Source organism: Plecotus auritus (genome assembly GCF_963455305.1).
Source record: "Plecotus auritus genome assembly, chromosome: 9".
NCBI lineage: Eukaryota > Metazoa > Chordata > Mammalia > Chiroptera > Vespertilionidae > Plecotus > Plecotus auritus.
The window spans coordinates 12,711,217-12,999,574 of NC_137783.1; the positions used below are offsets into that span (position 1 = coordinate 12,711,217).

The 288,358-nt window shown below is 45.2% G+C and overlaps 2 protein-coding genes across 3 annotated transcripts; both read right to left on the reverse strand.

Annotated features, from left to right (window-relative positions):
* Positions 1-8,459: 8,459 nt before the first annotated feature.
* Positions 8,460-197,591, reverse strand: RBM20 (RNA binding motif protein 20; the record flags this gene model as incomplete). Of its 2 annotated transcripts, none has more annotated exons than XM_080643019.1 (14): positions 8,460-8,916; positions 14,079-14,200; positions 21,398-21,532; positions 23,108-23,768; positions 24,885-24,980; positions 31,146-31,815; positions 33,519-33,598; positions 39,956-40,087; positions 42,563-42,706; positions 53,874-53,971; positions 54,573-54,664; positions 56,398-56,459; positions 57,833-58,919; positions 197,443-197,591. In XM_080643019.1, 14 exons carry the CDS (start codon positions 197,589-197,591, stop codon positions 8,806-8,808), a joined length of 3,639 nt encoding a protein of 1,212 aa, XP_080499145.1. In that variant the 3' UTR covers positions 8,460-8,805. The 2 variants fall into 2 exon arrangements, with proteins under 2 accessions (XP_080499145.1, XP_080499146.1); XM_080643020.1 differs by lacking the exon at positions 197,443-197,591 and adding an exon at positions 75,358-75,520.
* Positions 197,592-229,308: 31,717 nt separating this feature from the next.
* On the reverse strand, positions 229,309-259,739 carry SMC3 (structural maintenance of chromosomes 3). The gene is made up of 29 exons (XM_080640443.1): positions 259,565-259,739; positions 258,459-258,534; positions 256,248-256,286; positions 254,151-254,218; positions 252,380-252,451; positions 251,930-252,009; positions 251,597-251,675; positions 249,570-249,687; positions 248,470-248,645; positions 247,889-247,969; positions 247,155-247,319; positions 246,802-246,923; positions 245,477-245,690; positions 245,133-245,236; positions 244,851-244,950; positions 244,338-244,498; positions 243,802-243,943; positions 242,404-242,554; positions 239,976-240,128; positions 238,220-238,371; positions 236,414-236,572; positions 235,705-235,812; positions 235,125-235,233; positions 234,330-234,577; positions 234,032-234,244; positions 232,779-232,970; positions 232,453-232,630; positions 230,968-231,074; positions 229,309-229,852 (listed from the first exon to the last, which is right to left on the reverse strand). Exons 1-29 carry the CDS (start codon positions 259,577-259,579, stop codon positions 229,781-229,783), a joined length of 3,654 nt encoding a protein of 1,217 aa, XP_080496569.1. The 5' UTR covers positions 259,580-259,739; the 3' UTR covers positions 229,309-229,780.
* Between the last annotated feature and the right edge of the window lie 28,619 nt (positions 259,740-288,358).

A 288,358-nucleotide genomic window follows, 5' to 3' on the forward strand; every position in this document is an offset into this window, starting at 1 on the left:
AGACCTCAGAGCCTGTGGGAAAAGTCAGGAAGGCTTTATTTAAGGTGGACTTGAAGAACCTATGTAGGTGGATAGGAGCCCTGAGACTCCTAAGAGGTGATTTCCCAGGGGGCTTTAGGCATGGGGCCCATGCAGAACTGCTCTCTGGTGATGCCTGGCTGCAGGGTGTGTGTGTGTGTGTGTGTGTGTGTGTGTGTGTGTGTGTGTGACTGGGAACAGTCAGGTTAATTATTAATCACCTGGCCAGCCTAATCAATCTAGACTCGTGGTCGGCAAACTGCGGCTCGTGAGCCACATGCGGCTCTTTGGCCCCTTGAGTGTGGCTCTTCCACAAAATACCATGGCCTGGGCGAGTCTATTTTGAAGAAGTGGCATTAGAAGAAGTTTAAATTTTAAAAATTTGGTTCTCAAAAGAAATTTCAATCGTTGTACTGTTGATATTTGGCTCTGTTGACTAATGAGTTTGCCGACCACTGATCTAGACCAAAGTCTCTCTTCCAGGCAGTGAAATCTCGCTCCCTGACTGAGCCCCAAGGTTTTCTAGAAGCAGGAGAGAGAGAAGTCTCCCTGCAGCCCCTGGGGCTTTGGGAGGCATTGAATAGGTGTGGACACCAGGCAGGGGTGGTTTCCAAGGTGAGCCAAGGCCATCCACCCAGTGTTTACACAACTGTCATAAACTGTGCCTTGTTCCCAGATCTGCCTGGAACGGTCCCTGAGAACTGGGTGGGCCTGGCTAGGTGGGGATGCAGAGCGAGTGAGGACAGATAGGTTTAGACAGAGAGATGAGGCTGGCATAGGAGGCCCAGCTCTGTGGCTATAGGAGAATCTGACTGTTAAAAGGCCGAGCTCCGGGCAACACAAGCAGGGTTTGTGTTACCAGCTATCAAAGCCACCTCCCAGTGCTGGGTGGGTGGGAACCTGGGCGGGGGGATGGGGTGGGAGGGGAGATAAACAGGGTCAAGGATGGGGGGTGGAGGGCAGGTGCTCCCTGGCACTGTTCCATGGACACACCCTGCTTCTCCAGCCAGCTGGTGGCTGGGCAGAGATCTGGGGCTCAGGCCTCTGTTGCTCCAGCCAGTCCCAGGGTCGGGCAGAGACGTTGTTCAGTAGTTGCACTCACAGTCATTGATAGCTGTTCTGTGGCAGGCACAGGGGAGCAGACTCAGTGGCTAATGCAGAAACAACCCTACAAACAGATCACAAGGCAGCCTGACAACAACAACAAGGCAACCTCTGTGTATATGTATGGGGCGGGGACTGTGCCCTGGGACACAGTGCTGGAGCAGTAACACCTGCGGGAGGTCAAAGAGGGTCAAGGAAAGCTTCATAAAGAAGGTAACACTCACCTAGAATCTGAAAGAAAGTCCTAGTTTCCAAATAGAGAGAAAAGGGAAGGGCATTCCAGGCAGTGGGAAGACCATGTGCAAAACCAAGGAGCTGAGAAGGAGCCTGTTTGGGGACCTATGAGGCATTGAGCACAGCCAAACCATGACAGAGGCTATGGGGGTGAGAAGGAGGGTGGAGATGAGGTAGGCATTAAGCAGGCGTAGCTGATGCCAAGCGAAGGCATACGAGGAGCAGGGCTGGAGACCAAGATGGCACCTGAATAAGCCTGCCCCACGGAGCGGGACTTGTCCTCTGCAGACAGGAGACTGCACTGGGAGGGTGGTGATAGGCTCATGGTTCCCAGCAGGCCTGTTGCAGGTAGCCCTGGAGCTGTGAAAAGTACAGGGACAGAAGTGACCACCACCCCCTTGCTGCAACCTCAGGCAAACACAAGGCACACATCAAACATGTAGGAGGCAGACACTTGCCCAAGCCTGAGAGAGTTCCTTGTGGATTTGACACAGGGACTCAAGGGTCCTGGTTCCCAGCACAGGGACCTGTCTCTGAGCCAGAAAGTTCTCTCCCTCCTGGCCTTGCAGACAAGTGAGGGTGAGAGATCTCCTGGGCAAATGGGCAGGGGGTGTCCTCTGCACCCCTCATCCCCAGGGCCAGTCCTTACCAGACAGGTTTGAGGTAGTTCCCAGTCAGGTGGGGTTCCTTCCTGGTTGGCTGTAGTCAGCCCATGGGGGAACCCCCAAAGAGTAAATGCCCATGAGGTTTTTCCCAGGACCAGAGAGATAGGGGACCCACCCAGAGCACCATGCTGTCAGGAGGGGGTGCTGGGCAGTCAGGTGGCAGGGATGGCAATGGCCTCTTCCTTGTCGATGGGCATGGCCCTCAGAAGCTCAGCCAAGTAACAGGAGACATTTGAAAACAGTTTGAAGGAGAAAACACACACACACTCAAGCCAGCACATTGGCTCATGTGAGCTAGACAGCTGTGAGCAAAGGTCAAGCCATTGGACACCTGGGGGTGTCACCTGACAGTAGGAACCATGTTGCACAGACCAGGAACCAGCCTAATGTCTCCCCCAGAGGGGCATCCACTGTGCTCTTCTCCAACGTTGGCCTGCCAGATACCTAAGGCCTCTGCCCACACCACAGAGAATTCTTCTAGGATATAGAGTCCAGTAGAACAGTTTCCCCAGATGAACTGGAAGGCTTGTGCTCTTCTACCAAGGAGAGCCCTGTATGGGAGCATGCGTCCCCGTTTTGCTCTGGCTCCCAGGAGGCTCCCACTCACATCTCATGCTCCTTCACCACGATTCCACCGACCCTTCCAGCTTGCACACTTGCCACCCTTAAACTCTCCTCAATCCTCACTTAGAATTTTTCAGTTGGCTTAATCTGGTCACACGTGGCTGGGTTGTATATCATCTCAACTCCTTGTTGGGAAGCGGTGGCAGGTAAATAAGCAATGAAATTTCATCAGGAAGGAGCAGTTAAAGTGCAAAGTCTGGCCCGCATTCTGCGGCCTTTTGGTCACACCCTTATACCCCGAATTATCCAAGAACAGAGAACAGGGTGCTTTCCTTCCCTCTCTGATGCAGGAGGAGGTGGAGCAGCCCCCACCCCAGAGTCCCTCCCTCTCTCACCTCCTAGATCCAGCTCCCCTGGCAAACCCTCCTCCGTGAGGAGGAGGAACAAACTGCTTCGCTGGTGCTTCGGCCTTCCTGCCTGTGTTCTGGGCAGTGTGGTGGGTGGGGGACCTTCTTTAACTACTTTGGGAGGAGAGGAGGGGTTGAGGAGATCCATTTCAGGAATTTAACAATTCAGGTCACTCACAAGCACCTGAATCTCCCGAGACCACTGTTCCTGGGGGACCCAGGGTCTGGAGGCTTCAGGGAGATGCAGGCACAAGACCCCACCCCTGAGACAGGCAGTGGAGAATAGCAGTTAAAAGCAGTCTTGCAACCCTGGGTTTGAATCCTTACTCTGCTGCTTACTGGCTGTCTGACCCTGGGCAAGCTATTCTGGGTCTCTGAGCCTCCTTTTCCCCATCTATGAAGTGAGAGATTAACAATACCTGTCTGTCAGCATTGTGGAGACCAAGAGACAATGTCCCACAGTGTACACACCGAGTGTGGCGTACACGCTCAGGAATCTGCAGGGCTGATAGTGGCATTAGAGCTGGCTCATGGAGGGCGGGGGACAAAGTATGTGAACTCCAGGGCTCCTTGTTGGCAGTGACATGGCCCTGCGGGATGCCCCTGTTCCAGGTGACTCCAGTCTCCCCAAAGGCCTGCTGACTGTGCTCAGCTCTCTGCCCTGAGGGGCAGGGCTATCAGCAGATCTCACAGAGTCTTAATGAATACAGTGCTTTCAGCTATGAACTAGGATAAAGAGACTATTGGAAAACTGACTTTTGCCAAAACACCATAAGTAGGAAGACAACTAAAAAATTCTGACATGTGCCCCAAACCCAGTCTGATGACCACCCCCTAACACCACCGGCTCCCACCATCTCCATCTGCCAGACTTAGACGCCTCCTCTCCGTCTTCCATCTTTAGACTTTTCCATGCTGGTGTCTCCTACCTTGAATGGTCTCCATTCACATCTCTCCTGCCCTTCCTCCAGTAAAACAAATATTCCAGGAGCTGTTGGGAAGTCCCCCGTCAAAGTGTGAGCAGCCGACTCCATCTGCATGAAGTTTCCTAGAATGTAAATACCTTCCCCGTGGCCTAGGACAGAAACTCCATGGAGGGCTCCAGGAATCTCTTTCTAACAAGCTCCCCAGGTGATTCTGATACACACAAAGCACAAAAACAGATTATTTTCTCTTGAGTCCTCGCTGAGTGCCAAAGTCCAGCTAGGACCAGGCCTGGAAAACTCATGAAACAATGCAACGGAAAGAACTTAAATCCCATGTCTCCAGCAGGAGTGCCCAGGAGATCTGGATTCTAGTCTTGATCTGATACTAATAAGCTGTGTGCCTTGGGCAAGTCACTTCCCCTCTCTGGGCCTCAGTTTTCTCACCTGCAAATAGAAGGGCCAGGACTTGGGGGTCTCTGGGGCCATCCTACTTTGACATGCTTGGAAATCTACTTGGGACAGGCTCCTTTGTAGGGCCACCATGGTAAGAAAGGAGAATGGGGGTGGGGAGGCGAGCCCAGATATCCCATCACTGCCTAGGTAGACAGCCGATAGATGTTCAGAGGGGCACAGAGGTCTCAGGCCAGACAGGGGCCAAGCTCAGTATCCAAGTGGCCTGGCCTCGTGGGGAACTGTAAGGAGCCAATCACCAGTGCCTAGGCCGCGGCAGGCAGGCCAGGGGCAGTCCGGTGCTGATTCCTGGTGAGAGAAGTGAGCACAGAGAGCGGCTCTGAATGTCAAGCCCAGATGACTGGATCAGAACCAGATTCTAGGGCCACAGGAACTTTGGTGAGCAAATGGGAACACCAGGCTTGGGACAAGGTGCAACTTTCGGGCTCCCCAGAATATCGCCATTGCACAGCTCCAGGGGGTGCTATCTTACAGAATACCATGCGCATGGTGCCTCCCAGAGTTGTGCCACGTGGGGCGACATGCTGGGACGAGGCACCAGGGGCACCCCCGGGCATCCTGGCTCCTGAATGTAGGGGAGCAGGACGCGCTTTAGGCCCACTCAGCACTTTGGGGAGCAGTTGCGGGAAGGTTTCTCCACCCCTCCTGGCTAGGAACTGGAGGCCTGCTCCACCCGAGGAAGGTAACCTAGGCCGGGGGTGGGGCCGGCTGAACTGGCACTTTCCTCAGATCTAAGTCTGTTCCCACCAATGACAGTGGCCCTACTCACTTTGTCTTCTGGGGCCAGACTGCCAGTCCCTTCCCCAGAGGCTCAGGATCACTGCCAAGAGGAGGGGAGGGCCCGGAGGAGGTCCCAGGCTATTCAAAGGGCTGGCCCACTGAGGTCCGGAGACCAGCACTGGGTGGAGAAAGAACTTCAAGAACCACTGAGATGTTCTTCAGAGCACAGATTCCAAAAGCAAACTAGATTTTGTGCTGTGCAGCAATGTTTTCAGTGGTGATTAACTTACCCCTGAAGGAACCGGGAGGGAATTACTACCATTATCCCTTCATGCCCAAGGAAGTGGGACTTAGGAAGTCACAGGCTAACAAGTGCCGGGTGAGGCCCCACCCCCACAGGGGAAGAAATAGCCAGAAATGGCCTGAGTCTGGTGCAGTGCAACAGGGTTCAGCCATCAGAGGACTGGGGAACAGTAGGTAGCAGGATAGGGATTTATAAGAGTTCAAGAGGTTTTTCTACCTGATCCTCCAAAAGGGACCCCAGCTCCTCACTTTCCCAGACTCAGTCCTTCCCAAGGTTCACCCCTGAGAATCTCCGAGTCCCCCCAAAGTCACAGGTGGAAGCTCTTGTGTCTCCTCTTTTCAAGCCTTTAGAAACGTTCCAGATCAGAGAGGGGCCAGGCCCCGGCCTCTGTGTCAATGAGCTTCCCCAGCTAAATGTCAAGGGATCCCTGCGTGACCGACAGCTACTCCCAAGCTTTCAAATTCTCTTTATTAAAAATCATTGTTTTTCCTTTCATAAAAACAAGCACTTGCGGTCAGTTATACAGATCAGGAAAAATGCCGACAATTTATGGGACACTCAACAAATTCCAATACTTTACAAGTTCAAACTTCAATTAACTAGTGTTTCTTCTTTTTCTCGTAAGCTCAAAAAACAAACGCTGGTCCAGTTCAAGTAGAATCTAACACAGCCTCGGACTTTCCATGGAAGGGAAACCCTGACACTCCCACCGACATCCAATTTACCAAATTCTTTGGGAATACTGTCTGGATGTACTTTATTTCAGGTGTTTACCATGAAAATAAAATTACCCAAGCCTTTGGTGATATCAACCCAGGGAACAAATGATTGTTGCTCAAGGTAGCGGCTGCTCTTGAACAATCTTTGAAATGGTTGACAAACACTGAAGAAAACCTTTAAAAAATAAATCAATATTTTCCTGGTTGTCTTTAATACTGCAGTGTGTATGACACACGTAGGAATAAAAAGAGAAAATTAGAGAGTGGTGAAGGACCATGCCAATGGAATTGTATAAAAATAAATAAAAATAAATATATATATATATATATCTATATATATATACACACACAAATATAGATTCTTAGATGATTTGGTAACTGAAGGTTCTGATTGACTGCAGAACGCACCTCTCCTCCCTTCCTCCCACGGGCTCTCTCCAGCTTTGCCATATGGAGAAGGTCAGTCTGTCAGCAAGGGAGCCATTACTTTACTCAGGAACGAGGCTGTTTGAACAGCCATCCAGGTTTCCATGGAAACGCTGCTGGGATGGGGATGAGCTGGTGGGGTCAGCTTCCCCTTTGCGGGGAGAAGACTGCCAGCGTCTTTAAAAATGTACAGTCCTAGCCTCTCATGAGGCCGAGGCTTTTCCCAGCAAGGTTTGGCCGGGAGGCGGGAGAGCTGGCCCTGGCTGTCCCTCCAGTGGGAAGACAGACACACAGGGCCCAATGTTTTCCAAGAAATGGAGGAGGCTGGCTTCCAGAATGCCAGGTGAGAAAAAAGCCTGTGGAGGCAGCCAGGGGACCAGTTCTGGGCTGAGTCACCATCTTCCAACCCTGCTCCGAAACCCCGACCTTTCTGAGGCCCCCGTGGCCAGGTGCCAAGTTCAGGTTTCCTGCTTCCCGCAGCCTCTTCTCACCACACCTGTCCGAGCCCATCTGTTTCCTCTGGTGCCTTGACTCTTCTCTCTTGCACGTTCCCAACAGGTCTCTCCCTGTCGGTGGCCGTTGGCCCCAGGGTTCACATGTGATCGTTTTATTTGTGTTCTACATTTCTTTCCTGCCTGTGCCTCAGTTTCCTTATTGATAAAAAGTCGGTGTCGAACTCAGATAGTCTCTCTACCCTTCTGCCATTAGTGTGGAGGACAGAATATGCGGGATAGTGTTATCTACCTTAAAAAGAAGAATGCAAAAACAACAACAACAAATCCCACCCGGAATCAATCTCTTCCTAGTCCACCTGCTGGCGGTCAGGAACAGAAACCACTGGGACTGTCTTCTAGGGGCAGAGCCAGGGAGGCCGCCACCAGGCGAGTATCTCCATTGTGGGAGTAGCACCAGGCTCTCTGAACTTCTCCCGGTCTTCTCTAGGGCAGCCGAGCCTCATTTCCCCCAACATCATTGTCCCAAAGCCTTCCAATGGGACATTCAGCTAGAGACCTGCAGTCCACCTGGGGCCTATGGCACTGCCCTCCAGTGTCAGACACCCTGCTGGGAGCAAGGGCTCTGTTCTTCACAGCATTTGACATCAAAGTCTGCCCCTGGGGTCAACTCTGAGACGCTCTTGACCTTCTGCCAAATTGGAAAGGGCCTACCTATAAATACCACCAACCCTCAAATGCTCTTCAGTCCTGCAGCCTCCTTTCCCTCGCTTCTCGGCCCCCCAACCCCCCACCCCCGAGACACCATTTAAAACCATCCCGCAGCGGGGCTGCTGGAGCCCAGAGTGCAGGCGCTGAGGTTGAGCCAAGGACAGATGCCATTTCCTTGTTTTGGTGACACGCATGGCAGAGAGGCCGGCATTCAGCCTAAGCTCTTACCAACTGCTGTTTCAGCGGGAGGGGGAGGATGCTTCCTTTTTCATCTTTAATTAGAGCGAATCTATACCAAACTCTTTGTCCGGGATAGAACGAACCCTGGTACCTCCTGAAATCAAGTGGAGGGGACTACGTTTCGGGGAAATGATCGGAGCTTCCAATACGAAGGGCTCATTTCCTCCCCCTGTAAAATTAACTTAATTTTACTTTAAGGCATGAGCCCGGTAGACGTCTAGAATAACTGAGAGGGTAAAGGAGTTATTCATAAAACCAGGGCCTTTTCCAACAGGTGGTCCAGCTGGAGGAGCTCCCAGCTTCTGCCAACAGACTGTCGAAGGGGCCCCTCTCAGGATGGGGAACCCACCCAGATGCCCGAGCAGCGTGCCAGGCAGAGACACTGCCCAGGTCCACCGAAGCGGTTCTTGACCCAGGAGTTTCCGTGAAATCTTTTCCTTGGATGACTCAGCCTGGCCTGGCCTGGCCTAGCCCACCAAGAAGTTGAACACTGTGAAAATCCCTGAGAAGTTGGCTTTTATGAAAGAAAACAACCATTGGCACGAAGGAGGGAGAGGGGGGGGAGAGGGAAAAAGAGAGAGAAGCAAATGAAAAGACTGAAGGCAGTGAGAGTGACAGGGAGAGAGTGGGCGACCCCGGGGTGGGGGGGTGAGGTGGGGGGCTAGATGCACAGGGTGAGGCTTCTGGGAAACACTCCAGAGCGTTTTCCTGAGTCTCTGAGAACGAACCAGGCCCCGTGGCCAGCCTGGTGTCCTTTCCTCTCTGGCGTGAGTCCCCGTCCTGGCGGGCAGGAAGGCCCCACCTGGGCGGGCCCTCCCTCCCAGCTTCCAACAGGCCCAGGGCGTCAGAGCTTTTTCTTTTCAAACTGGGGCACGATTCCGCTGTCCTCGGGCCGCGGGCTGCCGGCCCCCTCCGGCTCCTTCAGGCCCTCCTCGGCCAGCTGGGACAAGTACTTCTGTGGTGGGAAGAGAGGGACACAGGAGGAAGGAAGAGGGTCAGTGGTGACTCAGCAGGACAGGAGAGGAGAGGAGTGGATGGTGTGTGCCTCCCTCTCCTGTCACCCCAACTAGTGGGTAAGACCCCTCGCTGGCCTCCCCAGATCCTGCTGGGGCCACGGCACCCAGGATAAGCCATCTGCTCTCTCCCCCTTTATGTCAGGTTACAAGGGACGCGTGTCTCCTGTAGCAAACCTAGAAAGCACAGCTCCTAACAGTAGCAGACACTTCCACAGCCCTTATCCTGTGCAAGCTCTGTTCTCACTGCTTCTCTAATCTACACTCGGTTAATCCTCAGGACAACTCTCCTTGTTTTCCAGCAGCCCAGCATCCAGGCAGCACATCCACGTGTGAAGGAAGAGGGAGGAGGGGGAAGCTGGAAGGGCCGTGGAGAGAAACGCTGTCCCCTAGAGAAGGGGACAGACAACACCGCCGCCTGACATTTGAGACACCTAACAGCCTGCTTCCTGCCAGGCAGGCGGGCAGGTGGAGTGGCCTGGAGGTCCTCCCACAGACTCCTGTCCTGTAGTTGGGCTGCCTCACAACCCGGGACTCTCACGGCTGGGACTGGCCCCCAGCCACACGCTGGGCCGCTCCGGGGCTCTGGGTTCATCACAGGGAGACAGAATAGAAAACGTCGGCGCCACGGCTGGGCCCTCTGCGTGCAGGGCAGCCAGGGGTGCTACAAATAGCCCTGGATTCGGAGCTGGCAAGGGTAGGCCCAGCACATGGTCAAGTGTGTGGGCTCCACTGTCAGGTGACCTGGGTTCAAATCCTACATCTCAACAGGCCAGTCATTCGACATCTCTGACCTCTGTCAAGTGTGGGTCATATAAATTGGACAATTTAGGAATTTTAAACTTTAAACGATCATTTGGCTCCTTTGCTATTTCATTTTTAATGCAACAGGACTTAAATGAACTTTGATCTTTGTTTTAAAGGTTATTAAAATTATGTGTATATACATATGGCTCTTGAGGACACAAAACCTTCACTACACTATAGGATATGATCTCCGTGTAGCACATATAAAACTGCAGATCGGTTTTCTGAGTGCTTTATACTGTAGACTAGTGGCCCGGTGCATGAAATTTGTGCAGGGGGAGGGTGTTCCTCAGCCGGTCTTCACTCTCTCTAATCTGGGACCCCTCGAAGGATGTCCTACTGCCGGTTTACAGGGATTGGGCCTAAACCGGCAGTCGGACATCCCTCTCACAATCCAGGACTGCTGACTCCAGCCGCTCACCTGCCTGCCTGCCTGCCTGATTGCCCCTAACCACTCTGCCTGCCGGCCTGCTCTCCCCCAACTGCCCCCCCGCCGCCAGCCTGCTTGCCCCAAATGCCCCCCCTGCTGGCCTGCTTGCCCCCACCTTCCCTCCCCACTGGCCTGCTCACTCCAAACTGCCCACCCCTCCGCTGTCCTGATCACTTCCAACTGACCCCCACTGATGGCCTGCTCACCCCCCCTGCTGGCCTGCTTACCCCCAATGGCCCTGCCCCCACCAGCCTGATCACCCACAACTGCCGTCCCATCCTGGCTGGCCTGATCACCCCCCGGCGACCCAAGCTCCCAGCCCCTCCTTTCTTTTCTTTTTTTTTTTTTTTCAGTGCCTCCTTGCGCGAAGGCCAGGGCCGGCTAGAAGCAGGTATCTGGGATTTATTTATCTTCTATAATTGAAACTTTATAGCCTTGAGCGGAGGCCAGGGCTGGCCAGGGAGGGTGGGAAGCTTGGCTTCCTCCATCTCCGGGGGCAACCCAAGCCTCCTGCTCACTCCAGCTCCGTGGCCACTGCCATCTTGGTTGGGTTAATTTGCATATTTGCTCCTGATTCGCTGGTGGGCGTGGCTTGTGGTTGTAGCAGAGGTACGGTCAATTTGCATGTTTCTCTTTTATTAGTGTAGATTACTTCACCAGGTAGGGCTGAAGAGAATGACCTATCTATGTTTATCTCTAAAATTGCAAGTTAAGTACCGCTTTGATTTATTGTTTACACTGGAATTTTTTCTCCCCATGAAATGTAAGTAAAACTTAGTGTTTGTCCCCAATAAATGATAAGACTAAATTTTTTTTGTTAATTTATTCTCAAATGTCACTAACTGCACTGACAGGGGTTGCACTGACGGAACTCCTTCCACCTGCCCCTATCCTTTTTTTTAAGGGAAAATTTGTAATGCTTGTGATTCCATTTGGGCAAATTCTGAAGATCTGAAATAACTATATCAAACTGTTGATCAATAAACGGCGACTACTACTAATAAAAAAAGTGTGGGTCATAAGGGGATGGCACATAAGGTTGCTGTGACGTGCAGGAGAGGGACCATAAAGCACTTAGCACAGCGCTGGCACCAAGTAAACACTCAGAGAGGCTGCTCTTTAGCACGAGTGGCACCAGTCATCTGGCTCAAGGGAGTCGCCCATCTTCGCCCAGCCTCAGACTCTAAGCTGTTACATGGGGGAAACCGTGTCTTCCTCCTCCCAGGGTGACTGAGGGGCAGAGAGATGACGGGCACAGTATGCCTGGGTCGGCCTGGCCTCTCTATGGGTGGCTTTGCGAGGTGGTGAGCCAGATGGGAGAGGGGCAGGCCGTGCCTCCCTGCAGGCCAGGCTTAGATGGCGGGCCGGGATGCTCCTCCGCCTCAGCCAGGGAAGCAGGAGGGGAGCACAGAGAGGCAAGTGGGTGAGTGTGCGGGGTACGGGCACACTCCTCGCTGGCCTGGGGCCAAGCAGGTGTCGCGTTTTCCCATCTGGTACTGACTCCACCTGTTGTTCTGGATCTCCCTGGGTGGGTTCTCTCAGGGCCGGGACCAGCAGTGAGGCAGGGCAGGGGTTGCACTGACAGAACTCCTTCCACCTGCTCCCTGCCTCAAAGAGTAATACCCGATCCCCACGTCAAGGCCTCCGGGGGATGGGGGCGTGGGGGGAGCTAAGCCTACAAGCGGCCTGACTTAGGTGTCAGCCAGCACCTGCTCCGTGGGTCTGAGTTCTTCACTCTCCACACCTATAACTTGGGGCAAGGTGGGGTGGGCAGACCATGTGGACAGAGACAGTCTGTCAAGGGCACTGACAGAAACCCTATCTGGGAAGCCTGTGGTGGAGGCTCCCAGCTCCCTGACAGGTGCACAGGGAAACCTGAACTGTGGTTGGCAGGTGTGAGGGGCTTAGCCACTGTCTGGGCTGGACATGCCTAGGGACCACAGGAATGGCTCTGCCCTGCTGTGGGAGGCGAGTCTGCCCAGGAGGGAAGGGGGGTGTCTGTCCTAAGGCCCAGAACGCAGTGTAGTCCACTACCCTGGAGAAACACGGGATTTAGAAGTAGAGGCCCTGGCACTCTTTCTAAGTTCCTGGGTGACCTTGAGCTGTGGGGTCTAGCTTATAATATCAAAAGTTCTTACACTGAGGTATCAGAATCCACTGGAAAGATTTTAAATATTCAGATGCGCATGCCCAGCTCTAGAGAGAATGAATAAGCAGGTATACGGTGGGCACAGGAAGCTGCATTTATAGAAGATGCCAGCTAGTATGAGGACCCAGGTTTTGGGAAAATCAGGACCAGGTAACCTCCAAGACCCCACCCAGCAATGCCATTCTATAGGTTTCATCTTGGTGGGGTGGGGGATGGTGATGTCTTCAGGGTGGATGGCTGCCCTCAGTGACTCTGTGTGAACTGTGAACCCAGTCTGAGCTCTTAGTCTGGCCAACTCGGGCCCTCACTGCCCTCCCCCAGGAGGGGCCGGGACCTGGGCCTCACACCCCATGGCTTCCTTGGCCACAGCGCAGCTGCTCTCTGGAGGGAAATCAGGAGGCTTAAATGACCCGAGTTTGGGCACAGCCAATGACAGTCCCTTGCAGATGGTGGCCCAGGCCATTACGGGTCTCAGTTTGCAGGACCAGCTTCATAGAGTAAAAAGAGGAAAGTGATTAAGAATCAGGTGATCTGTTTCCAGGTCTGGTAACTCACCATCTGTGTGGTGTCAGACACATCCCATAGCTTCTCTGGGCCTCAAATATAAAACAAGAGAATTGGCCCACATCTGAGTTTCTTAACTAGGGGTGCACTTCTAATCATTTGGAGAACTTTCTCAAATGACATATTCCCGGGTGCACCCCCAATTCTACTTAATATCTGAGCTAATGTGTATACTTCTGAAATAGTGTCCAGGTGATTCAGCTTACATCTCGGCCACTCTAACAGTTTAACGGTGACAGCCATGCCTGCTCTGGGATTAGGGCACGCTGCCACCCGGAGGGTCTTCCTGAGACCTTGCATGTCAAGAATCAGTCTGATTCCTGTAGCAAAAGGTGTAGTGGAAACAGAAGACACCCCATGCTTTCTGATGAGCCACACTTTCCATCGAGTTACTAAGCACAGCCTATGCCAGAAGTTAATTATGAAAACCACTTTCTCATATGCTACATATTAGTTAGGTGTATATCACAGAGCATATTACAATATTTCACTGATTTTTAAGATGCTTTCCCCCCACATTAACATCTCTGAAACTGAGGAGCTGATGGAGTCTCACTGTTCAATTTTCAACATTTTTTTCTTGGTATCAAAAAAACAGTGTGTCTTACAACTGATGGCACATTCGATTGGATGAAATATGGTACATTTTATACATCACCTGTCAATATACTATAAAACTCATTTTATTTATTGCTTATTTTCTACACTAGATTGGAAAATCCATGAGGGCAGGGTTTCTGTCTATATTCTTTTGTTGCCGTGACAAATAGTTGCAACATCTGAACATTTAAAATAGAGGACAGTAGTGGCTTTTAGTCTAGCAAAGAGGGGCACCACACAGGAGAACAGAAACACAGAGAAATCTCTGCATCAGCAACACCCAGGCCTTGGGAAAGGGGTCAGCCCAACCATGGGCCAGGTGAACACGGGCTCAAGTTACTCAGGACGGAGGGAGAGGCAGGTACAAAAAAACCTGGCCCCACAGAACGTGTTAAGTGCCACAGTGGAGACCGATGCTCTGAGAGCGCAGGAGAGGCAGCCACCACGTGCAGCAGCCCGGTGGAGTCAGGTCTGCACGTGGTGAAAGGAGAGAGAAACTCGGAAACAGAGACTAGAGCGCGCCCCAGTGCCAGGCAGGGACGGCCACTGGTTACCTGTAAGTTCCTGTAATGGACAGCACTGCGACAGTGGCTTATCTTCGCCATCTCCTCACTGGTGTAGAACAGCCCGCACAGCTTGCAGTAAAACCCGGTCCTGGGTACCACGAACTCCACCCCTGCAGAAGGATGGGGGATATGTGGGTAGGCCATTAGGAAGGCATGGGAGGCCCCTGTGGTCCTGCAGCCTTCGGGTGGAAATGGGGGCAATGAGCTCCGCCCCGCATTTGCTGTTGACTTTGGCGGGTGACCTGGCTTCTCCAAGCCTCCGTCTCCCCATTTGATAACAGGCAGGAAGAGAGTAACACCCACTTCACTCACAGGTGGCTGTGAGTGGAAGGCATGGCCATGCTGAGCAAGAATACGCTCTGCAGCTCTGCAAGGGCCTCTGGGAACGAGGTCCAGGCTCTGCTGGTCCCAGCCCGCTTCTGGGGAAAGGAGGAGGGAGGAGGTTTCATTCATTTCACTTGTTGGATGTCGTTCCTCTGTCATCTCCCCCTCTCTGCAGCGGTTGTGGCCAGGACTCTGGAAGAACGCTCTCATTTTCGCTGGTTTGTTTTAGAATGATGTTCACCAGAGAAAACTTTTTAAATAAACGGAAGTGAGGAAACCTCACCCAGAGTCTTCCCCATCAAAACATTTTCTTCCACACTATCTACAGGGAGAGCCTTCTTCAGGAGGGGAGGGGGCAGTTTTAATTACACCCTAAGTGCAATGTGTCTCCTCCCTTTTTCATGTCCTAGTGTACCATAAACATTGCCCCGTCTTTCTCCAGTCTTTACATCTGAACCATCAATTCATAGTATTCCATGTGTCATTTTAGAATCTGGGAGGCCTTTGGATTCTAAGGAAAGAAAACAGTGGCCCGACAGCCAGCGAAGTGAGTGTCTTAGCCCAGGAAATTCATCTTTGAGGGGACAGTGGCTGCTCCAGCCTCCACCAAGGTGATTTAGGGGCGCAGTTTCCCTCTCGAAGACACTGTCAGCAGAGTGGAAAGAGTCTGGGTCTGAGAGGGCACAGACCGGGCGCTGAGAACCTATGTGCCTGGGAGAGCCAGCTGACCCCTCCCACGCCTCAGTTTCTCAGGCACCTGACTGCAGGGCGCCCCGCTGGAGAGCAGGGCGTGAGGGCTGAGAGGCGGGACCCAGCACACGACACAGGCCGGGGCTCCACCCTGCGTGTGCTGACACATTGCAGCTGGGCTTTGCTGCAGCCACAGCCGGCTGGTTGGCTCCCACTGCCCTCCTGGGGGTGGGCGGAGAGCTGGCCACGTTGGGAGGAGGGAATGGGGGGCTGGGTTAACTCCCACTGCAGGGAGAGGGGGTGGACGGTGAGGAGTGGGGGGCATAGGGGATAGGGAGCCTGGGAGGTCACACCAGGGAAGCCGGGAAGCATAGCTTCTTGCAGAGAGGGACCCAGGCCAGGCCTCTACCAGGCTCTGCGTGTGACCCCAAGTCTGGGGCTTCCTTCCCTTTCCTCCGAGTGCCCAGGAGGCCCCATCATAGGGAAGCAAAGGCTTGTAATTACAACTTTTTTTTTTAAAAAAGCCACTTTTCAGTGTGGAGGGCAGGCCTGAGGGAGGAGGGCGCCAAAGACTGCCCACCCCTGCCTGGACGGGTTGCTCCTCTGCGATTCTGGCCTGGGCCACCTCCTCCCCCAGTTCTCTCCAACTGCCACGCACACACTGCCCTGCCCTCGGCCTCAGCGGTTTACAGCCGTCCCCAGGAGGGAGGCCGCCTCACTCAGGACCCGCTGCCCAGAGGGAGGCTGAGTCCTTCCCTCCGCACCCTCCGCCCACTCTCCCTGCTGTGCCTGGAGTGAGCAGTTGGCCCTTCCACCTCACAAGCGGGCCCTGGCTGCTGCTGCAGCGAGCAGAGGCTCACACAAGACAAGATAAAGGCAACTAGAAAAGGAGAGGCACCGCCCGAGGCCACGGAAGCAGACGCAGGCCTGTGATCAGGGCCACCCCGTCTGCCCTGTCCCGGACCCTGCAGGGTCGCTAACCGACTGGCTCCAGGAAAGCAGCCTTGGGTTTGTCCTGCAGACCCTGGCTGAGGCCTCCAGGATGCTCCAGGTTTCCCAAGAGGCCTCCAGCCCCTGCCTGGTCCCCAGCAGGGGTGCGGCTGGCTCAGCAACCAGCACAGAGCACGCAGCAGGGCCTGAGGTGGCAGCCCGGGCCCCTTTCAACCCAAGCCGCACAGCTACCGCCTGTGGTCTCCCGGGTGAGATGTCACTTCCACAAAAGCTCCCATTGCCAAAGAGCTCGGAAGCCACAGGGCAATGGGAGCAAAATGGAAGTTAGAGTTAGACAGACCTAGCTCTTTTCCTTACCCAGTGATCTCAGGTACATTACATTGTTCAACTTTCTTTCCTTTTTTAAAATATACTTTTTAATCAATTTCAGAGAGGAAGGAAGAGGGAGAGAGAGAAACATCAATGAGGAGAGAGAATCATTGACAGCCTGCCTCCTGCACGCCCCCTACTGGGGATCGAGCCCACAACCCGGGCATGAGCCCTGACTGGGAATCGAACCGTGACCTCCTGGTTCAGAGTTTTACGCTCAACCACTGAGCCACACCAGCCAGGCTACTCAACTTCCTGAGATGAGTTTCCTCGTCTGGAAAACAGGGATAATCACACCACAAATGGTGCTATAGGGAAGCGCCTCTCATTTTGCCTGGTGCTTAGAAAATCTGTTTCCACACGTTAGACATTTCTCTACAGAGGCCGACCTCCCACGCGTTCGCCTTCCTGCCCTCCATCCTTTCACCGCGGCCGCCCGGGGAGCCCAGACTCCATGGTTTGGCAGCTCTGCTCACTGCCCCGCCCAGCGGCTGGTCAGAAGCACCAGGCAGTGCGGAGACAGCACTGGGAAGTCTGACTGGGAAGTCTGACGGGGAGGATCCCCAGATACCTGGTAACTCCCCCAGGTACCTGGGAGTTGCCACAGGCGCTGGGAGGCCAACACCGCCTCAGGTCGCCTCTGGAATGTGAGAGCCAAGGAAGCGGCAGCATCAAGAAACACTGCCACAGACCCGACAGGTTCTGGAGCCACTTGGTCCTCCCATATTTCAGCCTCTTTAAGTGCAATCATTAAAGCGGCATTTGCCTTCTAATAATAGCTCCTGGCGGGTAATTACAACTCCGTCATCCCAGCGAAGCCTGGGATGGGTGGAGGGGAAGCTTGCTTTTTGCAGGCAATGCACTTTGGTTTTGGTTAAGAGCAGGCCTTGGCAGGCTCACACTGCCTGGGGTCACCCAGAGCCCCCCACCCCTCCACCATGCCCACCCCAGTCCCTGAGCAAGGGGCCTTCACCTGCCTTTCCTCCTCATGGTGTGCCCGTACCTTGCACTCCTCATTCTGCCTCTCTGTTCCCCACCTTTCTAGAAGTCCTTCTGCAACAGTGGCCAATCCTGGAGGTGAAGGGTTATGCAGCCCCAGTGAGAGGAAACATAGTAGGTCTCAATAGCTCCTTCAGGAACAAATACTAACAACAGAAAACCCTTTCTAAGTACCTCTCACGGGAAGACACTAAAACCTCACAAGTATTCATTCATTTAAATCCTCAAAATAACCTGGCATGGTAGGCTTCTATGACTATGCCCGATGCCTGATTTATAGATGAAAAACGCCAAGCAGGGAGATGAAGTAAGCCGTTCTTTGCCCCCCGCCAGCTGAGTTTGGACCCAGGGAGTCAGGTTCCGCAGTCCGTGCTCTGAACCATAGCACACAATTGCCTTCCCTACACGGCTGCCTGCACTGGGGGAAGAGGAGGGCAGAGCGGTCTCAGGTGAGAAATCCTCAGTTCTGACCTGAACTCGCCGTGTGGTCCTAGGGAAGTCTCTGGGCCTCAGTTCCCTCGCCTGTCAAATGCGGAAAATAGTACCACACACCCCGCCCCACCCCCAGAGATCAACGAGATCATGGGTTTCAAAGCGATAATCAAGTACAAAACTGCTGTTTTTAACAGCGCCAATCCAAAACGACCCAAATGCCCATCCACGGGTGAACGAATTAACCAAACGTGGTATCCACAGTGCAATACTCCTCCACAGTAAAAAGAAACCAACTGCGGACACGCCCAACAGTACGGATGAATCTCAAAACAATTACGCTGAGTGCAAGAAGCCAGGCCCAAACAGTCATCCCGTATGTCCCTCTATATAAAATTCCAGAATGCAAACTAGTAGTTAGTGGCCAAACTGGCATCAGTGGTTACCTGGGATTGAGGTATAAAAAGACAGGGATTACAAAGGAGTATCAGGAAACTGGGCGGCGGGCGGGGGGCGGGGGGTGATATGTTCATTATCCCGACTGTGGTGATGATCTCACAGGTACATACCTTTGACAAAACTGATCAGACAGTACACTTTAAATGTGTGTACGTAATTGTACATCAATTACACCTCACTAGAGGTGCTTCAAAAATCAGAATGAGATACGACGTTCCTCCTAATAGGTTGGTGAAAATTAAAAGTTAATAGTAGCCCTAGCAGGTTTGGCTCAGTGGATAGAGCGACAGCCTGAGGACTGAAGGGTCCCAGGTTCGATTCCGGTCAAGGGCATATGCCCGGGTTGCGGGCTCGCTCCCCAGTGGGGAGCGTGCAGGAAGCAGTTGATCAATGATTCTCTCTCATCATTGATGTTTCTATCTCTCTCTCCCTCTTCCTTCCTCTCTGAAATCAATAAAAATATATTTTAGAAAATAAAAGCTGGTAGTATCCAATGTTGGCTGGGATGTGGAGAATGAGAACTCTCACTCAAGGTAGCAGTTAAAACTGGTGTAATCCTTCTGGAGTGCAATTTAGTAGCAATTATGAACATCTAAACTGAAAATACATATGACCACACAACCCCCAGGCCAGGACGCTGCCCTCCAGAAACACTGGCACACGGACAAAGGTGACAGCTCGCCTAGGAGGCAGCAGAGCACAGAGGCAGCCTGGTCCTAGAGTGAAACTACCGGGATTGAAATCCCGGCCCCAGTCCTGGCCGATCTGCAGCTTTGTAACCCTGCATCTCAGATTTCTGATCTGGGAAACGGGAATAAAAATATTGCCGACCTCATAGGAGTTTTCAGAGAGCTAAATGAGATAATACATGCAACATACCAGGAATGGTGGTGCCTGCATGGCAAATGATAAAAGCTAAGTTATTAAAGCATTTTAATAATGGGGGGAAAGATTTAAAACATCCTAAGTATTCACCAGTACAGTGATTCAATAAGTTACAGTGCATCTTTTAAGATGGAGTATTTGCAGTGGTTAAAAAGGGAATTTTCTATGTACTGATATGAAGAGACCTCTAAGATTTACTGTTAGATTTAAAAAGCAAATTGTTGAACATTATGTATATAGTGTGATCCTATTTTTGTGGGAGGAAAACTTTTTGAGGATATGACAGTGGCTACCTCTGGAGTTGAGGAGAGGCTGGGCGAAGAGATACGACATTCAATATTTATTTTATGTGGCTCTTAGTTTTAAAATTTGTTACAGTAATCTTTCACACTTTTTGTAATGAAAAACAATAATAAAAAGATATAAATTATAAGGTAGCAGATTTTGTTCTTATCTTTTGCTTCTGTGTGTCAATTAGATTCCAAGTTCTTGAATGACAAGAGACTTGTGTTACATTTCTCCGTCCCTCCCCCACCCCCGGAGTGCCCAGGACAGAGCCGTGCACACAGTAGGTGCTGCTGACGGACTGAATGCATGAAGAATGCATGGATGAACTGTCTAGCACCTTCTTCCTGAAAGGTGGCCTTCGCCACTATTCCCCAGGGTTACAACACCCAGGCCCCTTGTGCAGTCATCTTAGTTCATTCTAAGGTCAGTGTTCCTTCTTTTCCGTTTTTATCCTGAGGCATGCTGGAGGCTACGCAGCTAATTTATCCCTTAAAAAAAAAAAGGACATTTTCTTTTCCATCTCACTTTATGAAAAAGATACACTTGGAGAACAGAAAGAATAAGAAACCTTTTTTTAAAAAAATGAGAAGAAAAAGAGAAGCATGACGAAATGGGTGACCCTCCGTACTGATCTCCCTGATGGAGCAGACACGTGGTCATTGGCAGCGGCCATCACATAGCCCACACGTCGCCCACTTCCTGATGGCACCTTTCCAAGCTCCTCTCTGAGCAGCTGCTACTCCTTTGTCTCACCACTTTCCAATCTTTCAGGGTCAACGCAAAGACTCAAAGGTGACGTTGGCTGAAGTGGGCGTCACCGGCTTAGTGGTGGTGTCAGCAGCTCCCACGGAACCTTCTGAAAGGGCCTTCACTCCCTACCCTGAAACTGTAGATAACTCTCCTTTTTGAAAATGTGTCCTAGGTGGCTCTATTACTAACCTCCCTCCCCGCCCCACTACAACACTTCCTTCCACCATGAAAAACCACCGATGTGGTCCATTCCCACATTACAGATGAGGAAACGAAGGCCCAGGAACGCCCAACCCATTGCTCTGTGTGAGGCGGTGCCATCCCTTTGTCTGGGAGCTAAGCCATCCCTCATCAGCGTCTCCCACCCTGCAGGACCTCCCCGCTCACGCCACCAGCTACTCCCCTGGACAGAGGCCTGATCTCTATTCTGCCTCTGGCTGGGTTACCTTCCCTGGCCATGTGAACCCTGACAGTACCTCCCACTCCCAAGATCTCTGAGAAAAGTCAGTCTCTCTCTCTCTCTCTCTCTCTCTCTCTCTCTCTCTCTCTCTCTCTCTCTTTCTCTCTCTCTCTCGTTAGTCGGCTTGTTACTAAAGGACTTGGAGTGACTGGGGAAAAATTCCCCAAGACAAAAACCATTCCTGGATATGATTTGCCTGAGGATAAGTACTCACCCAGTAATTGGAGAAGGATGGGACCCAGGTCCCTCTCTGTTCAGTGCCCCCCACTGTCAATTACATAGAGCCTGCCCCCAACAGCCCATTCAGCGTCATTGCCTCAGAGAAGCTAATCACCCTAAAGAGAGAAGAGGCAGCCCTGTTTCGGGAAGGGCTGGGGCAAGGACCACAGGGAAGACAGAAGCAGTGTGGCGGTGGGGCTTCTGCTTCCCTGCCCGGTAAGGCTGCCGGTCAGGAAGAAAGCCTTTCCTGGCAGGGAAGCAGCCACGCCCCCCCTCCCGGAGCTCTGGCTCCCGGGGAGTGTCGTTCAAGGCCTGGTCCCCAGTGTCTCTGCCCTCCGATGGGAGCCTGCCATTGCAAGAGACTTCAAGGTAGCACCTTGCCAACGTAGGTTATTGCATCAGACATGGACCACGTGTCAAGCTCCTAGGCGTTACCAGGGAGCTCTCACTTCCTGGGGCTGAATTCTCAGGAAGGACCTACCGAGAGGAATGCTAAGTTCACTGAACACATCCTCCGGTTCCCAGGAAGGCAAAGACAGGGGCTGTTTCAGCTCCACTTCCGTGTATTCCGGTGACCTCACGTCCAGGGATTTCATTTCCAGGTACCTGGAGTTTTCTGCAAAACATGAGCCAAAGCAAAGAACTGATGAAACACGACATGCCTCCACGAACCCCTGAAATGCCCTTGGCCGTGCTGCTGTGGGATCAGGGCTGGCCCCTGGGACTGCTTAATTACATGGCGCCAGGGCCAGGGCCAGGGCCAGGATTGCTCGTTATAACTGAAGAGCTTTTCCCATTGCCAAGGGAACGCCACACAGGACAACATGGCCAATCTTTGCATTGGGCCGGTGGTGGTTGGGGGGGTGGGGGCTGCTGATGCCTTGGGTGGGGGTGATCCGCACCCATTCCCCCAACTCTGTATCTCCCCATCTCTGCAGGAGGAAGAATTACTGAAGGGCAATTACATTGTGCTGACGTCCACAGGAGCACCGAGCTGCTGGGAAAGGCCATGCCTTTCTCTCACCCCATGCTCGTGTTATTAAATATGAACTCCAAACCCTGGGTAAGCTAAAGAGCCACGCATGCCCGTGCATGTTGAGACCTCTACCATGAAAAGAAAAGAGGTGGGGGGGGGGGGTCCCATTGGAGCAAGGTGAACGTTTCACTCCTTTATTCTTGGCCTCCTCTGGATACAGCCCAGGCCCTGGTGTTTCTCTAGCAACAAGGCAGCACATGACAGAGTTTCCATGGAGACTCAGAGCCACGCAGGTGGAAAACAGCTAGGTCAGCCTGACACATAGGAAAGCCGGATCCCAGCTCCCAGCACTGTGCCAGCACAGCGCCGGGTGGGAATGTTTACCGTGCCGCCTTTCCTTCGTCTCTGCCCCCTCACTTCAGCCTGTCCCCGGACTTCAGCCTCTCAAAGGCTGCAGGCTTTCTGTGACACGAACCTCTACTTCTTTTCCCTGGGAGGACGTGGACGGCTACTCCCCCTTCCTGCCCCCCAGCCCGGGATGGATCTTAGTTTCCACTTGGCAGAGAACACAGGGCTTAGCCTATTTTAAACTCTGTTTTTCATGATGTCATAGTGCCAGGCACAGACACAGCATCCCCTCCAGTGGAAGGTCCTGGGGCGAGTCCTGCTTCACCATCAGACCCTGGAGAAAAGTGGGTCTGAGGCAGGAAGAAGGGGGACGGGCATCCCCCTTCGTGAGCCCCTCATTCTTCCCCCTGCCCGCTCCTTCCTGGGCCTCCCACTGTCTCTCTGCCCCCCCATCCCCCCCAATCCCGTTCCCCTTCCTGGGGCCTCACAGAAATAGCAGCCTGGGGGTCCTCTGTCCTGCAGACAGAGCACTGGCTGGCTGCCCCGGGGGGGATTTTGGCTGATAATTCAAAACTTTTGCTAATTTTCATTGTCAGCGTCCATCTGGGCTCCCATGAATTCAGAGAAGGCTGCCCTATCTGAGTTTGCTTCTCAGAACACATGTGACCTCCTACCTATTTCCTCTGCACCATTTGCCTAAAAGCTCCAACAGTTTAACCAGGCTTTTAGCAGCTCACTTTCTGCACCCGCCTAAATGCTGGCTGAGACCTTACCCGTTCCGCCTCATGTCCGTTCTGGCCCACTCCCTTCTCTAGGTGAGCCGTGGCACTTCTGCCCAAGCACACAGGAAAAAAGGGAGGTAGTTACCCTGGGTCGCCACTCCTTGGCAAGCCTGGCTTTGGGGGTCGGTGTCGGTGGGGGGACCGGCTTTCTCTTCCAGGGGACTGCCTCCACAAGCCCCATCTTCGGGAGTCCCCGTGGCCTTGCTGTTGTCAAGACACGGGCTAGGCTGCCGGGCCCTCTCCTCGGCTGGCTTGGGGGAAGACATTTGCTGGAGTGTAGGGGACAGACGAACATCTGAGCTCTCTGCTCCCTTTGCCTGCTTCTCGTAGCAATCTGAACCCTCCAGCGAGAGGCCAGTCTCACATTCAGCTGGCTTCTGCTCAGCCTCCAGATTTAGGCCAGGCATTTCCACGTCCATGTCACTGGGACAGCTCGTGGGGGCAGACGGCCCTTCTTTGGGAGAGTTGGGGCTGATTTCCGCAGCCCCGTTACCTATGGTTTTGACTCCCTCCTTGGCGAAATCCTTGGCCAAGTCCAGGTGTAAGGCGGTTGTCACACAGGGACACATTTCTGGGCACAATTTGTCCTTCTGGTCAATGGGCATGATCTCTTCCAGCTCTGGGATGTCCGGTTCCATGATAAAATCTTCTTCCTCCCCCACCTCGTCTACTGTAACCAGCTCCTCCATGTTTGTGGGGTACCAGCTCTCGTCCTCTGCTTCGCTTCCGCTCTCCCAGTCTTGACCCTGAATAAAAACGCAGGATGGAGGTCAGAGGGGGCTGAGGAGCAGGTCTTGGTCTTCCACCAGAGGGCACGAGCCTCGCTCGACCCCAGGTCCCCTCAAATCAGAGTGATCCTGAGCATTCTTACCTCTACCTGGGAACATTTACTGGGGACCACTCGAGTCCCACATCACTGATTCATCCCTAGGATGAGGCTCAAAACAGCACAGGATTTGGAATAAGCCCTTAATGCTGAATCTACCACTGTTTAAAGTGACACAACGCATTTCAACTACTGGTACATAATAGGTGCTCAATAAACAGTTTTTGGATGGATGATTAGTTTGTAAACTCTAAATAGATCAACTTGCTGGGTGATTTCCTTGTATGTAAAGCATCACTAAATGTAACTGGGGGAAAGTCCCCCCTAAAATTCCCCCAAGTACCCTCTCCCAGCAAGGGTACAACTTCCACAGCCTGACTCACAGTCGGCCCCTCCTGAAACTGTCCCCTAGTATCCCCAGCAGCCTATGGGCCCAACAGCCAGATTTAGGAGATCAGCTTCCTGGCCAGTGATACCCATCCCTCCGCCTCTCCTGACCGGGAAGGCACGAAGCTGGCCACGTTCCAGGGACATTTTTTTGAGCTGTGGCAGTCCCAACACTCTAACTTTTTTTTTTTTTCACTTTAATTGTGTAAAATAATCTTTACGAGCACAGGAGATGTCTTGTTAATCCCAGGGTCTGGGCCTGCTGAGGTCATGGCCCCAGATGGAGTGCCCAGAGCCCCCCTTCCTGTCCCAGCCTCTCTCAAGGGACCTATTTTGGGCACCTGGCTCTGAAGCCCGAGTCTTTTTTGGGCACATGTTTTCTTGTATGAGCGCAGCCAACTTGCTGGAGAGTACGGCAGAGCCCAGGCATGTGGTCAAGATCTCCCCATAAGGAGTACACAGAGAATGCAGGCAGAGCCGTTCCTCCAGGGCGTACTGGAACGCGGCTTCATTCATGGAACCACTGGTGGGCCCTCGAGCACATCCCACAGAGCAGGCATCACTGGGCGGGACAGGGACTCTGTCACTTGGTCCCCAGTGACTGTTTTGCAGACATGGCTACACGGTCGGCTTCTGCGACAAACTTTACCTTCGTGGTTCTTGTATTTTCTGGATCAGAGGACTCTGCTTCTCTCCCGTGCCGGTCCACTGATGGGGGGCTTTCTTCCATGTCCCCCTTTCCAACCTTGCCAAAGGAAGAACAGAACAAACCAAATCAACAGTCAGCAGTGGCACAGAGAGATAGGAACACCACGAGAAACAACGATACTGAGCACAGCTAACAGCTGCCGGGGGTGTTACACATACATTTCTTCTCTCCTCACAAAACCCCTCAGAGGCGGGGACTCTTATTATCTGCATTGTACAGATGAGGGAACTGAGGCTCAGAGAGGTTAAGTAACTTGTTCAAGGTCACACAGACTGATGGAAGCCCAGAAATCAGAAATGTCTTCAGGGCTGGACGGATACCTTTGGGAGGTCGGAAACCCCTGGCAAACGGGGCACTTCTTACAGGTGTGAAACCTGTACACAGTGAGGGTGAGTAGAGGGACAAGGGTGAACTGACCCTGGGGTGAACAACCATCACGGTGACATCTCCCCAACAGATCTGTCTTGGCCATAAAAAATCACATCCAGCCCATGTATGGGTACGAAGGAGGTTGTCACCTAGTCAGTGGCCCTCTCACCTCTCTTGTGCCCTATCTCTGTCCTGGAGCGATAGCCCCAACTGGCCATCAGTTCTCTTCTCCCTTCCTTCTGATGCCTCCCTCAAATTAAGCCCCTCAGAAGGGTGCTCATCCGGGAAACGGAACAACTGAAAGCAAATGTCTGGGTTGAGCATTAGGGTCTCTCACCAGCCTTTAACACGGGGGTCAGCAAACTACAGTCCTCAAGCCAAACCTGACCCAGTGCCCCTTTTTATAGTCTGGGAGCTAACGCTGCTTTTCACATGTTTAAGTAGTTGCATTTTAAACGATTATATAAGTACCTCTATATCTTCCATTTTCTCCTTGGTCCACATAGCCTAACATATTTACTATCTGACGTTTTGTAGAAAAGGTCTTCCAACTTCTGCTTCAGAAGTTTTGGGAGGATATTCTTCCGTGATTTAAATTTTGGCTGCCAAATCAATGACTATTCCTGGGGACCCCAGGGGCAAGTTTCATTTTCTCCACATTTTTGGCTGAGGTTGGTTTGAAGTAAATGACTGGACTTCTGATTCCTTCAAAGCAGACACACCCCTCCGGAGCTGAGAGGAGCCAGCTGGGGCAGGAGCTCAGGACTAACTGGTTTAACCAGTTATTACGGACGGGGTGGGGGCGGGGGGGGTGGGCAGTTCAAATGCTCAAGTCCTTATTCTTTCAGTATTTGGAGCACAAAATTCCACCAAAATCCCTGCTCACGTCTTTGGAGCTAACCTGAGTGCACAGCAGGTCCAAATGCCATTTTAGCCATCAGAACCCATAGCGTCTACCAACAGGGCACCGCTGTTCTTTATTTTTATCTCTCTGCATAAATTACCCATGGCCTTCCCTTGTCAAAATAAATAACCCTCGCCCATCCCAAGCGGTTACTGCAGCCACACTCCTAGGTCAACACAGTAAGGAGAGCCTCTCCGGTTCATGCTGGGAGGGGCAGGGCAGGCTGGAAGCCCCCACCAGATGGACCCTGCCCTTCCTCCCTGCACACACAGCAGACAGGGCAGTGCTTTCTGTGCACCCCTGGCCTTGGCCTTGGAACAGCTTCCAGGTGACAGCAGCAGCTTAAGGGGAACAGACATATGCCACCAAGGCACCCATGGTCCACACCAGCTCATGGACCAAGATACTAGGTCCCAGTTGTTGCAAGCAGGGGCTCTGTCACCACAGGGCCATGGCCACGACTAAACCTCCTCCTAACCGGTCTCCCCCTTCTGCTCTGTAACCTTCTCCCTCCTCCCAAATCTATTCTCCCCAAGGCGATCAAGAATGATCACTCCAAAATACAATACCCATCATACCCTCACTGCCCCATCCTGCTTAAACATTTCATTTGCCTCCCCTTGCACTTAGGATACACCAACATCCTTCACCTGCCTCCAAGGCCCCTCATGATGTGGCCTTTGTTGACCATTCTAACCCAGTCTCTCTGCTCCAGCAGCACTGGCCTCCAGCCCCTGGGCCTTTGCACATGCTGTTTCCTCCGTCTGCTCTGCTTCCTTTCCACCCGGTAAATAGCCACCATTCCTTCAAATCTCAACAGTCACATCCTAACCTAGGGAAGCCTCTGATTAGTTACAGGCACTGACAGCAATGTGTGCCTCCATCTCCTTCTTAGCCCTGAACTCTCACACTCTCCTGCTCATTTGAGGAATTATTTGATTCGTCTGTCTTTCCACTAGACCATGAGCTCCACGAGATCAGGGGTCATTTCAGCTTCACTCACAACCGAGCGCCCGTGCTGGTGCTCCATGGATACTGGTCGGTAAAAGAATGAAGGTTGGCAGGAGAGGGTGGAGTGAATAACAAGATTACACCTGCCTCCCAGTGTGCTTGGGTCTCTGTCTGGGCTCTGAATGGGGAATAAGTGGTTTTCCATTTCTCCTTCCCATGGATTGTTTATACCCGTGGCTGCATTCTGGGCTCCATCTGTCCCCAGCATGTTTGGGTCTATAGTTTCTAACACGTGGGAAATTTCAACAGACAGCTGAGCTCTGTTCTTGCTCTAAGGAACGGGAGATCTGACAGCCCAGGGCATGCGCTCCGGGACGGCAGACCCAGGATGGAGCTGAGCAGTGGCTGGCTGCTTGCTCCCAACACAAGGCGCCTCCTCCTCGGTCTGCCATGGCCCCATCTTTCCACCTGGCTTCACTCATTCCATCTGGTCTGGGTCACCTGCCTGGCTTCTTTCCCTAGGCATCGGGGTGTGTAGCCCCCGACTCCCTCCCAGCAGGTGGAGGAGTGCTTCTTTCCCACGGTCTCTCCAGCCATGGCCTTGCTTTCTCTCCTCCTGCCTATGGTCTCTCAGTCAGGGTGGCTCTCCTGCATGCACCTGGCCACGCTCAGCACCGAGAGCACAGACAGCAGCTCCGCCAGCCCGGGCTCTTCTCCAGAGACCCAGAGGGTTTCTAATGAGCACACGCTCGTTAAAGGCCTACCACAGCCTTGTGATCATGCCATTTCACAACCAAGAAAATTGAGGGAGACAAGAACAGGGTGTGACCTGGTTCTCAGAAGCCAGGCCTTGGCTTCCAGAGTCCGGGTCCAGTCATTCATTTCTTCAACAGTTACGCACTGAACGCCCACTCTAACCTAGGCACGAGGGACACAGCAGTGAGCACAGCAGACAAAAATTCCTGCCCTCATGGGCATTACACTTGGAGGTGGGGGCGGGGGAGACATAGACACTACATAAAATAAATAAAGGCGTTAGGGGATCGGTTAGAAGGAGATGGGTGCTACCAAGGAAAGGAAAGCAGGGAAGAAGAAAAGTGTGTCGTGTGATTGGGTGCCAGAATAAACTTGTGGGGATGTGACAATGCCTAAAGGCAGAGGTGAGGAGGGACCCACGTGGACTCAGGGGGGCGCCTGGTGGTGGGAGGTGCCTGGCATATTAGAAGAAAGGCAAGGACACCTCCTCAGCCCTGTGGCCTTCATTCCCAAGTCCAGCCCCTCCTGTCTGTAATCTGAGCCCTGGGCAGCCCGGATGGGGATCTGGGTTGTTCTCAAGATCACAACATAGAGCTGAGATCAGCGAGGAAAACTCTGTTCTGCTAGTATTCCACCACCGCGTGGTGGGCCCCTGGCTTCAGACCCACAGAAGAAGTCTATTGGGGACCCCTACTAGTCCCTACTGACCCCACTCTAGGGCTCTGAGAGGCAGACGAATTACAGGGACAGAATTGTGGGGAACCCACGGGGCTTTCTGAATCTTTTCTGCATCAGGGGCTCTCAGGGTGACCCACCATGTGTGTCACCTTAAGGGGGCAAGGGTTGTGCGAACCAATGAAGAGTGGCTACACAGCAGGAGAAACAGCCTCTAAAGAAGAGTCTCAGAAGTGTGGGTCGGAGTGTGAAGGGGCAGCTCCACCCCTCTGCTGTGGGACAGAGGGTTCCAGACTGGAGGCATGAGCCCGTGCTCTCGGCCCCTCGGTGCCTTTTCCTGAGTCACTGACCCGTCACCAACACCTCGGACATCTCCAGGTATATATGGTTGGCCCTCTATCTGCAGGTTCCTCATCTGCACATCAGATAGAAATTCTCAAAACTCAAGTTAGGTTGTTGTTGACATATACTGCGTCGTTGCATCTATACTAAACATGTACAGACTTTCTTTTCTTGCCATTATTCCCTAAAGTGCACAGTATAACAACTATCTACATAGCATTTACGTTGTATTAGGTATTATGTAAGTAATCTAGAGATGATTTAAGAATTCATGGAAGGATATGTATAGGTTATATGCAAATACTGCATGCCTTATATAAGGGATTTGAGCATCCTGGGATCTTATTATCTGCAGGGGTCCTGGAACTAGTCCCCAGGGACACTGAGGGAGGACTGTACACTCTTCTTAAACACACCCACTTGTCCATAAGTCCTCAGGATCCAGTTCAAGCTCTCAGAGGGGCCCATGAGGTCCTTCACGTCCCCTCTACCCATTTCCTAGTCTCCTCTCCTGACATTCCCCCTGCTAGGCCAGTCAGGACAAATTGTGGCAATGTGCAGTGGGCAAAAAGATCACCGGTTGTCCCGTCCATGGAATTCTGGGCTGTTTGCCAGTACACCCTTCGGGTAGCTGGTTCTGTGAGAGTCTGGACTTGCACTTGAACTGAGCTACTTTACAACCCTGTGAATGCAGATAACTGCGAGTCGTGCAAGCGATTCTTGTCCGTAGAGATGCAAAGGAATTTTATCTGGTCCAGGTTCCCCGTGGAAGAGGTCAGCTTGCCTCTGTTAGCAAATTCGTGTCCACATTCCTGACTGCCTCCACATGTTGCCTGATCTTTACATTCTCCTCTGAACTGGCTTTTACATCTTACTGGTTCCCTCATTCATTAATGACTTAAATAGCAGCTTTGACACGCATTCATTTTATGTTTGCACGAAAGCCAAGATTTTACTTTGTAAAAACACGATCCTTTAATATGCCCTAAAGATACAGTCATGTGGAGTATCTCCAGGTTCTTCAGTCTTTCTCACTTTTGCCCTTGCTTCTTCCTGAACTGTTTTCCCCCACTTTCAATGCTCAGCTCAAAGGTATACGCCTCTGTGCAGAGCGAACTGCCCCCGGAGCAGCTCTGGGCTCCACTGTCTGCAAATGGTTTCTGTAGGTCTGCTTCCACCATTAGACCTTGGTCTCTGCCTCCACACGGACTGTGTCCTATTCACCTCTGGACCGAGCACACTACCTGCAAAGTGGCATGCTAACGCGCTGGCCGCAAGTGTGACTCTTCAATGTGCATGGAGCTGAGAATTGGGCTCCTTATTTGGGCTTAGCATTGTCACCACCTCTTGGGTCAGACTAGAAGATATGCATGTGGGATATTCCAATCTGGGTTCTCTGTGCAGACTCCTCAACCCCCACTGTCCCACTCCTGCTGAAACATAGGTAGTTCCAGCAAGAAGGAAGTGTAAGCCACATTAGCACATAAACCTTGCACCCAGAGTCCTCCTGTTGACCCACTGGGTGAACTGAAGTCACGCAGCAGGTTATGAGGCCTTTCAGATGCTTCGATGACAGATGCCAGCCAACTGCTGCCCATTTTTATTACAGTGGAAACAAAACACGGTGGACAGTGGCTAGAGAGACACACCACGCTCTGGGCATCCCGTATAATTTATGGGTGGTGGCTGCTTCTCCTTTACTGCCTCCCTACGAGGTCCCAGGATTGGCAGATGCCTTGGGCAGGAGAGAAGACAGAGTGGACCTAAGATCTAATCTCCCTTGGCAGAGTCTGTGGGTACAAACACCTCAGGGCGCTCCACCCTGGACATACAGGAACACAGAGGCCTTTGCATCCCATCCCTCCCTAACTTCTAGGAAAGGCAGCAGGTGCTATGGCATTTGGTCACCTAGGTGTCATTGCAGCTCTGCCATTTCCCGGCTGTGTGTCCTTGGGTAACTCACGTAAGCGCTCTGTGCCTCCATTTCTCATCTAGAGTAATAATAACATTACTAGTACTACTTCATAGGATCGCTGCGAGGATTAAAAGACTTGATTGAGAAAAAGTCTTGAACACAGAGCCTGGCACAGAGTAAACACTCAGTTAGCGTTTCATTCATTCAATAACTGTTGATCATCCTGATAGTCCCTTTGTTACCCGTGGGAACCCGCCTCTCTTCCCAGGGGAGGAGATTACATCATTACCTCGTTCTCTGCCATTTTGCTTTCTTTTCTGTCCTCGGCTCCTTCTTGGTCTTTGTCGGCTCTCTTGGTTCTGGTTTTCTCACTCTGCTTCAACTTGGTGCTCTCGGGGGCCCTGGTGACCCTGGGGTCCAGCCCGTCTTCCTTGGCTGCATCGTCCAGGTGGGGGTGTCGGCTCTCCCGCAGCCTGGCTTCGTCTTTCCTCCTGGACCGCCCGGGGGCATCCTGCTGCTGCTTCAGATACTTGTCCGATTTGCCTTTGGGCTCTTTCCGGTAGTAGCCGTCTTCCCGGCTCTTGTAGCCTGATGCAGAGTGGAGAGGGTTGGGGGACCCAGACCTGGGGTGCTTCTCTCGGTGGCCCCTCCCTGCTTCGAGCCGCTCCTCTAACTCGGCTTTGTCCAGTTGCCTAGGGTAGTGCTTGCGATCATGTGCCCACACATCTGTCCGGTCCCTCTTGTCCTCCCCATTCTCCCTCCAGGGGGCCGGCTCCCTCTCTTCCTCCCTCCTGGCGTAGGGGGAGTGTTCCCAGGAGTCCCGGCCATTGCCCCAGTCAACCCTCGAGGGGCCCAGAGGACTGTGGGAAGAGCTGCAGGAGGTGAAGCTTGGCGTGTGGGACCTCGGGGACAGTGACCGGCTCACAGGACTGCGAGACCGAGGCCTTTCAGGGCCGTATCTGTGAGAGAGCAAAGGAGGGAGTTTAGAATCTGCACCCCTCCAGACCATGCCCAGATAACCCGTCTGTGCACATAACCCCATCAGCCAGACACTCTTTATCATGACGCTTCCTCCCTCCGGCTTCTAGGAGCAGGGGTTTTCCCTGAGCGCAGCCCTGCTAGCTCTGCCCCTTCGCCCATCCTGCTCCTGGAACTGGGATGAATAATCAGGCTGGTTTGGCTCAGCCCCATTTTTCTCCCTCTTGGAAATGAGCTCAGCTCTCCCGTGGGTGTGCAGGTGGGGGTATGGGCGAGGTTGCCCTGCTCCGGCCTGGTGGGCAAGGCTGCCTGGCCCTCAGGTTCAATGACTGAAGCCACTCCGCCACCTCCACCTCTATCAGCATAAAGGGGTCCTCTAGGCCTCTGTTTTCCTTATTTCTCATCTCAATTTGTTCAGATCCTGGGCATGGAATAAGGGTGCTAATGGCTGGGGGGACGAGGAGGGGAGGGTGGGCTCAGAGATTCCAAAAATGAAGAACTAGGAAGGCATTTTGGGGTTGGCAGAGACCTTAGAGCACTGACCTGGTTGTTTTTCAGATGAAGAAACTGAAACACAGAAAAGGACCCGGACCTGCCTAAGGTTCCCAGCAAGGTCTCCTAGGTCACCCTTCCCCCACCCTCCCACCACAGAACTTCAGATGGCACAGTATGGCTTTGCACATGTGTTTTAAAAACCCAGATAACCGTGGTTTAAAAAACAGAGAAACAAAAATCCCAAACCTAAACAGCTACATACAAAAACATACACATACATTCTCTCTCTCTCTCTCTCTCTCTCTCTCTCTCTCTCTCTCAAGGTTGTTCGGTTATTTAGCAGGTAAACTGAGTCACATACCCCATATTCTGAAAGCATGGGCAATTTTCATTTAGTTCCCAAATCCAGGAAGACCACGCAGCCCTCACTGACCAGGGGACACGGAGATGTGGCTCCCTAGGACCAGACTAGGCTGCCTGGACCTCAGGGGAAGCAGCCTGGGCTCAGCGCCCTGCAGTGATGTCAGAGCACTATCTGTGGCCGCCCTGGGTAAGAACCACAAGGCACGCAAGCCAGGTGCCCACTCCTGCTGTTCTCCGCCTTGGCTCTCTACAGGGACCCCCTTTGTAGGGCAGCGACAGTGGCAAACTTGTAGCCACAGTTCTGTGCGGTCACAACTTCAGTTGGGAGAAATAAGTGGGAAAACTGAATGCATTCAATGTTCAGAGTGATGAGTCATGTAGCTGCTTTTAGGGGGGTCATCTCTACTCCTGCTCCTACATCTACATTTAGCCCTCAAAAATCAAGAGCTGCCTCTAATTAGAAGATACACACACACACACACACACACACACACACACACACACACACACACACACACACTTTCAGGCTGTTTTAGCAAAGTATAGAATTGCCCCTAAGAGCCAATTGCCAAATATCCCCTCCTATAGTTCTTTCTAACAAAAGAGGAGCTGCTGGAAGGAAGCTTAGCATCTTGCATTTTCCTGAGATTTAACCTGAGCAGCACTTCTGACTATTGTGTTCCATCAGGCACATGGAAAGGTAGGGTGCAGAGAGATTGATGGACAGGGCAGGGGCAAGGACAGGGCATGACTCAAATACCCTTAGAATGAGAAACAGGAGAACGTTCCAACTGCCCAGCATATGCCCTGTGATCTAGGACCTCACCTGTCTGCTTCCCGGAACATGTCCCTCTCCCTCTGGGAATGAATGTCCTGGATGATGGCAGCCACATTTTTCCCAGGTTTCTAGACAAAGCGAGAGAGGTCATCAGACCAGAGACAGCCTTGCAAACACCAGAGGGATGCAGGTAGGACTTGGGTTCATGGTCCAGTCCACCAATGGGAAAAGTGCCTTTTAGGGAAGAAAAAGGTTTAATAACCCAGGGGATGAGGAGTAGGGACATAATGCTGAACATTAGTGGGCTGAGTGGTCGAGGGAACATAGTGTCCATTGAGCTGGGAGAGGAAGAAGCACATTCATGTGCTGGGGAAAACTCTTTCTCAGTTCATCACATCTGCCTCCCACCCCTTCCTGAATAAAAGAAAATATCTGAGATGTAAAGGGAAGTAAGGGAAAGAAGGAGGAAGAGAGGGAGAGAGGAAGGAAGGCGGTGGGGGGGGGGGGAAGAGGCAGGCAGGCATTGTAACTTGTAAAGAGACTTGAAGATCATTGAATGCAGTGTCCACATTTGACACATGTGGAAGCTGAGACCCAGAGGGATGGAGTCAGAGCTCTCCTTACACAGCTCCAGGGTCACCAGCCGCACTGTGGTCCAGGTGGAAGGTGACTCCTGGAGTTGTGCTGGGTCAAGGAACACGTTCAAGGTCACAGATGGTTAGAGAATCAGGATTGACAATAGGCATTTCAACTCCAAGACCCTTTTCATGACCCATGCAATACCTTACTCCAGCGTGTTCCTCCACAGCGTGGTGCTCAACCTAAATCGTGGGGTGGGCAGGGTAGGCTGTGAGCCAGGATTCACAGCTGAGGGTGCCAGGCACCCAAAAGCCCCACCCATTTCAGAAATCACTATTTGGTGGCTGTGCCAGGACAGGACCAACCCCAGCCCCCAAATTCTAACCACGCCCTTTCCTAAACCCAGAACAGAAAACAATACCAAAATAATAAGAAATAAACCATTAGCCCTAACCGGTTTGGTTCAGTGGAGAGTCAGCCTGTGGACTGAAGGGTCCCAGTCAATTCTGGTCAAGGGCACATGCCTGGGTTTCGGGCTCGATCTCCAGTGTGGGACATGCAAGAAGCAGCCAATCAATGATTCTCTCTCATCATTGATATTTCTCTCTCTCTTTCTCCTTCTCTGAAATCAATAAAATATATTTATATAAAAAAAGAAATAAGCAATTTAAAAAAGAAATATATTGTCACAAAAGAAAGGCAAGCACATTTTTCAATAGGCTACATAGAATCCATCCATTCCATTAAAATGTATGGAGCAGGGTGAATTTTATGGTATATGATTATATCTCAATAAATCTAAAAACCCTTGGTCTGTAATGTCAACTTTTGACAAAGAGTTTTATTAAGAAATGTAATTAATGGCTGTTTTTAATCCTTGATGTTTTTCTATATATTTTACAAAGAATTGTGAAATCTCAGAGCTACGTGAATGTTAGGTATGATAATATATCTCATTTTACAGCTGGGAAAACCAGGGCCAGAGATATGCAGTGAGTACGTGATCCAGCGGGAGTAGAATTCTGAGTCCTCCAGCACACGGCTGCTTATCTGTGTTAGTGTTGAGACTGAGGGTTGGGTTAGGGAAACACAAGTCAAGGAGAGAATGAAGGAGGAGGTGCCTGTGGTTCCAGGGAGAGAGGTCAGGGCTGGAACACAGGAAAGGGATACGAAATGTTCAAGCCAGGGCGGGATCTCTGGGCAAGAGGACTTTAAACTGCCCTGACAACTTTCTGATCAGTCACTGGAAGACACTGGATTATATTACTCCAAGTTCCCTTCTGCATGTAAGATGCTATGATTCTGGAGAAGTCTCTCTAGAACAAACCAGAAAATGATTCAGTTTTCCTGTCTGTTCTGTAAGAAGAAAAACACTTTCTATGTGTTCCTAAAGATTTTCTCTTTCTCATTTATTCCATGCACTTGTTGGACACCTGTTATGGGACAGGTTCTGCCCCAAATGCCCTAAGGCTGTGGTCGGCAAACTGCGGCTCACGAGCCACATGCGGCTCTTTGGTCCCTTGAGTGTGGCTCTTCCACAAAATACCACGGCTTGGGCGAGTCTATTTTGAAGAAATAGCGTTAGAAGAAGTTTAAGTTTAAAAAATTTGGCTCTCCAAAGAAATTTCAATCGTTGTACTGTTGATATTTGGCTCTGTTGACTAATGAGTTTGCCGACCACTGCCATAAGGACTAGAACTTTGCCCACAAAGAGTGTGTAGGGAGATAAGATTACGGCATGAAGAAATGTTCAAGACAGGAGATGGGAAGTACCTTAAGCTCTCTTCTTTCTCCCCTTCCACTTTGCCTGGTGAGCAAAAGGTAAGGTTAGGGGAGAAAAACCAATCAAAACTTCCCTCCACCTCTGCAAGCCCTGGTGGTACCCCATGTTGTGGCTCCTCTGGCCCTGACATGTTTGGATATATGCATGATACAGTGTTTTGCTGTCTACTTCCCCAGTAGCCATTCCCCTCTCTCTACCCCTGCTCCAAAGATGCAGCAGGTGACAGAGACTTCACCAATCCCAGCACAGCCGTCCCCTGACCACAGAGATTGGTTCCAGGAAGGACACGTGTCCTAAGGGACCCAGGTGATCAGAGTGCCTCTCGGGACTTCTGTGGGAGCCACTGGGGAAAACTCTGGCTCGCTCTTGTTGAAGGAAATGGAAGGGTGAGAAGCCAGAGCTGCTGAAGTCAATGACACCATCATGCCACCTAGAGGAGAGAGCCTGGGTCTGCCAGGGGCATCCCAGGGAGACCCCAAAACAAAGCCAAGTGAGCAGGACACAGCATGGAGAGAAGCCAAGTCCTAATGCCATCACTTGGGCCCTGATTCCAGCCATACCTGCAGCCAGGGCAAATCCTGGACTTCTCATTTACACGAGCCAATAAATCCCCCCTACCTTTTGAAAACTTTAGTCAATATGTTTAATTGAGACAATTTTCTGTTCCTTATAGAGAAAGGTCCTAGCTGATGTCATCTTAGGGGCCATAGTGCATGCATTGCTGTGGAGTTGAAACATGCTTTGAGCTGCTTTCTCACAGAGGCAGTGTGACAGCTCGGGGAGCAGGAAGCCCTTATGAAAGGTCAGGCAACAATGTGTCCTAGACCATTGCTGCTCAAAGTGCTGAGGTCCAGCTGTGTTGGCATCTCCTGGGAACTTGTTTGAAATGCAGGATCATAGCCTTCCCCCTGAACTACTGGACAGAAATTTTAACAAACTCCGCGTGGAAGTTTGAGAAGCTGTTAGAATACTACCCCTGCGGCTTACTGCCCGGGTGACTATAACAAAATCACCTGATTTCTCTCTAATTTTTCACGTGGACTATGAATGGTCTTGGCACAGGGGTGGGCAAACTTTTTGACTCGAGGGCCACAATGGGTTCTTAAACTGGACCGGAGGGCCGGAACAAAAGCATGGATGAAGTGTTTGTGTGAGCTAATATAAATTCAAAGTAAAGGAGCGGAGGGGAGAGCAAGAGAACCGAATAGAACAGCCGGATCCGGCCCGCGGGCCGTAGTTTGCCCAAGGCTGTCTTGGCAAGTTGCCAAACTCTATGAGCTTCAGTTTCCTCATGTGTAAAACTGAGGTAATAATACCGGTTTGACCAAGCTGATGTCAGAATTACAGGAGATAATGTATTTACGTAAAGTGCTCAGCACATTGCTTGAGTACCAGGACTCAATCAAAGGTACGTATGCTTGTTATTATTGCTGGACAGTTATAATTACTGTTATTATCCACCCTGCACACCTCACAGGAGAGAGGGATGGTGAGACTCAGAGACAATGTATGAAAAAAAAAAATGCTTCTAACCAAGGAACTCAGAGTATAGTCTTTACTGATCTGGAAACTGAGGCTCACAGAGGTGAAGCAACTTGTCCAAGTTCGTCAAAGCAGGAAGGGGCAGAGCCTAGGTTGGCACCACCACCCTTCAATCTGGCATAGCTCACATGGCTGTGAGTGGCTCTGTGTTTACCTGCTCTTCCTCCCACCAGACGGTGAGCTCCTCCACAAGCTTGCTACCATGGTGCTGGCCCACTTCCTGCCCACAGTGGGTTCCACATTTGCTGAATGCAAGTTTGGACCACATGACCTCTTTAACCCCTGCTTTCTGCACCACCCCAAACTATTTCCCTTCGTAAGGTACTGAGGTGCCTCAGTACCTTGCTTTAAGAAGTTGAGTACTGCTATTAATCTTAATTACAACTTAATAGAGCAGTTCATCTGGAGACCAAAGCTCCACTGGGAATTCAGTATGGAAATTCAACTTTAGGCCCCTGGGGAGAATGGGAACTCTGGCTGGGTGGAGAATGGGGTGGGATCTTTCACTTGTCTGAGAAAAGCCATGTGCTTTCATTGATCAGAAAAAAAAAAAAAAAAAAAAAAAAAAGCCAGGTTCTGACAGAACTGTTGGCAAAGGAACTTCAGAAGCAAGACTGCAAGCAAAGCAGAATCAGGGCTTTGTCGGCTGGTTGACATATACCCGACCTACATATACAGACTTTTCAGAAGGTGAGTCCTGGCCAGAAACGGGCCGTTGTCTTTGACTTTAACCATGAAAGCAGATTGAAGGCTGTGGGTCCTAAACCAAATGGACCCCAAGTAGATGTGGAATGAGCTGATGTGACCGGGAAAATCCCTATTACATGGGACCGCAGAAAGCACAAGCTAAGACGGTAGATTTAAACACAAAGGTAGCGTTCATTACAATAAATTCAAATGGACCAAGTGCTCTAGTTTAGTAAAATCCTGCAGACCATTAAGAGGACACATCTAAGAGAAAAGAATGGGCAAAAGCCTTGAAAAGAAACTTTCCACCAGAGAAGATCCAAATGGCACAGCCGGTAAGCATATGAAAAAAGTGCTCAATATCAATTGATAATCAGGAAAATAAAAAATAAAACCAGGACAAACCATTACACTCTCCCCCAGACAGGCAAAAATTAAAAAGTCAGATAAAATAAAATGTTAGCAAGAATGTGGACCATTGCCCAGCCGGGTATGGCTCACTGGTTGAGCAGCGACCCAGGAACTAAGAGGTCACCAGTTGGATTTCTAGTCAGGGCACATGCCCAGGTTGCGGGCTTGATCCCCAGTGGGGGTTGTGCAGAAGGTAGCAGATGATCCTTTCTCATCATTGGTGTTTCTATCTCCCTCTCCCTTCCTCTCTGAAATCAATTAAAAATCAATAAAAAATATATTTTTAAAAAAGAATGTAGTCTCTCAGACACTACTAATAGGAGTGTAAATTTGGAACAACTAATTTTTAAAAGAGCTTGCTATTACCTAGCAAATTTGAGGTTATGCATGCCTGTGATTCAGCAAGTCCACTCCTAGTTATGTACACACCCCTAGTTATACATTGGTGTATGTGTTTACAGGATAATACGTTTGGGAATGTTCACAGTAGCATTCATTGTCCCTAATACCCTAAAACTGGGAACAATCCAAAATGTCCATCAACAGCGGAATGGATAAATAAATTTGTAGTCATACAATAGAAATTTATACAACAATGAAAATAAACACACCCAACATGAATGGCATAATGTTGAGTGAAAGAAGCAAGACATAAAAGAACACAGACAGTATGAATCCATTCATATAAAGTTCAAAAATAGGCAAAACTAAACAACACTTGTTAAGGAAGGCAGATACTGGTGGTAGAACTGTAAGGTAGAGGAAGGAAATGATGATCCTCAAAGTCACAGGAGGGGAGAGGGAAGCGTTGAGCATGAGGGGCCTCTGGGTGTCATCAATGTCCTATTTCTTGACTTTTATGGGACTTAGAGGATTTTACCCACTAGTGCATTTAAAACTGTGTAATGCGTTTAGTCACTTTTCTTTATGTATGTTGCATTTCACAATAAAACAAAAGAAGAAAGAAAGAAAACAAACGTAGGACAAGCTAAAACAAAAACAAAAGCCCTGTTTGGAATTATCTGAATTCATCCCTGAGTTCTGACAGTGGCCAATTCAGTCATGTGCGGCTTAGAAGGATTTCTCTGGGGCTGAAGACATAACTACAGAGGATGGAGGAGAAATAAGAGATCAAGGAGGGTGACAGAGGAAGAAAGTTACTGAAGACCTGTATGGATGGAGAAGGAGGTTATGTTCAGGGTTTATGCCTGGAACTTCTACCTCCTTCAAGACCTCCCCTGCAAATCCCCTGTGGGTCCCAGGTAGTTAGTCATCCTGTCTCAAGAAACCCATTGCATTCTGTACTTTTATCCATAAGCACATTTCTTGTCATGTTATAATGCTTTGCCTTCCCATGGACATCCTCAAAGACAGTGGGTAAGTTTTGCATCTTTCCTGTCTTCTCCTTAGGACAGTGCCTGGCAAGGAGGACACACACAGCTGATGCTTGTTGAATGACTGAATGAACAAGAGAATGCTTTACCTTCAGCTGCAATTCCTTGTATCTCTTAGACATCCGAATGAGCAACTTCTCCCCATTGATCATAGCAGACTTTTCTTGGTAATACTGGACCATGGCCTGAGCAGCTTCTGTGTAAGCCATCTCTAAGAAGGCCTAGGAAAGAATGGCAGGGCATACATTGGACTTGGCATGAATGGTCTCAAACTAAATTTAGTACAAGGTATAATTCCAAGTATATGGAGCTCAAGAATAGGCAAAACGGCCTGGCTAGCGTGGCTCAGTGGTTGAGCATCGATCTATGAACCGGGAGGTCACAGTTCGATTCCCGGCCAGGGCACATGCCCAGGTTGCAGGCTCAGTCCCCAGTAGGGGGCATGCAGGTGGCAGCCAATCAATGATTCTCTCTCATTATTGATGTATCTATCTTTCTTTCCCTCTCCTTTCCTCTCTGAAATAAAAATAAATAACTAAATAAAAATAGACAAAACGAATCAATGGTATTAGAAGTTCAAGGTCTGCCTGGGGTGGGGTGGGTTGGGTTACTGACTGGGAAATGAAGCATGAGGAAACCTGAGGTTCTGGAAATGTTCCATATTTTGACCTGGGTGGTAATTACATGGGTGTACACATGTAAAAAATTAATGGTGTTGTACCCTTAGACTAGTGCACTTTAGAGCATGTATTTCATACCTCAATAAAAATAAAAAAATAAAACAGTAAAGGAAGAGCTCTCTTTGATCCCATCTGCTCAAAGAGACCTATTTATTAACTTCCCCCAAAGAGCTCATTATAAGATGACCCCTCTCCGGATCGCCATGGTTACCAAACATTCTTCTTAATTATGTATGTCCATCCTGGGCTACGTCATGCCACAGGAGTCCCTCTGCAATGGGAAGGTCCATTACCAACAGCTTCCCAGGGGGAAGGGTGACACAGGGGAGAGTGAATTTACTGCACAATGGACTCAGGCCAATCCCTGCAAAAGTTGTCCATTAATGGTGGCAATGGCAGAAGACAGAGGCACAGGCCCTGAATATTGAGCTCTCACTTTCTTTGTGAAAAGAGAAACATATTTAAAAAATTCAGGGGCTCTCTAGGCTTAAAGGAAGGTCATGTCTTTGTGAGTTAAAGAGAGAGGAAAACCCTGTTATGTTTCCACGGCAGTTTTCCTCTTTATTTAACTGTTGTGATAACACACACACACACACACACACACACACACACACACACACAAAGAAATGGTCTTTTCCGTTCAACTGGTGTCTATAGAGACTTTCTAAATAGCCTGTTTTGACTGACCTGTCAGTTTATGCCAGTAGCTATTGTGGGGAATTCATTATCATTATTATTTCTTAGATTTGTTTGGTTTGTACCGATCTCGTCCCTCAGTGTTGAGGAGGAAGTGGTCTGTGAGAAGGGGGCCCTGACTGTGAACACCAACTCTCCCACTGCCTTGAACAAAGTCATCCTCCTCCTTCCCTCACATTTGTTGTATAATTGAGATATGCTTTTCTCCATGCTGTCAGTCTTTGGCAGAGTGTGGGAGACTAGGAGTCAAGATTACTTAGAGTTTTATTCAAATTCTGCCACCCAGCTTTCGAATTGCCTCTTTGTTCATGCAAACATTTTAGCACCTCTAGCTCTCACCTGTCAAATGTGAATAATATTAATTCAATGACTTCCACTGCACTACTCTTACAAGCTGAATTTTGGATATTTTCCCAAAATAGAATTGTGAGAAGTAGGAACGAGACACGGTGAGCTATCTAAGCCCAGGCTGATGAAGGAAGACCACTGGGGATCCGATGTGGCCTTGAGTCTCCAAGGTTCATGCTTTAATTAAGAAAAGAATTTATTTTATGCCTGTTCTTCTGATTCACAACATAGAAATACTTATTAACAACCAAATACAAAAATTCTTATTTCTGAGCATTCTCTGTAAAACTCTTCCTCTGACTTTAGAAATGAAGACAAACGCGGACTCCCAAGGACTCAGTCCATTCCCTTAGTTCCTAGACTTTCCAGGCACCCATCAATTCCCACCTATTGGGCCTCAGAGGGTAACACCAAGGATCCGTGAAAATTCTTGCTCCCAAGTCAGTTGCTGGCTGGCTCAAAATCCAGGCCCTCAGCTATGAGAAGCTTAGAAGGCAAGACTAGCATTAGCTCAGGGGATTGGATCTCTATTTGGGGGGCCAGTTAGCTTTTCTATGCTATTGAGCACCTCATTCCAAAGCACCTCCTCACCTCTCGGCAACTTACAAAGGCTCGCAACCATCACAAGAAGGGTAAGGTGAAACAAAGGGAAACAAAATGTCATCTCTGTTTGTTGGTTAAGACCAATGGGAGTCCAGCTGTGCAATACCTCTTTATGCTAAGGACAGCTTCTTTAAAAAAAAAAAAAATATATATATATATACATATATATATATATATATATATATGGAGTGTGTATATATATACATACATATATATGTGTGTGTATATATCTGTGTGTGTGTGTGTGTGTGTGTGTGTGTATATATATATATATATATATATATATATATATATGGAGTATATATATATGGAGTACTAGATATTTGTGATCTGTCTGGTACATACCAGTGTGAAAGTGCCCAGACTTACCTGATTAGTAGACTTCATGAGGATGTAATTGGTGACCTTTCCAAAGGGCAGCCCCAAGTTAATGACGTCATTCTCAGTGCAGCTTCCCTCGGGAAGATTGCAGATATGCACCACGCGGCCAGCGCCCGTTTTCCGCTGTACAAACTAATAGAAACAAAGAGCAGTGGCGGGTCTGCAAAAGACATTTCCCTCTTGGCCTCTATTCCGGTCGTTCCTAATTGCTCTCTTCTACCAAATAATGATTGCAAAACTACAATTTACAAAATTAATGCAGAAAAGAATTCATTCACACACACACATAAGACATGGATTTTATGCCATCTCTTTACACAAAAGATTCACAACCTTTTTAATGAACAATCACATCCAGGGCTTTGAGGAAATGGGCCAGTGTTGCTGGTGGGAGGTTATCTACAACCTTTCGAGACTATATTTGAGCAATAGTTAATAAAACAAAATATACATAGCCATGATCCTGCCATCCCACTTTTGGAAATCCATAAATGCGTCAGTATGTAAACACTTATGTACATAGATATTAGTCACAGTAAGTTATAAGATGACCAAAAAAAAAAAAATTGAAACAGCCTGAATGTCCAAAATAGGTGACGGGTTGAGATAATGTGGTTCAAGCAAACAATGGGAAACTACATAGCCATTAAAAGGCAGAGGTAGATGAGCTGACAAGAAATAAAGTTTAAGATAAATTAAGTAAAAAGACAGGTTGCTGATTAGCATGCCATTTTTGTAAAACAAAACAAAATAAATAAAAAATGCATGAGAAAGAGCCTGGCCGGTATTGCTCAGTAGTTGAGCATTGACCCATGCACCAACAGGTCACATGTCCGGGTTGCAGGCAAATCCCTAGCAGGGGGTGTGCAGGAGGCAGCTGATTGATGCTAATGTTTCTCTCTCATCAATGTTTCTATCTCTCTCCCTCTCCCTTCTTCTTTCTCTAAAAATCAATAAAAACATATTCAAAAAATAAAATTTTTTAAATATATGAGAAAGAGATAGATGATACAAATGTTATAAAATGTTGATACTTATTGGATTTGGGGGTTGGGGATATAGAGCTACTTATACTAGTCTTGACTGTTCTGTTTAAAATTTTCCCCAAAGGAAAAGCTGTTAAAGGATATCAGCACAGAAAGGCACTATGGGAGGATACTTATCAACACTGGGTATCTACAAAGAGCAGAATGGGAAGGGAGGAAGGGAAGCGATGTTTAACCTTTTTCTTATATACCTCATATTGCCTCACTTAAAAATTCCAATAAGGAAAACAAGAGCATAGGCAGAATTTGTGGGATCCCAATGCATTGACATACACATTCACAGCAACAGCAGTTTAAGGAACTGGCTTTCAAAGCTTTGCTGACCTTGGGAATCCTTTCTTCAAACAAAAGCTTGCTCACCAGTCTAACATATGGGACACATCAGAGTCGCTGCTCTGCACAGAGTTTGGGGGCCAGCACCCTGCTGCCACACTCTAGCCAGCAGTCCCAAGGCACCTCTAAGGAACACAGTTTGGAAGCCAAAACCAGGGCCTAATCAAAGCTCCCAGAGGAAGGAAGTGTGTCTGTTTGGTCTGTGCAAACCTTAATCAGTCTGAGTCTCCAGAAGGTTTGAGAATTAGTGAAATCATAACCCAACCGAACGTGGATGAGAGGGATGCAATTTTCCAAACCCAAAACACACTCTAACTGTTAGAGTCTAACAGCATAGCCTGCATTTGCATAATCACCATTTTCTACCATAAAGTGAACTTCAACATCTAATTATATGAACGAGGGGGCTGGCTTGTTAAGGTAACAGTGGGAAAGTCGTAGGGCTAACAAGGTCTAATACCTGGGTAATTCGACCATGAAAAGCCCTCCCTTCTCCCATCTGGGCTGAGGACAATTAGAGTCTGTAAGAAGTTCCTTTTATGGTTCAGCCCTGAGATGGAGAATCCCAAGTGCCCCTTTCAGATCTCCCCATCTGCGATCAAACGCTTTCCCGACGGGGAACAGGACTCTGGGTGGGACCCAGGTGGGACCCAGGGCTCTCCAGGGATGACAGGAGCAGGCACTTAAGAGGCAGGATCTGTGCCTCTCGTCAGGGTCGGCGGTCCACATAAAGACACAGACCCAGTCGAGACAAAGTGGCTGGGCCTCTGAGTTTACCAACAGGAGGGCTGAGGCTGGGCGCTCTAACCCACTGCCTCCCAGCCGGGCACGTTTCTGCCACATGTGACTTTGTGTGCTAGGCCTGGGCTAACGTGTGCTTGGACAGCAGAGCAGACACGCAGGGCAGTTCTGGGCCAATCCCCTCTCCAGTTGCCTAGTGACCAGCACAAGGGCCAGTGCCTCTCTCATTGTCTCCTCCAGGCTGAAAAGGCAACTGGAGAGGCTTTTATTGGCGTGTGAGCGCAACAAAAGCTGCTGCGGGCGGTGGAACGGGCCTCGGAAGAATAAACACCCTCGCAGCTGCCAGGTGCCCAAGACCGAGACGAATTCATGCTGCAGACCTCGTTAGAGAGGCCCTGCAATGAATGGGTCTCAATTAAGGTTTGCACTGAAATTTTTAAATGCATTCCATGAGCGCTTTTTTCCTCCTAAGATGTTCAGTCAGAAACAGAAGTTGGATTTTACTGAGTCTTTTGTTGTCCTTTAAGGTAATCACAAGATCTTTAATATTCCTCCACTTTATTATGTTCATGTGGAGCTTCCCACCTGGCAAACTGCAGATGGGGTCTCGGTATGCCAAGATACTGACCCCTCAGGTGGAGGCCAAGTACCTCCAGTGACCACGAGCAGCTTCTTCGGTTTATCATTTTCTGAGCCAGGCATGAAATGAAATCTTTGAGATTTGAAAATCTTGAGAATCTCTGTGTTAAGGGCTTGCTTTGCATTGTGTCTGGCTTCTTTGCATGTGACAAACCCCATCCAATTATGAAACAATGCTGTATGTGTTACAGACATACCTCGTTTTATTGCACGCCACAGCACTGTGTTTTTTACACACATTGCAGGCAAGACCCTCCACCCACAAAAAGATACGACTCTCTGAAGGCTCAGATAATCGTTGCTAGCATTTTCTAGCAATAAAGCCTTTTTAGATTAAGGTATGTACATTGTTGTGTTTTTTTCCAACAAAATGCTGTTGCACACTTTATAGACTACAGTATAGAGTAAACATATGCACTGGAACAACAATGTTAGTGTGACTTGCTTTATTACAATTTGCTTTACTGCATTGGTCTGGAACGGAACCCACAAAATCTCCAAGGTGTGCCTGCATATTCTTTTGCAAATATTTTGTTTAGGACAGTTCAGGCTGCATTCTTTTCTGCCATCAAGCTAACATATCTCTTTGGTAAACCCAAATAGGTTCAAAATCATACTTGATTTGTATAAGATATATATATATATATATATATATATATATATATATATATATTCTTAAACACTTTATATAGACATAGCTATTATTGCTGTAGGTGCTATGGCAAATCTGAATGATGAGTGAGAACATTAGGGAGGGAGGGAAGTGGGAAGGTGAGGAAGGAAGAGTGGACTTTAGGTGGCTTATCGAGAGTAAAATTTGTTCACTGGGGGCACAGACAACCCTGAGTGCCCCTGAGCAGCATCATGCTGTACATGAATTCCCAGCCCAGGTTCTCTGACAAGTCCTTACGGGGTCTCTATATAATAATATCTGAAGGGAGGGTCATTATTTTTGACATTTTAAAAACCCGAGTTGAGGTCATACTTTGAGTTTCTTGACTCTATCCGTATGGCAGCCTGGTTAGATCTTAGGTTGATTAGACAATCTGACCAGCATGTCTGTGTTTCTGATGAATAAAATGGGTGGTTAGTTAATTACTCACTAATATAAGTACTTTGGCAGATCCAATACTTTTCCAAACGTGGAATGCAGGATAGTGGCTGCTTGAGGTGGGAGTAAATCATTAAAAGGGGTTTTGGCTGGGAAAAGCTCGGACTTCCTGATGTAGTGGAATGAACCTAATTCCGGAAGACAGGGGACCTGGACTCACTGATTAGGTACGTGACAGGGGCAAACTAGTTTTCCATTCTAGGCCTTAGTGTCCCAGTGTCTGGAATGAGGGAGGTGGCCTATACGTCTGAAGTCCTTTCCAGATGTAAAATATCCATGCTTATGTGGCTCTAAGTTCTAAAAATTCCACTCCTCCCAGAAGCCTTGCCAAGCTAAACCCTAAGATCCAGGATAATGATAACTTTCCCCAACTGTGTTGGGCATATACAGGAAACCTGTGTCTTTCCCACTCTCTGTCCCAGGGAGCATAATGTCTGTCCTCCCTCCTTATGCGAGCATCTGTGTCAGCAGAAATACAGTCACAAGCACGTCTGTCTTTCAGACATGCCTGTCTGCGTCAGTGGTGGCCTCATCTTTATAGGGCTGAAGATGAGCCCTAAGCAGTGAGCACCTTGCTAAGGAGCTCTGCCATTCCCTGAGTGACCCTCTTCAAGGGCAGACACACATCAAGTGTGTGCCTCATGGTCTCCAGGCACCAGTGCCAGGGCCATGGGAGTGTCAGATAGACCTGAATCTGAATCTGCTCCCCAGGGACCCACCTTGGTCAAGTGACTGAATTTCTCTAAGCCTCAGCTGGCCTGTCTATAAAACAGGGAAAATAAAAATTGATTCCACATGCCTGTTCACAAGACAAGAGTGCCACAATGTATGTAAAGTGCCTTGGTGCAATGCCTGGCGTCCAGCTGGCTCCTTTCCGCCCACAGTATAAGAATGTGCCGTGGTGATTCTAGACTGAGTGGGTGAGTGGGGATATAACTGTACTGTGATTATGTATGAGAAAGTCTGTGTTCTTAGGAAATTCTTTTTTTAAAAATCTATTTTATTGATTTTTTACAGAGAGGAAGAGAGAGGGATAGAGAGTTAGAAACATCGATGAGAGAGAAACATCGATAAGCTGCCTCCTGCACACCCCCTACTGGGGATGTGCCCGCAACCAAGGTACATGCCCTTGACTGGAATCAAACCTGGGACCCTTCAGTCTGCAGGTCGACGCTCTATCCACTGAGCCAAACTGGTTAGGGCAGGAAATTCTTACTGACATAGTTAGGGGTGAAGATATGTACTGTCTCCAATTGTTCAAGAAAAAACAGGCATAGATGATTGCATAGATGGATGAAAGATAAACAGAGATAAATGAGTGGATGGATAAATGACTAGAACGATAGACAGAGATGGATGGACAGATAGAAATGAACAGACAGATTGACGATTAAGACATACACAGAGAGACAGAAAGTCACAGAGAGAAGGATAAGTGGGTCAAATGACTCTGGGTAAAAGGCATATGGATGGTCCTTACACTTTCCTATAATTCTGAATTATATTAAAATTAAAAGTTACCAAAAATGCATTTTAAAAACTGTGCTCTGGAGCAGGAGTAGATGGGTTTAGAGAGAATCATAAGACCTCGGCCAACTGGAATTTTTGGTGTGAGGTGTTGATGGGACCCATTAACTTCCCACCCGCTGCTCTGCCTGCTGAGCTTCCGGGAGGCACATATGGGACAGGTGCCTTTGAAACTTTCCAATCCCAGGTGGAATCTCTAAGAGAGCTAAAGTGTCAAGGGTTGTCACTAAAGCCCTAATTACCAACCTAAAGGGACAGATCCTTTTCCAGCCTGGGGGAATGCTTCAGTAGGCCTGCAGGCCAACACTGCTATGGCCCCTAACCCCCACCCCTTAGCCCCCACCCCACCCCTGAGTGATCAGGGGCCTGGGTTGTCCATTTTCACATGCTGGGGTCATTCTCTTAAAACCAGAAGCTGCTTCTAATGGTTCATGTGGCTGGGTCCCAGACCTCTCACCTCACCCACAAACTCTTTATAGATGGAAATATGAAAGGAGCAAACACACTTGTGTAGCAAGATTCAGACCTTTCCATGCCCTCTGATGCAGGTGGGAACAGGCTCTGCAGGTGAGTTCAGAGAACAGGCCCAGTTCAAATAACTCACAGAGTTGCAATAAAAATGTGGCTGAGGGCAATAGGCCTGGGGGTGGGGAGAAGTCTCTCCAAGTGCTTGCTAGAGCCACAAATATGAGCTTGATCCTCAATAAACAATTTCTGCGCTCCACACTGATCTTCTTTAGGCATGCCCTAATTTCACCTGGCACTTGGTCTGCGGGCCTCTGCTGGTTTTCTGCTAGGGACACGTGAGGACAGAACCAGGGCAAATATTTATTCCTCGTGGTGTTGACTTAGAACATATTGTACAGATTGCAAAAGGGCGTGGGTTCCACAGCTATGGCTCTTGGAGGATAGACACAGATGTCTCTATTGACACTTTCTAATATTTTATAAAGCATATTAGCTTTGACTTAGAGTAAATCTACCTTTATTGGTGCCAGACTAGCCTAGGGTCTCTGGGTGGTGTAACATGTAATCCTTAGAGTCACAGAATCTTAAATCTGGGAGGTCATCTGGTCCACACCCATCACTGGGTATGTGGACACAGATGCCTGGGAGAAGTTAAGGAACTTAATCTGTGTGGATGGAGTAGTGCTAGGTTTGTGATTACAACTCAGGCTTCCCTGAAAAATCAATCAAACATGGACTTGATAAATTATGGTAAATGCATATAATAGACAATGTTATATATATGATAGGGTTTCGTGTTCAGATGCAGGAAGATGGCTAGAAATCAATTAAAATATGTATTGTGAGCTCATGTTACGTGAAAGAAACCATCCTGCACAACAGATTATATGGTGTTATCTGATTTGTGCAAAAATGCATACTCTTGGTAATTGCACCAGCAGATGTACACTAGCCAGAAACCCATAATTAGAATAAAAGACATCTACCTTCAGTTTTCTCTGCAGGGTTGAATTTCCTATTGTTTACATGTCTGTGACTGAATTTTTTAGACTGCGTTTGTACTACTTTTGCAACAAGAAAACATAATTAAGACAAGGAAAAAAGAGAACAAAACCCACCCACGTCTGTTTCCTGGCTCTTCGTTCTCTTTGAAAATGCGCACGGTGACCCCACGGAGGGGACAGGAGCAGTGACAGAGCTGGACTGGTGGGAGAGGGGTAGGCATCATGTGTCGCATGAATTGCTCCTGCTCATGCTCTGGAAGCCAGGGGACCACAGTGCTCCGAACCATGGGCCCGGGAAGCCAGATGGTCCAGGAAACAGCCTGCCACCTGAGGGGCAACCTCTGGCCTTGCACAAACACTTAAGCTTCCCCGTGCCTCGGTTTCTTTACTTATACAAGTTTCCTGGCGTGCGGTGGCCCGGTGAGAAAGAAACCATAAAAACGATTTGTATCGTCGCAGGTCAGGGAGGCCCATCTGTGGCGCTGGCACTAAATAGTCCCCAAGGTGGCTGTGAAAGCTTCCCTGCGGTTTTATGGGGACAGCCAGCAGGCCAAGTCCATCTTGGGCAGGTGCAAGAAAACTATTTACGGCCTGAGAAAGCCCTGAAGGCCCGCTCGGGAAACCTGATTACTCTATTTATGACGACTCTGTCAGCCAAAGACAAAGTGCCACCACTCAGTCAATGGCAGAGCTTCCAGAGAAAGTGAACACCCTCCCCGGGGACGCTGGGATGGGCGAGGAGGGGCTGGGGGCAGACACAAGTCACCCCCTCCCCATCTCCATCAACAAGGGACATGGAAAGGGAGGCTGGTGCTCCCACAGAGGCGAGACAAGTGTCAATTTCGCAGCCAGGCCTGGGCTGGCTGAGGCAGTAGACGGGATGTGTGATGGTTTTACCCCGTGTGACCCTTCGGAGACTGTCTGAGGGCTCATGCCCAGAGTCCCGGTCACTGTGTTCTGCTTAAGAACAGGGAGCTGTAGAAGCAGGGACCGCGCTTTGCTGCACAAGCAATAGTGATGCTACCACGGCAGAGGCCCTGACTGGTCTGCAGCAAAATGTGCTTCTGGAAAGATGTGCGGAAGTGGAACGGGACGGAAGAAGCCCTGGCCCAGGCCCGGGAAATGCTTCTGCAGAAAGCCCAGCAGAGATTTCATGGGTTCTCATGGGGGCCGCAGGGGGATCTGGGAGGAATTTCCATTGCTCATTAAATTTGCCTTTTCCGTTTCAATTTTCACAAAAAGCATACATTTTGTAAGCAGGAAAGACTGTGGAAATGAATACGCACAAGGAGCTCACTGGGCAAAGTGTCCTTTGCTAGCAGAGTAATTGCCCCTGATGTAGCTGCTTATCTTTGGAGGTCAGTATTTGTAGGCAGGGGGAAAAAATCAGTAATTTCCATGAGGGATGCCCCTGCTCTAAAGGAGCCTTGTAAATTATCTTTCAGTGGCAGATTCGTCGGCCCTTCATTTCTCAGCCTGTCTTCAAATGTCAATATTTTTGTTCTTCAGGTTTGCCTAAAGGGAGGCTCACCTCAATCAGAAATGGCAAACAAGAGGGCCGGAGGCCTACGGAAGGATGTGGCCATCAGGCCACTCGTGACACAAGGCTGGGCAGGCTTTGTCCTTGTCTCCCAGTTATCCCAGGCAAGGCTCATGTGACCAACAAGACCTCACAGAATGTATAATGATAACAACAGTCAAATAATGCCTCTCTCCCTCCACTGTATCTGCAGAAAATGCCTTCAAACGTCTGAGTTCCTCCTGGAAGACACTGTCCTGGTGGCAAAGCATTTGGGTACTGGGTTCAACTGGCCTCTATCCCTTGCTCCATGGCTGATGGCTGGCCAAGACCCAGGAAGGACTTGCATCCCTAAGGTAGCCTCAGATCCTACAAAGCAGCATATGGGGTGGGAGTGGGGGGAGCGGAGGGAGCTTACTAAAGAGACAATCACAGCAAGGAAGAGAACTCAGAAACCCTCAGGGGTGGGGTGGAGGGCAGGGGGCTGAGTGGTAAGCTCTCTAGAGCCAGGCCGTCTGTGCTCAAGTCCCCATGCCTCCATTCACCAGCTGTGTGACCTGAGCAAGGCACTTAGTGGCTCTCCACCTCAGTTTACCCACCTCACACAGCTGTCTGGGGGATGAAATGAGCTAATACACACAAAAATGCTAAGAATGCATTAAGCACTGTTCGAATGTCTGCTACCGTTATCATCATCGCCCTACACTGTCCGGGTTCTCTGTGTCCTTCCTGCGCCCTCCGGTGCAGAAAGCAAAATGTTTTTTGTCCGTTGCTTCTCCTTGGGCTCAAGCCAGATGGCCTCCCCGTCTCTCGGCATCTGGAGGAAACTGTACTCACGAACGATCACGGGTCAGCAGACGGCTCGTGCCTGCCCTGCACGTAAGGAAAGGCAGCCTCCCAACATCTCTCAGGGGAGCAGCTATGGCTACAGAGATTACTGGACAGATTGGAGCACAAGGAACCCTAAGACTTGCCGGAACTCACGGCTAGCGGACAGAGCCAGCCCTGGACAGCACAGGTTTCCAGGGCAGGTTAAAAGGGCTTGTTACTCAACAATAGCCAGTGACTTATGCGCTGCATGGTTTACAAATCATTGTCACACACATGCTCCCATTGGATACCACAAGGGCAGGACAACTCGGGTCTACCCCAGCTTCACTCCCACCCTCCAGCTCCGACCACTGCATCAGGAGACTGTGCTTAGACAGCCACCAATGATGTTCTAAGATTTGACACATAATCAAAATAATCAATTACACAAGCCGGGTGAACACCTAGCCCTTTACTTTACCTTTAAAAGTCATTAGTAGAGGAGTATTGTCCCTGTTTAAGGAAATGGAGCTTCAGAGAAGTCAAGTGATTGCCTGAGGCCACACAGCTCTAGACCTGGAACTTGAACTTGGCCTCCTGGCTTCCACATCCATAGGAGAAGCCTCTGGTTCGCTGGTCAGTCCCGGAGAATGAGGCTGAGGCACAGGACACAGGAAGAGTAGTCCTGTCCTTGTCTCTCCTCAGCCCCTCCCCTTTATAAGGGGCTCTTGGCCACCAGCTCCCTTTACTGTGCCCAGAGCCTTGGCCCACCTGCCTCCTGATCCACCCCCATCTCCCTATCTGGGTCACAGTCCCCTCCCCTCAGTGCCAGGTCTCCAGGCAGGTTGTGGGCACAGAGATGCCTCCTTAGTCCACAGGATAGAGAAACAGCCCTGGGGAAGGCCCTGAAGCTGCCAGCACCCCCTTTGGGACACAAGGTCATGTAATCAAAGACAAATGACAGGGCTCCTTGAACCCAGCCATTCTGTCTTCCTGGGACTGACCCAAAGTTGCCACTGACCAGGTAGGCCCTGAGCATGGAGGTGCAGAAAGGGAAACCACAAAATTCTCTTTCTCCGAAACCTGGGCTTACAGCCAGGGGCTCCCTCGTGAAGCACTTCTATTAAACATCACAAACAAACAGACGAATAGACATCTCAGCCCAGTCGGCCCTCACTTCCTCTCATGAACCTCCTCACTTCCCCCTCAGTCATCCCCCGGCCTCACACCTACACTGCTCAGCTTGCCCTTTGAAAGTCTGTGCACATGCCCGGCATGGCACGCAAGGAGAAGACACATGGAGGGGACAGCACATGGAGCCTGCTGTCGTGAGCTTGTGCTCGCTTGTTGCAGGAGATGAGAGAAAGAGGCTGCAGCTGCTCATATCAAGAATCCAAAAAATACAGGCAAAACACAGACACACGCCCTCTAGCAAATGCATTTTGTTTTACAAGCAGTTCTGCGTCTCCCACCCCTTCCATGTGTTCCAGAGAACGGAAAGGCAGACAGCTCCTGGGGACAAGGCTACACCCAGTGGGAAAACAAAGAGAGAAAAAGTGTCGTCATAACTGTTGGAAAAGGAGGGACGAACTTTAGAGCGTTGGGAGACTAAAGAGCATGTTGTAGAGAGAGAGGAGACTGCAAACAAACACAACTAAAAACAGTATTACACAGAAGCAGCCATTTCCCCAGGGGGCAGCATACCAGGAGTGCAAGGTCATTACTTTCAGACACATTACTGCTTCACATTTCAGAATTACCCACTCCCAGGAAATGGTCCACTTCAATAAAATACCAACGTCTTAAAAACACACGCACAAATGCAAACTTACTCTTTTTAAACCAGTGCTGAATGCTAGAAAGTCTGTGAGTGCCTTCAATTTTTAAAATGTATGTCAGCATTTTTATCTGTGTGTTTCACTGCTTGCTGGACTGAATTACACAAGTCCTGACCTCCATCCAGGGACATGTTTTCCTGCACTGAGCAAAGCCACGGTGGCACCAGCTCCTTCCCAGGTCCCTGCACCTGATACCCAGCCACAGCAGGGGATACAAACGCCCCAGTGATGACAATGACATGGAGAAAATGCTCTGTACTCACATTTGTCCCCGGGGAAGTCGAAGGAAAGGTGGGATTCGACGGAGCAAATGATCTTGCTGGAATGGCTGCATATGATGTTCCAAGATTTGAGGCATAATCTAAATGACAAATGACACAACACTGGGTGAAAACCTAGTTCTTTACTTTACCTTCAAAAGTCAGTTAGGACACCCATGGGGAGGGGAAAATGGAAATTCCCTCTTAACATATTGATTAATGATTGTCATGATTATACCTCTGGGCATGTTGATAACCAGCAAAGCTTTATGTCTAAAATAGGTCAGCCCGGCTGGTGTGGCCCAGTGGTTGAGTGTCGACCTATGAACCAAGAGGTCACAGTCTGATTCCCAGTCAGGGCACATGCCCAGGTTGGGGGCTCCATCCCCAGTAGGGGGCGTGCAGGAGGCAGCTGATCAATATTTCTCTCTCATCCATGTTTCTATCTTTCTATCCCTCTCCCTTCCTCTCTCTCAAAAATCAATAAAACATACTTTTTCAAAAATAAATAAAATAAAATAGGTCAGAAAATGTCCAAGAGCCTAGACAGCAGGCCCCATGCATTTCAGGACCCTGGGCTCTGTTTGCCTTATAGACACATAAGGACATGGAAGGGAAGTTTGGTTATCGCAGATACGATGTGTTAAGCCTTTGGGAAAGCCGATCTGTGGCTCCAGCTGCCGACCTGCAGCCCTCGCTCACCTTCATTCCCAGCAGGGTTATACACGGCTGAGCTGTTGGGAGAGGCACACAGACTTCCCTCTGCCGAACCAAGAACACACCGGACAGCAGCGCTGGAGAGGGGTGAAAAGGGAAACCAGTTACTCAAGAAGTTAAATAAAGAGCTACCATATGACCCAGAAATTCCACTCCTAGGAACAGACTCAAAATAGTTTAAACTCGATGTTCAAGCAAAAACGCACACATGAATGAATGCTCACAGCAGCACTATTCACAGGAGCCAGAAGGTAGAAGAAACGCTCTGAATATAGATCAAAAGATTGATTTATAGATACAGAAAAGGTGATACACACACACACACACACACACACACACAGATGAATACTATTCAGCCATAAAAAGGTGGCATATGTTGTTATGGGGATGAAGCTGAAAATACTGTGCTAAGTGAAAAAAGCCAGTAACAATAGGCTATGTAGGATATGATTCCATTTATATGAAATGTCCAGAAAAGCAAATCTACAGAGATAGAAAGCAGATTGGGGGTTGGGAGGAAGGGGAATGAGGAGTGGCTGCCTAATGGGTGTGGGGGCGGTTAGGTGTGGGAGCAATGAACATGTTCTGGAACTAGACAGTCGTAATGTTCGCACAGCCTTGTGAATGTGTCATACCACTGCATTTTACATCAGTTTTACCACAATAAAAAAATGGGGAGCCAGAGAAAACCTTTCCGAAATCATTGTATTAAAATGTACACAACACAAAATTTACCCGCCTCACCATTTGTAAGCATACAATTCAGTGGCGTTAACCACATTCACATTGTTTTGCAACCATCACCACCAACCATCTTCTCCAGAACTCTTTTCATCTTGCAAAACTGAAACTCACAATCCATTAAACAAGAACTCTCCATTTCCCTGGCCCCAAGCCCTGGCAACTACCATTCTGCTTTCTGTCTCTATGAATCTGACGACTCTAAGTACCTCCTATAAGTGGAATCCTTCTTTCACTGAGCATAATGTCCTCAAGGTTCACCCATGTTGTAGCATGAAATTCTTTCCTTTTAAAGCAGAGTAATATCCCACTGTATGTGTGTACCACATTTCGTTTGCCTGTTCATGTAGTGGGGACCTTTGGGTTGCTTCTACCTGTGAGGCTATTGTGAATACTGGTAAGAAAGGGAGGCCTTCTGAATGCGCTCATTTCAAAACACTGAACCCCATCCTCGGTCCTACATCCCTGTGCCGGCATCCTGTTCTCTGTGGAAACCTGTAGCCCCTCCTCACTGGTCTCCAGGCGCCTGCCTTTGCTCTCCACTATCTATTCTCAGCACGGCAGCCAGGGGCCTGGTCAGGAGAGCCAGAGCACACCCCTCTTTCGCTCAGCCCACCAACGCTCCAGTCACACTCAAAGCAAAAGCAAAAAGTCCTTACGACAAGCCAAGGGCTCAGGATCTGGGCTCTGGCATTTTGCTGGCTCCTCACCGGGCACTCTGCTCTGGTCACACCGATGCTGCCCGAGCATCCCAGGGCCTTGGAACTTGCATTCTTCATGGCCAGGAGTGCATGTCCCCAAGACAGCCATGAGCTGCTTCCATCCTCTCCTGAGGTGTCTGTGCAAGGATCACACATACACACACATACACACACACACACACATCCTGCCCCTGCTCTGATGTTTCTTGCCCCCATGGATGCCAGGTGATTCACTATTCATTTTGTTTATCATCTGACTCCTCCCCCACTTTAGTGTTAGCACCTACAGCGAAGCATGGCATGCAGCAGGTGCTCAGTGAGGATTTCTTGGGCACGTGCATGAACTGGTTCTCCTGGACAGCACTTACTTTTCAGAGAAGACCAGGCATTTCTGAGCATGGAGTTTCCCTTTCACATGCAGCTCCCAGTCCTAGGCCAGAAGGAAAGAAAAATGACAGAAGCGGAACTGAGTCCACGGGAAGGCAGGGATGAGTGCAGGCTTCCCAGGCCAGGCAGGACCTCAGCGCACCCGGAGGCTAGACCAACCCGGCCGATGCATCTCTTCCCCGCCTCCTCTCCCTCCCAGACTCCTGACCAGCTCCTGCTCTCCATCCTACCTGCACAGCCCATGCCCATCCTCGACAGAAGCCCGGATTCACAAACCTGATTCCTTCTCCCCCACTCAGTGAACCCTCAGTCCCACCACACCTCCAACCCATGTCCACATCCAGTTGGGAGAATCTAGCAGGTGCAGTCACAGTGAGTTGCAAAGCCTTAGGAAAGGCTTAGGAGAGATAAAGCTCTCCATCACCTCTCCTGTCAGCCAGCCCCCGCCAGAGACTAGAGGTAAGAGGCTGTGTCCCACCTGAGAGACAAGATGCACCCAAGCAGAGGGGACCCAAGCAGAGGGGAATGACAGGGCAGTGTGACTCCCACCAAGGAGGGATCATTATGAAATGCAGACGGGAGGAGAGACAGAAGGCAGTGGAGCTTAAGAGGCACATGCTCTGGGAGGGCCAGACCCATATTCAAATCTCCACTCGGCTGCTTTCTAGGGCCCCAGGGCCCGGGACAAGTCCTTTCATCTCTCTGGGCCTCAGTTTTCACTTCTGTAAAGTGAGAATAGTACACGGGGAAGGTTTAATATATGTTAGCTGTCATTATTGCTTTGAAATATTTCACTGCATCATCAATACATTTTGGGGAGAAATTACACTATAATGGAACTTTGCTGCAGCTGAAGCATTTTACAACCACTGGGCAGTGTCAGGAGGCTCCATCTCCATTTCGCAGATGGGGATGCTGAGGCCCTCTTGATAATTTATCTAGGTCCCACCTGAGAATTTCTCTTGCCCCTGATCCAAAATTCTGCTCACTTGTCCCCCCTTTCAAACTCAGTACAATATATTGTCTCCAGTACAATACATGTAACTTCTACGGGTACCACAGAGGAAAACCCTTCTCCAAGGAGGCGGGAGAGTCTAGTCCCCAGGTCCCTTCTCTGTAACCCAGGTGAGGTCACTTGATTCTCTCCCTAATCCCACTCAGCTCCGGCTTTCTCAGCTATAGACATGGGGTAAGAATTTCTCACTTGCCTTAAAGTAAGGGAGTGGCCCTCGTACATTTCTGGAATTCCTTTTGGTTCTAATACCTGTGATTGCCATCAAGGGTATAGATGGCAACATTTTGTTCCCCAGTCCCCAAAGGTGCCAGTTTCTCGCCCATAAACAGTGAGAGTTGGGTGGTGGTGGGGAGCCCGCCCAGGCTCCATCGGTGGCTCCTACGCGGTCTTAGATGACTCACCTTTAAATCAAATACCTTCTTGTCGCAGATGCTGCAGATGTGTGGCAGGTGGAGGGGGGCCACCCCATGGAAGTCATTCAGCTCGTGAGCCTGCAGGGGCCGCATGGACAGCACTGCCGGCTCCTCCTTGGCCCGCCGCCGGGCACCGCTGAAACCCTGCTTGCTGTTGTTCAGCCGACCCCCGAAGGAAGGAGGGGTCCTGTCTGGGGTGGGCTCCTCGGGGTCATACAGCTCGTAGGACTGGCTGGGGGGTGGAGGCCACAGGCTGGTGCCTGCTGCGAGGTCAGGCTTGCTCTGGCCAGAGAATCCGTGAGGGCTCTCCCACGGGCTGTTTGGACCCGGCAGCAGTGGACCTACCTCCCCTTTCAGGCCCGCCGTGGGCTCAGCCCCAAACCCGCCTGCCACGTGCGACCCTTGGGAGTTGGCTCCATAGAAGTCTTTGGGAAAGGCAGCCTGGCCATCTTGCCCCGATTGGCTGTACTGTCCTTCATAGGTCGCACCGCCCGAGGTAGAGGCCGAGGTCGGCAGGAAGATGGGCTGACCATCCGTTTCGGAGCCGTAGGCTTGGCCGGAGGTGGCTTTGCCATACTCATAGAATCCTGCCGCGGCAGGACCTGCCCCAGTCTTGCCAATGCCCAAGAGGACCGCCGGCTGGGCAGGGGTCTGAGGCATGACGCCACTAAAGGGATGCATCACCATGGCGTTGGGGGGCTGGCTGGGAAGGCTCACAGAGGGTCCCGGGCCTCGTGTCTGGCCCGGGGGTGAGAAGGCAATTGTGTTAGAGGGAAACCGGGCACTGGGCACACTCGCAGCATGTTGGGGCACCCCGGTGTGGCTGTGGGGGGCGCTGATCACAGACGGATGCCTCAGCTGGTTGAAGAGCGGCTGGGACATGGCCACTTTGGAGAGGACTTGGTTCAGGACGGTGGCGGCCGCAGTATTGTTGGTGACAGCTGTCTGTGCCAACTTCAGCCGGTGGAGGGTGAGCTGGGCTTGCAATTGAGCCAGTTGGAGACTGGCAGGCGAAGGAAGCAGGGGGGTCGGGTTACTGACCGAGAACGGGTTCTTGTCCAGGAGCTTGGCGGCACTGCGGGAAGACAGAGGTCGAGAGGCACAGCTGCTTTCCCCGAGGAGGCCAGGGGGCTCTCTCGGTGCCTAACTGTGGTCCCCCCACCCATGTAAGCAAGACCCTCCCCCAGGGCCCCACATAGAAGGGAGTCTGCAAAAACCTGTGCTCACACATACACATCAATGAAAAGTAAACCTCCAACAGAAAAGTTATATGAGAGACTGTTCCATCTCACTGGTAATCAAAGAGATATATTAGCAACAGATATCTGCCTAGCAAAGTGGCACATTTCAAAACACACACACAATAGCATTCAGCGCTGGTGTGAGATAAAGTGGACTGGACACGTGTCAACGACTGTTTTAAAGTCACACAACTCTGTTGAAAGGTAGCCACGTAATATGTACTCCTGAGAGCCACATGCTTTGACCCAATAATTCAATTCTATGAATCTATCTGAAGAAAGTGAGCTAAAATTCAGACAAAACTTGACGACCAAAGATGTTTAGTAGTACTTCATTATTTAAGTGTCCATAGTTGAAAATTATAAATAATCCGAGAACAGGGAGGGGAGTTTTAAACTGAATAAATTGTGGTATTAGCTACAGAAGGAAATTTTAAGTAGACATTTACTACTGGTGTTTAAGTTTCTGCTTCACTATGTAATATTTAAGACATTAAAAAAGTGTACTTGGCACCAAGCTTAAGACAGAAAACATTCCAACACACAAAATATTCCTTAGGTATCCACTGTCCCCATCCACCCTGACCCCCATCATTGCCAGTAGAACTATCTTGAATTTGGTATGGTCATTATTTACGCCCCCCCCCCCCGCCCCCCCGCTCCTCCTCCCCGCACCAAAAAAAAAAAAAAAAAAAAAATTAGGGACCTGAGAAAATCCATGTACTCTAATGTTACCTGAAAAAAGCAGGCTTCAAAAGTGCAGACAGAATGAGAGGTGTGTACCTGAGCCAAACACATTTGCATCCTTGTCCTTATTTCACATCCAAATGCAGCAAGAATCATGCTCCCTTCAGCCCATGCGCAAGCCCAGCCAGCACAAAGAATAACCAAACATTTACAAGAGAAGAATCTGACTTTGAGGTCGTAGGCAGTGGCGGGCTCGCACAGACTCTTACTACAGGGGTGTTCTGTCTGAACCTGTGCCCTCCACGTGACCTCTGCTATGGTTATGGTGCTTTCTGGACCAAAAACCAGGATGCATAAGGGATATGTAAAAAAGTCTGGGATATGTGGTTACTGCAGTCAGGGTTCTTTTGTGAGACCATATTTCTTGTGTCTTAAACACGCCCCCCCCCTTTTTTTTTTATTGATTTCAGAGAGAGAGAAGGGAGAGGAAGAGAGAAACACTGATGAAAGAAAAACATTGATCAGCCACCTCCTGCATGCCCCCTACTGGGGATCCATCTGGGCATGTGCCCTGACCCAAACCAACCAGCAACCTTTTGGTACATGGGACAAAGCTCAACCAATGAAGCCACACCAGCCAGGGCTAAACACCTCTTTTGGGGAGTGGGTGTAATAGGGAAATATGTTTGGGGTGTTGATGAACTGGAATTCCCAGGACATTTGAAAGGGAAGAATGGGACTGTGCATTTGAAGCTGGGATTAACATGGACAACCCAAGCTGTATAGTCAGCATGCTGACATAAATAAGTGTGGCGCAGAAGCCACAAAGCTGCCACACTTCAGACAGGGTTTCCACTGTCACAGGTTCTGTACAGTAAAAGTCTAAGCATAATGCAACAAAGGAGAGAAGCTAGGGGTGCGCATGGTTCAGGAATAAAGGGGAGACATGGAAAGTGTGTGGCATGTTACATCTCTCCCATTTTGGAGATACTTTGAAGAAAGCAAGTTTCTGCTTGGGTTGGTGAAAATGATGAGGGGTGTGTGTGTGTGTGTGTGTGTGTGTGTGTGTGTGTGTGTGTGTGTGTAGGTCATGGGGAAGAAGGTAAGCAGGAGAGAGTCTCACATTGATTGCAATGCTACTGTGGGACCAGTGCTTAGCCAGGCTGCGTTATCTCATTTGAGATATCTCAGTCATGCAGGGAAAGAACCTAACGCTCAGAGAGATTAGGTGGCCTTGCTTGCAAGGACTCACAGTGAGTGAATGCAGACGTGGGGTCCCACCGCCAGCCAGGCTTTGAAAAGAAGAGCAAGGGCGCTGGTGGTTAGGTGTGCAGCCTCTCAGCCCTCTGAGTGTGTCTCATGGGCTGCCTCGCTGTTTTGTTTGAAGTGAGTTCTCAGAAGATCAGGCACACCCGTGTTCAAATGCATGTAAAAAACACATGTCAGAGCCAGATAAAAATGACTCTGAGTTACTATTTCCCATCCTGTGAGAAATCAAGTCATGAAAGAGATACCACCTGCACCCAGCCAGCAGCCCTGCTGTGCTCCAAGGGCAGGAGAGCTGGCTGCATTTTAAGGTTTTGGAGGGATGGGGGTTCCAGGTGAAAGGCGGTCACAGACCTTTGCTCCTCTTAGGGGTGCTGGCTGCAACAGAGCCTTGGTGGCCCCACGGGGGCCCAGCCACAGATCATGGTGGAGGTGGGGAGGCAAGAATATGAAAGGGAGAGGAGGATGGTCAAGAATCTGATGATAGATTTCTGCGGGTGTAGTACTAAGTGGCTGAGCTTTAGAAAAGCAATTAAGCTTAACGCAAAACCCTGCCCACAGGGAGCCAGCCCTTCCTACCAGGCTTGTCCTCCACAGCAGCCTGTCCTTGCTAACGAGGCGATAATGAGGTGCCAACCTGGTTTCCATGACCAGAGTAAGAAGAGGTTGGTTTTGTTTTTCCAGAAGTCAGCTGTATTTTCTAAAACTGTGTCCTGGGCTGGAGAGTCCCCTTCACCCCTAAGAGGACATGTGGGGAATTGCTGCCTTTCTAACCAGGAAAGCCAGCCTCCTGGGTGTCCGCAGGTCAGCCAGGGGAAGCAGGTGCGGCTCTGAGTACAGCCCAGGTTGCAGATCACCCATTCAGATCCAACATGAAATAAGACCATTTTCTTCTCAACTCCTGCTTTGCCTAGCAAATTCTTACTGTCCCCAACTTTAATCAACCTTGAGTAGAAGTGATTTCACATAAGTCATCAGAGCTAGATACCTCTTTTGAAACAAGGACCCTAAGAAAAGAGGACGACCTATCATCCTATCTTTTAAAAGTCCTAAAATTCAGGGGCTTCTAGCAATCATATTTTTGACCGAAAAGTTGGGGCATCTGATCTGACACCTTTGGGGCTAGAATTGAAGTCACCTTCCTGTTTCCCCACTACCTTGGTTCCTCACTCTTATGTCACTTAGCACATCCTGCCTTGTGTTAAAAATAACTGTTTAGGTGCCTTTCTCCTTCCACTAGTGACTAGACCTACGCTCTGCGAGGGAAAGGAGCATGTCTTGGAGATTGTTGATTTCCCTGGCATGCTGCCTTGCACTTGGTGGACACTCAGCAACAGCCATGAACGGAATGAAGAAGGAAGATAATGGACGTGGCTCATCAGAGCCTGGTGGCTGTAAGAAGATGTGGACACCTCTTTTGAGAGTGTACATTTTGCCCTAGCCGATTTGGCTAAGTGGATAGAGCGTCAGCCTGTGTGCTGAGTGGTCCTGGGTTCAGTTCTGGTCAGGGGCACATGCCTGGCTTGCGGGCCTGATCCCCAGTAAGGGGTGTGCAGAAGGCAGCCAGTCAATGATTCTCTCTCATCATTGATGTTTCTATCCCTCTCTCCCTTCCTTTCCGAAATCAATAAAAATATGTTTTTTTAAAATAGTAATAATAAATAAAGTGTATCAATTTATCTTTTTTTAAAAACTGTACATTTCATGGATAAAGGCCCTCAAAAATAATTCAAAAAGCAGAATCTGAAGATACCCAGAAAGCAAATGGGTTTTGCTGTTGTATACATCTTAAACAGATAGGGATGGTCTACAATTCCCCATTCCAAATCAGGAGCCCCAGCACACTCTTCTCCCTGTCCGTGTCTATGTTTTGGAACTGATGGATAATCCCTGTGGTAGACTGAATAATGGCCCCCAAAGATATCCACATCCTAATCTCCAGAATCTATACAATGTCACCTTCCATGGTAGAAGGGACTTTGCCGACGTGGTTAAATGAAGGAGTATGAGATGGCGAGACTGTCCTGGTGGGCCCGATGTATTCACAAGTGTCTTTATAAAATGGAGGCAGGAGGATCAGAGTCAGGGAGGGATGCTATTAGGATGGAAGCAGAGGTCAGAGAGGGGAGGAGATGCTATGCTGGCTTTGACGATGGAGGAAGGGGCCATGAGCTAAGAAAATATAGGAGGCCTTTAGAAATTGAAAAAGGTAAGGAAACAAATTTCCCTTAGAGCCTCCAGAAGAAATCAGCCCTGGGGATACCTTGACTTTGGCTCAGTGAGATGGATTTTGTAGTTCTGACCTCCAGAACTGTAAGATGAAAAATTTGTACATTTGAGGTAATACGTTACGGAAGCAAATAGGAAGCTCATGCAATCCAAGAAAATTACACATAGAAGAGGCTTCCATTCGGGACACTGGCTGGATCTTGTTGGCATGAACGTATGTTCCCAGCGGTCCTGAACAAGCACAGGTCATCTCACCAGGTGTCTGAAGACCCTCTGGGAACTCAGCCAAGATCCAGAAAACCCAGAGGTCCCTTCCTTCTCAAAGTCAACTTTCCTACCCAGCCAAGCAATGGCAATCCCGGAGACCTTGGACTTGCAGATCCTTGGGGATTGACTCATCCAGCCCCTTCATGAACAAAGAGAGAAAGTGACTTGCCCAAAGCTGCGTAGCAGTACAACCTTAATGAGAACTCAGATCATTCAAACCAGCTTTTAGCACCTGACAAAATAGCCTTCACTAAGCCCCATAACTATCTATTTCATTGCCAACTTATCATTTCCACCCATACGTATCTGTGGCCCTCCACCTCCGTTCAGAGAAGTATCTTCAATACGCAAAGCACTCGCTGAGCCCTGGGGAGATGCAAAGATTCAGCCCCTCTGAACCCCTGTAAGCTCCAGAGGTGACAGTAGGGATGTCCTGTGTCAGGGGAGTTGGTGGGAGACAAAGTTCCATGCACCTGCTCCATCTCCATCCTGTCTTCTCCTAAACCTGTGCAGTGGCTCGGTTTGCAGTCATATAGTTACACCTCGAAGGAGGGAGAGCAGCACAGAGCGTTACGTATGCAGAGCTGGAAAAGTCACCATACCTCCACCGGGAGGGCTGGCCCCCATCACAGCACAGCCTCTCTGATTCACCCGGGCTTCCACGGGGCTCACTGCCTCCAGGGCTGACGATTCCTCTCTGAGCCACTAAGAATCCACGGTGCATAATTACATTGAAAACGCTGGTTGCCTGCTCACTTAGAAAGGTTTTCTTGTTTTGTATTGAATTAAAACAGCACTTCTCTCAGTGGTTTTAAACATAAAATATAACATAAAGGAGAAATTGTTGCCTTTATAATGCGGGGAGATTTAGAACATCCAGATGAAAACTGTTTCTAATGGTTTAATCCCACAGTGCCAAAAGGATGTGCAACATATTGTCTCCACCAGGAGAGCGCAACAGCTGTCCCCGCATGGCGAGGCTCATTATTCGTCCCAAAGCTCTTCTACATTTTATTCTGAGTCCCAAGCAGGAGGCAGTGATGGATTTGTACTGGGGCACAGGGAGTGAGGCCGTGTCCCGCCTCCATTTGAGCCGGGGTGCTAGAAAGTCAGCCAGCGTTTTGTGATGTGATTCACCCTATTCTGAAAGGAAGGCAGAGCACCCAAGACACAGGCAGGGCCCGGGGCCTCTGTTCTGCACAGACTCCATCGGGCATTCCACGAATTTGTCCATTCGGCCCACATAGACTGAGCATCTATAATGTGCCGGGTGAAGTTGCTAAATGGTGGGGACACAGAGATGGAGAAAGAGATACCTTCCCAAGAGGAGACAGACCAACACAGAAAGTGATGAATAGTCCTTCAGAGGTAAGCACAAAACAGCAGGGCCCAGGAGGAAGTGGTACAAGCCTCAGACTGTTCAGAGAAATGTAACAAACAAAACAAAAGAAACAAAGACTTGCAAACGTCCTGGGTTTAGTAATCCATCTGCAGATGCAAAGATGACCCGGCTGTTAGTGAAAGGCAGCAGGAGGGTGAACTGTGGTCCGAGACCTGGGCTCCCACCTGCCAGTTACTGGTTATGTGATGGGAGAAAGTTGCATAATTTTCTCATCTGTAAAACGGGAATAGTGATCCCCATCCCATGTGACAGAGCCTCGTGGCCACCGACTGGCTCAGCGATGGACACTCCCTGAAATTCTGTTGGCGCTATCAGGAGAGAGGCACCCTTCTGTCAAGTCTGGGTTGCCATGCTGGTTGAATTTGAGCCCCCACGTAAGGAGAGCCTGCTTGAAAGTCAAGCCAACACAAGACTGCAGCCTGGAGCTGGGCAGGCAGCTCCTGAGGGCCTCACAGGGACACCTTGAGCCACTTACCCTGGACCTGCCTGGGCCTTTCTGTACACAAACCAAGGCATTTCTTTTATTTGCTTAATAAAAATGATAATGTAAAAAGAAAGCCAACCTGCTAGAACCATCTGTATTTAATTCAGATGTTTCCCCTCCACGGCCCCATGGTGATTCAAGAGTAGTCTGTCATCCCCAGCTTCTTCTGCGGAGGGGACCACTTGTGAGGACCTAAGGGGTCACTGCAGGGGGAACTGGGGCAATCTCTTTGGTGAGTGTCCACTGACCAGAGAGACCTGCTTCCTGGAGGTTGGGGAACAGAATGCTCTTCCACCCTGGGCAGAGTCAGAGGCCCACATGGTGGTTACAAGACCAGGGTATGCATGGGGTGTGGGCTATGCAAGAACATTCTTTTTAATCCTCACTCAAGGAGTGAGGATGTTTTTCCCATTTATTGTTTCAGTGCACGAGAGAGAAACATTGATGTGAGTGGGATACATCTATTGGTTGTCTCCTGCACACACTCCAACCAGGGGCAGGGATCAAACCTGCAACCTAGGTACGTGCCCTTGACCAGGAATCGAACACGTGACTCTCCAGTGCACAGGCCAACACTGACCACTTAGCAACATCGGCCAGGGCATATGCAACAACATTTTGTACGTTCAGAGATCCAGTCCTGGCCACACAGGTGCTCTTGTGAGCTGGGGACATAACACCTTGACCTTCTCAAGGGGGCAGTTTCTAATTTACTGACACACCTTGCAGATAGGGGTGGGGGAGTGGGGATGGAAAGGAGCTCAGGTTTCAGAGTTAGCATCTACTTGGGTGTGAATTCCAGTTCACCACTTGTAAGCTGGGGACTGTGGGCAAATACCCTCTCTGAGCCTTGGGGTCCTCATCGCTAAAGCTGGGGTGGCTATACCTAAGGTATAGGCTTGTTCCGAGTTAAGTGACAGAGTGCACAAAAATTGTTCCACACCATTCCTAGCACACCGTAAGCATTCACTAAACAAATGCAGCAACAACCGCCTCTACTAGTCTTCTCACCCTTATCATTACCACCAACACTACTATCACTATCATCATCATCGGCATCACTGTCATCATCAGAGCAGATGGTGAGTGACAGAGGGAGATGGCAGAAAACAAAAGGATATGTGAATATGGAGAGAAGGGAAGTAAAAAACAAGGATGGGCATCTGTTGAGAGAGGAGGGAGCAGGCTGGGGACTGGGACTTGGAGGGAAGAGAGTTAAAAGAGTTGCTTGGTGAACGGGATATGTAGTCAACAGGAGACTGAAAGGGCTGTGGAATAATGAAGACACAGCTGAAATTCCATGGTGTGAATGTCCCCTGTGATGGTCAGCCAGACAGAAGCAAAAGCCAAGAACCGCAGCCCAGTGTGGTTCAAGGTCTGGCTGGGCACAAGATCTTCCAAGATAACCAATCAGGAATTTAAATTCACTTCCAGTTAAACTCAGGACCCTGTTCAGGCCAACCAATGGGCATGCCATTTTTATTATGTGTTAGAACATAAAATATAATCCAGGTGAGAGGGCTCAGAACCTGGCCAGAGAGTGTTTCCAGGTCTGGTCACACCTTCATAACAAGGCCAAATCAAAGGAAGTGCAATCAGGGTCAAGTCTTTGCTGAGTCCTGCCCTTCTGTCACCTCCTGGGAGCTTCACATCCTAAGTTCTCAACTCTACTGCAACCCTCTTAGACCCGAGGTCAGGACGCGATCCACAGGGAACAGTCCCTAAATGCCAGGGTACAAGAGGACAGTGATGATACTACAGTACTATTGGGGCTAAAGTTTAAACTCTAGCTAATTATCACAAATGTGAGATCAAGAAGAGGCCTTAGAGACCATTTAGTTTAACCCACTCCATTTACAGAGAAAAAAAAGAGAAGTCCAATGAAGTAGACCTAATATGTGAGTCAAACCAAGTCACATCTCTAGACAGAGAGGAGGCGGGCCTGGAGCCCAAGTCTCCTCATTGCTGGGGCTAATGGAGCTACTATGGTGGGCCACCCCCCATCAATGTTCATCAGCAAATTTTCTCCTTTTCGGGGAGCAGAGTGAAATTACACACTTTCTGGTTAGTGCCGTCTTCTTGGTAACAATGGGGCTATGGATTATCACTAGCTAGGCCCCTGTGACTAATTGAGATTACTGGGTCAATGCTGGTGTTATCCCACATTTGGGCTTCAGCTGTGATATTACCATATGATGATTCATATCACCATGACACCTCTTGCAGTGATTCATAACAGCATGGTAATCCTATCACCTCTCTTTTGTTTCATGTTTTTCAGTTGGAGTGTTAATAAGTGTTTTAGCTCTCTGATCACCAGGACAACCATATGGGTACCTACTTCAGATACAACCATTTCTAGTTTATATTAAGAAGACTGAGACCAAGAAAGGTCGGATGAACCACCCGAGAGCATCCAGTGAATAACGGATTTGAACGAGGGTCTTTTGACTGTAAGACCAATGTTCTGTCCTCTGTTATGGGTTCATTAAAGGAGCTTCTAAAGCCACATTCCTGGCCCTACTTCCTTGGGTGTGATTTTTGTTGTTGTTTTGTTTTGGGTTTGTTCAAAGGTACTAAATTATAAAGTTTGTTCCTTTATTCTGTGTTTTTTTTCTCCCAGCTTGTCACAGTGGTTTAAAATTTTTTTCCAGCTTTATGGAACTATAATGGACATATAACACTGTACATTTAAGGTGTACAATGTAATGATTTGATATATGTGTATATTGTGAAATGATTACCACAATAAGTGTAGTTAACACATCCAGGACATGATTTTAAATCACACATTTGATATCAAGTAACCATTATACTCTGGTGGTCCATTATACTCTGAACTACTTTCATCAGGCAGAATAAGATTCTCGGAGCCAGGAGACCTATAGTCACAAAGGGGCAGCTCGCAGTTTTATGACTGACAAGAGAGGACTTGCCTTCCCGCTGAAGATATGAGAAGGGCTCAAAATGTACAAAACAGAATGGATAGCCCAGCTAGTGTTCAGTGGTTGAGCTTTGACCTATGAACCAGGAGGTCATGGTTCAATTCCCGGTCAGGGCACATGCCCGGGTTTCGGGCTCAATTCCCAGTAGGAGGCATGCAGGAGGCAAACAATCAATGATTCTCTCTCATCATTGATGTTTCTCTCTCCCTCTCCCTTCCTCTCTGAACTGAATAATAAAGAGAAAAATAGAACGGGCAATGCAGCAAATGCAAAGACAATAATATACATTCTGCTAGTGTCATATAGGAAAGACTTAAAGCAAAGAGAGAATTAATGTCAACTTACCACCAAGAACCATAGATTAGGACTTTTTGTATCTTTTTTTCTTCTGTACCATTTTTTCCTTTAAAATATCCTTTATTTTATAAAATTATGGTATTATTAGTAATTGCTTTTAATGCTCATATTTGTTTTGTTTTTTTAAAACTACAAAAATATGAAGAATATAACAAATACTTATGAACTCATTGCCCATGATCCCAAATTAACATATGCTACAGTTAGGGTCATTTTGCCTCAGATTTTTTTCTAAAATGTATTTTTATTGATTTCAGAGAGGAAGGGAGGAGAGAGAGATAGAAACATCAATGATGAGAGAGAATCATTGATTGGCTGCCTCCTGCATGCCCCACACTGGGGATGGAGCCCACAGCCCAGGCTTGTGCCCTGACCAGGAATCAAACCATGACCTCCCGGTTCATAGGTCAACGCTCAACCTATGAGCCATGCCAGCTGGGCTGCCTCAGATATTTTTAATAAAAAAATACATAATTAGCCCTAACCGGTTTGGCTCAGTGGATAGAGCGTCGGCCTGCGGACTGAAAGGTCCCAGGTTCGATTCCGGTCAAGGGCATGTACCTTGGTTGCGGGCACATCCCCAGTAGGGGGTGTGCAGGAGGCAGCTGATCGATGTCTCTCTCTCATCGATGTTTCTAACTTTCTGTCCCTCTCCCTTCCTCTCTGTAAAAAATCAATAAAATATATTTAAAAAAATACATAATTATACAAATAAAGTTAAAGTTCCCTTTGGGCCTCTGCCTGATCCAATTCCACCTCCATCTTCGCAGTGACATTTGCATGTGGTGTGTTTGTCTACTTATCTACATATATCTGTCTGTCTATTTGTATCTATCTATATACAGAAAAAGTATAAAAATAAGAGACTTTTATACATGCATGTTTCATAAAAGAACAGGCAGGACTGGTTTCAACAATATTTCTCCTAAAGAAACAAATGCATATTCTAAGTTTCCCTTCACCATTGAATATCAAAGGCAGTGTGATGGACCAAAAAATTAGTGAGCTCAGTCAACTCCCCCCCCCTTTTTTTTTTCTGTAGAATGAGAAAGCTATATATAAAAGGATCGCCAAGATCTGATCCACCTTTGAAGTCTGATGACTTTAAGGTTTAATTTCCTTATCTGTCGAATGGAGATAATAACATCTGCCCCGGTAGCTGTTCTAAACATCTAACATGGCGTGCAGATGCTCTGCAAAGCGTGATGATGGTTGATAATGATAATTATTATTATTGAATAATATTGAATAATTATCACTATTATTAGTCACAAATTACGTTAATTTCAAGCTCCTGGGAATGCTTCTAAAGAAAACATTGTTTAATGTATATGGCTTGGTTCAGATGTATGTGTTGCTGGTCAGGCAGCATGAACTAATTTAATTTCTCCTATCCCTGATCACTTGGGCAGGCCGTTCAGCACAAGGAGAAGCTCTCTTAACTCTATCCATGAAGATTTCGGGGAAGAAATACCAAAAGCGCCTCGTTCTGAGACTCCCTCCTCTACAAAGGCATTCCAGAGACAGGCCCAGTCTTTCACAGTAAAAAGCAGCTCGAATCCATTCGGGGCAGGAGTTGCTTTGTCTGACACACCATTCTTCAGGAAATTCATGTTGGGCAGAATTCCACTGGTTTTATGCAGGCTAAAATCCAGGGAGCTGGTTTGACTTCTAGGGTTAGAAGAGATCTTTCCCTGCCTGTCACATACCACATGGTGACCTCGCAACCGACAAACTTTTCTGGGGAACATGGGAGCCTTCTGAGATGGAGAAACAAGCTGTCTGAAATACACATTTTAAAACTGCTGCACAACTTTCTCTAAGAAGCCAGACATTCATGGTTACAGGCCAATACTTCCCCTGTGAAGGGCAGTATATGAAAGCATCATCGCCTTTGCACATACAGGTCCTTCTCCCGGACAATCTCCTCCCTCTTCCTCCTCACGCAGGTAACTATCCTTCAACATGCAGTTGGATATCACCTCTTCCAGGCAGACTTCCCTGGCTCCTACCCCCATCAAGTAGTGCTGGTGCCCCTTCTATTATCCCCCATAATGCTCTGCTGTTCCATTAGCCTCAATTACACTTTCTTCTAACTCCTACCACCCTCTATCATAATTGTGTACCCTGTCACTCCTCCCACTCCCTCACTGCCCCATCACCATTTTGAAGGCAGGAATTGTATGTCCCGTTTCATGTCACAGTGCCTGGAACGTGGTAGGTGTGTGGAACCTCTAGGCATTTCTATATATGTACACACCTGATTCATGCGTATGTTTGTGAGACAGTAGTTGTGTGTCACATTCTCAATTGGGTTTTCTGGGGCAAATGTTCCGTGTGTGCTGCTCAAGGCTTTGAAGATGAAGTTCTGCAGAGAAGGTGGATTAGATTCAGTCTTTGAACACTGTTGATATTATGTAAATACTACCAACCACATCAAATATAAAATCCTAAAATATTCCACAAACAGACTTGTTGCCACAGTTCTCCTTTTAACTAAATCTGAAGAAAATGTAATTTCAGTGTGCGATCTGAGGAGATATAAGTGTCTAATCCACATGATTCTGAGATGAAACATATGCTCAAGAATGAATGGTCCCTATGTTCTCTAAACTTTTTTTTTAGTCTTTATATCACTGAAATTTTCTGGTAAGTGTTATAAAATTCATTTGATTTAAAAGCCAATTTTAAATCAAAAATATAATTTTAGATTAATTTTAAAGAATTAAAATTCTCAATCAAAATAGCTGGTCTTTTCCTAGAGTTGCCTGACTGTTAAACTGGACATTTTAACCAACATGGTTTAAGCTAAATGGAGTCCATATGAAAGTGAAGAGGCAGTGGGGGGTGGGAGACCGTAGGGATGGGGGATCCACTGTGTGGTTTATAAGTAGACCCACTTCTTAAAGAGGCTCTACCACCAATAACTATGCATCTTATTGTACTCACGTTACCTTGTAGACCTTAGTTTTTTCATCTGTAAAATGGGAGGGTCAGACAAGACATTTAAGTTTCCTTTATGCCTTATGATTTTAGGATGGTGGGTGTTTCCCTAAAGCTGTTATTTATGAAACATGGAAAAGTTAGGGTGATCTGGCCATGGTGCAGAGATAGATTTTACACTGAATGATTTGAGTTCTCGTCTCTACTACTCCTCTAGTCCTGGGTGACTTAAGAGAGAGGCACTTAACCTCCAATTAACAGATCTGTCTGTAAAATGACAAGTTGCTACCAGAGCAGTGATTTTTAAACTTTGGTGGGCATCCAGAGAGCATCTCAAAACACAGATGCTGGGCTCACCCCCCACACCCCTCCCCCACTCCCACTTCTTTCTCCAGAGGTCTGGGTTGAGGCCTCAGAATTTGCATTTCTAACATGTCCGGGTGATACTGATGCTGCCCTTTGAGAACCACTGAACCTACTTTCCAACTCTAAGAATCTATGGTGAGTTATTAAGAAATGTATTAACTATTATATATTTAATGAGCCACCTCTGCCTTGAATGAGCCAGCCATCATGAACTAGTTTAAATTTCTTCTATCCCCGATCACGTGGGCAGGCAGTTCAGCACAAAGAGAAGCTCTTTTAACTCTATCCATGAAGATTTAGGGAAAGAAATATCAAAAGTGCCTCATTAGGTATGTTTTTTTAGGCACCAAAAACAAGAAGGGGCTTCCTTTTCCCTGGGGGTTTTAAACACTGCAAAAATAACTTCAGGGGGTACACATAATCACGCTTATACCTACCTTTCTTTAAAAAGACTCACTTGCTGCCTTGGCCGGGTAGCTCAGTTGGTTAGTGTATTGTCCCACTATGCCAAGGTGCCAGGTTCGATCCCCAGTCAGGACGCATACCAGAATAACCAATGAATGCAGAAATAAGTGGAACAACAAATTGATGTCTCTCTCTCTCTCTCTCAAATCAAAATAAAATTTTTTAAAAAAGACTCAATTGCCATGTTCAACATTTGGCCTCCTGTGATCAAAAACACTTAAGTTCACAAAACCTCAGATAACTTAGTTGATTGATTAGCTCAGCATCATGTTATCAGGTTTACTGAGCGGGAGAAAAGCATAACTCCATTCACACTGCGTTCACTAATGCAGAGAACAGAAGGGTCCGATTCCAGAATGCCAAAAATTCTTCAGTCGAGCAACATCATGATTATGAAAAAAAAATCCAAATTCACCATAAACTAAAACATCTTTAAATAAAATCATCTATATCGCTAGATTACAAACTTGATGGCCCTGCAATTACTTGGGGTTTTTTGTGTGTTTTTTTTTTAAAAAAGGATGCTTGGGCCACATCTCCAGAGATTCTAATTCACCTCGGGCATTGGGATTATAGCTCTCCGGGATTATTGTAAAGTTTAGTCTGAGACTCACCAATCTATAAAGGAATAAAATCAATCTGCTCTTCATTACTTTAAACCCCACAAGCCATTTCTGTCCCTACTAGCAACATGGCCATTTGCCTTAAATTATACTTAAGAATAAACACTGACATTTTCATTAGCCCGCAAAGGGTCACAGACACAGTGGGCAATCAACTATTTCTAAGCGATGTTGACACATCATCCGCACAGTTCAATAAATACTTTTCGTGGCAAGACTTCTCCCCGAGTGTGTGTGTACAGTTTCTACCGCAGAGAGCCAGGTGAGGTTTGCTCAGGCGTGACTCCCGTACCTTCTAAATTAGAAGCACCATGAACACATCACCCACATCCTAAAAACCTTTGAAATTCCCCGAGTGGCTTCCTGGCTCAGTGCCAGGCAAATCAGAAGCACTGAACAAATACTTGTTTGACTCCTTTGAATTTATGACTGTCTCCAAGCACATGGAAGGCAGACCTCAGCAGCATATGCTAAGTGTGTCGCTGTGAAATAGGAGGTATGTGCGTCTCTGTGTTGGTGCTGCAGATGGGCACTGTTTACTTCCTGTAAGTTCCTTCGCGTACAGGAGAACCTTGAGGTTGGGACTTTGTAAACAGACCATGAAACTATTTACTTGAGAAAGCTCCCATTTCCCCCAAAGTGGATGGAAGGTTCTGGTACCTATGAAGACATACCTTCCTGACGACAGCCAACAAAACACAGGTGCCACCTGAGGCAGAGAACCTTACATGCGGGTTACTTCTGGCTCCTGCCTCGATTTTACAAAGCTGTGGCCGTAGGAAAGTTACCCCAGAGAGGAGATAACAGGCACAGCAGCAGCGGCCAGAGGGGCAGGCCCCGAGGTCACATCCGCATGTGCCATTCTCAATATTTCTGTCCGATTCACCAGAAACTCAACTGTGGTGAAGATCCAAGCAGGCTGGGGCAAGAAAGAAGGGTTAAAGCTGACTTTTCCCTCAAACCTGCACTTTCCTCGGCTTCGCCATCCATTGCTAATTAGGGGCAGCCCAGGCCTGACATGTCCACAGTGCTCTGTGGGGAAATTGATTATTATATTACGATGAAAAATAAGGAAGTCATTTCATCTGAAATATCAAATTCCACAAAATCATATGAGGCAGCTGTTAGGCTATGCATGTGGGGGAGGGAACGAGTGTGTGAAAATATTAACTCTCTCCCTTTCAGTTTTCTGGCACAGAAAATAAAAAGAGATTCATATGCACATAAGGCAGAAACCAATGGCAAAGCGACATCTTAGATATTTTTTAATGGATTTTTTTTTTTAAGGTTAAAAAATCCCCATGATGGAAAATACATCGGACACACCATTTTACAAGTGTATGCGTGTGGGTTTGCTTGGACACACTTGCAAGCAGAAAACCCGGATTCCTCTCCCAAAGGTGTCCAAGCGACTTTTAACTGCCGCGGATAAAGAAACGAGGTGAGTCGGCTTGGTGGTGCCCGAGCCTGCGAACCGGTCATCACATCCAAGTCCAAATACGTCCCCTGCACCTCGTGACAGGCGTGGATACGCTTTCTTGCTTGCTTGGGGACTTTGAAATAGTTTTGCTTTGAAGTTGAACTTTATTTGAAGACACCTAATCGTTGCTGAAATGCGGATCACGGCTCCTCCAGAGGCGCTCAGAAGCAACTTTCAAGCATTTCTGAGCAAAATATCCCGGCTCGTGAACGCTAACACGGCACTCCCCGCCCGGCTCACGGCTCTGCCTCTGCACTCAAGATAGGAAACACTGCAAGCGACTTGACATTCATGTCCCATCACTGACACATTCCAGCAATGAACACAAAGCGCCTCAACCTTAAGACACGCCCTCTTATTGTTCACAAGACTTCAGGATTCCGAAAACGTCCCCTTCCCGTCCCTCAGACCCAGGGATCATGCAATCTGTTTTCCCGCGGCCGCCCGACTTTTCTTTAAAAAAAAACAACAGTTCAGTAACTGGCGTAAAAGGAACATGTAGACATCCCGACATTGGGATCGCGGATGCCACTGGGGTCATGGGGAGCTATGTGAAGTCACATGCTACCCTGGGAATCAGTTATTACCATTTTTTTTAACGGGAGGGGGTGGGGATACACATAAATCGCACACTCATGCACCAATGCTTAGCGCCAAGAACATGGCCAGGAAGTGCTGCCTGGACTGGAGGATAAGGAGAAACCCCTTGGTTTGCCCCCGGTGCTGGGGAAAGGTAGGATGACGTCATGCAACCTTACCTTTCTGAAAAAGACCAGGGAGCCTGGCATGGAGCGCTGACCTGAGGCCACGGAAGCCCGGAGTCATTTTGGGTGTCGCGCATGTGCCTCCCTAGAAAATTCCAGTGACATCCTACCGGCTCTCTGCGTGCCAGGCATGACGGGCTCCCCCTTAAACCCTGAGGAGTCTGGAAAGGGGCACCGGAGGGGGAACGAAGGCGAGGGAGAGAGCGAAAGAAGCAGAGCAGCCCCCGTGCCCTGCATACCCATCTGGAAGGGGAGTCACATGCCGCCGGGAGCCATTCCTGCCGCATTACACATGCTGAGTGTAAATGGCAAACAATATCAGTCGATGTTTACGCCGCATGTTCTCAGCCTCTTCACATATCAACACCCAGGCCAGCTTTTGAGAATGCTTCTGCAGGGGGAGGACGTGGGCTAATCGTGTGGCCATTTTTAATAAAACTTCAAAGCCTCCCCGTTCTGGTTTATTTTCCTACTTTATGTTAGTGGTGGTAGTGATGGCAGTTTGTTTGATTCCTTGCTTGAGATAGATATAGATATAGATATAGATATAGATATAGATATAGATATAGATATAGATATAGGTATAGGTATAGGTATAGGTATAGGTATAGGTATAGATATAGATATAGATATAGATATAGATATAGATATAGATATATAATATTTATTTTATTGATTTCAGAGAGGGAGAGAGAGATAGAAACATCAATGATGAGAATCATTGATCAGCTGCCTCCTGCACACCCCACACTGGGGATCGAGCCCAGAACCCAGGCATGTGCCCTGACCTGGAATTGAACCGTGACCTCCTGGTTCATAGGTTGATGCTCAACCACTGAGCTACGCCAGCTGGGCTGGGCACTTACTTGTTTTTTATTCTGGGTTTTCACATGTGACAATTTGGTTCTGAAGGTCCTCCAAAAGACTTTTAGTGATGTAGCCACATCAGACCCCAACCCTAACTGACAAACTGACTCCCAGCCAGCAAACCTCGTGAACAGGTGACCCTTTCTTTTTTTCTGTGTGTGGAGCAGCAGGAGATGGAGTGAGGCGACCCATCATTTCACCTGCCCAGCGGTAACTACAATGCTTTTCAGCATGGACTGTCTTCTGCACTAAGCAGTGGCTCCCCCCACCCCAGGGAATGATGGAGACATTTTGTTTGTCAGAACTGGAGGCTACTGGCATTTACTGGGCAGAGGTCAGGGTTGCCGCTAAAATCCTACAATGCTCAGCACAGAACCCACAAACAAGAATTGCCCAGCCCAAGACATCAACAGTGCCACAGTTGAGAAACTAAGCCCTTCCACAAGTCTCGCAGAAAATATGATACCCGCAAAAAAAAGAAGAAAGAAAGAAAAACAAAACCGAGAAGCCCTCTCTATGAGGAATTCCTAAATTCCTCATAGAGGCCCAGGGATGAGCTTGGCCCGATTTACAGTTTAATTACTTAGGAACCTGATCAGTTTTCTCCCAGGAGCCACCACTCACCTGCCACTCTGTGTCCCTCTTCTTCTTCCCAAATCTTACCCTATAATCCTTACAACACAATCACCCCAAACGAAACCTTCACGTGATTTTTCTAAATAAAAACCTGCTGTCCATAGATTACGTGAAGCAGCCACCACCCAGCCCATCCTGTCTGGGGTCTGATGTTCATCTGTGATGCCCAGTCTCCACCATAATCCCCTCTCAGAATTACCCAGGAGATTATGGTTTTTACAAGGGCCAGCCTCCCCAGAATAGATTATAAAAGACTAGGGATTAAAGCTCACGGGGTTCTCCTATTTTACACACATGCTTGGAGGTGGGGCGGGGTATGTTCCCTGGTCTCAGGGAGGCTCCTCTCCTGCTGGGACTCAGTGTGTGATGTTCCTGCAGACCACTGGAAAGTTGAGGTGAAAGCCAGTCGTGTCTGTCTAATAGCCCACGTCCAGCTTTCCACCAGAGGCCCACTGCCCAGCATGCTCCCCAGAGAGCCCAAGGACTCTTTCTTCCTAATTTAGTCACAGCCCACAGGCTGCCCCAGGCTCACCTGGCTCTCGGCCCATGACGCAGTCACAGACACCTAAAGGCGCCAGTCCCAGATTCTGACCTATGGGAACCAGCCAACCTGGCCACAGCGGCATTTCTGCTCAGGCCTTGAGTCCCTCCCACGATCTACTAGGTTTCCCCAAGGTGCACGGTGGAGCTCCAGTCATGGATGGTACATTTTGCTCTTCTTCACTCTCTGTCTTACTTCATTATTCTCAGAACTTGCTTAGGATAAGAGTCTACTGAATAGATATTTATAGAACACTTCATCCCAAAACTGCAGAATACACTTTTTTTTTCACATGCACATGGAACCTTCTCCAGATCACATTCAGGACTAAATACATTCAAGAAGATTGAAATACATTAAGATTGAAGTACATCTCTTAGGACCACAACGGTGTGAACCTAGAACCCAACTATAGAAAAAAAACTGGAATAAAAACACAAATATGTAGAAACTAAACAACATGCTACTTAACAACCAATGGATCAAAGAGGAACTCAAGCAGAAAATTAAAAACTACCTAGAGACAAATGAAAATGAACCAACAACTTTCTAAAATATATGGAATGTGGCAAAAGCAGTTCTAAGAGGAAAAATCCCAAATAAACAAACTAACTTTACACCCAAAGAAACCACAAAAAGAAAAACAAACAAAACCCAAAGTAAACAGAAAGAAGGAAATAATAATTATCAGAGCAGAAATAAACAAAATAGAGATTAAAATAGAAAAGGTCAATGAAACTAAGAGCTGGTTCTTTGAAAAGATAGACAAAATTGATAAACTTTTAGTCAGACTTGTTAAGAAAAAAAGAGCCTAGTAAGTAAAATCCTAAATGAAAGAGAAGTTACAACCAACACCACAGAAATACAAAGAATTGTTAAAGAATACCATGAATAATTATATGCCAACAAATTAGGACAACATAGAAGAAATGAGTAGATTTCTAAAAGCAAACAACCTTCTAAGACTCAACCAGGAAGAAATAGAAAATCTAAACAGACTGATTACTAGCAATGATATTGAAGCAGTAATAAAAAATAAAAATAAAAACTCTGCAAAAAAACAAACAAACAAAAAAAAGGTCAGCACCAGACAGCTTCACAGGTGGAATCTAGCAAACATTTAAAGAAAAATTAATAACTATCCTTCTTAAACTATTCCAAAAAATACTGACGAGGAAGGAATGCTTCCAAATTCATTCTGGAAGCCAGCATTACCCTAACACCAAAACAAAACAAAGACATCACAGAATAAGAAAATGTAGGCCAATATCCTTGATGAACATAGATGTAAAAATGCTCAACAAAATATTAGCAAACGGATTCAACAATGCATTGAAGGGATTATACACCATGACCAAGTGGTTTATTCCAGGGATACCAGGATGGTACAACATTCATAAATCAATTGACGTGATAGATCATGATAACAAAATGAAAGACAAAAATCATATTATCATATCAATAGATGCAAAAAAAGCTTTTGACAAAATTCTACATCCTTTCATGATAAAAACTCTCAACAAACGTGGGTCTAGAGGGAACATACCTCAACAAAATTAAGCTATATATGACAAACCCTCAGCTATATTATACTCAATGGTGAAAAGCTAAGCGCTTTTTCTTCCAAGAACAAGACAAGGATGCTCACTATCACCACTTCTATTCAACACAGTATTGGAAGTCCTAGCCACAGCAATCAGACAAGACAAAGAAATAAAAGGTATCCAAATCAGAAAGTAAGAAGTAAAACACTCACTATTTGCAGATGGCATGACACTATGTATAGAAAATCCTAAAAACTCTACCAGAAAACTATTAGAATTAATAAATGAATTCAGTAAAGTTGAAGTATACAAAATCAATATACAGAAATCTATGGCATTTCTATATGCCAATAATGAACAATAAACTGGAGAAATTAAAAAAATCCCATTTATAATTGCATTGAAAATTATAAAATACCTGGGAATAAATTTAAATAAAGAGGTAAAAGACCTATACTCTGAAAACTATAAGACACTGAAAAAAGAAACTGAAGAAGATACAAATAAATAGGAGGATATACTGTGCTCATGGATCAAAAGGATTAATATTGTTAAAATGTTCTCACTACTTAAAGCAATATACAGAATCAATGTAATCCCTATTAAAATACCAATGGCATTCCTCTCAGAACGAAAACAACTAATCCTAAAATTTGTATGGAACCACAAAAGACCCCTAAGAGCCAAAAAAATTTTTTAAAAAGAACAAACTATACTACCAAACTACAATAACAACACATGGTACTGGCATAAAAACAGAAATACAGATCGATGGAATAGAATAGAAAGCTCAGAAATACATCCTCATTTTAATTAATCTATGACAAGGGAGACAAGAATATACAATGGGGTAGAGACCCCATTGTATATTCTTCAATAAATTATATGTTGGGAAAATTAGATACATGTCTCTTCAATAAATTATATGTTGGGAAAATTAGATACATGCAAAAAATGAAACTGGACCACTCTCTTACACCAAAATAAACTAAAAAGGATTAAAGACTGAAATATAAGACCTGCAGACAAAACTTCTGGAAGAAAACGTAGGCAGTAAACTCTTTAACATCAGTCTTAGCGATATCTTTTTAAACATCTCCTGGGACCAGGGTAACAAAATGAAAAATAAACAAATGGGACCACATCAAACTAAAAAGTTTTTCACAGCAAAATGAAAAGATAATCTACTGAAAGGGAGAAAATATTTTTAAATTATATATCCAATAAGGAATTAACATCCAAAATATGTAAGAAATTCATATAACTTAACACCAAAAAAAACCCCAAACAATCCAATTAAAAATAGGTGGAAAACCTGAGCAGGCATTTCTCCAAAGAGGACATACAGACAGCCAACAGACATGAAAACATGCTCAACATCACTAATCACCAGGGAAACACAAATCAAAACCACAATGAGATACTACCTCACACCTCAGAATTGCTATCATCAACAATCAACAAATAAAAAGTGCTGGCAAGGATGTGGAAAAAAGGAAACTTTTGTACGCTGTTGGTGGGATCGTACATTGGTGCAGCCACTATGGAAAACAGTATGAAGATTCCTCAAATAATTAAAAATAGAGCTGCCATACAACCCAGCAATACCACTTCTGGGTATTTATCTAAAAAAAAAAATAAAACACTAATTCAAAAAAGCTATATATGTACCCTTATGTTCATTGCAGCATTAGTTACAACAGCCAAGATATGGAACAACCTATAATAAATGAATGGATAAAGAAGATGTGGTAGCCCTGGCCAGTTTGGCGCAGTGGATAGAGCTTCAGCCCTCGGACTGAAGGGTCCGAGGTTTGATTCCAGTCAAGGGCACGGACCTCAGTTGCAGGCTCCCGGTCCTGGTCGGGGGCATGCGGGAAGCAACCAATCGATGTTTCTCTCTGTCTCTCCCTCTCCCTTCCACTCTCTCTAAAAAAATCAATGGAAAAAAAACATCCTTGGGCGAGGATTAAAAAAGAAGATGTGGTATATTTTTACAAGGGAATATTACTCAGCCATAAAAAAGGATGAAATCTTGCCATTTGAAACAACATGGATGGATCTAGAGGGTATTCTGTTAAATGAAATATCAGAAAGAGAAAGGCAAATACTGTATGATTTCACTTACAGGTGGAATCTAAAAGAAAAAACACACACAACAGAACAGACCCCTAGATACATAGAACAAGATAACTCTACCAAAGGGAAGGGGGGGGGGGGAGAATAAAACACATTTTAAAATAATAGTTTACTAAAAAGTGCTCCTCCACACTCATCTTCCCAAACCCATATCTTTTTTTTTTTTTTTTTTTTTAATCCTCACCAGAGGATACACATTGATTTTTAGAGAAAGGGTAAGGGGGGAGAGAGAGAGTGAGAGAGAAACATCGACGTGAAAGGGAATATCTTGGTTATCTTCCACTCATGCCCGAACTGGGAAATGAGCCTGCAGCCTTTTGGTGAACAGGACGATACTCCAACTGAGCCACACTGGCCAGGACTTCCCAAGCCCATACCTAAGGCTCAGCTCTCGTTTACCCCCGAAGGGGAAGTATATAGTGGTTAGGAACACAGGCCCTGGAGCCAGACAGCTGCAATCAGCCCCGCGAAATGGGGGAAAGACCACGCCTACCTTTACAATCATGGTAGAAGGGAGGTGTCCACGGCCCAGGGCCTGATGCAGCCAGCGCTGGCTGAGGATGTGCTCTCGTGAGCTCCACAGAGTGATACACGGGGGTGAACTTAATTACTAAGAAAAAAGGTGGCCTGACACATGGCCTGGCGTGCGATTCCCAGAAGAAAAGTCAGTACCTGGAATGAGCCCCTCTGACGGCCTAGGACTCGCTCTTACTCAGAGATTAGGACACACACCCTGGCCCCACTTGGAAATGAAAAGGCACAGACTAACCATTACAAACTGAAATATAATAAGCACACGTGGAGCACCGACTGTATACGGTGCCAGGGAAGGAGGACCATAAGGTAATATTGAGTGTGGATACGCAAGGCACTATGCTACCCTTTCATACATTCTCTTGATCTTCACAAGTCTTAAAAAGTTAGGATCACTATTCCCACTTCACAGATGAGAACGCTGAGGCTCCAAACGACTGGATCAGTTATCCAAAGTCCCAAAGTCAGTACGTGGTGGTCCTCTGCAACAAAGTCTGTTTGATTCCAAAGACCTTTGTTCTACTAAAGCACCTCCCAGGGTGCAGGGTGAGTCACAGTATAGGTGAAAGAGTAACACGGTGAGTGCCGCAGGTAAGGTGTGCTCCACGTGGAACCAGGCTGCCTAATGTGTGGGGCCCCGTGCGAAAGGAAAATGCAGGGTCCTGACATTTTTTAAAAAGTATTAAAAATTTCAAGATGGCAACAGCAGAGCGTTAAACCAAGCACAGGACCCTCCTAAGCAGAGGCCCTGTGTGCACACATGCCCAGGAAGCCAGTCCCAAATGGGAGGGGAGAACTCTGACGGGGACAGAGGAGGGCGTGGGAGCCACGTTATTTATCCACCCGACAACAGCAGTTCCCAGAGCACCACAGCCCAAGGCCCCCTGCCGGCCATCAAGCCTGCCCCGTTTCCTCTGGCTAATCCCTTCCCCTGCACAGAGCTAGCCTGGACACAAGGCGATGGGAACCTGGGGGTGGCACTTGGTTTGGGAGAAGCAGGAGGCAGGCCCCAACAAATACTGCTACTTACTATGCTACCGAGTTTCTTGAAGTGACACGTTGGAAGGGAGGAATCTGGCCCCCCACTCCGGGGGAGCTGTCCCGAAGCTGGTGGGGTAGCGATCGTCAGGGGGAGGTGGGGGAGGGGTGACACACAATAACGTAAGGAGTCACCCGGGGCAGGGGGTATGCAGCCCATGTGTGAGGGAAGCAGGTAGGGAAAGGCTCAGGACCAGCGAGCGTAAGGAACACTCCGCTGTGTCTGGCCTCACCACCAACTCACTGTGTGATGGTTAATGACCGAGTTCTTGGGGCTCAAAATACCCAAGTGCCAAGTACATAGGAACTTAAGGGCATTACCGCATGGCCATCCAAAGTGATGCTTACTATGCACTTGCTATTTTATGTTAAATTAAAAACCAGTGCACAAAAATCACATATGATATACAGGGTGTCCCCCAAAAAATGTATACACACTTTGAATCATTATAAAAGCAGTGTTTATTAAAATACATTTCATTTTCAAAAGGTAATAGAATCAGCTGTTAAAATGTGTATACAGCCGAAACCGGTTTGGCTCAGTGGATAGAGCGTCGGCCTGCAGAATGAGGGGTCCCGGGTTCGATTCCGGTCAAGGGCATGTACCTTGGTTGTGGGCACATCCCCACTGGGAGGTGTGCAGGAGGCAGCTGATCGATGTTTCTCTCTCATGGATGTTTCTAGCTCTCTATCCCTCTCCCTTCCTCTCTGTAAAATATCAATAAAATATATTTTTTTAAAAAATGTGTATACATTTTTGGGGGGGGACACCTTGTATATAGTTACAGACATGTACAAGGCAAAATAAACCTTAGGTGGAAAAATAAATACTATTGGAGAACACACCAAAATGTTAACAGGGGCAGCTGTGTTTAGATGGTAGAATCTTAGGTCATTATTTTTCTCCTTTTGTAAATGTTCCAACTTTTCTCTAGGAAGCATGCTTATTTTTCAGCGGAAAAAAAAAAAGTAATTTTTTAGAGACAAATGAATTCAATTGGGCTAATACTGCCCCCTCTAGCTTATAAGGACCTTCCGATGAAGCTAACCGACTCTTTCCCATAGCAGGCACCTCTCTCCTGGAGAAGTACACGCAAGGCAGATGGAGAACGGAGGCACCCTCAGAAGGCATGGCCACGCTCGCTTTCCCATGGAGACCAGCGCTCATGATTCCTATGGGTTTTCACCTTGTCTTCTAGGAAGGCACCTTGCACACAGCGGGCGCAACAGCCAGCATGTGGATCAGGGGTGAACAATGGTTCATTTTATGACGGCAGGCTTCTCAGCAGAGAGATCAAGATCATCAGCATCGCCCTAGCTGGTTTGGTTCAGTGGATAGAGCGTTGGCCTGAGGACCAAAGGGTCCCCGGTTCAATTCCAGTCAGGGGCACATAACTTGGTTGCAGGCTCCTCACCAGCGTGTAGGAGGCAACCAATCAATGTGTTTCTTTCACATGGATGTTTCTCTCTGTCTTTCCCTCTCTCTTCCACTCTCTCTAAAAGATCAATGGAAAAATATCCTTGCGTGAGGATTAACAACAACAACAAAAAGATCATCAGCATCAAGACAGTGTTTGTACCTGCCACAGGTCAAAGTCGACAGCCTCTACGCTGTCCCCTTGCCTGTCCACCCCAAACCACGGCTGGTCTGAGGGAGCGGAGGAGGAGCACTGAGTCAACTGCAGACAGTGAGGCAGGAGCCGGTAGGGAAAAGGCAGAGTCACCGCTCAGCCCCCGGAAGTGGGTTTGGGGCTGTGGTCTCCGGTTTTACCATTGAGATCCTTTGGCTCAGTTTTGTATATTTTGGGGGGTGGTGCTAGGTAATGGTGTTTTCTTTGGAGGATGCAAGTGCCAAGAGAGTGGTAACCAATGACTAATCCCGGCTCGCCCGGGATCAGACTGTGTGGCGGGGCCTCCTCTATCTAATCTTCAGCTCACGGAGCCAGGAGAGGCCGCCGCCTGTTTTCAGCTGGGAACCTTGCTGGAGCTGAATCGCCACCCGCACGGGATGGACACGCTGCCACGGCCACTCCCGCCCCTGCTGTGCTGGGATCAGCCACTGGCTGCCTGGAATAGCCCAGTTCTTAGCCAAGAGGGACAGAGGCCTTCCACGGCCTAAGAGATCCCAGAGCACGTGTGGCTTGTGAGAAAGGCGCTGGAAACGCTCCTGGAAACTTTCTTCTTCGCTCCTCTCCTCCCTTCCCCTCTTTTCTTTCCTAACTCTTTCCACGGAAGTGGCAACTCACAGTGAAACGATCTCTAAACCCATTTTTCTTTCTCACCAGGGCCAGCTCTGCCATCGTTAGTGTGGGCGAGAAGAGTTAAGCCAGGAAAGATGAGGTCTCGGGGCCCGGGATAAATGCACGGCAGTAAGAAGTATTTGCCACGAGACCCCCTGAAAAAGCAATGGTGGAGGTTCCAGCGTCTTGGTCCCGGAAGATGCAAGGCAAGAACAAAGACAGGATTTGCTCCCAGAATGAACCAGCTCCGCCTGCGCAAGGGGGACATTCTGCACACAGGCCAGCAGCGCCCTGCGCAGAGGAAGCCAGTTGTGAGTCAGACGGTGTGGGAACAAGCCCTTCCCAGGAAAGGAAGCAGGTTCTTTGTTGGGCAGGGGTTTTCAACTCCCATCTGGTTAACTCTCGTTCCTCTGTAGGTTCTCCAGGGGCCCACAAAACAGAGGCAGGAAGCGTTTTTAAGATTTTCAGATTTGCTCTATAAAGACCATGCACAGTCTCCAGACAGAGATCCCACGCTGGGTTCTCAGGGTGACCATATCCTCAGGACCTTTGCATATTCTCTGTCCTCTGCCTAAACGTCCTTCCTTTAGCTCTGCACTGACCAATGGGTAGCTATGGACTGCATGTAGCTATTTAAATTGAAGTTAACATTAAATAGCATTGGAAACTCAGTCCCTCAGTCATACTGGCCATTTTTACCATACTGGACAGCACAGTAGGTAACATCTCCCACATCTGGAAAGTTCTACTGGACATTGTTACTTCAGGCATCTAAAGCAGGACACAAGGTCATTCTCTGTCCCCTTGTCCTACCTTTATTGCTATCTGAAATTACCTTGTTTATTTCGTGCTCTATTGCCTGTCCCTCCCCTGGAATATAAACTCACGAGAACAGGATCTTGTCTGCTCCATGCCCAATGCCTAGGACATTGCCCAATGACCAGGCATAAACAGGAGCTCAGTCAATATTGTGGAGTAAATGACTCACAGTGGGGTCTACCCATAAGTTGGAGATCACAGGGCACCAGCCACCCAAGACAGCTGCAGCTTATCTTTCCATGAACCAAGATAATGTCAAAATGTGGGCCCCATCAAGAACACCCGGAGAGGCTGTGTGTGGGAGTGCCCAGATAGGAGCAGAGTGGCTGACACCCCACTTTGTCCTGCTTCTCCTCTAAGAACGCCAGTTGCCTTTATCGCCTCTATCAGCCGGTCAAGGGTGCTGTGCCCAGCACTTGCATTGCCTTCCTTCTCTGCTTTTGTACAAGATCAAAATACCCTGTAACGTGGTGTTAGACACCCTCTACCACATACTCGCTTTTCCTCCACATGCATATACAAAGCAAGTAATGGGATGGGGTCTCACCTAAGCTTAGGGAGTTGGTATTTTAATACTCTGCACATATGAGTGCTTTCTGATGCCCCCTGTGGGAGAGGAGGAGGTAGTGGAGGAGGAACCAGTCTATTACAACTTGGTTTTATTCTTTATTGCAATTAAAACTCAAATGACAAGAGTATTACGTTCAGGAAAACATGACATCTCCCCATCCCCAGCCAAACACCGGAGGAGTATAAAGACACAAAAGTGGGAATGTGCCCTGTGTCACATTTTACTGACCTTTCATAACAAGCTGAGCACAAAAGTCACCCTTGTTGGGATCAAACAACTCAGGCTGGAGAAACGGCACAGATAATGAATGGAGAAGAGGGGCAGTTTGGAGACACTGTTGCAGCATACCCTCTAAGGCAGCGGTTGCCAACTGGTGGTCCGTGGACCACTGGTGGTCCGTGAGGTCCGAAAGGTTGGTGACTGTTGCTCTAAAGCAGGGGTCCTCAAACTACGGCCCGCAGGCCACATGCGGCCCGCCGAGGACATTTATCCTGCCTGCCAGGTACCGCTGCCTGTCCTGCTTAGCAGCCAACTTGTCCCGGGCCCGCAGTGCGCATAGGAATTTGTTCATAGTTGTTTTTTTTAAACTATAGTCCGGCCCTCCAACGGTCTGAGGGACAGTGAACTGGCCCCCTGTTTAAAAAGTTTGAGGATCCCTGCTCTAAAGTATGCTGCAAAAGATTTGAGGAAACAAATGTGCTTTTTAGTGTGTGTGTGTGTGTGTGTGTGTGTGTGTGTGTGTGTGTGTGTACTGATGAGAGAGAGAGAGACAGAGACAGAGACAGAGAGACAGAGAGAGAGACAGAGAGACAGAGAGAAGAAGGAGGAGGAGGAGGAGGGGGGGGGACAGGAGGGAGGGAAGGACAGAGGGAGAGAGAAAGAGAAACATCAAGCACGGCCCCTACTGGGGATAGAGCCTGCAACCCAGGCATGTGCCCTGACCAGGAATCAAACTGGCGATCTCTTGGTGCATGGGACAATGCTCAACCACTGAGCCACACCAGCCAGAGTGAAACAAATCTGCTTTTAAGCTGGTTTCCTCTTAAAGGCATACAGGGCAGTAGTTTGCTGAAGCTCTAACTGCTCTCTTGATGACATTAACCAGTACATGCACCAACCTCACTTTTGCAGGAAGATTGCAGAACCTCGAATTTTGAAAGAATTGGCAGGGAGAACATATCACTCCAGCCACATCTTGGTAATTAAATTCCAACATGCATTCTGAAAAGATTTCCAGGAAATTAAGTCTACTGTGATGCCTAAATCACAAATTATTTTTTGTTTCTTTGACCATGACTGCATGAAGCCTGGTGATAGGCCGCAAGATCAATTAGTTCCCGCCTTCAGGCTTTCTCTACTTTGTCTTTTGCTGAGTCTTAAACGGAGAAGCACAGCCACCTTTACACCTTGAACAAAGGATAGTCCTCCTCCAGGTGGGGCAGTCACAGTCACTGGTGTCAGCACAGATTTGGGAGGGACAGTCACTGAGGTATGAGGAAGGAAGAGAACAGCAGCCAGCCGGATCAGCCAAATCAAACCTCATAAGTAACAGGATGATAAACACCATGGACCACTCTCACAACCAGCCTTGGGGGGTGTGGGCTGTAAGCCTGTTTCCCTCTTAGGTGACCATCCTTGAGTTCTCTACATGGGACCAGATTACCCGCATTCTGAGGGCAAAGACTCCACAGTACTCAGCATCGTGCTTTCCGGACAGTAGAAATCCTTTCCATGTTTTCTGAATCAACAATTTATAGGCTTTTCCTCATATTGATTATAATGTAGAGGTCTCCATCCAAAGTTGGGAGAGGAGAACCAAGGGGTCACAAATTCATTCTTGACATTTGGGATTTAAAGTTTTAAAGCCTTGATCCACGACCAACTAGTCAAAACGTGATGTTGAGAGTGAGCCAAAGACTAGACTCAGAAACCTGGCCCAAGCATATGTCCTTATCGATGGCCAGAGTCAGGAATCCGCCTGCACTGTCACAGGCACACATTGGAGTGCCACAGCATCAGGGCGGGGGAGGAGAGGCTGCAAACCACTACTGTCACTACAGCCTCAATCAAAACCAGGTGCCTTCACAACTGCCCCTAACTTGAAAGGACTGGACCTTGGCCACCACAGGGCAACTCAGGACCAGGCTGAGGTCGTTGGGAAACACCCAAGAGGGCTTTTCCCTTGGTGGTTATTTTTCCAAGGCAACAATGCCACTTATTGGAAAGAATAAGTGGCGTCAATCAAGATGGGCTCTTCAAGTTCATGTCAATGGGACAATCTATCAAGTCTCACACCTTTTCTCCCGCAAAGTCTACACCAGATCAGTCTTCCATATGGTTGCTACTACTCTCTTAAAACAAATAAAAACGTGTGGTTCCACATTCCCTTGATCTTTTTGCACTGTAAAGTTCTTAAAGGCAGTGGTTGTTCCTAAAGGCAATGGTTGTTAAACATAAATGCATAATTTTATACAATAAAAATGTAATAGCTGTTTCCTATAAGCATGAGTTAGGTGGTAGGTTATTTGGATAAACCCTCTGGACTGAAAACAACTCTGGATAAAACACCTTAAAAGCACTGAGGAGTTGAAAAGACCGTGCAGCCCTGCCAGGCCAATTTTGGGGGGAAGCTTGAACCCAAAGAAATTAGAGGATTATTTGTGTGCCAAAGTCACTTCTGCCTCGAAGATACTGGAGGGCTAAGGGTGATGAAGTCAAGGCACAGAGCACATTCACTGGAAAGACTTTCAAGATAACTTTTCCTGCATTAAGCTGGGTCCCAGAGGCTACATTCTCAGGATTAGGCTGAATCAGAACCAATCTGTCACCTGCTGCGCCTCCCTAACCCCACAGGCATAGAAGAAGGTTGTTCGGTACCCCAGCAGTGCAGGAGACAGGGAAGGAGATGGAAGGGGGATAAAATAGTCTTAGAAAATGTGGCCACAATCCTGCCATCATACATATTTCACTCCAGGAACAAACAGCACAACAAAATTGGTCTGAAATGGTCCCCAACTTGTAATACCCCTAAAGCATCCAGCTGGGGAAAAGTACATTTACTCCAAGCCTTTTTAAAGTAATTTTTAAGGGCAACAGCCAGCAAAACAGTTAAAGATCATCAACCACATAGGCAAATAAGGCGACATGAATGAGAACCAGTATAAACAGCAGAGAGTAGTAACAGACCTGGGCAGGCTTCAGAAACAGCCCTGTTAAGTTTATGTATGCCTCTCACATGAAAAAAGTAAATGGCAAGTTTGCAGACATCTGCAGAGAAGAAAAAGTGGTAAAAAAAAAAAAAAATCACCTCACAGATCTGGAAGAGAATCAAACAGAACCTCTAGAAAGGGAAAATTCAGTAACATCAAAACCCCAACAGAAGTGGTTGGCAACAGATTAAAAACAACAGAAGACAGAATTAGAAACCTGAGGTTAGATCAGAAGAAGTTGTCCAGAATATAGCATAGAAAAGCAAAAATATGGAGAACACAGAAGAGTGGATTTACAACATGGGGGACACAGTGAAAAGGTCCAACACACATTTCACTGGAGTCCCAGAAGAGGAGGAGAGTGGGGTGGGGTTGAGATAATATTGAGGAAATAATAGCTGAGGTTATTTTTAAGAACTTCTGAAAGACACCATGGATTCAAAAGACCACAGAATCCCAAGTTAAATAAATATAAAGGAACGCACACACCTAGATACATCACAGTGATCAAAAACCAAAAATAAAATCTTAAAAAATATATATAGATTACCTTAAGACAAATGATGGTTAGAATGAGAAATGATGTCTCAACATCAAAAATGAAAGCCAGAAGACAGCTGAATAATATCTTTAATACAGTTGACCCTTGAACAATTAGGGGTTAGAGGTGCTGACCCATCCTGTGAAGTTAATAATCGATGTATAACTTTGGAATCCTCCAAAACTTCAGTTGTTTCTTGGTACCCACGGAGGATTGGTTTCAGGGTACCACCCCCCCACACACACACAAATACAAAAATCCATGGATGCTCAATCCCTGATAAAAAATGGCGTAGAACAATGCATACAGTCAGCCCTCCATATCCGCAGATTCCCAGCCATGGATGCAAAATACTATTTTCGATCAGAGGTTGGTTGAATTGTGGATGTGAAAAAAATCTGCATCTAAGTGGACCCTTGCAGTTCAAACCTGTGATATTCAAGGGTCAACTTTATACTAAAAAAAATAATAATGATCAACTATAATTCTATACAGTCCTATGCAAGGAAAAAGAATGGCCCTCAAAGATATTCAAGTCATAGTCGCTGGAACCCCATGAATGTTACCTAAATGGCGAAAAGCCTTTGCCAGTGTGATTAAGTTAAAGGTCTCCAAATGGGTATACCATTCTGGATTTTCTGGGTGGGTCCTAAATGCAGCCACACGTGTTATTACAAGAGAGGCAGATGGAAATTTGACACAGAAGAGATTTGATGAAGATGCTATGATGCTGGCCTTGAAAATGGAGCAAGGAGCCACAAACCAAGGTCTCTAGAAGCTGGTGAAGGCAAGGAAACAGATTCTCCCTTAGAGCTCAGGAGGAAGTGCATCTGACACCTTGACATTAGCCCCAAGAACCTGACTGTGGGCTTCTGGCCCCCAGAACTGTACAAAAAGAACGTATTGCTTTAAGTCACCAACTCTGTCTCAGCAGCCACAGGAAACTAATACAACTGCCCAAACTATCCCTCCACCAGGAGTTTCCAGGCATATAGACCTAGAGAGCTCACTACCAGCAAAGGATACTCCCAAGGTTGTACTTCAGACAGGGAAAGAGATCCCAGATGGAAGGCTGGAAACGCAAGAAGAATGAAGAGCAAAGACAGTGGCAAATGCAGGAGTAGAGCTAAATGCACGCTGACTGTGTAGAATAATACATGTTGTGGTGTTCTTCTCAAATATATGGAATTAAAACACACAACAATGAGAGAACATAAGCAAGGCATAGGTAGGTGTTTTTAGAGTATTTCCAGGACCTGGTATTCCCCAGTGGGAAATGAGAGCTTTGATAAACATTAAATTCTAAGTACAAATACCGTAATTGTTAGAACAGAAGGAATGTATAAGGCTCAAAGTAGTACAGGGGACACAGGTGGCAAAACTATAGAGAAAAGCAAGGCGGTGACCATAAAAGAGTAAGTGAGAAAGGATGCTGGGCTGGGTCGGGGCACTCAGAGGCCATTGACCTGGTGATAGTGACACAGGTGTTTGCTTTAATTTTTTAAACTCTGCAGATATGCTTTAAGTATTTCTGGTGAGGATGTAATATTCTACAAGGGGAAATGGTTGAAAGAAATCACGTATTTATCCCTTTCAACTAGTATGCCCAGACTCTTCTATCTTAGTGCTATGTCCACACTCAGCTCAATGTTTAGCACATCAAAAATCCACAGGTGAGTTCTCCAGACACCATCTCATCAGCCTGCTGTCTACAGACAAGTAAATTCTTATTCTATCCAGTTTATAGATGACACAGCCTGGGTGATTTATCTAAGGGCCATAGTGACATCATCTAGACAATTAATTGAGGTTAACTTTTACTTCTGTTTTTCCAAAAACAGCAAAATCTATTTTTTATTTGCCTCCCCCGTACGCATGCTCCATATGTCACGCATGCATCCTAAAGACTTCCCAGTGTTAAATCGGTTGCATTGAGTCTGTCTCCCCTCACCTCTAACAATGCTGCATATTTAAGAAAGACACGGTAGCGGCCAGAAATGCGAGTGCCTGTAATTAACAGGTGCTTTTGCAAGACTCTCCTTTAATCCTGATGCAGAGATACCATTCAAATGGTGCAAGAGCAGGGATTAAAAAAGCAGGACACATAATCAAGCCTGGACTTGAGAGTGGTTCCCAATGAGACGCTTGCCAAAAATAATGCTGCTAAAACCTCAGAGCCAAGCATCATACCGAAGGGAAACAGCACCCTCTGCGTGTGTGTGTGTGGGGGGGGGGGGGGGGGGGCGCAGAGGGAGTTCCTGCCCCAGACCCAGGAACTCCTCAGGGATACGGAGGCACCATCCCACAGGGGTGGCAGAGAAAGAGACCCACACGCAGCCGCCGTGGCTTAAGGAATAAATCTGCACAGAGTTTTCAAGAAACCACTTTCATCTTAATGCATATAAACATTTAAAGAACAATGTCACTTGTTGCTAATTTTCTATAGATTCTCCTAACCCAGTGGTCGGCAAACTCATTAGTCAACAGAGCCAAATATCAATAGTACAACGATTGAAGTTTCTTTTGAGAGCCAAATTTTTTAAACTTAAACTTCTTCCAACGCCACTTCTTCAAAATAGACTCGCCCAGGCCGTGGTATTTTGTGGAAGAGCCACACTCAAAGGGCCAAAGAGCCACATGTGGCTCGCGAGCCGCAGTTTGCCGACCACTGTCCTAACCGATTAAAACAACTGCTATAAAGCACAAAATTCCCAACACTGGTCACCGTAAACAAAGGGCCCTCATGAGTGTGTCCATGTTTCCCTCTTAAATGAAAATGCTCCCTTCACACGTCACACAAGCTAGTAACAAACTTTACAAGTCGCTAAGTCAAATCACAGCCAGGACTTTGGCAACCAGGGGTTTCAGAAAGTGTGGCCATTTTCAGGTCACAGTAGCAGGTTCATTTTAGGGCCTGTCTAGAGGATATCCTACAAGACACTCTTGTGACAACAGAATGGAGCCTCTACAGCCCCTTATTCTCAAACCCCCTTGCAGAGAAGGAACCCAGAAGGTGCAAAGAGAAGATGGCCAAATGGAGTGAAGAGTGGGAGAAACAGAGAGAGAGAGGCAGATAAACCAGACTGTGAGAGAAAGAACGTGTATTTCTTTAACACCTGCAGTGGAAAGATCGAGCTGAATGGAGGGAGTGTGTGTGTGTGTGTGTGTGTACACCCCCAATCTGATCCTGCTACAACTACCTCCCAGTTTAGATACTCATTTGAGTCTCTTAAAATTCATTCCTGTGGCTAAATGCCCTGCCTTTCAACTCTGATTTTCTTATCACCTGGCACCCAAACCGGTTTTACAGGGACATCACGTACAGTTTGAAGAATCTGCCCACACATACAAATGACTTAAGATGACTGAGGTCTTGGTTACACACCCTGTTTGGATTGAGAGCAGTAATAACTGTAGTTACAAATACCCAGACCCAGTGGAAAATTGTACCACTAACCACCAACGCCCCCCCTCCCCCACGCCCCTGCCTTTTTTGTTTTTAAAGCCTCCTCTCTGCAAAGAGGAAATTATCTCATAGATCACTCTGGCCTCACCCAGTCGGCCCCATTTCACAGATGAGAAAACTGAGGCAGGGCAAGCCAAAAGGCCCATACCTGAGGCCAGATTCCAACACTCCTGTCTCTATATTAAACAGGACCACCTTGATCAAAATACCACTGCCTCCCTAAAGACCCCTGACATCCTCCCTCCTGCCACCTCACCCTGGCTCTTTTTTAGGCTATGACGCCAAAGCGGTAATGGAGACTAATTAAGCTGCTACATCAATGTCAGCAGCAAGCCGCTCCTACTCAGGCCCAGCTAATTAAGAGTCTGCCACTTGGTAGGGAGCGCAGGTCACTACAGGGCACCCAGACCCACCCTGTCAAGGAAAACAGCAAGGTCTAGGGCTGGACAGAAATCGGGCAGCCTATGAAGGAAGAGCCAGGCCAGTAAGAGCTGAAAGCAGTGACTGTACAGAGCTGTGCTGTGGCTCTTCCCCACGCGTTTCCTTCCAGAGATTGTAACCTCTCCCCGGGGTAGAAGGGAACATGTGAGGGCCGGGAGGGAGGGGATCTCAGCAGGCAGGCAGTCCAATACAATCCTCTTGTTTTCCAAGTTTCCCACCCATGACACAGCCTGCTGATGGCAGTGCCAGGACCAGAATCAGATTGGGGGAGGGGGGCGGGCGGGCAGGGAGGCAAGCAATTTCCTTAATACAACTGTAGTTTCTACACTACATGCTGATCTGGGTTGGCAGTTGCTTTGTTTTCTTTTTTTCAGTATATGTGCCGATGAAGCCAGTACTCTTTATCTTTTCTTGAAAAAAAAAAATGAATACAAAAATATTGATAAATGGAGTAAGCTCTCATATTCCAACCATCCAGAATTGGCCAGTATTAACATTTCCTCCCTTTTAACATGATGGATCAAGTGCAATCCCTGTCTCCTCTCTCCTCCCTCTCTGTCCAGAGGCAACATCTCATGTATACTTTGAAGCCATATTCTTACACTGCACACCCATAAGTAATGTTTTAACATAGTCAACTTTATCAACCTTTTCACTTCTAAGTTGTGTTTTTGGGTCTTTTCTAAGACATTCTTTTTAACCCCTGAAGTCATAAAGATATTCTCCCGGAGTTAACTTCTAACAGTGTTAAGGTTTTGATTTTAATGTTTAGGGATAGCTGAAATTGATCTTTCTGTATGCTGTGAGATACAATCTAATCTTTTTCTATAGAAAGCCAGTTGTCTCAGCATGAGTCACCTTTCCCACTGGTCTATAATGTACCACTACCCCAGGGCAAGTTCAAATTCACAGGGATTCTTAGGTTTTATTGATCTTTTTGCTCTTTCTTTTTTTTCCCCCAGAAGTATCAGACCTATTTATTTGTATACTTCATGCTTCCAAATGAATTTTAGAATTTGTTTGTGTAGTCTTAAGAGAAATCCTGCTGGAATTTTTATTAGAATTGTTTTAAATGAGATGTTTTTATGCCAATACTTGTCCCATCTACTAGTATGAATATATCATTGTCCATTTACTACGTACTGTGATAATGACTTAATTATCAGGATCATGACATAATGATTTAACTTATTCCTACGTATCATGTCGTTTAATTGTTGTTATGAACAACATTTTTCCCTATAACATTTCTAATAGGTTATTTTTGTTGTACAACAATGCTATTGCTTTTTGTATGTGGATACCATGCTCCACAACTCTGCTTACCTCTTTTGTTATACATAATACTTTAGAAAATTCCTGGATTTTGAAGGTACACAATCATATAATCTTCACATCACAAGAACTTTGTTTCTAATTTTTATCTTCATAACTTCATTTATTTTTCTTGTCTTGTTGCATTGTCTAAGACCTCCAGCACAGAGCTGAACAGCAGTGGTGATATCTAGCATCCTTATCTTATTTCTAGCTCTAATTGGGAATGCTTCTGGGTTTTCCTACCAAGCGTGGGTTGACCATAGGATGGCAGTTGCCTTTTCTATGATCGCAACTAGTAAGCTCCCTCTGAGCAAGGCCTAACTCTCACACATCTTTCCATCCACCCTATCACAGCCCTTGTCACACAATAAGTACATGGTAAATGTCTGCTGATTGCTTATATACTTCTGATTGACACTTTCTGCTTCTTCTCTGACATTAGCAAATGCAGGGGGTGCTGGGGCACCATTTGCCCAGATGATTTTAAGACAAATGTTCTGTGTCTGTGTGTGTGTGTGTGTGTGTGTGTGTGTACATACTTAACTTTATGGTAGTTCATGAAGCAGGCTCTGGGATTCGTGAAGAAAAGAGAATTCTGGTTTTTAAAAAATAATTTACTTCAGGGATTTGGGATTTGATTACCCTCTGTAGACTATATCCTCTCCCTCCTGGTTCATCCCATATGAATGGAATTAATCGAAGGGATTAACTGGCCCTGAATGGATCGCTGATTGTTTTGGATGCACCAGGACCTGCTCCTTTGTGCAGAGCAGCAACTCCAGAGGCAGGAGGGGCTGCTCACACGGTTCAGTTGGAGCGATGCCACCTCCCTTCTGGCTTTTCAGCAGGAATGCAATCCCTGGGAATGTGGCCAGCCTAGTCCCCCTGAGGCTGGACACACAAAACCAGTAGGACCTCCAATCAGTCCTGACAAGAAAATGCCTGTGGTGAGGAAGACAGAAACAGAACCATGTTCCCTGCCTACGCTCAAGCCCCTGCTCCCTTGGCCACTGGCTAAGCCATTGGCTACTCCCATCGAGTCACTGTCCCCAGCTCTTAGCTCCCTGCCTGAGGTACATGCAGGAACATGAATGTCAGGACACCAGATGACTGTTACCCCCCTGACCCCAACCATCATCAACCTTGTTCAAGCAAAGAGCTGGAAAGAGGGGAAAGTAAGCAACGCTCACACCCTGGGTAAAATCAGAGTAACTGAAGGCAGGGACCCACTCCTCAACAGCAGAGAGTGCAAATGTGTAAGCGGGCACAGACAGTGGAGAGAAAATCATGTTCCTCCTGAAAGAGAAGTCCTGGCTTCAAGTCTCGGCTCCACCACTTACTTGCCATATCATCATAGGCAACCTTTCAGCCTCTAAGTACCTTGTCTGTAAAATGGGGACAAGCATATGGTCCTGAGTACTATTGCAGTGTGGGCCAGGGATAAGGGACAGTCTACTTGGTCTCTGAAAAGTCCAAAGCCCCTGAATGAAGTTTGTACTAATGCCAGAGAATGAAAATCCCTGAATGATTGGCTTGAAGGACCAGGGCAAGCTGAGAAGACAGGATAAACCATCAGCTGGGCTCTGCCAGGAAGACCCAGAAAGCCCTCCCTTAAAGGTGTCATTAAAACTCCTTTACTACTTAGCAATCTGTCTCATTCAACCCAATGTGGACAAAGCTGAAGGGAGAGAGGCTGCACAGGGCCCTGGACTGGAGGGCCTCCTTTTGGACCTTTAAGGGCCATCTTCACCTCCTCATCTCCTTCGGCCCCCACATCCATGCAGAGGCCAAATTCTTTTGAGTCAGTCTGCACTATGAATAGCAAATCCATCTACTCCTGGCCATTCCCACTGCCAATGCCCTGGTCAACATTCTTGCCTGGATTGTGCTAATACCCTTCCCATCACTCCCAAATGCCTTCCATGGCTCCTACTTGTCACTAAGTAAGTCCAGACTTCCCAGAAAGGCACTGAGCGCTGAGCTGGGCCCATCACCCACCTTGTCTCCCTCTAGGCCTTACGTGTCAGTCACCCCAGACCACCTGCGTTTATCTAACTACACCGTGCACCTTCCCACCCGTGAACTTGGGTCATGTTGGTGCTCTGTCCTGTACGACTCATGTCATCAGCTTGTAGCAGAATGAACCAGGTATACGCCTCTCTTCTCTGGCACACAGCACCCCTAAGGGCATGACCTGTTGTATTCTCCTAGTCATGCCCCACGGTGCCGTTCACAATTTTTCAGAATATAAAACTGAGGCTGAAATAAACAACGTGGATGACCCCTGGAAACGCTGTGCAGAGTGACAGCAGCCAGGCACAAAAGCCACATAGTGTATGAGTCCATTTACGTGAAATGTTCACAACAGGCAGATCCTAGGGGCAGGAAACAGATAGGTGGTTACCAGGGGCGGGGGGCGGGAGGGCAGGGGGTTGGGGGAATAGGGACTGAGAAGTACAGGGTCTCCCTTGTGGGTGATGAAAAAGTTCTGGAACTACATAGGATTGCCGACTGCACACATTATAAGTGCACTTAACGACACAGAATTACATACCCTAACATGGTTAAAATAACAAATGTTATGTATCACAAAAAGTGGGGCGGGGGGCAACCTAAGGCTGAGAAGATAGAAATCTTTATTCCAGGAGAACACAGCTAGCCAGTGGGGTTCTAAGAGTGGGTTTTAAGAGCCGGTTTTTCATGGCAATTTTGAGTCAGCAGAGAGCTCTCTCCCGACACCTCCACATCCAGCCCAAGTCCAGTGCATGCTCCCCAACCGACGCCCCTTCTGAGTGGTCCAGGCCTCTCGGCCCATGTTTCCAGAAGCAGCCGGGCACAAAGGCATCCATGCCTGCATGCTTCTCTGTGACTTCGTGGTGCCGGTCTCGGTCTCCACAGCCAGACTGTGTACAGGCCAGACACAGCCTTCCCACGGGGTGTACTGAGGGCACCAGAGTGACAGAAACTGAAGAGCCTGCTGGATGCTAGTTCCATTTTTCACCGTTTTAATCTGCCTTTTACCCAGAAAGTTCCCACTGTTCTTTTGGTCAGCAAAACATAACAACAGCCTCCTTTCGCCCTCGATTCAATCTCAGGAAATGCCTTTTTGCCAGAACAGAACTCACCAGTTGCTACCAATGTTTTCTCATTGATTGGGAGGGCGAGGAGAGAGAGAGTTAACACGACTTTCTCCACTTATTCGTCAGAGGAAGTTTCATTTCTCTGCTTCAAACACTGCATGAACATTCAGGGTTGCATTTTAATAGAGCAAGCCAATAAATAAAGACATGTGCAATAATGGCTGAGGGTTTAAACATGTACACTTCAAAAGAAGTTGTATAACTTCACTTAAAAAGGTGTTTTCTCTTTTCCGTCTATTGAGGGATTAGCAAGGGACACGTAAGGTCTTGCATCCACTACTTACTTATGGCCTCAGGCAAGTTCCTCAGCCCCTCAGAGTCAGTTTTCTGACCCACAAAGTGGGAATAAAAGTGCAGTGCTGTAAGACACTACGGAGGCACCGAGTGGGAGAGTGCTTAGAGGGCAGAGGGGAAGAAGGCAGGGGAACGCACGTCCGTGCCCTTGGCTCCACATCCTCTGCTCAGATGATCAGCGGGGAGTCGCCTGGGCTCTGCGGAAGTGGGTTTGAAGTGGGAGGAAGGGTGCTACCCTGGCCGAACACCAAAACAACTTCTTTAAAAATCCACCCTCAACCTTCTTCCCCCAAACAACAATGCCAACACCCAGTCATACACAACCAGGTGGGGGTTATTTATAAAGAGGTGGTTTTTTTTAAGACTTTCTATTCTGAAATAATTATAGATTCACAGGAAGTTGTAAAAATAGTACAGGGAGGTCTCTGTCCCTATTGCTCAGCTTCCCCCAATGGTAACATCTCACAGCACACCACCTTACAATATGAAAACCAGGACCTGACATTGGCGCGATAGGATGAACTAGACTACAGATGACATCAGTTGTTTGCATATACTAGCGTTTTTAAGTTTACAAACACCTATAATGGTGCGGAGGGTAGAGGAAAACACTGGTATAGAATTATTTACAACGCCGGAATGAGATCAATACAGTGTGATTGTGATAGGCAGCTCATGAGTATGCAAACATTACTTCATTGCAGACAGTAATGCTTTGTGAGTGTGTCTCTGTGGTGAGATGATAATGGCAGCACCTTCTTTGCAGGATCGCCCATTCTGGGAGGTGGCACGGCTTCATTGATCCTTGTTCCCACAAAAGCCAAAGAGTTGTGCTTCCTTTCCAGCATGGAGTCACTAATGCCCATTACAGCCCTCACCCCAGGCCCCCTTCATAGCACCGCCAGCCCAGATCCACTCACGCAAAATCACAGAAGTCCCTCAGCTTTAAGGGCATCTCCAGGTGTAATTTGGTGCTGGGCTCGAAATACTCCAGGTCGGCTGAGCAATGCCGCCACCTGGTGGTTAGACAAAGAACTAAGAAAATCAGTGAAAATGGGTAGTCTGTTCCGGGACCTTGAGTTAACTTTTTAAATCTCGTCCAGGAGGCTCTGCTTAAGATATAACTGTAGTGAATTTTCTTTTTCTTTTTATCAGCTAAATTTTTATTAGTAATTCTAAAAATGGCACTGAAACAGTTTATAGGGGAGCGTTTATAAACTGCGGGGAGACAACCCCCATTACAAATCACTCAATTATAGAAATAAACAAGCAAGCATCCATTTTCACAACTTCACATTGTAAAACAAACACGCAAAGGGAGTCTTCAGAAATGAGCTATCTTCTATTTTGTAACCATCAGGAAGTCTGGATAGTAACCAAGTCCATTCATCTAGTGGATGGAGTCCTTTCATGAAAATGTCTAACCTGGGACTATATTAAGTACTTTCTTTGTTTTATAACATCTAAATCAAACATCAACTCTATACGAGAGATATTATTAACTCTATTTTATAAAAAAACTGATATGAGGTTAATTAACTTGCTCAAGGTGTCAAGGGTAGTAAGTAAATTAACTAGGATTTAACTCAAGTCTGTTTGACTTCATCAGTCATGTTCTTCACCACCTCACTGTACTCTTCCCAAACATGCCAATGTACTGAATTTTCTAAGAAAGAATGTTTTTATTCCTTTTTATTGAATTTATTGAGGTGACACTGGTTAATAAAATTATACAGGTTTCAGGTGCACAATTCCACAACACATTGTCTATACACCATAGAGTGTCCAAGAAAGAACGCTGTGTAATGAAAATAACTACCGTGTGGTGGGTTTAATATGGCCACAGAGTCTCTGAAGCCCCTCTGATGAAGAGGTGGGTGTCATTTCCCCATCCCTTGACTCTGGGTGGGGCTGATGACTTGCTTTGGAAAAGAAAACGTAAGAAATGATGCTGGAAAACTTCCAAGCCCCATTCATGAGGCCTCAGAGCTTCCCACCTCGCCCTCTGGGAGCACCGCCACCTCTTGAGCAAGCCCAGACCAGCCTCCTTGAGGCTGGGGCTCCAGGTGGAGAGAGAGAACGGATTGGATGTCTTAACCATTTCTTCTGGGGCCCCAGACATGTGAGAGAGGTCATTCGGAGCCAGGCGGTCACAGTGAACCCCTACCAAGTAGTGATGAGTGAGTCTGGACAAGGCTGGCTGAAGCCAACTCAAGTATAACCCACAGAATCATGAGAAACAATCAACTGTTCTAAGCCACTACATTCTGGCGGGGGGGAGGGGGGGGAGGGCTTGCAATGTAGCGGTGAATCTTGACTATGGCACATTTTGAATGTTGCATACTCTGATTTTCTTATGCATGTTCAGTCCTTGCCACATGCTATGCTTTATTCATTCGGCAAATATTAACTGAGCATGTCACAACTGTTATAGGGAGGCACCAAGGACTTGGCATTGAATTAGACAGGATGCCTACCCCTCAGAAGGTCATGGCTATCGGAGAAGACACACATGCCAATGCTTTATGACAACAGAGTGGCATGTTCGGTTAGGACAGAGGAGTGACTACCTGGAGGGGAAGGAAGTATGGCTATAGTAATTAGGACCCAAATTTAGAACAAAGAGAATTTAATCCAGAGAATTTATTATCCAGGCGAGAAGGCAAACAAAACTGGTGGGGACAAGAGGGGGTGGGTAGAGCCCAGGAAGATAGTCAGCCACAGTAAAAGAATGCCATCAACCACAGAGGAGGGACATACACACCCTGGATCTCCCCTCTTCCACCCTCCAATCTCTCACCAGTGCCTTGCTCCGGAGATGCAGCCTGCAGGGTCAGCACCCTGGGCCAGGAGCAGAGCATGGGAAGAGAAGGAAGGAAGGACAGCCAACAGGTTTAGGGTTTGTCATGGGTGTTGTGGACTAGAAGGGCTTGACAACTGAGAAGGTGAATAGAATATTTTATGCCACACCTACATTTCTCTAATACAGCACCACCTCCCCCACCCCAACCCCCACCCCCAGAGTAGTACCAAGGTCTCTGAAGGTCTTTCATAATAGATCTGGTGCAATTCTAGCTCTGCCATGACAGATGGTCAAGACCAGCCCAGCTGGTGTGCTTCAGCATCATCCCATGCACCAAGAGTCACTGGTTCGATTCCTGGTCAGGGCACATGCCCGGGTTGCGGGCTCCATTCCCATTAGGGGGCCTGTAGGAGGCAGCTGATTGATGTTTCTCTCTCATCAATGTTTCTCTCTTTCCCACTCCCTTCCTCTCTCTCTCTCTAAAATCAATACAAATATATTAAAAACAAACAAACAAACAAACAAAGATGGTCAAGACCATCATGACAGATGGCATAATTCCTTATGTGTCCTTCTCAAAGGAGAATCCCAATGAACAGGCAAACAGAAAACATTAAACTATGTGGTTAGAGAACAGAGCACTGGACTGTGAGTCAAGATCTCGGCCAGAGGCAAAACCATGGGGCCCTCGCCTGAACAGTGAGGGGTGGGGCTCAGGGCTCTTCCGGGTCTCACATTCTTAGACAAGCCTGTAAGAGACCTAGGGCACCCTCTCAGCTCTGCAACCTCTGAGATCTGGGAGATGTCGTGGCTTGATGGTGGACAGTAGTTACAAGGGCTTTAGGTTCAAATCCTAGCTCTGCTTTTGCTATCTATGGCCTGAAGCAAGCTGTTCTCTCTTATGCCTTTGTGTCCTTGTCTGTAAAGTGGGGAAATAAGCCCTAATTTACAGGGTTGTGGTGAGGAAGAAGTGCACCCCTGAGCAGCTGTTGGATGACCTAGGGCCGTGGCAGCATCAGCATCACTGTCAACTTGTTAGAGCTGAAACCTCTGGGGCTCCGGCCCAGGCTTAATAAGTCAGAAACTCCAGGGTGAGCCCAGCAATCTGTGCTCCAAGATGCCCTCTAGGGAGTCTGATGCCAGCTAAGTCTGAGAACCAGTGATCTAGCTAGAACATAACAGACCTCAATCATTTGGAAAAGGGAAATTTCCACATATAACCCACTTCTAGAGTCATTTGGAATGAGCTGGAATTTGCGGATACCCAAGGCTCTAAGTCCAACACCAGTTGTGAGTGGCTTGAGGATTCGGCCAGCCGAATTATCCAGCTGTCTGGATAAGCTCAGAGCTGTAACAAATACCACAGCGCTCTCCAGAGGAGATTAAGACTCTCCTAATACAAGATCAGCAAGACAAGGGCAATAACAGACTGGAGCATTATTTACTTTAACTCCTTGTATGTTGCTTCTGCTTCTTCCTGCTTCTCTGAAGCCATCATGTCACCCTTCTGTAGTTTCTTTGAGCATCGTGAGTCTCTTAGGCTACCTGTTCTCGTTTTCTTCTTCCTCTTCTCAACATTCTCACCCCCAAATCTCTGGGCAAAGACTTTTCTCTACTCAGATTTTTGCTTCTACTTTTTTAAGGACTGAATATTTATTTCTTCCTTCCCTCTGTACCTTCTCCCTCTCTTGGAAAACCTCCCTGGCTCTTCCCCTCACCCCATTTGAGATATTCCCAGATTCCTCTGGGATGTGAAAAGAACACCTCATCTTGAACAGGTGGGATGAGTAACAACCCTGAGTAGGACTGTACAACTGGGCCGGGGAGGCAGGTACGTAAAATGACCATTCCCAAAACAGGTAGGAAGTGGGCATTCTAGAGGAGCAGGAGCCTGGAAGAGGGCACCACCAGACAATCCTGGGGAGAGAAGGGGAAACCTGCAACTTTAATCCAGGAGGGCTCCCTAGAGGAGGTGAGGTCTGAGCTGAGGTGAAAGAGCAGGACAAGTACGAGGTGGAGTCTGAGGGTGAGGGGCTGCACGCACAGGGAACAGCACCTACATAGCTACAGGGAACTGAAAACCATTTCAGCCTGCCTTAGAGTTAGCCAATGACAGAAAGCTGGGCGGGGCAATCCTGCTGAGATCGAGTCACAGAAAAGTTAAGACTGAAAGCTGGCAGAATTTGGTGGTAACTGGACATGGGGGTGGAGGCAGAGGTGAAGGAAAGGAAGGAGCCCAGATGACTGGTGGGTCTCTGGCTTTCTGAGTAGATGGCAGAGTCTTGTGGAACAGAAGGAGAGGCAACAAGAAGAGGATGAGTTCAAATGCAGACACGTGAAGTTTTTGGTGCCAGAGGACATAACATGGAAACAGCTATAGTCCCTGGATCCCCACATCTGAAGCTGGGGAAATTGAGAGAGCCAGAGACTGGGATCTCCTTGTTATTTGTGCTTTCTGTGGTACCTCTGTAGTCAGCTTCTCTGATCTGTGTCCACCCTAAGGTATCTTAAATATGTGTGCTATATGATCCAGCAATCCTGCTTCTGCATATATACTCAGAGGAAATGAAAACAAAATAGAAAAAAAAGGCTTTTCAATTCCATGTTCACTGGTTATTCACAATAACCAAGATAGGAAACAATCAAAGTGCCTGTCCACAGATGAATGGGTAAGGAAGATGTGTATGTATAATAATAAAAGCGTAATATGCAAATCGACCAAATGGCCAAACAGCCGAACAACCGTCCGGAAGACCTTCTGGATGAAGCCGGGGCTACGAAGGCCTACTCCTGCACAAATTTTGTGCATCAGGCCTCTACTGGAACACTATTCAGCCATGAGAACGAAGGGGTGGACCTTGAGCACATTGTGCTAAGTGACATAAATCCGACAGAGAAAGACAGGTACTGTATGCTATCACTTACATGTGGGCTCTAAAAAAAGCCAAACTTGTAAAAACAGAGAGTAAAATGGTGGTTACCAGGGAATGAGGGTTGGGGGACAGGACAGAGGTTGTTTAAAGGTACAAACTTAAAACAAGTTCTAGAAATTTCATGTACAATACAATGAATACAGACAACAATAATGTATTATAATCATCAAACATGCTAAGAGGACAGAACTACATGATTCCAACCATTAAAAAGAAAAACTAATTATGTGACGGGATAGAGGTGCTAATTATCGCTACAATGGCAATCATATTACAACATAGAAATGCGTCAAATTAACATGTCAAATATATTTTAGTTGTAAAATATCCTTTAAAATATGCGTGTTTTTCATCTGAGGACTCTGGTCGGGGGAGAGATGGAAAGGTCTCAGATGAAAACTGGCATGGAAGCAAGAACAAAGACTGTGCTGATGGGGATGGGAGATGCTGGGAAGCAAGGCAAGCTGGAGAGAGTGTAGGGAGCTACAGGGGGAAGCAGAGATGAGGGCTGCCATCTTGGTCTAGAGTTAAGGAAAGCCCAGATGATACCACAGAATCAGAAAAGATGAATGCAGACAGTAAGGTAGAGAGGACCTGAATCCCAGATGATGAGAGCCATGGCACCCTGGGCAGAAGCTCCCAACCCGGGGTTGCTGAGGCTGTCTCTCCCAAGCTGGAGCCCGCTGGCTTCGGCACCCTTTCTCGGAACTCAGCAGAGCTAACTGGCTGTCCTATGCATGGGAACACTGCCCCCTGGAGGAAATGTGTTCACATGCTTTCACACAAATAATGTTACATCTGCTGCCATCCTCCTGAGTAAGGAGAGTGATGAAGGTAAAAAATCCCCAGTCCACTACCCGGGTAGGTCAAGGTGCCCACACAGTATCCCACATACACACACCCCATAGAGCCCCTTGGGGAGGAAGGTGTGGTAGGGCAGGAAGGAAGTGGGGTTCTACCCCTGAGGTAGATCCTTAGCTTAGCTCTGCAGAAAGAGCTCCCCACACCGGGCCCCTCTCACTCCCCTGTAGTCTTCCTCTCCATCTGGACCTTGGTCAAACTTCTCTTTCCAGGCCCCACCCTCGCCCATGGAACACTCACATCCAGCTGGCACTAACTCGGGGGTCCAGGTCTGCCCAGACCATTCGAGTTTGGCTGGTTCAAAAACACCCAACCTCAAAAAAAAAAAAAAAAATTAGCTTTCTTTCCACCACACAAGCCTAGGGACCTACCCTACACAACCCATCAGAAACAGGAGCATCCTGACCTTCCAAGGTCAACATTGCTCCACCCCAATCCACAGTCAAGGCCATCAAACACACACCCAAGCCAGAGATTTTTATAAAATCCTAAACAGCCTTCTTTCTAGGGCTCTGGGGTGAGCGGCCCTGGGGCCTCCGACCAGATTTCCTTCCTTGGCCTTGGCCTTGGCCTTGACAAGGAACCTGTCTCAGCTCAGCAGTTGGCCAGAAATGCCAAGCTGCCAGAGCATCCGAGTTCCCAGACAAGTCTGCATTGCTGAGGATCAGGGAGGCTGCAGCAGGTCTGGCCTCTGGGGCAGAGAGCAAGAGGGAGACGGCACAGCTGGGGCTGCGAACAGAGCAGGCGGGGCCGCTGGCCAAGGCTGCATGGGGTGTTTGGGAGCCACCGCACCCAGGCCAGGGGCTGGGCCTAACCCCTCGCAGTTCAGTCTTTGCAACAATCCTGCGTTGGCGATCATTTTACATTTTACAGAGCAAAGTTTTACAGATCAAGTTGCCCAAAGCTATCCCCACAGGAAGGCCCAGGCTGGGATTCAAACTGATGCTGAAGCTCCCTTAAGCTCCACTCTGCCTCCACCAGATCAGCCCTCAAATCCAGTTCTGTCTAGAAGGCTTGCTTTCTTCCCTACTTTCTTTCTTCCTTGTGCCTCCACATAAGCACTTCTCCAATGTAAGATTGTCTGCGATATCAGGCAACGCAAGAGAACAACCCTGCTCTGCGAGGAGTCTAGGTGAGCGCAGCATCATGAGGTTGGGGATGGAGTCTGTCCTGTTCACTACCGATGCCCCATATCTAGGGCAGTGCCCGGCAGATGCTGGCACAGAGAAGGCACCCGGGAGATGTTTGTTAACAAACACCCTCCCACTGCACAAATTCTTCAGTTTTCATAGTCAAAACTCTTCCTACAAAAAGGCAAGATTTCAAGAGCCCGCAGCTGGACTAAAGCAGCCAGGTAGACGCCGCGTAACTCGGACACGTGCAGGCTCCCCTCGGTCCTCACGAGCCCAGGCCACACTCAACATTCAGCAGGACATCCATCTGATTTCCCATGTCCAGCCAGAGATGCCACCTGCAGCAGTGACCTCCTGGAAAGACACTGGCACCTCCCCACACCTTTTTCAGTTACGGGTCAGCCCCCGGAAGGGTTCTGAGACATTGCAGAACATCTCAAACACCGCCTACTAATTCTGCAGCTTAATGGGCTCTTCTCATTCGGTGCCACCAATCGGGGCTCGCATCACAGGTCTGTGTGTCCCCATGAGCAATGGGACTGCCCACGTCTCACAGAGCTCCTCAGCCAGATTCCCTTTGGGGACACTGTGTCTGAAGAACCCGTGGCACCATTTACTGAATTTCCTCTGGGAGAAGACCAGACAGATTGCATTGGTCCTGCTGAAACTAGGCAAGCTCCCTGGCCCCATAAGGTTGCTGTTGACCTGAACAAAAAGCCCAGCTGAGGAGCTGGGCCTTCTATCAGTTTGGGAGTTGCCCTGAGATATGAATAAACCGGAGTCTCTGACTCAAGGAGCTTACCAAGTGTTTGAAAACCAAGGCAAGTTTAAGATTGATTTAAATTTTTTAGTTTAATTAAATTTTAGGGGGGGAAATTTTTAAAAATATGTTCTTATTGATTTCAGAGAAAGGAAGAGAGATGGAAGGAGAGAGAAACACCAATGGGCTGCCTCCTGCACTCCTCCTTTGAGCCTGCAACCCAGGCATGTGCCCCGACTGGGAATCGAAACGCTGACCCTGTGGTGCATGGGATGATGCTCAATCAACTCAGCCACACTGGCCATATATTTTAAATTAATTTTAAATAATTTAAATTTTTAAATAAATAATTTTAATTAGTTTATATTGTGAAATAATAAATGTACAATAAAGGGCATTAGTCTTGTTAACATACACATACACCCATCTAACTACTACCCCAATCAGGATATAGAGAATCTTATCTAATAAAAGAGTAATATGCAAATTAGCCATCACTCCGCTACACCCACAAGCCATGCCCACAAGCCAATCAGGAGCGCGTATGCAAATTAACCCAACCAAGATGGCTGCAGCCATGGAGCGAGCAGGAGGCTTGGGTTTCCCTGGCAATGGAGGAAGCCAAGCTTTCTGCACACCCTGGCAGGCCCAGGCATCCACTAAAGGCTACAAAGTTTCAATGATAGAAGGTAAGTAAATCCCAACAAAAATGGCTGCAGCCACAGAGCAAGTAGGAGGCTTGGCTCCACTCAAGGCTACAAAGTTTCAATTATAGAAGATAAATAAATCCCAGATACCAGGGCCTCCACTTGGGTCACCAGGGGGCGTGGCCGGCCTGCAAACCACCACAGGCCCCTCGCCCAGGCCACCCCATGCCCCAAGGGAACCCCCACCCTGATCCAGGACACCCTTCAGGGCAAACCAGCTGGCCCCCACCCATGCACCAGGCCTCTATCCTATCTAATAAAAGAGTAATATGCAAATTTACCATAACTCCAACACACAAGATGGCTGTCCCCATGTGGTCAAAGATCCTGCCCCCATGTGGACACAAGATGGCCACCACAAGATGGCCAGCAGGGGAGGGCAGTTGAGAGGGACCAGGCCTGCAAGGGAGGGCAGTTGTGGGCGATCAGGCCAGCAGGAGAGGGCAGTTGAGAGGGACCAGGCCTACAAGGGAGGGCAGTTGTGGGCGATCAGGCCAGCAGGGGAGGACAGTTGGGAGGGACCAGACCTGCAAGGGAGGGCAGTTGGGGGCGATCGAGCCTGCAGGGAAGGGCAGTTGGGGGGGACCAGGCCTGCAGGGAAGGGCAATTAGGGGTGACCAGGCCTGCAAGGGAGGGCAGTTAGGGGCAATCAGGCTGGCAGGGGAGCAGTTAGGCATCAATCAGGCTGGCAGGAGAGTGGTTAGGGGATGATCAGGCTGGCAGGCAGAAGTGGTTAGGGGCAATCAGGAAGGCAGGCAGGCGAGCAGTTGGGAGCCAGCAGTCCTGGATTGTGAGAGGGATGTCCGACTGCCCTCGAGGGGTCCCAGATTGGAGAGGGTGCAGGCTGGGCTGAGGGACACACCCCCGTGCATGAATTTCGTGCACCAGGCCTCTAGTATTTCTAGAACCTCAAAAGGTTCTCTCACATACCTTCCTCCTTCACAAGGTAAACATCTCTCAGATATCCAGTCTTAGTTTTGCCTAATTTTGAACTTCATATTGTGGAATTATATCATACATATTCTTTGGTGTCTGGCTTCTTTCACTCAACATATCTGTGACATTCATTCATGCTGAATGTGTGCCAGCACTTCTATTAAATTTCTGAGTGGTATTCCATTGTATAAATATGGGACAATTACTTTATCCATTTGCCCATTGATGGAAACAACCAGAGTTGCTTCTAGTTCATAACTATTATAAATAAAGCTGCTATGAACATTCTCACACATGCCTTTGTGTATGCATGTACTCACTGCTCCTAATATACAAGCGGCAATAGACAGGTATGGTCATAGGGGAGACATATACTTAACTTTAGTAGACATTGCCTGTGTCCCAAAGTGGATGTACCATTTTAGCTTTCCACAAGCAGAGTATGAGGGTTCCAGTAGCATGTATGAGAACTTCATTCCTTTTCACAGCCAAGCAATATTCCATTGTATGGATAGACTACCTTGAGTTTACACATTCATCAGCTGATGTACGTTTGAACTGTTTCCACTGTGCGGCTATTATGAATAATGCTGCTATGAGCACTCATGTACGAGTCTTTGTGTAGACAGATGTTTTCATTTCTCTTGGGATACACCTAGGAGTGGAATTGCTGGGCCATATGGTGATCTTTTTGAAACTTTTGGAGGAACTGCCAGACTGTTTTCCAAAGTGGCTGTACCATTTTACATTCCCACCAACAGTGAATGATTGTTCCAATTTCTCCACAGTCTTACCAACTTTGTATTATCTGTCTTTAAAAATGTTAGTAATTGTGGTGGGTGTGTAGTAGTATCTCATAGATGGATGTAATTTTAACTTTCCTATGGGCACCTTTTCATATCCTACACCCTCCACCTCCATCTCCGAGTATCCCCCACACATGAAACCCATCCACTCCCACTGAGAATCACTAGACAAGAACATCTGCCTGGCGTTAATTCCTACAGGCTCTATTACAAAGGTTTCTTTCATGAATCAAAAATCAATTTATGTTAAAATATTACATAGATTCTTTTCAAAACCTTCTCTAGGAAATTTAGGGACCCACCCATCCAAAGAAATGCCCCACTTTGCTCCCGTCCCCAGGAACAATAGTAGTTGTTAGAAATAGGAAACGGGCAACTAAAAGCAAGTGGGGGTAATAAGGGAAGGCTTCCTGTGGAGGTGAGCTGACCTGGGACTTGAATAACAGGTTAAAGGGATAAACGAGGGTTCTTTCTATGCAAGGGGGACATCATGAAGGAAGGCAGAAGGTCAACTCTAGGAATGCTGGGGCCTCGCTTTGGCAGGAGTGCTGCAGGTGCTGGTTGTGGGCCAGGTAAGGTTGAAGGGATTTATTAAGGGGAGATCTATAAAGAGCTTTCCAGGTGCAACGAGGGTTTCAGGTGGGAAGTCGGTTGCCTCTTTTATTGGGAAGTTGCCAAAATAAAACACACACAGAAACCAACAGGACGTGTGAGAGACAGAAGAATCACAGAAGATGTCTTGATTTTGTCCACAGGGTCACACACAAAACCCACAAAGACCTAAAATAGCCAGAAGCCAAGGCCCAGTCCAGACGAGACTGGCCCAAGAGGGGTCGTCCACTGGCTGACGGTCCCTTCTGAGAGCTTTCCCTCTTGCACTCAGCACTGCCAGCCCACCCTCAGCTTGTTTCAAAGGAGAATGAACTAACAGAAGAAGAAAAGGGGAGGTCCTCACGGCTCCTACAGGGTCATGGGACCGCATCCTGAAACACCTCGATGTCTTCTCCGTGTTCAGGGAAAACACTAAGGGCTGCAACTCCCTCCCAATCTCAGACTCACTACTCTCCCCTCCCCCAGTCCTGGCCAGTGGCACCTTCAGCTCTAGACATGTGCTCTCTTCTACTGCATGGAAAGCTCTTCCCGCTCTATCCCCTGGCTTACTCCTCTGCATCCTTCAGACCTCAGCTTGTGCCTCTTCTTCAGGGAAGCCTCCCTTACACCACTCCATCTCAGGTTCAGATCCACTTCCCACGTCAGACTTTCTCCTAAAACCCTGCTTTGTTCCTTTTTAACACTTACCTGCAATTACACTACCTCATCTAGGTGTTTGCTCAATGAACATTGCCCGAGCGCAGATGCGACATCTTTTCTGCTCGTTACCATATCCCTTGCTATGTCTTGCACAGTGCCTGGCACATGAATGAATGAATGCATGAATGACCACAGAGAATCTATTGATAAGTGGGATCTGGCCCCTGGTAAGTCAATCCAATGATCCAGCAATTCTTCCCCAAGGTGTACACCTAACAGAAATATGTATATATGCTTTCCAACAGACTTGTACAAAAATGTTCTGACAGCATCATTTGTAAGAGCTAGAAACTAAAATACCCATGAACAGTAAAATAGATAGATTGATATTTTTTTTCATTTAATGGAATACTATACAGCAGTGAAGATTAACAGAGCACCATTCCTTGCTATAACATGGAAGAATTGCACAAACATAACACTGAGCAAATGAAAATCTCAAAGGAGAACACACCGTGTAATTCCAAGTGTGTGAAACCCCAAATCAGGCAAACTAACCCGTGGTCCGAATGGTAAACATTCTAATGACCCTGGGGGAGAAGAGAGGGTTCTGTGTTTGATCTGGGGGCAGGCTTTTAGGATGTACTCACAGCGCGAAAATTCACCAAGCTGCTCACTTATTATTTCTAGAGGTGAGTTATACTTCAGTAAAAAGCTTACGAAAAGGGAAAGACAATTCCCCCATGAGACGGTGCTGGACCTCAACAGGCCCGGATTCCAGCGCACAGCCTCCCACGCGGCTGGGGCGGCCCGTGCTCCCGGCAGCATGGGGACTCGCCACCACCACGTCCCTTCCCTCTGTGTCTGTCGTCTGGGGTGGCTCTTCCTTTCTCTCTCCTTCTCTCTTTCTTTCCCTTCCTTCCTTCCTCCCTCCCTCCCTCCCTCCCTCCCTTCCTTCCTTCCTTCCTTCCTTCCTTCCTTCCTTCCTTCCTTTCTTTTTCTTCCTTCCTTCCTTCCTTCCTTTCTTTTCTTTCTTTCTTTCTTTCTTTCTTTCTTTCTTTCTTTCTTTCTTTCTTTCTTTCTTTCTTTCTTCCTTTCCTTCTTCCTTTCTTTCTTCCTTTCTTTTTAGATAAAGATACGTGTTTAAACTTGCTCTCCCAAGAAACAGCAAATATAAATAGCATTGTTGTTGCATGACCTAATCCAAAAATGTGAAATGTAAAGCAAAAAGTAAAACAGAACATCTTGTTCTATAGAGCTGCAAATGTGCTGACAAACATATACAGTGTGTGCTTGGGGGAAGGGAGCAAGTAGTGGAACTCAGGGCAAACGGGTATATTTCATGCAAAGAGCCTTGTAGACAAGTAAGCACGTGACAGAGAATATCATTTGGGAAGGCGGGCTTCGACCTCTTTAATTTTCGTAAATACCACATTGTGATTTTCTTGCTTTAAGCAACTTCTTCCCAAGCTCTCTGGTTGCAGAGATGTGACTTTACAATCCCACGTGCATGTTATTTCGGATTTGCTGCCAAAAGATTGAGTTTCACCCTCTCCGGGCCTGAAAGTGTGAATGTTCTGTGCAGATGCGTTTGTGCTCTCCGAGGCAGACCGGCTGGCACAGGAAAGGGGCAGCTTTGCCCGGTAATGTGCTGTCAGGACAAAGCATGGGGAACAGTGTTTCTTCCTAGCCTAAGCTGTGGTTAAATTCCTTAGCCTTCCACCCCTTGGGCTGAAGGCTCGAGCCATGAAATTGGCAATCCTAGGCCAGTACCCCAAACTCCTGCGAAGCTGTGTATCAATTAGCAACTTTGCTTACCTGCCTTTTGTATGCAGGACAGTGTCCTGAATTCTATGGGCAGTGGCAGGTGTTGAGGAGAGCTGATGGCCGACTGGCAGGGCACTCTCATACACTGGATGGTATTCATATTAAAAAGAAAAAAAAGACATACAGCTATCTATACTAATAAAAAGGTAATATGCAAATTGGTCAGGATGCCCTCACAGTAGTGACCGAACAGCAGCCTGCGTGGGGCAACAAGGCAGGCATGGGGGGCAGTGAGGGACGACCAAACAACTGAATAGCAGGCTGCATGGGGCAACCAGGCCGGCAGGCGGGGGGGGGGGGGTGGGCAGTGAGGGGTGACCAGGCCAGCAGGGGGGCAGTTGGGGGCAACCAGGCTAGCAGGAGGGGCAGTAAGGGACAACCAGGCTGGCAGGGGTGCAGTGAGGGGCAAACAGGCTGGCGGGGGGGGGGCAGTTGGGGGCAACCAGGCTGGCAGGGAGGCAGTTAGGGGCAACCAGACTGGCAGGCAGAGGCAGTTAGGGGTGATCAGGCTGGCAGGGGGGGCAGCTAGGGGCAATCAGGCAGGCAGGCAGGTGAGCAGTTAGGAGCCAGCAGTCCTGGATTGTGAGAGGGATGTCTGACTGCCAGTTTAGGCCCGATCCCCGGGATCAGGCCTAAACCAGCAGTTGGACATCCCCCAAAGGGTCCCAGATGGGAGAAGGTGCAGGCTGGGCTGAGGGGACCCCACTCCCCGTGCATAAATTTCGTGCACTGGGCCTCTAGTCCTGCTACTAAAAACATATCTTTCCCATGGACTCACACGCACACAAATATGCATGACCAAGGATGTTCACTGCAGCACTGTCGGAAATGGCAAATTTATTAGCAACAACCTTGATCCACTGGGACTGGGCAAATAAATGACCGGAATTCACACAGTGGAATTCTATTCAAACAAACCAAAAGCACATGGTGGTTTTATATGACAGGCAATAATCTTTTCTGAGATACACTACGAACAAATATTAAGTGCAGCTACACAGTACTGGTATACCTATGCTACTTTTGCATAAAAAAAGATACATGTTTACCTAAGCAGAGAATATCTCTGGAAAGAGACCCAAGAAACTAATGAGGGGAAGCAAGTAAAGTGAAGAACGTCTCAGGAAGAAAGGAGACTCGCTTATTATGACATACACCTTTGAATCATTTGCGTTTTTATCAACTGCGTGCAATCTTTTCAAAGAGCACATTTCTTTTAGTTATTTACCATAAAAAATATACATATAGAAGACAGAAACTTAACTTTTGCCCAAATCAATATGAGCCAAATAATAGCATATACTAATATACAGCTTGTGAGAAGACATCAAAACAAAGGCTTGAGCCAGTGTCACTGTTTGGGTTATTTGGGAGTGACTCCAAGAGCAGGTCAGCTCTGAGCAGGGGCTGGAAGGATATGACACGATTAGACCACTCCCAACCCCCCCCCCAATATATAATTAATCTTTTATATGTTTGGCCAGCCTGTGAAAAATTCCAACCACTCTCCCGCCTGGCTTCAGGTATCATTATTGTTTTTCCTCTTTTCTGGCCTCAGATATCGTGACGTTATTACAATATTCCTTAAATATACATTTCTCCAGGGACTAGTTAAAATCGTGCCTTAAAAACAGAGGGGCTGGTAAGATATGTACACATATAATACCTTAATAAAAAAAATTTAAAAAAAAAACAGAGGGGCTCAGGTGACCATGTTAAGCGCCCAGCCTGTTTTGTCTTCCGGTCGGAAAGGATAGTGTCAGTCACCGGTGACTGACTGGGGGCTTAACGTGTTAAAGCCCTGGCTCAGCCGCTGGGCAGAATGCCCTCTCCGCTTTCTCGTCAGTAAAGTCCACCCACTGTGAAGCTTATTGAGGTCCGGCATGTGAACTTGGGTAGCCCAGTGTCACTGTGGTGTGATGGTGATCGGGCTCCTGGAGAGGTGTACCAGGCACATGCACAGCCTCACCCCATCCTCTCAGCAACCCTATTTTACAAATAAGAAAATATCCACCATTCAGATTAAGAATAGCTGCCCTGGCTGGTGTGGATCAGTGGGTTGGTCGACATCCATGCACCAGGAGGTTGCAGGATCGGTTCCTGGTCAAGGGCACATGCCTGGGTTTCAGGCTCTATACCTGGCATGCAGGAGGCAGCCAATCAATGTTTCCCTCTCACATCGATGCCACTCTTTCTCTCTCACTCTCTCTCCCCCTCCTTCTCTCTCTCTCTCAAAATCAATAAACTATTCTTTTAAAAAAAAAGATTAAAATTATTCATCTCAGTGGATTGGGCTATGGTCTAGGTATGTTAAGGACCTTCTTGAAATGGGAATATGAGGGTATTTTTATATAGGGTCTATACCAAAATTTTAACATCTTGGCTTATAGTAGACAATGAGTTCACCCCCAGGATTTAATAAGTTAGGCCCAAACATGAAATTAGAAGCAGATACAAATCTAGTGTTAATGGGGGAAAGAGACTGAACAGAGAAATTCATTTCCAATAACATCTGTAGGTCAACGAATCCTCAAAACTATTATCTGAAAGTAAATGATTTAAAAGTCACAAATGAGCAGGAGCTCCAGAAGCCAACTCATGAGTTCATTTCTATGCTGACAAGGCAATATGGGTGACCCTAATTTTACTTGTCCAGGTCTCTTCTCCATTTCTTTTCCTCTCCCACAATTTCAACATCCTTTTACTCAGCATCCTGCGAGTGGATCAGCAGCAAAGGAAGTACAAACCCATTTCTCTGACTCGCTCCTGGAGTCATTCCCGCAGGGCACAAACGAGACCCTCTCATCACACTCGATGACATTACAACAACCAAATCGATCAAGAAAATATTTTTGAATAAGCATGCTTCTTTCAGGTTTTTTTGCCCAACGATCAGTGGTTCGAGACAGAATGTAGACCTTCAGTGAACAATGAAAATGACCTCCTCGTTTAACAGAAGGAGGGGTTGATTTTATTTTTAAGAAAAAAGAGAAGGGATGATTCTAGTGAATGTGGTTTAGCAGAGGTTCCCAGGTACACTGAAAAAGTCAAGACAAAGACAAGCCTGGTTAAACAACACACTCACACAAGCTGATTAGCCGGTCACTCACAGGCGAGACCATCCTTCTGAGAAAGTGCTCCCTAAGAGCAAACCAGATCGCTGGGGATAAAATATGTCCATTACCTGCGTTATAGGCGATAATCTCTAAAGTGAGGGTCAACGTAGCCGAGCGAGTAGTTCTGGGGCATTCTGCAAAGTCACAGGCATGTCAGAGGCAGCCAGGAAGTGCTGACTCACCAAAGTGTGGGAAATGGGCAGCCAGAGCAAGGCCAGTATGTCTCGGGCTAAACAGAAACCACAGACGACATCCCCAGGGGTCATAAAAGAGGTTGCACCCCTGATACGCCCTGACCTTAATCAAGGCGCACACACCAAGGAGCTAGCCCTGCCTGGGCAACTCTATTCATAGTAACCACGAATCACGCTGCCTGCTCCTCTGCGTGTCCAGGGATCGTTTACCCAGAGGCAGCCTCCTCCGAAAGTCACTCCCCTGGGAAGGCGTTTGGAAGCCACATCGACAATTGTCTCAGCCACACACCTGGCTCCGTGCTTCGTGGTCTCACCTCAAACTGCTACTCACCCTACACAAGGAGCATCCCGAGCAAGGGGCGAAGGATGATGCGGCGGGGGAGGGGGGTTCACTGATTCCGCCCTACAGAAATGCCTGAGTGGGGCAGATATGGACAGAATTAAGACACCGTGAACCGGCTCTGAGGCTAGAAGAGTGGACAGAGGTCCCAAGAAGGATCTAAGCAAGGAGTCAAAAACTCGATGTCCCCAAGGGCACTGTCAATGGTGCAGGCGGTGTTTGGGAGCCTTACCAGCTTCCCTCTTGCTGTATTATTTTTTTAAGATTTTTTTCATCGATTTTCAGAGTGAGAGGAAGGGAGAGGGAGAGACAGAGAAAGAAACATCATTGTGAGAGAGAGAAGCATCAATCCATCGGCTGCCTCTTGCGTGCCCCCTACTGGGGATCGAGCCAGCAGCCCAGGCGCGTGCCCTGACCAGGAATCCAACAAGGGATTGATGCTCAACCACTGAGCCACACAGGCCAGGCTTGGCAATTACCTAAAAAGGATGAATGATTGTACCACAAATGGCCTTCTCTGTATTCAAGGTATCTTCTCATTCTGAATTGATTACACACCTAGCAAAATGCTTAACAAGTTAGTATTGCTCTCATTGCAGCAGTAGTAAGAATTGTGATTATGTGTCACCCTCAGCACTAATATTCCACACCAGCCACCAGCATCATGAGCCTGTGCTTCACATGCGTGATCTCATGTGATTCAGACAGCAATCCTATTGGAAGGGGAACAGAGATGGAATCTGCCCACGATCACGCAGCCTCAGTGTGACAGGGGCAGATCTGAACCCAGGCCCGTCGGGTTCAAGGCCATGCACATAAACTAGAGCAGCGGGCTCAGGGGGTCAGCTGACGGAGGCGAAAGACACCAGGAGCCGCTGCCTTTATCCCTACGCTCAGTCCTGAGACCTGGTGACCCCCAAGCCCCCTATGACGTCACTGCCTCACCTGTAAAAGTGGGATAATGACACCTGCCTCCCTACCTCATCGTGTCGTTGTGAGGTTCAGACAAGCACAGGTGAGCCCAGCAGGTTTAAAGCACCACGTGAACGAGAGGCATTATTATTTGGCAAAACAAACCCTGATACTAACTTCAAACAGGCAAGGTGAGAGCCACCCTCCCAAGACCACAGACATAAAGAGAAGAGGTAGAGAAAAAAGAGGTGGACATCTGTAATATTTTCATCAATACAGATTTTTTTTAAAATAAAAAAGGAAAAAAGAAAAAAAGTCAAAGCCACTCCCCTTCACCTTGACCTGGGGCATAAAAATGAGAACTGACTGCAATTCCCTGAAGCTTGTCCACCACTCAGGCCCCGTCCCTGCACAGTAAAGAACGGAACTCCCCCAGGAAGAGGTCTGGCCTCCTCGTCCTTGCCTCCAGGAGGCGGCCTCCCGACCCTTGGACTGTCCTGCCTGATTAGAGTGTCCATTTACCTGGGATCTTGGGCCCCGTAGACGGTCTAACAATGTGATGTATGGTGGTAGCTCATTAGCATAACCTCCTGAGAGGCTGGAGTCTGAGGCCGGCCATGCGGGCACTCAACCACGCCTACCTGACCGAGCCCCAGTGAAACCTCTGGACCCCAAGGCTCAGGTGAGCTTCCCTGCGGGGGGATACTCCATGTGCACTGTCATCCGCTGTTGCCAAGAGAGAAGGAGCTTGGCCTGGTCCCACGGGGAGAGGACAGTGGGAAGCTCCTTTGCGTGGAGCTCTCTGTGCACCTCTTCCCTTTGGATAATTCTATTCTCATCCTTTCAAAGTAACGGTGACTATGACAACCCACAGTCAGTTCGGTACGTCTTCCTAACAAATTATATCATGAGGGTGGTCTTGGGGACCCCCGAACGTTGTAGTCCCTCTGCATTGTCATTTAATCCTCACATAAACCGAAGGAAGCAAGTGTGGTCATTCTCACCTCAGCAACAAGGAGGCTGAGTCGCTCAGAGTCCAGCACTTGCCTGTGGTCCCACATCCAGCGGGTGGGCCCCTGGAGGTCATCATCACCAGGCTGCAGCATCGGTGAAACTCTCACCTGGGCACTCAGGGGCCCTGCTGCCAGCTGCTGGACCTGCCACCCTGAGACCTGCAGACAGGTGACTAGAGGGCCTCACTCTGTGCTGTGCTCTGAACAGCAGCCCATGCCGTCAGAGGGTAAGGGGAGATCTCCGAAAGGGCTTTAGTGGGAACAGAAACTACTAGGCTGTCCAGATGCTGGGTGGTACTGTGACCTTCCCATTCCACTCTGAGACGGGCCACCTGCGACACAGACACCCCAGCGGCCCTGAAACCCAAACCTCAGCCCTTTCATGGTCAGTCACCCCGGCCCTCGGAGCAGAAGCCTGGAGGGCAGTGATGTCATGCCTCCCAGGACAGGACATTCCACCAAGGGCTGCGTCAGGCGCGGCGAGGGGGGTGCGCAGAGAAAGGGCTCGGGCGGGAGGCGGCAGATGGGGCGGCCAATGGCACATCTGCCCCGAGTCAGGGCTGGTGTCAGCCATGCACCGCCGCCTGCCAGCCCGGGAGGGGCAGGAAGGAGGCTGCACACGCAGCAGATTCCCCCCCAGCGTGGAGGCCAAGCTGTGCCTGTCAATCCCGGCTCCTCGTCTCCGGAAACCTGGCGTGGCGATGCCTCCCCTACACACACACACACACACACACACACACACACACACACACACACACACGTCGCCCCCGCGATGTGCCATAACAACACTTTTACAAGAGCAATAGATTTAACACTGTCCCCCCTCAACAGCCCTGCTGTCCCCAAAGTCACAGCCCAGCAAGATGTCACGCTTACGAGCCAGACTTCTGCGCTTTGTTTGTTGTGGTTGCTCCAAGTGTGCTCCTGTTCCATTGTTTGCTATTTTATTTTAGTCACCTGCCCAAGAACGGAAGACAAACCTGGTCATCTGAATACCTTGCTTTTTGCTTTACACTTGCTGTTCAAGAATCTAATACCTAGTCATAAGGGACTCCTAGTAAATTGTTTTTTTAATAAAGAAAGGTGTGTTTTTTTTAACACAGAAATAACTGAAAGACAGTATTCGTAATAATAGTCCTGTGAATTACCATCTGGAAATTTTTCAACACCCTCGAGGGGATAAATTCTGAAATAGGTGTTATGAACCTACAGCCCCGCAGAGATTCCCGGATGAGTTTCAGGATGTCCACAAAAAGCACGAAACTGAAATTGTTTGCAAACTCACGCGGGTGTGCACCCCAGAGTAATTTTTCTGAGGTGCACGTCCAAAGCTTTCATCAGCTCCTTAAAGGGATCGCTGACCCCAAAATGTTAGAGCGGCTAGCACATTCAGAACGGGCACCCTCCCAAGCTCATTTATTCTCAAGACATCCCGTGAATTAAACGGGGGAAGAATGATTACCCGCCGGGCGAAGGGAAAGGGCAGTGACTGCCCAAGTTCACAGGGCGTGCCTGTCACTTTATTAGCAGCTCGGTAACTGTTTATCACAGTACCCCTTGCAGTAATGCGATGGTTCACAGTGTTTCTCCAACTTAAAACTTCCTGCAGATGGAGACTGGATGTGCTAGAGGTCAAGTTCCTGGGGGGACGAAGGGCACCCATCATGGTAAACTGGGCACACGCGTAGTAGGTGCTCGATAAATGCTTTTCGGTGAAATGTGACCATGTCTTCCTTGCCCAGGGTTCTCACTCCACAGATGATTCACAAGAAGCAAAAATACCTGCTTTGGCTACAAAGAAAGAATGTACCCTCTCTACGCACCCTGCCGAAGTGCAGACCGCCGGCCGGACAACACTGTGACCCAGCACACCGGTGGCTGCAGGGACACTGTCGGGCATTCCAAGTTACAAGGCACTATGTGGGCGGAGAAGCCCACGATTCAAGAACATTACATAAAGTCTATGTGACTCAATGGCCACCCATCCCCACCCCAGAAACTAGACGAAGGAGTCCTGATTCCTCGCCCTGCACAGCAGCGAGTGAAAAGACGGGCCTGTGAGACACATTCAGACTCCGTCCTTCCACAAAGAAGTGGCCAACGGCTGTGAAGCCGCTTCGGTGCTCAGCTCCCAGCTCTGCGCAGTTTCAACCTGAGCAGGTGGCCACCTGTGGCCGTGGGTGTTGCACACGCAGGAACAGGAGTGGCTACCAATGCATCTGCGGCTTTTCTGAGGGTCTGAGCCTGTCCCGGGGTCAGATGGTGGTGATGGGTGTCCAACTCTGTGAATGTACAATAAACCACCACACTGTACACATTAAAGGGGTGAATTGTACAGTATGTGACTTAGCTGTTACCAACCACAGGGTACCCACCTCCGCCTCCTACCTCATGGGGTTGCTGGGAGGATTACGCTGCATAGCCCTGGTGCACGCCTGGCCTGACAGCTACTTTGTCAGCATCACTCACAGTGGAACTGGTACCATCACCCTGAGGTCCAGGTTCCCCGGACATGAGGGAAGGATGCAAACTGATAACAGTGATGGATTCTGGGGAAGAATCTGAGATTGACAGTGATGGGGAAAATAGACTTTAACTTTGTATGTAATGTTTTCATATTTTAAAGCAGAATGTATTTACATAGTACTTGTGTGACTAAAATTTAATTTTTTAAATGCCTATTATGCTTGAACTGTGTCTTTCTATAAACCATTTCACATCCTCTGGCTTAAAAACTATAAATAAACACTGATAGCAACAGAGGCAAAGAAGCATTGAACAGACTGTCAAACTACAGCGGGAAGGCAGGGGAGGTTGGGGGGGTGGGCTGTAAGAGATCAACCGAAGGACTTGTACGCATGCATATAAGCATAACCAATGGATATGACACTGGGGGGTGGGGAGGCAGGTAAAGGCATGTACTGGGGGGTAGGGGAGGCCGGGGGGGGGGTCAATAGGGAAAAAAAAGGAGACATATGTTCTACTATTTGTAATACTTCAAACAATTAAAAAATAAAATTAAAATTAAAAAAAATATATTAAAAAAATAATTAAAAAAAATAAATAAACACTGAAAGCAGCTAAAGGCCAGGATGTCGCAGTCATCAAAAGTATCAAAAGTAACAGTCATTTCTAATATAATTAACTTTATTTCCAAATTACAGCACGCCCCTCCCCCCCCAACCCCGACACACACACACACAAATTAACCAAAGCAGAGAAAAGGCAGCAGGCAGAGTTGGGGCAGGGACAAGCTCCCCCTCCGCGGCTGAAGAAGAGACAGAAGTACCCGTGCCTCCTCTCCTCCCAACGCCTGAGTCCCTGGGATGCTTTTCCCCAGAGAGTGAGGCTGCTCTGATCTCCTGCATCTCGCACTAGGCTGTAGGTGAGCCCCGCAGTAAATTGCCTTAATCTGCATATCACACCTATTTTTAGGCCTTCGTTTTATGGCTTGGTAAAACGAGCAGGTGCAGGGAATCCAAATACTCGGCTACATTAAGATGTTTCGTGAGAGAGACGCTTACACAAGCAAAACCGCAGGCTGCTGGTGAAGCTGACACCAATAAGGAGGCTGCAGAGCAGCTCGCCGATGTGCCCTTTGGCCAATGAAAAGGCCTGGTCTGAGCCGCCCTGCGTTACTGCGGGGGGGGGGATGGCACACACTCGCCCACCTGTCCTGGCCGAGCCTTCACAAGAGCAAGCACTCACGCTGCCCACCGGGCTGATCGTGGGAAGGCAGCCCTGGTTTCCAGCAGGCTCGGCCCCCGGCAGAGAGTCCAGGTTGGACATGTCTACACACTCAGTCAATAGGTGAGGGGCCTGTCTATGCCGGATATGGCTCTGGGTGCCAGAGATTCATTCAGCAGGGAACAAAGCAAAGTCTCTCTCCTCAGGGAAATGATATTCCAGGACAGGAAGATGGAAAAACAGACAGATCAATGTATCATCTATCAGGCAATGACAAGGGCTAAGAGGACAATTGAAAAAGGAAAAAGAGGCAAAACGGGATGGAGGCCTGAGGCTGCCGCTGAGACCGGGGCCAGGGAAGGCCTCTGGCAAGGTGATCATTGAGCGGGGTGCCTGCAGGAAGCAATGGAGGGGACTGCAAGCCTCTGGGAGGAGAGGGCTCTGAACAGCAAGCGCAAAGGCCCTGGGATACCTGAGGAGCAAGAAGGAAAGTCAAGGCCACGGAGAGCCAACCAGGCAAGACCTCTGGTTCTATTCTGAGGATCGTGGGCGAGGCTCTGGAGGGTTTCAGGCAGAGGAGGAAAATTACTGGACTTGCATTTTAAAAGGTCACACTGGCTACCCCACCTGCCATCTGCTTGCCTCGATTTCTCTTCAGTGTCAAAGGCTATCACCACATGGCAGACAAGAGGGCGGCCCGAAGCCCAGAGACACATCCTCTCTGGGAGAAGCCCTAGGGCCAAGGAACTGTTTCTCTCCAGTCATCCGTCCAGGGAGAAACGCTGATTGGAGTGATGTGACCAGGGTGCTTCTCCCTCAGAGAGTGGGGCCGGAACTTTGGTTACCCGCCCTCTCCAGTGAGCGAGGAAGTCCGTTTTCCTGATTCCATGATTGACGGCCCCACTAGGATCATGAGGAAGAGGATGCGAAAGTGTGACGGGCACAATAAGCAAGAGACAACACAATCCACAACAGATCAGAAATGAACAAGATCTGAAATTACTGCCCAATGCCGCCCACTGACATGGCCTGGGGACACCCATCTCACCCATCTGTGTATGTGAAGGTGGTGCGGGGGGCCCACCATCCAAGAACTAAGGTAACCCCCTCGCATTCCTTAACGTTCCCTCCAGATGTCACCTGAGAACAAAATGAAATTCGCACTGATAGAATTTTATGGAGGGAGATGAAAGGCAAGACGGGGCGGTACAATGTTTATAAGATATGAAGGAAAAAGACAAGATGCCCCCCCCCCCCCAGTACTTTAAAAGAGCAGGAAAGTATGAGGGTGTTGTGAACCAACTATGAAGACGGTTCCTGTAGCCCACCTTCGCCAACTTCATCATTAAGAGCCACCTTGTTTTGCACTGTGCGAGGAGCTGGGTAAAGGGAATGGAGCAGGCATCCCACAGCTCTGTCCTCAGATACGCGATTAAAGATGGACACGCTGGGGCAGGTGACCAGCACAGGATAAACAGGCACAATAAACACGGCATCGGTCACCCACCCAACTTTTCCTCCTACAGAATCCAAACATGTGAGGAAGAAAACTCAGTCAACAGCTGTTTAAAGACACAATCACAGGAAGGATAGCGGGCACAGTCATAAATTCATATTTTCCTCCATACTCCAGTCATTTATTCAACAAATATTTGGTTCCTCAAATGCCTTCTGAAATCCTGACCACTCTTGTGTTCTCATTCTTAAGTTAGGACATAATCTACATCGGGTGTTATTGAAACAACCAGATTGCCCCGGTCCCAAACCCCTCCTTTCAATGGTGGTTGAATGGATAAAGGTAAACAGCATTTTAAAATTATGTTGGCTGCAGCTCAGTTATGATTGTCTTCACCCAGGCCCACAGCGCAAGATAAGCCAGGCTCTCTAGTGCTCAGGCATGGGGGCAGGGGGGGCGGCGAGGTGAGACAATCCTAGCTTTGTCACTGTAGGAAATGAGGGCAAACCTTGCCTTGGGTCAGAGAATCGGGACCTGCTCAGAGGGCTGTCTCCATCCCTAACCACCCACCTCTCCATTACCAGGAAAGGAAAAAGACAGGCACCTTCACATAGAATGCCTAATTACTTATTAATAGTTTTTTCCAAGCTGGGCAATTAGCAATATATACTCCATTCTTCATCACTTATATCCCATCCCTTTACAAATGAAGAATGTGAGCCTTCCAGAGACAACTTTGCTTCAAGTCAATGACAGAGCCAAGAACATAATAAAAAAATTGCATCGAGCCTTTTAGTGCTCGCCCTTATGCTGTTCTTCTTCTGGCTCAAGGGAGAATTGCACTTCTGGGCCTTCTGGTAGTTGGGTGGGCCTGTGTGTTAGTTTTGACCAAGGGACTGTGAGTAGCTGTGATGCCACCCCCAAGCAGAAGTATTTAATTGCTGGTATGAGACCTTTCGGTATTCTTTTCCCTCTCAGTGACCAATAAGCCTGTGTTCCAGGTAGTGCTGCTATGAGGTGGCCAAGCTTCTGTCATCCTGGGTCCCTGAGGGACTGCACTGAGCAGCCCCTTTGATGTTTGCCCACCAACCCAGGTAGAACGAGAAAATAAGTGAGAAAGAAATTTTTATCGTGCCCTGGCTGGTTTGGCTCAGTAGTTTGAGTGTCGGACCATGGACCAAAGGGTCTCTGGTTCGATTCCTGGTCAAGGGTACGTACCTCAGTTGTAGGTTCAATCCCCAGCCCTGGTAGAGCAAGAGCAGAAGGCAACCAATCAATGTTTCTCTCTCTCTCTCTCTGTGTGTGTGTGTGTGTCTCTCTCTCCCACTCCCTCCCTCTTTCTCTCTCTTTTTAACTTCCCCTCCCCCATCCCTTCCACTCTCTCTAAAAATCAATGGAAAAAATGTCCTTACTCCTTGGGTGAGGATTAAAAAATGTTTTTTCATTGTATTAAACCACTGGGATTTTTGTGGCTGTAGCATAAGTCTATCATGACTTACTCTTAGTTGAATGAAAGCTAAGACATGTACACAAATAAGTAAAATACAATACAGCAAGGCTGACACTGTCCTGGCCCGTCAAAGGTACTTGACCGTGTCTGGTGAAGGAGTGAATGAATGAATTACATAAAACTGGTGTACACAGTATGCTAATGGAAGGCTAAACTAGGAAACATTAACTTCCATTTGAGAGTTAATCAGTAAAAGATGACAGATCAAAAGAAGTATGAATATTAACATAAACATTGAAAAAAACAACTGGATTCATGATATTTTGTCAAGTTCATCTGGGAAAGTCCCTACCAGGATAACCCTTTTTCTCTAAGCCACCCCTCCATCAGGAATCTGAAGACCAGGTGATGATTCAAACAGGCTAGAACCCCCACCCTGAGCTGCTGGGTCTCCAACCAGGTCATCTGATAGAAAATGATTCTCCTCCTCCTCATGGAGAAGTATGTTGGCAGGTGGACCATGCTGGCCCTCCTCTAGAATGCCATGGGGTTGCGGACTACTGGATGGACCCCCCAGCCTGGCACTCTATCTGCTGCTCCCACTGGCGGCCTCCATTGGCCAAGGGCCACCCACAGCTCCCAGGGGCTGTGCCTACTCTTTGGGGACAGCAGCTCTTTCTGACAGTGGCCAGCAGTTGCTCTCATCAGCAGGTCACTCATCAAATTTGGGAGCAAAAGTTCCTGCTCTCAAGTAATGTGATCCTCTAGGGGTGTCTCAGCTTGGCAGCTACTGGGATCCTCTGTGTCTTGCCCCTCCGGCAGCTCCTAGGAGCCTGGATGGCTAACCCAGCACGCCTACAAGCACCAAAAGCACTGCTCCAGAGGGACCGTTCTGGGCCAGCCTTCTTGTTGCCGCCATGGTACTGGAGACACCTGCCATGAACTCCTCCTTCACAAATCCTTCTCGTTGCCCTCCAAGGACTGCAGAAATGGTTACATTTCTAGCTGCCTGGCGTGGACAAGACCCAAGGTCATGAGCCTCTTGAAGCAGGGAACATTCTATCTCTCTTAAGAGGGTCTCCTATTCTTCTTCAGTCCTGAGTGTGCCAGACTCCTCTTCCCGCATCCCATCTGCAGGACTGGGAGCGCCTCCACGACTCTAACCTCAGGCCGGACCTGTGGTCCTCACGGTAGATGGGAAAGCGTCATTCTCACTCTGGCCTCCAGGTATTCCTTCCTGGGTTACGACCCTGGAACAGGGATCCTGGGACAGGCATTTTCTAGGGGTTAATGTGCTAAAGATCATCAGTTTTCACAAGGAAGTATGTCTTACTGCTCCTAACCAGCCTAATGAGACCGCCCTCCGTGGGCTGAGAAATACACTGGCACAGGACTCTGGTTCCTGACTGGCCACTCAGCAGCTGGGAAACCAGGAGAAATAGCCTCCTCCCTAGGCCTCGGGGAACTGGCATTAGGTCTGCTCTAGCTGGCATTAGGTCTGCTCGGGGAACGGTTGGGAGACTGGCATTGAATTAATGAAGGTGAAAGCTCTCCCAAACCACTATACAATGCTGAGCACTATTAGTCCATTTATTCTTTAATATGCAAGAAATGCATATATTTAATTGATTTTTTAAAATTCCTTATCGATATCATAAACATTCAGAGGACAGTACTAACTTTTAAATAACTACTCCACCCATTTAGTGTGCAAATTATCACAGGGACCCAGAGAGATTTAAGGCCTGATTCTCATTCCCTAGTGATTTACACCAATCAGGGTTATTATCCAATTTAATCTGGCTGTACCTAAGAGAGTGGAGAGGACTTGCTATATCATCCCAGTCCCTCATTGAACAGGGAAGGAAACTGAGGCCCAAAAAGGTTAACTAATGACCAACAACAGCTATCACGCTAGCCAACACTTGTGGCTTTTTACTCTGTGCCAGAGACTTGCTTGGACCACCCAGCAGGACTGTGACCCAGCCAGGCCCGGAAGCCGAGAGTCCAGACTTCTTCCCATGGGTGTCCATATAAATCCGTTTCTCTGCATCTGCCCGGTTAGTCCAGCCTCTGTGTTAACTGCTCACCTTTTGTGGTTCTCACCTTGAAAGACCTGAAGAGCACAGAGGAAAGAACAGCAAGGAGGGAGACAATGGGCAGAACGAAAGAACAGTACAGGAGGCAGCCTGGGGAAACTGAGGCAGGGAGTAACGGAGAATAAAGAGAAGACTCAGAATATGGAAGCCAAGGTGAGGATGACTTACAGCCACTGAAGAGAGTACGATAGAGAACACTGTACATGTACTAACAGATGTGCTGGGGAATTACAGGAAAAAAAGACTGTGTCTGCCAAACAGAAAGATATATTTGAGTCCAGGATATAAAGTATCCACCTTTTGCCAAGGCCTTTGGTCAAAGCATTTCTGCCCACAAACAGCACAGGCAGAAAAAGAAGAGATGACCTCCCATCCCCCTTGACCCCACGTCAGGGCAGAAATTCCCCTTAGCAGGGGGACTGGCAGAAGCTGGCTGGAGTGGGGCGGGGCCCAGGTTGTCCAGTCCTCCAACCCAGTGGGGTTGCCCTCTGGGAGGCAGGTGTCCACCAGAATGCAGGATAACCCCCTGGTCCTTTCACTCTGGACCGGCATGTACTAGTAAATCCTGGCCCATTCACAGGCCGCGGGAGGGCTTGAGCGGTGCCACAATGCACGGCAGGGTGAGATGTCAGCAAGGGTTTAGAGGCCAAAGCTGTTTATCTCACACTGAACTTGACCCCGCATCAGAAGGAGGACAGCCTTGTCCTGGGTCAAAGGCAAGCTGCAGCTCTGGCCAAAAGCCACACATTTCTGATCTGCTGCTAAAGAGTGAGAGGAGCATTTAAAACAAGAACGACAAAGGAACACAAAAACTGACAGCAGAGGACTTAAAATGACATGAGATTCCGTCGGTGCCTCGAGTAAAGCTGAATGCCAGGCCCGGATTACCCCCAAGTTTACAAACACTCACTGAATGTTTCTGCCACAAATAGTACCACCCACTCTCAGCCACACTCACTCCACGCCACTTCTCCATCTGAACTGACTGCCCACCGGAATGGCGACCCCAGCAACTCCACAAGGCTACCTGCCAGGATCAAAACGAGCTGCTCCTCTTTTAAAAGCTACAACAAATAAAAGAAGTTTTTCTTACATCTGTATGGTGCCCCCTCCCCCAATTACAAAAATAACTCCTGCCTGTTACAGAAACTCGCATTCAGAGCTATAAAGCTGAAAAAGTGAACGCCTTCTGAAACTCAGCCTCCGGTAATTGCCGCTATTAATAATTTGAGAAACAAGAGTTGAAAGTAGTTGAAAAGAAATGTCTATAATAATAAAAGCATAATATGCTAATTAGACTGGACAGTCGAACGACCTTCCAGATGTCGTTCTGGATGAAGCCGGGGCTGCGAGGGCCGAGCCCCTTGCATGAATTTTGTGCATCGGGCCTCTAGCATCTAAATGAAAGGCCATTAGGAGGGTCCTCACAAGTTCAAGTGGGAGGGGGGAAGGCTGATCAATGTCTAGTTCATTAATCTGGAAACTCAAAAGCCCAAAACTAGTCGAAGCTGAATTACCAGGTAGCCAGTACACAAGACCAACTATGTAGCTTGGGGAGCTCAATGCAAAATGAAAATCTGAAGCCCTCTGTTCAAAAAGTATTAAGAATTTCAAGTGGGCTGGAAGAGGTTAATGAGGGGGGGGGGGTGGGGGGAGAACTTATGTAATACTTTCAACAATAAAGATTTAAAAGAATTTCAAAACGGTGACGACAGAACATGGGCCCTTCTGAGCACGGGGTCTGTGTGACTGCACAGTCACTCTGGGGCAGCTGGCCCTGCCTATACATTCATTTAACCATGTGATTGCTGAGGGCTTACTTCGTGTTTTGAAGGCTTCAGACCTACCATATTTGACTTTGAGACTATGCATTATGTTTTCTAAAAATGCTCAGGTTTCTCTAAAGCAATACACTGGCAGGATGAGAAGAAGGCCAGGAAAAATGTTTAAAAAACCATTATATTTTTCCACTTGTTCTTGATTAAGTTATATGTTTTCTGATGTACTTTCCAGTTGAAATGAATTAGCTATGCGGTTAGTATGGTAGAAATACAGAACACTCAAGAATAAAACCTTAAGCTCCATTTCACATCCAAAAATCTACATCCGAGATTATTTACAACATGAGTCATTTCTTAGGATAAATTTTATAATACTTTTTTTTGTGTTGTTTTTTTTTTTAATAACAAATGATGTGCTTCCTTCCCTTGTCCTCCAATAAGTGTCACTAAATAGACCTCCCTTAAAAGTAAAGGAAAAGGGAACCTATCATTTGGCAGATCAAACTGTATAAAATTAAGAATTCTCTTTCGCGCCTTTAAAGTACAACAGGTTCGTTTTATCACACACACACACACACACACACACACACACACACACACAAAGCTAAATAAAGTAGTCTTCTTAGAGCCTCCCTGGGTCATTTAAACGTGTTTCCGTGTTTAACATGATCTGGGTTACGTATAAGAATAGCCTGATCTTTAACACATGAGAAGAATACCAAGAATTCCTTCTAAGCTGCTATAAAAGGCTTGCAAAAGCCAGCAAAAGGCCTGGACCACATTCCTTGGCAATTATCAGCATGAGGAGGAGGTAGAGAAAGAGTGGAAAGTGGCTTGCCGAAGGCCTTGCCGATCACCAAGCCTCTTCCATCAGGAGAAACTGCTATAGGACCTCTTCTCTCTGAAGCAAGGGAAAATCGCTTTTGTCCCCGAGGTTCAGCCTCTGATAGACAAGCTGATCCCATCGTCCTGAAATCCCCCACCCTCTCAGCCCAGGAGAGGCCAGAATCGTTCTCCTTACCCAAGCTGGCATTCTGACAGACGCATCTCAGAACCCGGGGAATTTGTCCAAGTTTCCCTTGGGGTTCAACATAGAAACTCAATGCCATGCTGCTTAATCAGAACTGCTGCTTTTCCTGACGGAGGCCAGAGAGGATGAAAAGGGAGGCAACTCTAACTGATCAGCCTGAGCTCTTCTCAGAGTCCAGGGCTAGCCCCTCCTTCCTGATGGAGAAAGGAACACAACTCACTTTTCTTTTAAATCCTCACTTGAGGATATGTTGTTGTTTTTTATGATTTGAGAGACAGAGGAGGAGAGGGGAGAGGGGAGAGGGGAGAGGGGAGAGGGGAGAGGGGAGAGGGGAGAGGGGAGAGGGGAGAGGGGAGAGGGGAGAGGGGAGAGGGGAGAGGGGAGAGGGGAGAGGGGAGAGGGGAGAGGGGAGAGGGAGAGATCAGTTGCCTCCAGTACTTGCCCTGACCAGGAATCAAATCTGCAACCTGGGCGTGTGCCCTGACTGGGAATCAAACCCAGGGCCCTTCAGTGCACAGGACGATGCTCCAAGCAACTGAGCCACACTGGCCAGGGCCACAACTCACATTTCTTAAGACCCTTCTGCATGCCAGAACCAACTCCAGGCCCTCTGGGGCGATTATATTATTAACCCAACAAAAGCTTACCATTTTGCAGATAAGGAATCTGACTACAGCTGGTAAGATAACTTGCTCAGTCATAGGGCTCCAAACAGGCAAGGCTGGGCTTCAAGTTGAAGTCAACCGAACTCCCAAAACCAGTGCCAGCAAGAAGGGAGGGCTTTGTCTCCCAAAAGTTTAAAACCATAATAAAACCACTAAAAGTCTTTTCCTTTTCACCAAGCACCAGCAATTCTAAACAATATCAGTAAGAAGTTATTCCTCCTAGAAAACAAATACTTTGTTGGCTTAAGTACTATACAATTCCTGCAGTGACTGGTGCGTTTGAATGGTAATATACATGTAAACTTCAAATTAGCACAATTGCATTACCCGCCATTTGATAAGTATTATGTTGACATGAGAGGTAATCTGAAGCATGCCTGGCTTTGACACATGCAAAGTGAGACTTCTACGGATTTCAAAAATAAATATGGAATAGGTCAGAATATTTTGATTCCACTTCGGACACAGTCCCTGTGTCCAATCCCTGCAGGACTATATTCTCCAATGTTGAAACAAATTGTTTTTTAAGTGATAGCACAGTGATTGTAAACCGAAGAAACAGAACTTGAGTTATTTCCATTCAGTCACCCTGTGACCCCTTGGGAATTCTGTGTGTGGGTCAAATGTATAACAGCAAACTGCAAGATGTAACAATTTTGTTTGGTAAACACAAATGTTAATCCAGATGTGAAATATTTTATCACATTTAAGTATTATCTTTAAAACGAATGTTTTCTTTTTCAATCCTTCATTGTGGGGGGAAATCAAGAAAATAATGACTGCTCATTACATGATTTCTACTGAAAATAATTTTGTCACCCAGAGGATAGGAATGTGAAAAATTATCTGCTCCAGCTGCAAACATGCTAGGTGAGTCACCGCTGCGCTCCATTAAACTGACCCCAATGCACAGGAAGAACCAGCATCGGCCAGGACTGGGAGACCAGAGTGTGACCTGGCCAAGAGACTAACGCTTCGTCCATGGTGGTGAAGCATTAAATCCAGCTGGTTTTGCCCAGGTCTGTGTGGCTCGGATCACTGAGCATCATCCCATACACTGAGAGGTCACCAGCTCGATTCCGGTCAGGGCACATACCCGGATTTTGCAGGCTTGATTCCCAGTAGGAGGGCATGCAGGAGGCAGCTGATAGATGTTGCTCTCATCAATGTTTCTCTCTCCCTCTCCCTTCTTCTCTCTCTAAAATCAATTTAAAAAAAACAAACATATTTTTTAAAATCTTTAAAAATAAATCCAGCTGGTTTTCCAGCAATGTCATTCTTCAGTTCTGTCCTTGTAAGTCAAGGACACCTCTATGAAAGAATTTATGGTTCTATAATGATCCCTACCTTTGACCCAAATTTTGCAACATACTCCATGCACAATTGATGCTTTTCTTCAAATTCAAGTAATTCCAAATTCTTCTCAAATAAAAAGACCATCAAATTCCCAATCTCAGGCACTAGTCTCACCAACCGTGACAACCCTTTCTCAAACCTCCACTCTCTTCCCCGGCCAGCGTGGCTCAGTGGTTGAGCATCAAAGCTATGAATCAGGAGGTCATAGCTCAATTCCTGGTCGGGGCACATGCCTGTATTATAGGCTCCATCCCAGCAGGGGGCGTGCAGGAGGCAGCCGATCAATGATTCTCTCTCATCACTGATGTTTCTATCTTTCTCCCCGCCTCTCCCTTCCTCTCTGAAATCAATAAAAATATATTAAAAAAAAAAAAACCTCCACTCTCTCCCTATCCTATACCTCCCACCCAGCTGTCCACTGGACTTCTTCAAGCTTTCTATAACCTGACAGCACACCATCTATGTCAGCTCTTATTTGCAACTACTCAGTTCCAAGACCCAAGATGAAACATTCTTGAAGACAAAGACTATCACCATGCCACTTGAATCTCCTTCCTTCCCCAACCTCTTGACACAGTCCTGGATACATTATAAAATCCCTTTAAATTTATTTAGCAAGTACTAAAGCAATACTTACTGTAAGTCAAAGAATTGAACATAAGTTTACTGTTGGGAGGTGCAAATTTAAATAACAAATTGTAATACCCGTTATAGTAGTAAACCTAAACATGCAATTACCACACAACCCAACAATCACACTCTTGGGCTTTTATCTCAGAGAAAGAAAACATGTTCATACAAAAACCTGTACACACATGTTCACAGCAGCTTCATTTGTAATACCAAATATCAGGAAAAGCCTAGATGTCCTTCATTAGGTGAATGGTTAAACAAACGGTGGTACATACATATCATGGAATACTATTCAACAAGAAAAAGGAATGAACTACGATACACTCAACAACTTGGGAACGTCTCCAGGAAATGATGCTGAATGAATAAAGCTAATCTCAAAAGTTGCAACCTGTATGATTCCATTTATATAACATATTTTAAGTGACAAAATTTTAGAAATGGAGAACAGATTAGTCATTGCCAGGGGTTTCTGGGAAAGGGAGGGATATGGGTATAATTATAAAAGGGCAACAGGAGGGATCCTTGTGATGATAGAACTGGTTAGCATCTTTTTCTTTTTTTATATGGAATGCTTCATGAATTTGCGTGTCATCCTTGCGTAGGGGCCATGCTAATCTTCTCTGTATCGTTCCAATTTTAGTATATGTGCTGCTGAAGCAAACACGAACTGGTTAACATCTTGACCGTAGTGGTGCAAACGTGAACCTACATGTGATAAAATTGCATTCACACAGACAAATGTGCTAAATACATACACACAGGCGAATGTGCTAAATGCACACACACAGGCAAATGTGCTAAATGCATACACACAGGCGAATGTGCTAAATGCACACACACAGGCGAATGTGCTAAATGCATACACACAGGCGAATGTGTTAAATGCATACACACAGACAAATGTGCTAAATGCATACACACAGGCGAATGTGCTAAATGCACACACACAGAGACAAATGTGCTAAATGCATACACACAGGCGAATGTGCTAAATGCATACACACAGACAAATGTGCTAAATACATACACACAGACAAATGTGCTAAATGCATACACACAGGCGAATGTGCTAAATGCACACACACACACAGGCGAATGTGCTAAATGCACACACACACAGGCGAATGTGCTAAATGCACACACACAGAGACAAATGTGCTAAATGCATACACACAAGCGAATGTGCTAAATGCATACACACAGGCGAATGTGCTAAATGAACACACACAGGCGAATGTGCTAAATGAACACACACAGGCGAATGTGCTAAATGCATACACAGACAAATGAGCACACGTAACAATGGGAAATCAATGGGAATATCCTGGTTGCCATACTGTACTACAGTTTTGCAAAATGTTATCATTGGGGAAACTGAATAAAAGGAGGGAACTCTCTGTATTATTTCTCACAACTGCATTCGAATCTACCATGATTGCAACAAAAATATCAGTTAGCAGAGTAGTAAGCCAACAAAAGTATCTCCAATTAGTAAGATGTATTTATCGAACAAACACTTATATTGTGCTTACTAACTGCCAGGTAACATTTTAAGCATAAATGTTAACTCATTGAATCCTCCTAATAACCATACATGGCCTATAGTATTATCATTTTACAGATGGAGAAACTGAGGTACAGTGAGGTCAAATAACTTGTCCAAAGGACACATAGTATGTAAGTTAATGGACGGGGTCTGATTCCAAGGCAGAAATCTAGATCCAAAACTCTCCCCTTAGAGATCTCTGCATCTCACCCTTGAAGGCTGAGGGCTGCCAATCGGACTAGACCCTAAATCCTGATAACGGCTCTTCTAGATTTCCAGAATGCAAGCTGAATGTATGATACACCCTTCAGATCATAAAGCCGATCATTACCTTCACATGCTGCCAACGTTAAAGGAAGTAAACTTTAAAGGAATTAGACAGATTCTAATGCAAAACCTTCCACTGGGTGGGAGGGTGAACACCTCTAACACTTAAGAGCAACTCTCGAAGAGTTAAGGGGCTCTTCCTTTTGTCACCTTTGGCTGGAAAACGGAGAGAAGAGTTGGGCACATTTGGGAGAACATTTCAGAAAGAAAGGGTGAGGAGCCCTATAAAGCACAATGCATCTGGGAGCAGATGAAAGGGGAAAGCTGAGACAAGACCATGTAATTGCGTCACGCTTCGCACACCCCTGACCCTGCTCGCAGGCCCTATCACGGGTGCACCGTATCTTCTCTGGCACTCTCGGAATGGCCCCCACTCGCTCCCCCTGCCTTATCAGTTTCAAGCCCATAGTCTCCTCCACATGCTGGCCAATGCGGGCCCTGGAGACTGAAACCCAGAACCTATGTGGCATTCTAGAGTTGCAGGCCTATAGCAAGGCAATCTGGCTTGGGAGATTTTCAGATTATCGAGTGGGGCCACAGGAATGTCACGGCCCTGTGGGTGGACATGGGGACATTCATCAAAAAGACAACTACCATGAAACCACAGTCTGCCTTTCCCACTGGAGTGGCGTAGAGCTGGAGTGCGTGCACGTGTTCGAATGTGTACAAACCTAGGTTATTTTAGAGAAAAGTCATTTCCCAAGGATCAGTGCTAGGAAGGGTGAAAGGAGCACTAGACCCAAACCTTCCACAAGACAAACTCCCAATCACAGGGCACTAATCATGAGTGCTCTGGCTAAATGATGCCCACAGTATATTGCCCGCGGTCCAGGCTGATACGATGCACCATTCAGAATAAAAGAAATGGGTACCAGGGAGTAGGGGCTCGACTTTCTTACAGACATGTCTCGGAGATATTGCAGGTTTGGTTCCAGGCCGCCAGCAATAAAGCAGATGTTGCAATAAAGCGAGTCATAATCTTTTTGCTGGTAGATTATCTTGCCTTCAATTTGAAAAAAAATCACATCATCTGTGAGGTGCAATAAAACAAGATCTGTTGGCACATCAGTGGATGAAAATCAAGTCCAACTATGAACTCCAGGCTGCGGGAAACTAGGTGGAAATAAAGTTCTTCACATTCTATAGTTTTAAGAAAGAACAGCAGGGAATGGAGTCAGGAGCAGGAAAATGAAGTCTCAGCTCACTCTATCCCAGATAACCCCAAACGACCCAGGTCCGTGTGTCAGTGTTCACCTGAAACAGCATTTCCTTTGCAACAAGGACCCGAAAAGTTCTGCTCCCAAATAAGATAGAAGTAAACAGAGACTCTTGGGTTGCCCACCCTCCATCGGCACTTCTCATTTTGGCTGCTGGCATTAAATGCATGAGATCTGGAACCATGTCAGCCACCCTATGAAGAGGAGGCCACAGAATGAGCGCATCATTGGCCATGGCCAGGTGGGGGATGAAAGGCCCAGGGCCCCTGAAGACCCCATCGAACCACTAAACCAACCCTGGGCACCTGCCTCCAGACCTCTTGCTCAGTAGATAATAAACATCCTGCTGATTTCAACCACGTGTGTTGGGTTTTCTGTTGGTAGCCAAACATTTCTTCATTGGTACAACTGCCCCATAATGATTTTGCTCAACAGTTGTATGCAAGTTGCCAGTGTCACCTTCCCTAACTGGCCCAAGGCTGAACCTAACTGGCCCAAGGCTGAAACTTGGATGACGCCTATAGGTCTCTTTGTCCTGGTATCTAAATCTGAAGCCCCCAAGTAACAGAAAGTAGCACCTACAACTTCAGCCTGCCTTGTCACCTGAAAATCTGGGTTGGTGCCAAAGGCACAATAGATAAACACAAAGACACAGGAAAAGAAAAAGTAATGTGGGGAGAGGGGGAGGGGGAGGGGGAGAAGGGTAACAATTGAAAGGGGACATATACGGAGAAAAAGGAAACATGTGCCCTTTAAGAATGTGTACTTTTTTAAGAGATGCCCCCATGCTTTTCAAAATGAGCATGCTCTGAGTAAGAAGCCACTGTGCGCCTGGTCTCCCACATCACGTGGCTCTGGAAAGGCTAAATCCCACCAGTGGAGCCCTGTGGCCACATGGTGCAGACGTGTGGATGACCGATGGGCTTCTTGCATTGGCTGTGCATGACTTGGCGAGGCAAAACATATTTTGCATTAGCTTAGGTTCTGACATTCTATCATGTTCCCTGTCAAGAGGCCAAGTAGTTGTTGGAACCCTGCACACCAAGTGACATATAACAGAACCTTAGCAAAGGGGACAGCTCTTTGCCAAAGGAACCTTAAACTAAAGGCTCTTCTGACCTCTCCCATCGCCACTGCTGTGGTCTGGTCGGCTGGGCTGGGAGCAGAAGTCCACTAAAGAAAGGTCACCATCCTGTGCCAACATCTAAGGTACCTTTCCAGGAAGCAATGTTACCAGGTGTGGGGTGGCGACCTGCCATCGGGTTGCCTTCAGCCATGGGTATCACTGAGTCAGGAAGAAAAGTGAGACAGAGCAGGCAGCCCAGGCTGAAGGGGCCATGGCAGAGGCTGAGGGAAAGGCCATCAAAACGACACTTTGTTGTCCTAGCCACATACCATCTTCAGCGAGCCTTCTCCTGCCACCCCAGGGACACTGTGTCAGGCTGTAAGGGGAGAACCTCAGATGCCACCTCACATGACTCTGCCCAGAATGCCTGTGACCCGGTGGCTGGAGTGTCTGTGGCCTCCTTGAAGGGTGTCAACATTCTCACAAGGACCCTAGGCCTCTCAGACAGGCAGGATCCCTGCAGGGTAACTGCCAGGGAGGGCAACTCCCGGTGAGGAGGCTGGCACTGATCTCCAGGGCTTTGCTCTCTGACCCCAGCCTGCAGGTGCTGCTATCTACCGCCTCTTCTGCATTTACTAAGCGCCTGCTGTATGCTCAGAACCATGCAGGGCTGTATGGGGTAATATCAGGAAATAGAAGGCAAGGTCTCTGCCCTTAAGGAATGCAATGCTGAGCTTAAGCAGTAGGCCTTTTCTTTTTTAACCTGAGGGAGTCAAGGACAGAATGGATTGCTGGTGGCGTGGGAAATACGCTGATAGGCGTTCAAAGGAGGGAGGTCCCAAGAGAAAGGGATGCTCAGTGAAGACTTCTCAGAAGAGGTGGGACTTGAGCAAAAGGTTCTGGTTCGGGTGAGGGCCAGACAGGGAGGAGACACAGGTGAGGAAGGTGACAGCAGATGTGTGACTGTTATACAGACAGACTGGCTCAGAGATCAGGAAACAGCCAGCACAGATAGTATCCAAGGGGGTAGCAAGAAGTGAACTCTCAGACAGGAAGTGCCACACATGGGTGGGGTTAGCTGCATGGCAAGCTAACAAACAAAGTGTTGTCTTTCTGCCCCTGAACATCTCTGTGTTCCCAACATCTGGCGAGTGCCTCGTTCATGGTCAGTGCTCCATACATACTGATGGGTGAACAAATAGAAAGTATTAAGCACCCTCAGCCATGCTGGAAGCCACAAACCAAAACACAAAACAATACTTAAAGGCAGAGATTATAAACTTAGATGCCCACAGAGCCAGGAAGGTAACAGAAGTGTAACTGGCCAGGAGTGAGCCATGAGCAGATGAGTGATGAGCAAAGAACAGATGTTCCAACTTTATGGGGGACAGTCCCTACCCAGCTGCAGCCCACCAAAGTACAGAGCCCAGAGTTGCCAGATCTTTTGATTCTCATGTGAAATCCCCCAATTTTAAAATAATAGCAATGAGTTAAAACCGAAATACATAGTTAGGCATTGGCCAGTTAGCTCATTTGGTTAGAGCGTCATACCAATGCACCAAGGTTTCTTCAAGTATGATCCCCAATCAGGACACATACATTAATCAACCAATGAATACATAAATAAGTGGAACAACAAATCGTTATTTCTTTCTCTCCCCACCCCCCCCCCCACCTCTCTAAAAATCAATAAAAAAATAATAACTACATAATTTGGAGCCATATTCAGCCTGCTAGCAATCTTTAGCTACCAAAATAAATTTTTTGCTTAAGAAGTTTATAGTCTAAAAAAGTCCCCAAGAAGCAAAACAATAGAACCTCATAGAGACTACCGAGGGAAAGAGAGGTGGAGCAGGTGGTAGAAGAGGGTAAAGGGGGGATAAATGACTTGGGGTGGTGAACACCCAATACAATATACAGATGATGTCTTATAGAATGATATACCTGAAACCTACAGAATTTTATTAACCAATGTCACCCCAATGAACTAGAAGAAATGTGTACAGACTGGCTCAGAGATCAGGAAACAGCCAGCACAGATAGTATCCAAGGGGGTAGCGAGAAGTGAACTCTCAGACAGGAAGGGTGCCTTTCAAGAAATTGGAAATGTCCCATATTTTGATCTGGGTGATGGTTGCAAGAGTGAGGTCAAATTTAAACATTCAGTGAGCTACAAACCTAAAAGTTGTCCACTTCACTATATGTAGGATATAATTCAATTTTGAAGGTAAAATGGCAAGTAAGTACAGAGTCCTCAAAGCTGCATAAAGTTCTCTCTAGAGTGTCCTTTTGGCAATGCTGCCCCTTCCACCTGAAAGCCCCTTCCTCCATGCACCTACTGCCACCCGACTTACCCTGTAAGAGGTGGCCCTGCAGCACCTCTCCAGGAAGCCTCTTTGATCCCACCCAGTGCAGGTCTGAGCTCAGCCCATCGGGGTACTCCTAGGGACAAAGCCCAATGAGTGACACCTTCACCGGGCCCAGCACTCATCACCTCCCTGTCTGCCTCCCATGGAGCACTGAGGTCCTGGGGACAGGGACTGGAGCACCCAGTGGGCATCCAGAAAGTGTCTGACGTGACAGCTCACCCTCCTGCTGGCATTCAGCAAATGGAAGGGTGCCTTCCACCCACCACCTCACCCCATCTCTATTTTCCTAGAAGAGACTGAGCAGAGAATCTGGACACTGAGATCTGAAGAAAAATGCTAGGGGACTGAGTGAGAAGCTTGGGGAGGGGAGAAACATGTGCATGAAGGGATTTAAGATGGGATTCTCTTGCAACCAGCTGTGAATACTTTCTACCGAGAGAGAGGAAGTAGGTATAAGATTCTTAAATCACATCCCTGGTTGAAGCCAGTGGTGCTAAACTTCAGTGGGCATCAGAATCACAGGAGGGTTTGTTACAGATTCCTGGGCCCACCCAGGTCTGGAACAGGGCCAGAGGATCTTCATCCCTAACCAGCTCCCAGCGGATGCAGCTGGTCGGGGACCTCCCCAGGAGTGGCACCAGATCTGACAAGACCATGGCTAGGAAGCTGAACAAAGCCTCATGATGCATCCGTTCTTTCAGTTGCTCATTTAGCAAACGTATTCAGTCTTGACCACGTGCAAAGCCATGTCAGTGATGCAGACATAATTCGAATGAGTAGCTGTGTTCTTTCACCTTTGGCCACCAGAAAATGGATTGAGTGCCCTTCATGGGATCTGCTGCTGAAGCAGAAAAGGACACCACCTTTCAGCCACTCCCAAGTGTTCGAATGGGCTCAGGTTCAAATGCCTGACTCTGAGAATAAAGTGTTCAAGGTCCACACCCACCAGTGAACTCATCATCTCTTTCCCCAAATGCCTCCAATTAAATGAGTGATTTTCTTGGGTTGCTCTTCCATATATCAATCACCTCCTTCATTTAACCACAAGAAGAGTTGGATGTAGATTCTGGTCCTCAGGACTGGGCAGGAAGACAGATGCATTTCCCTGGAGACCCAGCCAGCAAAGGGTCTTCAGAAGAGGCCGAGGGCAGAGGCAGCTCTCCAGCAGACAGGCGAGCACACGGCTCTGAAATAGCACCCTTCCCCTGTCCCGGGCAGGAGCTGCGTTCTGACATATTCAGTTACGAGTGAGTGCCTGGGCATTAAATCTAAATGGCCCACGATATGGAATGCTCGGGCGGCATGCAGTTGGATTATTTATGCCCTCTGCACCTGTGGAAGCTGAGACTTAATTATTTATATCGTGTTAAATTTCCAATCCTGGGCTTCCAGTCTGCAGATGAATAAAGCACCTCAGTTAAACTGCCGGGGACTTTCGGTCACAACTCAGCAGGGGCCGGAAAAGTGAACAATTTCAGCGCCCGGGAATATCATTTCACGCTATCTAAGGATGTCCTAAGAAATTCAATCGTGTGTGGAGAGCCGTAAGAGCCCTTTGAAGCGACAGCACCTGCACAGTTCAATGCTGTCCTCTCAATGAAAATGTAACTCAAGAGGTAAAGGCACAACCTTTGACCGTGGACATGATGCTCTGTTAGAATAATTTTCCTGACACATGTCTGACTCGTTAGGAGGCCACTGGCCAGATTTACTCCAATTCCTTGGGGAGAGCGTTTTTCAAATTTGGAGGAACTTGCAAGTTACACACCAGTCAGCTTCTCATGGTGTCTGAGTAACATGCAATACTAAGGTACATTCTAACAGAACTGGTTCCCCACTTGTGGTAAGAACCAGTTGGCTGCTGTTGAAAGGCCTACGGCTTGGAAATTACTATTTTAATCCAAACCATCACCAGCTCTTCGCTTCCAGCAGAGCTACTCAGAATTAATTCAAACGTCAACTCTTCTCTCATCTGTCTCGCCCTGCATTAGAAGTTTGAGTCCAATCTCCCATTGTAATGAGATTATTAGATAGGTGCCATTTTGCCATCATTTCCTCTGAAGAGAGAATATCACCTTTCACATATAATTTTAAAAGATTTCCAACGCCCAGCCCAAATTTGCCTACTGTTTCATCACAATCCCCCTCTCCTTAACGGGGGCTGCTCACACCTCCGACGTAAGGACCAACGCAGCCCCAGACAATACCATGCCTGGGACTGGGTCACTCCATTTACGGACAGGACGAAAGGTTCTACAGTCTGAACAGCAGAATCATCTCCTTTTTGAGGAGCAGCTGACTTTTCGTTTGGTTCGCCCAAGGCACTGGGAAGTGGTCTGCTTTGTGTGCTTCTGCATTTTGTATCACTGGGATATCAACGGTCACAACAGTGTTTGGCACATGGCAGGTGCTCGGTAAAGAACTGTTGAATGACTGACTCTCCACCAGAAAACACCCACCCTGGGGGTCAGGGGCAGTCACAGAGCTCATGCATCATAGAGATGGGGGTTGCTGTTGTGGGCTCTGAACCAGTTGCTGAAAAGAAACTGGAGAAATTTAAACTTGAGCCTACTACAGTTCATTCTGTTGTACCAATTAAATTGACTAAAGACCATATAAAAGCAAAGTCATTTTACAAGAGTGAGGATAAATTGTCAGTTGATAATGAAAACTTATCAAAATTCCATAGAATCCCTCTATCTAAACTGTAAGTAACTAGTATGTTGAAAACGTTTTTATATAGCCTCATAATCCTCTTTTTAATTTCTCAATTACAGTTGACAGACAATATATTAGTTTCAGGTATACAACATAGTGATTAGACATTTATATAACTTACAAAATGATCACCGTGATGTCTAGTACCCACCTGACACCATACATGGTTATTACAATATTATTGCCTGTATTCCCTATGTTGTACTTTATATCCCCGTGACTGTTTTTATAACTGGCAATTTGTACATCTTAATCCCTTCCCCCTTTTTCACCTGTCTCACCAATCCCCCTTCCATTTGGCAACTGTAGCCTGATAATCTTGTATATACTTTCCCACTTTTAATGGGTCAGAAGACAGGCAGTAAAATACTTTAATAAATATTTGACCAAAATAGAATATACATCAATAATAATAACAAGCAAAACCCTCATGCTCCTTTATACTTTCTTTGTAAAGAAATAATATGCCATTTAAAATGATAGTTTCATTCTTAGGCAAAAAAAGTAATCAAAATCAAGTAGACAAATGTAACTATTTTGCCAACAGTTCAGTTTAAAAATAGTCATGGTTGATATGGGCAAATGCCAAACACACAATTTGCCAAAAGTGACCCATAAAGAAATAGAAAAGCTGCGATAATCTATAACAAATAAGGAAATTAAATCATTACTCAAAAGCCTCCCAACAGATCCCGGGAAGGAAGGGGAACTAAGATGGCGGCATAGGTAAATGCCTATACTTGCCGCCTCCCACAACGACATCAAAATTACAACTAAAATACAGAACAACCATCATCCAGAACCACTGGAAAGCTGGCTGAATGGAAGTCCTACACCTAGAGAAGTAAAAAAGAAAGCACACTGAGACTGGTAGGAGGTGGCAGCATGGAACAGGCTGGTCCAGCACCTATGTGAGCCGCTTTTTTAATTGGGAGGGAGATTGTCTCTGCAGAGGCTGCCCAGAGGAGCAAGGGGTCCCACACCCATACCAGACCCCCATCCCAGGGTCCCAAAGCTGGGAAAAGGAGTCCCTACAGGCAGTAAGAACTACAAGCTGTAAAAACCAGTGCAGATTGGGGCTCAGAGACACAGATGCTGCTGGAGACCCAGCTGTTCCTCTTAAAAGGCCAGCACCATGAACTGAACTTACAAGCTCCTGCTTCCTCTGAGCACCAGCACTAGGGCGAAGCTCTGGGGAACACAGACACACATAAGGGGGAACTAGATTGTCTGGCATCAGGGCAGGAACTCGGGGATAGCTTTCTCCCAGACAGAGATGCTCACAGGGATCATTGTTCCCATGCTGGGACCTCCTCGGTCTCAGGGCTGACTGGCAACCATTCCTATTTGCTCCACCCTGGTGATTCCCTAAGACTCCGCCTCATCCAATTTACAACCCCACCCAAGCTTCATGCAGTGGTTTTTGCATATTAATGGCCTGTCCTTGCTCAGGCTAAAATCTCTCAAACAAGCTGCAGCTGGGTCAGGGAGCCCCAAACCTATCAATAAAAGGCCCAAGACCCAGCACCAGAACCATCATGCCTTGCTTCATAGCTGGGCCTTGTCTGGGCACTTCCAAACCTGATACAAAGAGGAAGAATCTGCAGATCTCTCTGTAGCTCCTGCTGTGTGGCCCCAGGCAGTGGCTGACTTTGCATTTTCCTGGACACCCAAGAGCCAGTGTACCCAGTGGTCAGTGTCAGACCATACCAGATTACAGCTCTACACACCCATAAGTGACACACTCAAGGGGCAGATTCAGTGAGCACCAAAGCCCCACTGAAGCAAGTCCTGTTCCATTGGGGTGTCTCCTGCATAGCAGCTCTTCCACTGTAGTCGCAGCTGGTCCTTACAGCCAATTGGCCTGGAAGTCAATTTCTCCCAGTGACACCAACAGCAATCAAGTCTCAACTACAACAAGATTGCACTCACAGCCCACAAAGGGGTGCACCCAGAGCTCCCAGCTCAGGTGACTGGGGAGGCTGAGCCACTGGGCCCTATAGAACACCTACTACACAAGGCTACTCTATCAACTCAAGGAGACATAGCAACTCTACCCAATACATAGAAACAAACACAGGGAAGCAGTCAAAATGCAGAGACAAAGAAACACATCACAAATGAAAGAAATGGGAGAAAGCAAACTACTGGATATAGAGTTCAAAACCATGGTTATAAGGTTACTCAAAAATCTTCTATAAATCTCCAAGGGACTTAGTGAGACTTTCAAGGATCTTAGTGAGAATGCAAAAAAAAAAAAAAAAAAAGGAAAAAGACCAGTCAGAAATTAAGCATACACTAACTGAAATAAAGAATAATATACAGGGATTCAACAGTAGAGTAGAGGATTCCAAGAATCAAATCAACAATTTGAAATATGAGGAAGCAAAAAACACCCAATCAGAAGAGCAAAAAGAAGTAAAAATCCAAAAATATGAAGGTAGTGTAAGGAGCCTCTGGGACAACTTTAAGTGTACCAACATTCTCATTATGGGGGTGCCAGAAAAGAGAGAGAGCAAAAAACTGAAAACCTATTTGAAGAAATAATGACAGAAAACTTCCCCTACCTGGTGAAAGAAATAGACTTACAAGTCCAAGAAACACAGAGTGTCCCAAACAAGAGGAACCCAAAGAGGACCACACCAACACACATCATAATTAAAATGCCAAGGGCTAAAGACAAAGAGATAATCTTAAAAGCAGCAAGAGAAAAGCAGTTAGTTACCTTCAAGGAAATGTCCATATGACTGTCAGCTGATTTCTTAACAGAAACTATGCAGGCCAGAAGGGAGTGGCAAGAAATATTCAAAGTGATGAATAGCAAGGACCTACAACAAAGATTACTCTACTCAGCAAAGCTATCATTTAGAATTGAAGGTCAGATAAAGAGCTTCACAGACAAGAAAAAGCTAAAGGAGTTCATCACCGCCAAACCAGTATTATATGAAATGTTGAAGGGTATTCTTTAAGAAGAGGAAGAAAAAGATTTTAAAAATATGAACAACAAAATGGCAACGAATACATATCTATCAACAATTGAATCCAAAAATCAAAATAAACAAATAAGAAATCTAATGAACAGAATAAACCAGTGAATAAAATAGAATCAGAGTCATGGAAATAGAACAGACTGACGATTCTCAGAGGGAAGGGGTGATGGGCAGGAAGAGATTAAACAAAGATCGTTTATGCATATATGCATTTCCTATGGACATAGACAATAGGGTGGTGAAGGCCTGGGGAGGGACGGGAAGCAGGTGGAAGGGAGCAATGAGGGGGGGAAAGAGGGACATCTGTAATAATCTCAACAATAAAGACTTAAAATTCAGATGACTTCAATGGTGAATTCTACCAAACATTTAAGGAATTAACCCCAATCGTTCTCAAACTCTCCAAAAAAATTGATGAGGAGGGAACGTTTCCTAACTCACTCTATGAGGCTAGTATAACCCTAATACCAAAAACACTACAAGAAAACTACAGACCAATACATCCTATGAATATTGATACAAAATCATCAACAAAATACTTGCACACTGAGTTCAGCAGCATAATAAGCTAACTGTACACCATGACCAAGTGGCATTTATTACCAGAATGCAAGAATGGTTCACCATATAAAAGTCAATCAATGCAATACAACAGAATAATGGGGGAGAGGGGAGTACGTGGTGTGGGGGAGAGTGGGGAGACAAACAACACCTACTCTGCTAAGAGGGAAGTCTGGCCCAATGTGACCAAGCTCTCAATTTTAAAGAGAAGCTAGAATTCTGGATTTCCTTCTTTCTCCGAGTCCTTAGTATTCTGATTTTAGTTCATAGCACTTACTAGCTGACATTCTATCTTCTGCACATGTGTCTCCTTGTTCATGCCTATCTCCCAGAAGCTAAGGTAACCTCTGTCTCCCAGGGCCTGAGCAGAGCCTGACCCACAGGAGACCTCAGTCAACATGAGCTGAAACAAGCAGGTTCAAACAAGAGAGTTGGGCTGGATGACGGATCCTTGTGGTGATAGGAATGCTCTATATCTTGACTGTATCAATGGCAATATCTTGGTTGTGATATTGGACTCTAAATTTCAAGATGTTACCATTGGGGAAAACTGGATAAAGGATACGCAGGATCTCTGTGTTATTTTATACAATGCATGTTAATCCACCATGATTTCAAAATTAGAAGTTTAATTTTAAAAAGCTTACAAACAATTATTTAAGTGAGCAAACAAATGCCTGAAAGGTCTACTAAAAAATATCTGACCGGTATTATTTTTATTTCCAATTGTTGGGTGCGGGGGTGGAGGGTCAAGAAAAAAAATGACATATATCACTGTATAAGTTTAAGGCATATAGCATGATGGTTTGATTTACAGATATTGTGAAATGATTACCACAACAGGTTTAGTTAACATCCACCATCTCACATCCTATCGAATAAAAGAGTGATATGCAAATTAACCATCACTCACAAGCCACACCCACCAGCCAATCAGGAGTGAGTATGCAAATTAACCCAACCAAGATGGCTGAGGCCATGGAGTGAGCAGGAGGCTTGGGTTTCCCTGGCAATGGAGGAAGCCAAGCTTTCCGCACACCCAGGCGGGCCCAGGCCTCCACTCAAGGCTACAAAGTTTCAATTATAGAAGATAAATAAATCCCAACAAAAATGGCTGCAGCCACAGAGCAAGCAGGAGGCTTGGCTCCACTCAAGGCTACAAAGTTTCAATTATAGAAGATAAATAAATCCCAGATACCAGGGCCTCCGCTTGGGTCACCAGGGGGCGTGGCCAGCCTGCAAACCACCACAGGTCCCTCACCCAGGCCACCCCATGCCCCAAGGGAACCCCCACCCTGATCCGGGACACCCTTCAGGGCAAACCAGCTGGCCCCGACCCATGCACCAGGCCTCTATCCTATCTATTAAAAGAGTAATATGCAAATTGACCATCACTCCAACACACAAGATGGCTGCCCCCCTGTGGTCAAAGATAGCTGCCCCCATGTGGACACAAGATGGCCACCACAAGATGGCCAGCAGAGGAGGGCAGTTGGGAGGGACCAGGCCTGCAAGGGAGGGCAGTTGTGGGCAATCAGGCCAGCAGGGGAGGGCAGTTGGGGGGGACCAGGCCTGCAAGGGAGGGCAGTTGGGAGTGATCAAGCCTGCAGGGGATGGAAGTTAGGGGTGACCAGGCCGGCAGAGGAGGGAAGTTGGGGGCGACCAGGCCTGCAGGGAAGGGCAGTTGGGGGTGACCAGGGCTGCAGAGGAGGGCAGTTAGGGGCAAACAGGCTGGCAGGGGAGCAGTTAGGCATCAATCAGGCTGTCAGGGGAGTGGTTACGGGGTGATCAGAAACGGTTAGGGGCAATCAGGAAGGCAGGCAGGTGAGCAGTTGGGAGCCAGCAGTCCTGGATTGTGAGAGGATCGGGCCTAAATGGGCAGTCGGACATCCCTCGAGGGGTCCTAGATTGAAGAAGGTGCAGGCTGGGCTGAGGGACACACCCTCCCATGCACGAATTTTGTGCACTGGGCCTCTAGTAGATACAATAAAAAGAAAAGACAAAATGGTTTCACCCCGTGATGAGAACTCTTAGGAATTACTCTCTTAACAACTTCCCTGTGTACCATACAGCAGTGTTGACCATAGTTGCCATGCTGTACTTTATATCCCTGAGACTGACTTGCCTTATAACTGAAAGTGTGTCCCTTTTGACCCCCTTCCTTCAATTCCCCCTGCTCCATGTCTAAGTGAGATCATACAGTCTTTGTCCTTCTCTGTCTGGCTTATTTCACGTAGCATAATGCCATCAAGGTCCATCTGCATTGTCACAACCTGACCAATATTCCTCAAAGCTGTTAAGGTTGTGAAAAAATAAGGGAAGACTGAGAAACTATCACAGACGAGGAGATCAAGGAGACATGACAACTAAATGCCATGTGGGATCCTGGAACAGAAAAAGGACATCAGTGAAAAACTGAGGAAGTCTGAATAATGTCTATAATTTAGTTGACAGTGTTGTACCCAATGTTAATGTCTCAGTTTTGACAAATGTACCTTAGTAATGTAAGGCAGTAACATTAGGGGAAGCTGGGTAAAGAGTAGTTGAGAACTCTCTGTAGTATTTTTGCAACTTTTTATTTTATATATATATATATATAATTTCAGAGAAAAAGGGGAGAGAGAAACATCAATGATGAGAATCACTGATCGGCTGCCTCCTGCATGCCCCCTACTGGGGATCGAGCCCAAAACCTGGGTATGTGCCCTTGCCCGGAATTGAACCAGGAACCCCTTCAGTCCGCAGGCCGATGCTCTATCCACAGAGCCAAACCAGCTAGGGCAGTGGTCAGCAAACTCATTAGTCAACAGAGCCAAATATCAACAGTACAACGATTGAAATTTCTTTTGAGAGCCAAATTTTTTAAACTTAAACTTCTTCTAACACCACTTCTTCAAAATAGACTCGCCCAGGCCGTGGTATTTTGTGGAAGAGCCACACTCAAGGGGCCAAAGAGCCATACATGGCTCGCGAGCCACAGTTTGCCAACCACGGAGCTAGGTAGGGCACAACTTTTTATTAAATCTAAAACTAGTCCAAAATTGAAGTGAGGTTTTTTTTTCATGTAGGGTTAGAAGAAAAACGTCCAATAATGCACCAGGTAGTTAACTAGAACTGTGCGTGCTTATCTTTTCAGATAAAGATCGTGTAAATCTAAGCAATAAAAAAGTTGGGGCGTACCACCTATAAACAATTTGCTATAGTTTGAATCCACAATCCCTCAGCCAAAATCCTTGGGGCCAGATTTGCTTTGGAATTTAGAATCTCTTTGATTTCAAAGAAGAAGCATGGCACATGTGCTGTGCATTCAATCCCATTGGGGTCCAAGGGCAGCATTTATCATCAAACATATGGACATTTCTTTAGCAAGAACATGAACAGTCACACCATGTAGGATAAATAGAGACCACAAACAGCCACTTGCCCTTTGTAAGACTGTGTTGCAAAATAATTTTGCTAAAAACTTTCAGTTTTCAGAATTATTCAGAAATTCAAAATAGTTGATAGGGGGTTGTGAACTGGATTAACAGGATTCCAAATAAATAAAGCTTTTGATTTTTAATGTTAGACTTCCAAATTTCTAAAAATTATTATCACCTTAATATCTCTCTTTCTCTCTCTCTCTTTCTCTCTCTCTCTCTCTCTCAACACACACACACACACACACACACACGCATTTAGGAGTAGCACTCAATTCAGAGACAACAAAGGGTGGGGGAGGGGAGTTTCTAGAATGAGGATAACATTTCATTTCTTAATCCAGGACTGGTTAGAATGGTGAAGATACAATGAACTATGCACATACAATTTGGCCACTATTCTGCATTATGTTAAATGTTAACAGGACTTTTTTTCAGAAGCAGCAATCATCACAGAATTAAATTTAAAGCCACAACATGTTAACACTGCAAGAGTCTTCCGTCATTTAAGATACGTAGTCCTGTTTCCTGGATTCCCAGAGTGGTGAAGTGATCTGCCTGAGATCACACAGCACGGTGGTGAGAGAGCTGAGACCCCTCGCCTGCCCTCTAATGCAGGGTTCTTTTTTATAATGCTAAAACATGAGATTTCTGTTTCAAACATTTGTTCTACAATGTGTTACTAATTAACTGGGAAAACTTGTAATACCATCACATTGGAGTTAATACCACAACATTTTTTGCTCATTTAGATTTATTTTTTCCCATGAAATTACTGAACTGATGTCTGGATCAGATGTCTGTTTAATTTGGTGTAACTATGCTTCTCTCTAATAATGCATAAAACCATCAATGACCATAAATACGATCTGAGAGTTCTGCCACATCAACCAACCTAATCATGCAGCTATAAATATATCATGAATGATTTAAACCACATTGATTGGGTTCATTGTTTTTGTTTTGTTTTGTTTTGTTTTTTAAGCCCTAACCAGTTTGGCTCAGTGGATAGAGCGTTGGCCTGTGGACTGAAAGGTCCCAGGTTCGATTCCGGCCAAGGGCATGTACCTTGGTGTGGGCACATCTCCAGTAGGGCGTGTGCAGGAGGCAGCTGATCAATGTTTCTCTCTCATCGATGTTTCTAACTCTCTATCCCTCTCCCTTCCTGTCTGTAAAAATCAATAAATATATATATATATTTAAAAAAAAAAAAAGAACATAACTTAATGCTTTCTCCCACTGGAAATGTAAATGATGGAGGAAGAGGCACACAAGCAGAAAATTCCCAGTGCCAGGCACCTATGAAAACCTGGTTCTCTCAGATCGAAATGTAACTTCCATAGAAGAAAACCACAGTCAAATCAGAGGTTCTCAACTGGCTTTCAAAGTGTGAGCCCCTAAAGCGTGTGTGTGGTGGAGGCGGGCCTTCCCTTCATCAGAATCTTAGAGGGAGCCATGGCTTTGGGTAAAGGAGGGGTGAGGGAAAGAATCAGTGGCCACTATAAATAAATAAAGGAAAGTGAAGTCTGGGAGTGACACCCCTAGTTTCCAGTGCAGGTTTTACAAAATATCTAAACAGCGCTGCCAATGTACCTTGGACACTCGGGACAGCCCTGTGAGGCAGGCAAGCAGCGCTGGTTTCATTTTGCAGGTGAGGACAATAAAGAACTTGTCAAGGCTCAATGGCTAACATATGTGGATGCAAGACACTGGGAACTAACGCTTAAACTAAGTTCTACGCACATTAGTCTCAAGCACTGCTGAGGATTAATGGGGTCTCTAGAATATTCTCCCATCAGGTCAGCCCACACCATTGTGTTTTTAAAACAAAGCTCTTCGGCCCTAGCCGGAGAGAGCAGGCTCAGTGGAGAGAGCATCGGCCTGCGGACCAAAGGGTCCCAGGTTCAATTGTGGTCAAGGGCACGTCCCTTGGTTGCAGGCTCCTCCCAGGCCCGGGCCCTGGTCCAGGCGTGTGCAGGAGGACACCAGTCGATGTGTTTCTCTCACATGGATGTTCACTCTGTCTTTCCCTCTCTCTTCCACTCTCTCTAAAAGATCCATGGGAAAATATCCTCTGGTGAGGGTGAATAACAACAACAACAACAACAAATCTTGCATTGTATAAAAGTATGATAGAAATGCAATTTTCAGTGCATGCATTTTAATTTATTTTATTTATTTTATACAGCAACTTAATAAAAAAATACTGCCTTTTTCTTCTCCATACCCTCTCTCCACCCAAGGCTAGCTCACATCCAAACTTTATTTTCCATCCTCCTTCCAGCCATTCCTTTGTAGGTACTGAAACCCACCAGTGGTAGAAATACCTCTCCCTCTGTGCCTTCCGCACCAAAAGTTGGGCGTCTTTTCCTGCCCACCCTCCCAAAGGGCTCTCCTCACTTCTTCACTTCTCACTATGGACTACTAGGGACTTGCTACCCAAAATAGCAAAGGGGAAAAAAAAACATTCCACCACCCTTTCCTATCTAGGTGTTTAAATGCCAGAGCTATCTTCCAGCTACCCTATGACCATTCTGAACACGGACACAGCTGTCAACAGAAGAACAGAAAACACGAAGGTCCTGCGAGTTTGACCTGACAGAAGACAAATTTGTCACCAGTCTCCAAGTCGAAAATAGATCACCCACCGCTCAGAAGGGCACAGGGCTCTTTTCCACTCTTATCTCCCAGGCCTCCAGCAGTTACATGAAATGCGCTGTGCACTTGATGGAATGAAATGCCCGCCAAGGACATGATGACAATGACTCTGTAAGGTTACGTGGGAAAGTGCCGAGCTTCCAACGTGATCACAAATCCAGGCAGGACTGGAAGGGCCCGCACAACATTTTTTCCCCTAAAACCAACAGCTGGTCCAATGGCCTCCTTTTACAAACAAGCAAACCCAGTCTTCACGTCATTTCCAACATGTGGCTCTCTCAGAGGCAGACCCAGGAACCTGTGCTAAAACTAGACCTTTGGGAATAAATTCACTTCTCAAGATGTCAGGATCTACCACAATCATCCAGATATGACACAATCGTTCTCTACCTTTCTCCTTCATATTACATTGTTGGAGTGATTCTTTTGGTGGCCCTAAGCTTCAAGAGACCTACAGCTCACTCAAGCATGGGACTTTATTATTATTTTTATTTATCTTAGAGAGATGGAGGAAGAGAGAGAGAGAGAAAGAGAGAAGCATCGGTTTGTTGTTTCATTTACTTATACATTCATTGGTTGCTTCCTGTATGTGCTGGGACCGGGGATCGAACCACAACCATGATATATTGGGATGATGCCCTATCCCAGTGGTTGGCAAACTCATTAGTCAACAGAGCCAAATAGCAACAGTACAAAGATTGAAATTTCTTTTGAGAGCCAAATTTTTTAAACTTAAACTTCTTCTAACGCCACTTCTTCAAAATAGACTCGCCCAGGCCGTGGTATTTTGTGGAAGAGCCACACTCAGGGGCCAAAGAGCCACATGTGGCTCACAAGCCACAGTTTGCCAACCACGGCCCTAACCAAGTGAACTACCCAGCCAGGGCCTTGAGCCTGGGCTCTTTTAGGCTGCTGCACAGAGAGTGAAATCAACACAGAGTGAAAGTCTGTGGTTCCCTTTTATAATTTACTAGTGGCCCAGTGCACGAAATTCGTGCACATTATAAGAGGATTAATTAGAGGAAATAATTTAATATTGCTATTTGCCTTTTCTCTATAATAGAAGTGTCAGAGATGAAAGAAAATTAGTAAAATGTATATGAAAACCTTCCTCCTGTCAAAGTCTGGGGCACACCATGGGACCCAGAGTCAAGTCCCCACCCACCGACATGAGCTTCAAAATCGCGTGAGACCCAGACCCAGCCAGCACCCCCCCTCATTGGGATAGATCTAGACCTGGCTAGTCCCACCCTTGTCAAGCCCCGCCGGGCAGGGAACGTAGCCTCAGGTCCCCTGGCCTGGTGCCAGGATGGGGGGCGTGGCCTGAGGTCCCCCAGCCCAGACCAGGGGGGGGGGCATGCCTTTAGGTCCCCAATCAAGCCCGGCACCGGGAGTGGGGAACAGCCTCAGGTCCCCTGTCAAGCCCCATCGGCAGGGGGGTGCAGCCTCAGGTCCCCCCTAGGCGTGGGGTGCGGCCTGAGTTACCCCGACCCAGCACTGGGGGTGCACCTTGAGGTCCCCTGTCAAGCCCTGCCAGGCAGGGGTCACAGCCTCAGGTTCCCTGGCTCGGTGCTAGGGTGTGGCCTGAGGTCCCCCAGCCTGGTGCTGGGGTAGGGGGCGCGGCCTGAAGTCCCCTGTCAAGCTCCACCTGGTGGGGGGCGTGGCCTGAGGTCCCCTGTCAAGCCCTGCCAGGTGGGGGGCATGGCCTGAGGTCCCCCAGCCTGGTGCTGGGGCAGGGGAGCAGCCTGAGGTCCCCTAGCCCAGCACCAGGATGGGAAGGGCACCTTGAGGTCCCCTGACAAGCCCCATGGGGGCGGGAGAGGGCGTAGCCTCAGGTCCCTGCTGATTGCTCGTTAAGGCTCCTTATGGGAACTTGGCCTCAGCTGTGGGTGCAGCCATCTTTGTGATGGAGTGATGGTTAATTAGCATATTCCCTCTTTATTAGATAGGATTTTTAAGTACGAGTAGCTCAGCTTCTCATCCAATTCGACATCTCAGGAGAGATGAAAATGTTCGTAGAAAAAGCATGCCAAGTTTTGAATGCAGTTTCTCAGTGACTAGTGGGAACCTGCCTGAACTCCCACAGGACTCTGTAGCATACACATTTCTACCTAAAGAAGGTACAAATTAAGCTGCAATTTATGAGGCTCTGTCAGTCAGTGAATTCTGTAACAGCAAGATCAGAAGCTCCCCCTTTTTTTCTGACTTTAACAATGTCTTGGGCAAATGATAATTCTATTATTCTGGGTTTGTGCGTGTATGTGTTTCCTTAACTGATAGTCTGGGAGAATTCTTTCTATGAATTTCTTTAAAGGCCGAGTAAATTTTCTCACCCTTCCCCCCAAAATGAACTAGTTAAAAAATCTTTCCAAGTGAGGGATACAGCCCTGTTCTTAGTCACAGTACATGCTCTGATTTTTCTCTCTTCCATCACCATCAAAAAGCCTTATGTAAAGAACATTTCCTGAAATCATTTAAAGGGCTAACAAAAATGTAAGAGTCACACTCACTGGCTGTTCACCTAATATTCCATGCGGTTACTAAAGGAATCATTTTAATTATGGGGAGTCATAGAAGTTTCTCCTACTTTAGAAAGCTGACTCAGCACGTTAATTTCGTGTTTAAAAAGAGATCAGATGGCTCATATTTTGGAAGCCTGTGTGGCTTTCTAATTGAGCCATTTAAGTTGACATTTTACTTTTATCTAGAAATGTGCCTACAAAAGCAATGCAATTCTATTCACTTTAAACTCTGCACCTAAGCCAGGTTTTTACCCTAATGTCTCCCAACAAACAATAAAAAAGGAGCTCTTAAGAGCAATTGTGAGTGTTAGATGACACTCAGAATTCAAACCTGACCTGGCATGTACCTGAAAATACTGCAAACTCCTCCTCCACCCAACAAGATTCATGGAAACCAATTACCCAGCACCCAACAGGCTCCAACCGCCCTCAGGCTGACCTCCCACTGCAACTCAGCCACCTGCGTGATTAGATTGTAACTGCCTTCTTCCATTAACAAGTTAATGAAGAGCGACCTGTTAGGTCTGAGGCCACCGGATGCCCACAAGTAAACGAAAACCAACTATGAAATCAAGAAGGGGTTCAAGTATTAAATGAGACCAAAGTCCAAAAGAGGCGGTATTTGGCAGCCACCTCAAAAATGGTGAATATCCTCATCCAAAAACTGAAAAAAATATCTATGAGTTTTTACTGATATAAATAAATTAATGGGGAAGAAAGAGCATCTCTTCCTTTGAAGAGAATTCCAGTTAATAAATGAAGAAGACAAGAGTGAAACAGAAATTCAGCATCAGAGCCACAGCAGTCACTGCTGCAGGCAAGCTCCACCAAAAGGAGCTCAGATTAGCAGGCAGGAGTTTCAGGAGAAACAAGATATTTGCATAGCCTTACAGGATCTCCCTGGAGATATTCTTAATCCCACAGGGGGGGGAAATCAACCTTTACCTTTACAGTTAATACCACCTTACCCAAGCGATTAAGTGATGCACTGACCTGGCATGTCCCTTCTGTGGGACTCTTATTTTAAAATGCATAAATTCAATCTGGTCATGAGAACATATCAGAGGAAATCTATGGTCTTTTTACAGCAGGGGTTGCAAAACTACAGCTCGAGGGCCAATCTGGACCTCTGCCTATGTTCGTAAGTGAAGTTATACTGGAACACAGTCACACCCATTCATTTACATATTGTCTAAGGTTGTTTTCATGCTTCAGCATAAAGCTGAGTTGCTGCAACAGAGACCATATGGCCTGCAAAGCCGAAAATATTTATTATCTGGCCCTTGACAGAAAAAGTTGACTGGTCTTTGTTTTAAAAAATAACTGGCCAGCCCTAACTGGTTTGGCTCAGTGGATAGAGTGTCGGCCTGCAGACTCAAAGGTCCCAGGTTCGAGTCCGGTCAAGGGCATGTACGTTGGTTTCGGGCACATCCCCAGTAGGAGGTGTGCAAGAGGCAGCTGATTGATGTTTCTCATTGATGTTTCTAGCTCTCTATCCCTCTCCCTTCCTCTCTGTAAAAAATCAATAAAATATATTTTTTAAAAAATAACTGGCCAGTACTCTTCAAAAGTGTCAAGGTCACCCTGGCCGGTGTGGCTCAGTGGTACAGCATCAGCCAGCACACCAAAGAGTCAAGGGTTTGAATCCCGGTCAAGGGCAGGTACCTGGTGGCAGGTTTTTCCCCCAGCCCCAAGTCAGGGAGTGTGAGGTAGGCAACTGATCAATGTGTCTCTCTCACATTGGTGTCTCTCTTCTCTTCTCTTCTCTTCTCTTCCACTCTCTCTAAAAATCAATGGGAGAAAATATCCTCTGGTGAGAATTTAAAAAAAGACAAGTTCATGAAAGACAAGGAAAGACTGAATTGTCACACACTGGACAAGGCTATGAAAATGTGACAACTAAATGTCATGTGGGATCCTGGATTGTATCCTGGAATAGAAAAAAGAAACATTTATGGAATAACTGCTAAAATCCAAAAAATAAAAATGAAAATATCTGTATTTGGTGACTAGCATTGCACCAATATTCCTTTCTTGATTTTGATACATGTATCAAGGTTATGCAGGATGTTAACACTAGGGGAAGCTGAGTGACAAGCACACAGGAACTCTCTGTGCTAAATTATCTATATTATAAAAACCCAGTGGCCCTAATGCTGTAACGGCCAAAGACTGGCATGGGGGGCCGGGCTGCGCGATTTCGTGCGCTGGGCTTCTGTATAATAAAAGCCTAATATGCTAAGTGTCCGGTCGTCCAGTTGGCCGTTCAACCAATCAAACTGTAATATGCTAATGATATGCTAAGGCCACTCCACAGCTTGCTATGATGTGCACTGACCACCAGGGGGCAGTCGACTGGTCGACCAGTCACTATGACATGAATTGACCAACAGGGGGCAGACGCTCCAACCAGTAGGTTAGCTTACTGCTGGGGTCCAGCATATCGGGACTGAGCAAGACAGGATGGACACACCCTGAAGCCCTCCCTAGCTGGCCAACCTCCCACATCCCTCCCCAGCCCCAATAGTGCACTGGTGGGGTCCCTCGGCCTGGCCTGTGCCCTCTCACAATCTGGGACCCCTCGGGGGATGTCAGAGAGCCGATTTCAGCCCGACAGCGGAATGACCAGTTGCTATGACACACACTGACCACCAGGGGGCAGATGTTCAATGCAGGAGCTGCTGCCTGGTGGTCAGTGCACTCCCACAGGGGGAGCACTGCTCATCCAGAAGCTGGGCTCATGGCTGACGAACGCGGCAGTGGTGGCAGGAGCCTCTCCCGCCTCCACAGCAGTGCTAAGGATGTCCGATTGACGGCTTAGGGAGCAGGCCTAAGCCATCAGTCGAACATCCCCTGAGGGCTCCCGGACTGTGAGAGGGCACAGGCCAGCTGAGGAACCCTCCCCCCACCCCCCACCTCCGTGCATGAATTTCATGCACCAGGCCTCTAGTTTCAAAATAAAAAGCTAGAAAGAACTGCGATGAAACCCCTCAGCTGGGTCTGAGGCTGAGGGAGCAGCAGCCGCCGTGTTGAGGCCAGCATCACCTCTCAAAGTTTGTCTTTATAGGGCTTAAAGGCAACTGTGAAAATAAGTCCAGCATCACTGACACTCCATGCCCGGGACCTGATGGCAGACAGGATTAGCAGAGGGGATTCCTTGCTTTAACCAACACTCCCTTTAAAAATATAGGATAGCATGGGGATCCCTGTACTTCAGGTACTTCACAGAAGGGTAAACTTGGACGTCTAAGTCTCCCTGCGGTCTCTCACAGCCTGCACCAGCCCTAAGAGATAGGTGGACCCAGGATTTTCTCGGAAGTGTCTGCCAGGGAGGTCCGAGCCCACCCACAGCGGAGGAGACGGGTCTGACGGCAGAGAGAGATAGCGCCTCCCAGGACGCAGGACCAGTTCTGTCCACAGCTCCTCCTGCAGCCCTGACCAAGGAGCGGACTGCCTTCGGTAGATGTTTCCCCTCACCAGTCACTCGTGGCTGCCCTGCGTGGTCAGCTGGGAACGTGAGGGAAGCTACCCCATCCAGCAACTGCCCCAACAGAAACATGCCACACGGAGTCAAGATTTTTCATGAGTTTTAAAACGCAAATCGCGTCTACAATTTTGCCGGAGCAGAGAGAACAGAGACAGAGATGGCGAGAAAGAAGTGGAAAGAAAAGAGGAGCAAAGGGAAGGGAGCCAGGCCGGGAGCACACAGGGGGGGCCGGGAGCACACAGGGGGAGCCGGAAGTGAGAACGGGAGGGAAGCTCTCCCCTGCAAGGAGCAGCTGGGCAAATTGACCCCCAGGAAACTCCTGTCTCCCCCCAGCCTTACTGAGCACCCCAGTCTAAGGGGGCCAAGCTGGAGGGAAGAGCAAGGTCCCACCAAGCCGAGCCGTGGAAGGTGGGTCAGCCTCCCCCAGGCACCCACCGCTCCCAGCCCCCAGGTGAGCCGTCGCTGTGACCTGGAGCCCGGGCTGGCTCACCCTGTGGGTGAGTCCCAGCGCTGGCCAAATACCCTTGGCAGATCCTGGCTCACAGCTGAACGTGTGACCCAGCAAGGCCGAGGCCATCCATCAAGGGAGCCAGGTGAGTGGAAACACGATGGAGCTGCGAGAGGGAGGCTCCTACCACCTTTTTAGCTGACCGTGCTCCCCCCACCCCCACTCGGAGAGACATGAACCCCTGTGGTGGGGAAAAGCGGGCAGTGGCCAGTGCCATCTGGAGAAGGAGGAGGAGGGTTTTATGAATGGGCCATCTGGACAGGAAAACAGCCCCGGGCCTTCCCTGGCTGGGCCGTCCCTCCTCCCTCAGGAAATTCCTTCAGCCCCATCTGCTGGGAAGGAGGCAACAACCCAGGGAGCAAACCCACCACCCACTCCCGGGCTTCTGCCCCCACCGAGAACATTCCAGTGGTTTTGCCAAGCAAACTAATGGCTTTCCCCCGGGGCAGCCTGCATGACAACAGGTGCCCGCCTCTAAAGCCACCACTCACCGTTTCTGGGTTTCACTGTTTTTAAAGACTATATCATTGTTTTTCAAGACAATTAAAACAGGGGTGTCCTCCTACTGGAGGCTGAAAGGCGGCAGGGTCCGTGTAGAGATGAAATAAAGTCCGAGGTGCCCTCGGCTGCCTCTGGCATGACAGGGCAGGAGCTGTGAATGACAATCACCAAATGCCTGACTCTGTGGCCATCTGTGGGCCGGCCTGTCTGCCTGGCTGGAAGTGTGTGTGCATGTGCCTCAGTCCGTCAGGGCCGGAGGAAGACAGACCTGCATTCCCACTGTGGCCAAGCCCTCCCTCAGAAACAGCCAAGCTGCAGACAGACAGACCTCCAGCCCTCTACATGCACCTGCTCCGTCCTCCCACCTCGCCCTCGGAGTCCATCTGAGGGTTCACAAAGCACATTTGACTTTCAAAACCATGAGTAGGACACCAAGACCTAGGGGGTTACACAGGACGTGCCCACCTGAAAGAACTGCAATAACAGAAGCCATAACAACTTAACAAGAAAAATGACAGCGTACTATGTGCCAGGCACTGTGCTAACCACCTTGGCCTCCATCCCTGCTCCAACCCTGGGAGGAAGAGAGGAGTGTTTATAGATGAGACACAGAGGCTCCATTTTATAGATGAGAAAACTGAGGCTCGAGAAGGGCAAATGTCCTGCCAGAGTGCACACTGCTACCTAGTGGAGTGTTCTGGAGTTGAACCCTGAACCTGCCCACTTACCCACTATGAAACCTCCTTGTCTCTGACCACAGTGGCAGCCCCACAGGAACTCATCTGTGCTCTGGGCCTTGAGTAGCATAAATCGGGTCATTCCAGGAGTCAGTGGTATTGCTGAGCCTGGAATTTTCAGACTCTAGGCCCAGTGTGCCTTCTACTGTACCATGAATATGTTGTGTGTGTTTTTTTAATATTTATTTTTTTATTTCACAGAGGAAGGGAGAGGGAGAGAGAGATAGAAACTTCCATGATGAGAGAGAATCATTGACTGGCTGCCTCCTGCAAGTCCCGATGGGATGGAGCCCGCAACCTGGGCATGTGCCCTGACCTGGAATCAAACTATGACCTCTTGGTTCATAGGTCAACACTCAACCACTGAGCCATGCTGGCCGAGTGATTTTTTGTAATGAATTTATTGGGGTGACATTGGTTAATAAAATGATATAGGTTTCAGGTGTATAACTCTATAACACGTCATCTGCATATTTTATTGTATGTTCACCACCCTAAATCAAGTCTCCTTCCATCACCATTTCTTCCCCCTTTGCCCTCTCCCTCCTCCATTCTCCTAACCCCCTTCCCTTCTAGTAATCACCATACTCTTGTCTATGAGTTGTTGTTTTTGTTTCATTCCTTCACCTTTTTCACCCAGGCCCCCAAACCCCTCCCCTCAGACAGCTGGCTGTCAGTCTACCTTCTGTACCTATGAGTCTCTTTCTATTTTGTTCATTAGCAAATATAAAGTGGCTCTACCCCAAACGTTCTCCCGCTGTCCATCTCTTCTGAAAGGAAATTTGGACCTAGAAACACTCTTTAAGGCTGTCAAGCTCAACCCCTTCATATTTGAAGTCTCCGGGAAGCCAAGCTCACTGACCAAAGGAGCGGCCGCAGGGCAGAGGGGAGAACCCCGGACCCGCTGGCCTGCACACTCAAGGATGCTTCCCAGAACCGAACTGCATCTTCCCAGGATGAGCAATGAGGGAGCAGTCACCCGATCAGACGTTTTCACGGTGGTCCTGACTCAGGAGGTCCATTCTACAGTGACACTGCAGTGGGTATGAGGCGGCTTTAACTAAAGCAACCAAACTGTGAGAAGATTCACTGTTCATGGTCTCGGCATAGCCATGGAATCGAATTCTGTGTCCCTGAAGCAGAATTCCATTTAGTGACACTTCGCTGGATAATTAATGTCAACTTGATGTATTTAACTTCCTTGACACCTACACACTTTTTTGCATAATCACTTTTAATCTTTGCTCTTTGGTGTTTGTGTGGGGGGAGGGTTTGTTTGTTTTAATAGGATTCTGTTTTGTATGAATAAGCTTTTCAGTATTCCCATAGCTCTATTCCCCTGCCTTGGATTGAAAGAAATCCTTTCTTTTTCTTCATATTATTTATCTCAATGCATGTTTTTATAGTTATCTATATGTATTTTGGTTTATGTTTGTTTTCTCCACTAGACCGTAGGCTCCACCCATAAGGATCATATCTGTTCTATTAATCACTCAGCACTTAAGTCAGCACCTTGCACATAGTAGGTGCTCAATAAATACTTCTTTTACTTGAATGAACTAGGAATGAAGTGTCCCAGGTGTTTGGGAAGCAGCAGGCTCTGGAGGATGCAAACCCCTTTTACATTAAGCAAAGCAATTTGAAAAGTTACTTTGGAAAATGAAACAACGGGCAACACTCCAGTTTTTCCAAAATACCACTTAGCACCAAACAGACCTGTGAGTATCGATCTGACTCTAGCCTATTAGAAACTTAAAACATCTACAGTGACTCTGGGATTTCAATACAATTTTCACATTTTCAGACACAATACATATTTTTTTAATTTTATTTTTCCTTATAGCTTCTTACATCCTCAAGTTTCAACACCAATATTGGATTAAGAGCCACAGAGAATATTTGATGGTTCCAAGGAAGACAAACTGAATTATACCAAGGACACAGAGACAAGTACAAATAGGTTTATCAGAACAAGTAGACTGATGATCAGAAAGGGACTGGAAATTGTTCTTCTTTGTAGACACGTTGCACTGTGGCTTTTGACATTCTTGAAGGAAGTAACGTTACAACGCCTACAACCACAGAATGTCACACAAAACTACCAAGTGAACAGTTTGAAATGTGCAGAAGCCCAAGTGTGAGAGCACACTGAGTGCTGTTTCTCCATAAATTCTGACAGTCATATTTCTAATTAGCATTTCATGTTAGAGCACAGTTTTTCTCCCGCTGATTTTTTTCTTCTTAATGTTTTGTTTAAATGTCTTTGTCTTAGTTATAAATATTCCATGCACTGTTGAACTTTATAGACAATTAAATAAGCTACTTTCCAACATCTAATTTTCCTCTCTGAGATGCAGGACAATTATCTGTGGGCAGGAAGCAGCAGGCAAGGAGGCTGGTCCCGATTTCAGCCCCTGGAATGCATGCTTGGCACCAGAGCCTGTGCCAAGGGCAGTGCAGCGGCAACGTCCTGGTTTTACCCTCCACGTTTCAGAGAACAAAGAGAAATGCAGTCAGTTCTTGGAGCAATGCGGAATCACATCCGGGACGTACAGTCCATTCTTGGGGTGCTCCGGAAGGAGGAATCCAGCATCGGGTATCGGTGTTGGCTAATTACGACTGCAAGTGACACCAAATAAAATCTACCTGAATTATGTCTTACCCTCATTCCTTCTCCTTCTCAGAGACCCCTTTATGGCCCTGGGTATATGTGAGAAACAGAAGCCCATAGCAGCTATCATTTTTCTGCCTGCTTCCTCCCTCCCTACTTCGAATTCTGCTAGGTCAGTGGTCGGCAAACCACGGCTCGTGAGCCACATGCGGCTCTTTGGCCCCTTTGAGTGTGGTTCTTCCACAAAATACCATGTGCAGGCATGCACGTACAGTGCGATTGAAACTCCGTGGCCCATGCGCAGAAGTCGGTTTTTGGCCTGGGCGAGTCTATTTTGAAGAAGTGGCGTTAGAACACTCAAAGGGCCAAAGAGCCGCATGTGGCTCGCGAGCCGCCGTTTGCTGACCACTGTGCTAGGTGATTTGTATATATTATTTCACTTAATCCCCCAGCAACCCTGAAGTATTATTATTATCTCTTTTCGGGTTCAGAGAAATAACTTTCAAGGTCATAGTTAGTGGGAGAGCCAGAATATGAGTCCAGTTCTGTCTGACCTGACAGGCGGGGCACCAGAACCCAAGGGGGACCAGCAAGTCACATCAGGAGCTCTCCGCTCTCACTAAAGCTCGTAAGAACACAGACTCTGACGCTAGGCTGCCTGAACCCCAGCTTCGCCACATACCAGCTGGAAGTTACTTCACTTCCTCATGTCTCAGTGCCTCTGCTCTAAAGAGGACATAATGATTGTTATCTGTTTCATAAGGCTGTTGGAGGATGAAGGGAAAAAAAGCCCTTAGAACCATGTTGCAAGCGCACAATAAAGGTTAGCTGCTAATAATAGGCTGTTGATGATGATGACGGTTGTGGAAGTGGTTTCCAAGACCAGCCTCTCGACTTTGGGCTTCTCCCAAACCTAGACCCTATCTAACCTTTTACCCATCACAATTCAACAAACACCTTATTCTCCTAACCAGGCACTCTTCTTCCCTTTTTTTTATTGATTTAATCCTCACCTGAGGATATGTTTTTATTGGTTTTTAGAAAGAGAGGAAGGGAGAGGGAGAGAGAAACATCGAGCGGCTGCCTCCTCCCATACACATACTGACCAGGGATCAAACCCGAAGCCTACATATGTGCCCTGACCAGGAATCGAACCCACGAGCTTTTGGTGCATGGATGATGCTCTAATCTACTGAGCCACCAGGCCAGGCCAGGCTCTCTTCTTTTCCCACCTGTCTTCTCAGGGTATAACTTCAATAACCTCACTTCCATTGATCCCAAGCCTACTCATTCCTTCAAGGCCCTTCCAAATCCCACCCTCTCCATGAAGTCTTCCCTAAACACTGAGGCCCCGTGGGTATTCTCCTTCCAGACCATTTGCCTAAGGTTGGCACTTAGAACATGATCATTGTTCAGCAATGCACTGTGACTGTAGGAGTGTATCAAGACTTGAAACATTCAACTGTATTTGACTTATCCCATAACCAGGTTGCAAGCTCCTTGAGGGCAGTGTGTCAAATATTTCTATATCCTCTACAGGCAAAGAAAGAGGTGGCACGCGCGTACGCGCTCGCGCGCACACCCACACACACACACACACACACACATACACGCATACACACACAGCCATATAAAATAGGCATATCCTCTGGTGGGAGAACCCTCAAGTTATTGGCTTATATTAAGATATTTAAAATAATTATTTGAGATAGTTAAATCATCTCCGAGAGTACAGAATGAACTCAAGAAAGTCTAAAGAATACAGTCCATAACATCCTCAAAATAACAGACCATGTATTTGCTCTCAGAGACTTAAGCAGTATCAATCTTAATGCCTGCACCTACTACCGGCTTGTTAAAATGCAGGCTTCCTAATGCAATTAAAATTATTTGGATTAAAAAGCTTCAACACTGTTAATCCAGTGAGCTTCTAAGTGATCCACGAAGACTTGGAAGACATTATAGAGCTTGACACAAATGTCCAGCTACAGGTTACATAATTCACGTCTGCCTGTCATCTGGAAATGGGCTGGGAATTGAGAATAATTCTAAGGACATATTCAGAACTTGTTTATACTGCAGGACAGTGAAATCCTGCTCTCGCTCACAAGTAGGAGGGTAAAGAGAGCAGCTTTGGATTGAAGAGCTCACTGCTGTTGCAGGCAAAGTCCCAGGAACATGAGGCACAGAATAATGGCCTGGTGACAGTTTCAGGTTTTCTAATGGATTTTGCAGAACTTAAGAAAGGACTGTGAACAATTCAAACATGAATACTATCCTACACAAGTTACTTGTTACTAAAGCCTAGCCTTACCAATACATCTGCAGACTAATCCTATATACTAAAAGGCTAATATGCAAATTGTCCCCTCAACCAGGAGTTTGACCAGGAGTTCAACCAGGGGGCGTGGCCAGCCAACCGCCCACTGCCCCTCCCCCTGGCCGCCAGGCCCAATCGGCCCCCATCTGTGCACCGGGCCTCTAGTAATTAATAATCTTATATAATAAAAGCATAATATGCAAATCTACTGAACAGCGGAAAGACCCGTCGGCAGGGGGCAGGGCTGGTGAGTAGGCGGCGCCAGGCCAACCAAGGTGCGTGCCAGCAGGCAGAGTGAGGGGATGGTGATGGGGGGACGGCAGCAGCGACCAGTGGTGGAGGGGCAATCGGGGGGGGGAAGGAGGAGGGGACAGGGTCAGCCGCTCACCATCTGGTGCCATCCCCTGATCGGCCCGCTGGTTGCCTCCCACAGAGGGAGGCCAGACTGCGGCTTAAGCCCACTCCCGGTGCCTAAGCAGTCAGTCAGACACCCCCTGAGGGCTCCTGGACTACAAGAGGGCACAGGCCAGGCTGAGAGACTCCCCCCCCCTTGCTGAGTTCATGAATTTTCGTGCACCAGGCCTCTAGTAACTAATAAGTGACTTTTTAAAAAAATATATTTTATTGATTTTTACAGAGAGGAAGGGAGAGGGATAGAGAGTTAGAAACATCGATGAGAGAAAAACATCGATCAGCTGCCTCCTGCATACCCCCTACTGGGGATGTGCCTGCAACCAAGGTGCATGCCCTTGACCAGAATCGAACCTGAGACCCTTCTGTCCACAGGGCGACACTCCAGCCACTGAGCCAAATCGGCTAGGGCTAATAAGTGACTTTTGTATGCCTTCCCTTCTACCTTATACACCAAGGGACTGAAAGGTTGCCTTTCTCTCCAGGCAACAACCCTATCGCTTAATTGCAATATAAAGGGTAACAGGGGGTGGGGTGTCTAAAACACAAAGTCAGGTCCAGTCCCTGCCCAGAAAGACACTTCCTCAAACTGCCCAGGAAAAGCCTCTCCAAGCGAACTCATTCTCCTCAAAAAGGAAGCCAACCCCCAGAAGGTGTACCACTTGAGTTATGAAGCCATGGCAATGTCCGATAGTGCTCTACCTTAAACACACTGACCCAGGATAACCTCTCCAATCACCTCCCTAGCTGGTTGGCTCAGGGGATGGAGCCTGGGCCCATGCACCAAAGGTCGCAGTTTCAATTCCTGGTCAAGGACACCTACCTGGGTTGTAGGTTTGATTCCCGACTCCTGTAGGGGTGCGTGTGGGAGGCAACCAATCAATGCGTCTCTCACATCGATGTTTCTCTCTCTCTCTCTCTCTCTCTTTCTCCTCCTTCCCTCCCTTCCACTCTCTCTTTAAAAAAAAAAAAAAAAAAAAAAAAAAAAAAAGTCAATGGAAAAAATATCCTTGAGTGAGGATTAACAAAAACAAAAAACAAAAAAAGGCAGCCCAGCCAGCTTGGCTCAGTGGTTGAGCATCGACCTATGAACCAAGAGGTAACAGTTTGATTCCCGGTCAGCGCACATGCCCGGGTTGCAGACTTGATCCCCAGTGTGGGGTGTGCAGGAGGCAGCCGATCAATGATTCTCTCTCATCATTGATGTTTCTATCTTTCTCACCCTCTCCCTTCCTCTCTGAAATCAATAAAAATATATTTTTTTAAAAAAGGCAGGGAGTTGAAAATAAATGGATTACTCTCCTTGCCTGCGGCCTTGGACTGAGAGAAAAAGAGACAGAGAGAGAGATAGAAATTTAAAATATCCCCACACTTCCCCCAAAGAATTATAATAATGAGACTATAACCTCATATGGGAAAAGCTTATGCAAAAAGATGTTTACCACAGAATTATTTTTTTAAAAAGAAAACCAACCACCTAAACATACAACAAAGGAATGGCTATCTATACTTAATACAAATTAGGCACAGCCCTGGCCAGGTAGGTCAGTTGGTTAGACTCTAACCCAGTGGTTCTCAACCTTTCTAACGCCACGATCCTTTGATACAGTTCCTCATGTTGTGGTGACCCCAACCATAAAATTATTTTCGTTGCTACTTCATAACTGTAATTTTGCTACTGTTAATGAATCGTAATGTAAATATCTGTGTTTTCCGATGGTCTTAGGCGACCCTGCTAGCGGTTCTCTTAGGCTCTACAGTTGCGACCCACAGGTTGAGAACCGCTAGCAGGGTCGCCTAAGACCATCGGAAAACACAGATATTTACATTACGATTCATTAACAGTAGCAAAATTACAGTTATGAAGTAGCAACGAAAATAATTTTATGGTTGGGGGTCACCACAACATCAGGAACTGTATCAAAGGGTCGCGGCGTTAGAAAGGTTGAGAACCACTGCACCGTTAGAGCATCATCCTGATAAGACAAGGTTGTGGGTTCAATCTCAGGTCAGGACACATACAAGAAGCAACCAATAAATGCATAAATGAGTGGAACAACAAATCGATATCTTCTCTCTCTCTCTCTCTCTCTCTCTCTCCCACCCTTCCTCTCTCTCTAAAATCAAGTTTTAAAAAACTAAAAATAAAATATTATGCAGCCAGTATGTATGTTTGTAAAATAATGTGACATAAGCAGACTTCAAAATTGAGAATTATCCTACAATTAAAACTGGGGGGGGGGGGGGCGCTAATTTAGGTCTAGGAAAAAAGGAAAGGGGACTATTGCAAACAGCAGCTACCTCTGGACAGTGGGCCCATGGGGGTGTGTGTGTGTGGGGGGGGGGGGGGGGGTCCTATAAGAAACACGTCCTAAGCATTTATTGGAAAAACCCCGAAGGTTCGGGACCCAGGATGTTGAGAGTATTGTCGCTCCCAGAAAAAGGAGCCGCTCTCCTCCTACCATCGCCCCGGCCTGGGAAAGGCCTCACGGGGGCAGAGGCTGCCAAGGGAACAGCTCCCAGGGCGCGGGAGAACCTAGCGGGCAGGTGCGTCCACGCCCCGCGCCCTCCCTCCGCGAAGATCCCTCGGGAAGCAGCGCACTGGCAGGGGGCTTTCCCCATGACCCGGACCCCAGAGCTCGGCGGGTCGAGAAGGCAGCAGCGGCCAGGGGAGGGGGTCTCCGCGGGGAGGGGGTCTCCGCGGGGCGGGGGCGCAAGGTCCTGGCGCGGGTGGCACATGGCGCCCAGGAGGCTTCCCTGGGCCGGGCTCACGGAGATTCCTCAGGTTTCTAGTTTTTAACCGCACTTAAGGATTGAATTCTTCAGAGAGCTCAGCAGAAACCACCCGGATTACGGAGAGGAAAGCTGATCGAGCCATAAGGGAGCACGGGATGCGACGCTGCCCGCCTCGGCCGACTGAAGCCTCACCACTGCCCCCAGCCGCAGGGTCACGGGCATCACCGCGGGGCTCGAGAGTCCGCTCCGCGCCGCAGGGGAACGCAGCCAGGAGGGTCCTCTGCGCCCCGGGGAAGAGCAACCTCGGGCAACCGAGCTTCTGCATAACAGGCATCTGACCAGAGAGGAAGGCGAGCCCTGACAGGGGCCCCAACTTACCCACGTGTGGGCTACACCCCAGCCTAAGCGGGGAGGCCGCGTGGAAGCCCTGGAACTCCTCAGAGATGAGTAGCTGTCAGCTCGGCACCTTTGGGCCAGCTGACATGCATAAGGGCTCTCTGTTTTAACAGTTTAAGGAAGGAGTCCTAAGTAACATGAGTAACTCCATCAGAACGGACGTTCTGTAAGTTAACATTTAGAATTCATCTTTCCAAAGAGGGGGGAAAAAGATTTAAAAGGAGTGTCTTAGAAATACTGTTAATAAACATGTAAAAAGATTTTAAAAGTCACTATTTTTTTTATTGTGAACTAGAGAAATGTGTTTAACAACAACAAAAAAAACAGCGTGAAATACTTGCATAGCCACTGTCCTAGGCACTATACAAATATTAACTAACTCATTCCTAAGGTAGGGACTATGGCTAGCTCCATTTTACAGAGGCAGTAACTGAGGCTCAGGGTGGTTAAATAACTTTCCCAAGGTCACACAGCCGGTAGATGGCAGGTGGCAAAGCTGGGATTCAAACCCAGGGAAAGCGGTGCTCATATCCTTTCATGAAACTCTCAAAATCATCATAGTTAAACTCCTATCCTCACAAATTACTGCTGACTCTGAAAACTGGTACAACTTTATTGTAAGGCAATAGGGCAAATATATCAAAAGCAATAAAAATATTCATACCCTTTGACCTAGCAATCCCATTCCTGGGAGAAATTCCAAGATATCCATTACTGTAGCATTCATAAGAGGAAAAACTGAAATCATAATGTTCATCAGTTGATGAATAATTAGATAAATTTTGGGAGAACAACTCAGTGGAATATCAAGCAGTCATGGTAAATTAAATTATGAAGATGATGTAGCTGAAAACTTTTTTTACAATATGTTCAGTACTATTTCAAAATATATGCGCATGGCCAAACATAAAAGGAATGAAGGCAAAATAGGCAAATTACTGAGTCTGATGAAGAGATTATCGGTCATTATTTTTTCTTTCAGAAATGTCCTTTTGTGTTTTGCAGTAGAGTTGTTATAAACAAAAACCGGAGAAAGGAAGTGTCTTAAAGGGTTTGTGAGACTAAGCCGTATTTCCAGAAGAAAACCCGCAACAGGGGTGGTTCTAGTGCCCTCTGAGCCAGGTGCCCACGTGCCGGGAAGGAGGAGGATCACACTGGCAGGTGGAGACAGCACCAGCAGCCCGGAACTCCAGCTGAGAGGAACACAGGATTCCAGGCCTAACCTCCATCCTACACACCCTAATAACGTGAAAGAAGCAAAGGCAATGGGAGAGGCTTGTCACAGTCCAGTCATGAGAAATTTAGGCTCCGATCTCAGCTCAGAAGACAATTTAAGGATGTGCCACATTCTCCACTTCCTTCTCTATCTATGCCAGGTGTCACTCAACAGTCCCTGAGAAAGAGACATCCATTTCTTAGATTCACTCTGAAATTCAAGATGTGGAATCCTTGGACTCCCCAAGGGGTCAAGTTGAGATAAGAAAAAAAAGAGAAAAAAGCAAAAATGTTCTCCTTAGCAGGAACCACCCAAAAAGGTGAACCTGAAAGAGATGAATCCGCCCTAACCAGTTTGGCTCAGTGGATAGAGCATTGGCCTGCGGACTGAAGGGTCCCAGGTTCGATTCTGCTCAAGGGCATGTACCTCGGTTGTGGGCACATCCCCAGGAGGGGGTGTGCAGGAGGCAGCTGATCGATGTTTCTCTCTCATTGATGTTTCTAACTCTCTATCCCTCTCCCTTCCTCTCTGTAAAAAAAATCAATAAAATATGTTTTTTTTTAAAAAAAGAGATGAATCCTTAGACTCACTAAAGGAGTAAAGCTGAGTCAAGGTGAAAACCAAGATAAAATATCTGAACAATGAAATAGGGTGAAACTGAATGGCTTCAAAGAAATAACATATTATTTTGAATTCAAAACTCTGATTATCAGGGGTTTGTCCATTCACAATGTCCCTAGCATCTTTCAGTCCCCACCCCTAGCTCTACCTTGTTTTACCAACTGGACGCAGCCCTAAATATCAGTCTGGCTGGGAGAGGCAGTCCCTTAAAATTTACTGCAATCCTAGAACAGACTGCCGGATCTCAGAGGGAAGGCAGGGGAGGGAGGGCAGGTGGGTGGGAAGTGATCAACCAAAGAACTTGTAGGCATATATATATATATATATATATATATATATATATATATATGCATAACCCATGGACACAGACAATAGGTGGTGAAGGCCTGGGGTGAGGGGTGGGCTAGGAGGGGTCAATGGCGGCGGGGGGGGGGGGGACATATGTAATATTTTCAACAATAAAGATTTTTTTTTTAATTTTTACTGCAACCAAGTAAGGGTGCAATGTTTTCAGAATTGAAAACAATGTCTGAGCCAAAAAATGATGTAATCAAACCCACAGTTTTATTGAAAAGATCATTAAAGCATGTAAATGGTTTGTTGAGCTGCAGACAAAAACCCACAAGAGATTTTTCAGACAGAGGGTAGTGGCCTATAACCACATCATACTTCATTTTGATTGCTTTTAACAGAAAATGCAAATAATATGTATATAGAAGGAGCTTATTGTTTAAATATCATTCCTAGTCCCCAAAACTCAAATATCTACCTTACCATGTACACACACACACACACACACACACACACACACACCTCACATACACACCCCTTCCTCATGCTCCCCTCTGCCTAGAAACAGTTTCAAAGTTCTCCAGCCATGCCTGGCCAGTGTTGCTCAGTGGTTGGGCATCGACCTATGAACCAGGAGGTCACCTTTGGATTCCCATGCTCAGGTTGCAGGCTCGGTCCCCAGTAGGGGGCGTGCAAGAGGCAGCTGATCAATGATTCTCTGTCATCATTGATGTTTCAATCTCTCTCTCCCTCTTCCTTCTTCTCTGAAATCAATTTTTTTAAAAGTTTTCCAGCCATAAACAACCTCACCATCAGCAGATTAGCCAGAATAGTTGACATTTTAAATTAATCTTCTGCTTATCTTCAATGACAGCTTTGCTTCCATAACAAAACAAAACAAAAATGCTTAAAAATGACGATGCCTTAAAGGACAACAGGAGCAGAATATACTACATTTACGTAAAAGTGCAAAGAAAAATGACACAACTGGAATAAGCTGTCAATATTTTTCGCATAAAATACCATTTCAAAATCACTTTTCAAAAACACAAAACAAGGACACATATGTAATACCTTAATCAATAAAGAAATTAAGAAAACACAAAACAAGGGCCAGGACTTACTATGATTAATAGGCTTTTCTTTTCTTTTTTATTAAAAAAAAAAATATTTTACTTGAAAAATGTCCACAGGGCACTGCCCTCGGAAGAAGTTCAAAAAAGAGCCTTTGTCAATCCCTGCCTTCGAGTGAAACTTTAGGCCCAAGAATCTTAAGATTTAGGATCAACTCTGCCCTCTGCCCTCCCCTCCCTTCACAGGCCTCAAAGAACAGAGAGTTTAAACAGATTTCAAAGAGGGAATTTAAGAGGGTTTCTGAAAGTTTTCCCTAACACTCTCATCACTCACCGCGAACTCTCTGGACAGGAATGACACTCCTTACGTCTTCCCCTCTCCCTCCCTCCACCTGTTGTCCCAAGTCTCAGTGGAATGCCAGGGCCATTCGCACTTTCTGTTTGAATGACAACGTCTCCCCTGAAACCCAGTCTCACCTTCTACCCAAGTGGCTGCTTCTGAATTGGAGCCCTTAGAAAACTGGGTATCAATTAGGGACTATTTGATATCGAAGCTTCACAGAACGGCCATAGGTTGGTTGGTTGGTTGATTGGGTGGTTGATTGGGTGGTTGGTTGCCCTTGTGTGTGTTGTGTGTGTGTGTGTGTGTGTGTGTGTTGTTGTTGTTGTTTTTTTAGTCTGACTAACTCCACCTTAACCCTTCCAGAAAAAGTGAAGCTGGGATGGGTGGAGACATACAAACCCAGACAGCAGGGGATATGGCTAGTTGTCCCTAACTTTCCTGTGGGCCTCCCACTCTAGGTAGACCCAGCCACAGCTCAGGATTCCAGGCGGGATGCTTGGCATAAGTAAGTAATTGAGTTAAGGGAGATCTAAAGAAAGACTTCACGTTCACATTCATATGCTAAACTCGGTTAAAAATAGACTCAAGAAGGGCCTGACTTCACTTTTAATTTTAGCCTGGTGATGAACAGGCACTAAAGACAGAAAGTCACCAGGCATTTTCCTGAGTGCAGTGATCTTCGTATTTTTATAAAAAGGAAATGCAGCATGTTCTATTAATAAAAGTGCTGCGGCCTCGGTTAAATATGGACAGTCCGTAAATCAGGGCTCCCTCTGGCTGAGCTGCCCCAGGCCAGAGGCTTCCTCACACCCAAGCCCTGGCAAGTGGGTGGGCCACATGCAGTGGGGGAAAGTGAGCCAAACATCCAAGATCAAAGGACACAAGGTATGGCTCCTGGACACCTCCCAGGTGACCAAGTGACTCAACCAAGGGCATTGGCCAGGAACTCTTAAAGGGCTCGTGAAAAGAAAGGTCTACACTGCAGAATGGAACTCTGTATGTTATGATGTTTAATGAGAAAGCGGGGGGGGGGGGGGGGGCGGGTTATGGCTCTAAGAGGTAAACAGGGTAGAAGGGAGAGAAAGTGGTGCTTCCTTCAGAAAAGACAATTTGACCTTTTCCTCCCAATCTCAAAGATGGTGAAGTGAAAGTTGGCCTCCAGCTATCCGGCTGGACTTTTCCATGGACCCACCTAAGAAGGATCTTCTTGTGGCTGCCCTTGGTCATCAGGCCACAGAACAAAATAAAAATGTGGCCAGTTGGAAGAATGATGGCCCTTAGAGCGCTGAGCCTTGTCGCCCAGGCAAAATAGTAGTTCCCAAATTTAGGCAAGGCTTTCTCCCCTTCGCCCCCAGGTCCTGCAGAAAGTGCTGGAAAAGGAGCTAGGGTGAGAGGAGAAGAGGGTGTCTATAAAGCACTTCCAAACACATAATCTCCAGCCCAGCTCTGGGATTCTTAGGAATCTGGCGAAGTGTGTTTCTGCTTTCTCTTCTGAATACACATCGGAGCCCTTACAAGCTCGTGAAATCCTCCCAACAACCAGAAGAGGTTGGTTGAAGAAACCAAGGCACAAAACATAAGGGCACATAGCTAGTGAGTGACAGAGCGTGTTGCTTTAACCCCGGTCTCTCTCAATCCCAAACCGAAGGTGGTGCAGCAGGCAAGGCCCAGCCAGGCCAAGGTGGGAGGGATGTAGTCTTTCCACCTTCTTGCCTTTCACTTGGGCAATTTTCCCTCCCTCCGAGGAAAATTCTGGTGTTTTGGTTCTTGTTTTGCTTTTGCTCCCGTTTTCCCATGTTTGTATGACAGCTGCTTGTGAAACTCTATAAACCCTCATCCTAAACAATCCCACAATAGTCTGAGCCATGGAAGGACATAAATTCTACAGGATAAGGTGGAAGGACCATGAGCTTTGGCCTTTGTGAGTTAGCATCCTAGCTCTTCTAACTGCTACCAGGTGATTTCAAGAGTATACTCCATAGCCCAAAAGTAAATTCAGGGACAAATAAAATCAGGACTGGCCACTAATGGAGCTGGTGAGTTTTACTTTTTTACTTTTATTATGGACATTTTCTAACTATACAAAAGCAGAGAGAACAGTATAATTAAGTCTCATGTACCCATCACCCCAGTTCAACAATTATTAACTATTGATCAATCTTGCATATCTGCTGCTCATTCTCCACACTATTATTTTGAAGCAATTCCAGATACATCATTTGATCTATAAATACTTTAGTATATAGTTCTGAAATAGAGTAACTTTTTAAATTTTAATTTTAATTATATGCATAATTACAATATCAGTATCACAACAATCAATCAATAAATAAATAGCCCTGACCAGGTAGCTAAGCTGGTTAGAGCATTGTCCGGATACGCCAAGGTTGCAGATTTGAGCCCCAATCAGGGCAATACAAGAACCAACCACTGAATGCATAAATAAATGGAACAACAAATCAATGTTTCTCTCTCTCTCTCTCTCTCTCTCTCTCTCTCTCTCTCTCTCATCAATAAAAAACAATTTTTAAAATAAATACATGAATAAATAATTTTATAATTATTCAGCCTCAATATCCAGTGTGTTCAAATATCTTAACTGATCTCAATTTTTTTATTACTTCATTTTTTGAGCGAGGATTCAAACAAGGATTACAGACTGCATTTTGTTGTTAAGTATTTTTAGTCTCTTTTAATCTATAGATAACACCTCTTGCTGTTCTTATTCTTACTAAGGAAACCAAGTCTTCTGACCTCAAGAATGTTCCACAGTCCAGCTGGTTGATTTTTACCTACATGGTGTTTTGACATGTTCCTCTTTCCCCCGTATTTTCTATAAACTGGTAGTTGTTATTTGAGCCTGGCAAAGATTCGGGTTCTATTTCTGATAGTGCTATATACTTCCCACTACATCACCTCAATAGGCACATGATCCTGGATTCTTCCTTTTCTGTGACGTTAAGACTGATTAGTGGAAATTATCTGAGAGATGCAAATCAAAATGACAATGCGGTACCATCTCACACCTGTCAGAATGGCTATCATCAACAAACACCAAGTGCTGGCAAGGATGTGGAGAAAAAGGAACCCTCGTGCACTGCCGGTGGGAATGCAGACTGGTGTAGCCACTGTGGAGAACAGTATGGAGTTTCCTCAAAAAATTAAAAATGAATCTCCCATTTGACCCAGTGATCCCACTTCTAGGAATATATCCCAAGAAACTAGAAACACCAGTCAGAAAGGACATATGCACCCCTATGTTCATAGTGGCACAATTCACCATAGCTAAGATTTGGAAACAGCCTAAGTGCCCATGAGCAGATGAGTGGATTAGAAAACTGTGGTACATCTACACAATGGAATACTACGCTACGGTAAAAAAAGAAGGAATTCTTACCATTTGCAACAGCATGGATGGAGCTGGAGAGCATTATGCTAAGTGAAATAAGCCAGTCAGAGAAAGATAAATATTACATGATCTCACTCATTTATGGAATATAATGAACAACATAAACTGATGAAAAGGGACAGATCCAGAGACAGAGAAGCATCAATCAGACCGTCAAACCTCAGAGGGAAGGTAGGGGAGGGTGGGGGTAAGGGGGAGAGATCAATCGAAGGACTTGTATGCATGCATATAAGCCTAACCAATGGACACAGACAACAGGGGGTGAGGGCATGAGTCGGAGGGTGGGGGGCAATGGGCAGATAAGGACACATATGTAATACCTTAATCAATGAAGACATTTAAAAAAAAACTGTGCAAGAAAAAAAAGCAAATAAGGTTTCAATTATTGCACAGAAAAAAAGAAAAAAAAAAAAAAAGATCGATTAGTGGCTGCCCTGGCCAATATGGCTCAGTTGGTTGAATGTCATCTCATGCACTGAAAAGTCACCAGTTTGATTCTCAGTCAGGGCACATGCCCAGGTTTCAGGCTCAATCCCAGGTCAGGGTGCATGCGGGAGACAGCCGATCGATGTTTCTCTCTTCCTCACCCTTCCTCTCCCTCTAAAATCAATAAAACCATTTTTTTTTTAAAGAAAAGATTAGTGGCTTTGAAAACCATCAGCCTGATCTGTCCATTAAAAAGTCTCCCATCAAACCAGAGACATAGAAGCATTGAACTGACTGCTCAACCTATGAGGGAAGGCAGGGGCTGAGGGGGTAAGAGATCAACCAAAGGACTTGCATGCATGCATATGAGCATAACCAATGGACACAGACAGTAGGTGGGTGAGGGCATGTGCTGGGGGTGGGAACAGCCAGGAAGAGGTGAATGGAGGGAAAAGGAGACTCATGTAATACTTTAAACAATAAAGAATTTAAATTAAAAATAAAATTAAAAGTCTCCTATCAGCTCCAGCTAATGTTTTAGCACCATTTAATCACCAAGTTGTCTAAACTCGTTATTTCACAAGGGGATGCAAAGTGGTGATGTTCCATTTCTATAATTCCCTCTGTATTTATTAGATTAGATGGAATTCTTCTATAAAAATGAACTTTTCCTCATCAACAATTATCCTTAAGGTAACCAATAAAAAAGTCAGAATGAAATGCCTGATTCTTTCCCTCTCTGGACCAGTTTTCAGGATGAGTTGTTTCCCCGGCATCTTCCAGTGGAAACCACTGAATTTACACATTGTAATATATTTGATGTGTGTCAATCCACTATAGTTATTCTTTTTAATGCTCAAACTGTCCCATATTTGGACACTGGGGGTCCTTCAACTTGGCTCCTAAGTCCTTTGACAGGACCCGAGTGGTCTTTGATAGATTCTTTACTTTCTGATACAAACTATTCCAACTCATGTTGTACATTTCCTGTTCCAGACCTGGAATCAGCCATTTGCCTGAATAATCTTAGTTCCTTTTAGTGGGAAATTGTACTTAGGGGCCACAGTCTGGACATTACAGGTGCTAGTGGCTACTGCTAGTGATTATTTCTAGGCTTTTCAGTGGACAAAGTTAGGAAATGCTTTTTCATTTGTTAGAGAAAATATATCAGGAGTTCATGCTGAAATTTCTAATTCAAATTTAGGATTACAGGATTTTTACTTAACATCCTTGATTATAAAATTTTTGTGCCTTTTTTATGTGCTCAAAATATTGGTTTCTGATGATTTTCACATAACTTATACATACACATACATGTAAGTATATATAATCAATTCAGAATAGTAATATCAATATTATTACTAACAATATTATTGAAAACAGCTTAAGACTTATTTGGAATTTGTTTTGAGCTTAAGATAAATTCTGCTATAGGTCTGTAATCCAATAATTGTGTTTTAAGGTTATCTGAAATAATTTTCTGTGTGGTTAAATAGCAACTTGAAACATAAATTTGCTTCATTTTGCTCTTGGTTTGGGGTGACTTTTTTCTGTCTTAATTAAAGTTTGTTTATAGTTAAGAAAAACATCCATAGGGTTCCCAAGGTAAGTCTACACAACAAAATACATTCAGAAAAATCCAGCTTCTATTCCAACCCATCCATCCATTTCCCTGTAGAGGTAATATTTTTATTGGTTTGCTCTTCCATTTATTTCATTATAAGCAAATACATATGTGTTTCTCAGATAAAAGAGAACTTGCTATCTATTTTTTGCACCCTGCCTTTTTCACTGAACAATATACTGTGAACTGACCGGTCAACCTATGAGGGAAGGCAGGGGGTGACGTCCCCTTCTTTCTTATAGCTGCCTGGAATCCCATTGCATGCATGTCCCATGGTTCCTTCAGTTATTGAAGGATGTGGGGTTGTTTCTAGTCTTCTATCCCAAATAATGTCACCATGGAAAGCCTTGTACATATGTCTTTTCTTATTTTTGCCTGTGTGTCTTTGGGGTAGATCTCATAAAAAGAATTGTTTGGTCAAAAAAATAATGCACATGTAAGTTTGCTAGATATTTCCAAATTCTCCTCCATATAACTGGTACCATTTTTACATTCCCACCATAAGGTATATTTTTCATGCTGACTTCAATTTTAAAAAAAAAAATCTCTCAAATCTCAAGGGCCTTAAATAAAAAATCCATGAAAAGGATTTTAATTAAATCTAATTCAATTCCCTACATTTTGGACAACGGAAATTTCTTTTGAAAACAAGTAGTGATATGCTCAAGAAAATGCCTTTATCCCCAGCCTATTCTGACTTACAGTACACTTTGCACATAATTTTCTCTCCCCTGCCTATGTCAGAAATGTAGGCACAGAATTACATATCCAGATGAAACTATCATAGGTTAGTCTGGGTCTTTGTGAACTACAAATGATTCCCTGAATTGGAAAATCAGAGTTGGAGGGGTGGCTTCTCAGTGCTTTCTCCTCTCCTAATCCACCTTCATCCTTTTAACAGATCACAGATCTGATGAGGATTGAGTGCTGGCTCCTATCCACACCACTGAAAAGCATCACCTTACCTCCCTTTCCCCATGGTATCGTCCCAGCATTTGCGTTTAGGCAGCATGTAGACTTTGTTGGTTCTCCCTGGTCATCCCTACTTCTAACATCTCTCAAGTCTGACCTCTCCCCTCCATCACCACTGCCACCGCCTTAATACAAGTAGCTGACATTTAAGGGACTTGTACATACATACTCTCATTTACTCCTCACAATAACACTATGAGATGGATGCCCTATGAGCCCCATTTTACACCCGAAGAAATAGATGCACATTGAAGTTCTGTAACCTGTCCAATACTACACAGCTAGCAAGCAAGTAGGGGGCTGGGATGCAAACCCAGGTATTCCAATGCCAAAACCTACCTTAATCTGTCATGCTACGGTGCTTCTTAATTTGAGATGCTCATCACCTGAGTATGGGGGCCTCCTAACTGACATCACCACCTCTAGGTGCACACTTACACACACACACACACACAGACACACACACACACACACACACACACACACACACACACCTCTGCCAATTATCCTCTCTTCTCCAATACCCATGTAATCTTCCAGAACACCAATCTCATTACATCAGACCCCTGCTTACAAATGGCTACTCAAAAGATAGCATCCAAACTCCTAATTTTAAGAGACATTGGTTCTACATCGCCAGCATCCTGCCTTATTTTACATCTCAGCTCTCACCATTCCCCAGCTACCCTTTCCCATATCCATACCTTTTAATTAAGAACACCCTCTGACCCTCCATCCCCCCCGCCTCTCCCCCCACCCCCCGTCAAGTAGAATTACTCAGAGGGTGCCAGTTCACCATGGTCTTTCTCACCTCTGAAAATGCATTTCTACCCAGAATGCTCTTCTCCCACCTCCATCTAGACCCCTTCCTCCCCCATTCACCCAACAAGCCCCTGGGCATGGATTTCAAATCAACTCAGAATGACCTCATGAGACAGCTGAACCCTCCTTCTATATATAGTTCTTTCTTCTCCTTTTCTTACACAAAAGATAGCAACAGTATACACTGTCGTTGAACCCTGCTTTCCCCTCATATCCTTGGGATTTCTCCATAACAGCACACAGAGATGGTCCTCATAGTATGGGAGGATGTAGCCGAATTTATTCACTAATCCCCTGTTGAGAAACATGTGGTTGCCCAGTCTTTTGGGCCCCGATTTCCAGGGACTGAGACCTAGCCCTTCCTGCTCTTTATCCAACATCAAGATCCCACCAAAAGCATAGCTCAGATGTCTGCCAAAGGGAGTCCAACCAGACTGACCACTGCCAGAACCAGGCCACAATAAAAGCACCGAGGCATTGAGGGCCAGTGGGAGCAGCCCAGGTTCTGCACCTTCTTTTACTTGTAAGAATCACACAGGAACAAAGGCTATGATGATCTAACAACTTGCACATTCATATCAGTTACCTGAATCACAATGCTCAGATCCCAGAGTCACATATAGTTCATGTCCTGGGTGGGCTCAGAGAAGAAATAAATGCCACCATGTAGCAATGCCCAAGCTTGGCATTTTTATTAACAGTTCAACTAGTCCTTCCAGTAGTGAGTTTCTTCTAGGTGCCAGGTGTTATTCTTAGGTGCTGGGGAATAAATAGCTGAATAAAACTCCCCTGATCCTAGAGAGTTAGATGGCAAAAGCAGGGAGAGGGGGGATATAACAGACAATAAAAATATTCTAAGTAAAATAAGCAGATAATATATAATCTGTCAGAAGATGAAAAGTGCTATGGGGAGGAGGATCCAAGATGGCGGCGTAGGTAAACACCTAAACTGCTGCCTCGCGCAACAATTTCAAAACTACAACTAAAAGACAAAACATCTATCACCCAGAACCATGGGAAAGCTGGCTGAGTGGAAGTTCTACAACTAGAAGGAAAGAGAAAACAGCATTGAGAGGTGCACAAGCGCTGAAAAGCTGAGGTACGGAGGCACGCGAATCGGGCTGGCGACGGGCCACTGGGTGCACTGCTTTTTTCAACCCGAAGGGAGACAAGCTCCCGATTACTCCGAACTCCAGTTTCTAGGGAGACGCGGGGGACCCAAACTCCTATGGGGAGAAGCTGGACTGTCTGCCGTCGGATTGGAAAGTGAGGGTGGCTTGCTTGCAGGGCTGAGCGCAGGAATAATTGTTTACTGTGCTGGGGCGGGGGACGCGGGGATGCAGTAGGAGATGCAGAGCCGGCTAACTGGCAGCCATCGCTGTTTGCCACACCCTAGCCTAGTGACACCCTGAGACCCCGCCCCGCACAACCTACAAACCCACCCAAGCTCCAAGCAGCGGCTTTAGCATATGAATGGCCTGCCCTATAGCAGCTTAACCCAGCAAACTTGCAGCCCAGGTCAGACAGCTCCAAAACCTCCAAACCCCAAGCAAAGAGGAGAAAACTGTAGTTCTCGCTGTAGCTCCTGCTGGGTGGCCTCAGGCAGTAGCTGACCTGCACCCCATTGGAGATCCAGAAGCCAGTGTACCTAGTGGTCAGTGTGAGACACCAGATTTCAACTCCTCACATCCATAAGTGACACATTCAAGAGGCAGACTCAGTGAGCACCAAAGCCCCACTGAAACAAGTCCTGTATCATAAGCGTGTCTCCAGTGCAGCAGTTCTTCCATTATAGACACAGTGGGTCCTCACAGCCAATTGGCCTGGAAGTCAATTTCTACCAGTGTACCAACAGCAATCAAGGCTTAACTACACCAAGACTTTGCACTCAGCCTACAAAGGGGTGTACCAAGAGCGTCCACCTCAGGTGATTGGGGAGGCTGAGCTACTGGCCCCTATAGGTCACCTACCACACAAAGCCACTCCATCAACACAGGGAAGCAGCAAAATGCGGAGACAAAGAAACATGTCACGAATGAAAGAAATGGAGGAAAGCAAACTACTGGATGACATAGAGTTCAGAACCACATTTATAAGGTTACTCAAGAATCTTCTAAAAACCGCCGAGAAACTTGATGAGACCTCCGAGGAGCTTAGTGAGACCTTCAAGGACCTTAATGAGAATGCCAAAAAAATTGAAAAGGACCAGTCAGAAGATAAGCATACACTGTCTGAAATAAAGAATATACAGAAACTCAACTGTAGATCAACGTATCCCAAGAATCAAACCAAAGATCTGAAATATGAGAAAACAAAAAACACCCAACTAGAAAAACAAAAAGAAAAAAGAATCAAAAAATATGAAGATAGTGTAAGGAGCTTCTGGGACAACTTTAAGCGTACCAACATCCGAATTTTTGGGGTGCCAGAAGAAGACAGAGAGCAAAATATTGAAAACCTATTAGAAGAAATAATGACAGAAAACTTCCCCTACCTGGTGAAAGAAATAGACTTACAAGTCCAGGAAGCGCACAGAACCCCGTACAAGAGGAATCCAAAGAGGACCACACCAAGACACATCATAATTAAAATGTCAAGGGCAAAAGACAAAGAGAGAATCTTGAAAGCAGCAAGAGAAAAACAGTTAGTTACCTACAAGGGAGCACCCATACAATTGTCAGCTGATTTCTCGGCAGAAACTATGCAGGCCAGAAGGGAGTGGCAAGAAATATTCCAAGTGATGAACAGCAAGAACCTACAACCAAGATTACTCTACCCAGCAAAACTATCATTCAGAGTTGAAGGTCAGATAAAGAGCTTCACAGACAAGAAAAAACTAAAGGAGTTCATCACCACCAAACCAGGATTACATGAAATGCTGAAGGGTATTCTTTAAGAAGAGGAAGAAGAAGAAAAAGGTAAAGATAAAAATTATGAACAACAAAATGACATCAAATACATACAACAAGTGAATCTAAAAATCAAGTGAATAAAAAATCTGAAGAACAGAATGGACTGGTGAATATAACAGAATCAAGGGCATAGAAAGGGAGTGGACTGACAATTCTCAGGGGGAAGGGGGCGTGAGGGGTGCGGGAAGAGATTGGACAAAAATCTTACACTTATGGATGAAGACAGTGGCCGGGGAGGTAAGGGCATGGGGTGGAGTGGGGAATCAGGTGGAGGGGAGCTATGGGGGTAAAAAAAAAGGAACACCTGTAATAATCTGAACAACAAAGATTTATTTTAAAAAAAGAAAGAAAGAAAAGAAAAGTGCTATGGGGAAAACAGCAAAGAAGGGAGACTGGACAGGGAGGTGCAGGATGTGGTCGGAGTAGGGCTCCTTAAGAAATCATGGGCAATATCTTATTTTCTGGGAACTCCTTTTTGCAGGTGCCACAGATCCAATGTTATTGTCATCATCGCCACAATTAAACTGTCATCAATTACAAATATCAAGGTAATAATGAAGTATCCCAGTTACCTTGAGTTGTGTTTTAGAAATTGCTTGAAATAAATTGTTTAGGACTTTAAAACCATTTTTGTGATCCAGAAATTTCTGCTATTGAATGTTTTGGTGCAACAGGGTTTAAGGGATGCTCCAAGTGCTTATTCCCACCATTTCTCCTACTCAGATCAAATCTCACAGAAGAAATTCAGCCTGGAATTTGCCTGTACCTTTATTTTTATTTTTTAAATATATAGTTGTTGATTTCAGAGAGGAAGGGAGAGGAGAGATAGAAACATCAATGATGCCCTAGTTGGTTTGGCTCAGTGGATAGAGCATTGGCCTGTGGACTGAAGGGTCCCAGGTTCAATTCTAGTCAAGGGCATATGCCTGGGTTGTGGGCTTGATCCCCAGTAGGGGGTATGCAGGAGGCAACTGATCCATGATTCTCTCTCATCATTGATGTTTCTATCTCTCTCTCCCTCTCCCTTCTTTTCTGAAATCAATAAAAATATATTTTAAAAAATTATATATTAAAAAAAAAGAAACATCAATGATGAGAGAGAATCATTGATTGGCTGCCTCCTACACACTCCCTACTGGGGTTCAAGCCCGAAACCCAGGCATATATCCTGACCGGGAATTGAACAGTATCTCCTGGTTCATAAGTCAATGCTCAACCACTGAGCCACACTGGCCAGGATTGCCTATACCTTTAAAGGCTTGATCAGGTCCCTGGCTAGACTTGACTAACACAAAAGTCAGGTTATATTATGACACACTTTATTCCTATCAATGCATGTTCAAATATGTTCTCATTGGTTGTTATAAAAACTCTACATTCTATACACCCTGACCCCCTTTAACAAATGTGGGACCTAAAGGTGTAGCCCAGACCAGAGATCAGGTTCCTTACTTCCTGGGTCTGTCCCCCCCTCACCCCCCCCCCTCCACTTATACTACCACCCCAAACATAAAAACAGGGTATTTGTATCACTTTAGCCCTTTCAGACAGGCAAGCCGAATAAAACATAAGTTGGAGAAAGCCAAGCTTTGGTCTCACCCCAGTTCTCCTCCATGAGACCATCCTGAGTGGTCTTCTCATCAGTTAGATCAGGTCATGTTGCAGTTAAATTGCTCGTTCTCTCATGTATTCAACAAGCTGTGTACCAGGGAGGACACCAAGATGCTGAGGACACCAAGATGAAAGACACTGGCTCTGCCCACAAGGACTTCACAGGGCCTTTAGGGGAGACCGACAAGAGGTAAGTGTGGGGTAAATGCTACAGTGGTGGCCACAGGGCATCACAGGAAAGGGGCACCCAGCCCCCCTTCCTGCATGGGGTCAGAGAAAGCTCCCTAGAAGAGGTGAGGTCTAAGAAAAAGCCATAAAAATTAAAGGCATGTTCTAACAGGGGTGCAGTAGAGAGAGCAGGACTGTCAAGACAGCAAGCCCAGGGCTGACAGCTAAGTGGGGGGCAGATCCAGAAGGGCTTCCAAACAGTCTCAATCTCAACCTACAGGCAACAGAAAGCTCCAGCAAGGTCTTAAGCAAACAGATGACAAGATTAATAAGGTGGTGCTGGTGTGGAGAAAAGAAAGATCTGAGGACAGGCCCAGCTGGAGGCAGGGGGAGAGGTCAGGAGGCCTGGACAAAGGCAGTGGCAATGGCATTGAAGGGAGGAGCACACACTGGAACGGGCCGGAAGCCTGGTTCTGAGCCTGGGCTCTTCAATCATTGGCTAAGGGACCCTGAACTACTAGTAGTTCCTTAATCCCTACCTACTTCACAGGGTTGTTGGAGGATTAAATGGAGTAACTGAGGAGGGCGAGGAGTGCCCTGTGAACCCTACAGCTCGGCATGAGTAGCGGGAATACAGTGCCACTCACTCACCCCTGCACTGTCCCATCAAAGACGCCTCATTACTAGGTGACTTAAAGTGACACTCCCAGGCACGTGAGGTTTCTCTGCTCACTTCACTTCTCTAATAGCTGAGTGGCCTTTGGTAAATCTGGACCTGGCTTTCTTTTCTATAAAACAAGAGAATTGGATTAGATAATCTCTAGGGTCCCTCCAGCTTAAAGTTCTGCAGTTGTGTTGTCTTATTCATTTTATGTCCCAATCTCCATGACAGTAATTATTTGTCACATGAAAAATTACTGAAGGAAGATTTCCCCATCTAAGAAAAAACAAACTAAGCTAATAAGTGGCTAACCCTGAAAAAAAAGCCTGTGTTCCTTAATTGCCCTGAAGGGTCATATTAATATTCTCTGATCAAAGACACGTCTTTTTGATAAAAATTCAAAGGTATTTTCACGCCCAAAAATGTATAACGTCTGGGCTCCTAATAGGTTAAATTAACACTGGCCTAGACATTTACCCAAGCAAACAAAAAGATATGTCCACAAAAAACTTGCAAAGGAATGTTAATGCCAGCTTTATTTGCAATAGCCAAAAAAATGGAAACAACCTAAAACAATAGGCAAATGGATAAACAAGTTATAATATACCCACAAGATGGAATAAAAAGGATCAAACTTTTGATATATAGTATTCAAACACACACACAAAAAAAAACAAAAACAAAAACAGATGAACCTTAAAACCATCATGCTGAAAGAAACCCCAAAGAATGGGAGAAAATAGTTGGAACTTATATATCTGATAAGGGTCTAGTATCTAGAATTTATAAAGAACTCTTACAGTTTTACAACAAAAAGACAATTTAAAAATGGACAAAAGATCTGAATAGATATTTTCCAAAGAAGATTTCAAAAGGCCAACAAACACATGAAAAGATGCTCAACAGCTTTAGTCATTAGGGAAATACCAATCAAAGCCACAATAAGATCCCACTTTATACCAGCTAGGACGGCCATAATAAAAAACAAAGGAAACTAGCAAGTGTTGGCAAGGTTGTGGATCAACTGGAACCCTTCTCATTCATTGCTGGTGGGAAGGTAAAATGGCACAGCCACTTTGAAAAACAGTTTGCATTTCCTCAATAAATTAAACATAGAGTTACCATGTGACTCAGCAATTTCACTCCAAGACATTCTATACCCAAAAGAATAGAAAACAGATGTCCAAGCAAAAACTTGTACATAAATGTTCAGAGCAACACTATTCACAATAGTCAAAAGGTAGAAACCCAAATCTATCAATTGATAAATGGTTAAACAAAATGTGGTCTATCTATACAATGGAATATTATTCAGCAATAAAAAGGAATGAGTACTAATATATACTAGGACATAAATAAACCTTGAAAACATTATGCTAAGTGAGAGAAAGCCTGATACAAAAGGCCACATATTTTATGATTCCATGTATATGAAATGTCCAGGCAAATCCTTAGAGACAAAAATCAGATTAGTGGTTGCCAGGGGCCTGGGGGAAGGTGGGAGTGGGAAACACTGCTTAACAGGGACAGGGTTTCCTTTTGGGGTGATGCAAATGTTCTGGGACTAGAGGGTGATAATGGTTGTACAACATTGTGAATGTACTTAAAACTACTGAATTAGACTTTAAAATATTTAAAATGTTAAGTGTTATGCTATATGTATCACAATTTTTAGAAATATTACTTCCAAAAAGAAAAATCAGTATGCTGAAAGAAGCCAGGGCAAAAAAATAAGTACATACTGTGATTCCATTTGTATAAAATTCCAAAAAATGCTAACTCATCTACAGTGATAGCAAGCAGATCAGTAGTTGCCTGAGGGGGGAGGAGTTAAGGGAAAGAGAGAAGGATAAATTATAAGAGGCATGGAGAAACTTTCGGGGCTGATAAAAAAAATATTTATAAGCTTGATTGTTTGGTGGATGCTTTAAGCATGCGCAGCTTAGTATATTTCAACTATGCCTCTGTAAATAGACAAAAACATTGTCTAAATTATCATTGGACCTCTAAATCCTTAGACTTCTTAAATGTCTAATCAAAATACACCGAGGAACTTAACTGTCAATTCTTTCACAGGTCAAAAGCAAACCATCCTTTCCTGATTTATGGATTCTATTAAGTCAGGTTTTTTGGGTTTTTTTACATACCGTGGTTTCTTGAAGCAAAAGAACACCTGTAACAATGTCTGCTAAGACCGTTCAACAAGTACGCCCGGTGGAGACTGAGCGAGCTTGATGTGGCCACGTTTCAAGTCAGGAATTCTTCTTGCTATTAATAGGAACCTAGGACACTTTAAATCATTGCTGATTCCTGGTTTTCTGAATTGGTTCAGAAATGGTCTGCTGGAACTTGGCAGACACTCACTTTGCAAATCAAACTATCATGTCTGTTGTTATTCTGGCACATGCTGAGAGGATTATAAGTGTTTATATACTCCCGTTGAGCATCGAGTTCAGATCTTGCCTAACATGCCTAATAAGCAGAGTCAGACAGTGGATCGATGCCAGAGTCAGATTTGCTCGTGGAATTTAAATTGGGATATGGATTTCACTTTACACCAAAAGGCGTGCTTACGTTACAGGAAAAAGAGGGGGGTAAGACCCCCAAAAATGGTTTTAATTGGATTGCTTAGTTTGTCTCAGATTAAATTTTACCTACTTTCAAAGTAATTTCAGCAATTTTATTCTATATTTTGTTTTGTAAATGATAGGTTTTCTAGAAATTATTTCGAGGACACAGATATTTACATAGAAATGATATTTACCTAACATTCTCCCATCCCAGCCCCAACCCATCAGCTCTTTCATAAATACTATTTCTTAGCTTTGTTGGGTCCTTAAACGTTTGTGACTTGATATATACTCATCTGTAAAATGGGGGAAATAACAGCCCTTACCTCAGGATTATATTGGATTAAATGAATTATACATAAAGTGCTTAGGATAGTAGAGGGCACACAGAGGGCACTCAATGAGTGTTGTTATTCACTTTACATTATTGTTCCCTTTTACAGATGAGAACACTGAGGCTCAGCATTAGTGGAGGCAAAGCTGAGTCTGGAACACAGAGCTTGGCTGCTCCAGATTCTTTTCACTACTCCACACCACCTTCCCCACCCACACATATTTTCTGCATGAAAATAAAAGCACCAATCTGGAAGAGGCAAAAATAGCTGTGTAACTTAAATCTAGAAAGCATGAATAAACTGGTAGGCACAGACCAGCCCCAGGACTCACCAAGTTTAGGTTCCCGGGCAAGTCATCAGTCATTTTTAAAGTCAGCCTCATATAGTGATTTTGAAAAGGAAAATAAAAGGTTTTGCAAAGAGTGGACATAGTTTCAAGAGGATGCCAAAAAATTGTGTGAGCTAGCAAAAATTACATTAGTATCCTCTCACTGCCACCAACATTAAAAGGGGTTTATATTAACTTGGTACGGACACTAAAAAATACTGCAGCTCGTGACAGAATGCCTGCCGTAGAGGTTAAGTAGGAAGTGATTGGCCCATTAGTTAAGTTCCTATCAATTCGGGACCAGAAAAATCCAGAAGCTCCAGATATATGCACAGGCTGGTACAATACAGCATATTTTCAAGGCTATCAGATTTCAACTATCCATTCTAACATGATATTTAATTATCATTTAAGTCCCATATATCTCATCCAAGGGGCTTTTTCAGAATATGGCCAAATTAAAATACAAAACCACTAGATGAAAGTTTGTTGGGAAACAGAATATTCAGAGAGTCTATCTCTACCAAAGACTTACTAATCACAAAGAAAAAGATGTCCCGTTATGACGGAGAGACTGAGTGGTGACCACATCGACCAAAGGAACAAATCAGTGGAACACACATCACCTGTTGCATACCGTTACCAAAATGGTTAATCTGAACTGGTCATGAGGAAATGACAGACGCATCCAGATGATGGCTCATTCTGCAAGACAACTAGCCTGGAATCTTCTGTCATGAAGAACAGAAAAAGGCGGGTATACTTGCTACATTAGAAGAGATACCATAAATAAATGCAAAACCAGGTTGTTGTTTTTAAGTAGCTATAGGAGATATTTTTAGAACAATGTGAAAAAGTTAGAAATCTGGTGTTCTTAGAAAAAGTTATTTAAGTGAGATTAATTTCCTTAGCTATGATAACAGAATCAGGGTTATACCACTTACTCCCATGCAGTTGGAGGAGTGGAGTGCGATGCTCGGATTGCTTGGCAGGATGGCCCAGAGCAGCAGATGTCCTGGGAAGACTCAGTCTACTGCCACCTGCACAAAGACCTACCGGGGCCTTGGCTGGTGTGGCTCAGTTGGTTGGGTGTCCTCCTGTGAACTGAAAGGTTTCGGTTTGATTTGCTGGTCAGGGCACATGCCCAGGTTTCAGGCTCAATCCCTGGTAGGGGGCATGCAGGAGGCAGCTGATCTATGTTTCTCTCTCTCCCTCACTTCCTCTCTCACTAAAAATAAACAAACTATTGTTTTTTTAAAAAAAAAAAAAAAACCTACGGGGGGAGGGGGGGTGGTTAGGGAGGAGAAGAAAATAACATAGCCAAGGATGCTTTTTGTAATCACCTTGAGGGATCTGAACAGACTAGAGCCCGTGGTTAAATAGTTTAAGAATGTTCTCCATTTCACTGTCCCCTACGTCCAGGCAGACAAAAGTCCAGCAGAAACGTAATAGACAGAAAGATGAGGATTCCCATCCCAGCCTGACCACTGCCTTGCTGTGTGACCTTGAACAATTCACTTGGCTTCTATGATGCTCATCTGCCTTACAGAGACATATAGGAGGGCTGGGCTAAAGCAGCTCTCAGATGCCTTCCAGGCCTAAAATCTAAAATGCTAACGTAATGGGCAGTTGAGTCTTAAAGACAGTACGATACCAATATGAAATGTCTATTCCTATTTTTGTTCTAAAAAAATGCAGTTTTCTTTTCTCTGATTATAAAGTTAATACACACTAATGGAAAGAAACAGAAAGTATAACATTTTAAAAAAGACAAACCACTATAGCTGCACCACCTAGAGTTAGAACCACTGTTAACATCTTTATGTTTGTTCTTTAGATGTTCAGGCTTCACAGGCACCTATATAGACAACCAGTCACATTAAAAAACAGAACAAAACATGAGATCCCTGTGGGCACGCTGTATGTGATTATTTTCAGTTAACAGTATTATATGGTTTATGTCCCATATTAATAAATATCAGGTAACAGAATTGTCCTAATGGCTGAATAGTACACACTGTTATACATGCAAATGATTTATTTTCTCAACTGAGGAACATTTAGGTGACTTTTAATTTTTGCTGCAACAAATATTCTTATGTATATAACTTAAAGTCTATAAATAAGATTTAATCACACAACCCATCTCCCCATTTTATGCAGAAGGCTCTAAAAAAAATCTCTTAAAAAGCAAACCAAGCCTCTCCATGTCGCCTGGCAATCAGTGACCCTGTTAGCCCGGGAGGACGCAGGGCCCAACGAGACCTGTCCTTCGGAGGCTCTGGAAACAACATCTGGTCTCCTCCATTCAGGAGGCCACGGAGAAACCTGAGGCCCAGCTTTTGGACAACCACGATCTCTCCGCAAAGTGTTTTTCAGGCCGAGAGCTCTGGGCGGCGTCTCTGCAGCCCACTCGGCAGACTGACCCTGCATCACGGCTTACCGAGTCCAGTCCGAGCAGTGGTCAGGCCCCTAGAAGACGCCTGTAGGTCCCGAATTTGTATTGTTTGTCTTTATTTAAAAAAACAAAAACAAAAAAAAAACAAAAAAAAAAACATTTTTTTTATTGATTTTTTTACAGAGAGGAAGAGAGAGGGATAGAGAGTTAGAAACATCAATGATCAGCTGCTTCCTGCACACATCCCACTGGGGATGTGCCCACAACCAAGGTACATGCTCTTGACCGGAATCGAACCTGGAACCTTTCAGTCCGCAGGCCAACGCTCTATCCACTGAGCCAAACCGGCTGGGGCTGTTGTTTGTCTTTAAAAACAACATCGTCACCAAACACACTCCCACCTGCCTGTGTTTAACACAATCCAACTTAAATATGTGACAATTATTGGACCTGTCTCCTGGATTGAAAACAGAATTCTTTGTGTAAACTCAAGTATTCATTTTAACATTCAAAAATAATTAACATGCCAAAATAATTGTTTTCACTTTTAAAAATTTCTAGTGATTAGTAGACAATATCAAACGTCCTCCTTCTCACTGACAGTGCCTATTTTTCTGACTTAAAATTATGTCACTGATTCAAATACACTTGGCAAATGTTGGAGAAAGCAGTTTAATGGTCATTGCTGTTTTCATGAGCCATCAATCTCACAAACATGTACCTGGACCCATGGCTAAAATATTGCTGACACAGTCGCTCAGTGGTTGAGCTTTGACCTATGAACCAGAAGGTCATGGTTTGATTCCTAGACGGGGCACATGCCCAGGTTGCAGGCTTGATCCCCAGTGTGGGGCATGCAGGAGGCAGTCAATCAATGATTCTCGTTCATCATTGATGTTTCTATCTCTCTCTCCTTCTCCTTTCCTCTCTGAAATCAATAAAAATATATATTTAAAAAATAATAAAATTTTAAAAAATAGAATTGCTTTGGAGTTTATTTTATCAGATGTACAGCAGGAGAGGGGAGGCATGCTACTCTGACAATCACGCAGCAATATTCCTGGAGGTTCCCATAATTTTATTCTTGGAAGGAACTGCCATCGATCATTTCCAATCCCTGGGCAGGCTGGATTAGGAAGGTTAATTGGCTTGTCCAGGTCACCCACTCCCAATCCAAGGCTTTCTTGTCCTCTCTGCCCCTTTTTGTCAGAAACCCAATAATTAATTTAGAGCAAAGATATCCCTTTGACACTTGCCAATATCAGGCAGGTCCTAAATCATCCTATTCAATAATGAATTTTAAATAAACCAAAAGAAGTACCTTTAGAATATATACAACCTTGTCTACTCCTTCAGTGTCATGACACTGGGCGGGGGGGGAGGGGGGGGTCAGGTTGAAGGGCAGATCTATTAAGGGCCAAAAACAAATCTGGGAGAGGATCTACAGACAAGTTGCAAAACTGAAAAGGATTTAAGATGTCCAGACCGCAGTGAGCGGAGGCTTCCAGGTTTGGGCTAGAAGTGGGAAGTGGCAACTGATAACTGATGGGTCTTTACTGTGATCGAGAAAAAGCAGGTGCAAAGTAAGGGCAGCAGCAAATGGCTTCGTGCATCCTTAAAGCAAATACCCACATTAAAAGAAGGGCAAAGTGGCGTGAAAACTATCTTTATGGGGTGACAACCACCCCCCAACCCATGCGTGACCCTCAGCCTTTTGTTTCTGAACACATGGAAAGATTTATTCAGCAAACAGAGCTACAAGTTATTAACACCTCCTCATGCAAGTTGCTTAACGGCTCCCTTTTTGCTCATAAAACACATTCAAAGCAATATGTACTATCTCCCTGACGGATGTGCTGTCAGTGAGTGGGAAAAGTTGCCTTGTAAACCGTCAAGGGGACTTACTAGTATTTATCTTAGGAACATAGGAAAGAGGAGGATCGATTGACTTGGCTGTAACTCCTGCTGCTGCAAAGACTTTATCACAGCCCAGCTGGCGTGGCTCAGTGGTTGAGGTTCGACCTCTGAACCGGAGGTCATGGTTCGATTCCCAGTCAAGGCACATGCCCAGGTTGTGGCCTCAATCTCCAGTGTGGGGCATGCAGGAGGCAGCTGATCAATGATTCCCTCTCATCATTGATGTTTCTCTCTCTCTATCCCTTTCCCTTCCTCTCTGAAATCAATAAAAATATATATTTTTTTAAAAAGACTTTATCACAGGCCCTGGCTGGTTAGCTCAGTTGTTCAGATCATTGTCCTGATACACCAAAGTCGCAGGCTCCATTCCCAGTGAAGACACATATAAGAATCAACCAATAAAAGCAGAAGCAAGTGGAACAACAAATTGATGTCTGTCTCTCTCTCTATCACTTTCTTCTTTTCTCTCTCTCTCTCTCTCTCTCTCTCAAATCAAAATAAAAAAAGACTTTATCATATTAGAATATGCATCATCATATCCAAAATACACAAATAAAATATTGGGGGTGCAAGGGTCCTTCCCTTCCACCTCTTTCTCAAACAGCTGGCAGTGATGACTTATCCCCAAACTGGCTGTCCGTAAATGTCAAAGACTGAAACCTTAGTTGGGTGAAATTTAAACGGTGACCACCCACCAAGCCAGGCAAAATATCAGCCCACCGCCAACACCCCCTTGGCGGTGTTGGAAACCAAATTCACATTCCTGATTCAAAAATGTGCCTATTTAATTAAAGTCAGGATTTCCCAGTCTTCTTCCTGGTGGGAACAAGCAGTATCAGGTTTCCAGGATAACACACATATCACCAAGATCTGACCAGGTTCATTACCCAGAAAGTGAAATGCCATAAACTCCTTTCTACAAACCACTAATTACCGTCTTTACTCTGACTCTGGAATACGGATCACTTTACATTCTGCAAAACTTTTCAACAGGCTCTTCTAAACACAGCTACCAGTCGCTCACACCAGCTGTGGCTGCACAGCCACGTTCCCTGTTAAAATACACAAAATCCTATCAGTGAGACTATCCCAAACAAGATAATTACTGTGGCAGGAAATGAAAATCGGATTAAGTGGGATTTTTGTGGCACAGGAAACCCCTTCAGGCTTTTGTCTGGCTGGGGCACCGGCTCATGAGGGGACAAGGGAGACCCGACTCTGGATTTCTCTTTGGAGTTTGAACTCCGCTATCTCAAGCTGCTTCTTCCATTCTTACTTCCCATGTTCAGTTCAGTCCATTTTAATTCTATCCCTTGATTGGACCCCGGTTCCCAACATTGTGTGGATTCCTGTTTATCAAAGCTGTGGATGGCACTACATTCGTTTGTCCACTTGAGGACTAGCTGTTGTGGGCAAGGAAGAAGTATTAGTTTAACTGGAATCAAAAACCTACAGCCGCAAGAAAAAGAAATCAGAGAGAGAGAGAGGAAGAAAGAAACTGGATAATGTGGGATTTCACTGTGAGTCAGTCCTGGTGGGGTTTCTTTTCCCCCTGGTAACTATAAGGAAAAACAAAGAGATCCTAACAGGTCAGAGTTCACATTCCAACTGGGCTTTTAAAATTATGAATTTGATGAATTGCTCAGGAGGTAGCAAAAGAGTAAGTGATAGAAGAATAAAATGGGTGATAAAATTTTTCTTTTCTTTCCCTATAGCACTGGCATTGGACCAACCCTGTGTACACCATATGTATAGTCATTTACCGTGACGAATGGGAATAATGTACTACATTTCATAATACTGATCTCTTTGGACATGTCAGAAAAACTCGTAACTGGATGGCTACACTTACTATCTAAAAATACTTATCACAACAAACCCCCAAGCACAATTTCCTTTTTGAAAAATGCCCTTAAGGGACTTTGCAGAGAAGCAAAGAAAGTTTGCAGAATGTTAAGAGCCCACCCTCTCTCCTTCGCTGTTTTGGGTAACGGCTTAATCCTTTCAGATGTTTTCTCCTGCTGCATGCTTGTCTTACGTGCAGTTTAAGATGGTATTTAAAATTGTCAAGATTCCTTCCACAACTGTATCCCTGTTTCCCCTAAAAACGGACTCAAACTGATGTTAGAAACTGGCACAGATGTTAGAAATTCCATCCTTTTTCCAGAAACAGACTGTGAGTGAGGTAATATCCCTTTTGGCAAATTCTTATTTCCTCCCTAATTTTGGGTGTAATTGTCAGCATGTCCATCAAAGCCGGTGGACATCACACACAACTCGCCTGCATATCGCTCCCTAAGAGATACGTGGAGATCTTTCCAAATGCGGAATGTCTGCAAAAATTCTCTGCAATCAGAGTGACTACTTGTAATATTTTCTATTCTGAATCGAGGAGAGCACTTTGCTCTGAAAACACAGTCAGCCAAAACACTGTCGGCCGGTGTAACTAACGCCATGCGGAAGATCATAAACTTGAGAAATTAAAGCTGGATTTATATCTCCATAAGTCACAAACACATGCCGGTGGCAAGAGCTAGGAAACGCTAACCCAAAGCTTTTTCAATTTTTATAATTCATTTTTATCCATCGCTTATCAAAATAACCTGGAAAGGGAAAAAATAAGTCATCTATACTCAAACTAAATGTGCAACCTAATGTCATACATTAGCCAGGAATATTTTGCTGCAAATCAAACAATTTCAGAAAAATCACCTATGTGGTCACCTCATGGAAGGTGTGTGTGCTGTCTGGTTAATTTTCGCCATGATTTAGTGGTACATTTAGTAGCTGCACTTGACAACTGTCTTCAATATTTCACGCAGAACTGAATAGCCCTGCTTTCATTGTGGAGAGAGTTTTAAAACTTATTACCTAAGTTTTCCATTTCTGATGTTCATCAAGGTTAACAAATAACTTCTTATAAATAAGAACTAGGTTTGATTTCAAAGCACAAAATTAAAATGTAAAATACTTTTGAAGATGTGAACGCTTCAAAGATAAATCCTTAAAAAGCATTCACTGAAACACTCGGCTCAATGTTATCTTATTTTCTGCTAATATGGAGAATATATTTTAAGCCCTCAAATTATTCTGATTTTCTAAACTCATCCCAAATCCCCTCTCGAAGAATTATTTATATTTTTTGTTGCCCAAGTGGCTGACACAATGCTTTACATTTTATGCAATAATATCTCCACAGCGGCCAACTTAGAGAATGCACATTTAAAACGAAGATCTCACAAGGTATGCGCTATGTGAATCTGAACATCGCTGATAGTCTTTATCGGTAATGCCGATACTGGCTGGGAGTCCAGGGTTATCAAGAGCAGAAAGGTCATGGACAATTCTTGACGAAAGCCAAGAATGCAATAATAAGAAAACAAAATGTCCCCAAGTAGAACAAAAGTACTCCACAGAAATTAACTTTCGGTGCAATCTTCATTAAGTACTGAGATTGGCTTTCATAAAACAAACACCAAAACCAGTGTCGTTATTATTAGTCATAAACCCCAAGTCATCCTTGTAGAGAAAGACCTTGAGAGATAAGTGCACAAATATCACTATTCATCGTGACACCCCGTGTGTTTATCGACGTAAAGGTAATAGACCACAGTTCTCTTAAGGCCAAATACAGTGTATGTGAATAGGAACCAATTTTTATTATGATCATGATGATTATTTTACCAAGTCATGGACTTTACCCCAAATTGAAAGCCGTTATTAAGGAAAATTCGTAAACCTGGCCATTAAGACATACCGAAACATTAAGAAGTGAAAAATTTCTTGTAATCCTTAAACGCTATGCAATATAAGACTGATATTTTCATGACTGTGAAAGAGGTCCTAGCTTCTCCTCTGATAAATTACATAATAACCTCACTAAAATAACTACGAAAAAATACGGGTCCCACAGCAAAATTTATTTCATATTTGATCCACTAGAGGAGAATTGCATCCAAAGCTCTAGTTCACAAAATTCCGAATTAAGAGGCCAACAGCTCCTTTCTCGGCTGAGGGCAACTCCCCCACTACATGTTCTCAAAGATGGCTGATGCAAACAGCACCTCATAACTACAGAAAAATGGTTGCTCAGATTAAATTATGCAAACGTAGTTTCAAAATAACATGCTCAAGTTTCAGTGCACTAAAGGTGGACCTGCAAAGCATCTGCCACGTTACGCCTGGTTCCAGAGGAATTTCTGTGGGTACCGAGGGGAGCGCAAACCCCAAGTCATCCTTATATAGAAAGACCTTGAAAGAGAAGCGCACAAATATCAAATCCCACGGGCACACTCCCTGGCTTGGACCTGGCTCCTGCACTGATCTGTCAAACAAGGCGAGCTGTCAGGTGCTTCTTGAGGTCTCCATCCTCGACTTCTGGCAGGAGGGGCCATCTTTGAAAAGCTCACGCTCATCTTTTCAAAGTAAGATATTCCAGATATGGAGTTTTCAAAATGGAGATGCATTTACAGGGTAAATTATTTATCATAGGAGATAACTAAAATACACGTTAAATGATCCATTTTCTAAAAAACGGCATTTATTTTCGACCTGGCAACATTTCATAATCAGACACCCATCTACAAAGATTTTTCTCTGAGCATAAAACTACTAGATTCTTTTTTTCTAATTAAACGTAAATGGCAGAAAAATGCAGGGTGATTACAATACTAAAGCAAATTCAATAAATTTAATGTGCAGCCTAATCTAAAGCCACAAAATATTGGCCCGGCAAGAAGCACGTTCGATGTTTTCCAATTAATAATTGGTCAATTAAGTCTCTTTTTTTTTAGTAAATGAACTTTAAGTTTTAAACATTTTTTCCTCTATTGGTTTATAATTATAGTAAAGACTAAAGAGAAAATTTAAATAATGATGTACATAAGCTGTCAATCATATTTAGTCTTACTGAAATAATCCGCAAAACAATAGGAAGAAAACGGCAATATAAAATATTTTCATTTTTATGTAGTTGGAAAGTTGCTAGCAGTTGAAAGTTACATAAAAGTAAGTTAAAGTTAAAAAAAAAAGTGTCATAAATGGAGCTTTGTATTCTGCTAGTCAAAAAACGGGAACCATTTTGTTCTGAAATATACCAGCGTTCTTTGACGTCAAACTTGCATTTTCACTATCCTTTCTATTACATAAATCAGTCTTAATCACAACAGTTAAGTACCATTTGCTTCCATTTACATCCCATCACTGGTTATTTCTCTTACTTCATTTAAATACGTTTATGTAACTCAAAGCATCCATGCAGCAGCGCTGGAAAAGACGCCTGCTCTGTTCCAGAAGGCTGAGGTTGCTGTGCTTGTGTGTGCATCTCCAGTTGCGACAATGTCGCCCAAGCTCTCACCATTCAGGTTTCGCTCTATTTCTTAAACTCGTTTTGAGGACTTCGCTAGGAGCTGCGGGTGTGAAACCCCTAGAGAACAAATATCCTCCAAACAAACCAACACTCTAGGCCTCACACTGTGGAATTAAGTCTCAGAAGAAGTGACACAGCGTCACGGCCGTGCTTTTATGTCCCCGCGTGGGCTGAAATGCAAGGGTGTCTGCGGCCTGGGGACCACCCTAACCTGCTCGCGCGCCCGCCCGCCGGGCAGGCCGGCTGCAGGGTCACCCCCCGAGGCGCACAGGCCGGAATCGCGAGATGCTAACTTTCATGGAAAACGGTTGCGCCATTGAGAAGTCCTCGCAAGGGCCTTCTTGAAAAGTGTAAACACGTCTTACAGGGCAAAGCAAACCATGCTGTTTACAAGCCCTCGCCACCCTTTGCACCCGGGGTCGCTGGTTGCCTTCAGAGGCACCATTAAGAGCGACTTCTTGGTGGCGGCATTTCACTTGCACACGCGCGGCTCTCCATACATTCCAGCGGCCTCTTGGGACCGGAAAGATGAAATACAGCCTCTGGTCCATGTCCCCCTAATTTGAGCTATTTTAGTTCAAACTATCCAGTGACATCCCTGAAGAGGAGCAAAGGCGGGTGAAGAAAACCAACATTACTTTCCCTGAATATCCTTGTCCCCAACCTCACAAACAGCCAGAATGACGCCGACTCTGCTGGGAAAATGGGCAGGAGAACTTCAAACGCACGGCGGCCCGGCGAAGTTTAGTAGGGACTGGGGAGGGGAAGCCATGGAAGGGGGTGTCCGGGATGTGTTCCCCAGCGCACCCCGCTCCCTCCTCTTACTTTTGGATGATCTGGGGTAGGCCGGCTGGGGGCGGAGGCGGCGGCTGCATCCCTCGCGGGCCCGGGGCTGGAGGCGCCGGGGCACCAGGCACGCTGCGGGCATCTCTGTCCGGTTGCTCGGAGCCGCTGGGGTCCGCGTCCTGGCTCATGGCTGCGGCCGGCACCCGGTGAAGCGAGAGCTGTCCCGGCTCGCGGCGAGAGAGCGCACGCGAGGGGCGGCCCCGGGACACGGGCGCTCACTGGCCGGGGTCCCCGTGCCCAGTCCCCTTGTCCTTCCCGGTGGCGCGGGGAGGAGACGCGAGGGGCGGGGAAGAGGCAGTCCCGGCGGCGCCGCCTCCTCCTCCTCCCGCCGCTCCCGCTAGTCCGACAAGGCCACGCGGAGCTGGGGTCAGGGGGCGTCTCCGGGCCAGCAAGAACCGCTCGGTGGCCGGGGGCTACTTGGAACCCGGGTGGTCCGGATAGCTCTGCCCGCCGAACCCCGGCGTGGCGTGCTGGGGGAGTGCGGCATGCGCCCCCCGCCACCGTGCGCCCGCAACCGCGTGAGGCGGCCAGACGCACGCCAGCCGCCGCCGGCCGGGCCGCCGAGTTCTGGGCGCTCCGGGGAGCCGGCTGCTCGGGCTGCCCGGAGACAGAGACGGAGACGGCGCGCCTGACGCCCCTGCCAAGCGCCACGGACGGAGCGCGCCCGGGCGTCCGCGCACATCACCAGTGCGAAGTGCTCTCGGCTTGGCACCTTCCGGCGTCTGGCGCCCGGCCAGCGCCACCCGGGCTGAGGGGCTCCGGCTCTGGGAGTGGAAAGCCCGGACTCGCCCCCAGGTCTATGGGACTTGGAACCCCGGGTCTTAGCTGACCAGGCCTGAGGGCTCTCCAGACTGTCAGTTCCAGCTGCTGATTTCAGGGGTCCGCAGAAGCCGCCGGTGGGGCCGCTGTGGTTTGTCTTCATCTTTTCCCCTCTCTTCTCTACAAGACCCGCCGCAATCCCGCGAGCGCAAAGACAAAAGCAAGCATACTTTCTGTTCTTGTTACTTATTGGCGAAATCTCAGTGGAAATGGGAAGAATGGAAGAGAGAGAGTGCTCAGACTTCGCGCAGCCACCATCCCCGCCTCAAGCTCAGTTAGTTGCCCGGGAGCCTGTGCGCTCCGGTTCACCTGTACACACCGGTTCACCTGTACGCACCGGTTCACCGCCGCGGACGAGGGCATCCTGCCCTGAGGAAACACACAGGCAAGGGGCAGCTTAATGTCTTGGCGCTCGGATGGGGGGCTGAGGAGGCACCTGATGCTGAAGAAGCATCTAAGATCACGAAGTCACCCAGGAAATCCTGTAGGATCCTTCGGGCTAAAGGGCTTTCTGAATTCTGACACCCGCAGCCTCAGGAAGCAAGGAAAAGTGTCCCTTGAGTGCTTAGGAAGCTAGAGCCCACGCCGGGATGCCCCACGGCCTGGGAAGAAGTTTGCAGGGTCTCAAACCCACCCGTTCTCCTCCCACAGCCACGTAGAGGAAAGTTCTGGAGATGGGTTCTTTAGGACCTGGTAACTAATTGAATTCCCTTAAAGATGTTTTCTTCTAGACTGAGTTCCTGTCAACTTCCCTGCCAGCCTCAGGAAACGAAGCCTCCCTTGATTTGTGTTATCCTACCTAGATATCTCTCTCTCTCTCTCTCTCTCTCTCTCTCTCTCTCTCTCTCTCTCTCTCTCTCTCTCTCTCTCTCTCTCTCTCCCCTACAGATAAAGTGATGCATCAGTGCCTTGTATTCATAAAGATTGTCACAATTCGTAAAATTGCACCTCACCAAAAACCCAGGTGAAGAGAGATTGATGGTTGTCCCCATTTTACAAATGAGGAGGCATCAGGGTGTTTTGCCCCATCACACGCTGCTAGTTAGAGGCTGCCACTAAATTCCTGGCTGTAGTTTCCATAAAAGCCCACCTTCCGCCACCAGAATCTTCTTGTTGATGGAAATTACCCGAAATTACCATTGCAACTCTCCCAGATACTAAAACTAAAACCTTCTCTAAGCTTTCATTAAAATCTCGCTCTGAGAATCTCCCAGAATCTTCATGAAGGGGCTTTATATTCAGGAAGACAGTTGTTTCCTGTGGAGTGACTCAACCTCTGTGAGTACCAATTCCTGGCTAGGTAAATTGAGAGTGATGAGACCCTGGTTTACACAGTTACTGTTGGGATTAGAGATTATGTATCTTGCATATTTGGTGCAGGAGGTATTCCATCTGACAATCAGTGCAAACACGATTCCTTATATTCCAACCTTGTAGCCAAATAGAACAACAGATCTCAGACTTCAGGAAGCTGAGTGCCTGGAGGTCACAATGTTGATACAATTAAATCCATTCCCATGACATTTTAAAGATAAACAAATAAACAAAAAAGAGCCCAAATTATATGAATGTGGCTCTCTACATCTCAAAAATAATGTATTAGCATATGTGACAAAATAATAACAGTGGGTAAATCTAGGTATTCACTGGGCTTTTCTTGTATCCTTGCTATAAATTTAAAATGTTCAAAGTAAAAAAGTGGAAAAATTAATAATTCACTAGGTGTTTTTCAGAAACCCCATTTCCAAGATTATAGCTTAATCTTTGCAATTTATTATATGTTATGTCATAACTCACATTTGAATTGAAACAGATGCAAAGGGAGAGGGGAACAGTGTAGCAAAAACCTCAGCTAGTTCACTCCCTACCTCACATCCCCCCCAAATGGAAGTACTGAACAAGCATTTCCTTTTTGCAAGTCAAACATTAAGTATATTAAACAGTCCCAATAAAAGATGTGTTTAGCTTATGTTTCCTCACTTCTTTCCAGGAAGTATGAAAAGCATCCCTCGCTGGAGTTGCAGCCATTTAAGAAACTGTCTTGCTTTTGTCTGACCGGGCCCTCACCACCCCCCTCACCCCAGGTGCCTTCACAGTTACGGAAGTGAGAGAAATGCTGTGTGAGTCACCCAGCTTGACAAATAAGGAGGGTGACTAGGAGGTGAGGGCTGGTGACATCTCTCTTTGTCCCACTCTGCAGAAGTATCCTTCCCTTCTGACCTACTTTGCTGCCTATGAATGTAATTAAACGTTTAATAGAAGTCAGCTTCTGAGTGCCTGCATAGATTATTACTTACTTCATGCTCACAATAACCCCATGAGGTGGCTACTGTTATCCATATGCTAGAATCGGGGAAACCGAGGCTCAGAGAGCTGTAAGAACTTGCCCCGGGTCACCTGGCTTTTAAGGGACAGAAGCAGGACCTCAACCAGGTCCAGCCACTGCCTTAGCGACTGACATGGAGCTGATCCCATCTGCCTTTTTTTGCTGGGGTGCTTGCCGCCTGCATCTCCCAGTGGCCGTAAAACGCCATCTTCATTGTCACTCAAGTCTGCGGCTCATTTCTATCCAGATCAGTACATTTATAGGAAGGATAGAAATTGGTATCTTACAAAACAAGAAAATTCGAAAGACATTCAGCAGCCTGGCCGGAGGTGCTGGGAAGGAGTGGGGAACTGGAACCCAGGATTCTGTCACTACTAGGGTCACTCTCAAACCTCTAACGCTCAGGGGCTCTGGCACCCTGGTGAGTTTGGTAATATTAATAAATGTAACTGGAATCTAGGCACTGGTTTTAGGCATTTTCTCATGCCTTATTTCATTTAATATCACCATTTTGCAGACAGAGAAGCTTGGAACCTGTCCAAAGTCATGGGGATAATAAACTGGAGCCCAGGTTTAGACCCTGGTCTCACTCCCTGCCCTGTTCAAAGGGAAACTAGCCCACCTTGTAGGGTAGTTGTGAGCATTTACCTCTGCAATTAAACCTACTTGATATGCACTGATATTTCATATATGTTATTACTGTTATTCTTTTAAATAGTAAATTATAAAGTTTGATAATGCCCAGAGCTGGCGAAACTGTGGGGCACAGACACTCTCATGCACTGTGAGCGAACCTGTCGGTTGCTGCAACCTCCTGGGAAGTGAGTTGGCACTGTCAATAAAACGGCAACAAATAAAACTGACTCAGCATTCACCCTTCTGGAACGTATCCTATGGGTTAGTTGGTGGCAAAAACTAGAAACAACTGATTACATAAAAAATGGCCCCAACGTCCAGGGAATGCAATGTAGCTCTTACAAAGAAGGGGGTAGGTTTACGTACACACACCACTAGGGATAGACTTCCAAGATGTATTCTTAAGGAGAAATGCAAGTTTGTCAACAGTATTGCCGTACGATTAAATCAAACAGCGTAAGACATTTCTGGAAAATTATACAAGTAATTCATTATTAACATTAATTACCTCTAGAAATTAGGATGGAGCAGGAACCTTTTATATTTATGACCTTTTTTTATTTATTTTTTTTATTTCAGAGAGGAAGGGAGAGGGAGAGATAAATAAAAACATCAATGATGAGAGAGAATCACTGATGGGCTGCCTCCTACACGCCCCACACTGGGGATTGGCCCACAACCCGGATATGTGCCCTGAACAGGAATCAAACCGTGACCTTCTGGTTCATAGATGAAAACTCAACCACTGAGCCATGCCAGCCGGGCCCTTTTATGACTTTTTATGTATTTGAATACATAACCTTTCTTATTTAATCCTCACAGCCACCTCTTTTAGGTGATTATTTTATGCCCATTTTACAGATAAGAAAACTAGTTCAGCCACCTGGCCAGCAAATAAGTGGAGAAGCTGCAGATGTTACCCCAGTCCTGATAATAGGTTATGGTGGATGGAGGTTTCGAACTACTGAGCATGGTGCTCCTTGATGCCATGGGGCTCTGGAGACCAGAAGCGTCTCTGCTGACTCCTGGTTCGTTTGACCCTCTCTGCTGTTCCCAATAGCTCAGCCTTTGGTTTCCCATGTCTCCACAAGACCTGGCTTCTCTCTTCCCTCCCCTCCCTCGGAGCTACAGCACAACCTTTTACGTGCAGTCCCTGGAACCCCTGTAGCTGTTTTAAAACCATCATAAAATAAAGGCCTGTGTCAGCTTCACGAAGGATTGCCTCTCTGAAAACCCAGGAGAGAGTGTGGCTGCAGGATGCTGTTTAAAAATAATGTGGTTACTCATGGAACTGGATGCACATTTGAATCTGAAGGAGACAGTCAGGGAACTTTAGCTGAGGAAAACTGAGGACATGACCCATGAGGCTCTTTTCTGCCTAACAACTCGTCCCTCATTGGCTGCAGGGACAGGCTAAGCCTGCATCTCCCGGGTTGTGGACTTATCAGCCAGGCCCTCTGTCCTCTCGGGAGCCGCACAGGGATTGCATTAGAATCAAAGTAGCAGTGGACTGGGAGCCAGAGAATCCAATAGCCCTGGAGAGAAAAGCAGTTATCCCAAACCAGAAGTGACATCAGCATCTCTGCCTGCCCTGAAGGCATCACTGCCCCTAGCCCAGGTGGCCTGCGTGCTGTCCTTCCACCACGGAGTTCCGTGCCTGGTGACAAACCAACAGCTGTAGGTTGAATCCCAGGGGCTCAGAGCAGGGGAGGGCAGGGTTCCCTGCTGCGGCTTCATGGAAAAGAAGAATTTTGAGCTGTGCTTTGAGGGATCCAGAGAATGGCTTTATCGCCTTTGCTATTGCTAAGAGACAGCAAAGCAGCAGGGTAAGATAGGGGGCGTTATACAACAAGGTGCAGCTGAATACTTTTGGAGGGGAGAATGGGAAGTCGTGGAGATATGAAATGAATGTGGGAGAAACATTAGCTAGTGGCTAATGGCATGATTTAAGTTCCAAGGGGCTCGGCACCCCCGTGGAGACCCAGCGTCTACACCACATGCCTAATCCCTGGGGAATGTCACCGTCATTCAGAGGCCGATAGTGTGACTCTAAGCCCCAGCCAAGTGAAATAGCACTTCTCAGAGGCAGAGGATTCCTTTATCTAGCCCTCCCCTGAGCCACCTCCTCCGTCTTCTTTTATCACCGGGGCTGTCTGTCTGTCAGGCCAGTTGGTTGTCAGGGAATAAACATCTCAGGCTCTTTGCCCACCAGCTTGGGGATCAGGTGACCATTATGGAAGGCAACACCGGAGGCGTGTGCATGCCAGCGTGACGCCAGTCACAGTCAGAGCCTGTGATGTGCTGACCTCATTGAGGGGGCACCCATTCAGCTGGCCTGGACCTGGGGCGGGTAGACGGCTTCCACTCCCTGATGCAGCATCTTTGGTCATCCAGGGCCACCCCATGCAGGAGAGCCTGCCTAGTCCCCTTTCAGCATAACAACTGGAGTCAGAATAGCCCCATGACCTGTCAGCTGGTGGCTGTAGGCACGTTACTTTACCTCTCTGAGCCTCAGTGTTCCCATCTGAAAAATGGGAATAATAGTGGCCACATCATAAGGTTATTGTGAGGATTAGATGTAAAGCACTTAGGGGGTTAGTAAGAGGATTTCAGCTATAAGATACATAGAACTGGGGATCTAATGTAAAACATGGTGATTATAGTTCAGAATACTGCATTAAGTGAAATTTGCTAAGAGAGTAGAACTTAAATGTTTTCACTGTGGGGGTAAAAAACATGAATACATTCCCCCACCACCACCACCACCTTCTACCACAGGACACAGGGAGAGTCTAGCTTACAGGCCCCTACCTGAAGCTCTCTACTTGCCATACTTAATTCAGTTTAGGCTAAAACAACATCCTGAGATTGCCTTCCTGAAACAGGTTTTTCCATCTGAATCTCTTGGGCAGGAAAGGAGGGAGGATCAAAAGTTCTGTAGGAGTATTTTGTTTCTTAATAAACAGCTTAAGTCAATATTCCAAAAGGCAAACTTTTGGTACCTTCATCTCATACACACCGACAAAAAATGTGTGGCAATGGTGTGTCCATGAACTGGGAGGGGTCTTTTCACAATGTATGTGACATCCAATCACTACCGTGTACACTTTAAATATCTTACATTTTTATGTCAATTATACCTCAATAAAGCTGGGTTTTTTTTTCTTTTTTGTTTTGTTTTTGTAAGCCACTCAGGCCAGTGTCACCTGGCATATGGTTGGGGCTCAGCAAGCTGTCATTAGCTATTTTTAATATTATGTTTAATAGTACAACTTCTGGACTTCCCACTGGAGAATCAGTGATCAAAATACACAGTCTTCTCTTGAACGAGGGAGGGGTGCTCTGTGTCAGGATGGAGGTCACCTTCTGCATATAGAAGCCCCAGAGTGAAAGAAGGGTCCAAGGGGGAAGGACTCTGACATCCATAAACCTGCTCAGCCTCCCCCTGGTGCAGCCTCCAGGAGCACCTCCTTTCACACTAAAACCCCTGGCCAGGCTGGTCAATTCTTCCCCTGGCAAAACACCTCCTGCATTCACCCCTCTGTGTCTCCTCGTATCGCCCCCTGGTGAGTGTCCCTCTTTCTCCATGTCCTGCCTGCCTGAGCCCACTTCTACCCCAGGAGCTCACTGCTGGCCAGCACAACCCACCTGGAAGCTAATCATGTACTCGGCGGTAAATCACTTTTTAAAAAAAAATTTATTTCAGAGAGAGAAACATTGATTTGTTGTTCCACTCATTTATGCATTCATTGGTTGACTCTTGTATGTGCCGTGACCAGACATTGAAGCCACAATCATGGCGTATCGGGACAATGCTCTGACCTACTGAGCCACCCAGCCAGGGATCACAATGTATTTTTTAAATGGTGTGGTCTCTTTTTACTGTCTTGTGATTTAACTTTTCATGTGTCTTTCTTGTTCTCCTGACTGTATCAGGAACACCTGGGCTGCAGAGGCTAGACATGCCTTTCTTAGTGGCCCTTTCATCATCAAACTCTGAGATCTGGCCATAGTAGAGCATTTATTTATTTATTTGACCCAGCACACGAATGTCCGCTATGAAGATTCGGAAACCTGGTGTGGTTTTTAGTTCTGCCATTGGTTGGTTTATAGCAGTGTCCTAAGAATCAGACAAACCTGAGTTCGAATCCTGACTCTTTTGCTGAACAGCTGTGTGACATTGGATAGTAACCTAAATGCTGTGGGCCTTTGTTTCCTCACCTGTTAAATGATGTTCAAAGGTTAGGAGTTGCAATGCTGTACGTTTGACACATAGTAGGTCTGCAGAATTCATCTGTGGAATGAATAATTAATGTAAGTGCTTAGCACCATGCCTGCCAGTTAGGTTCCCTGTGAAACAAACTCTGAAACAGAGATAGGGTTTATTAGAAGCTGCTCCCAGGATCAACACGTGGGGAAGAGAAGGGAAGGAAGCAGAACTGAGCAGAAAGAGAAGTTGGGCTATGACAGTGGTCGGCAAACTCATTAGTCAACAGAGTGGCAAACCGCAGCTCGCAAGCTGCATGTGACTACTGGGCTATGATAAAGGCTCAATGGAGACCTCAGCCAACCCCACGGAAATTCTGAAGCTGGGGTGACCCTTCAGGAGTGGTAAAAGTGGCGCTTAGCATTTCCACATTTACATCTTCCCAGGCTCAAGTTTAATAGAAAAGTGAGCATGCCTCTCCCAGTGGTCCTAACAAAAGCCCTATTCCATTCCACTGGCTCTGGCTGGGCCATGTACCTATTCATGAACCAATCTATGGCCATAAAATGTGATAATCTCATTGGCTGAGCCAGAGTCAGATCCTCACCTCTGGTGCCAGATGTGTCATTAACTCCACCTGAAGCATGCATGTTGAAAATTGGACAGTCCATGATTGCCCTCGTGGAAAATCTAAGGGTGCCAAGAATGAGTGGATGCTAGACAGTAAACCCCTGACAAGGTTTATTCTTAACCGAACGGATGTTAGCACACAAACAGCCTCTGGTATGGCAGGTGCATGAAAAACACAATAATGTGGAATGCAATATGCCTTTGAGTTTCTGACGCAGAGGAGGTATTCAGAAATGTTTGCTGAAAATAATTAAATAAATATGCCAAGGAAACAGGGAAAACAAGCATCTATGAGGTGATCCTCAAGCTGTGTTTTGTGTTTTGTGTTTTGTTTTTTAATTCTTTATTGTTGAAAGTATTACATATATTCCCTTGTTCCCCCATTGACCTCTCCCAGCCTGCCCCTGCTCCCCTGCCCTGGCCCTCACTCCTCCTACTGTCTGTGTTCATTGGTTATGCTTATATGCATACAAGTTCTATTAAAAATAGATCCTCAAGCTGAGTCTTAAATCTTAGCCCTAGAGAGGCTTCTGAGCTGTTGGATTGTTCTGTTTCTTGAGCTGGGTGCTGGTTGCATGGATTTATTCACTTTGTAGAAATGTAACAAGCTCTACATATAAGATTTGTGTCTCTTCCTGCTTATATTTTATACTTTAATAGTAAAAGAAAGAAAAAAAGAAATCTCACATGTTCTGAGGCACAGAGAATAAATCTATATTCTTTCTTCATGTGCTAGCCTTCTTTATATACGAGGGAAGTTAGAGCTTTTTCTCTAACATAGGTGGCAAATATTTCCATCTAGTACATTATTTTTCTTTTAATGTTGTTTGCTATATTTTTTGCTAAGCTAATGTTGCTTTGTTTTTATAGAGAGCAATTCATTAATCTTTCCTTTTGTTGCATATAGACTTTGAGTCAGAAAAGTTCCTCCACACCGAGATTATTTTTTAAATTATCCAGTTTTTTCTAGTATCCATATGATTTTATTTTTACTCATAGACCTCTGATCCATTTGGAGTTTATTCTGGCTTTCAGTGTGAGGCATGGGTCCCATTTTATCTTTCTCCAAATGGCCATCCAGTTGCCCTAACGCCACTTATTAAAAGAATCAGCTTTTCCTGTGATTTCAGATATAATCTTTATCATATGCTAAGTTTCCATATCCACTCAGGCCTATTCCTGGGCTTTCTATTTTATTCTCATAGTCTGTATTCATTTACAAGTTTTAATTCTAGATCCTTTGTAATATTATTTATTATTTGACAAGCCTACCCTCTTTTCACAGCTCTTTCTTTGGGAATTTTTTTAATAACTATTCTTGCATGCTTATTTTTCTATGAGTGCCAGACTCAACTCCTCTAGAAAAAAAATGTGGTATTTTCATTGGTATCATGTTAAAATTATATATTAACTTGAGGAGAATTAGATCTTTATGATCTTGAGTTGTCCATCAAAGAACATGGGGTATCTTTTGCTTTGTCCAAGTCTCCTTTCATGCCTTTGGGAGCATTTTAGAGTGTCTCTCAGAGAGGTTTTGATGATATTAGTGGTAGCAAATAAAACATTGGGCATTCCAGCAGATCAAAGCAACAATTTTATTACAGAAAATGTGATCCTAGAGGAGAGGACAGAGCCTAGCGAGTCATCACACTAAAACCAGCTGCCAGTCTCACAGCCCAGAGGGACAGGAGACCGGGAGCCAGATGAGGTAGCCATAGCACCTCTCCTGGGACTCGACACCACCCGTCTGGTACCCTAGAGACTCCAAATGACTTGCTGGGGGACTATGTTCAGAGCCAAACTTGCCTCTTCAATACTATGTTTTCTTATGACTATGTGATTCCTTTTCTAGATGCCAAGTGCCACAATATTAGGTAACTCCCTAACAGATATAGTTAGAATTTCTATATAGTTCACATACCCCTGTTTCCCCGAAAATAAGACAGTGTCTTATATTAATTTTTGCCCCCAAAGACACACTAGGTCTTATTTTCAGGGGATGTCTTATTTTTCCATGAAGAAGAATACGGTACACATTTATTGTTAAATGAAAATAAAGGAAATTTATTACCTGTATACGGTACGGTAGTATGGTAGTTGTCAACACAAACCAGACAAACTGTGAATCCTACAGTATCAAGAATTTACTCATTTATTCAATGACAATCATGTCATCATCTTCTGGAACATCATCATAACAATCCAATTCCTGAATTTCCTGGTGAATTTCTTGTGACTCCATTTCTTTCAGAATCAGTGGACCAAATCTCTCATGTTTAGCAATAGCACTGTCTTTAAATGAGTACTTCTTGTCAAGGTAGCCTGCTCGCAGTGCATTTGCAATGCAACTGTCAGTGATTTTCTCCCATGAATTCTTCACCCAAGTCACAACTTCTTGCAGTTTAGGTTTCACAAAGTTTCCACGCTGATTTCTCTCCCTTCTATTTTCAATGTAGTCATTAATTTCCATGCGCAAATTGTCTTTGAATGGCTTGTTTATTGCAATATCAAGAGTCTGGAGATAGGCCGTCATTCCTGCGGGAATCATTATCTGATCTATTTTTCTTTTGTGAAGAAATGTCTTCATGTCTTTAGCGCGGTGAGTGCTGGCTGCATCCCAGACTAGCAGACCTCTTTGGCTCCCTCGCATAACAAGCGGCAGCATTAAATCGACCCACTTCCTTATAACTGCTTGTGTGGCCCAGGCTTTTTCAGTTTCAAGAATAAAAACGCCCAAAACACATTCAATCTTTTCCTTTTTGCCCTTTGAAATGATTAAAGGTGGGATTTTAGTGCCATCCAGACGAATTGCCAAAATACAGGAAACACGTGCACTTTCGTAAGCAGTGGAGGGAATGTATGCTAAGGAGGCACCCCGCTGTTCAATTGTTGTTTGAGATGATTGGCCCATAAACACTGCAGTTTCATCCACAGCAATCATGTTGGAAAGATTGTATTTAGAGAAGTCAGCATCATCAATAAAGGACTTGAATGCAAGTGCTCGCTTAATAACTTGAGTATCTTCCAACCTAAACAATGTTGTAGATCTTCTTAAAGACAGTTCACTTTGCTGAAGGAAATTATCCAGCCAGTGTTGTGATGCTTTGAAGTCTTCGGGGGCTATGTCAAACTGTGGTGCCATTGCAAGGGCAAATTCTTGAATCTGAGCCCTATTCACAACCAAAGCCTTTGCTCTCCTGTCAACAACCCATTCACAGATCAGGTCTTCCAGCTCGGAAAATAATGGTTGCCGACCTGATCCACACTTGTGCTTTTTAGTATTTCCCTTGTCCACTTGTTCAATGAGGTTACCATACTCTGCTCGCCATTTTCAGACCAATTGGATACTCAACATCTTCTCTTTGCAGAAAGCAGTAAGATTTTGGCCCCAAGAGTCTTCCACGATTCCTTTCTTGTACTCCACGGAGTAGCTTTTTCTTTTTGTGCTCATTTCTAGGGGTAAAAAAAAAGGAATTGGGGTATCAAGGTGGGGGGAGGGGGATCACTCAAAATGACACAGAGGGGATCAGAGGGGGGAATCAAAATGGCACAGGAGAATCAGAGGGGGGATTACCATTTTAGTAACCCCTTTTGATCCTCCTGTGTCATTTTGATTGTCCCCTCTGATCCTCCTGTGTCATTTTGATTGCCCCCTCTGATCCTCCTGTGTCATTTTAAGTGATCCCCCTCCCCCCACCCCTGTGCCACTGAACACCTTCACCAGACATCCCCCCTACCCCTTTATCAGACATTTACCCCCTGGGGCCTGCCTGGGGACTGTCACTGGGCTTGCTGGGGCCTGGATATGGGCTGGAGCAGGGTTTGCCACTGACTGAGAACCTTCAGTCATCATGAAGGTGGCCGCGAGCATCAGGTAGTGTCACCAGAGACAGACCAGCACTCACCACCTTCGCCGCGTCCCATCCGCTCTAATCCTCCTGTTCTTCTACACGCATCTGCAAAAGTCTCCTCCTCTCTCCCGCCCCGCGCTCACCGCTCACTCCAACCTCCACTCCGCCTCCACACAGCAGTGACGTCAGGACTCCGCGTAACGTCACCGGTTGCTAGACGCCAGTCGGGGCGGCCCTAGCGACTAGTTTAGGGTAAATTAATTTTCTTCTGAGACAGAGCCTGGAGGCCTTATTTTCAAGGGATGCCTTATATTTCACTCAGAAGGAAACCTGTAAGTAGGTCTTATTTTCGGAGGATGTTTTATTTTCAGGGAAACACGGTATTTGTTAGTTTATCTCTAAATGTTTTATGCTTTTCTGTTTCTATAATAAGCAGAGGTTTCTCTTTCATTATCTCCTTTAACTGGCATTGTTTGTGTCAGTATAAATGTAATTAATTGCATCCTATCTAATAAAAGAGTAATATGCAAGTTGACCGTACCTCTGCTACACTCACAAGCCACGCCCACCAGCCAATCAGGAGCAAGTATGCAAATTAACCCAACCAAGATGGCTATGGCCAAGGAGAGAGCAGGCGGATTGGGTTTCCCCAGCAATGGAGGAAGCCAAGCTTTCTGCCTGCCCTGGTGGGCCCAGGCCTCCACTCAAGGCTACAAAGTTTCAATTATAGAAGATAAATAAATCCCAATGAAAATGGCAGCAGCCACGGAGCTGGAAAGAGCAGGAGGCTTGAGTTGCGGCCGGCGATGGAGGAAGCCAGCAGCCCTGGCCTGCTTTGGCCTCCGCTCAAGGCTACAAAGTTTCAATTATAAAAGATAAATAAATCCCAGATACCAGGGCCTCCACTTGGGTTGCCGGGGGGCGTGGCCGGCCTGCAAACCACCACAGGCCCCTCACCCAGGCCGCCCCACACCCCAAGGGAACCCCCAACCTGATCTGGGACACCTTTCAAGGCAAACCAGCTGGCCCCCACCTATGCACCGGGCCTCTATCCTATCTAATCCTATCTAATAAAAGAGAAATGTGCAAATTGACTATCACTCCAACACACAAGATGGCTTCCCCCATGTGGTCAAAGATAGCTGCCCCCATGTGAACACAAGATGGCTGCCACAAGATGGCCAGCAGGGGAGGGCAGTTGGGAGGGACCAGGTCTGCAAGGGAGGGCAGTTGTCGGTGATCAGGCCAGCAGGGGAGGGCAGTTAGGGGTGACCAGGCTGGCAGGGGAGCAGTTAGGCATCAATCAGGCTGGCAGGGGAGTGGTTAGGGGGTGATCAGGCTGGCAGGCAGAAGTGGTTAGGGGCAATCAGGAAGGCAGGCAGGCAAACAGTTGGGAGCCAGCAGTCCTGGATTGTGAGAGGGATGTCCGACTGCCCATTTAGGCCCGATCCTACCAGGATCGAGCAGTCGGACATCCCTCGAGGGGTCCCAGATTGGAGAGGGTGCAGGCTGAGCTGAGGGACACACCCCCCATGCATGAATTTCGTGCACCGGGCCTCTAGTATTTATATATTACTAGAGGCCCGGTGCACAAAATTCATGTACTCGGGGGCTCCCTCAGCCCAGCCTGCACCCTCTTGCAGTTCAGGAGCTGTTGGGTGATGTCCAACTGCCGTGAGCCTGGCTTCTGGCTGAGCGGTGATCCCCCTGTGAGAGCACACTGACCACCAGGGGGCAGCTCCTGCATTGAGTGTCTGCACCCTGGTGGTCAGTGCACATCATAGCAACTGGTCGTTCCACCATTCAGTCAATTTGCATATTAGCCTTTTATTATATAGGATTTGTCTATATAAAATTGTGCATGTATATATATATATATATATATATATATATATATATATATTATACAGAATTATTTTGCTTGTGTTAAAACTTTTGAGTTTTCCAACTATATATCATATCATCTACAAATAGAGTTTTATTTTGTCATTTTCAATTCTTATGTCTAATAGTTTTCTCTTGTCCAGATGTATTAGTATTGGTGAATATCTTCAATGTTATGTTGAATAGTAGTGGATATCTTTGCCTTGCTCCTGTCCTCATGCATTTATCCATTAAGTAAAATCCTGATTTTAGGAATAAAATATATACATATCTAATATATATACAGTTATATAAACATGTATTTTATTTTTAAAAACTAATTAATTCCTTTTTCTATTTAATGTTTTGATCATGAATAGGTATTTAATTTTGTTAAAAACATTTACTATATCTATAGACATCATCATAATTTGTTCATAAATTTATGATTATGGTGAACTATGTTATCACAATTTTTTTATTATTTTAGACAGAGAGGAAGGGAGAGAGAACTTCAATGTGCGAGACAAACATCAAAGAGTTGCCTCTTGCATGCACCCTGACAAGGGACTGAACTCACAACGTTGGTATATGCCCTGACCAGGAATCAAACCTGTGACCTTTTGGTGCACAGGATGATGCTCAACAAACTGAGCCCCACCAGCCAGGCTTATGGTTAACTGTATTAATGAATAGTATCAAACCATCCTTAGATTCCCATATAAATCCCACTTAATTATGGTGTATTGTTTTTAATGTCCTCTTAGAGTCAATTTGCTAACACTTGATTTGAGATTTATGCATAAATATTTATAAGAAATAAGTGCACATTTTTTGTTATAGTATTTTACTTCATAAAAAAGAGTTTGGGTGGTGTGTGTGTGTGTGTGTGTGTGTGTGTATTTCTATGCTCTAACGTTAGGATTATCTGGTCTCAGGAAGATTGAAAAAATTCCTCTGTGAAATCATGTGATCCTAATGCTCTCTGAGTATATATATATATATATATATATATATATATATATATATATGTGTGTGTGTGTGTGTGTGTGTGTGAGAGAGAGAGAGAGAGAGAGAGAGAGAGAGAGAGAGAGAGAGATCTTTAATAGTTTTTTTTCTATGGAATTGATTCTTAAGTGATAGAATTGATCTGTGACCTGAGGAACCCCAGGGGTCATTATAACCGTTTCAGGGTGACTGAAAGTTTCTCTGTTACAACTAAATATCTGCATGAGGCCAAATTTTCTTTATAGTTTTCAAACCAAACAATATATAGCAAAAGATTGACTGCAGAAGCAGGCATGATAACACAGCTATCTTTTATAAGCCAAACATTAAAAAGATTTGCAAAATGTAAAACATTCTTCTCACTAAATTTTTTGTGGGGAAAATATAGTTATTTTTCATAAAATGGTCTAGTGTTAACATATAATGGGTTTGTGGGGTTTTTTTAAATAAATATTTTAATGTTCTCCCTTTTAACATCTATCAATAAATATAACCCACATAAACAAATGCTCTCTGGGTGTCTTTAAAATATTTTTAAGGGTGTAAAAGTGTCCTGAGACCCAAAAAAATTGAGAACTGCTATTTTATGAGAATTGCTTGGTTTAACTTTTCTATCTTTATAATGGGCAATTTTATCAAATTGTAAATTAAGGATTTTATGTTCATCTTCAAGCTTATTCACAAAGAGTTGTGCAAAATAGTCTTATTTTTAAAATTTTATCTTTTCCAATGTTTATTTGGTTCCTGTCATTTATTTTATGTATTTTGCCTTCCTCTCTTTTCATTAGGTGAACTAGTAGTTTGTGTATTTTGTTGATTTTTTTTTTTCAGAGAACCAGCATTTGGCTATGTTTACCCTTTCTTCTGTTTTTCTAGTTTTCTGATACATTAACTTCTGTTTCAATAGTTCCACTTTCAGCATATTGGACTAATCCCACTGCAGCCTATTTGGACTATTAAAAGTCATTTTCATTCACATGAGGCAGAAAGCAGTATACACATAGCTCCAGTCTTGGCCCAGAGCTCTGTGACCTCTCCCACCCTCTGTTATAAAAGTGTCCAAAGGGACCTGGACAAACTGGACATCCTTCAAAGATCACTCTACTCCTCTATTTGATAACATCATATTAATGATGCTAGATGAGGAAAGAACCATGTTGGAGGTGAGAGATTAAACTTAATAAAGATTCAGGGGCTGCCACATCCATGAATAGATAAGGATCCAGTGGTCTGGGACCAGCCAGGACATCCCCTCCTAAGTAACAGACAACTTATTGCACCTTGTCTCACCCAGCACCAGAAGGGAAGCAGAACACTTGCTTGCCCTCTTTGGGTTCTGGAGGCAGCATGTTGATTCACCCTTGGGATGCTGCTCTGACCCTTCTGTCAAGTGATACTGAAGGCTGCCAGCTCAGAATAAGGCACTGACTAGGACGGATTCTGCAATAGGTCCAGGCTGTGGTGCAAGTAACCTGCTGCTTGGGCCACGGGACACAAAAGAGCCTGTGGTGCTAGCGCGGTTTATGGAAGAAGATGCTGTGTAGGACTTACTACAAACCTGAGTTCTGGAACAAGCCAGGGTGTGTACAGCAGAGAACTGTACACCATATGAAATATAGCCAGCTCCTGGTAGAGACAAAATCTCTGATCTTGCTGACCATGGACTATCAAGTGGCTATGAGGCCAGAGATGCCGTATTATATTTCTACTAGAGGCCCAGCGCGCATGAAATCCTGCGCGAGTGGTAGCTCGTGTCCTGCCCTCCACCGCTTGTAGCTCTCCCCGGTGAGTAGCTCACACCCCGCCTCGCTGTGGGGAGAGTTGCTGCTCATTTGGTCGTGGCGCCGTAACGAAGTCACGACCACAGGCCTTTTATGATATTGATTGCTCTGTAACAAATTATCACAAAAGCAATGACTTAAAGACAATTTTTTTAGCTAACAGTTATATAAAGGACAGAAGTTCAGGACGGTTTAAACAGGCTCTCTGTTAGGGTCTCACAAGGCCAAAATCAAAGTGTTGATCAGGCTGAGCTCTCATCTGGGGGCTGTAGGTAGAAATCTGCTCCCAACCTCATCCAGGTCATTGGCAAATTCAGTTCCTTATAGTTGTAGGACTGAAATCTCTGTTTTCTTTTTGGCTGTCAACTCAGGGCCTCTCTTAGCAACTTAAAGCCAGTGCATTCCTTCTCAGGTGGCCCCCAGCATCATCAAGCCAACAACAGTGTATCCAATCCCCCTTCAAATCTCTCTGGGTTCCTCTTTTGCTACCAACCAGAGATCATCTTAAGGTCAAATGCACCATATAACATAACAGAATCACAGGATGGGGAAGGGAGGTCATCTCATTATAATCATAGGTTCTGGGAATTAGGATAGTACATTTTGGGGGCCACTTTAGAAATGGTCCCTACCACAGCTGCTCATCATGAACTGGGTTATCTTAGACCAATGGTTAGCAAACTGCGGCTCGTGAGCCACATGCGGCTCGTGAGCCGTGGCTTGCCGCTCTGTTGACCGAGTTTGCCGACCACTGCTCTAAGGCATTACCCTTACCCAGAAGTTTTGACTTCAGGTTAAAGACATTAGTACATTATTAAAATGTTTTTTAAGTGTTTTTCCCTAAGGCAGTGGTTGGCAAACTCATTGGTCAACAGAGTGGCAAACCGCGGTTCGCGAGCTGCATGTGGTTCGCGAGCCGCAGTTTGCCGACCACTGTCTTAGACCCACTAAGTCATAAGTTCAGGAAGGTCTATCAGCAATCCATTGCAAGATGGAAGTTGTATATTGGGTTTAGGCATGAGCAAGGCCAGAGTACATGAGTAAGCTGCACTAGCAGATGGCTGAGAACCCCTGGTCACCCATCATTGTTGCACCAGGGCCTCTCCTTCAGCTCATGTCTATGTTCACAAAGGCAGGTCCTTTAGGACCAGCTGACGGAGGTGGAAAACGCCTCATAGATGGGTCATTTGGTACATGGAGCCAGAATGCAACTGCCTCCGCATGCTCGTCCTCTTTGGTGTAGCACTAAGGGTGGTGACAGGAAATCCTCCTGGTGGGAGCGCTTCAAGGGCTACACTTGGTCATCACTTTGTATGGCAACAGGAGCCCAAGATAAGAATATGCATGGACTCATGGGCACAGTGATGGAGCTGATTGGACAGGGTCCTGGGAAGAGAAAGATTGCAATATCATGTGCAAGGAAGTCTAGGGTAGAGGTATGTGGCTGGACCTATGGAACTAAAGCATTATTTATTGCAGCGTTATTCACAGTGGCCAAGACATGGAGACAACCAAAGTGTCCTCTAGTAGAGGACTGGAGAAAGAAGATGTGGGACATATACACAATGGAATACTACTCAGCAGTAAGAAAAGATGAAATACTGCCATTTGTAACAATATGGATGGACCTTGAGAATATCATGCTAAGTGAAATAAGTCAGAATAAGCTAAGAACCATATGATTTCATTCATATATGGGATATAAAACTGAAACTCATCGACTCAGACAACAGTGTGGTGGTTACCAGAGGGAAGGGAGGGTAGGGGAGGAGGGGGCCTACTATATGGAAGATGGTTTGACTTTGGGTGGTGGGCACACAGTGCAAAAACATTAATGTAGTGTCTACTATAAACGTGTTTGATAAATAGTAGTCATTTTGTTATTATTTACAGTAATAGTAAATGAAAGAAAAAACAGAATGAAAATAATTCCTTTAGGCTGATTGTGACTAATAAAACAATAGATTTTAACCATCCTATCTAATAAAAGAGTAATATGCAAATTGACCGTCACACCAAGACACAAGATGGCCACCCCCATGTGGCCAAAATGGCTGCCCCCATGTGGACACAAGATGACCACCACAAGATGGCTGGCAGGGGAGGGCAGTTGTGGGTGACCAGGCCGGTAGAGGAGGGCAGTTGGGGAAGACCAGGCCAGCAAGGGAGGACAGTTAGGGGGAACCCAGCCCTGCAGGGGAGGGCAGTTGGGGGTACCAGCCCTGCAGGGGGAGGCAGTTGGGGGGGACCAGGCCTGCAGGGGAGGGCAGTTGGGGGGGGACCAGGTCTGCGGGGAGGGCAGTTGGGGGGGACCAGGCCTGCAGGGGAGGGCAGTTGGGGGGATCAGGCCTGCAGGGGAGGGCAGTTGTGGGCGATCAGGGCAGCAGGGAGGGCAGTTAGGGGTGACCAGGCCAGCAGAGGAGGGCAGTTGGGGGGGGGGACCAGGCCTGCAGTGGAGGGCAGTTGAGGGGGACCAGGACAGCAGGGAAGGGCAGTTTGGGGGGACCAGGCCTGCAGGGGAGAACAGTTGGGGGAGACCCAGGCCTGGAGGGGAGGGCAGTTGTGGGCGATCAGGCCAGCAGGGAAGGAAGTTAGGGGTGACCGGGCCAGCAGAGGAGGGCAGTTGGGGGAGACCAGGCCAGCAGGGGAAGGCAGTTGTGGGGGAACCAGGCCTGTAGGGGAGGACAGTTGCGGGGGGACCCAGGCCTGCAGGAGAGGGCAGTTGGGGGGGCCAGGCATGTAGGGGAGGGCAGTTAGGGGTGACCAGGCCAGCAGGGGAGGGCAGTTGGGGGCAACCAGGCCTGCAGGGGAGGACAGTTAGGGGCAACCAGACTGGCAGGGGAGGGCAGTTAGGGGCAATCGGGCTGGCCAAGGAGCAGTTAGGCATCAATCAGGCTGGCAGGGGAGTGGTTAGGGGGTGATCAGGCTGGCAGCAGAAGCAGTTAGGGGCAATCAGGCAGAGGCAGGCAAGCGGTTGGGAGCCAGCAGTCCTGGATTGTGAGAGGGATGTCCAGTCACCCATTTAGGCCTGATCCCGGCCAGACATCCTTCAAGGGGTCCCAGATTGGAGAGGGTGCAGGCTGGGCTAAGGGACAACCCCCTCCCCCCGCCCATGCACAAATTTCATGGACCAGGCCTCTAGTTTCTTTAATATAGCTAAATAATGTTACTGTATCTATAATTTCAAAAATTGTGTGATTAATTGACCTGGGTTTATTACCGGCTCTCTGAGCCTCATTGATACAGTTGAAAAAAAGTACTATGTCCTATTGCTTTATAGGGTTTCAGTGAATTAAATGAATTTCCAAATGTGACAGTATCTTGAATGTAGTCACCAACCTTTCTCAGTTCTTTCTCTCTTGCCTTCATTTCCCATCTGGCATCCTTGTGAAGGGTGTACTGACCATGAGGAAGACCCTGAACAAAAAGGAAGGGTCTGTAACTCAAGTGAAAATCTGTGTGGGTCTGGTGTGACTTCAGGAGGTGGGGCAGCAGTGCTAGAGGGGGGCAGGGGAGCTGGTGAGCAAATCCAAGGAGAGGGACCCAGGGAAAGACTGGGAAGTGGAGACAAATCTGAGGCTCCAGCTTCCCACCTCCACACCTGAGCCTCCAATGTACACACACATACCCCCCCCCTCTGTTATTACTACTGGCTGTTTGGATCTGAGTGACAGGAGCCTTTGACTTTGTCTCCTACCCTCCCAGCCCCCTGCTCCAGGCTGAGAAAGACAAAGGTCTTGCCTAGTCAATAGTCAGTTGTTGCACGTTAGAGAGCCCCAGCAGCTGATGGCACCAGGAAGGTTAGTCCTGCTACTGGATTGGTCACTTTCCGACTCCAGAAATACCACCCATTCCAGCCTCTGTGTGTTCTGCTTGCTCCCTCTGAGAACACACGGGCAGAAATTGGATTAAGGGACCACTCATATTAATGTAAACAGGCACATGTATTTGGAGTCCTTTTCTTTTAAAAGCCCAGCAGCCTCCTTTGCACCTGTTGGCGGAATATCAATTTTCTCTGTTTCATTCATGCTGCGTGTGGGACTCAATTATAGTTTCAATTACAAAGTCAACAACATTTGGGAAGCCCCGCCAGGCACTTTCACTTAATCCTCATGAAAACTCTGCAAGGTAGGTGTCATTATGCCCATTTTTTTGGACGAGAGAACTGGGTCTCAAAGAAGTTCAGAAACCTGGACAAGGTCACACAGCAGAGCAAGGATTCCAAGCGAGGCCTCTGGCCTGCGGAGAGGCTGTTCTTTCCAGCACAGACAGAGTGCTGGGCTTGAAAGATTCTCAGTTCATGCTTAAGGCACTACCGCTGCTCCAAACACATAAGAACAACAGATCAAATACTTTAAAAATTAATCTTGGCCCGGCCGACATGGCTCAGTGGTTGAGTGTTCACTGTTCGATTCCCGATCAGGGCACATGCCTGGGTTGCGGGCTCTATCGCCAGTGTGGGATATGCAGGAGGCAGCCATTCAATGATTCTCTCTCATCGTTGATGTTTCTATTTCTCTTACCCTCTCCCTTCCTCTCTGAAATCAATAAAAATATATATTTTTAAAAAATGGATCTTGGCTCAAAAGCCACAATGAACATCTCCATGGACTATCAGAATGAGCTGGAAAACCAAAATTCTCAAGCACACAAAGAAATCTAACCCTAAGAAAGAAAGCTAATCACATCAAACGATTAGAAGGGAAATTTAATACACATTAAGTTAAAATAATAGAATTGTCTGGCAAAAAATGTTAAGGGGTATGTTTAGATTGCATTGTTCTCAATGCATCTTATCAAATGGCCACAGTTTCCATTTGTCCTACTAACAATGAAGTTCATTTTGATCACTTCACTAAGATAGCACCTGCCAGGCTTCTCTACTGTGTACTCTTTCCCCTTTGTAACTAAGAAGAATTTTGTGGGGAGGCCATGAGAATGCTATTGCATTTGTGCAAACTACAGTCAACAGTGTATTCAGCTGAGATAATGGCAAAGGAGGGGGCATATTTCATAAACCTCTGGAAATAAGAGCCACAAGCTAGGGTAGTTGTTTGGAGATGAGGAATGAGAGGGGAGGAGAAGCTAATGCTGGTGTTAAGTATTCTGATGGATGGAGGGGAGCTATGGCACACAGAAGAGCGAGCCAGGGGAAGATGGGAAGTTCAGTCTGTGGGTAGGTTCTCACTCCCAAACCAAGAATCATTACTTTTATTTTGAATTCATTTACAACGTAATATTAAAATAGGTAACATATTCATGTGGTATGAAAATATTAAAAATATACAGAATATTTTATTTGGAAATTAAAAACCATACTTCTAAATAATCCATTGATCCAACTGGTATGGCTCAGTGGTTGAGCATCGACCTATGAACCAGGAGGTCACGGTTTGATTCCTGGTCAGGGTACATGCCCAGGTTGCAGGCTCGATCCCTAGTGAGGGGTGTGCAGGAGGCAGCTGATCCATGATTATCTCTCATCATTGATGTTTCTATCTCTCTCTCCCTCTCCCTCCATCTCTGAAACCAATAAAAATACTCAGGGGAAAAAAGAATTAAGTGAGATAGCGAAGGAAAAGCACTCTGCATTGGTACATGCCTAGCTCAGAGCACAGATCCTCCACACAAGGTACTCCTCCTACCTTTCCACATGATGTGTCACAGGTGTGCGTGTAACAGGTGTGAGTGTGTGTGAGTGGGAGGAGGCAGGACTGGCTGTGGGATACAGCACACACTTGGCTCAATTACTCACGGCCACAAAATAAAAAAGTTGCTCCAAGCATGTACAGCCCCCAGGATGATTATAAATCCCACAGCCCTGGCCCCAGGCCAGACCACTCCTTGCCCACCCTCCCCCACCTTCCCTGTTGGAGGCCAGAGCCCTGCTGCCTTACTCTCTCCCTGGATGGCCTGGCCCATGGATGCCCAGGTCCTGGGAGGCCACAGAGCATCAGAGGCTCCAGGGTGGTCCTGAAGGATTCCGAGCACAGGCCAGGCCCCAGAGGTCTGCTGGGCTTTTTGGAGACCCCCCTCTGGACTGTTTGCCTGCTCTGAGGACTTCTCTAGGTAAGACTTATCAGTCCAGAACCAGTGAGTAGAGAGATGCACAGCCTGTCCGAGTGAGAGGTCAAATCCCAAATCCCTCCCCCCCCACCCCACACACACACTGGCGCTCACAGAGCAGGTGGGTAGAGCAAGTGGGTGCACTTTAGGCCTCAGCTTTTCTGAGAAGGGGCCGGAATTCCCATTTCTGTACACCCTTTCCTGTTGAGCTTTGGGAGGCCTGGCAATTTAAAGGACTCCTGCTGTGAATCTATTTCTAAACCAACCAACCACCTCCTCCCTGCTGAGCTCTGGAAAGCTTCCTGCAACTTTGCTAAAGGTGAGAAGTACACAGACACCTCTGGAAAGTCAGCATGAAGCCAGGCAGGCCTCTCAGTTTCCCCAGAGGTTCCAGTTAGCTCCACGGGGTTGGGGGGCGGGCGGTGATCCTGGGGCAAGATTCCCTGGGCAGCAAGTCCATCCTCCTGCTCATCCCACTGACCAGGAAAGTGGAGCGCTGAAAAGGGACAGGACTTTCTTGAAGTCACCCACATTTAAGCAGGTCCAGGCTGAGCTCTGGAACCCAGGAACACTGCTAACAGAGCAGCTGGCTGTTGAGTCCTTTCTAACGCAAGTACACACACCCCTGAATTTTATACACTTTGTATGCATGGCTTTCTTTCAAGCTTCTCTTTTTTTAATGTTTTTGTTTGTTTGTATTTTAAATGTATTTTTATTCATTTCAGAGAAGGGAAAGAAACATCAGTGATGAGAATCATTGATCAGCTGCCTCCTGCATGCCCCCTCCTGGGGGATGAGCCTGCAACCCAGGCATGTGCCCTGACTGGAATCAAACCATAACCTCTTGGTTCATAGGTCAACTGATGCTCAACCACGGAGCCACACCAGCCAGGCTCAAGCTTCTCTTAAATCTATTCCCGACCCCAAATATTACTAATGTGACTCGGATGCCAACTGGCACAAAATATTAAACCTAATTCTTATTGAGCAACCACTGTATGCAAACCACTCTGTTCTCATTTAATTCTAGAACCACCTTTTAAGATACTTTCGCCCTAGCTGGTTTTGCTCAGTGGATAGAGCATCAGCCTGTGGACTGAATGATACCAGGTTCGATTCCAGTCAAGGGCACATGCCTGGGTTGTGGGATCGATCCCCAGTGGGGGGCGTGCAGGAGGCAGCCAATCAATGATTCTCTCTCATCATTGATATTTCAATCTCCCTCTCCCTTCCTCTCTGAAATCAATAAAAATATATTTAAAAAAAAGATAGTTTCATGTGGTGTCTCCATTTTACAGAAGAAATGGAAACAGAGATTAACAAACTTGCCCAAGACCACACAGCTAGCAAAAGTCAGAGCTCGGATTCCAAACCCCTGCTTTTCTCTCCATGTACCACCTCCCTCAATGTGTGGGGCTTCCCTGGGGCCCTCCTCACATATGAGACAACATACGGGACAGGCTATGTTGGTATCACTAGGGCCTCGGGGTAGATGCTGGGGTGAGGGTCCAGTGCCCCAGGAGAGCTGCCTCCAGGATGATGAATGAGCACAAACCCCAGGCCCAGCCTTTCCCCACCTGCCTGAGCCCCCTACTCAGGCCCCTGCCACAGCTGTCACCATCACAGCCTCTGATCCAATTACAGACCCCGGAGCCCCTGGCGGCCTCCTCCTCCTTCCAGGGCACAGGAAGGCAAAGACCCATCCTGCCTGGGAACAATGCTGAAGCTGGAGGATGAATCTATCAAAGGCACTGCCAGCTGCCACCATCCCTGTGGCCCCCACCCTCTGAGCTCATTCCCTGGGGTCTCATGCGGCTGGTGCTGAAGAGGGACAGGAATGAGGGCCCTGTGGTGGGGATGTGTGGAATCCTGCAGTTGGCTTTGTTTAGACATGGAATACCCCAGGCCTGGGCTCTGCACCTGCTGCTGGAGGAAGTCATCTCCTCCTCCACCCAGAGCACGTTCACGTGCACACGCACACGTGTACACCCCCCCACCCCGAGAAAGTCACCTTCTCCTCCACCTAGAGCACGTTCATGTGTACAAGTACATATGCATACACACATGCATACACATACATACAATACATACACACACACATACACACACCAGGGGAAGTCACCTCTACCTCCCACCCAGTGGCTTCCCAACTCACTATTGGCTCAAGATACCCAGGCCTGGATTAACTCTGGGCTTCACTGTTTATTCATTTGGTGACTCTGGGCCTGCTCCTAATCTAACTTTCAGTTTCTTCATCTGTAAAATGGGTTTATCACAGCACCTGGCTATGGGTTTTTATATCCCAGGTCCTCACCGTATGCTTGTTGAATAACCCAGAATCGCCCACCCCTCAGTCTATCCATTCATCCTCTATGGTGCAGGTCCCTGACCCCCACTGTCCTCCGTACCTCCCTTCCTTCCCTCTACCCCCACCCCTACCCAGCTGGGCTTGACTTTAGTTGCTCTTTATTAGGCCTTCCCCATCCATCCCTGAATGCTACTTTCCCCCATGATTCTGAGGGCTGGAGTGGGTGGTAAGACAAGCTTTGGGTGTTTAGAAAATGAATCCAATACTTGGAAATAAGGCAACAAGCCTACTTTGTTGCCTTATTTCTTTCAAAGCCACAATAGAGCACTTTCCAACAGGTGCCTGTGAGTCACCTGAGTCTCTAAAGAAAGGTCGCTTTGTTTGATGCACTCTTTTTTACGGATTAGGGCCCAGATTCTGGAAAATTAGATGTTAACTTCAAAGAAATGGAGGATTGGGAAGTTGGACATGATTCTTAGAGGCTAAAAGATAACCCAAAGGTTATGGTTTTATGGACCTATAGCATGTTTGTCATCCTACTAGCTCCCTCGTTAATGAGATAAACGAATCTCTGGGACATGCTCACTATATTGTGGATGAGAATCGTATTTTCAACTTTTCAGAAAGTATGCTTCAACCTGATCTCACGTCCCGGAAGGAGGCCAGAGCTGGGTGGAAGGACCCGAGGGTGAGAATCGGCAGGAAGAATGCTGAAGCCACTGCTGATGATGACAGGATGCAGAGGGAGGCTGAGCTTAAGGTAGGAATGTGCACCTGTGTCCTGAGAAGATGGTGATCTTAGGATGCTGATGGTAATGCTTTGGGAGGTTGGCAGGTGGACAGAACCACAGAGGACTGATTGCCAAACAGTGGTGAAACCAAGTGGCAACAGAGAGCCAGGAGCTCAGTGGTCCCTCTCCTAACCCTGACCTGAGGACCACTGGTGGCCGGACTCACTGTCTGGGCTGGAGGAGATGGCCACTGACTTGGTCACACCCATTTAGACTCTTGGCTTCCAACAAAAGCCCCGTAGAAACCACTGATGTACAGGGAAGGTGTCAGGGATGCAGGGAGCAGCCACCAGGCCCCCGAGCTGCACACACTGTAACACGAGGGCTACGATCACCCCCTGAACCCAACCGTCAGAATTGCACCCCCTGAACCCAACCGTCAGAATTGCGGGAAGGCAGGGCCCTCAGCGGGAGCCTCCAGGTTCCTTCTATTAAGGAGGCCTGTGAGTCAAGCTGGGAGGTTTAAAAGGACTCTTCCTTCAAGATAGGAATTTGCTGAAAGCCTCCACAAAAGAAAACAACAAAAACGAGCAGTGGCGCACTCCCGTGGCTGCCTGATTGGAGGCACTCTGATAGGTCATTTCTGGGAACCCAGCCCTCCGGCTCTGAGCCCTTTCTGTCTAAAGTTCTGCCAGTCACACCCCCCAGGCCCGAGTCCCACGCCCAGCTGCTGCCCCGTTTACCTTGTTCAGATGCAAGTTTTACTTTCACTTCGGATAAAAGCAAAATCCTGAAGTCTGGTGCTTTCCTTTGTACAGATGCCGCAGGTTCATTTCCTCCGAAAGTCAAAGCGTTCAGCAGGCCTGACTGCTCGTGAGGCCAGTAGATTTTCCTGATTCATAGGTATTACATGTGGCCCACCTGGGCCCTGCCCTGCCCTGATTTCCAATCTTCAGGGGGAAAGGCTGGAGAAATTGCATCTTCAACAACCACTCCAGGTGAATTCGATGATGATATGAGGCCTGAGTAACGCAGGTGTAGATTAGAACACCTCCAATTTCCTTATGAGATAGTATGGGGTCCTGCATCCATTTCTAGATAAAGTTCTAGCTAAATTATTCCAGATTCATCCCTGGCGGGGGGGGGGGGGGGGGCGGGGAACAAGAGGGTCCCACAGAGTGCAGGTTCTCTCTAGCACTCACTCCCCCTTGTGCGTAAAGAACCAAGTCAAAGAGAACCAGGGCCAAGGCACCAAGAGTCTGTGGGAGGAGTCACTAAGGCGAGAGGCAGCCTGGGGCGGCCCAGGGGATGGCCCACTGGCAATGGGTATTTTTCCATTGACTTTTTTTTTTTTTTTTTAAGAGAGTGGGAGGGGGAAGACACACATGGATATGAGAGAAACGAGATATGTGTCCTTGACTGGAATTGAACCTGCGATCCTTCAGTCTGTGGGCTGAGGCTATAACCACTGAGCAAACTGGCTAGGGCTCCACCGCTTTCTAATAGAAAGCTTTAGGCAAGTTACTTCACCCTCGTGGAGCTCTATTCTGCAGACTGGGGTTAACACCACCCACCGCCAACTTGTTGCCCTGAAGTGAAATGATAAAAGGGCCTGTTTGGTACTTATTAGGTAAGTAATAACCCCATTTTCATAGCTCAGCAGCAGAGAAAGCTGCTGCTCTGAAGAGAAACCAGCAGTGCCTGTGCTGGAAAGGGCTGCCATTTTATTAACAAGATTCCATTCAACAGCTGCTGCACCGCTTTCTACATCACAGTTCAACCTGTTACAAGTACTAGGTGCCTTGGCTGAAAGCAGCTAGTTTATGACTGAGCTGCAAGCAGTTAACACGTAGCTCATAAACTCCTGCAACAGAGAAACCTCAGGAATATCACACGTCGATGCTCCTGGAACTCTAATAAAGGAGGAATTATAGAGGAAACAAGTTTGAAAACTAGACTGAAAAAAATGGAGGAAGGGCTGGGATGTGTCAAGGGCCCCCTCTAGCGGTGCTGGAAATAATTGAGATTTAGGATATTGGGAGAAAAAATAGCGGCATAGACAAAGCTGAAGAAAGCATCAACCTTACTAACCTTTGCAGTCATCATTTCTAATTCTGAGGTGGTATGATAAATTCCTGTTTGAAAACCTCTTCTAGCAAAAGTGGGTGCCTTAGAGGTGACACAATTCTTTACTGTGTGACACGTTAACTGCCTCTCAGACCTGAGTCCCAAATGATTTGACTTTACACCATGTCCGTCATGTTCAATTTTCTGTTGTGGTTTTCCTCTCTCGCTATATACACTTCCATGTTTCCAATCTTTGTAACCATTTTTATTTTTTCAATATAGTTTATTGATTTTTTACAGAGAGGAAGGGAGAGGGAGAGTTAGAAACATCGATGAGAGAGAAACATCGATCAGCTGCCTCCTGCACACCTCCTACTGGGGATGTGCTCGCAACCAAGGTACATGCCCTTGACAGGAATGGAACCTGGGACCCTTCAGTCAGCAGGCAGACACTCTATCCACTGAGACAAACCGGTTAGGGCACCATTTTTTTTTTTTTAAATCCTCACCTAAGGATATACTTAGAGTGGGGAACAAGGAGAGAAACACTGATGTGAGAGAACATCAGTTGGTTGCCTCCTGTTCACAGCCCAATGGAAACTTAGTTATGTGCCCTGACTGGAAACCAAACCCACAACCTTTCAGAATACGGGATGACGCTCCCATTAACTGAGCCACACCGGCCAGGACAATAACCATTATTTTTAATGGCTGAATAATTGTAGACTTAATTGATGAGGCTAGAGCAGGACTTGGTATCACTGTACACTTGAATGTTTTATATAATCAACGCGCCAGGCATTGGTCTGACCCACACAGAATCCATAAAAGATGACATTCAAATGCTAATGTTCTCTTTGCAGTGGACTTCTACCCACTGATGCAGCACTGATGCAATGACTTGAGAGTAAATATATCCATGCTCTCCCTGCAAACCTAATCTCTGTGCTGCCTCATCTCCCTGCAGCTACTGGCTGCCACAAGGGCTGTTACACCCAGGAGACTCTCTGTCTCTAGGAAGGGGAGACTGAGTGCCACACGGTGGCAGATTTATGGAGCAACTCTGGCATCTTCCAGGCGGAAGATTGGCAGCCAGTCCCCCTAGGATATTGAGACAAGTGACCTGCACCAAAATAGGTGAGGTCTGAAGAAAAAGGGGGAGGGTGGGAGAGTGAAGAGGTAAAGAAAACGAATGATGGTGACTCACCCTAAAACTATTACTTTAACATAGAGGACCAACCAACAGTGTACAAACACAACACAACATCTCCCCCATTTTCATAGTTCAGCAGGGAGAACAAAGACCTAACACATCAAAGAGTCCCCTCTACTCAAGGCTGGAAAGCCTGGGCTTCATTCTGGCTCTGCCAGTTACTAAGCTGTGCATGCTCACTTCGTCATTACCTGGGCAAATTTCCTTAATTATAAAATGAAAGTCTTAAACTAAAAAAAAAAAAAAAAAATCCTGTATCTCTGGATCCTATGTGTAAGGGCCTGATACTTTCAGCTTACAGAATGTTGACCAAAAAAGCTTTATTTAAGAGGAAATGCCTTACAAAATCCGAGTTCCTGCCAAACTAAGATACCTTTTAGAGAGGTATCTGAATCAACCCACTTTATTAAGAATTACTTAATGAGGCCAAAAGAAAGGCCACACCATACCTCTAAGCAATAGATCATTGAAATATATTCTGTCATTTTTCACAGAGGAAAAGAGCTACCTGCTTCTCCCAAAAGTATGAAACCTACGGAACAAGGGTACCACTATTGCTTCATCTTCACAGAAAAGCAGAGAGGGTAATTTCTACCTAATGACATACAATTTCAAAAGAAATCTTCAAGTAAAGAAGGAAAGACAGTCCTAGTATCTTGGTAGTAGGTGAAGACATTGCTGCCATAGTTTTAACTGCATCAGTGTGCATCTGTTTTCCATTTGCTCTTCCCCTGAATATGCAAACTCAGATTACTTATTCATGTTCAGGATAAGGGGATATGCCTGAGTAAAGGTGAAGAAAGATAAAGAATGCCATTGCTACTAAAAAATTCCTTGACAGTGAACACTTTCTGCTCCTCTCTGGCAAGTGTCCCGGCAGCATGATGCTGCTCCCAGGGTAAGGTGACCATTTGCTGGGTGACAGAAATCTTAATGTTTGCTTTTCCTCAGCAATGGATTCTCTCTCTCTTTGTGGGAACTGAACGAAAGTGCTAGTCCTCTACCCTGAGAGTTGTTATGAATGAAACTCCATTTAAGAATGAACTAAATGTTTTTGAAGTCAGAGTTGCTATTGCTTAAATACTAAAAAAAAAAGAAATCCTCCGAAATTCATCTTATACTTTTTCTATACTTCTATTATATGACTATTATACCACTAGTCATGTTTCTCTAAATTGCATTACTTTCTTTAAAATTAGTACTTTTTTGCCCTAACCGGTTTGGCTCAGTGGATAGAGCATTGGCCTACGGACTGAAGGGTCCCGGTTTCGATTCCAGTCAAGGGCATGTACCTTGGTTGCAGGCACATCCCCAATAGGAGGTGTGCAGGAGGCAGCTGATTGATATTTCTCTCTCATCGATGTTTCTCTCTATCCCTCTCCCTTCCTCTCTGTAAAAAATCAATAAAATATATTTAAAAAAATAAAATAAAATTAGTACTTTTTTACTTATTTTGACAAAATGCTTAACCCATTTTTGCTAATCACCCCATATTTTATTTATTTTTTAAATATATTTTTATTGATTTCAGAGAGGGAGAGGGAGATAGAAACATCAATGATTGAGAAAATCATTGACTAGCTGCCTCCTGCACACCCCACACTGGGGATTGAGTCCGCAATCCAGGCATGTGCCCTGACAGGAAACTGAACTGTGACCTCCTTGTTCATAGGTCGACACTCAACCACTGAGCCACGCCAACTGGGCCATATTTTATTATTTTTTTTTAAAGTTGCAAAAAACTTTATAAATGTTACTTTTAAAACCACGTTCCCAAGTCCTATTAAATAGATTGCCATCTTAAATTAAAAATAATTTTTAAAGGACTGTTATGAGTTTAATGCAGGGGTTCTGTCCCAGCCGGTTTGGCTCAGTGGATAGAGTGTTGGCCTGCAGACCAAAAAGTACCGGGTTTGGTTCCGGTCAAGGGCCCGTACCTTGGTTGTAGGCTCCTCCCCAGCCTGGGCTCTGGTCGGGGCTTGTGCAGGAGGCAACCATCGATGTGTTTCTCTTACATCGATGTTTCTTTCTGTCTTTCCCTCTCTCTTCCACTCTCTCTAATAATCAATGGAAAAATATCCTCGGGTGAGGATTAACAAATAATAATAATAAAAAGAAAAAATAAAGCATGGGTTCTAACCCTCACTGAGAGTCTGAATCATCTGGGGGAATTCAGAATTGAAGTGACCAGGACACCATCCCTTTTGGATTTTGATCCAACTGGTATAGGGACAGACTCCCACAGTGTTACATTTTTAAAAGCTTCCTCCATGGATTTAAGCACGCAGCCTAGATTAGGAACCACTGATATAATTCAACAGAATATGAAACTATTTTTAAAATCTTCTTTTAAGTGAAGGCAGACCTTTTCTTAGGCAAAATAAAACAGATATTTAAAAAAAATTTGTTTCTAATTGTACAACTATAAATGAAAAGCCACATAAAACACAAAATTTAAAAACAAAATTAAGTCATAAAACCAATTATTTAATTGAAGCTATAAAAAAAGAGGCAATATAATTGATAAAATAATTAGGAAAAGATATTTAGCATGTTTCAAAGATTTAAAACAGTAACAGGACACTTTACAAAAAGTTGTGTAAACTAATAAAATTCTTAAACTATACATAGAAATGTAACATTACAGAGTATCTTATAAAATACAATGACTGAAATATAAAATGACTATGTGTACTCTAAATCTGAAAACTATTAATAATGACCAGATATTTAAGTTTAAATTTACAGTTCCTGGGAATGAGAATCATAATATTATACATATCTTCCAAACCAGTGGGCAACAGTTTCCAATTAACCATGAGTGGTATCATCTTCTACAAAGTCTTTGGCCATCTCTGCTGTGATCACATCAATATGACTAACCTGAAGAATAAATGCCAAAAATAAAGTCTGTTAAATCTTAAAGAAATATATCAGTGTTCCCACTGTACAGAGTAATAGTTAAAATATACAGCCTATTACCTGTAAATTTCACATATCAAGTCAAATGATTCTAAAACACGGACTGATAAAACCTTTATTTATAACTAGAGGCCCAGTGCACGAAATTCATGCATTGGTAGGGTCCCTAGCAACTGCCGGCTACCAGCCAGGGCCTTCCTTCCTGCAGTTGGCCAGCTGGCCCTGCTCCCAGTCCAGTGGTCGGCAAACTCATTAGTCAACAGAGCGGCAAACCGCAGCTTGCCGACCACTGCCCCAGTCCAGTGGTCGGCAAACTGCCGCTCGCGAGCCACATGCGGCTCGTGAGCCATGGTTTGCCGCTCTGTTGACTGAGTTTGCCGACCACTGCTGTAAGGCATTACCCTTACCCAGAAGTTTTGACTTCAGGTTAAAGACATTAGTACGTTATTAAAATGCTTTTTAAGTGTTTTTCCCTAAGGCAGTGGTCGGCAAACTCATTAGTCAGCAGAGTGGCAAACTGCAGCTCGTGAGCCGCATGTGGCTCGCGAGCCACCGTTTGCCAACCACTGCCCTAGTCAAACTCACGGTCGAGGTGATAATTTGCATATTGGGCTTTTATTATATAGATTATAATTTAGATGGTGTTTGTTCAATGTGTGAGTTTAAAAATATTCTGCCTTTTAATGCTCTGAAGATATGGACAAGAACTTATGCCTAAGTATTATTTTGCTGTTTCAGAGAACATTAAGGCTTATTAAAACACCAAGAAAAACGGTCTAGCCAAATATAAATCAATGTACATAACTGTTAAAGACTTCATTAAGAAGCAGTGAATGACTAGATAGGAAGATATTGTCTCTTAATGCCAATGGGGAAAAAAAATCAGTGCAGTGGATGCCACAAAAAAAATTGCTAAATCTCCTGGGCACTTTAAGTAAAGTTTTTTCTTTACAAAGACATCATCAGATGAGCAACAACTTTCTAAGTTTTCTTTCATGACTGAAATAACACAAAATAAGAATTCAACATAAAGGATTAAATACTACATAAACTTAAACTTCATGTAAAAAAGTTACCTTATTTCTGAATTTTACACCATAGAATTTGTCAGCTGACTCAAGCAGTTCAGGCCTAAAAGTAGTTGTAATAAATTGAGCATGTACAGCAAGTTCCATAATCATATCTGTAAAAAAAAAAAAAATAATTTAACAAGACCCTTTTCTCAGTAGATCTTAAAATTTAAAATGCAACTATCTTTACTCTTAATATTCAAAACAGCCTGTGACTCTATTTTTATGCATATACATACAAAAATTACCACCTTAATTTCTTAAATTAGAAATAAATCTTTAACCCCAATATCTTAGTTCCAGAATATAAAGAAGCAGTAACTTCTAATACAGCATTAGAAATAATGTGAGCCCTAACTTGTTTGGCTCAGTTGATAGAGCGTCGGCCTGCGGACTCAAGGGTCCCAGGTTCGATTCTGATCAAGGGCATGTACCTTGGTTGCGGGCACATACCCAGTAGGAGGTGTGCAGGAGGCAGCTGATCGATGTCTCACTCATCAATGTTTCTAACTCTCTATCCCTCTCCTTTCCTCTCTGTAAAAAATCAATAAAATATATATACAAAAAAAAAAAAAGAATGTGAGAGCAAAACGCCTTTCCCCTGCTACCACCCCCAAAGATATATTTTTTAATTGACCTTACTGGTGTTTTTATTTTAATTTATTGATTTTTTTTAGTGAGTAAGCAGAGAGAAACATCACTGTGTTGTTCCCCTCATTCATGCACTCACTAGTTATCTCTTGTATGTGCTCTGACCAGGAATCAAGCCCATAACCCTGGCACATGAACTTCTAACCAACTGAGCTAGCCTGCCAGGGCTTCCCCAAAGATCTTCTGAACTTACTAAAGATCAAATACAGATTCTTTAACCACATAATCAACTATTCAAACATTGAAATACAAGTTTAAAGTGAGCAACTTCTACATTAAAAAGTTTAACTTAAGTACAATTTTCTTTTTTTTATTGATTTTTGGAAAGAAGGGAGAGAGAAAAGAAATTGACTGGTTGCCTCCTGCATATGCCCTCAGACTGGGCGTTGAACTGCAACCTAGGTATGTGCCCTGACTGGGAACCAAACCCAAAACCTTTTGGTGTACAGGACAATGCTTCAACAAATGGAGCCACACTGGCCAGGGCAGTATGATTATCAATTGATTCAAAAAATTACATCTTTCTCACAGAACTTTGCAAAGAAGTATAATGTTAAATTTTAAAAACCTATTAAAAGACAAATTTTATTTACTAACTAGAGGCCCGATGCATGAAATTCATGCAAGGGGCTTGGCCCTCGCAGCCCCGGCTTAATCTGGAAGGTTGTCTGGAAGGTCGTTCTGCTGTTTGGTCTAATTAGCATATTAGCTCTTTATTATATAGGATACATATCCTAGCTAGTAACCCCAAATCTCTCAGGCAACAAGAATCACTATAAAAGAGTGAAGCTATCATTTTAGAGTATGTCCTCATTGCTAAGTGTAAAACCCAAACTGTACCTGACACAGCCTTTCTGTGCTGAGCATCCAGAGCCTGGTCAATCTCATCAAACAAGTAGAAAGGAGCTGGGTCACATTTCTGAATGGCAAAAATGAGAGCAAGAGCTACCAAGGATTTCTGTCCACCTGAAAGCTGTTGCATTTCTCTCATTTCACCTTGTTTTCCTGTAAATGACACCTAAGAAAACATTTGAGTCAATATCCGAAAGGGGTCGAATCACAATCACCTCTTCAAATTAAATTGCATACATCTATTTAGATTTGCAAAATATTTACAAATTACACTATGATAATTACTGAGGAAAACTGGATGTAAAAGCATTTACCCTGATTCCAACTCCAGTGAATTGGTCAACTGATGGGACACTACTTTGTGACCCAGAACCCCTCTCACTTTCACCACTCCCTTCTCCTTCATCCTGAGACTGGCTGCCCTCAACATCTCCTTTCTTCATCACCAAAGTAGCTTTGCCACCAGGTACCAGCTTCTGAAATACTTCACTGAAGTTCTTGGATACCTTAAAATAAACAGATAGATATATAAGGTTGGGTATCAATTCAAATATAAATTTTGCTTATATGGTACTATACATATTACTGCTTAAAACAAAGACAAGTATGTAAAAGCAATCAGAAGTATTTTTTAATATGCATTTTTTAATTGACTTTTTTTAGAGAGAGGGAGAAGGGGAGAGGAAGAGAGGAAGAGAGAGAGAGAGATAGAGAGAGAGAGAGAGAGAGAGAGAGAGATCTATTTGTTGTTCCACTTATTTATGCATTCATTGTTTTGATTCTTGTACATCCCCTAACTGGGGATGAACCCAAAACCTTGGTGAGTAGGAATAATGCTCTATGCTACCCAGCAAGGACCAGAAGTATTTTTTTTTTTTTTTTTTAAAGAACAATAACAGATGTGATCCTTTTAAGAACTGTGTAGCCCTGGCCAGTGGTGTGGCTCATTTGGCTGGTTGTCATCCTGTGCACCAAAAGGTTGCCAGTTTAATTCTCGGTTAGGGTATGTGCCCTGATTTTGGGCTCAATACCAGGTGAGAGGTGTGCAGGAGGCAACTGAGAGATGTTTCATTCTCATATTGATGTTTCTCTCTCTCCCTTCCTCTCTCTCTAAAAAATACAATGAAAATATTTTTTAAAATGGACGTAATCTTAAAAAAAAAAATATGTGTAAAACATTCTAGTTACTATGTTAGCAACTTATGTGCTGAATTTATTCACATGCATTAGATCCAACTATCAGTGGGAAAAAATCCAAACAAACTGAAAAATAAACTGAATGATAGCTGAAGCTTTTGTCATGTGTGTTTATTTACTACTAAAAGAAACATACGACCCTAGCCGGCTTGTCTCAGTGGATAGAGCAGTCAGCCCTTGGACTGAAGGGTCTCGGGTTCGATTCCAGTCAAGGGCACAATACCTCGGTTGCAGGCTCCATTCCCAGGCCCAGTCAGGGTGCATGGGGAAGGCAATCAATGTGTGTCTCTCACATACATGTTTCTCTCTCTGTCTCTCCCCCTCCTGTCCCCTCTCTCTGGAAAAAAAAAAAGAAAGGGAAGAAACATACCTGTTTGAAAGTTAACTGAATAGCTTCATATTTTCGAAGTTCGAGTACATTCATCAATTCCATGATTGATTTGTACCCCCTATCCAATTCTTCTTGTCGCTTTATTAATTTTTCTTTTTGCTCAGAGAAATTTACAAACTGGTCTAAAGCTTTTTTGTTAACATGACTGTACTTCTTCAATTCTGTGTTGCACTGTTCAAGTTTTCGAAACAACTACAAGGAGGAAAAAATGTATACGTAAATTCATATACAGGAAAATTTGCAATGAGATTTCAAATTTAAAACCAATAGGATTTACCTGTTTGAGACTCAGTGTTTGGTATTTTTCAAATGCTTCCTGGGGAAGTGATCCAAGTTCTCGAATTTTCTTCATACATTCTTCTTTCTTCTTCAGTAGCATGCCTTGTCGATTTGTCATCTTTTCTAGTTCTTTAGTGTCATGATTTATAGCATCCATGTGTTCTTTTTCCATATTTTTCCAGCGCTCCATACTCTTTTGAAGTTCCTTAATTCCAGCTTCTGTTTTATCAATGGAATTGTCCAAATCTGAAATAGGGGGGAAAAAACAAATTAGATCATAATACCTATTTTACAGACAGAATATTATTTGACCAAAGGTTTTATGTTAATGGTTAAATCTATCAAAATAAATGGGCTTTTTCATGTTTGTTTAAATTTTACTGTGAAAAATTCATAAAACATTTAATTCAGGATAAATTAGAAGTTTACATGAGAATCATGAGTATGGTTTTTATTATTATTTAATGTTTATCTTTAGAAAAAACTAAAAAAAAATTTTCTACTCAGTAAGTAGGCGGTAAGAAAATGGATTCAGTTATTTCATACTTTTCTCAATAAAATAATTTACAATCTCAAAATTGTCACAAATATTTCAATAAAACAAAGATTACTATCTATAATCAACACCCTAAACTCTGTTCACTATAGACTGTTTATGATAATGGAAAACAAAAAATCATTACTAGATAATTTTGCCTTTTTGAATATTTCATTTTGTAGTAAACAATGTTATAAAACAAATAAGCTAAATTTAACTAAATACCTAAAAAAAATTTACTAAACAATAATTTACCTTCTGATCGTGCCATAGTGTCTTTTACTCTTTTATTGATGGCTTCAAGTTCTGAGGTTGTAGCAGTGAGAACAGTACCCCCTTCTGTCTCTCTCAGTTCATTCAGTTCCTGCAACACAAAAGGAACTTATGAGCATTCATCCACAAAATATGAATGTTAGTTTCAAAATGTTATGAGTATCAACAATTTCTATAGCTGTTATGTTTGAATAAACATTCAGAAAACAAAAAAATATACTTCATACAATTGCAGATACTTTACCATTACAGGGGGAAAAAGTAATGATATAATTACTAAAAAATTCCTCCACATCTACCTTCTACTGATAAAATATTAATAACTTTTACTGAGTACCTAGATTGTGCCAGGATACAAATACAAAACAATATTTGACAGTCCTGAAACTGGAGCTTAAAAATATTAAATGATTTATCTAAAATCATACACTAAGTAGCAATGCTAGGCAGATGGTCACACTGCTAGTCTTTTAGTCCCCAAAGTCCATGCTCTCAAACAGAGCCACTTATATGTACCTTTAAATGGTTATGGTCGTCAAGGAACTCCCGAAAAAGAACATACCTGTTCTACTTGGTCCAAGCGTTTTCTCAAATTCTCATTGAGATAAGTCTCTACTCGAGTAATAATACCTTCTAATTTAATTCTTTCATTCAGCAACTGTCTGTTTTCCTAAAAGAAAAGAAAATTATTTGTCCACATAGGCATGTACATTTCACATACAGGAATGCTGTTAATTTGCTGTCATCCCCATTACTTGTGTTCAAATGAGCATTATGGAGTTTCATACCATTCAAAAGACTGTGTATTTTCTTCATTTTCTATCTTCAAAATGCTAAGTTTTTGTGCCTGGTTCTTTTTATAAGCATACTACCAAAAATGTTTTTCTTTTCCTGCTTTTAATTTTTTGGACTTAATATTGTTTAAATCTGTTTCAATAATAAAATGTTATTAAAATGTTTAATTCAAATAATATTGAATATGTAAAGATGGTGATGTTAATAAATATGGCAAAGCTAACAAGTCAAACCTTACTAGTGATAAATATGCACTAAATAAGATAGAATAAAATGAAGATTTCTTGTATAATCCTAACATATACAGAATGGTTTAGGAAAACTTATTAAAATCTTTTTTTATTTACTCTTATGGATAAGTCCAAGTGTCATTTTTACATTTTCTCAATAATCTTTCACATTTCTTTATTAGCAAGAAAGATACTTCCCACAGTAACCAGTTATCAACAATTATTTTTCCTGTCAATTGTACTTGCCTGCTGAAGTTGACGAATTTCATCATTCAGTGCATCTACTCTCTTCTGATCTTCCAGACTAAGTTGAGAAAGCAAATCAGTTCCCAGCTCTGCTTTTAATGATTCTCTGGTGGACTCCATAGCATGCAAACTTGCCTCCAAACTTTGTAAGCTACGTTGCTATAAGACAGATAACTCATGTATTAATAAAGGTATTAGTTACTGTATCACTTATAATAGTAAAAAATTGGTAACAATCTACATTTGATATTAAAGTGAGCTAAGAATCATATCAACTCACATTAACTATTAGGTATCCATAGTTTTAATTGATAATATTCATGATGCAATACTATGCGGCTGTGTGGAATACCATATCCCAAGATCAAACTATATAAAAATCTTCACATATATTCATAAGAACCAAAAATAGTTGCTAGAATGTATTAGGGTAGAATAATTGTGGGTAATTTTTAGGGAAAAAAATTTTTGTAGTAGTACTGATGTACCAAATTAGTTTTCTCAAACAGCTTCACGTTTATAAGACCATATATATTTTCACTGTAACAGCAGTTACAATTTGCTTTCTACTCATTTTAATACTCTGAACAAAATGCAATCAAATACTCAAATAACTCCATAAATAGTACTTTACAGACAAAAATGATTAATTATAAATTAATTACTATCAGACAGTACTATTATGCCATAGTTCAAAATGCCTATTTGTTGAATGAATTTGGAAAATCTAAATGTGGGCTAGGAAGAGAGACTTTAGGTACCCTTGGGTATAAGTGTGGATAACCTATTTAACATGGTTCACCCAATTCTATTAATTAAAACATCCTATCTAATAAAGATGGAATATGCAAATTGACCATCACACCATCACAAAGATGGCGGGCCCACAGTGGAGGCAGGGTTTCCGTAACACAAGATGGTTGCACCCACAGCAGAGGCTGAGTTGCCGTAAAAGCCTTAATGAGCCATCAGCAGGGACCTGAGGCTGCACCCCCCCACCCGGCGGGGCTTGATAGGGGACCGCAGGCTGCACCCCCGCCCAGCAGGGCTTGATGGGGGACCTCAGGCCGTGCCCCCCCGCCCCAGCACCTGGCCAGAGGACCTGAGAGTGCTCTGGGGGACCTGAGGCTGCGCTCCCCACCTGGCGCCAGGCCAGAGGACCTGAGGCTGCACCCCCCATCCTGCAGGGCTTGAAGGGGGTCCTGAGGCTGCGCCCCCCACTTGGCAGGGCTTGACAGGGGACCTGAGGCCACGCCCCCACCCCAGCGCCGGGCCCGGGGACCTCAGGCCGTGCCCCCCCGCCCCAGCACCTGGCCAGAGGACCCGAGTGCTCCGGGGGACCTGAGGCTGCGCCCCCCGCCTGGCACCGGGCCAGAGGACCTGAGGCTGCACCCCCCATCCTGCGGGGCTTGAAGGGGGTCCTGAGGCTGTGCCCCCCACTTGGCAGGGCTTGACAGGGGACCTGAGGCTGCGCCCCCCCCACCCAGCGGGGCTTGACAAGGGTGGGGACAGCCGGGTCTGGATCTCACCCAACAGGGGTGGGGCCAGCTGGGTCTGAGTCTCGCGCGATTTTGAGGCGCTGTGAGTGGGCGGGGACTTGACTCTGGGTCCCGCGGCACACCCAGACTCTGACAAGTGGAAGATTTTCATATACATTTTACTAATTTTCTTTCATCTCTGACACTTCTATTATAGAGAAAGGGAAAACAGCAATATTAAAATATTTCCTCTAATTAATCCCCTTTTAATGTGCACAAATTTCGTGCACCAGGCCACTAGTCTATAATAAAAGGCATACTTACGAACCTTTGGCATAAAAGTTTTTTCTGACTGCTGCCTCTTCTCTTTTAGCATCTTCATTTCTGATAATATGCTATCTCGAGATGCTTTAAATTTCCGTTGCTGGGTCTCTATCTGCTGCATTTGGTTCATCAACTGGTCAATTTCATTATTAATCCATATGCAAGGCTAAGGAAAATTTTCTCCAACTTGTAAATACATCTTATGTTTTAAACTCTCTTCAGTTCTTATAAACACATTTTGTATCCCCTTTCTCTTCTTTACCCTTAAATAAAAGTTGTTTCCTCAAATTTATGGACCATAAGAATGTTGAATTAAATGGTGTTCACCCCACCATTTCTCTTTCAAAATAACATGTTATTTTACTAATTAAGCTATACCAATCAACCAATCAATATTCTTGGAAAACTCTAGAAGAAGCTAAATGAAATATAACAGTATTTTTTAACATCTTTTCATTAAACAAATACTTATTGTGTAGTCTATTATGCTTAAAGCATCAATTATATATGGAAGTTATGTATGAAGAGGCCTTGCCCAATGCAGAAGAATAATTCTACCTCACTGGATTATCAAATATGGAAAGGTAGTTGGTGTCAATTTTCTTTTTCCTAGTATTTCACCATGCTTTCTTAGTGGTAAAAAGTTGCCAAATTTAGACAGTTCTCAAAGTATGCTATGTAGACCTCTGCAAAGTCAAAACTAGGATATTTACCTTTTTCTCAGTGCTATTGCTTTCACTGATGGCACAGAAGCTATAAACTCCTATTTTTTAAAAATGCCAGTTTCAATTAAGAATATTTTAATGAAGCAGTAAAAATGATTATTTTTGCTGCTCGAGTATCTGTATTTTTAGTATCATGTGACATAATGTGAAGTAACATAAAGCACTTTTGCCTTAAACCATGGCTGTTTTAAGAAAATGAATAGGCACAACTATTTCAGTTGTAAGCTTTTTTATGTGTGTGTGATTTTGAGAGTACCTTTATTAAAGCTGAGGACAGCCGAAACCGGTTTGGCTCAGTGGATAGAGCGTCGGCCTGCGGACTGAAGGGTCCCGGGTTCGATTCCGGTCAAGGGCATGTACTTTGGTTGCGGGCACGTCCCCAGTGGGGGGTGTGCAGGAGGCAGCTGATCGATGTTTCTCTCTCATCGATGTTTCTAGCTCTCTATCCCTCTCCCTTCCTCTCTGTAAAAAATCAATAAAATATATTTTAAAAAAAATAAAATAAAGCTGAGGACAGTGAAACAAGGGCTGAACTAGCCACTCGTAATGGCATACCATTTTTATGGATTTTGACAGCCATTTCCTCCACCCTACTAAATCTCAGCCAAATGACCACGAGATAATAAAATCTAATGGACATTTTCAATCCTTATATATTTAATTTCTATGAAGAATGTAGCATTTCTGATTACCCCTCTCCCCTTTCTTCCATTAAACACTATCCTGGTTTTCCTTCTACAATTTTCTAACTAATCCTCCTCAGTTACCTTATAACCTTAAATTTTAGTGTTGCTTGAGTTCTTTTCACTCAGAAGCAGACTCACTACTAGCTATTTATCAGCAAAGTAAAGGATCAATGCTAAAATAGTTTTTTCTGCCTTCAGAAGTTAGACAATATAAGCTTCTGTACTTAAATAAGTCAAACACATGGAATTTTTTCCCACTGTATGAGAAGACACACCTAACATGCAAAAGATTATTTATTCTAACCAAAATGCAGTTCTTTCTCCACAGTAGCACAAGACAAAAAGATATTTTCAATATTTCTGCGCAGGTTTTCATTGAGCTTTGCTTCAAGCTCACCTAGTTCTTCTTCTGCTTTTCTAACATCTTTTTGTAATTCAAGTCTAGATTTCCTTGTGTCATAATAACCTCCAGTTAGAGCGCCCCGATGACTAACTTGGTCACCTATAAATAAAACATAGTAATTCTTTATAACAACGTTACTCAATTATATACTGACTTACAATCAAACAACTAAAAGTTTTATCTATTTAATGAGAATTAAAAAGAATTTAAGCTATTCTGAAAAAAATTTGCTTTCCAATATTAAAATATGCGTTTAAAAAAATGTACCTTTTAGGTAAGCCCAAACCTCTGCTAGAAAAGAAGTTCTAAAGACTAATGGAGACATGTGAACAGGACATAGAACTAGCTTGGAATTCCCATTGTCCATATTTAGGAAAATTTGATAAAAAATAAGTGACAATGTAGTAACACATGGAATAAAAAAATAATCCATTAATCACAGTGATGCTTTAAAAATAAGAATAAAAGGAGAGGGCTTTCTTTACAGAATAGTGACAGCTAATAAATACAGAAGCAATATAAGAATCACCATTCTGAAACCCTCAGTGTATTAATTGAGTCAGGCAGTGATCAGCAAAGGATGCTAAAAAAATTGTGGGGGAACATGATATTTAGTATTCTTAAAAGACAATCCCACATATCATTTATTAATTAAAAAAGGGAAAAGGTATTTTGCTAGTGGTCAAACTTAGCATCACCAACAGTGGGACACATTATGTGATACTTTACGTACATATCACTATGCCAAGAATTTTTAACCTAAATCTAATGATAAGGAAGAAGAGAAATACAGAGAATGGATATTTTTTTGAGAAAGTCAATTTCTGTGGGTAGGAAGAAACAGGAGAAACTATCCTATATTAAAATAATCTAAAGAGAAGACATTGCCTGCATTCTGGATAGAAAAATGATTTGAATGTGATGATCACTTCATAAGGCATATAAATGTCAAATCACTATGTTGTACACCTGAAACTAATATAATATTGCATGTCAACTATACTGTAATTTAAAAATTTATTTTATTTTGGGGCAATTGAGGAAATTTGAATGTAGACCCTTTTTAGATTTTATAAGGTTAACGTTAAATTTCTTAGGTGTAACAATGATATTATAGTTATAAAGGAGAATGTCCTGTTCTTAGGAGATACGTGCTTTAAATTTTAGAGATCAAGTGTCATTATTGTAAAACTTATTCTCAGATGGTTCAAAACAACATAAAATTTTACATATATAGAGACAAAGCTGGAAGGTGGTTTACCTTCTTTCATCAACACATAAATATTATAAGGGGGGAAAAAAATGAAGGCAAGTGAATCTATGTATAAGAGGTTCTTAACCTGGATTCCACAGATAAAATTTAGGAGGTCCTTGTCTTGAGTGGGAAAAGTTTTATATCTTTATTTTTATGCTAATCTCAAATGAAATTTAGTAATTCCTTCTATAATGAATGAGACAAGAGCCACAGTATATGAGTACTTGTGACTTCGTTATCAAGAGAAATAACAGATATTTTCTATCAGATAACACTTGTCACAAATCTCAAAATATTGTTTACATGCATCAGTGCTTCAAAATTATGATTTACTAGAGGCCCAGTGCACGAATTTGTGCATGGGCAGGGTCCCTAGACCTGACCGGCAATCAGTGGGGCCTGCCAGCCGGGGAGAGGAACAGGGCACAAGAGGTTGGCCGCCGGCCCTCGGCCCCTCTGGGAAAGGGGCCGCATCCACTGCCACCCACCCCCAGTTCCCCATCCCAGCCCGGGGCCTGAAGGCCCCAGCAGGGTTGGGAGAGAAGGCAACAGTCACCAGGCCGGGCAGAAGGAACGGATGCCGGATGCCAATGCTGCCAAGCTGACTGCAGGAGGTTGGCTATGGGAGCACACTGACCGCCAGGGGGCAGCTCCTATGTTGAGTGTCTGCCCCCTGGTGGTCAGTGCACATCATAGCGACTGGTCAACCGGTCATTCCATTGTAACGGTTGCATAGCTTTTATATAGATAGATTAGACCCACTGCTAAATCTTGTTTTTGAATACCTTAAGAATTACTATGTCATATTTTTTTTAATGTTGTGATAACCATGCCAATGTGCCAATATAATTTATGTTTTTTATGATCAATGTTTAAAAACATTGAAAAAGGATCCATAGGCTTCATTCATCAAAGAGCCAAAGGAATCCACGGTGCAAAAAAGGTTAAGAACCTCTATTATAGGCCAAGTGATTATATTTAACAGACATCAACTAAATATAAAGTGTGGACCCTGTTTGGATTCTGATTTAAATAAACCAACTATTTAAAAAATAAGAATTGGACATAAATTTTCAAATACTCTTAAAACTTAAATGGAAAATAAATCCCATTACAAACCTTCCAGGGTAATGCAGTCCATAGTGAAAGCACGGGCCAACTGGGTTGAAACTTCCATGCTACGACAAATCAGTGTTTTTCCAAACACATGTTTGAAGGCTTTGTCAAATCTGGGATTGTACCTCAATTTACTTATCATAGGAATAGCATCCTAAAAATGAATATTTTGTTAGAAAACAAAGAGATCACAACACAGTTAATTAAAACATGTTAGCAGAATTATGAATTACATCTTCATGAAATAGAAATAAACACAAATGCCTTCATATTTAAAAACTATAGGTTTTTATACTGAAGTTAGAAAAATCATTCTGCTAAAATATCCTGGAAATAGTGCCCATTTAATCATCTAGGTTTTCAATAGTAGAGCACAGTGATAAAGAGCTTAGTAAACAAGCTTCCTAACTTCTCTATATAACAGTTTTTTCATTTATACAGCTGCAATAACAACAGTATCTTTCTCATAAAGTTACTAAAACTAGACAAATTAATATATGTGAAACAGGATAGCATCTGTCACATAAAAAGGCAAAACAAATGTAAATAGTGTTTCCTCAAAATGTTTAATTTTATTTTATATCTATCTTAGTCAGAAAAATATTGTTTTCAGATAAAATTAAGAATAAAAGGAGAGGGCTTTCTTTACAGAACAGTGGCAGCTGTTTTGTTTAGGTAATGTAAAGGGAAGCACACTACATGCATTCTTTTGTGTCTTGCTTCATTCACAGGTCACATTTGTGACTCAATTTCTCCTCCCCCAAAATTCAAATACAATTTATAGATTTAAAAGAAAAAGCTGGGCCTTTTGAGTAGCTTATAAGATTCTCATTGTTCCTCTGAAATTGTTGATCTTTCTCATAAGGTTTCAGCTCTAACCTTAGAGGGAAAAAAAATAGTTGCTACTATCATGAACATTCTGAAAGCAAATACCTCAAAGCACTTTTTCTTTTCAAAAATATACCAGCTAGTAATAAAAACAACATTACACTTTCAAGCCTATCATCTTGCTAAATGTTTTAAATTTAATTTATAAACCATTTTGAACAGTATATTTGGAAAACTTAATAGTCATTTTAAATGACAGTTCCTCAGGGAATTCTCCAACTACCTAACTTTAATTTTGTCACCCTAGAATACATTCTCAAAGCATCCTCCATTTCTGTATTTTAACACTTTACACCATTTCCAATTATTTGTTTCATGTTGTGACTGTGCTCTATGGAGAAAAAGGCGTATTTATTTCACCGAGCATGTGAATTCTAATGTACAATGCCTGTGCACTAAGCATGTGTTGAACATGAGAAAAAGTAACTTATTGAAAGAAAGGAAGGGAGGGAGGGAGGGAGGGAGGGAGGGAGGGAGGGAGGGAGATAGAAAGACCTTAGCAGGCCAACTCACATTGGTTTCAGGATAGGCAGTATCCCTTACATCTAACTTATTAAGAGGCAGAAAAGTGACCTCCCCAGGAAGATTCATTTTATTAAACTCCATCAAAATCTTCGTGCTGACTTCGTCTGAATCAACAATATGATAAAATAACCTACATGTAAACAGAATAATAACACATTTTTATTGTTAGACACTTTTTAATCGCTAGACTTTAAAGTGTTATAAACATTTAAACTATTCACTTCCTTTCTATGCAATCCAATTTATATGTGGGTGGAGAGAAGAACTACTTAGAAAAATCAAATTGTGACCACTCTAAGAAAAAGCCCCAAAAGGGGAAACTTCTAGCTTCTACAATTAGAAACAAACACTTGGTACCTACACATTTAATTAGAAAATTAAGTAAGAAATTGAGGATATAAGAAGATAATGGAGGAAAAAGAAGATAATGGGAGATACATTGTACTAAAACTACAAAAAGTTGTTTCTTACTTTTTATTTCCTCTTTCCTTTAAAAACTCAAGATATCAAGCAAATAATCTCACCTATTTCCAGCAGTGACTTCCACACATGTGTAGAAAGCAGGCTCACACTCAAAGTTATTCATCACTATGCCATGATAGCCATTTTGAACATGCTGATTTATTCCTTTCCGACGAAAGTGGTCTAGCACTTTGTTTATGCTGTCTATTCCATTTAAAATGGCCTGTTTAGAAGTGAAAAATATTAAAATAATTTACCAATGGCACTCTTGCTGGTAAAAAACCCATATCTCTATATTAAAAAATATGCCAGTGATTAAAGTAAAACACCTCTCCAACAACACATGCCCCTTGGAAATATGCCAACAACAATGCAATATCTTATATTATTAAAAGTACTATCATTAATAGCATGCTAAAACAATACCCATAATTTCGTATTTATAAGACAAGTGATTTGCACTCTCCTCTTATTTATTTCCTGGAACCAATGACCTACAGCTTGAAAGCTAATAAATTTTCCTGTGATAGCAACTGACTCAATGTAAACTGAGGTAATGAAAAGAATCCGCTCACCTTTCCTGTTGCTGCTCTAAGAAGTTGCTGTTTCTTTTCAAGATCTTCTCTTTTAGCAGCAAGTGCTTGCTGTTCTGCATTCTCCTCTCTCCACAAGTAACTAACCAATAAAAATTAGACTGTCTTTAATTTCAAAAGCCTTAAGAAGGTGCACTAACATACAAAATTTAGAGTAAAATAATGAAATCAAACATATTTGAATAACTTTTAATTTAAAGACCATTTAACAGTCAGCTAGTTAGCATTCCTCAAAAAAATTGACATATTTTAGTCTATACTAACTTTCTTTCACTTTGTAATTCATCTTTCTTATTTTTTACTTCATAGTATTTTCTGTCCAGTTCTTCTACTCGAGCTTTGACTTCATTAAGGTCCTGATCCAGTTTCTATGGAAATAAAAATAATTCAAATTTAAAATCCAATTTCTCTTTCTCCCTTCCTCTTTAAAAAAATCAATAAAAACCAAAAACTACCATATGTATATTAAATTGTGCTGGTCTTTTTAAAATTAGTACTGTCTTATGGATTTTAAGACATGGAAAACTGTTAAAAATAAAACGTAAATAGGTAAAACCACATTTATTTCTTTGGAAAGATTTTTACAAAATAACTGTAAAAGTTCTTACATTATACTGCTCCAAATTTTTCTCTTTATTTGCCTCAGTATCTTCCAAATCCTTATGTATAGCAGCAATCTGTCTTTTCTTATCATTAATAGCTTGATCTAAAGACTTGAGTTCCTTTTTAATCCACTTATCTCTTTCTTCTTTTGATGTAAACTGGCTTCCTCGACCCTGCTTTGCATAAAGATCCGTTCTTTCCTGGGTAGCTTGGGCCAATCTACACAAAAGAGAATAGATTGAAAAACAGAACAGGAAATAAACAAGTTTAATTGCAATCAATACATCAAGAGTACATAGAGAAAATAGCCATCTAAAAAATTCCATTAAAAAAGGTATTAAGCAACTGCTACCTGACAGAGAGAGCTCCTTGGACTAGTACTATAAAATAATAAATTTACTTCAAAATCACAATTTAAGTCAGGTAAAATAGTCCATATCCTAAGAATTTCAGACAGAAAATGTCTTCACTCCAGGTTTGCGATATTCGGTAAATCTAGATAATTCTAGTAACCCGTTCTCTGGAATTTTCAAAAATGCTCCAACTATAATTATATAAACATTTAAACTTGTAACTAAAGACACTATAAAGGTTAAAAGGCAAGAGAAAACATTCAAAACATATAAAATAAATATTGATGCCTATATTACATAAAGCAATTCAATACAAAAGAAAAAAAATTTTTTAAAAGGGCAATTCACTAAAATGAAATGTAAAGGGCAATTCACTAAAATGAAATGTAAGTGGCACATAAACATGATAATGCACTAAATCATAAAATCAGCAAACACTGGCAAGTCCAATCTACAGATACATACTAAAATGTCTAGCTGTTAAAACAGCATTGAAGGGGGATGGGGGAGGGTAATGGAGGAATAAGGACACATATGTAACACCGTAAACAATAAAGAAATTAAAAAACTAAAAAACAAAACAAAAAAAAACAGCATTAAATTAAAAAAAAAAAGTGGCAGAATAAAACATAAAGTAACATGTCATTTGGTGAAAAACAAACAAACATGAATGATTTAAAAAGATCCAACATCTAGCTATGTTATTTTAGACATGTTATTTAACCTACTCGAGACTCAAGTTTGTTTCATATAAAGTGGGGATAATGTGGTTCACTTAGGGCCTTTGAGTAAAAAGAATGTAGACAATATATGCACAATAATGCTTGGCCCACAGTATTTGTTTAACATTGGCTATTACTCTGTAATGGGCAATTAACTTTTGCCCTTAATATTGTGCCTTCTTAACCCATGACTATTTAGGTTCTACAGAAAACCTACGCAGAAAGTTAAAAGTGGTGGTGAAAAAAATCCCAAACCTAGCAATTCCTCGCTCTTCTTTTTCTTTTACGCTGTTGAATTTAGGTTCTGTTTCTGCCAATTCTTTCTGTTTTTCTTCTATTTTTTCAAGCAGCTTCTGCCTCTCTTTTAATAAGCGTTTCTGTAAATAAAGCAAGATAAGTAAAACTGCAATCTGCTTAAAAATTTTTGTTTAATTTATAAGTCTAACATGTTTTCTCATGAAACAAACAGATAGTACTGAGTTGCTATGTGAATGCAAACTATTTTAATGTGCCAAATCTTTTACAAAAATTCAAGCATGCACCCATCAAAGGACTCTTAGTCCTCCTCATCTGAATATTTGTCTTTCATTTTTAGCATTTTAACTTACCCTTTGTTCACTATTGCCTGCCAATTCATCTTGTAAATCCTTTGCTTTAAGCTCCAACTTAGTCCTCTGCTTAATTTGTTCTTGTCTTTCAGCACTGAGCTGCTCCTTTTCTTCTTTCATAGCTGAAATTTTTGTTTTCAGTTCTCTAACTTGGCGTTCAATGTCCTATTCAAAAGTTTCAAATAGAAATGAGTCAGGCAATTAAAAGTACAACAGCAGAATTATAATACCACTAGAGGCCCAGTGCATAACATTCATGGGGGGGCTGGGGGGGGTCCCCTCAGCCCTGCCTGCACCCTCTCGCAGTCTGGGAGCCCTCAGGATATGTCCAACTGACCGCTTTGGCCCGAGGGGAACAGACCTAAGCTGTCAGTCGCATATCCTTAGCGCTGCCACTCGCCAGCTGTGAGCCCAGCTCAGGGCTCCTGGCTGAGCAGTGCTCCCCGTGGGAGTGCACTGACCACCAGGGGGCAGCTCCTGCATTGAGCGTCAGCCCCCTGGTGGTCAGTGTGCATCATAGAGACCGGTTGTTCTGCCGTTAGGTTGATTTGCATATTAGCCTTTTATTATATAGGATTAGTTTTGTCCGTTTTCTTTCTTTCATTTACACTTTCAGTACTCTGTTTCCAATACTCAATCCCAGTGACACTCCACTTCAAGTAATCATTCCCAATTCTTGTACAAAGGTCCTACTGTGGTAAAAAGAATAGCTTAGGTGTAGTTTGTAATCTTACCTCCATTTTATCTCTTGCATCCTGCTGGGCATCTCTTAATTGTCTGGATTTTTCTCCACTAGTTTCTCGCTTAGCAGAAAGCTAAAAACAACAAAACCAAGCTATTATTTCTAACTCATCTTGTATTTGTTTAATTTTTCAAAATACCTAGTCAAATTTTTAGATATCTGCTAAAATAATTATTCACTTTAAAATTTTTTACCAGAAAACTTAGTGGTTTTCTTTAAATAGAAAATTCCCTAAAACAAATTTTTGTACAAAATGTCAGCAATAGTAATTACAAAATACATTTTTAAAAGCTAAGAAAAAAATTCATAAAACTTTAAAGGTGACTTCCTCTCATCTTGGTCTGAGACCTCACCTGATTATATTTCAGATATACAGCAAGGCCAACATGGGCCTACACATTTTTCTTAGAATAGACTGAGAGAACAAATTTGCTAACTAATAAATTCATTAAGGGGGTTTCCAATTTAATTTTCTATTTAAAAATCATTGAAAAGTATAAATATAGCATGAGTTTAACACATTCAGAGTAATAAAATTAATCTGAATTTAAGTGGCAAAGGTAAATATTTTACCTCATCAAGTTTAGCACGAGTCTCATTAAGTTCCTGATTGTAAATGGTATATTCCAGGGCTCGTCTCATTTTATCCCACTTCTGATACTGAGCTAGTTCTTCCTTTTCTTCCTCTAAGGTATGTAATCTCTCTTCAATGTATTTTAACAACTCATTGATTTTTTCCCGTTTGCCCTCTTTAAAAAAAAAAAGGGAAGGATGAAGGAATTCAATACATTTTTATGCAATATCTCTTCTCAAATATACCATGAGTTAAACTTAATCTTAAGAACTACAGCATTATTTCTTTGATATTATGGGATAACCAAACCTAAGATAAAATGGCAATTATGATGCTTTATTATGAAAAACAACAGAGAACAAACTTACACATAGTGACACTGATTCTCATATACATGTGGTAAGGGTCTCAGTTTAAGCTTCCTTTAAAAGCTTAACATTAAAAAACACAAAACCCTACTAATATCATTGGTGTCACTGAGTCCCAATTTTACAATAATAACATTATCTATAGCTGCTACATATTGAATGCCTATTATATTCCAATTATGGTGCTACTTTGCTCCTCTACTCACCACCATAAAACATGAAAAAGGATTTTACAGATGGGGAAGCTTTGAACCAGAGAGATCAAGTCTAAAGTTACAATGTCAGTTAATTATTAGTTAGATTTTGAATCCAGGACTGTCTGACTCTAAGCTATGACAGGACAAAGCACCTGAAGAGCAGAGTGGGTTTCCACAATAAATGCACTAATGATGAGTCTAAGTTCCAAGTTTTACATTTACTTGCTCCTGAACAACTTTTTTTTTGAGGAATACATCCAAATTTGTTATCTCACACAAAATGATGAGGACATTAGAGGCACAAAATAGTTGACCTAAAAGGGCATTACTACTCCACAGTAACAATTCTTTATTCAAAGAAATAAATTATTGGAAATCTCAAACCTTAAATTGCTTAAAACTAATTTTCTCTTCATTCAACATATAGGCAAAGTATCATACAATATACTCCTGAGATATACATAACTCCTTTCCACTACAATACAATGAAAAGTAATTCACAATAGAAATAAGGTACAATCACATTTCTTTTACCTGTTTCTTTCATTAAAGAAATACTTTCTTCTTTTCGTTCATCATATACTCTAGTACCAGCTACTTCTCTTAATAGTTTTAGTCTCTGAGAGTCTGGTGCTGTTGCCATTTGGTTGATCTAAAAATTTTTGAAAAATAATTATTACAGCACTACAGACTGTTCTTTAAGAACTCTACCTTGAATGAGTATTCCCATAAGTTGAGTACGAGTTCACTAATATAATCTGTACAGTACTTAAGTATACCTATATACCTGTATTTCCTTTTACTTAAGTGAAATTTACCAAACAAAAATCTAAGATATATATTCATAAGTCTAATTTATGATAAACCCCCCAAATTACAAATGACAGAGGAATATCCCACCATCTCTTTTTCTTAGTCAATTTGACAAGGTATAAAAGATGAGATTCATTCTAAAGGAACAAAGTATTTTTAAAAGGGGAAACCTTAACTCACTATGCATTTTTTAAAAGCTATGATACTATTAAAAGTATAACAAAAATGGTATTCTTAAAGTATAGATTAAAATAACTGTCTCACTGGGGTAGGGTGTGTTAAAAAAAATAAGCAAAAACATCTTTAATATCTCACAAATACATGGCAAAGAAAATACATGACAAAGTGATAAAACCTAATTACCATGAAACTTTATAGAACAAGCATGAGTTTCACATGTTCTTTAAAATAAAATTAAAGGTAAAAAATGCTATCACTGCATTAAAAATTCAAGTGACAGTTACTTTAACACTTTTACATAAAAGAGAATCAGCTCTGAGCTAAGAAAAAATGGTCTGTCAAAAGTATACACGTCAAAAGTATATGCAACAAAAAAATCACCCTTCAAGTCCTTCTCCTTGGGTATCCCAATTAAGCTTGTTCATTCACTAAATTTACTCAATTAAAAAATATTTAATGAATCATTACAACATATATGCCACTCTGCTGGGCACTGGGAAAGAAAACTGAACAAAACAGAAAAGGTCTTGCCCTCATGGAACTTATTCCAGTGGAAAAAGAGGAAATAAGCATACCATCATAGTATAACACAACTGCTATGAAGAAAAACAAAACAGAATAAAGAAATAAAGTATATAGAGTAGGGGTGAAGGCAATACTTTTGTAGATGAGATAGTCATGGATGGGTCATATGAAATCACCATGAGCAGAAATTAAAATAATGTAAAGTGGCCCATGTTGTATGTGTGAAGGGAAGACTCAGATAACTGCTATTTCAAACCAGCCTCATTTTTAAAAAAATGTCTTATAAACCATCTTTTAAAAAAACCTGTTCTTCTGGTATCACATTTCCCAATGTGAAACACCATACCTTTCCTAATCACTTCTGAATGCTAACTTTCCAACACAAATCTAAAAAAGCCTTCAATATGATATTAGAAGTGGACATTTGTTAAGAACTCCCCCCTAGTCCAAACGAACATTACAGAAAACTTTAGGACATTATAGGTATGTCTTAAGAAAAATTAATTATCTTGGATATAGTTTAAAGTATATTAGGAAATCATAGAACAATCAGCTAAAGTATATAGAAACTAAAAACTACAATGAATATAATCTCTATAAGGAAAATAATATGTAGCATTATGGTGAATTCTAGTAATGTAAGCTTTTTAGCATTTTAATTTTGTGATATACTTTTAGAAAGTAATATTTTCCAATGTGATTTTTACAGAATTTCTACAATATTCATAATTTATGATTTTAAAAGATTTCCAAAAACCTAAATGTCTTCCAGTGCAATGTACCTTAGAAAGTGATACAGGTCACTAAGGAAAGATGATCCACTTAAACTCTACAGAAATACTTCCCATCCCATTATGCAATGAATCTACTTTGTATTTTATAGCCACATAAAAGGTAATACTAACTTCAATACAAAATAAACCAATGAAAACAAGACATAAGGTATATTTTCGCTTCAACTTAACCACTACAATAAACCAAATCATTCACTGAATATACTCAGAAACCAAATTCTATTAAAAAAGGACATACAATTTTTTTACCTTTCCTTGTTTAACAATATAATAAGGATTACTTCGAGAAAAACCAGCACTTTCAAGGAGGTTCATCACATCATTTTTCCTGTTGATAAAGATTGAAAATTTCAGATAAATAACCAAAAAATGAGTACACTATCTTTTGGGTTAAGGAGTATGAGGGAGTACAGAACAGTCATTAAACCATCTGTTGTATTAGCCTCAGAGAATCTTCTGATTCTTATGTTTATGCTCTAAATATTGATTTGTTGAACATAAGTAAATATACTTCTATTAGGCAAGTAAAAAATACTTTCACTCTGTTGCAAAGAAATTACAAATGTGAAGAAAAATGCTTACGTGACCATTTTCTTATCTAAGAAATATTGATCCTTTTTTGCACCAATAACTCTTCGAAGTGAAACTTCCTCTTTATCAATCTAAGAAGAAAAAAAAGTAAAAGCCCAGAGTTAATTTAATAGTAAAAGTAAAAAACTTTAAAGGTCACTTTAGAGTCCCTAAACATAACAATTATTTTGACATTTCAATCTCACTACAGGTATGCTATGAATACTCAATTCTTATGATAAAGACATTTTTTTTTCACAACAGCTTGAACATTCCCACTTATTTATTATTTATAAGACTGTTCATTATAATTTTAAAACAAAGTTAGTATGTAAACTGTATAGTAACTCTGGCATAAATTATAATAGCTTACATAAAACTATAAATGTTTTAAAGCATAAAAAAAATCAGCTGCAACAATAAAATTCTCAACATCAATAAAAAGAAAAAGCAGTTACTCACTGGCAACCGGTTGTCTGAATTGTCAAAAATAATCTCCACAAAAGCAGAAATAACACGAGGACCTGTACCCTCCTAAAACGTGAGATAAATAAATTTTAAATTTAAGTGGTATTTTCAAATACTTTAAACACATTTCAAGTTTAGTGCATGGTAACAAGCCTGATTCAATAGAGAAAAATTTCTACCAGACTAGTATACATCTCTCTTGCCAAAATAACAAGATAATGGATTAGGATAGTAATATTTAACCAAAACGCTTTTGATTTTGAATGAGAATACAAAAGATGTTAAAGTTAGGTCCTCATTAGAGCACAAGACCCCACAGACACTAAGTTCTACCTATATGATAATATCTAAAACACTTTGAGGCTTTTCTTTTACAGACTCATGTTAAGGCTGATAATGAACCCTAACAAATCATGTAACTATTGAAACTCTGTTTTTTAAACATTTGAGATAGTCTATGTTCTAAATCTGCTAAGAAAACACATTTAACATGTGTCACATTTAAACCAATTTATGGCCTAACCACTTACATAACCAAGTCCAGGAAATTTCCAGATTCTGGACATGGTATCATGTAGTGATTCAACACAATGGATAATATCTAAAAAGATTATTCTTTTAATGCCAATCTGAGAAACTTAAACAGAGATTTTTCTATAAGGAATTAGTCCTGATTACTGAGCCAAACGTTCAAATTTGGGGAGTAGGGTGGAGAGCTATTTAAAACAAAAAACAAACAAAAAAACACTTCCTAGGTGTGAGGGACATTATTGAGATATATGGAGGAATCTTACTTTCTGATCCTTAAATTAATTATAAGCCTTATTCAAACCAGAAATATAAATTATACTATTTTATGTCTTTTGTAATTTTTATCCTAAAACTACTTTAGTTCATTATTCATAAAAATCTAATGGAAAATTATAATAATTTTCTTTACACATACTTCTTTCATATTGGAAAATGTTAACATTTAAGTAAAAATATGGCTAAAAATAGTAACCACTTTATGCTGCTTAGTTTGCAATGGTTGCTTCTATATGGTCCCATTTAACTTCTGGTTCTGAGTCTCGAAGTTCCTAATCCCCAATATCAAACTCGTCTTTCCCCTCGGCAAACCTTCTTCTCGAGCTTTACCAGACAATATCCTTAATAAAGAATTTATATTTATATGGAAGACATATCCATCTATAGACAAATCCTACAATTTTCTTATCATTCGATTAAAATTACGGCTTTATCCCGTATTAACATAACAGATTAAATTTTACAGCAGAATAAGAGGCTATATCATATTCAAAAGGATCTGAAACTTGACCAAATAATTTATCAGGATTGACAATGTATTTTAAAATATATACTGCTGCCTTGGCTGGTGTGGCTCAGTTGGTTGGAGCATCATCCCATGCACCAAAAGGTTGCAGGTTCGATCCCTGGACAGGGCATATTCATTTGGGAGGCAGCCAATCTACTTCTCTCTCTAAAATCGGTAGAAACATATCCTCAGGGGAGAATTAAAGTAAATAAATAAATAAAAATACATACAGCTGACCCTTGAACTGTGAGGGTCCACTTATATGCAGGTTTTTAAAACAGATCTGCACATGTTGTTCAAGGATCCACTGGTGACTGGAAATATGCATATTTGGAGAACTGGCTGAAGTTACATGCGGATTTCCTACTGAAGGCAGTGGATGCCACTATCCCTTGAGTTGTTCAAGGATTAACTGTAATATCAATAATGTCTTAAAGCAGCCTCACTCACATGCAATAAAGCCAATCGCTGTTCCGGACGAAGATGACTAAACTCATCACTGAGAACAAACTGAATTGCTAGAAATACAAAAACATAACAATTAGTACAGTCTAAAACTGAATTTATGTCTTACTAATAATTTCCCATATTTTCGTAGAATATAATCAATCAGGTAATGAACAATGCAGATAAAGTGGATTACCTGCTTCATATAAACAACAAAAAAAGCAGATAATTTGCCTGTATTTCAGACTAATCAGCTAGAAAATGATGATATAAGGAAACTATTAAGAAGCTCTCACTGAGCCTGGCTGGCATGACTCAGTGGCTGAGTGTTAATCTATGAATCAGGGGTCACAGTTTGATTCCAGGACAGGACACATGCTGGGTTGTGGGCTCAAACCCCAATGTGGGGCGTGCAGGAGGCAGCCAACCAATGATTCTCTCTTATCATTGACTAGAGGCCCGGTGCACGAAATTTGTGCACAGGGGTGTGTGTCCCTCAGCCCAGCCTGCACCCTCTCCAATCTGGGACCCTGAGAGGGATGTCCGACTGCCCGTTTAGGCCCGATCCCAGTAGTGTTCACTGAAACATTTAAGGTAATAAAATAAAAAGAAAATATAAAGGTACAGGAAGAGACAAGCAGAACTAAGGTCTACTTCTTAATCAAAGTACTCACTGACTTGTTAGGTTAACACTATATTTGCTTTTACCCACTAGATATGTTATATATTATTTATTAACAAATTAGACTACAATATCCTTAATTGGATACTTTGTCAAAAGAAATAGAACTAAGTGAAAATATAGGGAAATGCCCTGGATGGTGTGGGTCAGTTAGCAGGGTGTGGTCCCGTGCACCAAACGGTTGCCTAGCTGGTGTGTTCAGTGGTTGAATGTCTACCTATGAACCAGGAGGTCACGGTTCAATTCCAAGTCAGGGCACATGTCTGGGTTGTGGGTTCAATCCCCAGAAGGGGGCATGCAGCCCATCAATAATGCTCTCATCACTGACATTTCTATTTCTCTCTCCTCTCCCATCCTCTCTGAAAGCAATAAAAAAAATACTTAAAAAAAAAAGATAAAAATTTTTAAATATATATAGGGAAATATTTCAGAGTCACACCTTCTACTCAACTGCTTCCATAAGGAGTCACTCCTACTTCCATGCAGAGCACTTAAATGTACCTGATCTAGAAATGGAACTCTACCCAGTTGTTCTGTTCCTAGTCCACCCAAAAGACCTTTGACAGTGTGTATGTGTGCATGAATGGGGGTGAAGGTGAGGACTGGCTGTCTTTTATAATCACCTTGGAGTGGGGAGTGGAAGGAAAATGAATTAAAATTGCCCTCATTCCTGAGAAGATTATGAAATACTCATTTCCACTCCAAGCCACTCTCTTACCATCCCCAAATTATTACAATGTTAGGATACAGAGTAGTACCTTTTAGCTTTACAAGCAGACGGAATAGAACTTTTGCTTTTCTAAACCCACCCTTTTCCTCAAATACTACTCAACTAAGAGGTTCAAAAATTTTCCAACTCACTCTTTATATAGTCTAATTCTTTAACATGATTTTTTTTCTGCCCAGAGGATTTGCTAACAGAGGCATTACTATACTTAAATGCATCTAATCTTTAGAGATAATTTTCAAAGTCCTATTTACTATCTGCAAACTAACAATAATCTGTTGAGTTTACAAAGTTTTTACACCCCTCCATCCTTTATAAAAATAATTGGTTTAGAGCCCCGGCTGGTTTTGCTAAGTGGTTAGAGCGTTGAACCTCAGGTTCAATTTCTGGTCAAGGGCAGGTATCTTGGTTGCAAGTTTATAATTCACACAACCCATCTAAGGCAGGCAGGGTGAACATTTCTGTTCCTAAAATGGAAAGACTAATTTGAGAGGCTAAGTGTTTTTCCCAGTCTCACAGAGCTTATTAATCACTAGGTATAGAGTAGATCTCAAGTCCTTACACTATTAACTCTCTAAACTACAACCCTGTATGAAGTATTTCTTGGATTTCATGCAAACATAATCTCAAAATGAACTATCTTAAGATACATAGGTCTTAATATATTTAAAATTCAAAAAACAATACCTACCATAAAAAAAGTTACTTTTTCCAGATCCATTTCTGCCCACTATAAAATTTCAAAAAAAGTATGTTATTTTGTGTAAGAGACTATAAAATTAAAACTTTACTGCAAGTATTAGAAAATTTATAAATCCAAATTTCTAGCATAACATCTTAATATATGATATTAAATACAACAGAACAGTAAACAAAAGAAATCAATAAACAAAACAGCTTTAATCGCCAAATGAGTATAATTTTTATATAGACCTCAGATATCTTTTTCTCTAAAGAAAATAATTTAAATTGTTGATATTTTTGCTCTTTCCCAATAGTTTAAAATTAATAAAAATAACTAAATACACTGCCTGGCTTCCATAATTTATAATCATTACAATGTACAATAATTCTATTTTAATTGTATATAAAGTATTTCTTAATAATGTAAAGATGCACATATTACTAACATTTTTAAAAATACTCGAATCATTTTAAATTCTCAAATTATTCACATGGTAAATAATTTATGATCAGCCCTATGTACATAATATAGTTTCATACTCACAAAAGTATAGACAACTGTAAAGCATTGTTTTTTTCTATCTGAATTCAGAAATAAGCAATCCTATACATAAAAGGATATCAAATGTTTCAAGTTTAATGAATTCATTTGAGTGTTTTGTTTTGTAACATTTTCATTAAGATTCTTAATCTTGACCAAAATATGCTGAACAATTTAGCCTCAGAGTTATCACCTTTACTGCAAAGTAAATCCTAAAGAAATCACTTATGTTATGCCAAAAAGTAATGAAGTGTTTTTAAAAAGAGGCATATAACAGACACAGAGGCCAGCTTGAAGAGGCTTCCACTGGCTAAATCTAAGACAACATGAGTACCATAATTAGAAGAATTAGAAATTAGTGCTGGGGGGAATAATCCATGAGTTCATACTGACAATAAAAAGATAAGCAACCAAGAAGGAAGGGCTCTTAGTTGATCATGGTAAATGTGAAAGGAATGCTGGAAATGGAAAAAAAATCATTTGAAACCATCAGAATAAAGAATTATTACTGGACACAAAATGTAGAGGAAATTTTTTATAAAGATCACCATCTTTGCATGTTCCAAAAGTATCTCCCCATTCCCATAGTATTTATTAGTTGCAAGGGAAAATAACTATACAGTAGAAAAATTAGACACGACCTTGACTGAGTAATCGAAAGTAACATCAGTAAAAGGTGTAGATGGCACAATATTTTAATAAAACAATGTTATAAAAGATAAAGAAACACTGTGGAAAGGATCCACCTTAAAGGAACCTAAAGAGACATGACAACTAAATGCAATGCCTGATCCTAAATTAGATCCTTTACTGGAGGGGGGAGATGCTATAAAGAGCATTTGTAAGTCAATCAACAGAACTGGAAAATGAACAGCAAATGACCGCATTGATGTTAAGTTCACTGAAGTCGATAAGTATACTATGATTATGCAAGAGAATATCCCTTTTCTTAGAAAGTTCACATTGAAGTCTGAGGTAAAGTTCCATGATATATGTAACTTACATCTAAAAATTCAGAACATCAAAAAACACTTGTGCTGGCTCTCTGAGCAAAACGGAGCATTATCACCAGAAGAACCTGTAGACTAACTATTGAGGGCAATCACCACTAGCCCTGATCCTCACAGAGCTGCTTTTTCATTTAATCTTCCCAACAGCCCTGGGAGATGGGTATCATTACCTCCACTTTACAAATGAGGAAACAGAAGCCCCTCGGGGAGTCAGGATTGAATCCCATCCAATTTCGCTCCAAAGTTTATGACCTTCCCACCAAGCTATGTGGTCTATCCACAGACATTATGACAGGGAGACAAATCTGAGAACAATGTCACTTGTGAATAAAGAATGGTCATCTTTGGAACAGGCAATAGTGAGCATTTTAACTACAAAATGGCACTAAATTTAGTGTCACTCACTGTAAACTTAAAGCTGTGCAAACACACACACGGGAGTATACCCAAATAAAGTAATGTATGACTGTCTTATTCAAATACTTTAAATGTGTAAAATAAGCAATTCATCAGTGCAGACAGAAGACAAATAAGTTATTCCACACAGAAAAAAATAGATACAGTTATGTATACTCAAAGGTAATTTTGTCCCCATAAGCCCAGATACAGGCAGAACGTAAACGGCTGCAAAGGTATAAATCGGATCCCGTGCGCCATGAACGCTTACCAATCACATTATGTTTTGAACTGAAGGGATCCACAATTGTCTGATCTCTGTAACTTCGAAAACCCTGGATGATCACCTAACAAATAAATAAAAGGGATTGTTGTTTTTTTTTCAGAACACACACAAAGAAATAAACTTCCAAAAACGTTTTCTTTTGCACTTCTTGCCCTTTCTGGTTTCTCCTTTAAGATAGGAAACTGTCGACTTCTCAGAAGAGTATTTCATTTTGGAAAGTGGTGATTATAAAAATCGTCGGAGAACACACAGTCCGTTTATCAGTGACCATTGCCAGTGTGTTTAGTTTTCATTAGTAACCGGTTCGGGGCGTCTCAAAACCAAGCACCCTGGAAAGGTTCGCTGGACCCCCAACATGAAGGGCTCAAGGAAATGCGTCAAGTAGGCAGGCTGGCCCCAGCTTTTTTGATCCGAGAGAAACACGGGACAGCCCCCCAAAAGGAGACGTTGTAAGAAAGGAGTGCCGAGAGCCTAACATTTCCAACAGGGAAACTTTCCCCAAGGGCCGCGAATGGGCTCTTTGTGCAGCACTCAGCGCGGGAAGGCCGTTTTGACAGAAGTAAACAATAAGGAGGCGCTACACATTCCGCCAGAATCAAGTCCCTTTTACTCCTCCTGTCAGACGGGGAGAAAGACAGCCAGGTAAGCTGACACCCCACCCGGCCCGTGCCCCCAGGGGCGCCCCCGGGCCGGGGAGACACATCTCCAACACACCCCAGCGAATGACCCGCGCGGGGTTTTCCCCGCAGGATCCCACAGTTCCCCGGCCTCTCCCCCCGCCGCTCCCCTCCCCTCCCGGGAAGGCCCGATCTCTCCACAAGGCCCGCCCCGTCAGCCCCTCCACACCTCTCCCAGGTTCTTTCTCCTTCAAACAAGTGCCCTGCACAGAGGCCCGGGCTGCAGAGGGGCGCCCCAATTCTCAGCGATCCCCGCGCTCCGGGGGCGGGGCCTTTCTCCGCCCCCCAGTCCCGGTCCAACCCAGGTCCCCCTGTGCCGGGAGTAGTGAGGCCGCAGGTCGTGCCGCGACATCCCCACCTCTAGGAGCGGTCCTCACGGGCCTGTGAAGGGTGTGAGGGATGCACAGACCTTACCTGCTTTATGTACATGGTTCCGTGACCCCAACCGGGGAGAAGGTCTGCCCGTGAAGAAACAACAGCGCGGCCGCGGGGTCAGGTGAGACACTTACGGGACCCCTCCCCCTAAGCGCCAATCCGTCCCGCCAGCCAAACAAAATGGCGTCGCCCCGGGAGGCGGAGTCCGCGCCTCGGACGGAACCACCCTCGTTTTCCCAACAAAGCGTAGGGGGAGTCAGGGTCAGGTCTGCTTTATCTGTCTTAGAAAAGGAGGCTTATCCGGCGTCCTAAGGTGGATTTAATTTGATTATTAAATTTCTATTTGTAGCTGAAACTTTCCTGAGAGTTAGTCGGAAGCTTCATTCAGTAAAGTCTTGAACATGAGGTTGGCTCGTATTCCCTCCGAGCGTGGAGCCAATGGTTGCGTCCACAAGGGGGAACCTTCGGCGCCAAAGCCAAGTATGGGAGTCGGAGGACCAATAGCTGTGCGGGCCGGCGGTCACGTGGTCTCTGGCTGTTTAAAAATGCGGACCCGGAGCGGGCTGCGTCCCTGGACCCACAGAATGCCGTTGGTCTCTGGAATTCAGCGTGCGGAATCCTTTCTTTCTCTCTCTCTCTCTCTCTCTCTCTCTCTCTCTCTGTGAACTGAAACTCTCACATTTATGATAGAAATGTAATGTGATACAACCACTTTACTGTAAAACTAAATATACATCTATCCTATGAGCTAAGCCCAAGATGAGCATACCGTATGTCCTCAATGATTTTTGTAAGGATGTTCGTGGCAGCTTTATTTACAATGGTCCCAAACTGGAACAACCCAAATATCTACCAACTGATGACTCAATCAATCAATTGAGGTATATCTTTTTATTGACAATTAAAAGAAAAGAACTACTGATAGGTGCAATGACATAGATGAATCTCAAAAATATACTGAGTGAAGCTCAAAGATATACTGATGAATCTTAGAGACTTACTCATATATATATATTACAAATGAATACATATTTCTATGTATATGAAGTTCTAGGACAAGTGAAACAAACTTATGATGGAAAAAAAAATCAGAAAAGTGATTGCTTCGGGGAGATTAGGAGGGCACTGGGAAGGAACACAGGAGTTTTCTGGGAGCTGATGGTAATGTTCTTTATAGGGATTTGAGTTCCAAGGTTTATGCATTTATCAAAAATCTGTGACTATTTGCTTAAGATTTTTACATGTCATTATACGTGGATTTTACATCAAAAGAAAGAACATAAATAAATGTAGAGCTGTAGTTAATGAGAGGTTAAGTGTAGGCCAGGCTGTGATGTCATCTCAGCCTGGGGGGTTGTTGAACACACACATACTGCTCACGTGACAATTACTTTGGTACAATATGTAATTTGAACATGCTGGAGATAAGAGGAAATCTTACAGTTTCATTGATGAAAACACAACTAGCTCTGAACTGTATAAAACTATGAGGGATCATGCTGCCAAGGAATATGGTTTGAGTTTAAGTTTGGTGTAGCAACGTGCTCTCATGGTGCAGCTGCACTGACAGAAAACCATTCCCAAGTTATTTCCCAACTAACGATGTTGCATGAGAATGTAAATCAACACACTGCTTCCTTTTTAAGAAAATTCTGCCATGAAAAAGATTTAGCTGAACTAAACAGTGTCTAGTTACATAGTAAAAAATGGTGAATTATGCAAGAGGTAATTATTAAATTTGAGAAGATTCTCTTTATTACGTGATAGCATGAAAGCTGATGGTAACTGTTGTTGCACGCTGAGATAAGATGCTTACTTAAGGACACAGTTCTATTAGGAATGTTTGAATCTGAAAGGAATTTTTAGCGTTCCTAGAAAGTAAAAACAAAAACAAAAAAAGCACCCACCTTTTCAAGATCCCAACCTTTGAAGGATGTGATTTGGACAAAGGACTTGTTTATTTGTGTGATATTTTTGGCATTTAAAAAAATTTTTTTAAGCTCCCCTGTGAAGCCATCAGGTCCAGGATTTTGTTTGCTGAGTGTTTTTTGTTTGTTTTTTAAATATGTTTTTATAGATTTTTGTAGAGAAAGAGGAAGGGAGAGGGATGGATGGATGGATAGATAGATAGATAGATAGATAGATAGGAAGAAACATTGATCTGTGGCCTGCACACTCCCTCCTGGGGATCAAGCCTGCCACCTGGGCATGTGCCCTAACCAGCAATCGAACCAGTGACCTCTTGATTCATGGGTCGATACTCAACCACTGAGCCACACTGGCCAGGCATTTTTTGGCATTTTTTAATGTTCTTTCTACTTCTAAGCAAGGAAAGAATACAACATGATTTTCAATGCAAATAAGATTGAAGAGCAAAAATGGAGTTAGAAGCTTAGAAGAACAGAGTTTCCATAGATTGTGATAATGTTTCATAATTTAATAACAATTATCAATAAAGTACTTGATCATCTTGATATTGCACATCTGTGAAACGTTATGGCCAAATGCCTTACAGATTTGACCGAACTGTTTACATTTTATTTCCATCAAAAGAGGATCTATGCATGGGAAATTCACAGATTCAGAAACCATTGCTTTAATTAAAAGATGATTTGATTTATATACCCTAATAGGATAAGTTGGTGGAAAAGGCAATATTGATAGAGAACTGAAGATGAATTTTGAAAATTAGAATCATTTGCTTCATTTTGGATTCAAGTAAAGCATGAAAATCCTGAGCTTCCTGAAATTGCTTTAAAATTTCTTCTTCCGCCCTAGCCATTTTGGCTCAGTGGATAGAGCGTGGCCTGTGGACTGAAGGGTTCAGTCAAGGGCACATGCTCAGGTTGCAGGCTCAATCCCCAGCAGGGAGCGTGCAGGAGGCAGCTAATCAATTCTCTCATCACTAATGTTTCTCTCCCTCTCCCTGCCTCTCTGAAATCAATAAAAATATATTTTATTATTTTTTTTAATATATATTTTATTGATTTTTTACAGAGAGGAAGGAAGAGGGATAGAGAGTTAGAAACATTGATGAGAGAGAAACATCGATCAGCTGCCTCTTGCACACCTCCTACTGGGGATGTGCCCGCAACCAAGTTACATGCCCTTGACCGGAATCGAACCTGGGACCTTTCAGTCCGCAGGCTGACGCTCTATCCACTGAGCCAAACCGGTTTTGGCAATAAAAATATATTTTAAAAGAAAAATAAAAGAAAACCATTTTTATTAAAACAATAAATAAAATAAAAATAAAATTTCTTCTTCTATTCCATCAACAAACCTCTGTGAGGCTGGCTTCTCCTCTAGAGTTCTTATTAAAACAAGACATAGAGCCCTGGCCAGTTTGGCTCAGTGGATAGAGCGTCGGCCTGTGGACTCAAGGGTCCTAGGTTCGATTCCGGTCAAGGGCACGTACCTTGGTTGCGGGCACATACCCAGTGGGGAGTGTTCAGGAGGCAGCTGATCGATGTTTCTAACTCTCTATCCCTCTCCCTTCCTCTCTGTAAAAAAAAAAAAAAAAAAAAAAAAAAAAAAAAAAATCAATAAAATGTACTTAAAAAAAAAAAAAAACAAGACATAGAAACAGTTTCTACAGGCATTGAAGATGAAATTACATTGTACCTTCTGAGTAGTATTCTGTTCCATTCTGCCTGGATTAGATAGGCCAGTGGTTGGCAAACTGCGGCTCGCGAGCCACATGCGGCTCTTTGGCCCCTTGAGTGTGGCTCTTCCACAAAATACCGCGGCCTGGGCGAGTCTATTTTGAAGAAGTTTAAGTTTAAAAAATTTGGCTCTCAAAAGAAATTTCAATCGTTGTACTGTTGATATTTGGCTCTGTTCACTAATGAGTTTGCCAACCACTGAGATAGGCTAACAAGCCATACATGTGCATTTGTCTATTAAAAACCTTCATGTTGCCCTAACTGGTTTGGCTCAGTGGGTAGAGCGTCGGCTTGCGGACTGAAGGGTCCCAGGTTTGATTCCGGTCAAGAGCATGTACCTTGGTTGTGGGTTACATCCCCAGTGGGGGGTGTGTAGGAAGCAGTTGATCGATGTTTCTCTCTCATTGATGTTTCTAACTCTCTATCCCTCTCCTTTCCTCTATGTAAAAAATCAATAAAATATATTTTTTAAAAAAACCTTTATGTTAATAAATATGGTATTCATTCAAAGTGAGGAAACACTTCCTTTTACTTAGAATTTGTTGTCTAGTTATGATTGCAGAACAACAAAAGTTATTAGCATAGAAGCAATTCTCTGTATTAATCACCTATAGTATGCACATTCAATGAACAACACATACAGATTTTGCAATTATGTTATTTTTTCCCTGTTGTGTTTGTTCTGATTATATTTCTTGGAATGTAATTTTGTCTGTTGAATCTGATAATAAAAATTAGATTTCTGTTTTGTATGTCTTTGTTTTTAAATGTAATATATCTATGGATTCGTTTTTATCATATTTTACAAATGGATTGGTTTGTAACAGATTAAAAAAATGTTTTAAATTGGTCATTCACCACTGTTCTATATGTCAACTTCATCTATAAGGTGAGGATAAACTGACAACTCTGGATCAATCACAATTTTGGATGGTGTAAGTCCAGGGGGTTAGGAAAACAGGGGCCATTTTATTCCAGCATAAAAGATGAACATTATTCTGAGTTTCACTTCTTCATCTTTCCATGAGAGGGCAGTCGAGAAGTACTTATAGTTGTCAGGTGCATCATAAAACTAAACTTGACCTTAAACCAAGAAATTGTAGCATGCAGGAAAAAATAAAACAGAGCAAAATCAATTAACCAGTGGACATTTACTGAGCACCAATACTGTCCTGACCACACTGAGACTCACTAAAGAGTTTGAAGCCCACTGTCTACATATTTGTAGCTAAAATCCAGGAAAGTCCATGAAAATGGGACAACACAAGCCAGAGTCAGTTTTGCAAGATGAAAAGAGTTCTGGAGATTGGTTGCATGGCAGTGTCAATATACTAGTACATAACATTACTGAACTGTACATTTTAAAATGGTTAAAATGGTGAATTTTGTATTATGTGTATGAGAGATATAGAGGAGAGAGATGGAGAGAGAGAGAGAGAGAGAGAGAGAGAGAGAGAGAGAGAGAGAATATGAGATGGGGAGAGAAAGAAAATCTTTAGGCCAAAACTCCCAGGTGGGCTGTGCAGGAACGGTATACATTGACAGCTCCAGATCACAGACGTAGAAAGAAGTGGAGATGGATAGCACATCACAAGGGTTGTTGAGCCTTTACTTTGGGGCACCTGACACACACATGTACTTTTTTGTGGGGGCTACTACAAATCTGAGCCCATCCCTCTACACCCGTTTTCTGGCTGGTTATTTTAGAGAGCCCCTTTTCATCCATTCAACATTTACTGGGCACCTGCTTTGTTCCAGGCACCTTGGAAGGCTATATGTAGGGCACAGCTGTGAATGAGACAGACAGCTTCTGCTCTCAAAATGTTTAGAAAATATAATTTTTTCTGTTTGAGGCCCTGAAGATCTTGGAAACGTTTTAATTCAGGTCAGCATTGTCTTCAAACATTGACAAGTGGGCCACTTGAACCTACCATCTCTCATGTGTTGTCTTGAAAAGTGGGGAAGACAAGGAAGCAAGAGGGAGAATAACTACAGAGCCACAGAGCCAGCCAGGGTTGCCTTGACAACAAGATCAGAGAAAACAGCCAAGCCCTGGAGGTGCCAGGGCTGGACTCTGAGCCTTGGCCAATGGTCCACGGAAGGATGTCACCTTTTGACTCCAACAGAACTTCACTGAAGTGAGTCTTTGAAATCCCAAGGAAGAGGGGCCCACGCACTGAGGAACTCATCCCACGTCGACTCCTGCCTTGTTCCGATCCTGTAGGAACACAGGATGTTCTCACTCCAAAGGCTGTCTAAGACCGCTGTAGGGTCTGGGTAAGAGCTTGGCTTAAGAATCAAACAAGCCTCAGTTAAAACTCAGGCTGGGCCTCATGATAGCTATCTAACCTTGGACAAAATCTGTATGTCTGAGCCCCAGTTTCTCCATTTCTAAAGTGGAAATAATAATAGGAGCACCGCCCTAACTGGTTTGGCTCAGTGGATAGAGCATCGGCCTGCAGACTGAAAGGTCCCAGGTTCAATTCCAGACAAGGGCATGTACCTTGGTTGCAGGCACATCCCCAGTGGGAGGTGTGCAGGAGGCAGCTGATCAATGTTTCTCCCTCATCAATGTTTCTAACTCTCTATCCCTCTCCCTTCCTCTCTGTAAAAAATCAATAAAAAAAATAAATAAATAATAGGAGCACCTCAGAGAGTGTTGTGAGGATGAAATTACATAATGTATGTGAAGTTAGCACAGTGCCTGGCATGCAATAAGCATACAGTTAATGCTGGCTTTTAAAAACTAAGAAGAATTGGAGCACAGAGATCACCTCACCTAACTCCTTCATTCTATGATGACAGAACTGAGGCCCAGCGGCCTAGCGATAGTGAAAAGATTGTGAATTTTGGAGTTAGACAGACCTAGTTGTGAATCCTGGATCTACCAGTAATCTCTCTTAACCTTCGTTTCCTCATTTGTGAAATAGGACATTAAGGCTGTACGGAGGACCTGACACCAAGGTCCTGGCATGTAGTAGTTGCTCAGTAAAATGTTCCTTTGTTTCTTTCCTTCTCTTTGGTTGTCTAGAGTCATACATGGTCCCAAATTTATTTAATATTTTTTATTTTATTTATTGATTTTAGAGAGGAAGGGAGATAGAGAAACATCAATTGTTGTTCCACTTATCCATGCATTCATTCATTGATTCTTGCATGTGCCTTGACAGGGATTGAACCCCAAATCTTGGCGCATGGGGACGGTGCTCTAACCAACTGAGATACCCCGCTAGGGCGGTTCCAATTGTAAACACCCAGGCCTCAGGGAGTTCATGCTGACCTTCATGATCCAAAAGTGAAAGTCAAGCAGATCTCAGCTCAAATCCAGCTCTTGACCTTGGGCAAGTCACTAATCCTTTTTCTGCTGCAGTTTACTTGTCTGTAAAATGAGAGTAATAGTACCTGCCTTACAGCGCTCACGCTCCTTTGAAGTGTCCCATAAATGTTTATTATTATGTCCTGCAACCATGGCTCTCATTCATTCATTCATTCATTTTTCATTTATTTGTGTGTCAGGCTGATATCAAAGCCAAGATTCACAGAATTAGACAAGGCTCCTGCGCTAGAATTGCTCACAGTCTAGAGGAGATTTAAGCAATGGTTGTATGACTGGGTAAAGGGTTTTGAGGTGAGGCTGGGCCACCAGTGGTTAAGAGTGCAGGCCTTACAGTCAGACTGCCGAGGTTTGCCCTCAACCCTGCTCCTCTGTGATCTTGTGCAAGTTACTCAACCTCTCTATGCCTCTATAAAATAGAGGTTACCACTCCACATAGTGAGAACTCTGTGTAGACTTGTCCAAAGAATAGAAACATAAGTACAAAGGACATCAGTAGCACTTGGGGCAGAGGGCGGAGTCCCAGAGAAAGAATGAGGGAAACGACGGAGAATTTCAGTGCGGTTCCTACACCTCAGTCCTTCCACATTTTAAAATGTTTCCACCAGCCAAACCACAAAGGGACCCTGGAGAGTTTTTTTGCCAAAGACTCACAATTTGTACGTGAGAAAATCAGGCCAGAGAGGGAAAGTGGCTTGCCCAGGTGAGGTGGACAGAATAATGACCCCAAATATGTCCAAGTCCTAATCCGCAGAATTTATGATTACGTGACCTTACCTGGCCAAAGGTGCCAGCTTGGTTAAACTACGAATTTGGAGATGCGGAGATTATCCTGAATTATTTGGGTGGACCTAATGTAGTCACAGGGATCGTTGTAAGGCAAAGGAGTCAGGAGAGGCAGAGAAGCAGAGGTTGGAGTGATGTGGGGCCAGAGCCAAGGAATGCACATGTGAACAGGGGCCTCTGCTTTCTCCATTCCCCTTCCCCTCAAGGGTGCCCTTCCTTTGATCTGAACCCTCATTTCCTGCTGTTTGTCCCTGGAACCCAATTTGCTACTTTCAGCTTTGATAAAATGCCCTCCTCCCCACCCCTGCCTTTAGAGACAAAGCCAGAGTCTCACTCTCGGAAGTGGAAACCAGGAGTGTCAACAGAAAATGAATGGCATTCACTGTGGCAATCTTCTCAGGAAAGAACTCGCCCTAGATGAGATTTGTGAACAAGGCTGATGAGATTTGGGACATGTAACCAATAGCAGATAAACAGCCATCTAACTAATTATCATGGTTCCTCTGGGAGACAAGACTCGGTGGCTGGGATGAAAAATCGGCAGGAGATAATAGTCAGAGCTTGTGTTTCCAGAACAAGACAGGGAAGAAAAGGCCTTGGAGGGCAGGGAGGCCAAATTTATGTATTTGGACAGAAATATTTCTAGAGTGGAGGAGAGAAAGCGATCAGGTTACAACTGCTGGAGAGGAAAAAAAAGGAACGAAACCTAGGGTTGACCTGCCATTAAGATCACCGGCATTGCTGGACTTGGCAGATGGGCACATAAATGGTAAAGAAGGTTTGGGAAGGTTGGTTGTCAGTACGGACCAACAATTCTCCTTCAGGAAATTCAACATAGGGGAGTAATAGAGGACATTCGCTTCAGCATGGTTTGTTAACAGTGAAAATGCCCAACAATATGAGATTTGTTAAATAAATGATGGTACGGCCATATGGTAGGGCACTATGCCACACATTTTTTAAAAAATGATGCTGTAGAAGACCATTTAAAGACATGAGATAATGTGAATACTCATAAGTGAAAAGAGTAGGTGTAAGACCACATGGTAGTAGGATTCTATTTTTGCTTTAAAAAATAATAATACATATGCCCTAACTGGTTTGGCTCAATAGAAAGAACGTCAGCCTGCAGATAGAAGGGTCCCAGGTTCAATTCCGGTCAAGGGCACATGCTCAGGTTTCAGGCTTGATCCCCAGTGTGGGGCGTGCAGGAAGCAGCCGATCAATGATTCTCTCTCATCATTGATGTTTCTGTCTGTCTCTCCCTCTTCCTTCCTCTCTGAAAATAAAAAATATATATATTTTAATAATAATAATACATAAAAAACCTGGCAGGACAATTATTATAGTACTACCAACAATCCCCTTTGGATGATAGAATGAGAGGCGGTTTTAATTTTTTCCTTTTGGTGTATTCATATTTTCCATAGTCACTAATTGACATGCATTATCTTTGCAAATGGAAGTTATCTATAAAAAAAATAGTTCAGCCCAGCCGGCGTGGCACAGTGGTTAAGCATCAATCTATAAACCTGGAGGTCACATTTCAATTCTCAGTCAGGGCATGTGCCCGGGTTGCAGGCTCAATCCCTAGTGTGGGGGGTGCAAGAGGCAGCTGATCAGTGATTCTCTCTCATCATTGATGTTTCTATCTCTTCCTCTCCTTCCTCTCTGAAATCAATAAAAATATATTTTTAAAAATAGTGCTGGATGATTCTCCAGCACTTGATGATAGCCAGTTTGCGCCTGGATCTTCCCATATATTACCTCATTTGTATTTTAAAATAGTATGCCCTAACCGGTTTGGCTCAGTGGATAGCGCGTTGGCCTGCAGACTGAAAGGTTCCAGGTTCGATTCCGGTCAAGGGCATGTACCTTGGTTGTGGGCACATCCCCAGTGGGAGGTGTGTAGGAGGTAGCTGATCAATGTTTCTCTCTCATCGATGTTTCTAACTCTCTATCCCTCTCCGTAAAAAATCAATAAAATATATTTTTTAAAAAAGCAAACAGTATGAATTAAGGGATGTGCCCCTTATACTTACAGGGAAACTGACACAGAGAGTTTAAGTAACTTGCCCAAGGTCACACAGTTAATAAATGCTGGAATCACAATGTCAAGCCACAGAGCCTTCTGTTTCTAAGGTCACGCTCTTTCTACAACATCACTTACCTCCCTTTGAAGAATGCCCCGGTCCCTCTGTGCTCCTTCTACGTTCTGAGCAGCCTTCTGCTTATGTGATAGCCTAGGCTTGTCTTATCCTCAGGAGGGAACAATACTGTTGCTGCTACTGGACTCAAGGACTTGCCTTATAAACTAATACATTCATTTCCTGTGGTATTATTCCCACTCTTGTTAATTACTTAGAATAAATTGGTCCCTCCAGACATGATTAGGGCAGGGGGAACTGGAGGATCAAGGCCCAGGATCCATGCTGGCACGCTCTGGCTATCCTGTCTGGTTTCCTGCCCAGCCTCCTTCACTCTAGCTCCCAGTGGGTCATTTATTTGCTTTTTTTTTTTTTTTTAAATATGTTTTTTATTGATTTTTTACAGAGAGGAAGGAAGAGGGATAGAGAGTTAGAAACATCGATGAGAGAGAAACATCGATCAGCTGCCTCCTGCACACCTCCTACTGGGGATGTGCCCGCAACCAAGTTACGTGCCCTTGACCGGAATCGAACCTGGGACCTTTCAGTCCGCAGGCCGACGCTCTATCCACTGAGCCAAACTGGTTTTGGCCCAGTGGGTCATTTAAATTAAGCTGTGGCTTCTGTAAATACCAGAAGCTGGGGGATCCACCAGCATGTGTTAACCCAGGCAGGGCACTGAGATAATGCTGTTTCCATCATGCAAGTTGAAAGGAGAGGAACATGTCTAAATGGACTTGGTTTCCATACCACTTAGTTAGCATGGTGCATGGCTGGAGAAGACATTCAGTCCATATAGAATGTATCCGTGGTTACAGGAAATCAGCCAGGTCACTCTCACTGCCAGCAGCTGCCTTTTCTCTCCTCTTAGATCAAACATTGCCCAAGTGGCAGAGAACTGAGCAAACTGTTAGTATTTTCTGAAGACCTGCACTATGTCCTGTTTGTCTGAAATGACTAAAGGGAAGGTGACAGAAAGAACTACTGAGTGCCTCCCTGGGATCAGAATTCTGCTCTTTCTGATATTCACTCATTCATTCATTTGACAAATATACCACTTGTTGAATGTCTGCTGTGAGCTAAATCTTGTACTGGATGCCAGAGAGAATAAACAGATAAAAAGGATGCCATGAAAAGAGCTTCTTACTAAAAACATAGGATGTTTTTTCTGTGTCTATGATGTTTTTTCTCCCCTTCATCCCTTCACCTTTTATACCCACTCTCCAATCCCCCTTCCCTCTGACAGTTGTCAGTCTGTTCTCTGTTTCTATTTTGTTTGTTAGTTTATTTTGTTCATTAGATTCCACATATGAGTGAAATCATATGGTACGTACTTGTCTTTCTCTGACTGGCTTATTTTTCTTAGCATAAGACTCTCTAGGTCCATCCGTGCTGATGCAAAAGGTATGATTTCCTTCTTTTTACGACCCAGTAGTATTCCATTGTGTAAATGTACCACAGCTTTTTTTAATCCACTCATGTACTGATGGACATTTTGGCTGCTTCCAAATCTTGGCTACTGTAAGTAATGCTGCAATGAACATAGGGGCACATATATTCTTTTGAATTAGTGTTTTGGGTTTCTTTTGATATATTCCCAGAAGAGGAATCGCTGCATCATTTTTTGAGGAAACTCCATACTGCTTTTTTTTTTCATACTGCTTTTTTTATTATTATTATTTTTATTGATTTCAGAGAGGAAGGGAGAGGGAGAGAGAGATAGAAACATCAATGATGAGAGAGAATCATTGATTGGCTACCTTCTGCATGCCCCCTACCGGGGGTCAAGCCCACAACCCGGGCATGTGCCCTTGACCGGAATCGAACTTGGGACCCTTCAGTCCACAGGCCAACGCTCTATCCCAGGGGTGGGCAAACTTTTTGACTCAAGGGCCACAATGGGTTCTTAAACTGGACTGGAGGGCCGGAACAAAAGCATGGATGGAGTGTTTGTGTGAACTAATATAAATTCAAAGTAAACATCATTACATAAAAGGGTATGGTCTTTTTTTAATTTATTTCAATAGTTTTATTCATTTCAAACATTTTAACACCAGCGTTGATGCTAATGTGCAGTGGTGCATGTTAACACAAATGCCCTGTAGCACGCATTTTTACAGGCGCAAGAGGGAGAAGCAAACGCAGCACAAAATGCATTTGTTTTGCCGCTAACACATGCGGTTAGTGGCCACGGTAGCATTACTGATACCGCATCCGTATCAGCAAAAAAATGCAGCCGCAGCATGGCTAGTGTGACATGTCCTCTGTGTGTCTTTTTCCCTGCTGCGCGCGTCCGCAGTGGGAAAAAAAAACTGCAGTGGATACAAGCCCTAAAAGCTGAAAGTCTTTGTTGTTTTATTAACAAGTCATTGTGATGTACAGAATGTGGGAACAGGAAAAAATTGTGTTTGAGTAAAGCTCTTAATCTTACCTCAGAAAGGCTCTGATACTGTGCTCTCTAGGGGCGTGTCTCCCTACATCACCACGATAACGTGTCTACGCATTCCCAGGGTGATGTCAGGGGACGCGTCCACGGGCATTACAAGGAGCCTCTGGAAGATTGAGAGGTTGTTCCTTCTACTGAATGGGTGGATATAAATCCGCCCACTCAGAAGAAGGAGCTGCGGCCGTGTTTCCCGACGTTGCCATGTTAACACTGCTGCTGGTGAAGGAGCAGAGGGGAGAGCAAGAGAACCCTCCGCTCTTTCGGCTCCGCGGGCCGGATAGAACAGCCGAACGGGCCGGATCTGGCCCGCGGGCCGTAGTTTGCCCACGGCTACTCTATCCACTGAGCCAAACCAGCGAGGGCCATACTGCTTTCCACAGTGGCTGCACCAACCTACATTCCCAACAACAGTGCACAAGGGTTCCCTTTTTTCCACATCCTTTCCAACACTTGTTTGTTGATTTATTGATGATAGCCATTCTGACAGGTGTGAAGTAATATCTCATTGTGGTTTCAATTTGCATTTCTCTGATGATTAGTGGCGTTGAGCATCTTTTCATATGTCTTTAGACCATCTGTATGTTCTCTTTGGAGAAGTGTCTATTTTGGTCCTTAGCCCATTTTTTAATTCGATTGTTTGTTTGTCCTGGTGTTTAGCTTTATAAATTCTCTATAAATATTGGATATTAACCCCTTATCAGATGCATCATTGGCAAATATGTTTTCCAGTTCATTGGGTTTTCTTTTCATTTTGTTGATGGTTTCCTTTGCTGTGCAAAAACTTTTTAGTTTGATGTAGTCCCATTTGTTTGTTTTTCCCTTGCCCAAGAAGATATATCAGAAAAAATATTGCAACAAGTAATGTCCGAGCCCTAGCTGGTTTGGCTCAGTGGATAGAGCATCAGCCTGTAGACTGAAAGGTCCCAGGTTTGATTCCAGCCAAGGGCACATGCTGGGGTTGTGAGCTCGATCCCCCAGTAGGGGGCATGCAAGAAGCAGCCAATCAATGATTCTCTCTCATCATTGATGTTTCTCTCTCTCCCCCTATTCCTTCCTCTCTGAAATCTATAAAAATATATATTTTTTTAAAAAAGAAATGTCTGAAAAGTATAGGATTTAAAATAAAATTTGTTTTTAAATTATTATACAGTAAAATTGACTTTTTTCTTCTTTGCACTTTAACATGTATAGATTCCTATAACTAGCATCACAATCAGACTACAGAACAAAATGTAGAATTTTAATTTCTATTGACTTGAAGAAATTGAGGTCCAGAGAGCTTCAGCGATGCCCCTGAGGTTAACACCAATGGCAGAGGAAATGTGGGTTTGCTGTGGAGTCAGGGAGAGGCTCTGTGGCCCAACATTGGTCCTTGAAGTGGAAATCCCCTCCTTTTGTGAATGATTGCAGGCTTCTTGGTATCAGTGACGTCTACTCTGTAGACCTTCAGAAAGCCTGCCGAATTTAGAATTCAGCTGGGCCCAGCGGTTTATTCTCTAGGTGTAAGGCTTGTCTGAAATAGCCAATTTTACCTAAGAACTATTTTAACTCACTTTCTTTAAAAAAAAAAAATGTGAATACAAGGTAATCTTTTGCCAGTGACTCTTAGTCACCATGGTGACTGTAAGTGAGAACCCAAAATGAAACACTTGTTTTTCTGACTCCTCTCTTGGGGAAAGTGTGTTTGCTGCCCTATCACAAGCCCACATTTGTTTTAATACTCACCAGCGAATATTTTTCCACTAATTTTTAGAGAGAGTGGGAGAGAGAGGGAAAGACAGAGAGAAATATCAATGTGAGAGAGACATATTGGTTGGTTGCCTCCTGCACGAGCCCCAACCAGGGCACATGCCACAACCGAGGTACGTGCCCTTGACCAGAATCGAACCTGCGACCCTGGAAAATCTACAGCTCTATACTGGAAAATAAATACTTCAGCGTTGTGAAAATTGTAAACTGGAAGTCAATAAAGTTGAATAAAAGGTCAAGAGCCTCTTCAAAGGAGTGTCACACGCTCACAACACCCAGTACTTAATTACACCTGTGAAATCACCTTCTGTGGCGGTTGAAAGCACTTTAGAAACTTTTTAACGCAGCATTTTTACTTCAGTAGATATAACTAATAAATGCACATGATAACAATGACATCAAGTGTCATTTTCTCCCTCCATCCCCAGACCTGAGTCCCTCGGTCTCCCTTTTCAGAGGCAAACACCATGGTCGGTTCCCCATGTTCCCTTTTAGAAAGTCACAATCAGAAGGCATTTATTGAGTGTCTATAGAATGTGCATTTATTATATACTGCCTAAAAGAAATATGCCACCTCATTTCTCCTGACTCCATTCAATGAATTCAACTGGGAGCCGGCACCAGGGATACAAGGACCAATAAGGTAGCTGTGGCTTTCAGGAGCTTCTACTAGAGCAGAGGGAGGGAGTGCATGTAAACAAGACTGAGCCCTAGCCGGTTTTGCTCAGTGGATAGAGCGTCGGGCTGCAGACCAAAGGGTCCCAAGTTCGATTCCGGTCAAGGGCATGTACCTCAGTTGCAGGCTCCTCCTGGCCCTGACCCTGGTTGGGGGACGTGCATGAGGCAACCAATTGATGTGTTTCTTTCACATCAATATTTCTCTCTGTCTTTCCCTCTCTCTCTAAAAATCAATGGAAAAATATCCTCGGGTGAGGATTAAAAAAAATAATAATAAAATAATAATTTAAAAAAGAATATTTAAAAAATAAAATAAACAGGACTGAACACAAGGTGCTGGGATTGGTGGCCCCCATACGCCTGGTTTCCACCCATTTGGTCCTGACCCATCCTCCGCGGGCGCCATCTGGTGACAGTGGCTGGTTTCCTAGATGTAGCGGCAGGCTGGTCCAAGGCCTCCAAGGCAGGGCTAAGGATGCCTTCCTGGTGGAAAAGGAGATTTCTCTCCTACAAGTCTCTAACAGGACCCCAGAGGCCATCTTCACAGCGGGCGACCCCTAGCCTGGATGGAGCATGCCTCGTGAACGCTTTCCTTCCAAACTGCTTGAAATTCCCACCCTAGCATCACTGGATTGGAAAGGACTTTAGAGGGTGGACCACCCCCTTCTCAGACTCCCCTTCCCTCACATCACATCCCCATCACAGGGACTTCTGGCCTTGGGGAGGGCGGGGAAGGAACACACCAGTGACCAGGAACTCCCTCCCTGGGGCAGCCTACTCAGTGGCCACACAACACAAATGGTCAGACAGATCCTCCCTATGATGACACCACGCACTGTTCCCAATGCAGGATTACCCAACAGGCTGACCTAACAGAGCTGGTAGGATCAGCCGAGTGGAGGCACTTGAAAGCATAACAATGTTTTTCAAAGGACACTGATAACTGATAGTATAAAAAAATAAGTGGAAGCACCAAAGTGGTTATTGTGGGGGAAAAAATGCCCGAAATTTGTTGGATCTCCTTATACTTGTTCTTAGGATTTAGATCGCTTTATTTTGTATTACCTATGAGGGTGGGAGTGGGCAAGAAATGCCATAATCTTTAGAGGCTTAAGTGTTCTAAAGACCTTAAACGGTCCAGATGGTCCCAGATTCTGCTCTCTGCATTTACCCAGAGGAAGTCTCCTTCTCCAGACAGCCCCTCAAATAACTGACGACTTCCTCCAGTCTCACACTCAACATTCGTTTCCGTTTGTCAACTTCCAGGAAGCCCTTTCTGAGCATCTGGGAGAGAATGGGGGTTTCCCCCAAGACACAGAGCCCTGACTGTGTCTTTCCTACTTGGTGTGCTGACCCATGTACATGGAGACCACAATCCCCCCCGCCTGGGTGCCCACGAGGCGCCCATAAGGTCAGTGACTACTCCTTGACTTCATGGCTGATGTTTGAGCATCCACCTACTTGTCCCCATCAGCCTTACATCACCAGCCTCAAGGGATGGGGATTATCCCTTTGTCTCCTTCCACAGCCCTGGGACATGCAAGATTTTCCCCAGGTTCTCCATAGCAGGGCTGTGGGATGGGGCTGAAGCTCAGAGCTGGAGCCCCTCAGCCTGGTAGATGAGGGCACAGGAGGGGGTGACTAAGCCTTCCCAGCAGCCTGGAGGTCATAGATATCATGGCTCTTATTACTGAACAGGGCATGGCAGAGTGAGGGCCCCAGAGGGCAGGGGACCTTGAATGGAACAGGAAGTGGTCACTGTGATTCAACCACAGAGCTTTTCCCTGAGTGTCATCTGTGAAGAGTGACACAGCTTTTGGGGAAAGTCACTGTGCTGAGGTGAGGGCGTGGGTGGGTGGGGGGATGTTCAAGTTACAGGCTGGTGTCACCACAGAAACTGGGCAGTGAAACCAGGAAGGAGAGCAGCCTCCTGCAGCATTTCCGGCCATGTGGGAAAATGCTTACTGGAGTTACTTTATTTTACTACATACAGGCTACTTCTCTGGGCCTCTATTTCCTAATCAATACAATGGGAATGATAATAGGGTCTACTAACAAAGTTGTTGTGAAAATCAAATGAGATGTTATATGTTTATCACTGAGGAGAGAGGTTGGCATAAGATAAGTAAAAATAATCAACAGTAATTCATATTTTATATTTTTTATGATCAGGGAATCTCAGAGGTGGAAATCTTAGCCTGAATCATCTATAAAGTGCCAAGAAGGGCAGTGATGTTCCCAAAGTCTCCCATAACTAACCAGAGCCACAGCTGTGCCTAGAACCAAGATCTGCTTTTCAGTCCTTTTCCCGCTTTCTTTTCCCGTCCCCTCCTCCTTCTTCATCCACTTTTCACTGGGGCCTTGTTTGCAGTTAATTCTCATGGAACATAGGCAAACGTGTTCCATCTTCCAGAAGCCATGTCATTCAGAATGCTTCCATCCATCTTCCATTGATTCCTTTAAAATTCTGCCCTCAACCTCTCCCACTCCAGGAAGTCCCCCTGGATTAAGCCTCCCTCAGGACTCTAATCCCTCCCTCTCAGCTATTAGCCAACATCCTGATCTAGCAACTGCTTCTGCAACTAACACAAACATATGGAAAAGGGACAATGTCCTTCAAACATGGATCTTCAAATCATCAAACTTGTAAACTTGTAAAAAAAAATACTAAAAATACTTTAAAAAAATAAAGTAGTAACAGCCCTCTTTATCTGAGCATTTAATCTCTTCTGATTATTTAGCTGGAATATTTTTAAATATGCATTTATAATATTCTCAGCAAGTTAGAATTCCTCAGTAGCGTTTTTTTTTTATTTGACATTTGTGTTATTTGCCACAAATTTTTAAAAAATATATTTTTATTGATTTCCAAGAGGAAGGGAGAGAGAAAGAGAGGTAGTAATATCAATAATGAGAGGGAATTATTGATTGGCTGCCTCCTGCATGGCCCCTACTGGGGATCAAGCCCGCAACCCAGGCATGTGCCCTTGACCGGAATCAAACCTGGGACCCTGGCCCTAGCTGGTTTGGCTCAGTGGATAGAGCTTCAGTCTGTGGACTGAAGGGTCCTAGGTTCAATTCCAGTCAAGGACACATGCCCAGGTTGTGGGCTTGATCCCCAGTAGGGGGCATGCAAGAGGCAGCCAATCAATGATTCTCATCATTGATGTTTCATTCTCTCTCCCCCTATTGCTTCCTTTCTGAAATGAATAAAATACATATAAAAACCAAACCTGGGACCCTTCAGTTCATAGGCTGACGCTCTATCCACTGAGCCAAACCAGGGCTCCTCAGTAGCTTTCATTCTTCCCTGGTTCCCAGCAGCTTACTCAAGGCAGGAGTAGCTGTGGACAGCTTCAGTCACAGATGAGGCCACAGAGCACCAGGAGGTGGACAGGGACTGGAGGGGGGCAAAGACCTGACGGGCATCGGGGGACAACCACCCAAACACATTCATTGTGGTTTTAAACATATTTCGGAGGGAAGACCTGTCCCCTCTGGTTTGTGTCTGATTCCCTCAGTTCAGTGGCAGCCTGAGGGTAGGTTACCAGGTCCCTGATGTAAAGTCCAAAATCTTTAGGGGACATTCTCAGGCTGGTGGGTTCTGCATCCTGTCCCCACCCCCCACCCCCCACTACCACGGTCTCTGAGACCTGGCTCCTTCCTCTGGCGCCTGACCCTGCGTTGCCTACATCAATGAACTTTGCTGCCATTTCCCCCAATAAACTGGTGGTGTCGTTCAGCTGGGTTTCTGTGCATTTCCTTCCCTGTCTCAAACACGCCCCCTCACCCGTTGTTTGCTGCCTAAGGACATTCATGGAGAATTTTAAAAATACTCCATTGGGGACTATCTCCTCCAATAAGACTATGGGCTCCTCAAAACAGGGACTGGGATTTAGTCTTAATAAAACTTTATTTACTAAAACAGGCTGCAGACCTATGGGCCATCATTTGCTGATTTTATTTTATTTTTCAATATTGCATTGAAATATTATTTATCTTGGTCACTGAGTTTGTTGGCACCCTCTCCTTAGGTTTTTGTACTCAAAGTAAGCGCCCCACTCTTTTCACACTATTTCCGGTTTGTTTGTATTTCCAGAGCCCAGCATACTTCCTGGAGGTGTGTGGGCTCAGTTCTCATAGTTGAATAAATGAATGGGGGAATGAATGAAGTGGAAAGGACACCAGACTGGGCATCGAGAGCTCTGAGGTCCAGACTCTGCCACGATGTGATCCAGGCATATTCCTTAACCCTGCAGACCTCCGTTTTTCTCATCTGTGAAAGGCACAGAGCATATTGGACAATCTCACAGGATTCTTTCTGCAAACGCTCAACAAAGGCTCATAGATAAAGTTATGAATCAACCGTGAAAAGATGGGCGTGGCTCAGTTCCTAGCCCTGGAGGTGCTCACAGTTCAATGGATTAAGTAAATCTCTGAGCCTTAGGCCTTTCCTCTGGAAAAATGGGGTGATATTTGCCTGGGGCTATCCTGAGGCTCTAATGAGCAATATCATGGATTCCCAAGCTCCGGCCATTCTCCTCATTTGGTCATTTCTTATAGAAACTTCACGTAGAGCAATTGACTTTTCTTTGGGCCTCAGTTTCCTCCTGCATGAAAGGAGAGCGTGGGACTCAAAGACCTCTGAACCCTCTGCTTCTCTCAGGTTCTAATGGTGATTTGGAAGGACGGGGTGTGTGGGGGAGGGGACAGGGGAAAGGATGATTTCATTGCCCTTTGCCCTTCTCAGATAATCTGGTTACTTCACTAGCACACTGTGGCTGGGGCAGAGCCTGGCCACCCAGTGGGGACCCTGGACAGGCCTGGGATGGGTTCAGGACCACGTGGGTATCCCCGTCCCGGACACTGCAGGATTAAAGGTGAGCGCCCCGCCCCTCCAGCCTATCCAAGCTGGTCAGGCTGGGGCACATCCTCTGCTCGCCCGCTCCTCCCTGGGAGCACGCGGGTATCCATTGCACAATCGCTGCCGCTGCCCTGCCGCCCTGCCAGGGGAATGCAGCCAGGGCAGTTCCCATGGGGCTCCCAGCTCAGGGTGGGACCCTCTCCTTGGCTGGGTGATCAGAATCACACTCGGCAAAATATTAATTATTGTGGCTTCTGAAGCCCCACCACCGGAGGGTGCCTGACCTGCCCAGGAAGTCCAAATAATCAGCATCCCTGGTATTTTAGCCACTCCCAGCGGGGAGCTTGGTCACGTGAGAGGAGAATAGGAAACACTCCAAGAAGAAAGAAAGAAGCCCTACTAGCCGGTTTGACTCAGTGGATAGGGCGTCAGCCTGTGGACTGAAGGGTCCTGGGTTCTATTCCAGTCAAGGGCAAATGCCCAGGTTGCCAGCTTGATCCCCAGTAGGGGGTGTGCAGGAGGCAGCCCATCAATGATTCTCTTTCATCATTGATGTTTCCCTCTCTCCCTATTCCTTCCTCTCAGAAATCAATAAAAATATATTTTTTTTTAAAAAAAGAAGAAAACCTTACAGTCTAAGAGAATTTTTACGTGATTCTTTTTATTTTCTAGAAGAGGTTGAGAGGCATAAGAAGATCACCCAAGTCCCAAGCTGGCGAGAGGCAGGGCCGGGGGCATTCTCCATTGCACTAATGGCAGGAGATTTCACAGGCAGGATAAACCACCCAGTCTGATCTGCGGTTGAGCATGTTGGGCATGTGAGAAGACAGTGGGCAGGCGAGCGGTGTCAGGTGATGGTGGGACTATGGGACTCTGAGACTCTTGGTGGCAGTGAAAATGTCCCATCAGAACACCGTGAGGTGGTGTGCATCTGGAGGGCTGTGCCCCTAGCCTGCGTCAGATCTGTGGGAATTTTACAAAACAGCTTCTTGAACAAGGTTCCTTGGAACAAAGTGCTTAATTGATGTGGATTTGGGATTCTGAAGAAGCATTCCAGAATCAGAAGCGTTTTTTGAAAAACACTCATACTTTATAAATGCGCACCACTCCCTCGCCCCTGCCCCCTCCCAGACAGTAGGAACAACACTTGGGGGATGATTCTCTCCTGGCCACAGGATATTTTGCAGCTCTTAGGAATGACAATTGCAAAGAGTCTTTAAAAGCATAAGGAAGTGCACATGCTGGAAGGTAGGATACACAACTGTGCACCCAGGATAGCTGTTTGGAAGGAAAAAGAGGAAGAATGGAAAAACCAAAACCAATGTATAGTAAACAGATCGGCAGCAAACACCAAAACGTCGATGCGGTTTTCGGTGGTAGGTGATTTCTTTCTCTTCTTCCAAGTTCTCAGTATTTTTCTTTCTATGGCATATGTTACTTCACATGCCATCCATGGCCGATATATAAAAATAGGTTTTATATTTAAAATACTATTTGTATCTTACTTTAGAAGAAAGTGGCTAATAATAGTAATAATAATTATAACAACAACAAGAATGGTAAACTTGCCCTAACCGGTTTGGCTCAGTGGCTAGAGCGTCAGCCTGCGGACTCAAGGGTCCCAGGTTCGATTCCGGTCAAGGGTATGTACCTTGGTTGCGGGTACATCCCCAGTGGGGAGTGTGCAGGAGGCAGCTGATCAATGTTTCTCTCTCGTCGATGTTTCTATCTCTCTCCCTTCCTCTCTGTAAAAAAATCAATAAAATGTATTTTAAAAAAAAGAATGGTAAACTATGAGCATTTACTGGGTGTCTGACATGCTTTTTTTTTTTTTTTAAATCCTCATAGCAATCCTGTGAGGTGGACATTATTAATGTCTCTATTTCACAACAGCTCTGAGATGTTAGGGCATGTCCTGGACATTGAGGATTTTGTCTGTCCAGGATCCAAAGCTCCCTGGATAGTGTGCAGGACTTGCCCTGGTGTGTCTGGCAGGGGTCCTCAAACTACAGCCCGCGGGCCACATGCGGCCCGCCGAGGACATTTATCCGGCCCGCCGGGTGCCACTGCCTGTCCTGCTTAGCAGCCGACTCGTCCCAGGCCCACAGTGCGCATAGGAATTTGTTCATAGTTTTTTTTTTTTTTTTAACTATAGTCCGGCCCTCCAACAGTCTGAGGGACAGTGAACTGGCCCCCTGTTTAAAAAGTTTGAGGACCCCTGGCTTAGAGGAAGGGAGCCGCTGACCTCCCACCACTGAGGTCCAAGGTCAAATCCTCCCTGTCCAAGCTTCCTGGCGGATGTGGATACGTGATAAAGGCCCAGACAGTTGGCGCTCAGGAAGGTTAGAACTCCACTTGCTGTGCTATTGGCCGCAACAGGATCAGTGTCCTCATTAGATCCTCCCGGCTGAGGGATGGTTTGGTGCCTCCTGCTCCTCTGGGCCTCGAGGACTGCTGCCTTCATACCTGCTCCTTTCCTAAGCCTGTTCCCTCTTGAACCTCTGCCAATTCTATTGCATTTTATTCCCATCTTGGTTCAAGACAGCCGGGGCCCATCTCTTTGGCTTGTCACCAACAGCTCTGACTGCTATCAGTGACTCTCCAGCAGTCCCAGAGCAAATGGGAAGTAGGACTGCAATCCAGATGTGTCCATCAGAGCCCAAGCATTGAGCCAATCCTCTGTGCGACCCACTCTTCCCCAGAGAATGAGAAACATTTCCTGAACTTCTAGAAAATAACAGGAAACAGTGTCTTGAAAATTTTCTCAGCAATTAGGGGTCCCCCACCCACCTTACCACCGTGGGAGCCGGGCAAGCCATTTTGTAAAGGGCAGGAGCCAGGTCAGGGAGGGGCCAACCCCCACCTCCGGTGACTTTGGTGCAATGGGATCTGGGGAGGACAGGAAGCAGAGGCGGCTCAGGCCTTGCTGGCACTTCCTGCCTGGTGCCAGAAGACTGACTCAGCAGGGTCTCCACCCCTGGAAGCCTACTTTGACCTTTGGAGTCTGGGAGAACCCCTGCTTTGACCCCCATGGTACCTTGTACTTCCCTCTCCCATGCCAGGTTATGGTTGCTTGTTTACATATTCATCCCCATGCAACTGAACTTCTAGGACAGAGCTGGGTCATTTCCCCCTGAATCCCTCATGCCTGGTACATCAATATTATTGGAATGAATGAGAGGATAAATGAATGAAGGGCTCTCCTCATCCCCATGGAAAGCAATGGAAAGTCTTAAAGCCTCTGACTTTTCTAAGGCATCTTGGCAAAATAGAACAACTATGGGCTCTGCAGTTGACAAACCTTCCTTCAAACCCTGGCTCCCTGACTGACAAGCAAATTATTTCTTTACCTCTCTGACCTCATCTGCAGTGTGGGGATTGTGTTAACTCTGACACTGGGCAATTGGGAAAATAGCAAAAATGGTTGGCACACAGTAGGCCCTCAATGCATCCTAGCTTGCTTCTTCCTCCCAACACTTCATTCTTACTCACTTCCTTCTCCCTGCCACTCACTTGAGTAAATATGAACAATAGGGAAAAGATTAAACAAACTGTGGCATATCAATAAGACAAAGCATTAGGCAGTCAATAAAAATGTTGTTTAACCAGTAGTTTTTAACTGAATGGAAAATGCTCATGTATTCATGTGAAGCAAAAAAAAAAGGGGGGGGGGTTAAATTATTCATACAGCATGACCTCAGCCATGTAAAATGAGTGTGCATATGCAAGCTTGTATGTGTAATTGGCAATTCTGAGAAGATACACAAAAAAACTCCTAACAGTGTTTTCCTCTTGGGTAGGAATAGAAAGTTGGGATGCACTTTGACTTTTCACTTCCCAACCTCTCCTATTTTAGGTATATAAAATAATAAACAATATATATTATAATATATATAAAAGCCTAAGAGTCCATTCGACTGTTCAACCATTCGCTATGATGTGCACTGACCACCGGGGGTGGGGGGGTCAGGGCAGACACTCAACGCACAGGCATGGAAAGATGGAACAGACTGATGAATCTTAGAGGAAAGGGGGGAGGGGGAAGGGGAGAGGGTGGGAAGAGATTAACGAAAGATCTTATATGCATACTAGAGATCTGGTCCACAGATTCATGCACCGGTGGGGTCCCTTGGCCTGGCCTGCGGGGATCAGGCTGAAATTGGCAATCCAACATCCCCTGAGGGGTCCTGGATTGTGAGAGGTGCAGGCCAGGCTGAGGGACCCCACCGGTGCACGAATCCGTGCACTGGGCCTCTAGTATATAATATTATAATATACAGTATATAATTTTTGCCATGATTATGTATTAATTTTTAAATAAAACCCCAAAAGCAGAACAAATAGATATTAAATATAATAAGATTTCAACAGTGGCTATTTGGGGAATGAAGGAATGATGGGATTAACAAAATAATTCTCTGTTTTATATTTTTCTATATTTTAAATGTGTTTTATACTAAGCTTATAGCTCTTCTATAATCAGAAATAAGGCAAACATCGCTTCAAGTGGCTTCCCTGGGGTATGGGGAGGAGGGAGAAGGAGCAGGTGACTGTGTCCAAAGGACCAAGGGAGTGCGAGGTGGAACTGGGCAGAGGCACTTGTATTTTTGGAGCCATGTGGTTCCCGCTGAGTCAACTAACTAGTTGTTTGGCCCCAGCCTGCCTGTGGGGGCCGGAAAAGCTTCCACTCCTGCCCTGGTTCACTCTTAGTCATCCTCTGGGAAAGAGTAGGGGTGAGGGAAGGAGGTCAGTTAGGAGTCTCTGGAGCCTTCTAAGCAGAGAAGTCCTGGGAAACAGTCTCCATCTAGGCATGCCATCACCTGGCATTGTCACCTTGGGGTCAAGCAGCAGCAGGGAGTGAGCAGGGAGGGTTGGGGGAGGGGTTTTGGGAAAGTGCTCCTCTGGCCTTTGGCAGGCAGCACCCCATCCTCCTTGGAAGCTGCTGTGAAAATTAATTACCGTTTGTCCAGGGCTTTCAGATTCCCCAGATGAAAGACACAGCAGAAGGAATGTCCTGATGAATACCTGTTTATGGTATTGACTTTCCTCCCCAACACCCGTCATGAGGATCACGCGCCCCTCCCCTAACCTCCCACTGCCCTCCCTGACATCCTGGCCTCAAAGCACAGAAGTTGAGCACCAGTATCAAATGCTGCTGAAGGAGAGGAGGGAAGGGCAGGGAGGAGCTGATCCCCCATCATCCTGCATTTCAGATGGGTAAACTGAGGTGCTCCATTTCCCCACAGGTCAAAAGAAGGAAAGATGACAGAGCCTAGGGCACTTTGGAAGGAAGCCTTGGAGAGAGGGGCTATGGATGACTCTAGGCCAGAGCCCAGGCCTCTGCCCCTCTTGTGGATTCAGGGGTGGGAGGAATTCCAGAACTCTCAGGCCATGCATTACCAAGCAGACTCATCCCTAGATGCACAAGGTAGATGGAGTTTATTCCAACTTCTAGCGAACTGACTTGATTCCTTCTGCACACTTGCCCACAGCTGAATTCTGTCATCTCCTGGCTCCATGAATTTGGATGGGAAACACTTTGCTTTTCTAAACTCTTCTCATTCTCTTTCCTTCTTCATTTTATACAAGAAGATAATTGATCTGTAAAGCTGGTTAACGTGTTTCTGGGCAGGTGTACAGAGCAAATTCAGTGGAGAGAGGATCATGTAGGGGCCAGCCCCTCCCTCAAGGAGACTACATTCTTATTGAAGAGTCGAGTCCTTGCTTAGGAGACATTTAAACAATCACAAGGATGGGCAGGTAGAGAAAAGGCCTGAGCCCCAAAAAGAGCAGGGCAGTTGTGTACTAGAGAACTCAGCAGACTTTCCTAGGACCCAATTATGGAGGTGCAAAGGGACAGAGCCTGAGTGGAGACGGTGACGAGCCCTTTGAGGCCAGAATGGAAGGTTCTTGTGAAGATAGAAGCAGGCCGATGGACAGGCCAGGTGAGATTGTGAAGGCCCTTGAATTGCAAGCTAAAGAATTGGAATTTTGCCTGGCCAGCATGGCTCAGTGGTTGAGCATTGACCTATGAACCAGGAGGTCATCGTTCGATTCCCAGTCAGGGCACATGCCTGGGTTACAGGCTCCATCCCCAGTAGGGGGTGTGCAGGAGGCAGCTGATCAATGATTCTCTCATCATTGATGTTTCTCTCTCTCTCTCCCTCTCTCTCTCTCTCTCTCCCTCCCTCTCCCTTCCTCTCTGAAGTCAATAAAGATATATTTAAATAAATAAAAATAATTGGGATTTTGTCCAGAGGGCAATGGAAACTCACCAAATGTTTCTGAGCCAGAAAATCCTATATAATAAAAGGCTAATATGCAAATTGCCCCCTCAGGAGTTCGACCAGGAGACGGGGAGTTCGATCACTCGCTATGACATGCACTGACCACCAGGGGGCGGCGCGGAACATGGCGGGCGATCAGCTGCGGCAGGGCACTGAGGAAGTGAGGGAAGGAGGACACAGAGAGGCTGGTAGGCGGGGAACCTGATCGGCCCTGATTGCTGGCCAGGCCTAGGGACCCTACTCATGCATGAATTGCATGCACTGGGCCTCTAGTAATATAATACACAGTTCAAGAGAAGATTAAAATATTTTCACCAGGAGGTGAATCTTAGTATCTCTGAGTCAGCAGCTCTACCATGAAATTCACCATCATCCGCCTCAGTTCAGCCCCTGACTTCTATTTCAGCTAATGGCATGGAAGCACAAATGTCACCTCCCCCGTTGCTCTTTGACACACTACCCAGTGTTATTTTCTTCATAGCTTTTATCGCCTTTAGAAATGATCTAGTTTATGTACTTGTTTACTTCCTTTTCTCTGTGGACCCATAGAATGTAAGCAAAATGGGGTAGGTAGGGGGTTGTTATCTGTTCTGTCTGCTGTTTCATCTGCAGCATCTATGACAGTATTGGGCTGGTGGCAGATGCTCAATGTGTATTTGTGGAATGAATGAGTAGATTGATAAATAGATTAATGGTCCCATGATTTTCTGGCCCCAAACCCCTTGGTGATTTTTGACTCTTCCTTCTCCCTCCTCTGCAGAACCTAGTCATTCATTTCTTGTCTATGGGTATTATTTCTGCATCCCTCAATGCCCTCCCCTGCCCCCTTCGCATTTACACCTCTACCCTAGAAAACAACTCAAAACTTTTTGAAGGCAGAGGCTCCTCCACCCCATTTCCCCCATGGGGCTCAGCACAGGGCCTTGGCAATGACAATTCCCACTGATCTGTCTTTACAGTTTTCCAAGTACTTTTCACATGATCCTGGTATACCTAGGGCAGATTCAGGACTCGAAACTCAATCTTCAACTCTAACCAACACGCTTATTCCATTATTGTTCTGATTTATGCATAATTTATGATGAATGAATGAATGCTGGAAGTGCTCAACATAGATTGTAGAGGGAGAAACTGGAAGTGTGTGTGTGGGGGGAGGGAATATTGACACAAAAGGAAAGAGAAAAAGAGGAGCGTGATTGAATGGGGGTGGAATGTGGGGAATAGCGGAAAAGCTGGGGTTGGAGAGGGCTGAATCCCCAGGAGTTAGATTACTTTGTCCCATGTGTTGTGTACCTCCTCCCCCATTGTCTTGTCTTTTAAAACAGAAAGACAGGTAGCCAACCTAGGAGAAGACACCAAAGACAAAGTTAAAGGGGCAGGGAGACTCTGAATCCAAAGGAGACGTTATTTATTGGCTTGTGAGCTATTGTGTTTATAAGCAATAGTATAAAAAATATAAGCAATTCCATCAGACAAAAATTGCAAAGGACAAAAATGTATAAAGAAAAAGGAAGCCTGGCCAGCGTGGCTCAGTGGTTGAGCATCAACCTATGAACCAGAAGATCACAGTTCAATTCCCAGTCAGGGCATATGCCCATGTTTGTGAGCTCAGTCCCCAGTGTGGGGCGTGCAGGAGGCAGCCAATCAATGAGTCTCTTTCATCATTAATGTTTCTCTCTCTCCATCCCCCTTCCTCTCTGAAATCAATAAAAATGTATTTAAAATGTATCTTCTTTAAAAAAAAAAAGAAAGAAAAGAAAAAGTAAAATGAAAATCACCAGTTATTTCTCCATCCAGAAAAAGCCATTCTAACATTTTGCTATACATATCCTTTCAGACTACATAAATGTAAACATTAATATAAGTCTGTATCTATATATACGAACACACACGTGTGTTTTTTAATAAAATGGGATACATACAGTTTTGTAACCTGCTTTTTGTTCACTTAATAATATGGAGTGAACACAAAGGAGATTTTATAAGCCCAAAGGGCGGTTTGAAAAGATAACCTTTGGGATAAACAGGAAGCCAGAGAAGATAAATGAGCATGAAGGGAGCAGCCAAGCTCTGTGGTTTTGATAAATATTATTAAAGTAAATAAATCTTAGCTATCCTGCCAGGTCAGGTAATTATTAGCTCTATCAGCAAGGTCACCAATTCATAGACTCATAGGATGTTGGTACTTGAAGAAGCTTTTGAGATGGTCTAATTCAACCCTCTTACCTTAAGTATTGAGAAACTACAAGCCCAGAGATATGAACTAATGTGCCTAAAGAGACACAACTGGTGAGCCACAGAACTGGAATGAGGAGAGTGCCCTGGCTCCCAGTCCAGTGCTCTTGCCACTAAACCACGTGCATCAACAGTGTATGCACTCTTCTAACACAGGCACAGAATGAAACAGGGAGAGATGAGGCCCCCAAACCAGTGGTTCTCCTAGTATATAAGATCAGTGGAGATGTGTGTGTATGTTAAGAGGGCAGGTCATGCCAGGCTGGTGTGGCTCAATGACTGAGCGTCAACCTATAAACCAAGAAGGCTAAGTTCAATTCCAGTCAGGACACATGCCTGGGTTGTGGGCTGCTCCCCAGTGTGGGGCATGCAGGAGTCAGCCGATCGATGTCATCTCTCTCCCCCTCTCCCTTCCACTCTGAAATTAAAAAAAAAAAAAAAAAAAAGTATTTTTTTAAAAGAAAGAAAATAAGAAAACAGTTTCATTTACAATGGCATGAAAAAAAACTTAGGAACAACAGAAGTGCAAAACTTGTACAACGAAAACTATAAAACATTGTTGAAATAAATTAAAGGAGATCTAAATAAATGAAAGGCATCCCATGTTCATGGATTGGAAGACTTAACATTGTTAAGATGGCA

Bases quoted from the DNA above. Each gene is read 5' to 3' on its own strand.
- SMC3 (XM_080640443.1), bottom strand. The intron at 248,646-249,569 runs GTAAAAGAAATG...TTTTTTTTAAAG, and splicing joins TTCTTTAATGAAAGAAACAG to AGGGCAAACGGGAAAAAATC. The intron at 236,573-238,219 runs GTTCGTAAGTAT...TCTGTCTTATAG, and splicing joins AAAAAACTTTTATGCCAAAG to CAACGTAGCTTACAAAGTTT.